This window comes from Zootoca vivipara, chromosome 8 (assembly GCF_965207765.1).
Source record: "Zootoca vivipara chromosome 8, rZooViv2.hap1.1, whole genome shotgun sequence".
In the NCBI taxonomy this organism is placed as follows: domain Eukaryota; kingdom Metazoa; phylum Chordata; class Lepidosauria; order Squamata; family Lacertidae; genus Zootoca; species Zootoca vivipara.
In genome coordinates, this window is record NC_142591.1 from 50,944,733 (window position 1) to 51,188,525 (window position 243,793).

Below are 243,793 nucleotides of genomic sequence, written 5' to 3' on the forward strand. Positions count from 1 at the left end.
CCCACTAGGTAAATGTTCTTTTGGCATGTGGGTGGAGGAAATAAAAAAAGGCACCTGTTGGGATGGGTAGAGCAGAAGGCAGGAATTGCAACAGGAAGAAAACCCAGAGCCACTGATTGTAGTTATGCCCCTAGTCTTCGTCCATGCTGAGTACTACTATGGCAACAGGAACTGAGGAGGAGGAAACTGGTAGGCAGTGGCATCCCCATGGCATAAGTGTCAAGGGGCTGGCAGAGGGCAGGTTGCCATTTTATCAGTTTTAATTGCACAGCCTGAAATTGCCGCATCCACCCTAATGCAACAGCTGCTGCCACTGGCCAAATGGTCTATCTCAACACACCTGAAAGCCTAGAACTAGTGGCATTGTATAGGGAAGCAACTGAGAAAATGAGAGCTTGCAAAAGGATCACTTTTTTTATCTTTTTCCCTTTTGCCTTTCCTTCCTTTCCTTGGTGCAGCCTATTCAGGAGAAGCCAGTTGCTTCTTAATTATGGGGGTAAGATGGTTGTGAAGGGAACAGAAAGAATATGGGAAAAAACTGCTTCAGAATTGTACAAGGAGGATAAATCATTCCTGGTATTTGAATTGGTTACTTTAAGTCAGGATCAAAGTACTCATCATGATGCAGCAGATATCTGACTGGGGCAGGGGGGTTACTTTCTGTAATTCAGCAGCTGAGGATTTTGTGGGGAGCACCACTCACCCAGTAAATCACATCACTGCCACTTATCTGGAGGTAGAGGGAAAGCGGGGAAGCAGGGTTCCCAGACTCAATAGAGGACAGGACTTCTGTGCCTTTAATTGCCCTGCTCTCTTTTGAGTCTGGAAACCTTAAAGAGAAACCAGCAGACCCTTTGTTTAATTTCCTAGCATTTTTCCTCTATTGAGTGTGGCAACCCTACTGCCTGGTTCCCTGTAATATAACTTCTTGCAGTGAGGGAACCGCCAGAAGGCCCTCAGAGCAGGACCTTAGTGTCCGGGGTGAATGCTGAGGGTGGAGACACTCCTCAGGTATGCCTCATGGGAGGAACCACAGGGGTCATCTAGGCCAACCCGCTTCAAGCCGAATCACTCCTCTTGGAGAGCAGATGCTCCACATGCCTTCTTCCGCAGACATCCTATTGGGAGAAAGCCAGCTCAGGAGTCCTAGACAAACAGGCCTCTGAGTTCCTGGCCCTTGACAAGGACCTGCCAGCCACGGCTGCTTTGTTGACCCCTTGGGATAACTCTGTGTACCTGCAGAGCAGGTGCAGCCCTCAGGTTCAAATCAAGTGAAAGCTCATCTCTCTTGTTACAGTCAACAGGGCTTAAACCTGTTCAACGTTGACTGTATTGATAGCTATATTGTCCTTTGCTTATCCTTTGAGAAAAAGCATTAGAGTTGCACTTGCTCTGATGTTATTAATGCTTCAAATGTGATACTTTGAGTTGGAAAAATAGTGTTCTAAATCCCCACCCCTCTACATCCCCCCTCTACATCCCCACCCCTCCCCACCCCTTCTCTACATCCCCACCCCTCCCCACCCCTTCTCTACATAAGTGCCTGGAAACTTCCATTTCACTGTATCTGAAGAAGTGTGCATGCACACGAAAGCTCATACCAAAATAAAAACTTAGTTGGTCTTTAAGGTGCTACTGAAGGAATTTTTTTATTTTACTTCGATCCAGACCAACACGGCTACCTACCTGTAACCTGTTCTAAAGTTGTTGCTGTAAAATTTGACTGATGTTCTATTTCATATAGTATCATAATTATGTTGTCTAGGTCCTGAGACTCTATGAGCATGCACAAGAACATCTACATATGGGATGAGCTCCACTTTCAAACTGTTCAGCCATTTTGTAAGGAACGCAGCCTTGTCTGTCCCCTCTTCTTACTCTAGACCCCCATCTAGCTCAGATTCTGTCCCTTGATCCCAATTTGAATAATCCTCAAGGGAAAGCTGTAAAGCTGAGGAAGCTTACTTTAGCTGGGCACTTAAATTGCCCAAATCCAGATTTATTGCTGAGTTGACTGTTTTCATTGGTCAGTCTCTTTTTCCACCAATTCTGGCTACTTTTTGTTTTCTCTACTTTTTTTGCTAAATGTTTAGAAAGGTTGAGCCATTATAGGGCTCAAATCTTGGAGCGACCTTTCATAAACATAAAAGAGGTGTCACTGTATTAATAGAAGTGAATTATAGTCATTATTCTTTCACTTGTAATATTATTTCATGTTTTAGTTAAGCACTCGCATTCCCATTATAAAAGGGACATTCTGGGAGTATTGCAGGATAGGGCAAGACTTGTATATCTTCGAAAACCTCGGACCTTCTGTATGCCCAGCAGGTGCTGAGTTACTGAGATAGTCAAGACTGACTTTTTCAGCATGGAGGGTTGGGCAAGAGCTGCCAGGGCCAGGAAACTCAAGTAGGAAACTGTTCATTTCTCTGTGAATCCAGCCCACTGTCTTTATGGTTGTTGTTTTTTACCAAGAGTTCCAATGCCTGAAAACAGCACAGCAGGACATGGGTAAAAAATAACAGAGTAGCATGGAGTTCTGCTTCATTGACTATGCAAAAGCCTTTGACTGTGTCGACCACAGCAAACTATGGCAAGTTCTTAAAGAAATGGGAGTGCCTGATCACCTCATCTGTCTCCTGAGAAATCTCTATGTGGGACAAGAAGCTACAGTTAGAACTGGATATGGAACAACTGGTTGGTTCAAAATTGGGAAAGGAGTACGACAAGGTTGTATATTGTCTCCCTGCTTATTTAACTTATATGCAGAATTCATCATGCGAAAGGCTGGACTAGATGAATCCCAAGCAGGAATTAAGATTGCCGGAAGAAATATCAACAACCTCAGATATGCAGATGACACAACCTTGATGGCAGAAAGTGAGGAGGAATTAAAGAACCTTTTAATGAGGGTGAAAGAGGAGAGCGCAAAATATGGTCTGAAGCTCAACATCAAAAAAACCAAGATCATGGCCACTGGTCCCATCACCTCCTGGCAAATAGAAGGGGAAGAAATGGAGGCAGTGAGAGATTTTACTTTCTTGGGCTCCTTGATCACTGCAGATGGTGACAGCAGTCACGAAATTAAAAGACGCCTGCTTCTTGGGAGAAAAGCAATGACAAACCTAGACAGCATCTTAAAAAGCAGAGACATCACCTTGCCGACAAAGGTCCGTATAGTTAAAGCTATGGTTTTCCCAGTAGTGATGTATGGAAGTGAGAGCTGGACCATAAAGAAGGCTGATCGCCGAAGAATTGATGCTTTTGAATTATGGTGCTGGAGGAGACTCTTGAGAGTCCCATGGACTGCTAGAAGATCAAACCTATCAATTCTTAAGGAAATCAGCCCTGAGTGCTCCCTGGAAGGACAGATCGTGAAGCTGAGGCTCCAATACTTTGGCCACCTCATGAGAAGAGAAGAATCCTTGGAAAAGACCCTGATGTTGGGAAAGATTGAGGGCACTAGGAGAAGGGGACGACAGAGGACAAGATGGTTGGACAGTGTTCTCGAAGCTACGAACATGAGTTTGACCAAACTACGGGAGGCAGTGCAAGACAGGAGTGCCTGGCGTGCTATGGTCCATGGGGTCACGAAGAGTCGGACACGACTAAACAACTAAACAACAAAGCATGGAGTCCCATTCACTTGCAGAGTTGCAATAAGTCAGAAAAACAATAGAAGATCTTCAGTAATAGTTTTACTGAGGGTTAAGAGCCTACAGTGCTTACTGGGTCCCCCTCTGGGGGAGGGGGCTTGGAGGGACCCTCTGGGCCAGATTCTGGGGCACATGGTGGGGAGAAGTCCTATTGCATGAAGAGATCTTTGTGCAGCACTACATAAAAGGCATAGATTTTTCGTGGACTCAACAAGTTACGGAGAGGGAAAGCTGAGTTTTGAAGATAATGCACAAAAGTCTATATGATGAACCCTATCTCTGGTTGTATAGAATGAGGAAGCCAGTAGGCATAATACAATTTATAGAACTGAAAGAGAGAAACCAACAGGGGAAAAAATATTCTGCTATTATATTTCCAAGTGTAGAGTTAACTTACTTTTTCAGCCAGTTCTGCAGCTGTTATATTTGGATCATATGGGATGGGTTCTCCAATAAATGTCCTCAGTTTCACTGGAAATGGTCCATACATGGGAAGGTAGAGAAGTCGTGTTTTCTCATACAGTGGTACCTCGGTTTATGAACACAATTGGTTCCGGAAGTCTGTTCATAAACTGAAGCGTTCATAAACTGAAGCGAACTTTCCCATTGAAAGTAATGGAAAGTGGATTAATCCGTTCCAGACGGGTCCGTGAAGTACTTAAACTGAAGTGTTCATAAACTGAAACATGGGTGTAATTGGTTCCGGAAGTCTGTTCATAAACTGAAGCGTTCATAAACTGAAGCAAACTTTCCCATTAAAAGTAATGGAAAGTGAATTAATCCGTTCCAGATGGGTCCGCGGCGTTCATAAACCGAAAATTCATAAACCGAGGTGTTCATAAACCGAGGTTCCACTGTATAACCATCTTGTCAACCCTATGTATGAAAGGGGAAAGAGTCTGAAAGAGAACGACCCCATACAAAATTTGAAATTAGTTGGCATTCTGAGTTTTTAGCAATCCCAATCAATCCATCCCAGAGGGGAAAGAGTTTAATAGTATGAGTTCTTTGGAAAAGAAAAAGCAGCATATTCTGTCAGTTCTTCTCTGCTCCTTATAAATCAAGGTCATGAGTTGTACAATAGACTGCAGAATATGGTTTTTTCCTGCTCAGTTCCCCTCCATGTTGGGGTTTCTACCACTTATATAGACTATCGCTATCTTTTAAATCTAATAAAAAAACTAAGCAAATGCATGTTCACTCAGTCCTGAGACAGGGAGCACAGCTTTTGCAGATCAGTGTAGACTGAATAAACTCTACTAGAAGGTAGTAAAAAGATATTCTGTTTTTTTAAAGTTGTGTATTGTTAATATGTTTATTGCCTGAAAGCAGATCAACCAAGGTACTCACTTGTCTTTCCAACGTTCCTGTATGCTTCACAAACGTTTTGTGTAAATATAGGGATGATGGGCTAAAAGAATAAAATCAAAAATCAAAAGGAAGCTGATAACTGGAGCATTACTTCACCTCAACCGCCCCACCTTTATTTTGGTTAAGGACTAGGAATAATGCTCCGCACCTGGCATTACAATGACAAGCCAGACGTAATTGACTTCAAATTGCACATGCAGATTTTCAAGAATTGAAGAGGGGGGAAAGCTATTTTTCTTTTTAAATGTAATTGAGCTCAATAGCTTTAAAAACCCGGGTGAGAAATACTTGGAACTCCAGATATCATTTGACCCCCAAACATCTGCCATTTTCAACCATTTAGGATACTAGATCAAGAATGTCAGGACATTATGACTTATCTAGGATAATTGTGAAGGCAATGCAAATCACCACTTTTGCCTCCAAAGCTATCCGAGCGAAACCTGTGCGTTTACCCCACATTAAGCTGTAGTCATTACTAAAGTTTGCTTCTCTACCTCCACCAGGTGAAATGCCCAATAAATGGCCTTTCTTCAAAATTTCCACACAATCAGCTTTACTGAAATCTTTCAAACCGACTGTATCAAAAAGTATCTTCAGCCCTGAAAAAATAAGACCAAAATAGAAAAAAATCATTTTATATAACTCTTATTTAGGAAATATTGTTGACGCTATACAGGTGTCATTATTCCAAAGATATTGCACTATTACGGATCACAAGCATAGTTCTCTGCCAATCCTTTTCAAGTAGGATTTCATGGAAGTGTTGAGGTGGCCACCTTTTTAGACATGTGTTCCACAAGTCAAGTCTGTAGTAAAACAGAATGACATTCAAGTTTGCATTATGATAAAAATACAGACCACAGTGCCTTGCTGCATGCACAGAAAGACAGATACATACGCGCACACATGGCACTGATGAGCCCATGCTGGTTGAATCCTACCTACACCAACATAAATCCATCTTTTCATGCACACATAAGTGGGTGGAGATTATATGCTGTGTTTATTCACCCAATGGAATGCCCCCCAAACAGAATAGCACTTTCTGAATAGCACTTTCTCTGTGTCTCCTTAAAAAGTTTAGCTACTAAAAGGGAATAGTCAGTAGAAGGGACTGCATGATAATAAACAATAACCCCTGGTCCATTAGGAATATGTTCCATGCCAATAACTTCATAACCTGGAAATAATACAAAATGCAACAAATGAATATCACTTTGTTGAAAAATAAATGAAATATTGCAATCTTTTATTGGAAGAAAACAGTGTGGTTCAGAACACTGAAATTTAAGATCAGCTAAAAGGCTCTCCTATATGTTGCAGCGTTCTGGATGCTAGGTTGTCATCCACACGGATCAAGACTTTCTCTGTTATGATCCCAGAATAAATGGTATTTCTCCTCTGCTGGAATATTCCTCCCTTGCTTACTTTTGGGTGCAGATGGAAACATTTTTGCCTAGTCTTTGAGTAAACTAAAACTGTGACACTGCTTTAATCTCCTTTAAGCATTTATATGAGTTATAATACTCATATATTCAGACCATTCTCTGAGTCACTCTGAGTGGGTGGAGATTATATGCTGCGTTTATTCACCCAATGCAATGCCCCCCAAACAGAGCACTCTGTGTTACTGGGCCTCTTTGGGCTCTGTCCTTCCTTCCTTCTTTAAATGATCTTTCTGTTTCCTGGTGTGGCTGCTGTGTGAATGCAGAGGAAGAGGATGTGGGGGGAGTGGCAGCGGGGGGCCATGAACACTACAGCAAGGGTGCCACATGTGTTTGACTGCAGTGTCACATGGGGGCATAAGAGCTGTGTGTGGGAGTGCTTGATTGGCCATGTGTTCGGGTGGGGCCATGTTTTCTGGTATCTTTGTACCTGAAGAAATCATCAAGTTAGAGACCCTATTTCTTACACCTTGTACTCTTCTGGCATTAAAGTCAGCAGCAATTATATGCAGTTATAGCACATCAATCAGATGTCACAATATCTAGATGGCCCCATTTTTTAGATCCCTGAGGAAGACTGTAGACAGTTGTACAACTAAACACGAAATTTCTGCATGGAAGCACAGGAAATGCCTTGTGATTACTAGAGGAAAAAAAAGTACTCGCATAGCTATTTTGAGGTCAGATAAGGTATTCCTGTAATATAAAAATGTAAAAATTGTGAAATTCTGTTTGACACTTTTCTCCGTAACCGCTTGACCGATCATCCTGAAATTTTGACACAACGATCCAGGCCACTCCTAGAGCGTTGTTGGGGGCAAAAATCCCTCAAATCGCACACCTGCCCAGGTGCAGACCTGCTTTTCCACCAAGTCAAACAGCGCCCTCAAGTGGCGTAGTACCCTCCTCCACCCCCTCCCTTCCTGAGAAATCTAAGCCACACCCACAAACCAAATGACATCATCATCAACCAAGCAACTGAAATACACCAAGGCAGCCATTTTATCTAGGCCTTTGTTTTAGGCCCCTGACAGGCTGTCAGGCCTCTACTAGGCCCGGGGAGGGGGATAACCCACAGCAACACACTTGGGGGCACGGCAAGGGGTTTTACTTTACCATTTAGCACCACTACCCCCCCAAAAAAACCCACCAAAGAACCAACATTGCCAAGTGGAGGTCGGGGCCTGCCTGGGGGGCGGGTTGCCACAGACCGCAGCACCGCCTTTGATTTATGTAGGCCCCTACACTGCAAGGGGTTTTTACTTTACAATTTAGCACCACTACCCCCAAAAAATCCACAAGACAAAAATAAATATGACTTATTTTATGGGTATGTCTTATTTTAGGAGAAACAACGGATTGTAAGCCTCTGTGTCTTTTTTAAATTATTTTAAAAAAACAACCATTCACTTTCTCTCCCCAGTTTAAGTCCTCAGATATTTGCAGTGCACACCCCCTACCCTATTTACAATTCCTTACCTTCCCCTTGCCACTTCCTGGGTTTTTTTATGGAACTGAACAACTCGAGGCCCGGCCCAGGTAGATAAGATAATGTGTCCCTGTTTTTAACCCTTTTGTTACTTTTCTCATTTTACTGATTGTGAATATGCTGACCGAGGCCCACTTTGGATTCGGAGGCCCGCACCAAGTGGCCCATATGATCCCCCTCCTTCTGTCTGGGCCTGTCTGTTGCTACAGGGCTGTGGGGCTTCGCTATTTGACCCCCCCTCCCCGGGTTGGGATTCTTTAAGTAGTTCTCTGGGTCCCAGGGCACATCATCACCCCCGATCCTTAATCTAAACATATAGAAATGTTCACGATGCGTGCACAGGAGCCAATGTATGGAGATACAGGGGGGAGGGGACAACAGAGGGCTCAGACAAAAGTAAATATTGGGAAATGGAACCCAGAAACTGACAGCCCCTTCTCCAAGGATGGGGGCCAATGTAGGAAGATACCAGGGGTAGGGGCCAACACTCCCCAGGAACAACAAAGGGTTCAGACAAAAGTGCATGCTGGGAAATAGAACCCAGAACCTAACAATTCCTTTTCGAAGGGTGGAGGCCAAGGTATGGAGATACAGGGGGGAGGGGCCAACACTCCCCAGGGACAACAGAGGGAAGGGTATCCTACGGAAACACAGGGATGAGCCGGGGTGGAGGGAGGAGGGGCAGGATACGTCATGGATCGTGACTGGGGGGGGATCACATGAAAGAACCACAGCAACGCGTGGCCGGATCAGCTAGTATTTAATAAAAATAACATTTTCTCTACAATACTGAATCCTCAGTCTTGCTTAAGGTGTGTTTTCTGTTGTGAACCACCCTGGGAACTTTGGATGAAGGAAGCTATACAAATTTAATAATTAAGGAATGATTTGGAAATAATGGTAGTTACAGGTAGGTAGCTGTGTTGGTTTGACATAGTCAAAAACGAAAGCTCATACCAATGGCAAACATAGTTGGTCTCTAAGGTACTGCTGGAAGGATTTTTTTTATTTTGTTTGGAAATAATGGTTCATGCTGCATTCATTCTGTAAAGACTTGGTGAGAAAGAACCATCCTCTCTACCAACTTACTATTTCACCTCTTGCTGATATTTTTTTTGCCTGTTCTTTTTCACCTGTTTGCCTGATAACATGGTTTTATATTTTATAGCATTGTTTTATGTCATATTTCACATATTTTTTTGTAAAAAAAAAGCATGATTTAAATTTAATAATTTACCTGGTAGCTGATATATGGCATGATCAATTACTGAATAGCACTGTCTCTGTGTCTCCTTAAAAAGTTTAGCCACTAAAAAGGAATAGTCAATAGCAGTGACTGTGTGATAATAAACAATAACCCCTGGTCCTTTAGGGAGATGTTCCATGCCAATGACTTCATAATCTGGAAATGATACAAAATGCAACAAATAAATATTACTTTGTTGAAAAATAAATGAAATATTGCAATCTTTTATTGGAAGAAAACAGTGTGGTTCAGAACACTGAAATTTAAGATCAGCTAAAAAGCTCTCCTATACGTTGCAGCATTCTGGATGCTAGGTTGTCATCCACACAGATCAAGACTTTCTCTGTTATGATCCCAGAATAAATGGTATTTCTCCTCTGCTGGAATATTCCTCCCTTGCTTACTTTAGGGTGCAGATGGAAACATTTTTGCCTAGTCTTTGAGTAAACTAAAACTGTGACACTGTTTTAATCTCCTTTAAGCATTTGTATGAGTTAGAATACTCATATCTTCAGACCATTCTCCGAGTCAATTTATGCAAAGTGAGAAAACAGTTTCCCAGACAGATGCAACTTTGACCATGTCATAAGCAACCACAGGGTTTCATCCTTATCACCCAAACTTGGTTTCAGTAATGAATTTCTGATTTATGCTTCAACATCTAAAGCAACATCACACTCTGGGAAGCAATGAGAAGATAAGAAGGATCCTGTTGATCAAGCCAAAACTCTCTGTATCCTATCATCCTGTTTCCCGCAGTGTCCATGGTTTGCTTATGTTTCAGAGTTACTTAGTGGTTACCATGCTCAGGAAAATTGCACCCTCAAGGTCTCACTGCACGATGACATACTCATTATATTCGCTACACATTTAAACCCAACCCCGTTCTCTTGCCACAATCCATGAAACTATTTTTAAAGAGCTTTGCTAATTATAGCTCTGTGAGGTGTAAACAACATTCTCCAGGTTTCTTTTGGAGAGGAGGCATACTTTAAATGTGATTAAATATGTGGTGTTTATGCAGCCACCAGCTGACCCTTTCTTCTGGAATGTATCTTAATTTCATACCTCATAAAATGTTTTGTTGTTATTTTTGATTGGTTATTAGCTACATAAATTTCCATGCCTTCGTTTTGATCCTTATCGAGCCAACCCCAACTTGTAGCTGTTGTGACTCTGAAGTGGGTTTAGAGGTCCATTCCTGATGCACTGTAGCAACTATTGTTCCAGTGCTTCAAGTCTGAAATTCTGATGCTCAGTCCTAAGAAAGTATAGTAGCTGATAAGACTGAATGATTGGAATGAAAGAAACCTTTACTCACCAAACCATATCTTTCCAACGATATAAGCACCTAGAGCAATAAGTTTCCTTGGTTTCTCCCAAAATTTGTTATCACTTTTTTGCTGGTTATTCATCTTCTTGTAAATATGCAGCAGAAATGAGAAAGGCCAGAGAAACAAAATAAAAGCTACCATTGGTGAATAAAGTAAAATCAGAAGCTTAAGTAACCACAAAGGGTGAACCACTGAGGTCAGATATTCTTCCAAATAAGGAAAACTGATCCAGTTTTCCAGAATTTGAGAAAACTAGCTCATGGTTTCCTGATCTGAAGCACCTTGTGTATGCCAATGAAGGAAATATATGAAGTGAAAATTTCCTCAGTTGTTATGGTATTTTTTTTCAACTGTTTACCTGGAAAACAGAAAATGCAGTACATTAGTTTGAACTGTCATCCCAGAAGCATTCATAATTACATGAAATCTCATGCGATTTGTTGGTATTAAAGGGTTAAGTTACACTAATCGCTCTGAACACTGAGCAGCTGAGCTTAATTAAACATCCGGGAATGTAAGACAGCCTGTATAAATAGTTAGTTCCTTGCGTGTGCTATTTCTCTCAGTAGCGTTTTCTCTTAGTTTTGATTGCTGTGTGTAGGAGTCATGCCTCAAGTTTGTGCACTGAGGCACAGTTTTGTTTAAGTTTTTACTTGGCCAGAGATGAAGGATGTCTGCCTTATCTCCTGGCTACGTTTTTGTAAATAAAGCCTTTTGAGTTTGCAACATGCTCCAGAGTCCCTGCATTTACAACTCTTGCTGACTAATCCTTACTCTTTGCTGTTTGCGCAAATAAAGCTCTGCAGAAAAGAAAGATTTACGTCCGGAAGCATGGTTGGACCGGTAACTTTGTTTACTTAAACACAAGCTAATTAAAGCTTATGGACACGATTTAACTCTGGCAGTTGCTGGTCTTCGTTAACAACTGGACTTTGCTCTTACTCTGTCGACTTTGCTTCAGCAAGGACTTTATAAGTCAAAACGCTCTCTGGGCTCAGAGAGTGGTGACTTGTTGTAGCAACTGTAGAGTCTTGGTTTTTTCCTGTGTCTTTCTGCCCCCAAAGTAAAAACTATCTTTGCTACACAGTTCTTTCCTATACTGGGCCTAACTGCTCGACTTTCCGTGCTGCACACACAACACCGAACAAAAGGGAGGGTGGGGAAAACAGTGAGCTGATGGGTGGCAACATTTTGGGATTCACTACAAAGTGCCTCTTTCTGGGGATGTGAGGTGGAATAGCAGCTCTGCTGCCATATAAGAACAGATGCCGATGGCCAAACCCTGTTATCACTGCCTCTAGAACTTCTTTCCAGTTGGGTTATTGGGGTTCATGCCACAATACTCAGCCATCACATTTTTGTCTACAACTTACTAAGTCATCTTAAAATCCATTAGCTTTACATAGTCGAATTGTATATTTTTTTATTCTACTCTACGTTCACTACATCTTTCAACTTAATAGTATGAGAAAATAGACAAGGTTGATGGGGGGGGGTTGTGCCTATAATAGCTGTGTGATAGGGATAAATCAATACCTGAAAAAGCCATAAGTGCTCCAGTTCCTCACCCCTGAGAGCCACAAAAAACTAAATTTCACTGCTATGGTTTGTCTCAGTTCAGTCGCACCTTGGTTTTCAAACAGCTTAGTTCTCAGATGATCTGTGAAGCCATTACGCGGCTTCCAATTGTCGGCAGGAGCTTTGGTTTTCAAATGTTTTGGAAGTCGAATGGACATGGTACAACTGTAAACCTTACTGCTTCACCTGAGATTTAAGTGCCTCAGATTTTACCAGATCCTTTCAGACTTCCTGTTTCCTGCCGAGCGAAATGGCTGCCTCCCATGAGATTGGACCCCCAGTAGTGCCAGAAATTCAGGACTAATATGGGAGTAATTATTCCTGCCGACCTCTCCAGGTTAAGAGAGGCCTGTCTCACCCACAGAATCCATTATCTGCCCCCCCCCACAACAAGATACCAAGCCTTGGCACGGAAACTGGGCACTTTCTAGAGGCATTCTTTCAAGCAGGAACACCTGTTTCTTAAACATTAATGAGATTTGGCCAAAAACAGGTGTATTCTGGACTGATGGAGATAAGGGAAACAATCTGTGGAATTGCACAGTTGCTGGTGTCTAAGTTTGGACTTCAAAGAGATTCTCATCATGGTGCTTGGATTTACGGAGGTGATCAGTACGTTTTTTTCTTTTATATCTACATTTTCTTTTATATGTCTCATTAAGAAAGACCTAACAAAAATTTAAACGGACTACAGATGGACTTCTATTTGCAATTGATTATTCAGCTGCATAGTTTTAATCAGACTTGACAAAGATAAATGAGCGGAACAAGATGGCACTTGATAGTTGTGACGCAGGATGGAAAAAGCGGATTCCTCCCTTTTTCGTGGGAGTGAGAAACATCTTTTGGCTGATTCTACAACGATCAGCAATGGCCAGAGGATTGGAGAAGATCAGTCTACATCCCAATTCCAAAGAAGGGCAGTGCCAAAGAATACTCCAACTACCGCACAATTGCGCTCATTTCACACGCTAGCAAGGTTATGCTTAAAATTCTGCTTATACTTCTGCTTATACTTCTGCTTCATTGACTATGCAAAAGCCTTTGACTGTGTCGACCACAGCAAACTATGGCAAGTTCTTAAAGAAATGGGAGTGCCTGATCACCTCATCTGTCTCCTGAGAAATCTCTATGTGGGACAAGAAGCTACAGTTAGAACTGGATATGGAACAACTGAGTGGTTCAAAATTGGGAAAGGAGTACGACAAGGTTGTATATTGTCTCCCTGCTTATTTAACTTATATGCAGAATTCATCATGCGAAAGGCTGGACTAGATGAATCCCAAGCCGGAATTAAGATTGCCGGAAGAAATATCAACAACCTCAGATATGCAGATGACACAACCTTGATGGCAGAAAGCGAAGAGGAATTAAAGAACCTTTTAATGAGGGTGAAAGAGGAGAGCGCAAAATATGGTCTGAAGCTCAACATCAAAAAAACCAAGATCATGGCCACTGGTCCCATCACCTCCTGGCAAATAGAAGGGGAAGAAATGGAGGCAGTGAGAGATTTTACTTTCTTGGGCTCCTTGATCACTGCAGATGGTGACAGCAGTCACGAAATTAAAAGACGCCTGCTTCTTGGGAGAAAAGCAATGACAAACCTAGACAGCATCTTAAAAAGCAGAGACATCACCTTGCCGACAAAGGTTCGTATAGTTAAAGCTATGGTTTTCCCAGTAGTGATGTATGGAAGTGAGAGCTGGACCATAAAGAAGGCTGATCGCCGAAGAATTGATGCTTTTGAATTATGGTGCTGGAGGAGACTCTTGAGAGTCCCATGGACTGCTAGAAGATCAAACCTATCCATTCTTAAGGAAATCAGCCCTGAGTGCTCCCTGGAAGGACAGATCGTGAAGCTGAGGCTCCAATACTTTGGCCACCTCATGAGAAGAGAAGAATCCTTGGAAAAGCCCCTGATGTTGTGAAAGATTGAGGGCACTAGGAGAAGGGGACGACAGAGGACGAGATTGTTGGACAGTGTTCTCGAAGCTACGAACATGAGTTTGACCAAACTGCGGGAGGCAGTGCAAGACAGGAGTGCCTGGCATGCTATGGTCCGTAGGGTCACGAAGAGTCGGACACGACTAAACGACTAAACAACAACAACAACGATCTGAGACAATATTCCACAACATACAGTGCATCTGTTTGCAGGTTTTTTTTCTTTTTGGGTGAGAGAGAAGGCAAAACGGGTGTCTTGCAACTCCCCTCCCCGGAGGGGAGGCTTGCGTGGTCCCTGGAAAAGCTGATCAATGGCCAAATGATTTATATCTGTGGAATATATTCCATTTTAATTGCTACATATATTTGCAAACAGTATGCTTAACAACTCAACAACTTGGGAATTTACTGCATCATAAAACTTCAAATGGCAGGCTTGGACAACAGCCTGGACTGGAAGATAAGATGAAAAAATTCCTTCCAGTAGCACCTTAGAGACCAACTATGTTTGTTATTGGTATGAGTTTACGTGTGCATGCACACTTCTTCAGATACACTGAAACAGAAGTCACCAGACCCTTATATATGGTGGGAGGGTAGGGAGGGGAATTACTCAGAAGGGTGGGTGGGAATGGGTGATTGGCTGATAGGTGTGGTCAACCTGTTGACGACTGTTAATGACTGCAATTGGTCTTACAGGAAAAAGCAAGGGGTGAGATGGCTAAAAATAGCTTTATCATGTATAATGAGATAAGAATCCAATGTCTTTTTTTAATAATACTTTTTATTGAGTTTTACATAGAGAAAAAGAAAAGGAAAAGAAATACAAAAGGAAAAAAAGAAAAACAGGAAAAAATTGAAAAGGATATAAAAAAGATATAAAAATACAAAATGCAAAAAAGACAATGTATATCCCCTCTTACTTCTTCTAACATCTTCACTTCCCCTTCTTACAATCCTTGTTTATAATTTACTCTTACCATTTCTAAATCTCATCTAGACATCATAAAATTGCATCTTATATCTCATTTTGCAGCCTTGTTCTTGAATCATTCTTATTCATTACATATAGGAATATGAAGGAATGATACGAAAAAAAAGAAAGAACCCATATTAAAAATAAAAGGGCATAAAACATTATCATATTCTCCCATTTCTAATCCAAATATTTCGGACTTCCTCATTTCCCCTTCTTGAGTTCCTTATCAATTACTAATTATTGCAGTTTCCAAATCTAAAATTACCTTCTTTCTTCCAGTTTATAACTTCTTTTTAATCATTTACCCAAACTTACTTCTCTTTACCTTTATTACCTAATATTCTTTAACCTTTTACCCAAAAATATTCATAATTAATTTCCAAAATCTTCTTCCCTTTCTTGCCACCCTAAAAGCTAGTTCTCCCCCCTTTCCTTGGAATCAGTGTCTCCAGAGATTTCAGCCAGCTCCTTATTGCATTCTGAGTTCAGACCATATTTAATCCACCGATAAAAGTCATCTCAATTCCTCCTCACCCCACTCCTGTTTTGTCGCATTCTAAATTTTGCTCACCCCTTTCTCTCGCCTGCTGTATTCCCAACATTTTATCCTCCATCTCTTTCTCTTTCAGCCCCCCACCTGCTTCCTTTCCCCCCTCTCTCACTGGGGTAGCAACCTGTTTGTTATTCCCCTTTTGGGGGGGCTTTTGAATCAAATCCCTTCCCTGTTCCACCCCTCCCACCGGTGAAACAGTGGTTTCTTCTTCATCCCTTCCCTGTTCCACCCCTCCCACCGGTGAAACAGTGGTTTCTTCCTCTTCTGTCTCAAAAATCAGTTCTTTTGAATCAGCAAACCTCTCTCCTCCTTCAGGATTGCGGTTGTCCTCTGTCATTTCCAGAGTTTTTCCCATAGTCAAATCACAGCATGCATCTTCTTCTAGTCCATCCCCTGGTCTTTCTTCGTCTTCTCCCTCTTCTTCCTCTCTAAATTCATGTGAATCATCTAGTTGAAGATTCTTTTCTGTTAATTCATCAGTCTTTCCATCCATACTTGTTAGAACACCTTTGCGATTACGATTACGAATCTCCTCTGTCATTTCCAAAATTGTTGTCAAAATCAAGTCCCACTGTGTGCTGTTGTTCTCACAGTCCAGAACCTTCTCTTCCTTCCTGTTGATGCTTTCCGCCTCCATACTTGTTGCAAAGCAGGAGGTGGTGTTGTTATTGTCCTTATTTTATATTTCCCAAGTATAAAAAGATTAAGGTCCCATCTGAACTGGATACAACCTCTCTTTCTTTACTTTTTTCTTATTATTCAGTCTCAAATTCAACACTGAGTAGCCTTAAAGGTCTATTTTTAAAACTTCCTCTTTTGCTTGTCTGCAGCTCTCAGTCTCTGTCTCATACAGACAGGCACATTCTTTTCCTTTGTGACGTCATAAAGACGGCTAGCCGGTCCTTCCTTTGACCCAACTCCAAGTTCACAGGGGGGTTTCCCCTTAACAGATCACAGTCTTTTGCAGAGTTCTTAAGCACTTTTTCCTTACTCTGCATCAGGAAAAGGTTTTTTAAAAAAGCAAAATTTCTTAGCTTTCCATGGCTTTACTGCATCGTCCATTACTCAATGGGGGGGGACAGCGCCAAATTTCTTAGTCCAAATTGAAATTTTGACTTACTTAATCCGAATCTGGTCTTTTTAAAGGAAGAATCCGCCGCTTGCAGGATGGAGGCACGGAGCTTCCCTGCATGGAGGTAACTATGGCGCCCAAAATGGCTCCCGCGACTGCCACTCCGCTGACTCTCGGGGCTCTCACGAGCTTACCGGGCAGCTGAGGAGTCACCTTGGGGCTCTGCCGGGATACTTTGCCCCCGGGACGCTCTACCCGGGGTTCTTGTGGGGATCCGCGTGGCCCTCGCGGGATTCCCCCCCCTCCGCGGAGCCAGAAACCTCGGTGACTCCAGTGACTGAGGACTTTGAGAGTTTAAGGTCAGAATGTGAAAAATATGAGAACAAGAAGAGGGCAGAAATATAATTATGTGAGATGAGTTCTTCAGAGGTCCAGAATATGGGAAGTCCATGTTAAATATAATAATTAATAATTTGGATTGTAATTTGGTTTTTGTGTTTGTTTTTGAATTGGATTATGATTTGATTGGTTATTAATTGGATGTTCTTAATGGAATTTTTTTAAAAAATTATTATTATTATTTTGAAAGATCCTTTCCACCCACCCTTGTTAGGAATAGGGAAGCCTGCATCACAGGTATTTGAGGAAGAATGAATTCCAGAGGGGCACTGTTTCAACTACCCCCCCCCCAAAAAAAAATTATCTCACATATATTTGAGTCTGCATGCAATGCTTTCCCACTGTTGGTTTGGACAGTAGTATACTCTTGTCATTACCTACCATCCATATCTATCCCAGCTTCAAATCAACCCTGACTGAAGGAAACGAACATCCTAGCTGTGTTTTAAGTTGACAGTGTGGAGACAGGCTAAGATGTTCATACAACTAGTTTTTACACGCACACAAAACACACACACACACACACACAGAGAGAGAGAGAGAGCATTTCTCTCCTCTCTGCTGACTCCTGCACAGGAAGTGACAAATAACACAACTACTAGGACTTTTGCAGACAAAGCAGGGTCTAGTATGATTTCAAATTGAATGAGAGACTTTGATGAGATTCCTGCATTGAAGAGGGTTGACTAGATCACCCTTGGAATCCCTTCCAGCTCTACACTTTATGATTTTATGAACATATTTTTTTTACTTACATTCCTGGTAAGTCTAAATTGCCTTTGCTTCAGTCACTTCTCTGTGGATGCAGCAGAAGTCCTGTCTGGTGCACTTTTTTGTTGGCCAATTTGAACCTGTATGGAGACACGTCCCTTTCTATGGTGCTTTAAAGAGGCTGTGATGAGTGTGCCATTTGCATGAAGAAACCAAGCATTGTGAAAAAGTCAGAAAGCCTAGGGAAACTGCTGCTAAGTGGTTGTGCCCATTTGTAATTAAAGATTATGAAATCACACCTACAATAGCAGCCTTATCACATAACAATATATTGGGTCGCAGAAAACCAGTTATTGACTAAGGGTTAAAGGTAGGTATTGTGACAAGTGTGTTACCTCTATTTACCTCCCACTATAAAATGTTGATGAGATAAGAACATGATGTAACACATAAACCTTAATAACATGTTACAGGTAGGTAGCCGTGTTGGTCTAACGTAGTCGAAACAAAATTAAATAAAATTCCTTCCATTAGCACCTTAGAAATCAACTAAGCACACGGAAGCTCATACCAATGACAAACTCTAAGGTCTCTAAGGTGCTACTAGAAGAAGAAAAATTCTTAATAACATGTTCTGTTTACAATATTGAATCCTAGTGCTGCGTCAGTAAAAGCTCTTCCATTGGCACCATGCTGCATTTATTTATGCAGCATGAATCGCTTGCTTAGGAGCTCCAGAAATGCCATGTTGACATGCTTTGCTATCAAACGGTCTCTGGCCTTCGGCACATGTTCAATACTGTCAGGTGGAGGTGAAGGATGCAAGCCCAGCATGCATTCGTCAGTTAAGTCAGAGCATACATAATACATTTACTCTGTCATGCAGTGTCTGCAATTCAGTGACAGACTCATTAAAAAACTGAAGTTCATCAGGCAGTTTACAATATTGTATGATGATCATATCTATCTATATCTATATCTACATCTACATCTATATCTATATCTATATCTATCTATCTATATATATATATATATATGTCTATGTCTATATGTCTATATCTATATGTCTATATCTATGGATCAATGCCTTGTCGTGGCGAAGGGGCTTGAATAACTCAGAGAAGCTATGAGCTATGCCATGCAGGGCCACCCAAGATGGACAGGTCACAGTGGAGAGTTTTGACTAAACGTGATCCACCTGGAGAAGGAACTGGCAAGCCACTCCAGTATCCCTGCCAAGAAAACTCCATGGACAAAGACAACAGGCATATAAAAGTTATGACGCTGGAAAACGAGCCCCTCAGGTCGGAAGGCGTCCAACATGCTACTGAAGAAGAGCGGATGACAAGTAAAAGTAGATTCAGAGCTGATGAAGCAGCTGGGCCAAAGCCGAAGGTCGCTCAGTTGCGGATATGCCTGGAAGCGAAAGGAAAGTCCAATGCTGTAAAGAAAAATATTGCATAGGAACCTGGAATGTAAGAACCATTAATGGAGGTAAGCTGGATGCGGTCAAAAATGAGATGACAAGAATAAATATTGACATCCTGGGCATCAGTGAACTAAAATGGAAGGGAATGGGCAAATTCAGTTCGGATGACTATCATATCTACTAGGGTGGGCAAGAATCCCGTAGAAGAAATGGAGTGGCCCTCATAGTCAACAAAAGAGTGGCAAAAGCTGTAATCGGATGCAATCACAAAAATGACAGAATGATCTCGATACGAATCCAAGGCAGACCTTTTAACATCACAGTAATCCAAGTTTATGCACCAACTACCGGTGCTGAAGAAAGTGAAATTGACCAATTCTATGAAGACTTACAACACCTTCTAGAAATGACACCAAAGAAGGATGTTCTTCTCATTACAGGGGATTGGAATGCTAAAGTAGGGAATCAAGAGATAAAAGGAACAACTGGCAAGTTTGGCCTTGGAGTTCAAAATGAAGCAGGGCAAAGGATAATAGAGTTGTGTCAAGAGAACAAGCTGGTCATGACAAACACTCTTTTCCAACAACACAAGAGACGACTCTACACATGAATATCACCAAATGGGCAGCATCGAAATCAGATTGATTATATTCTCTGCAGCCAAAGATGGAGAAGCTCTATACAGTCAGCAAAAACAAGACCTGGAGCTGACTGTAACTCAGATCATCAGCTTCTTATAGCAAAATTCCAGCTTAAACTGAAGAAAGTAGGAAAAACCACTTGGCCAGTAATATACAATCTAAATCAAATCCCTTATGAATACACAGTGGAAGTGAGGAACAGGTTTAAGGATTTAGATTTGGTGGACAGAGTGCCTGAAGAACTATGGATGGAGGATCGTAACATTATACAGGAGGCAGCAACGAAAACCATCCCAAGGAAAAGGAAATGCAAGAAAGCAAAATGGCTGTCCAACGAGGCCTTACAAATAGCGGGGGAGAGGAGGCAAGCAAAATGCAAGGGAGATAGGGAAAGATACAGGAAACTGAATGCAGATTTCCAAAAAAATAGCAAGGAGAGACAAGAGGGCCTTCTTAAATGAGCAATGCAAAGAAATAGAGAAAAACAATAGAATGGAGAAAACCAGAGATCTGTTCAAGAAATTTAGAGATATGAAAGGAACATTTCGTACAAAGATTACCATAATAAAGGACAAAAGTGGTAAGGACCTAACAGAAGCAGAAGACATCAAGAAGAGGTGGCAAGAATACACAGAGGAATTATACCAGAAAGATATGGAGGTCTCGTACACCCCAAGTAGTGTGGTTGCTGACCTTGAGCCAGACATCTTGGAGAGTGAAGTCAAATAGGCCTTAGAAAGCACTGCTAATAACAAGGCCAGTGGAAGTAATGATATTCCAGCTGAACTATTTAAAATTTTAAAAGATGATGCTGTTAAGGTGCTACACCCAATATGCCAGCAAGTTTGGAAAACTCAGCAATGGCCAGAGGATTGGAGAAGATCAGTCTACATCCCAATCCCAAAGAAAGGCAGTGCCAAAGAATGCTCCAACTACCACACAATTGCACTCATTTCACATGCTAGCAAGGTTATGCTTAAAATTCTACAAGGCAGGCTTAGGCAGTATGTGGACCGAGAACTCCCAGAAGTGCAAGCTGGATTTCGAAGGGGCATAGGAACCAGAGATCAAATAGCAAACATGCGCTGGATTATGGAGAAAGCTAGAGAGTTCCAGAAAAACGTCTACTTCTGCTTCATTGACTATGCAAAAGCCTTTGACTGTGTCGACCACAGCAAACTATGGCAAGTTCTTAAAGAAATGGGAGTGCCTGATCACCTCATCTGTCTCCTGAGAAATCTCTATGTGGGACAAGAAGCTACAGTTAGAACTGGATGTGGATCAACTGATTGGTTCAAAATTGGGAAAGGAGTACGACAAGGTTGTATATTGTCTCCCTGCTTATTTAACTTATATGCAGAATTCATCATGTGAAAGGCTGGACTAGATGAATCCCAAACCAGAATTAAGATTGCCGGAAGAAATATCAACAACCTCAGATATGCAGATGACACACCTTTGATGGCAGAAAGTTAGGAGGAATTAAAGAACCTTTTTATGAGGGTGAAAGAGGAGAGCACAAAATATGGTCTGAAGCTCAACATCAAAAAACCAAGATCATGGCCTCTGGTCCCATCACCTCCTGGCAAATGGAAGGGGAAGAAATGGAGGCAGTGAGAGATTTTACTTTCTTGGGCTCCTTGATCACTGCAGATGGTGACAGCAGTCACGAAATTAAAAGACGCCTGCTTCTTGGGAGAAAAGCAATGACAAACCTAGACAGCATCTTAAAAAGCAGAGACATCACCTTGCCGGCAAAGGTCCGTATAGTTAAAGCTATGGTTTTCCCAGTAGTGATGTATGGAAATGAGAGCTGGACCATAAAGATTGCCTGGTACCTGCCTCCCACTCCTACGGAATGCACTGCATGCATCGGAAACTCTCCAACGTGGTCACCATGAACAAAGATTCTTCTGTTTTTTAAGATATATTAGAATTCAGGAGACAAGTTAACATGCTGCTAAATCAATCAGCCACTTAGTGCCAAGGTCTCAATCTGGAGATTTTCATTGTAATTGGATTGGTATGTGGTGGAGAAAAACCTTTGTTTTCTCTTTATATATTCACTAGGCTGTTTTATAATGTGGCATCTCTTCACCAAAGAAAAAAATAGTTATTAATGGATTGCAATTATTAATGAACTGCAAGAGGGAATCAACAAGAACTTTTTAATGCATATGGATTAATTCAAAGAATGGAACTGTGTAGAAAATATTGGGATGTTCTGTGGCAATACTCTCCAATGGAGGATTCTAACTTTGATTTTTTTATGGTGTTTGCAAGATATCAGCTTGTTATCAGTTTGGAAAGTATTCAAAGAAAACGCTGGAAGTTTGCCCAGAGTAACGGCCAGAGGACAGTGCCTGGAAGGGACTCAGCAGTTTGCAAGGCAACATCTCTCTCTGGAAGGCCTGTGGTTTTTATCTGCCTTGGATATTTGTTTTTAATGAGTCTATGATTGAATCACAGATAGAGTAATCGAGTACAATTCCGACCTTTATTCCTTAATCAAGAACTGATTTTCTGTGACCCAATATGTTATTGTGCGTTATGAATATTCTTGTAGGTGTGACTCCATACTTTATGTTTATTACTTATGGCCACAACTTCCAAGAAGCAGCCTCCCCTAACCTTCTCTCTTTTTCACGATGCTTGGTTTCTTCATTACAGATTGCACAACCATCACAGTCTTTTTAAACCTCCACATAAAGGGATGTATCTCCATAGTGGTGGAAAGTAGCCTATGGAAAATAGAGCACCAGACAAGACTTGTCTGTATGTGTGTGTAAAAACCAGTTGTATAAAAATCTTAGCCTGTTTCCACATTGTCAACTTAAAACATAGCTACTTGCGGAGATGAAATTAAGCACTTACAGCTTTTCAGATATTATAACATTGAGAAGCAGAAGTTTCATTCCTCCCTATAGCACAGCTATTATTGGAATCAAAACAGCTGTGTTTTAAAGCCCACCCACCCCTTATCATTTTTGTCTCTTTTCTCATACTTTTTTTAAAAAAGATGTAGTGAAGATAGAGTAAAATAAAAATATGCAATTCAACTATGTAAAGCTAATGGGTTTTCAGATGACTTCATAATTTCCCGTTCCAAATGAATTTTGCCAGATCCTTCCTTCACTCTTTAAAACACTTCACATTGCCTAATATGGGTAAATTTTGGAATAAAAAGAGCATTTTTGGGAGAACACTCATTTTTATTACTGATATTCTTCCTAGTAGAGAGAGTTTTAATTTGGACCAATTTGCCCATTTTTATTTTTATTTTTGTATTTCTTTCCATGCTCTCTCATAATTTTCCTGATACAAACCTATATTTTTTCGTTGTAATCTGTATTCCCAAAAACTTCATTTTTTTCTTAATTTCAATACCTGTTATTTCCTGTAATTGTTCTTTTCCCTTTTTTCCATAGTGTAGTGAGACTTTGAGGGTGCAATTTTCTTGAGCATGGTAAACCACCGGTAACCCTGAAGCATAAAGTCTGGACACAAACCATCAAATTTGTCAGCACAGGATGTGGTGATGGCTGCTAATTTGGATGGACACTGCGGGAACAGGGTTCTTTTTTATTCTAGAAATATCAAAGACTGAGTGCTCCAGACATATTATGAAAATGGTCTTGAAATAGATGATGAGAGGATTCTAATCCTAAAAGATTGGAAAACGTTTATTGAATATATGGGAAATAATTGTGTAAAGGTGAAAACTCATTAAGATAAATTCAGTCTAAATTCAGTCTAAATAAGTTTTAATGGATTCAATAATGGAATACTGAATGTTATAGTTTTTGTAAAATATGCAGGGATTTATGATATATTAAATGAACCATGGAAGGAGAAGAAGGGAATTCATTGGCATCTTAAGGATGTAAAATTGAAAGCTCGGAGTTAGAAACAAATGTCAGGCTCAGAGATGTGGAGAAAAGGAAAGTAAAAGATTTATTTACTACTAGTGGTTTTCAGCCCATTCAATAACGGGCGCTAGAATCCTGGGGTTCGGAGAAGCGCTTGCGCAGCGCTTTTCCGAACCCTGGGACCTGTCCTTGCTGTCGGTGGCAGGGGGACAGGAACGGAGGAGGAGAAAGCGCTGCGTTCTCCTCCTCCGTTCCTGTCCCGCAGCCACCGACAGGAAGCAGACATCCCAGGGTTCGGAGAAGCGCTTGCGCAGCGCTTCTCCGAACCCTGGGACCTGTCCTTGCTGTTGGCGGCAGGGGGACAGGAACGGAGGAGGAGAAAGCGCTGCGTTCTCCTCCTCCGTTCCTCTCCCGCAGCCGCCGACAGGAAGAAGACATCCCAAGGTTCAGAGAAGCGCTTGCGCAGCGCTTCTCCGAACCCTGGGACCTGTCCTTGCTGTCGGCGGCAGGGGGACAGGAACGGAGGAGGAGAAAGCGCTGCGTTCTCCTCCTCCGTTCCTCTCCCCCAGCCGCCGACAGGAAGAACGCGCACACTCTCCCCCCCGCCTCCTCCAACCACCGCTCCTCACGGCCAGGGAGGGTTGTGAGGAGGCTTTCGCCGGCCTCCACCCTCGCTTCCCTGACGTGCCCTGCAGTGAGGCGGTGTCCGGCGGGAGCGGCGGTTGGAGGAGGCGGAGGGGGGAGAGTGCGCGCGCGCGCAGTGTCTGCTGTCCAATCCCTGTATCCCTGGGGCACATGCGCAGTGACCCAGGGACACACGGGACAGCTTGGACGCAGGGACAACTTGGACATTATTATATAGGACAAGCCTGCAATAAACAAAATTTGACTCAGCTATATGGTTTCCCAAAAAGCTGGCCCAGAATACAGTTTTTCTTCAATCTTTATACCTTAGAGCTAAACATCAACAGCATAAAACATTCAATCAGATTGGCTAGTTTAAACAAAGGATGGCCAATGAACTTTGGGCAAGGCCCTTTCCGGTTGCCATGTATGAACAGTGTTACCCCATCTTAGATTAAGTCCACCCCAACCCAAATTTGGGCTATCCGCATTACAACATCTATGAATGAGCGCCCCCATCCTCATTAGGCATATCCGGGGTTATAATGACCTAGGAGATTGCGAAAGGATGTACCTTTATTCCAGATTTCTAGCATCTTCCTAGTAAAAGATATACTTCTGTCCCAAATTCAGCATCTTATGAGGCAAACTCCAAATCCCCCTCCCTCCTCTGTGTGGGCTCATGCCGGCATCCAGCCAACACAGAAGGAAACTAAGTGAATTCCAACATAGGTGCATTCTCATACAGTTACAATCAATCATTGGCAAACCATTGGCAAACATAAAACCATAATCAATATAAAATATAGAAAACAATCAAGAGATACATTATTAGTATAAGCTTCTCTGGTGAAGGACAGTTCTCAGTCTATCATGACCCAGTGTCTATATCTTATTCGCCAGAACATTCTTCTCCTTATCAAAATCCAGGCATTCAGCCAGATTTTTAAGAACAAAACATACTGGGCATAGATTCTTTTATGTTTCATGGCTTATTTCTCGCAGTTTTATACCTGAAAGCATAGGCTCTCACCTATAGACCTACACCTGCGTACATCAAAATGAGTATTTTAAATAGTAAAACAATTTTAAAAAATATTAAAAAGAAGGGAAAAAGGAAAATGCAGGTTTTCTTTTTAAATGTCACCAATTTCAGAAGGGTGATTTTAAAGCAGGGGTGGGAAATACTTGGAACTCCAGATATCATTTGACCCCCAAACAGGATATTTGCCATCCTCAGCTATTTCGGATGCTGGATCAGGGATGTCAAAACATCACGTCTTATCTAGGATATTTGTGAAGGCAATGCAAATTGCACCACTTTCGCCTCCAAAGCTGCCCGAGCAAAACCTGTGCGTTTACCCCACATTATGCAGTAATCATGACATTATGCAGTAATCTTGACTATACATTCCTTCTCTAGCTTCACCAGGTGAAATGCCCAGTAAATGGCCTTTCCTCATAATTTCCACAATTTCAGCTTGCTTGTAAAATTTCAACCTGATCACATAAAAAAAAAACTGCAGTCCTGAAAAAATAAGCCCCAAATAGAAGAATGCATTTTATGTGAAACTTATTTAGGAAATAGCGTAGATACAATACAAGTCTCATTACTGCAAAGATATTGCAAAGCTCTCTGCCAATCCATTTCAACTAGGATTTCATGGAGGGGGAATTTATGCTAATTCCTCTTTTGCTCAGAAGGTCTGACAGTAGGCTTTCTTTCTCTTTTTTGAAAGCACATTGAGTGGGGCTGAGTGCTGAGGTGGCCACCTTTTTAGACGTGTTCCTCAATTCAACTTTGTAGTACAACAGAATGGCATTCAAGTTTGCATTATGATAAAAAATACAGCTCACAGTGAGTGGTGGAGGAACCCTCCCTGGCACCCAGGGTGGCGCAGCCCGTACGGAATGTAGATGTGTGACGACCGTACGGTATGCTGCACATGCGCATTCCGTACGGGCTGCCGCACATGTGCATTCCGTATGGACTGTGCGCTCCCTCAGCCGCTCTATAGCTGAGGGGAGGCAGGGGGCATCTTGTCCCCTCTCCCCTCCCAGAGTGGCACCCGGGGCGGCCCGCTCCCTCCACGCCCCCCCCTTCCTACGCCCCTGATCACAGTGCCTTGCTGCACCACCCAAACCTCCAATCCCTTTTGGCTGCAGAGCTTTTGGGTATGGCACAGAGATTCATCCACAGATATATGGGTGGAGATTATATGCTGCATTAATTAACCTAGTGGGAAAACTGTGTGCTACTAGGCCTCTTTGGGCTCCTTCTTTCCTTAAATGACCTTTCTGTGATGTCATAGTTTCCTGGTGTGGCTGCTGCTGTGCATGCAGAGGAAGATGATGTGGGGGGAGTGGCAGTGGAGGGCCATGAACACTACAGCAAGGGTGCCACATGTGTTCGATGGCAGTGTCACATTGGGGCATAAAAGCTGTGTGTGGGAGTGTTTGATTGGCCATGTGTTTGGGGGGGCATGTTTTCTGGGATCTGTGTGCAGTTCTGGTGATAGGTTGGACTTGCCATGAAAGCCTTTTCCTTAGTTGGTTAGATCCAATGCCTATGCCAATACCTCTCTTCATCCGTAATCAATAAAGTTGTGGCCATTTATGCCCATTAACCTTATGCCATGTGTTTTGTTTCTTTATTTCTTTCGGGGAGGACTCGGGTATTGCCACACAAAAGCCCACCAGCCCTTGCAAAGGCCAACTAGGTAAAGGTTCTTTTAGCATGTGGGTGGAGGAAATTAAAAAGGCACCTGTTGGGATGGGTAGAGCAGAAGGCAGGAATTGCAACAGGAAGAAAACCCAGAGCCACTGATTGTAGTTATGCCCCTAGTCTTCGTCCATGCTGAGTACTACTATGGCAACAGGAACTGAGGAGGAGGAAACTGGTAGGCAGTGGCATCCCCATGGCATAAGTGTGAAGGGGCTGGCAGAGGGCACTTTGCCATTTTATCAGTTTTAATTGCACAGCCTGAAATTGCCACATCCACCCTAATGCAACAGCTCCAATTGCCAAATGGTCTATCTCAACACACCTGAAAGCCTAGAACTAGTGGCATTGTATAGGGAAGCAACTGAGAAAATGAGAGCTTGCAAAAGGATCACGTTTCCTTTATCTTTTTCCCTTTCCCCTTTCCTTCCTTTCCTTGGAGCACCCTATTCAGGAGAAGCCAGTTGCTTCTTCATTATGGGGGTAAGATGGTTGTGAAGGGAACAGAAAGAATATGGGAAAAAAACTGCTTCAAAATTGTACAAGGGGGATAAATCATTCCTGGTATTTGACTTGGTTACTTTATTTCAGGATCAAAGTACTCACCATGATGCAGCAGATATATGACTGGGGCAGGGGAGTTACTTACTGTAATCCAACAGCTGAGGGTTTTGCAGGGAGCACCACTCACCCAGTACTTCACATCACTGCCACTTATCTGGAGGTAGAGGGAAAGCAGACAAGATAGTGGCAAGGTGGATGTGATTCAAATACATTGATGGATCCAATCCTTCTTGTTTGTTTATACCATGCTGACCTCACTGCCAACTTGCCTTCCCCCCTCTACCGCCTGTTAAGCAGCAGCAATGTGACCAGTCAGAGGTCAGGTGAGCAGCAGTGCCCCATCACACTCTGCCACTGCCGTAACCCATCATTGTGCAATGCAAGTGCAACTAAGCTGGCGTGGTTTTGAAATGGGGTGGTACACCCCACTAAGCTGATCTCCGCCCTTGATTGTGGAAACTCTTCACTATGTGGGCAGTGAGAACTTCAATCAATGATGCTAGCGGTGACAAGAATGGAGCCACGTCTGAATGAATACCTCATAACAATTGCAACAAGTGTGATGGATATCCCCATGACTGCTTACTTGGATATTTTCTGTAGATATTTCTGCAGATCCCATTATTCTAGCATCATTATTTTAGTAAAATGAACTAGTACTGTAGTCACCTGGAAGAATTTTGTCGAAAAGCGGGATATAAATCTAAATACAGTGGTACCTCGCTAGACAAATGCCCTGCTAGACTAATTTTTCGCTAGACGAATGGGTTTTGCGATCGGAGGTTGCCTCGCAAGACGAATTCGTTTTGTGAAAAATTCATCTAGTGAATCGCGGTTTCCCATAGGAATGCATTGAAATTCAATTAAGGCGTTCCTATGGGCAAATAAAAAAAATGTGAATGCATTTCTATGGGATTCGCAAGACGATTTTTTCGCAAAACGAATTGACTCAAAGAACGGATTAAATTGATTTTGCTAGGCACCACTGTAAATTAAACCATTTATAGACTAAGAGGTATACTGTGACTAAATTTTCACCAAATTATTATTTCCATGGCACAATCTAAGTTGATGGTACTTTGCAAATGACTCTAATTGTCAGGCCTGAGGAATCTCTCCCTCTCTTCCAGATGTTTTCAAGGAGCCAGGAGAAATCAAGAAGGCTTTTAAGTATGATTTATTCAGTCACTGCTGTAACACAAAGAATTCCAGTCTTTACGCCATGATGGAGTTATTCACTCTGACTCCTCCGCATTTCCCCTCCCCCAGCAGTATCAACTCCTACAGAAGCTTTCCATTGCCAAACATTGTTGCGTATGCTGCTCTAGTATCCTCAGCCACCATTGCATCCTAGGGGATGGAGGATCTCCTACTATTTGCTCTCCCCCCTCTCTTAAATTTCCTAATTCTGCATAGATTGGCTGCTCTCCCATCTCTGCCTGGTTATCTCCCTCATAGTTTGGCTGCAATTCAAAGCTGTCTTTCTCCCCCCTGTCAGCTCCAGGAAGGGGGGGGGGGAGAGATTCCTCCCATCCCTCTGCTTCTTCCTTCCAGTCCCTGACACCAATACTGTCAGGCATCATAAAGAATATCTACTTCCCATCTCTATAATAACATTCCCCAACACACTCAATGATTTTCAGATCGAAAACTTGGGCCTTTGTTCACATCATCTTCAGGAACAAATGCCCAACAAATTCTTAAATCCTGATCAGCCTAATCTTGTATTCATGATTGAGGCTATGGCAGAAAGAAATCAGCTAAGATGAAAAGCTGAGTCTTTCAAGAGCTAAAAGATAAAGGTGTGTGTGTGTGTGTGTGTGTTTGTACAGTAAGTGTAAGTCTGGTTGCTCCATTAACTCTGGGCAGCTTAGAACATAATAAAAACACAGCAACACATCATCAATTAAAAACTTCCTGATACAGGGTTGCATTCAGATGTCTTCAGAAAGTTGTGTAGTTGTTTATTTAACATCTGATGAGAGGGTGTTCAACAGAGCGGGTGCCACTACTGACTTCGAAGGCAGCCCACCTGGCAGGGTTGCCAGACTCAATAGAAGACAGGACTTCGGTGCCTTTAATTGCCCTGCTCTCTTTTGAGTCTGGAAACATTAAAGAGAAACCAGCAGACCCTTTGTTTAATTACCAAGCAAAGGGTCTGTTGGTTTCTCTTTAAGGTTTCCAGACTCTAAAGAGAGCAGGGCAATTAAAGGCACAGAAGTCCTGTCCTCTATTGAGTCTGGCAACCCTACTGCCTGGTTCCCTGTAATATAACTTCTTGCAGTGAGGGAACTGCCAGAAGGCCCTCAGAGCAGGACCTTAGTGTCCGGGGTGAATGCTGAGGGTGGAGACACTCCTCAGGTATACAGTGGCAGGGTCATTTAGGGCTTTAAAGGTCAACACCAACACTTTGAATTGTGCTCAGAAATGTACAGGGAGATAATATATCTTCCAGGCTGGGTGTTATATGGGGCCAGCAGCTGCTCATTATCACCGGTCTAGCTACCAGAATGAACACAGAATTAACATGGGCACAGAATTAACATTATCCATGGACACTAGGATATCTTGAGGGCACTAGGAGAAGGGGGCGACAGAGGACAAGATGGTTGGAAAGTGTTCTCGAAGCTACGAACATGAGTTTGACCAAACTGCGGGAGGCAGTGCAAGACAGGAGTGCCTGGCGTGCTATGGTCCATGGGGTCACGAAGAGTCGGACACGACTAAATGACTAAACAACAACAACATGGACAGCTGTGAGTTCAAAATGACCCCAAGGTTGTGTACCTGATCCTGATTATTCAATACCTTCTGGATAATCCTATTATTCAAAACATGGCAGCACAGCTTAGGTTTGCAAAGTTGCAGCTGAACAGACCACAAGACTTCTGGAACAATGTCCTTTGGACAGACGAGACCAAAGTGGAGATGTCTGGCCCTGATGCACGGCACCATTTTTGGCAAAACCCAAACAGAATATCAGCACAAGCAGCTTGGGGTGATGATTTGGGCTTGTTTTGCAAGCACAGGAGCTGGGAACCTTGTAGTCATTGAGTCAATCATGAACTCTTCTGTATACCGAAGTATTCTAGAGTCAAATGTGAGGCAATTTGCCCAACAGCTGAAGCTTGGCAAAAAATTGGGTCATGCTGTTAACAGGACAAGGATCCCAAGCATACAGGCAAATCTATCACAGAATGGCTGCAAAAGAACAGAATCAATGGTAAAGGTAAAGGGACTCCTGACCATTAGGTCAAGTCGTGACCTACTCTAGGGTTGCGGCGCTCATCTCGCGTTATTGGCCGAGGGAGCTGCTGTACAGCTTCCAGGTCATGTGGCCAGCATGACAAAGCCGCTTCTGGCAAACCAGAGCAGCACACCGTTTACCATCCCGCTGTAGCGGTACCTATTTATCTACTTACACTTTGACATGCTTTCAAACTGCTAGGTTGGCAGGAGCTGTGACTGAGCAACGGGAGCTCACCCCGTTGCGGGGATTCGAACCACTGACCTTCTGATCGGCAAGCGCTAAGCTTAGTGTTTTAACACACAGCGCCACCTGCGTCCCTGAGCCCAATTGAAATGCTGCTCAAAAGAGCTGTGCATAAACAAATGCCAGCAAACTTCAATGAACTGAAGTGATGTGAGAAACTGATAAAGTCTTACAGATAATTATAGCTTCTTATTGTTGATAAATGTGGTTCTACAAGCTATTTAATAATAAGATGTACTTAGTTTTTCACACATGGCTTTTCCACATTGTCTTGATTTCTGTTAATAAATGGCACGGTCTAATGTTTCATGTGTTCCTGTTCATCTGTGGTTGTGTGTGTGTTTGTGTGTCACATTTTAAATGTGGAATTGTTCCCAATGTAGTAAACATTTATATAGATTTGTTTTGGGATGCCTCATGGGAATCATAGAATAATAGAGTTGGAGGGAACCACAAGGGTCATCTAGGCCAACCCGCTTCAAGATTAATCACTCCTCTTGGAGAGCAGGTGCTCCACATGCCTTCTTCCTCAGACATCCTATTGGGAGAAAGCCAGCTCAGGAGTCCTAGACAAACAGGCCTCTGAGTTCCTGGCCCTTGACAAGGACCTGCCAGCCATGGCTGCTTTGTTGACCCCTTGGGATAACTCTGTGTACCTGCAGAGCAGGTGCAGCCCTCAGGTTCAAATCAAGTGAAAGCTCATCTCTCTTGTTACAGTCAACAGGGCTTAAACCTGTTCAACGTTGACTGTATTGTTTCCTACATTGTCCTTTGCTAATCCTTTGAGAAAAAGCATTTTAGTTGCACTTGCTCTGATGTTGTTAATGCTTTCTATGTGATACTTTTCAGTTGGAAAAGTAGTGTTCTAAAGTTGTTGCTGTAAAATTTGACTGATGTTCTATTTCATATAGTATCATAATTATGTTGTTTATGTTTAGAAAGGTTGAGACATTATAGGGCTCAAGTCTTGGAGCGACCATTTATAAACATAAAAGAGGTGTCACTGTATTAATACAAGTGAATTATAGTCATTATTCTTTCCCTTGTAATATTATTTCATGTTTCAGCTAAGCACTCGCATTCCCATTATAAACGGGACATTCTGGGAGTATTGCAGGATAGGGCAAGACTTGTATGTCTTCGAAAACCTAGGACCTTCTGTATGCCCAGCCAGTGCTGAGTTACTGAGATAGGGTCCCTTCCAGATAATTAATAAACAATCCAGCACAATTCTGTGTCTATCAACTTAGCTTTAATAACATAATTATTAATGCTTCCTATTACAGAAATCTCGTCAGAAACACTGCAGCAGTTTTATATGAACTAGTTAGTTTTGTAATGCTTATCAAATCGTTCTGAGAGAGCTCTTAATATATTTCCTGGCCTTTTTTGGTATTTATCCCGAAGATTTTCAATTGCAGTCTTTGTCTGTTGAAAGAAGTACAAAGGAATACATTGTGTTAGATCAATATGTTGCAAAATGGATATTCACAGTTATTCATATCTGTGAGGAAAAAGCTAAAGGGATCAGAACCAGGCAGAATAAAGAATCCCATTTTTTCAAGTTACAGACACAATATGACCTTCCTTGAGCCTCAATCCTCAAGACTGACTTTTTCAGCATGGAGGGTTGGGCAAGAGCTGCCAGGGCCAGGAAACTCAAGTAGGAAACTGTTCATCTCTCTGTGAATCCAGCCCACTGTCTTTTATATATATACCAAGAGCACTCTATGAGAATGGCAGAGATACCACCAAACATAAGTGCCTTGGGCTGCTTGGTACGTATTAGTTTTCATGCACATTTGTTACGTCCAGCTATGTGAGGAAAACTGCAGAAATGCTATTGAGTTATATTTCACTGTGCTCAGTGCTATTTTTCCAGAAAAAGAGGTGCCTGAACTCATCTCATTATGAACACCTCCCTCGTTCTCTTAGAATGACAATGGCTGGTGACAAAAAACAGGGCTAGTGACAAAAAACAGTCACCCCCTAGTTCCATGCCTGAAAACAGCACAGCAGGGCATGGGTAAAAATAGCAGAGTAGCATGGAGTCCCATTCACTTGCAGAGTTGCAATAAATCACACAAACATCAGAAGTTCTTCAGTAATAGTTTTACCAAGGGTTAAGAGTGTATAGTGCTTACTGGGTCCCCCACTGGGGGAGGGGGCTTGGAGGGACCCTCTGGGGCTGATTCTGGGGCACATGGTGGGGAGAAGGAGTCCTATTGCATGAACAGGTATTTGTGCAGCACTACATAAAATGCATAGATTTTTCGTGGTCTCAACAAGTTACGGAGAGGGAAAGCTGAGTGATGAAAATGATGCCCAAAAGTCTATATAATGAATCCTATCTCTGGTTGTATAGAATGAGGAAGTCAGTAGGCAGAATACAATTTATAGAAATGAAAGAGAGAAACCAACAGCAAAAAAATATTCTGATTTTATATTTCCAAGTGTAGAGTTAACTTACTTTTTCAGCCAGCTCTGCAGCTGTTATATTTGGATCATATGGGATGGGTTCTCCAATATATGTCCTCATTTTCACTGGAAATGGTCCATATATGGGAAGGTAGAGAAGTCGTGTTTTCTCATATAACCATCTTGTCAACCCTATGTATGAAAGGGAAAAGAGTCTGAAAGAGAGCGACTCCATATCAAATTTGAAATTAGTTGGCATTCTGAGTTTTTAGCAATTCCAATCCATCCATCCCAGAGATGAGGTTAAATAATTTGAGTGCATATTTTTAAGAGGCAGTGCAACTTTTGCAGATAAGTGTACATAAGTGTACATTGAATGAACTACTAGTAGGTAAAAAGTAGGTTTTTTTAAAAAAAATCATTGTATATTATTAAAATATTTATTGCCTAATATCAGATCTCTTGATCAACCAAGGAATATAAGGTAATTAGCTCACTTGTCCTTCCAATGTTCCTGAATGCTTCACGAACGTTTTGTGTAAACATAGGGATGATGGGCTGAAAGAATAAAAGAAGAAATACAAAATCAAAAGAAAGGTGAAAACTGGAGAATTATTTCACCTCAACCACCCCACCTTTATTTTGGTTAAGGATTACAAGAATGCTTTGCATCTGGCAATATAATGATAAGCCAGGCATAATTCAAAAATACTGACATATCTATTCAAATATCTCACATGAAGAAACTGCCCCCCCCCAGATTTTCAGGAATTGAAGAGGAAAAGGGGGGGAAGCCATTTAAAAAATAATAATTCATTTATTTCAGCACTTTGTTTTAAAGCAGGGGTGGGAAACCTGTGCTACTCCAGATATCATTTGACCCCAAAACAGGATATTTGCCATCCTTTGCTTTTTAGGATGCTAGAAGATCAAGGGTGTCTTGTGGGTCATTCCATATCAAGCGATCCAACATCACAAGTTTCATTTTTTGTCAAAGTATAAGTGCAGCCAGTTGCAGTCCTTTGTTGGAGCCTTCTTAGAACTTGTGCTTGCCCCACCTTAAGTACATCCCAACTAGATGGGTAAACAAATGATGATGCTGGGCCTGGCAAGTGTAAGCAGGTCATAGTTGCTTCTTCACTTTCATAGTCCATTGGCAGCACATACGTCAGCCACCATGTTTTATTGTATTCATAGGTCACTACCCAATTATCTCAGCCATATCCAGAGATTTTGTACCTCCTTCAGTGGAGAACTTCTCACTCTCATTGCTAAAGGTGTACACTTTGCTCACCATTTCTGTTGGGCTGGATGTAGATGGAACAAAGCAATGAAATCCTTGTGTTCCCTTGATCACTTTCACTCTTTCAAAGAGTCGTTTTAGGAACATTTCTTCCTAGGAACTGGAGCCAGTGTGGTGTAGTGGTTAAGAGTGGTCTACTCGTAATCTGGAGAACCGGGTTCGCATCTCCACTCCTCCACATGCAGCTGCTGGGTGACCTTGGGCTAGTCACACTTCTTTGAAGTCTCTCAGCCCCACTCACCTCACAGAGTGTTTGTTGTGGGAGAGGAAGGGAAAGGAGAATGTTAGCCGCTTTGAGACTCCTTAGGGTAGTGATAAAGCGGGATATCAAATCCAAACTCTTCTTCTTCTTTTTCTTTTCTGTACTCCTCATTTGTTGAAATTAAAAACTGGGTAGGAGGGATGTTATCTTAGCACCAGTTAAACAGTTCCAGCAGTGCCATAATTTTGTTTGATATATATTTTGCCGTAATGTTCATGAAATGAAGTACTAACAAGAATTTTTTTTAAGTGTTTTTGTGTAGTAAGGCAAGGCCAAAATGGTCATTTTATTTTTTAAAAAAAAAATTTCAAACCCTCATAACTCACCAATGGGATGAGAAAAAAATTTGAAATTTTAGATTTAAACTTAGTTTTGATAATTCAACAAGTGTACAAAATATTGAGAAAATTGGATGGCATTAGGTAAAAAAAGTTGGATCACTCGGTATAGAATGACCGTTATCTAGGAAAAGCGTGAGGACAATGCAATGTTCCTGTATGCTTCACAAATGTTTTGTGTAAATATAGGGATGATGGGCTAAAAGAATAAAATCAAAAATCAAAAGGAAGCTGATAACTGGAGCATTACTTCACCCCAACCGCCCCACCTTTATTTTGGTTAAGGATAGGAATAGTGCTCTGCAACTGGCATTACAATGACAAGCCAGACGTAATTGACTTCAAATTACACATGCAGATTTTCAAGAATTGAAGAGGGGGGGGGGAAGCTATTTTTTTCTTTTTAAATGTAATTGAGATCAATAGCTTAAAAAAACCCGGGTGAGAAATACTTGGAACTCCAGATATCATTTGACCCCCAAACATTTGCCATCGTCAACCATTTAGGATGCTACCGGTAGATCAAGGATGTCAGGACATTATGACTTATCTAGGATAATTGTGAAGGCAATGCAAATTGCCCAAAGATCACTCACCACTTTTGCCTCCAAAGCTATCTGAGCGAAACCTGTGCGTTTACCCCACATTAAGCTGTAGTCATTACTGAAGTTTGCTTCTCTACCTCCACCAGGTGAAATGCCGATAAAATGGCCTTCCTTCAAAATTTCCACACATTCAGCTTTACTGAAATCTTTCAAACCCATGGTATCAAAAAATATCTTCAACCCTGAAAAAATAAGCCCCAAATAATAATAAAAATTCATTTTTTATAACTCTTATTTAGGAAATATTGTTGACGCTATACAGGTGTCATTATTCCAAAGATTATTACGGATCACAAGCATAGTTCTCTGCCAATCCTTTTCAAATAGGATTTCGTGGAAGTGCTGAGGTAGCCACCTTTTTAGACATGTGTTCCACAAGTCAAGTCTGTAGTACAACAGAATCACATTCAAGTTTGCATTATGATAAAAATACAGACCACAGTGCCTTGCTGCATGCACAGAAAGACAGATAGATACACACACACATGGCACTGATGAGCCCATGCTGGTTGAATCCTACCTACACCAACACAAGTCCATCTTTTCATGCACACATAAGTGGGTGGAGATTATATGCTGCGTTTATTCACCCAATGCAATGCCCCCCAAACAGAGCACTCTGTGCTACTGGGCCTCTTTGGGCTCTGTCCTTCCTTCCTTCTTTAAATGACCTTTCTGTGATGCCATAGTTTCCTGGTGTGGCTGCTGTGTGCATACAGAGGAAGATGATGTGGGGGGAGTGGCAGCGGGGGGCCATGAACACTACAGCAAGGGTGCCACATGTGTTCAATTGCAGTGTCACATGGGCATAAAAGCTGTGTGTGGGAGTGCTTGATTGGCCATGTGTTCAGGTGGGGCCATGTTTTCTGGTATCTTTGTACCTGAAGAAATCATCAAGTTAGAGACCCTATTTCCTACACCTTGTCCTCTTCTGGCATTAAAGTCAGCAGTTACAGCACAGAAATCAGATGTCACAATATCTAGATGGCCCCATTTTTTAGATCCCTGAGGAAGACTGTAGACAGTTGTACAACTAAACACGAAATTTCTGCATGGAAGCACAGGAAATGCCTTGCGATTACTAGAGTAAAAAAAAAAAAGTACTCTCATAGCTTTTTTTAGGTCAGATAAGGTATTCCTGTAATCTGTGATCATGGGCCAAAAGACCCAGGTTGACATGCTTTATTGGAAACATAGCCTGATTCAAATAAGATGCCTGGAACATTATTGGAAGAAGAGGTTGAGGCTGTAAATGGCCAAAAGCAAGCCTGCAGTTCCCAACTTCCTGTTTGTGTGGAAACTCCATCTCACTCTGGGCTCATCCACTGTTGTAACTCTGATGGGAATCTGTCAGGGCAACTTATCACTGGGAAATGAAGTGAGGCATGCTTTGAGGGGATTGTACCCTACGTACAATGAAAAATCAACACTTGGTTAAGAGTTTTATTTTGGCTTACATTCCCCATGGTCACATCCATCATGGTCTTCCTCATTTTTATCGCTATAAAATGAAGCCTGAAAACTTTCTTGCTTGATCTGCAAACAGCTCTTTTTGAGCTCATGATTGTTCTTGGCAGGAGGTGAACCAGCTGGTGCTGTTCTCCTCCAGTGGCAGGAAACATGTCAAGAGATGGTGGGGTAAAGAACTATAGTGTATTCAGTTAAGGACACTCTTTGATCCCCTTGCAGTGTCTTGTGTTGGGTTCTTGAGGGTACCATTTGGGCTTGACATGCACATTAGTGTGGACACTGAGCTGGTTGGGCCATTGTGTGCTTGTTAAGTCAAGTGTCCATGATTCTAAGAACAAGGAAGACTTATTCCTTCTAGTCCTTTACTCTGATGCAGTGCTCCCTGTAAACATGGCCAGGAAAATGGGGTGACCTGATTCTTCCTGTCTTAGGGAACTTCCTTTCCAACCATATTTTTATTTGGCTAGTTTAATTTGATTTACAGATCCTTTAGGCAGTTATATTTAATAAAAATAACATTTTCTCTACAATACTGAGCCCTCAGTCTTGCTTAAGGTGTTTTTTTTTGTTGTGAACCACCCTGGGATCTTTGGACGAAGCAAGCTATACAAATTTAATAATTAAGGAATGATTTGGAAATAATGGTAGTTACAGGTAGGTAGGTGTGTTGGTCTGACATAGTCAAAAACGAAAGCTCATAGCAATGGCAAACTTAGTTGGTCTCTAAGGTACTGCTGGAAGGAATTTTTTTTTTTTTTTGGTTTGGAAATAATGGTTCATCCTGCATTCATGCTGTAAAGATTTGGTGAAAAAGAACCGTCCTCTCTACCAACTTACTATTTCACCTCTTGCTGATATTTTATTTGCCTGTTCTATTTCACCTGTTTGCCTGATAACATGGTTTTATATTTTATAGCATTGTTTTATGTCATATTTCACATTTTTTTGTAAAAAAGCATGATTTAAATTTAATAATTTACCTGGTAGCTGATATATGGCATGATCGATTACTGAATAGCACTTTCTCTGTGTCTCCTTAAAAAGTTTAGCCACTAAAAGGGAATAGTCAGTAGAAGTGGCTGCGTGGTAATAAACAATAACCCCTGGTCCTTTAGGGATATGTTCTATGCCAATAACTTCATAACCTGGAAATAATACAAAATGCAACAAATATATATTACTTTGTTGAAAAAATAAATGAAATATTGCAATCTTTTATTGGAAGAAAACAGTGCGGTTCAGAAAACTGAAATTTAAGATCAGCTAAAAAGCTCTCCTATACGTTGCAGCGTTCTGGATGCTAGGTTGTCATCCACACAGATCAATACTTTCTCTGTTATGATCCCAGAATAAATGGTATTTCTCCTCTGCTGGAATATTCCTCCCTTGCTTACTTTTGGGTGCAGATAGAAACATTTTTGCCTAGTCTTTGAGTAAACTAAAACTGTGACACTCTTTTAATCTCCTTTAAGCATTTATATGAGTTATAATACTCATATATTCAGACCATTCTCTGAGTCACTTTATACAAAGTGAGAAAACAGTTTCCCAGACAGATGGAACCTTGACCATGTCATGAGCAGCCAAAGGGTTTCATCCTTATCACCCAAACTTGGTTTCAGTAATGAATTTCTGATTTATGTTTCAACATCTAAAGCAACATCACACTCTGGGCAGCAATGAAAACCTAAGATGGATCCTGCTGATCAAGCCAAAACTCCCTCTATCCCATCATCCTGTTTCCCACAGTGTCCATCCAAATTAGCAGCCATCACCACATCCTGTGCTGACAAATTCCATGGTTTGTTTATGTTTCAGAGTTACTTAGTGGTTTACCATGCTCAGGAAAATTGCACCCTCAAGGTCTCACTGCACGATGATATGCTCATTACATTCGCTTCATACTCACTACACATTTAAACCCAACCCCCTTCTCTTGCCACAATCCATGAAACAATTTTTAAAGAGCTTTGCTAATTATAGCTCTGTGAGGTGTAAACAACATTCTCCAGGTTTCTTTTGGAGAGGAGACATACTTTAAACGTGATTAAATGTGTGGTGTTTATGCAGCCACCAGTTGACCCTTTCTTCTGTAATATATCTTAGTTTCATACCTCATAAAATGTTTTGTTGTTATTTTTGATTGCTTATTACCTACATATATTTCCATTCCTTCATTTTGATCCTTATGGAGCCAACCCCAACTTGTAGCTGTTGTGACTCTGAAGTGGGTTTAGAGGTCCATTCCTGATGCACTGTAGCAACTATTGTTCCAGTGTTTCAAGAATGAAATACTGATGCTCAGTCCTAAGAAAGTATAGTAGCTGATAAGACTGAATGATTGGAATGAAAGAAACCTTTACTCACCAAAGCATATCTTTCCAACTATATCAGAAGCTAGAGCAACAAGTTTCCTTGGTTTCTCCCAAAATTTGCTATCGCTTTCTTGCTGGTTATTCATCTTCTTGTAAATATGCAACAGAAATGATAAAGCCCAGAGAAACAAAAAAAACCCTACCATTGGTGAATAAAGTAAAATCAGAAGCATAAGTAACCACAAAGGGTGAACCACTGAGGTCAGATATTCTCCCAAATAAGGAATTTGAAAAAACGAGCTCATGGATTCCTGATCTGAAGCAACAAGTGTATGCCAATGAAGGAAATATATGAAGTGAAAATTTCCTCAGTTGTGATGGTATTTTTTCCAACTGTTTACCTGGAAAACAGAAAATGCAGTACATTAGTTTGAACTGTCATCCCAGAAGCATTCATGATTACATGAAATCTCATGTGATTTAATGTTTTCCTAGTTTTCCCCACTGTAACTTGCCAAGTAGATGTATTGTTTTTCCAACCTCCATCATGGGGATGTACAACCTTACAAATGTATGACTCCATCATTTATTTGATATAAAGCAAGCTGGTTTCATTCCCCTGCTGAAGTATTAAGGAAAGTGAGAAAGGGTTACTTCTCTTTGAGTCAGCAGAAATGGTCCCCTGCCCCCTAAAAATGCAGCTGCATGCAACTTGTGACTTTCTTATTTGAGTTACTGGGCAAACTGACACATAGCTCAGGATAGATAAAAGCTCAAGTTACAGCATTCACTGTTGGGGAGCACTGGAAAGATGGAGACTGTTGGAATGATCCAGTTAAAAAGTGGAGGACTTTGTGAAGATCTTGTCTGAAGGAATTTGGACACATTGCAAGACTTTTGACTGAAAGAACTCTGGCAGTTGCTGGTCTTCATTAACAACTGGACTTTGCTCTTACTCTGTCGACTTCGCTTCAGCAAGGACTTTATAATTCAAAACGCTCTCTGGGCTCAGAGAGTGGTGACTTCTTGTAGCAACTGTAGAGTCTTGGTTTTTTCCTGTGTCTTTCTGCCCCCAAAGTAAGAACTATCTTTCCTACACAGTTGTTTCTTATACTGGGCCTAACTGCTCAACTTAAATTCTGTGGTGCACACACAACACCGAACAAAAGGGAGGGTGGGGAAAACAGTGAGCTGATGGGTGGCAACATTTTGGGATTCACTACAAAGTGCCTCTTTTGGGGCATGTGAGGTGGAATAGCAGCTCTGCTGCCATATAAGGACAGATGCCGATGGCCAAACCCTGTTATCACTGCCTCTAAAACTTATTTCCAGTTGGGTTATTGGAGATCATGCCACAATACTCAGCCATCACATTTTTGTCTACAACTTACTAAGTCATCTTAAAATCCATTGCGAGCCAAGACCACCCAGAAATTCCCAACCAATAACTCAGACAGACACGTTATTTTAGGTTTTTGTTTTGGCATAATTTTGGCCACAACTTTATTTAAAATTACAATTAATTTTGAGTGTTGGCCTTAGGCTTTGGTTAATCTTCTGCCCCACGGTGGGACAGGACCAGCTCTGACTTCCTGCAATAGGAAAGTCAAGTAAACACTGCATGGTGGAGGAGATAACTGAGCAACAGGCAATCTCCCCCTCCAGAAATGTTCCCCAAGGCCCGTGCTCTGTATAGGCCCCAGCCCCGCACCGTGCGGGGGTGTAAAGACTAGAGCCCCGGAGCCCCAGGATTCCTTTAACGGAATACTTCTATAAGAGCAACCACTGAGGGGCATGCACCTCCATGCGATGCCCCTCCCAAACTCATCAACCAAAGCCTAACCTGCCAACCCTAACAAGCTGTGACTATTGCTAAGCAGTAGGCGAAAAACCAAGTGGCAACAGCCAATCAGCCAGATGGAAAAAATTCCTACTGACCCCTGAATACAGGCAGTACCATAGCAAGGTCAACCTAAACCTGCAGGAAAAAAGGAGGTGGGCGGGAGGGAGATCAAATTCTCTAGCAAGAATGGAGCTGAACCCCTGGGACGCTGACTACTTAAAAGATCCCCTTGTCAATCAAAATTGGATACATGCCATTCTCCCCAGAGACAGCCAGCCCCTCCAATCAGGTTCTCCCAATTAGCTTAAACCCACCCCACACACACACCGTCATTTCTGATAGGCCTGTTCGCAACTCTCACTAAATCCCTATGCGGGTTAATGAGTTTTAGCTTTACATAGTCAAATTGTATATTTTTGATTCTACTCTATCATCACTACATCTTTCAATTTAATAGTATGAGAAAAGAGACAAGGTTGATGGGGGGGGGGGGTTGTGCCTATAATAGCTGTGTGATAGGGATAAATCAATACCTGAAGAAAGCCATAAGTGCTCCAGTTCCTCACCCCTGAGAGCCACAAAAAACTAAATTTCACTGCTGTGGTTTGTCTCAGTTCAGTCGCACCTTGGTTTTCAAACAGCTTAGTTCTCAGACGTTCTGTGAAGCCGAACGTCCAACGGGGCTTCCGCGGCTTCCAATTGCCTGCAGGAGCTTTGGTTTTCAAATGTTTTGGAAGTTGAACGGACATGGTACAACTGTAAACCTTACTGCTTCACCTGAAGAAGTATCTGAAGAAGTGTGCATGCACACGAAAGCTCATACCAAAATAAAAACTTAGTTGGTCTTTAAGGTGCTACTGAAGGGTTTTTTTTATTTTGCTTCACCTGAGATTTAGGTGCCTCAGATTTTACCAGATCCTTTAAGACTTCCTGTTTCCTGCCGAGGGAAATGGCGGCCTCCCATGAGATTGGACCCCCAGTAGTGCCAGAAATTCAGGACTAATATGGGAGTAATTAGTCCTGCAGACCTCTCCAGGGTAAGAGAGGGCTGTCTCACCCACGGAGTCCCTTATCTGGCCCCCACACCAAGATATCAAGCCTTAGCACTTTGGGTGTGAAGCCTGGCACGGATACTGGGCACTTTCCAGAGTCATTCTCTCAAGCATGGACACCCGTTTCTTAAAAATTAATGAGATTTGACCAAAAACAGGTGTATTCTGGACTGATGGAGATAAGGGGAACAATCTGTGGAATTGCACAGTTGCTGGTGTCTAAGTTTGGACTTCAAAGAGATTCGCATCATGGTGCTTGGATTTGCGGAGGTGATCAGTACGTTCTTTCTTTTCTATCTACATTTGCTTTAATATGCCAAGCCTCATTAAGAAAGACCTGACAAAAATTTAAACAGAGTACAGATGGACTTCTATTTGCAATTGATTATTCAGCTGTGCAGTTTTAATCAGACTTGACAAAGATAAATGAGCGGAACAAGATGGCACTTGATAGCTGTGACACAGGGTGGAAAACACCGATTCCTCCCTTTTTCGTGGGAGTGGGAAACATCTTTTGGCTGATTCTACAACGATCTGAGACAATAATTTGGGAAATATCCCACAACATACAGTGCATCTGTTTGCAGGTTTTTCTTCTTTATGGGTGAGAGAGAAGGTGAAACGGATGTCTAGCAACTCCCCTTCCCGGAGGGGAGACTTGCGTGGTCCCTGGAAAAGCTGATCAAGGGCCAAATGATTTATATCTGTGGAATATATTCCATTTTAATTGCTACATGTATTTGCAAACAGTATGCTTAACAACTCAACAACTTGGGAATTTACTGCATCATAAAACTTCAAATGGCAGGCTTGGACAACAGCCTGGACTGGAAGATAAGATGAAAAAATTCCTTCCAGTAGCACCTTAGAGACCAACTATGTTTGTTATTGGTATGAGTTTACGTGTGCATGCACACTTCTTCAGATACACTGAAACAGAAGTCACCAGACCCTTATATATAGTGGGAGGATGGGGAGGGATATTACTCAGAAGGGTGGTGGGAATGGATGATTGGCTGATAGGTGTCGTGAACCTGTTGAGGACTGTTAACAACTGCAATTGGTCTTACAGGAGAAAGCAAGGGGTGAGGTGGCTAAAAATAGCTTTATCATATATAATGAGATAAGAATCCAATGTCTTTATTCAGACCAGGTCTCCCCATGATTTTACGTTTGCTAATAAGTTGCAATTCAGCAACTTCTATTTCCAGTCTGTTTCTGACTTCTGGTGACTTCTGTTTCAGTGTATCTGAGAAGTGTGCATGCACACGAAAGCTCATACCAATAACAAACTTAGTTGGAAGGATTTTTTATTTTTTTACTACAGCAGAACAACACGGCTACCTACCTGTAACTAGAACTATGGAAGATAAGAGTGAGCCAGTGAAAGCTGTGCTGGCAAACCGACAAGGTGTGTGTGTGTGTGTGTGTGTGTGTAAAGGTACCCCTGACCATTAGGTCCAGTCATGGACAACTCTGGGGTTGCGGCGCTCATCTCGCTCTATAGGCCGAGGAAGCCGGCGTTTGTCCGCAGACAGCTTCCAGGTCATGTGGCCAGCATGACTAAGTTGCTTCTGGTGAACCAGAGCAGTGCACAGAAATGCTGTTTACCTTCCCACCGGAGCGGTACCTATTTATCTACTTACACTTCGATGTGCTTTCGAACTGCTAGGTGGGCAGGAGCTGGGACCAAACAACAGGAGCTCACCCCGTCGCGGGGATTCGAACCGCTGACTTTCTGATCGGCAAGCCCAAGGCTCTGTGGTTTAGACCACAGTGCCACCCGTGCCCCATACACACACACACACACACACACACACACACACACACTAAACTGTACCCAACAGATGAAAGGATATATGATTATTTAACATGATTTAGAATCAATTAGCCAGTGACTGAGGACTTTGAGAGTTTAAGATCAGAATGTGGAAAATATGAGAACAAGAAGAGGGCAGAAATATAATTATGTGAGATGAGTTCTTCAGAGGTCCAGAATATGGGAAGTCCATGTGAAATTTAATAATTAATCATTTGGATTGTAATTTGGTTTTTGTGTTTGTTTTTGAATTGGATTATTTGATTTTGGATTATGATTTGATTTGATTCGATCGGTTATTAATTGGATGTTATTAACGGGAAATTATTATTATTATTATTATTATTTATTATTATTATTATTATTATTATTATTTTGAAAGATCCTTTCCTCCAACCCTTGCTAGGAATAGGGAAGCCCGCATCACAGGTATTTGAGGAATGATGAATTCCAGAGGGGCACTGTTTCAACTACCCCCCCCCCCAAAAAAATTATCTCACATATATTTGAGTCTGCATGCAATGCTTTCCCACTGTTGGTTTGGACAGTAGTATACTCTTGACATTAGCTACCATCCATATCAATCCCAGCTTCAAATCAACCCTGACTGAAGGAAACGAACATCCTAGCTGTGTTTTAAGTTGACAGTGTGGAGACAGGCTAAGATGTTCATACAACTAGTTTTTACACGCACACAAAAAAAACACACACACACAGAGAGAGAGAGAGAGAGAGAGAGAGAGAGAGAGAGAGAGAGAGAGAGAGAGAGTTTTTACACGCACACACACACAGAGAGAGAGACAGAGAGCATTTCTCTCTCTCTGCTGACTCCTGCTCAGGAAGTGACAAATAACACAACCTCTAGGACATTTGCAAACAAAGCAGGATCTAGTATGGTTTCAAATTGAATGAGAGACTTTGATGAGATTCCTGCATTGAAGAGGGTTGACTAGATCACCCTTGGAATCCCTTCCAGCTCTACACTTTATGATTCTATGAACAATTTTTTTACTTACATTCCTGGTAAGTCTAAATTGCCTTTGCTTCAGTCACTTCTCTGTGGATGCAGCAGAAATCCTGTCTGGTGCACTTTTTCGTTGGCCAATTTGAATCTGTATGGAGACACGTCCCTTTCTATGGTGCTTTAAAGAGGCTGTGATGAGTGTGCCATTTGCATGAAGAAACCAAGCATTGTGAAAAAGTCAGAAAGCCTAGGGAAACTGCTGCTAAGAGGTTGTGCCCATTTGTAATTAAAAATTATGAAATCACACCTACAATAGCAGCCTCATCACATAACAATATATTGGGTCGCAGAAAACCAGTTATTGACTAAGGGTTAAAGGTAGGTATTGTGACAAGTGTGTTACCTCAATTTGCTGTTGGCTTCTCCCACTATAAAATGTTGATGAGATAAGAACATGATGTAACACACAAACCTTAATAACATGTTACAGGTAGGTAGCCATGTTGGTCTAACGTAGTCAAAACAAAATAGGTATTGTGACAAGTGCGTTACCTCCATTTCTTAATAACATGTTCTGTTTACAATATTGAATCCTAGTGCTGCCAGGGCCAGTGCTAGGGTTTCTTGCACCCTAGGCGAGATCACCTTCTGGCGCCCCCCCCCCCAAAAAAATCATATTTCAAACACAGGTGTATTTCACATCCAACCTTTTCCTTGTCACCATGATCTCTGCTACATGTTCCAAAGCAGGGGCAGCCCTGCTACCACAGAATAATCATTCAGGGTGGGGAGCTATGTGTCTCCTGCGCAGCCCGCTGCTCCAAAACAAGTCTCAAATTCTGGTAGGCTGGCTAAACAAAATAGCTCAATTAATATAATCCTGAAGTGTTTCTTTCAAAATCCACACAGACCACTGACACCACACTGAAACACACTTGTTTACCCTACAATTAAATTTCAACAGGATTGGCTTCATTTGCCTTCAGCAAGTTTGTTTTTACCTATGAAAAACCAAATTATGAATGTAGCCGTCAAAAATTACATGAGCACACACACCTTAGAATAATCATACTACAGCAGGAGTTGAGCACATGCTTGACAATCATTATTCTGAAATCTCATGCATAAAGTAAATATGCATAAAGTAAATAATTATGATACGCCAGAAATATCCCACAAGCAACACGGGAACTACACCTGAAGAATCCTTGACAGATGGCAATCCAACCTCTCTTTACAAATCTCCAATGAAGAAGATTCCACCACCTCCTGAGTTGGTCCATGCAACTGTTATACAGTTCTTACAGATAGAAAGCCCTTACTAATGTTTAGTTGGAATAGCCTAAGCTGCTTTTTCCATTATCAACTAGCTCTGTCATTCAAATCCTGGAATAAAACTCCAGCTAGACTCCAACCAGTCCGCAGAAGAGGCCATGGTAAAATTCAGTTGTTGTGGGTTATACACCTAAATACCCTGTTAAATGAGATTGAGCCAATATCTATGTACAGTACCTGCATCCCCCAGAAAATCTTGATGGATTACAGGACATAGGTTTTGGAGCATCTTTGTAGCTTGTCCTTGGATTATAACTTCCTGTATATGTTTCCGGGGGGGGGGGGGAGACGGCTTTGTGTATTGGTATTCCCTGGGCTTTTTTTCAGGTGGAACTCTCAGGAACCCAGTTCCGGCACATCTTGGGGGTGGCCATTGCCATTATAAGAGAACGAGGGACATGCTCATTGTGAGTTCCAGCACCTCTTTTTCTAGAAAAACTGTACTGGGTATTCTCCAGTTATTTATGGCAATCATTCTTCTACATGGACAGACTCATCCAGATTTGTGCTCATCCCGTGGCTAGAAAGCAGGGGTCCAGGCAGTTGTCCCACACTTTCTAAACATGGGGTCCAAGCAGTTTTGCCCTTGTCTCACTGCTTTCTCTCTCAAAACCCACTCTTTAGTGATAAATCAGTGCAGGATAGGCACTCACATGGCGGCGGTATCAGCAACTCAGGAGCCCTTCGGGCAGCGCGAACACGATGGCTGCTCTCAGGAGCTCTGTGGCGCGCGCCATGATGCCTTGCCGGAAGCCCAGCAAAGAGAAATTCTCCCGCTGCAGCTGGACTCCGCCCCCCTGAGCCCTATTGGCTGGCAGAGGGTATGATGTGGCGGCGGGGAGGGGCTGGTGCATGGGGCCGACTACGCCCCCCTGCAGACGCGGGAGGTGGCCCCACGCAGCACAGGGCGGCAGCGGGCGGTGGCGGCAGCGGGCGGTGGGCGGCGGGCGGGCTGCCCAGCACCCCCTGCATTCTGGCACTCTAGGCAGTGGCCTAGTCTGCCTTTATGGACACGCCGGCCCTGAGTGCTGCACCAGTAAAAGCTCTTCCATTGGTACCATGCTGCATTTAATTATGCAGCATGAATTGCTTACTTAGGAGCTCCAGAAATTCCACGTTGACATGCTTTGCTATCAAAGGGTCTCTGGCATTTGGCAGATGTTCAATACTGTCAGGTGGAGGTGAAGGATCCAAGCCCAGCATGCATTCGTCAGTTAAGTCAGAGCATACATAATACATTGGTCCATTTACTCTGTCATGCAGTGTCTGCAATTCTCATTAGAAACTGAAGTTCATCAGATGGTTTACAATATGATGATGATCATATCTATATCTACATCTACATCTATATGTCTATATGTCTATATCAGTGATGGCGAACCTATGACACGCGATTTCTATGCTTTCTGCGATTTCAGTCCTGCGCCACATTTCTCCCCGCTGCCGGGACGGACCCCCTTTTTTCGCCCCTTAGCAAGCCGAATTCACTCCTTCTTTTATCAATTCTTTGAATTTCTCCTCCTCACAGCCAAATTCTTTTCAATTTATGGGAATTCGTCGCTTTCTTCAGAAGCCTGAGACTGCGTTCTGTAGGGCTAGTGGTCTTCTCCCCTTCGTGCCCACAGCTCGATCCCGTCCCCGGCTTTACAAAGAGCAGGAGAGCACGCTGGGCACCGCTGGGTGCCACGACCCTCAGGGTAACCCCCCCTGAGGTTTCGAGGTTCTCACCATAGCGGACCAAGGGCATGCAGCCAATTACGGATAATTTGAGAGTAATTATCATTGCAATCCCCCCAGGTTGGGAGGGAGAGCTCTCACTCGCAGATCGCCCGGTACCTGCCTCCCACTCCTACGGAATGCACTGCATGCATCGGAAACTCTCCAACGTGGTCACCATGAGCAAAGATTCTTCTGTTTTTTAAGATATATTAGAATTCAGCTTTAATAAACAGACATGTTCTGGAAGAAGTTAACCTGCTGCTAAATCAATCAGCCACTGAGTGCCAAGGTCTCGATCTGGAGATTTGAATTGCAATTGGATTGGTATGTGGTGGAGAAAAGCCTTTGTTTTCTCTTAATATATTCACTAGGCGGAGGGACCCAGGTGGCGCTGTGGTTAAACCACCGAGCCTAGGGCTTGCTGATCAGAAGGTCAGTGGTTCGAATCCCTGTGACGGGGTGAGCTCCCGTTGCTTGGTCCCAGCTCCTACCAACCTAGCAGTTCGAAAGCACGTCAAAATGCAAGTAGATAAATAGGAACCGCTACAGCGGGAAGGTAAACGGCGTTTCCATGTGCTGCTCTGCTTTGCCAGAAGCGGCTTTGTCATGCTGGCCACATGACCTGGAAGCTATACGCCGGCTCCCTCGGCCAATAATGCGAGATGAGCGCGCAACCCCAGAGTCGGACACGACTGGACCTAATGGTCAGGGGTCCTTTTACCTTTACCTTTAGGCTGTTTTATAATGTGGCATCTCTTCACCAAAGAAAAAATTAGTTACTAATGGATTGCAATTATTAATGGACTGCAAGAGGGAATCAACAAGAACTTTATAATGCATATGGATTAATTCAAAGAATGGAACTGTGTAGAAAATATTGGGATGTTCTGTGGCAATACTCTCCAACGGAGGATTCTAACTTTATGGTGTTTGCAAGATATCAGCTTGTTATCAGATTGGAAAGTATTAAAAGAAAATGCTGGAAGTCTGCCCAGAGTAATGGCCAGAGGACAGTGCCTGGAAGGGACTCAGCAGCTTGCAAGGCAACATCTCTCTCTGGAAGGCCTGTGGTTTTTATCTGCCTTGGATATGATTATTGTGCATTATGAATATTCTTGTAGGTGTGACTCCATACTTTATGTTTATTACTAAAGGTCCCAACTTCCAAGAAGCAACCTCCCCTAACCTTCTCTCTTTTTCACAATGCATGGTTTCTTCATACAGATTGCACAGCCATCACAATCTGTTTAGACCTCCACATAAAGGGACGTGTCTCCATAGTGGTGGAAATTAGCCTACGGAAAATAGAGCACCAGACAAGACTTTTGCTGCTCTCAGAGAGAGGTTACCGAAGTGAAGGCAATTAAGGCTTACCAGGAATGTAAGTAAAAGTTTTTGTTCATATAATCAAAAAGTGTAGAGTTGGAATCTCAACAAACGATCCTTGCTTAGTTTTGCAAATGTGCTAGTAGTTGCGTTATTTGTCAGTTCCTGTGCATGGGTCAGCAGAGAGAGAGAGAGAAATGCTGTCTTGTCTGTATGTGTGTGTAAAAACCAGTTGTATGAAAATCTTAGCCTGTTTCCACATTGTCAACTTAAAACATAGCTAGGATGTTCGCTACTTACAGCTTTTCAGATATTATAACACTGAAAAGCAGGCAAAAAGACAAAATGCAATGGCTGAGTATTGTGGCATAGTCCCCAATAACCCAACTGGAGAGAAGTTCTAGAGGCAGTGATAACAGGGTTTGGCCATCGGCATCTGTTCTTATATGGCAGCAGAGCTGCTATTCCACCTCACATCCCCAGAAAGAGGCACTTTGCAGTGAATCCCAAAATGCTGCCACCCATCAGCTCACTGGTTTCCCCACCCTCCCTCTTCTTCGGTGTTGTGTGCGCGCCACAGAATTTAAGTCGAGCAGTTAGGCCCAGTATAGGAAACAACTGCGTAGCAGAGATCACTTTTACTTTGGGGGTACAAAAACACACACACACTCTGCAATTGCTACAAGAAGTCTTCACTCTCTGAGCCCAGAGAGCGTTTCGAAGTATAAAGTTTTTGCTGAGGAAAAGTGCAGACAGCAAGTACAAAGTCCAGTTGCTCAAAAAAAAAAGTCCTGCAACTGCCAGAGTCTAGAAGTCTTGCAATGTGTCTAACTTCCTTCAGGCAAGCTCTTCACAAATCTGACACATTTTTTCCAGATCATTCCAAGAGTCTCCATGTCTCCACTGCCCCACAACAGTGAATGCTGTAACTTGAGTTCATTATCTATCCTGGGCTATGTGTTAGTTTGCCCAGCAACACAAATAAGACTGTCACAGGATGCATGCAGCTGCATTTTTAGGAGGCGGGGAACCATTTCTGATGACTCAAAGGGAAGTAACCCTTTCTCACTTTCCTTAATACTTCAGCAGCGGAATGAAACCAGCTTGCTTTACAACAAATAAATGGAGTCATACACTTGTCATTTTGTATCTACTTGTATCTACTTGGCAAGTTACAGTGGGGAAAACTATGAAAATATTAAATAGCATGGGATTTCATGTAATCATGAACACCTCTGGGATAGCAGTTCAAATTGATATACTGCATTTTCTGTTTTCCAGGTAAACGGTGGGGGAAAATACCATCAAAACCAAAGAAGGTTTAACTGGATTCGTTTCCTTCATTGGCATACACGTGGTGCTTCATATCAGGAAACCATGAGCTCTTTTACTCAAATGCTGGAAAACTGGATTCGTTTTCCTTACTTGGAAGAATACTTGAGCTCAGGGGCTCTTTCTTGGTGGTTTCGTAAGCTTCTGATTTTGTCTTGTTCATTATGTATAATAGTGTATTTGCTTGTCTGTACTATCTCATTTTTGCTATATGTCTACAAGAAGATGAATAAGCACCAAGAAACTGATGTTGATGGCAAATTTTGTTGGAAAAAGCCAAAACAAGTTGTTGCTCAAGTTTTATATATATATGGAAAGATATTGCATGGTGAGTAAATGTTTCTTTCATACCAATAATTCAGCTACTCTACTTTCATAGGACTGAGCATCAGAATTTCAGACTTGAGGCAATGGAACAATAGTTACAACTCTTGGCTTTAACTGTGTAGTGGGTACACAGCAAATTTAAGGAGTATATCATCATGTAGTGAGACTTTTTATTTTATTTTATTTTTTAAAAAACTTTTTTATATTTGAAAAATAATGATATACAGAATCAGATCAATGTAAAGCAATATAATACATTAATAACACAATAAAAGGAAATAAAAGACCAAACAGACAACGAACTGAAAGAAAAATAAAATATCAAGAATTTTTCAATCTGTACATCAGCTATATTATACCTTTATTATCCTATACTTTCCTTTGATGGATAAAAATAGTAATAACAACATAAATATTTACCAACAATAAAGAATGATCCCTCCACCCCCTCCACCCTGTGATGACTTCCAGCCTTTTTTCTATTTCAGTTTCTGTATCCAAATTCCCTTGTATACCTATTTACATATTTCCTTCCATTTTTATTTACTTTGCTTGAGCCCTTCGCCTGTCTGCTAAGAGATCTGCTAAGAGATCTTAAAAGAGTATTTCAGTATTTTCTTCATTTCTGTATAGATCTTCTCCCAAAATTTCTTAATTGTTTTGCATTGCCACCAAGTATGTATGTACGAGCCCACCTCCTCATGGCACCTCCAACATGTGTTATCACTCCCTTTATATATTTTCGCCAATTTCACCAGGGTCAAATGCCATCTGTATTGCATTTTTAATATGTTTTCTTTCAGGTCATAATTTGGTGTAAATTTTATATCTCTTGTCCATCATTTTTCCCACTTTTCTACCACTTTTCTACCACTATTGCTTTTCCCAAATCTTGTCCCCATTTTATCTTTACCTCCTTTGTCTGTTCGTCTTTTGTATCCCATTCTAATAATAGATCATAGAAAATTTTAATATATTTATTGTCCCCTCCTATTAGTATTTTATCAAATTTTGAGAAGCTATTTTCAAACCCTATTATCTTATCTTTCTGAAATCTTTGATTAATTTGAAAATATTGTAGCCAAACATTTAGATAATTTTTGACCTCTTTATATTCTTTTAATTTAATATTTCCTTCTACTTCTTCCAATAATAATTTGTAAGTTGGCCAATTCTCCTCTAGATTTTTATTCGCTATTATCTCCATTGGTGATATCCACCACGGCGTCCTTGGTTCTAATATGCCTTTATATTTTTTCCAAATCTTGAATAATGATTTTCTTATGATATTGTTGTTAAAGCTGCTATGTTCTTTCAGTTTTTCCTCCATTAAATACTTGTGCCTTCCAAAGGCTAGGCCCACCCCTTCCAAATCTAACACATCCACATTATTTAATTCAATCCATTCTTTCAACCACATTAAACCAGCTGCATCATGGTATAATTCTAAATTCAGCAAGTTGAATCCTCCTCTCTCCCTTCTATCTGTAAGTAATTTATATTTGATTCTAGGTTTTTCCCCGTTCCAAACGAATTTTGCCAGATCCTTCCTCCACTCTTTAAAACACTTCGCATTGCCTAATATGGGTACATTTTGGAATAAAAAGAGTATTTTTGGGAGAACACTCATTTTTATTACTGATATTCTTCCTAGTAGAGAGAGTTTTAATTTGGTCCAATTTGCCCAATTTTTTTGTATTTCTTTCCATGCTCTCTCATAATTTTCCTGATACAAATCTATATTTTTTGTTGTAATCTGTATTCCCAAATACTTCATTTTTTCTTAATTTCAATACCTGTTATTTCCTGTAATTGTTCTTTTTCCTTATTTTCCATAGTGTAGTGAGAGTTTGAGGGTGCAATTTTCTTGAGCATGGTATACCACTAGGTAACCCTGAAGCATAAACTCTGGACACAAACCATGGAATTTGTCAGCACAGGATGTGGTGATGGCTGCTAATTTGGATGGACACTGCGGGAAACAGGATGATGGGATACAGAGAGCTTTGGCTTGATCAACAGGATCCATCTTATGTTCTCATTGCATCCCAGTGTGTGATGTTGCTTTAGATGTTGAAGCATAAATCAGAAATACATTACTAAAACCAAGTTTGGGTGATAAGGATGAAACCCTGTGGCTACTTATGACATAGTCAAGGTTGCATCTGTCTGGGAAGCTTTTTACTCACATTGTATAAAGTGATTCAGAAAATGGCCTGAAGATGCCTGAAATTAGAGCTCTTGGGGATAGGGAAAGAATGTGCAGAAGGGTAATACTGTTCTTCAAATTAAAAAAGGCTCAGGAGAATATAGTATTATAACCCATATGAAAATCAAGGCCATCTTAACCATTGGCACTGGGGTGCACGGCACCTGGGCATCGGCCTCTCAGGGGCACCAGGTTGAGAGTCCAGGGCCGAGTGTTGGAGTCCAGGGAAGAGTCGCCGACAGTCGAGTGGAGCAGAGCCCGTTGGAGCACCGCGGGCTCTTCTGCTGTGGGCAGCTCTTCCCCGGACTCTAACACTTGCTCCCAAACTCCCGCCAAGCCGCCCACAGCAGAAGAGCCCGTGGTGCTCTGGCGGGCTCCGATCTGATCAGCTGTCGGCTCTTGCCCCGGCTGCATGGCAGCTGTTTTGGCTCCATGCCCAGAGCACCATTTAACATTGTGGGCGTTGCACGATGCATCCTGTTGCATGTGCTGAGGTGCGGGTTCCTTTGTTGGCTTTTCCTCCGTCCCAGCACCGCCCAATGTGGGATGCCTTCCTCCCAGCACCGCCCAATGTGGGATGCCAGCACAGAATGACAGGGAATGCAAGTGGCAGCAGAGGAAACATCTGCAGACGGGATCCGCCGTGCGTCAACAGTGCCGATGGCAGCAACAAATCCCAGCGAATAGGAATGTGTGGATCCCAGCTGAAAAGGTTGACAGCTCTGGGCAACCTAGGGGTGCCAGGCGGATCTTTACTCCCCAGCGCCACATATGCTTAAGATGGCCCTGATGAAAATTTAAAGGAGATTGAAACAGCAAGTCACAGTTTTAGCTCACTCAAAGACTAGGCAAATTTTTCCCCAGCTGCGCTCAAAAGTAAGCAAGGATTGAAGATTCCAGCAGAGGAGAAATACCATTTATTATGTGACCACAACAGAGAAAGTCCTGGTCCGTGTGGATGACAACCTAGTATCCAGAATGCTGGAACATAAAGGAGAGTTTTTTACCTGATCTTAAATTTCAGTTTTCTGAACCACAGTGTTTTCTTCCAATAAAAGATTGCAATATTTCATTTATTTTTCAACAAAATAACATTTATTTATTGCATTTTATATTGTTTCCAGGTTATGAAGTTTTTGGCATGGAACATCTGCCTAAAGGACCAGGGGTTATTATTAGTTATCACCCAGTTTGTACTATTGACTATTTCTTGCTTGTCGCTAAACTTATTAAGGAGACAGGGAGAGAGTGCTTTACAACAATTGATCGTGCCATATATCGGTTTCCAGGTAAGTTTTTAAATTTAAATCATGCTTTTTTTACATAAAATATGTGAAATATGATATAAAATAAAGCTATAAGATATAAAACAATGCTATAAAATATAAAACAGTGTATCATGCAAGCAGGTGAAAAACAACACATGAAATATCAGCAAGTGTCCACACAAAAAAGAAAGTTGGAAAATGCAGGCTTGCTTTTGGCCATTTACAACATCAACCTCTTCTCCCAATAATGTTTTAGGCATCATATTTGAATCAGGCTATGTTTCCAATAAGGGACCCAGGTGGCGCTGTGGGCTAAACCACTGAGCCTAGGGCTTGCTGATCAGAAGGTCGGCGGTTCAAATCCCTGTGACGGGGTGAGCTCCCATTGCTTGGTCCCAGCTCCTGCCAACCTAGCAGTTCGAAAGCACATCAAAATGCAAGTAGATAAATAGGAACCGCTACAGCGGGAAGGTAAACGGCGTTTCCATGTGCTGCTCTGGTTTGCCAGAAGCGGCTTTGTCATGCTGGCCACATGACCTGGAAGCTATACGCCGGCTCCCTCGGCCAATAATGCGAGATGAGCGCGCAACCCCAGAGTCGGACACGACTGGACCTAATGGTCAGGGGTCCCTTTACCTTTACCTATAGCGGGAAGGTAAACGGTGTTTCCATGTGCTGCTCTGGTTTGTCAGAAGTGGCTTTGTCATGCTGGTCACATGACCTGGAAGCTATACGCCGGCTCCCTCAGCCAATAATGCGAGATGAGCGCGTAACCCCAGAGTCGGTCACGACTGGACCTAATGGTCAGGGGTCCCTTTACCTTTACCTTTATGTTTCCAATAAAGCATGTCAACCTGGGTCTTTTGGCCCATGATCACAGATTGCAGGAAAATCTTATCTGACCTCAAAACAGCTATGAGAGTGCTTCTTTTATTTTTACCCCAAGTAATCGCAAGACAATTCCTGTGCTTTCATGAAGAAATTTCATGCTTTCTTGTATAACTTGTCTACATTCTTCCTCAGGGATCAAAAAGCTGAAGGAATGTGGATAATGTGACATCTGATTTCTATGCTGTAACTGCAGGCTCTCATATAATAATTGCTGCGGACTAATACTAGAATAGAACAAGGTTTAGGAAAATGCATCCCTAAGTTGAAGATTTCCTCAAGTACAAAGTGTTTTGTAAAGTTCAGTCATTAGTAAAGATGGGATATTTCTTACTGGAAAGAACAACGCAAAGTATGAGATGCTGCTTAGGAGCATCTTCACTAGCAAACCACCTGTGCAAAATCCTCTGTATTCAAACACCACTGGGTGGCAGCTGGGACGGGGTGGGAGCTACAGCTAAGGAAAAGGGCAGAAGCCCAAGTGAAGCCCCAAAGACATGTCCGTGGCTTTCGTGGCAAGTCCAACCTATCACCAAATCTGCACACAGATCCCAGAAAACATGGCCCCCACCTGAACACATGGCCAATCAAACACTCCCACACACAGCTTTTATGCCCCCATGTGACACTGCAATCGAACACATGTGGCACCCTTGCTGTAGTGTTCATGGCCTTCCACTGCCACTCCCCCCACATCATCTTCCTCTGCATTCACACAGCAGCCACACCAGGAAACGATGACATCACAGAAAGGTCATTTAAAGAAGGAAGGCAGGCAGGCAGGCAGGCAGGAAGGAAGGAAGGAAGGAAGGAGCCCAAAGAGGCCCAGTAGCACAGAGTGCTGTTTGGAGTTTTTCCACTAGGTTAATTAATGCAGCATATAACATCCACCCATATATCTGTGGAGGAATCTCGCTGGTGGAGGCAGTTTTCCACCAGCATCGCCTCCTCTGTGCCATGTGTGTATCTGTTTCTCTCTGTGTGCATCTACTGTATCCAAAAGCTCTGTAGCCTAAAGGGATTGAAAGTTTGGGTAGTGCAGCAAGCACTATGGACTGTATTTTTTTTATCATAATGGAAACTTGAATGTACTACAAACTTGACTTGAGGAACACATCTAAACCCCACTTAATGTGCTTTCAAAAAAAGAGAGAGAAAGCCTACTGTCAGAACATCTGAGCAAAAGAGGAATTAGCATAAAGTGCCCCTCCATGAAATCCTAGTTGAAAAGGATTGGCAGAGAACTATGCTTGTGATCCGTAATAGTGCAATATCTTTGAAATAATGACCTTTGTATTGTATCCACACTATTTCCTAAATAAATTTCACAAAAAATGCATTCTTCTATTTGGGGCTTATTTTGTCAGGATGGAAGACGTCTTGTGATGCCGCCGGGTTGAAAGATTTCAGTAAAGCTGAAATTCTGGAAATTTTGAAGAAAGGCCACTTTATAGGCATTTTCCCTGGTGGAGCTAAAGAAGGAAACTTTAGTAATGACTACAACTTAATGTGGGGAAAACGCACAGGTTTCGCTCGGGTAGCTTTGGGGGCAAAAGTGGTGAGTGATCTTTGTTCAATTTGCATTTCTTCCACATAATGTGTTGACATCCTTGATCTAGCATGCTAAGTAGTTGAGGACAGAATATCCTGGTTTTTTGGGGGGGAGGAATCAAATGATATCTGGAATTCCAAGTATTTCCCACCCCTGCATTTTTTTTTAAAAAAAAGCTATTGAAATAAATTACATTTAAAAAGAAAAATAGCCTTTCTCCTCTTCAATTCTTGAAAATCTGCATGTGCAATTTGAAGTCAATTACGTCTGGCTTGTCATTGTAATGCCAGATGCGGAGCATTATTCCTAGTCCTTAACCAAAATAAAGGTGGGGCGGTTGAGGTGAAGTAATGCTCCAGTTATCAGCTTCCTTTTGATTTTTGATTTTATTCTTTTAGCCCATCATCCCTATATTTACACAAAACGTTTGTGAAGCATACAGGAACATTGGAAAGACAAGTGAGTACCTTGGTTGATCAAGAGATCTGCTTTCAGGCAATAAACATATTAATAATATACATTTTTTTAAAAAACAGAATATCTTTTTACTGCCTTCTAGTAGAGTTTATTCAGTCTACACTGATCTGCAAAAGCTGTGCTCCCTCTCTCAGGACTGAGTGAACATTTATTTGCTTAGTTTTTTTATTAGATTTAAAAGATAGCTACAGTCTATAAAAGTGGTAGAAACCCCAACATGGAGGGGAACTGAGCAGGAAAAAAATCATATTCTGCAGTCTATTGTACAACTCATGACCTTGATTTATGAAGAGCAGAGAAGAGCTGACAGAATATGTTGTGTTTTTTCCCCCAAAGGACTCATACTATTAAACCCTTGCCCTCTGGGATGGATGGATTGGAATTGCTAAAAACTCAGAATGCCAACTAATTTCAAATTTGACTCTTTTCCCTTTCATACATAGGGTTGACAAGATGGTTATATGAGAAAACACGACTTCTCTACCTTCCCATATATGGACCATTTCCAGTGAAACTGAGGACATATATTGGAGAACCCATCCCATATGATCCAAATACAACAGCTGCAGAGCTGGCTGAAAAAGTAAGTTAACTCTACACATTGAAATATAAAAGCAGATATTTTTTTCCTGTTGGTTTCTCTCTTTCAGTTCTATAAACTGTATTCTGCCTACTGGCTTCCTCATTCTATACAACCAGAGATAGGGTTCTTTATATAGACTTTTGTGCATCATGTTCATCACACTTAGCTTTCCCTCTCTGTAATTTGTTGAGACCATGAAAAACCTATGCATTTTATGTAGTGCTGCACAAATATCTGTTCATGCAATAGGACTTCTTCTCCCCACCATGTGCCCCAGAGGGTCCCTCCAAGCCCCCTACCCCAGTGGGGGACCCAGTAAGCACTGTACACTCAGTAAGCACTGTAAAACTATTACTGAAGAACTTCTGATGTTTGTGTGATTTATTGCAACTCTGCAAGTGAATGGGACTCCATGCTACTCTGCTATTTTTACCCATGCCCTGCTGTGCTGTTTTCAGGCATGGAACCAGGGGGTGACTGTTTTTTGTCACCAGCCATTGTCATTCTAAGAGAACGAGGGAGGTGTTCATAATGAGTTCAGGCACCTCTTTTTCTGGAAAAATAGCACTGAGCATAGTGACATATAACTCAATAGCATTTATAACTCAATAGCATTTCTGCAGTTCTCCTCACATAGCAGGACGTAACAACTGTGCAGGAAAACTAATATGTACCAAGCAGCCCAAGGCACTTATGTCTGTAACTTGAAAAAATGGGATTCTTTATTCTGCCTGGTTCTGATCCCTTTAGCTTTTTCCTCACAGATATGAATAACTGTGAATATCCATTTTGCAACATATTGATCTAACACAATGTATTCCTTTGTACTTCTTTCAACAGACAAAGACTGCAATTGAAAATCTTCGGGATAAATACCAAAAAAGGCCAGGAAATATATTAAGAGCTCTTTCAGAACGATTTGATAAGCATTACAAAACTAACTAGTTCATATAAAACTGCTGCAGTGTTTCTAACAAGATGCCTGTAATAGGAAGCATTAATAATTATGTTATTAAAGCTAAGTTGATATACACAGAATTGTGCTGGATTGTTTATAAATTATCTGGAAGGGACCCTATCTCAGTAACTCAGCACCTGCTGGGCATACAGAAGGTCCTAGGTTTTCGAAGACATACAAGTCTCGCCCTATCCTGCAATACTCCAAGAATGTCCCTTTTATAATGGGAATGCGAGTGAAGGAAGTAGATAGCCTTCGGCTATACATAAGATCATCACATACCTACCCCCACAAGAACAACTGCCAAACAGGTTGAGCAGCGGGCAAGGCATACTCATCCTTGCAGGGACAACATTCCTTACGAAGTAAAGTGCATGTGTGTGTTAAGTTTGTCTTAAGCAAGAACTGAATCTTATTTCTCCCCACTTCATCAAGTTCAAATTCAGGCAAAATATTCTCTCATATTAAAGAAAGGAGTTGGGTTGGAGGAGACCATGGGGGGCCATCTAATTAAACCTGCCAAGCAGGAAACACCATCAGAGTATTCTTGACGTGGCTGTTAAGCCTCTGCTTGGAGATCTTTAAGGAAGGACACCACATTACTTGCTGGCAAATTCCACTGCCAAAACAGCTCTCATTGTAAGGGGGTTCTTCCTGATGATTGGGTGGAATATTCTTTTAGTTTGAATCCATTGATTTGTGTCTACTTCTTTGGAGTAGCAGAAAGCAACCCTTCACCCTCCTCTATATGGTATCCCCTCAACCTTCTCTTTTCCAGGCTGAGCATGCCCGGCCCCCTGAGCTGTTCCTCAAAAGGCATTCCTTAAAGATAGGAAAGGAATGCCTGTCAGGCTACATTTCTGGTGCTCGCAGGCCATGTGTCTCCAATGGACAATATATGAGCTTGTAAAATAATATAAGAAGGAAATACTTTGCCCCATCATCTTGCTTAATGGGAACTTGCAAGACCCCCGCTGTGGGGCTAGGAGGGGCCTCGCTTGCTCAACGCAGCCGAGGCTGGAATGTTTCAACGTGGCAGTCAGAATATTTCAACGTGGCAGTCCAAAACGGAGGAGTTGAGCTGCCCCACCCTGCAGGAACAAGGGTATATAATGTAGCTACAAATTCTACACAGTGTGCTGCTGTGAATGATCACGCACCACCTTTTTGCTCTGCTTGCATTGCAAAAATAAAAGGCTCTTTGCTCTGAAACACCGGGTGTCATTTGACTCCTTTCCTCCTCCGCGGGGCACGCTGAACTGGACTCAGGCTGGCAGCCTACACGAGTGCTTAACTGAAACACGAAATAATATTACAAGGGAAAGAATAATGACAGGGGTTCCGGTTTCCGCCTGCAGGAATGGCGGACCTGTTTTCCATCTCTCTGACCTTCGTAAGGAATTTGGCGGTTGCTAGGGGAGTAAATGGCAACCCCCTACCCTCTCCGGGGGTTACGGAGAGGGGCCGCTGGCCCGCGATGCCCCCAGACCCACTCCGACTGTTTTTGGAGTGGGGGGAGCTTGGGCTGAGCACTTACGACGGCCAGGACTCCCGGACGCTAATCTGCATGGCGGGGATTTCCATGGTTAAAGAAGATAATTAGGCTTAAATCTATGGACATACTTCAGAAGGAGGGGAAGAAGCGCTGTTTACTGCTGAGAATTTTATGCTGCTGAGCGAGAGGAGTCAAAGAATGTACGGCATCTGGAAGAAGGATTGATGGGGACGGAGCGATAAGGGAAGCAAGTTTTTATTTTTTCTTCATATTGTTGCCTCGTATCTTCCCGGACGCGATGTCCTGGCTTGTTTGGAGTGAAAGAGAAGCAAAAGACTGTGTGAGTTGAACTTTATAGCTGTTGTTACTGAGCATATTTCTTAAAGATGTGAAGTTGCCGATGAGAAAAGCCCCCCCCTAGTCAGACGGAAGGAGTTCTGGACGCGTTCGGAGGATTTATGAGCTGTGACGCACTTTAAATTGGAGCAGCGACCTGAAGCTAAGTTCAGCTATAGGGCAAGGAGATCCATTAATTTACCAAGAGTTCATGGTTGGATGTTTGGGTCTCCTGCCTGAAAAAGCTGTAAATTCTATAAAGATAAATAAATCGTAAATCTTCATGGCTATGAGAGAAAATGAAAGTGATTTGAGCCTTTTAAGATGGCGCTGCTACTCCGTCGCAACAGGGAGCTCCACTAAGAAGATTTATGGGGAGGCTGGACTGATTAACTCACACAGGAGAAAGAACATCTGTGAAACTTCGTTTGACATTTATCTCAGCAGCTGGAACAATCGGATGAAAGTGGAAAACATCTAGGTGACTGTAAGGGGAAGATTTGGAATATTATGAGCTTGGAGGACGATTTGAACTTTAGAAATAAGACGGCAGTGGACAGTTGCGAGGAATTCCCAATTTCTTGAAGCATGGGAACCCAAAAATAAATTATTTAGATGATTTGGCATAACATTCGGTTTGATTGATATATATATGTGTATAATTTGAAATATTGAATGTGATATAATTGGTTTTAATTGGAAAATTAATAAAAATATTTTTTTAAAAAAAAAAAAAGAAAGAATAATGACTATAATTCACTTCTATTAATATAGTGACACCTCTTTTCTGTTTATAAAAGGTCGCTCCAAGATTTGAGCACTATAATGGCTCAACCTTTCTAAACATATAGCAAAAAAAGGAGAGAATACAAAAAAGTAGCCAGAATTAATGGAAAAAGTGACTGACCTAACGAAAACAGCCAACTCAGCAATGAATCCAGATCTGGGCAATTCAAGTGCCATTAAACAGCTAAAGAAAGTGTCCTCAGTTTTACAGCTTTTCCTTGAGGATTATTCAAATTGGGATCAAGGGACAGAATCTGAGCTGGATGGGGGTCCCAGAGTAAGAAGAGGGGACAGACAAGGCTGCGTTCCTTGCAAAATGGCTGAACAGTTTGAAAGTGGAGCTCATCCCATATGTAGATGTTCTTGTGCATGCTCATAGAGTCTCAGGACCTAGACAACATAATTATGATACTATATGAAATAGAACATCAGTCAAATTTAACAGCAACAACTTTAGAACACTATTTTTCCAACTCAAAAGTATCACATAGAAAGCATTAATAACATTAGAGCAAGTGCAACTAAAATGCTTTTTCTCAAAGGATAAGCAAAGGACAATGTAGGAAACAATACAGTCAACGTTGAACAGGTTTAAGCCCTGTTGACTGTAACAAGAGAGATGAGCTTTCACTTGATTTGAACCTGAGGGCTGCACCTGCTCTGCAGGTACACAGAGTTATCCCAAGGGGTCAACAAAGCAGCCGTGGCTGGCAGGTCCTTGTCAAGGGCCCAGGAACTCAGAGGCCTGTTTGTCTAGGACTCCTGAGCTGGCTTTCTCCCAATAGGATGTCTGCGGAAGAAGGCATGTGGAGCATCTGCTCTCCAAGAGGAGTGATTCGGCTTGAAGCGGGTTGGCCTAGATGACCCTTGTGGTTCCCTCCAACTCTATTATTCTATGATTCCCATGAGGCATCCCAAAACAAATCTATATAAATGTTTACTACATTGGGAACAATTCCACATTTAAAATTGTGACACGCACACACACACAACCTCAGATGAACAGGAACACATGACACACTATTATTAAATAGCTTGTAGAACCACATTTAGCAACAATAAGAAGCTATCATTATCTGTAGGACTTTATCAGTCTCTCACATCACTTCAGTTCATTGAAGTTTGCTGGCATTTGTTTAGGCACAGCTATCTTGAGCAGCAATTCAAGATTGGGCTGAGGGACGCAGGTGGCGCTGTGGGTTAAAACACTAAGCTTAGCGCTTGCCGATCAGAAGGTCAGTGGTTCAAATCCCCGTGACAGGGTGAGCTCCCGTTGCTCAGTCACAGCTCCTGCCAACCTAGCAGTTCAAAAAGCACGTCAAAGTGCAAGTAGATAAATAGGTACCGCTACAGCGGGAAGGTAAAAAGTGTTTCCGTGTGCTGCTCTGGTTTGCCAGAAGCGGCTTTGTCATGCTGGCCACATGACCTGGAAGCTGTACGGCAGCTCCCTCAGCCAATAACGCGAGATGTGTGCCACAACCCCAGAGTCAGTCACAACTGGACCTAATGGTCAGGGGTCCCTTTACCTTTACCTGGACTTTGATTCTGTTCTTTTCCAGCCATTCTGTGATAGATTTGCTGGTATACTTGGGACCCTTGTCCTGTTAACAGCATGACCCAATTTTGGCCAAGCTTCAGCTGTCGGGCAAATTGCCTCACATTTGACTCTAGAATACTTTGGTATACAGAGGAATTCATGGTTGACTCAATGACTACAAGGTTCCCAGCTCCTGTGCTTGCAAAACAAGCCCAAATCATCACCCCAAGCTGCTTGTGCCGATATGCTGTTTGGGTTTTGCCAAAGATGGTGCTGTGCATCAGGGCCAGACATCTCCACTTTGGTCTCGTCTGTCCAAAGGACATTGTTCCAGAAGTCTTGTGGTCTGTTCAGCTGCAACTTTGCAAACCTAAGCTGTGCTGCCACGATTATCCAGAAGGTATTGAATAATCAGGATCAGGTGCACAACCTTGGGGTCATTTTGAACTCACAGCTGTCCATGGATAATGTAAATTCTTTGCACATGTTAATTCTGTGTTCATTCTGGTAGCTAGACCAGTGATAAGGAGCAGCTGCTGGCCCCATATAACACCCAACCTGGAAGATATATTATCTCCCTGTACATTTCTGAACACAATTCAAAGTGTTGGTGTTGACCTTTAAAGCCCTAAATGGCCCTGTCACTGTATACCTGAGGAGTGTCTCCACCCTCAGCATTCACCCCGGACACTAAGGTCCTACTCTGAGGGCCTTCTGGTGGTTCCCTCACTGCAAGAAGTGATATTACAGGAAACCAGGCAGTAGGGTTGCCAGACTCAATAGAGGACAGGACTTCTATGCCTTTAATTGCCCTGCTCTCTTTTGAGTCTGGAAACCCTAAAGAGAAACCAGAAGACCCTTTGCTTGGAAATTAAAGCAGGCTGCCTTCAAAGTCAGTAGTGGCACCCGCCTTGTTGAACACGCTCTCATCAGATGTCAAATAGATAAACAACTACACAACTTTCTGAAGACATCTGAATGCAACCCTGTATCAGGAAGTTTTTAATTGATGATGTGTTGCTGTGTTTTTATTATGTTCTAAGTTGCCCAGAGTTACTGGAGCAACCTGTTGTCTTTGTCCATGGAGTTTTCTTGGCAGGGATACTGGAGTGGCTTGCCAGTTCCTTCTCCAGGTGGATCACATTTAGTCAAAACTCTCCACTATGACCTGTCCATCTTGGGTGGCCCTACATGGCATAGCTCACAGCTTCTCTGAGTTATTCAAGCCCCTTCGCCATGACAAGGCATTGATCCATGAAGAATCCCGTAGAAGAAATGGAGTGGCCCTCATAGTCAACAAAAGAGTGGCAAAAGCTGTAATGGGATGCAATCTCAAAAATGACAGAATGATCTCGATACGAATCCAAGGCAGACCTTTTAACATCACAGTAATCCAAGTTTATGCACCAACTACCGGTGCTGAAGAAAGTGAAATTGACCAATTATATGAAGACCTACAACACCTTCTAGAAATGACACCAAAGAAGAATGTTCTTCTCATTACATGGGATTGGAATGCTAAAGTAGGGAATCAAGAGATAAAAGGAACAACTGGCAAGTTTGGCCTTGGAGTTCAAAATGAATCAGGACAAAGGCTAATAGAGTTCTGTCAAGAGAACAAGCTGGTCATCACAAACACTCTCTTCCAACAACACAAGAGACGACTCTACACATGGATATCACCAAATGGGCAGCATCGAAATCAGATTGATTATATTCTCTGCAGCCAAAGATGGAGAAGCTCTATACAGTCAGCAAAAACAAGACCTGGAGCTGACTGTAACTCAGATCATCAGCTTCTTATAGCAAAATTCCAGCTTAAACTGAAGAAAGTAGGAAAAACCACTGGACCAGTAAGATACAATCTAAATCAAATCCCTTATGAATACACAGTGGAAGTGAGGAACAGGTTTAAGGATTTAGATTTGGTGGACAGAGTGCCTGAAGAACTATGGATGGAGGATCGTAACATTATACAGGAGGCAGCAACGAAAACCATCCCAAGGAAAAGGAAATGCAAGAAAGCAAAATGGCTGTCCAACGAGGCCTTACAAATAGCGGAGGAGAGGAGGCAAGCAAAATGCAAGGGAGATAGGGAAAGATACAGGAAACTGAATGCAGATTTCCAAAAAACAGCAAGGAGGGACAAGAGGGTCTTCTTAAATGAGCAATGCAAAGAAATAGAGGAAAACAATAGAATGGGGAAAACCAGAGATCTGTTCAAGAAAATTGGAGATATGAAAGGAACATTTCGTACAAAGATTACCATAATCAAGGACAAAAGTGGTAAGGACCTAACAGAAGCAGAAGACATCAAGAAGAGGTGGCAAGAATACAAGGAGGAATTATACCAGAAAGATATGGAGGTCTCGTACACCCCAGGTAGTGTGGTTGCTGACCTTGAGCCAGACATCTTGGAGAGTGAAGTCAAATGGGCCTTAGAAAGCACTGCTAATAACAAGGCCAGTGGAAGTGATGATATTCCAGCTGAACTATTTAAAATTTTAAAAGATGATGCTGTTAAGGTGCTACACCCAATATGCCAGCAAGTTTGGAAAACTCAGCAATGGCCAGAGGATTGGAGAAGATAAGTCTACATCCCAATTCCAAAGAAGGGCAGTGCCAAAGAATGCTCCAACTACCGCACAATTGCACTCATTTCACACGCTAGCAAGGTTATGCTTAAAATTCTACAAGGCAGGCTTAGGCAGTATGTGGACCGAGAACTCCCAGAAGTGCAAGCTGGATTTCGAAGGGGCAGAGGAACCAGAGACCAAATAGCAAACATGCACTGGATTCTGGAGAAAGCTAGAGAGTTCCAGAAAAATGTCTACTTCTGCTTCATTGACTATGCAAAAGCCTTTGACTGTGTCGACCACAGCAAACTATGGCAAGTTCTTAAAGAAATGGGAGTGCCTGATCACCTCATCTGTCTCCTGAGAAATCTCTATGTGGGACAAGAAGCCACAGTTAGAACTGGATATGGAACAACTGATTGGATCAAAATTGGGAAAGGAGTACGACAAGGTTGTATATTGTCTCCCTGCTTATTTAACTTATATGCAGAATTCATCATGCGAAAGGCTGGACTAGATGAATCCCAAGCCGGAATTAAGATTGCCGGAAGAAATATCAACAACCTCAGATATGCAGATGACACACCTTTGATGGCAGAAAGTTAGGAGGAATTAAAGAACCTTTTTATGAGGGTGAAAGAGGAGAGCACAAAATATGGTCTGAAGCTCAACATCAAAAAAACCAAGATCATGGCCACTGGTCCCATCACCTCCTGGCAAATAGAAGGGGAAGAAATTGAGGCAGTGAGAGATTTTACTTTCTTGGGCTCCTTGATCACTGCAGATGGTGACAGCAGTCACGAAATTAAAAGACGCCTGCTTCTTCGGAGAAAAGCAATGACAAACCTAGACAGCATCTTAAAAAGCAGAGACATCACCTTGCCGGCAAAGGTCCGTATAGTTAAAGCTATGGTTTTCCCAGTAGTGATGTATGGAAGTGAGAGCTGGACCATAAAGAAGGCTGATCGCCGAAGAATTGATGCTTTTGAATTATGGTGCTGGAGGAGACTATTGAGAGTCCCATGGACTGCAAGAAGATCAAACCTATCCATTCTTAAGGAAATCAGCCCTGAGTGCTCCCTGGAAGGACAGATCATGAAGCTGAGGCTCCAATACTTTGGCCACCTCATGAGAAGAGAAGAATCCTTGGAAAAGACCCTGATGTTGGGAAAGATTGAGGGCACTAGGAGAAGGGGACAACAGAGGACAAGATGGTTGGACAGTGTTCTCGAAGCTACGAACATGAGTTTGACCAAACTGCGGGAGGCAGTGCAAGACAGGAGTGCCTGGCGTGCTATGGTCCATGGGGTCACGAAGAGTCGGACACGACTAAATGACTAAGCAACAACTGGAGCAACCAGACTTACACACACACACACACACACACACCTTTATCTTTCAGCTCTTGAAAGACTCATGTTTTCATCTTAGCTGATTTCTTCCTGCCATAGCCTCAATCATGAATACAAGAGTAGGCTGATCAGGATTTAAGAATTTGTTGGGCATTTGTTCCTGAAGATGATGTGAACAAAGAACCCAAGCTTTCGATCTGAAAATCATTGAGTGTGTTGGGGAATGTTATTATAGAGATGGGAGGTAGATATTCTTTATGATGCCTGATAGTATTGGTGACAGAGACTGGAAGGAAGAAGCAGAGGGATGGGAGGAATCTCTCCCCCCCCCCTTCCTGGAGCTGACAGGGGGGAGAAAGACAGCTTTGAATTGCAGCCAAACTATGAGGGAGATAACCAGACAGAGATGGGAGAGCAGCCAATCTATGCAGAATTAGGAAATTTAAGAGAGGGGGGAGAGCAAATAGTAGGAGATCCTCCATCCCCTAGGATGCAATGGTGGCTGAGGATACTAGAGCAGCATACGCAACAATGTTTGGCAATGGAAAGCATCTGTAGGAGTCGATACTGCTGGGGGAGGGGAAATGAGGAGGAGTCAGAGTGAATAACTCCATCATGGCGTAAAGACTGGAATTCTTTGTGTTACAGCAGTGACTGAATAAATCATACTTAAAAGCCTTCTTGATTTCTCCTGGCTCCTTGAAAATATCTGGAAGAGAGGGAGAGATTCCTCAGGCCTGACAATTAGAGTCATTTGCAAAGTGCCATGGGCGAAGATTGTGCCATTGAAATAATAATTTGGTGAAAATTTAGTCACAGTATGCTTCTTAGTCTTTAAATGGTTTAATTCACAGTGGTGCCTCGCAAAACGAATTTAATTTAATTTGCGAAAAATTCGTCTTGTGAATCCCATAGAAATGCATTGACTTTTTTTTTATTTGCCCATAGGAACGCCTTAATTTGCCCATAGGAACACCTTAATTGAATTTCAATGCATTCCTATGGGAAACCGTGATTCGCTAGATGAATTTTTCACAAAACGAATTCGTCTTGCGAGGCAACCTCCGATCGCAAAACCCATTCATCTAGCGAAAAATTCGTCTAGCAGGGCATTTGTCTAGTGAGGTACCACTGTATTTAGATTTATATCCCGCTTTTCGACAAAATTCTTCCAAGTGACTACAGTACTTGTTCATTTTACTAAAATAATGATGCTAGAATAATGGGATCTGCAGAAATATCTACAGAAAATATCCAAGTAAGCAGTCATGGGGAAATTGCAACACTTGTTGCAATTTTTATGAGGTATTCATTCAGACGTGGCTCCATTCTTGTCACCGATAGCATCATTGATTGAAGTTCTCACTGCCCACATAGTGAAGAGTTTCCACAATCAAGGGCGGAGATCAGCTTAGTGGGGTGTACCACCCCATTTCAAAACCACGCCAGCTTAGTTGGAGGTGTGGGTGTACCTAGCCATTAAGGAGGCACAGCAACTGCAGGACACATTTTCTTACATGCCACTGCATTGCACAATGATGGGTTACAGCAATAGCAGAGTGTCATGGGTCACTGCTGCTCACCTGACCTCTGACTGGTCACATTGATGCTGCTTAACAGGAGGTAGAGGGGGAAAGGCATGTTGGGAGTGAGGTCAGCATGGTATAAACAAAAAAGCAGGATCACTGGAGTAGCTCCATTGATGTGTTTAAATCACACCCACCTTGCCACCATCTTCCCCACTCTCTCTATACCTCCAGATACGTAGCAGAGATGTGATATACCAGAGGTCAGATGAGTGGTGATCCCCTCAAACCCCTCAGCTATTGAGTTACAAAAAGTAAATCCCTGTGCCTCAGTCCGGTATCATGATGAGTACTTTGATCCTGAATTCAAACTACATAGTCAAACACCAGGAATGATTTATCCCTCTGGTAAAATATTGAAGCAGTGTGATGGGGCACTGCTGCTCACCTGACCTCTGACTGGTCACATTGCTGCTGCTTAACAGGCGGTAGAGGGGGAAAGGCAAGTTGGCAGTGAGGTCAGTGTGGTATACGTAGACAAGAAGGATTGGCTCCATCAATGTATTTGAATCATATCCACCTGCCACTATCTTCCTATCTTCTCATTGATAATTAATCAAGAAATAGAGTGGAAAATAAAATATTTAAAACAGAAACAATATGAACAGGTTAACATACCAGGGAAATTATTAGCATTGCAAATAAAGACAAGACAAGAAAAATCCTTTCTAAATAAAATTAATATAGGAGACAGAGTTGTGGAAAAACTTAAGGAAATAAGAGATCAATTTTTGAGTTTCTGTACAGAATTATATCTAGCTAAACCGGGTAATATAGAAGAAATGCAAAAAATATCTAGAGGATAATAGAATATCTAAAATACCAAGAGATAAAATGACAATCTTGAATGGATGGGTGACAATGATGGAATCTCACAGGCAAAACTTGCAAATGCACCCGGACCTGATGGGCTCTCAGCAATATATTATAAGAAGTTACAAGATTACCAAATGCAACTATTAAAGGATATTATGAATATGACTTTAAATACACGTGAGCTGCCATAATCCTGGAAGAATGCTTATATAACTTTGATTCCTAAACAAGATAGAGATCCTGAGCACCTAAAAAAGTATCGACCTATATCTTTGTTGAATAACAATTACAAACTTTTTGCAGATATATTAGCACATAGGCTGAAAATGGTATTAAAAGAGGCAATCCATTATGATCAGGCTGGATTTTTGCCAAGAAGACAAATGAAGGACAATATTAAGAACAAATTGTTATAATAGAATACTTACAAGTCAGAAATGAAAAACAAGCGGCTTTAATGTTTTTAGATGCAGAGAAAGCATTTGACAACGTCTCCTGGGATTTTATGTTTAAAGTCTTGGAATATATGTGCTGTTTTATAAAAGAAGTCAGGGCAATATACAGTATACTGAACCATCAACCAAACTGATAGTAAATAATGTCCTGACTGAGAATTGCAAAATAACTAAAGGAAGGAGACAAGGTTGTCCGTTGTCACCCTTGTTGTTTATATTAGTTTTAGAATAAAATGTTATGAAGAAATTTCTGAAGGAAATCAGCCCTGAGTGCTCACTAGAAGGACAGATCGTGAAGCTGAGGCTCCAATACTTTGGCCACCTCATGAGAAGAGAAGACTCCCTGGAAAAGACCCTGATGCTGGGAAAGATTGAGGGCACTAGGAGAAGGGAATGACAGAGGACGAGATGGTTGGACAGTGTTCTCGAAGCTACGAACATGAGTTTGACCAAACTGCAGGAGGCAGTGCAAGACAGGAGTGTCTGGCGTGCTATGGTCCATGGGGTCACGAAGAGTCGGACACGACTAAACGACTAAACAACAACAACAGTGGGACAGAGACAATATAAATTAAAAGCATTCGTGGACAACATGGTGAGATCTGTAGAAGAACCAATAGAATCAATCCCGAAAGTATTACAAGAGATTAAAATGGGGGGGAGGGTATAAACATAATTAATCTTTATTAAGATTAATACAGATAATACCAAACTCTGGGTAAAACAATATGAAGGATGAGAGCAAAAATAAATTACAAGCTGTGTCAGGATTAAAGATTTAAAGGAAGGTCAAGTATCTAGATGTATGGTTAACAGAAAATAATATAAAACTGTATAAAGATAATTATTTAAAAACATAGGAAGACATTAAAAGAAATTGGCAAATTTGGAACAGAATGAAACTTTCACTGTTAGGTAGAGTGTCAGGTAGAGTACCAACTATATTTTCTAACTGGTAATTGTTCCAAATTACCAAGAATGTTATTTTTGTTTCAATCAATTTTGGTGATTGGCAAGACAGATAGTTGGATGACAAAAATATGTTTCTAAATATATAAGGCAAGGGGGGAAACATTGAGAATAAAATATAAAATACTGATAGATGCAAAAGAGAGAGGAGGTTTCTCCATGCTGGATATGAGATTATATTATGAGCATCTTGTCTTTGTTGGTTGAAGGAATGTATGAAATTGGAGTATCCACATACCTTAGATTTAGGAAGGTCATGATAATATGTTTGGTTGGCATGTCTGTCTGTGGTATGAAAAGGTTGAAAGTACACAAAGGATTAACGAATAATGCAATCAGGAAAATTTTGTATAGAGTATAGGATAAATATAAAAATTTACTGGAGACAAAAACACCACTTTGGCTCTCACTGTTGGAAGCCATAGCAGTAAACAAAAAGAATGTGATAGAAGGGTGGACAACTTACAGAAATTTATTAAAAATAAGAGGGAGGGGAGTATAAATTAAAATAATTTAAGCATTTATTGGGAAAATTAACAGCACGTATTCAAGAAAGATAAGAAATGAGGGTTTGGGGAACAAATATCACAACTGGAGAGAGATCTGTTGGAATGTAATGTTAAAGTGCTGTCTAAAATGTATAAGATATTATTGGATTGGGAAACAAAAGATGAGCAAGCAAAATTTTCAATGATACATTGGGCAATAGATATTGGTCATAATATAGATATGGAAACATGGGAACGATTGTGGGATACTGATATAAAATTTAAAGCTATGGTTTAAGAGAAAACTATATGAAAGGGTTAAAGGCTTATATAGATGGTATCTAACACTGAGAAAACTGACAAAAATGTATGAATCAAAATCAAATAAGTGTTGGAAATGCAAAGAGAAAGAAGGTACTTTCTATCATATGTGGTGGTCTTGTAGTAAGGTTAAAGCTTACTGGGAAATGATACCGGTATATAATGAATTGGAAAAGATGTTTGAAATAATTATACTACAGAAATAAAAGAATTAGTTAAGATAATTTAGAATAAGTAGGAAATGATAAATATGAATTCAAGGAACTGCAAAAAAGGAGAAAGGAAGTCGAGTTTGGAAACATTAGAATGATTGTAAAACTATTGAACTGTATATAACTGAAAATCACAAAAAATAGCAACAAATGTATTGTTATTATTTGTTTTAATATTAAATAGATGTGCAAAAAATGAATAAATCCCTCTTCACAGGGATCTCTGAGAATTGTAGCTCTGTTAGGGGAATAGGCGCTCTCCTGACAACTCTCAGCATCCTTACACTACAGCTTCCAGAATTCTCTAGGAAAACCAATGACAGCTTAAAGCAATATCTTAATGTTTGAAATATATGGTTTATATTTATAAGCCATCCTGGCTTATGAAAAAGCTAGCTGGGATGGGGTGAATGAATGGGCCAGAGGTGTGGTAGATGCATCTTTGCATTATGCAGTGCTGGATGCTGCCCTTAAAGAGGCAGTGGTGTGTTGACTCCTCAAGAAGCCCTCTCTAGACCTAACAGAGAGCAACAACTATAGACTGGTCACCAAAACCTCTTTTTGCCAAAGTAGGTGGAGAGGACAGTTGTGGAGCAGCTGCAAGTGCTCCACATCCATTAAAATCTAGGTTAAGAACTGGATTCAGAACTGAATCAGACATGGTCACCTTGATGGATTACCTTTATCGTAAAATGGACTAACCATAAGGCCAGTTTCCTAGTAATACAGGCTGGGCTACAGTAATGTGTTCTACACCCTTGTGCAAATTAATTGAAAGAAACAATGTAGTTTATTGTACAAAACTCACATACAGTATACGTACATTAGTAACGGATATGACCTCCGCTACTTTTAAGCAGCATTTCAACAGGGTTTGGCATGGAGTTTACTAGTTTCGAACAGTCACTATTGATTTTCGGATCCCTGTACCACACTTGAATCAGCGCCTGAATGAGCTTCTCCATAGTCATACAGTCTACAGCAGGGGTCCCCAGACTTACCGGGCTTTGGGCCGGAGGGCAGGGGAGTGCGCGCGCAGCGGGCCGGAGGGCGGGGGAGTGCGCGCCCGTGCGCATGCGCACACGCACACGGTCGGGGGGGAAATCGCCGAAAATCGCTTGTGCGCATGCGTATGGGCCTCCCCCGACCCAGAAGTGCATCGGAAATGACCTCTTCTGGGTCGGGAGAGGCCCATACGCATGCGCACAAAGGATTTTCGGTGATTTTTTGCCGATTTTGAAGATCGCCGCCGTGCCGCGCGCCGTAAGAGCGGCCGGCGGCAGCAGGCGGCGGGGGTCCTCGCGGGCCGGATTGGGAGGCCAATTGGGCCGCATCTGGCCCGGGGGCCGTAGTCTGGGGACCCCTGGTCTACAGCATGGAGGCGACTTTTGCATATAGCCCACAAATTCTCAATGGGATTTACGTCCGGGGAATTCCCTGGCCATTCAAGTACCTGTATTTGCTGCTCTGTCATGAATTTCTTCCCCACTTTCGATGTGTGACAGGGGGCTAGGTCCTGCTACAATATCCCAGTACTGTCAGGATACCTCTTTTCCAGCTCTGGAATAACTCTTTCATAGAACCTCAATATATTGTAGCAAACGCATCATTCCGTCTATTGGCTGCAGGCTTCTGACACCATAATGATCAACTGACTTTTCATGTTGGTTTTGAGTACAGGATTATGAGTAAGATAGAAAACATGCTTTGTTTCAATTAATTTGCACAAGGGTGTATGTGGAACTGCCCTCGGGCCTGATGAAAAAGGACCAGCAGGCGTAGGATAGGGTGGCTAGAATGCTGATGGAGGCATCTGACCGAGATTATGTGACACCATGGGGTAATGTGGCCAAGCAACCCTTGCTGACAGATGTATTGTTTCCTCTCACATAAAAATTTCCTTGCACCTTTAAAGAAACAAGAAGACAACATCATTGGAAGAAGCTGTAAACATTCATTTCTCTAGAACAGGCACGTCCAACAGGTAGATTGTGATCTACCAGTAGATCACTGGATGTCTGTGGTAGATCACTGCTAGATCACTGGCACCCCTAAAAAAAGCTCACCCAAAATTTTCCTCCTCCCTAAAAAAAGCTGAACTATGACCTGAAGCCCTAAACAAAAATGGGCCTCCCTCCCTCCTAAAAGAAGCTCAACAAGTTTGACCTAAACCCAAAAAAACAGGGCTTCCCTTCCTTAAAAAAACTCAACAGCTTTGACCTGAACCCCCCAAAGGGGGGTAGATCACTCCCAGTTTTTAACTCTGTGAGTAGGTCAGAGTCTCTTGGGAGGTGGCCACCCCTGTTCTAGAACTATGAAAGTGATAAGAAAGTAGTCAAGACAAGTGTGCCACAGAAGCCCACCAACCCTTGCAAAGGCTGACTAGGTAAAGGTTCTTTTGGCATGTGGGTGGAGGAAATAAAAAAGGCACCTGTTGGGATGGGTAGTGCAGAAGGCAGGAATGGCAACAGGAAGAAAACCCAGAGCCACTGGTTGTAGTTATGCCCCTAGTCCTTGTCCATGCTGAGTACTACAATGGCAAAAGAAATCGAGGCGGAGGAAACTGGCAGGCAGTGGCATCCCTATGTCATAAGTGTGAATAGGCTGGCAGAGGGCAGATTGCTGTTTTATCGGTTTTAATTGCACAGCCTGAATTTGCCGCATTTACACTAATGCCTTGGGAGACCCTGCTGGGAGTACAAGACTCCCAATGGCTTCACTCACGAGGGTCCTAGAAATGTGCAACCTTACTCACCACAACAAGGTGATGATTCAGCAAGTGAGTGTTTTAGTATCATCATTATGCTGTTTAGGTCCTTGGTACATATTAGTTTTCCTGCACATTTGTATTAGTGTTCCTGCACACTCCAGCTATGTGAGGAAAACTGCAGAAATGCCATTGAGTTATATTTCACTATGCTCAGTGCTATTTTTCCAGAAAAAGAGGTGTCTGAACTCACTATGAACACCTCCCTCGTTCTCTTAGAATGGCAATGGCTGACAGGACTAGTGACAAAAATCAGTCACCCCCTCGTTCCATGCCTGAGAACAGCACAGCAGGGCATGGGTAAAAATAGCAGAGTAGCATGGAGTCCCATTCACTTGCAGAGTTGCAATAAATCATGCAAACATCAGAAGTTCTTCAGTAATAGTTTTATTGAGGCTTAAGAGCAGGCATCCCCAAACTGCGGCCCTCCAGATGTTTTGGCCTACAACTCCCATGATCCCTAGCTAACAGGACCAGTAGTCATAGAATCATAGAATCGTAGAGTTGGAAGAGACCACAAGGGCCATCCAGTCCAACCCCCTGCCAAGCAGGAAACACCATCAAAGCATTCTTGACATATGCCTGTCAAGCCTCTGCTTAAAGACCTCCAATGAAGGAGACTCCACCACACTCCTTGGTAGCAAATTCCACTGCCGAACAGCTCTTACTGTCAGGAAGTTCTTCCTAATGTTTAGGTGGAATCTTCTTTCTTGTAGTTTGAATCCATTGCTCCGTGTCCGCTTCTCTGGAGCAGCAGAAAACAACCTTTCTCCCTCCTCTATATGACATCCTTTGATATATTTGAACATGGCTATCATATCACCCCTTAACCTTCTCTTCTCCAGGCTAAACATACCCAGCTCCCTAAGCCGTTCCTCATAAGGCATCGTTTCCAGGCCTTTGACCATTTTCATTGCCCTCTTCTGGACACATTCCAGCTTGCCAGTATCCTTCTTGAAATGTGGTGCCCAGAACTGGACACAGTACTCCAGGTGAGGTCTGACCAGAGCAGAATACAGTGGTACAATTACTTCCCTTGATCTAGATGTTATACTCCTATTGATGCAGCCCAGAATTGCATTGGCTTTTTTAGCTGCTGCATCACACTGCTGGTCTACCAAGACTCCTAGATCCTTTTCACATGTACTGCTCTCAAGCCAGGTGTCACCCATCCTGTATTCATGCCTTTCATTTTTTTTGCCCAAGTGTAGTACTTTACATTTCTCCTTGTTAAAATTCATCTTGTTTGCTTTGGCCCAGTTGTCTAATATGTTAAGGTCATTTTGAAGTGTGATCCTGTCCTCTGGGGTATTAGCCACCCCTCCCAATTTGGTGTCATCTGCAAACTTGCTCAGGATGCCCTCAAGCCCATCATCCAAGTCATTGGTCAGGGAGGATGGGAATTGTAGTCAAAAACATCTGGAGGGCCGAAGTTTGAGGATGCCTGCTTAAGAGTGTACAGTGCTTACTGGGTCCCCCACTGGGGGAGGGGGGTTGGTGGGACCATCTGGGGCAGATTCTGGGGCACAAGGTGGAGAGAAGAAGTCCTATTGCATGAACAGATCTTTGTGCAGCACTACATAAAATGCATAGGTTTTTCATCGTCTCAACAAGTTACGGAGAGGGAAAGCTGAGTGATGAACATGATGCACAAAAGTCTATATAATGAACCCTACCTCTGGTTGTATAGAATGAGGAAGTCAGTAGGCAGAATACAATTTAGAACTGAAAGAGAGAGAAACCAACAGGAAAACAATATTCTGCTTTTATACTTCCAGGTGTAGAGTTAACTACTTTGAACCATAGTGTACACTTGACATTAGCTACCACCCATATTTATCCCATTCCTTCTTATGAAATACCATGTGTTGATTAGTTTTCCCTTAAATCAGCTTCAAATCAACCACGACTGAAACAAACAAACATCTTAGCTGTGTTTTAAGTTGACAATGTGGAAACAGGCTAAGACAGGGTCCTCAAACTATGGCCCGCGGGCCAGATCCAGCCTGCCAGGGTCCTAAACCCAGCTAACCCGGGGTCGGGTGGGAATTGCGGAGGAGAGAGGTGCCCCGCATGCCCTGGACCCCATGCGCCCCGTCTCCCGCTCCTGGCCTCCTCACCCACCTGTGAGCATGCCGCCAGGGCAGCCCCGGCCTCTCCCTGCCCGTCCACCCGTCTCCCCGCCTCGGAGGCCGGCGGTGCGTAGTCGATAGCTGCCCTTGTCTGCTTGACTCAGCCGTCACCAACCCCCGCTGTGCTGGGAAGATGGCTGCAGCCACTAGCGAGGACAGGCCCTTTTTCATAGGCTGATTTCCACCACTATGGAAAGACGTCCCTTTATGTGGAGGTCTAAAGAGATTGTGATGGCTGTGCAGTCTGTATGAAGAAACCAAGCATTGTGAAAAAGACAGAAGGTTTGGGGAGGCTGCTTCTTGGAGGTTCCAAAATGGCCGCCGCGCCAGAATAAACCGGGGAAAAACAAAAAAATCCGTTTTTTCAGCTAGGAACAGTTGGGAAAACGGGGATTTCCCGGGGGAAATGGGAGACTTGGCAGCTATGGAAATTGTACTCAGTACTCAGTCATAGACTCATTAAAAACAAATATCCATGGCTTGTAAAAGCCAAACAGAACCGCAAAACATAAAAAGCACGTGTATCTTATCTTTACTAGCTGGTTCATGGATCATTTGAAGAACTCAATAAAACTGCTTAAAACCTACTAAAATGCAAATAAAAACCACAGGCCTTGCAGAGAGAGATGTTGCCTTGCAAGCTGCTGAGTCCCTTCCAGGCACTGTCCTCTGGCCATTACTCTGGGCAGACTTCCAGTGTTTTCTGTGAATACTTTCCAATCTGATAACAAGCTGATATCTTGCAAACACCATAAAAAAATCAAAGTTAGAATCCTCCGTTGGAGAGTATTGCCACAGAACATCCCAATATTTTCTACACAGTTCCATTTTTTTGAATTAATCCATATGCATTATAAAGTTCTTGTTGATTCCCTCTTGCAGTCCATTAATAATTGCAATCCATTAGTAACTAATTTTTTTCTTTGGTGAAGAGATGCCACACTATAAAACAGCCTAGCAAATATATAAAGAGAAAACAAAGGCTTTTCTCCACCACATACCAATCCAATTGCAATTCAAATCTCCAGATCGAGACCTTGGCACTCAGTGGCTGATTGATTTACCCTGTTTCTCATATTTTAAGACATACCCATAAAATAAGCCATAGCAGGGTTTTTAAGCATTCAAGGAATATAAGCCATACCCCGAAAATAAGACATAGTGATAGGCGCAGCAGCAATGCTGGCCATGGCAGGAGGAGGAAGAAAAAAATAAGACATCCCTTGAAAATAAGCCATAGTGTGTTTTTTTGAGGAAAAAATAAATATAAGACATGTCTTATAATATGAGAAACACGGTAGCAGCAGGTTAACTTGTCACCTGACACTCCAGAGAATATGAGGGAGCCCTGTTTGCTTCAGTGTTGAGGAAGGGACTTCAGAGTGTTGAGGATGACACTTGAGAGCCAACCTGTGCCAACCTTATTTAACAATTCTATAGCAAGACTTCGACAGAAGTGGTGAGCATGCCAACTTGAAAATTCCTGAGAGTATTCAGGAATCCACCAAATACCATAAGTCTCTGGGAACAGACCACCTTAATGGACCCCCCCCCCCAGCCTTATAGAGGGGCACTGAATCATCACTTCAGATTTCACCATCTTATTATCCATCTCAGACAATGGGCTCAGTACAAACCTCCCTACCAATGCATTTCTGCCTCCCCACTCCCTTGGAGAGACCTGAACTAGGGTATGTTCTGTCTCATGTGCTGGGCCTTTAATTTACTGAGATGGTCTCATGGTTGCCATGGAGACCAGGACCTAGAGGTGTTATGGTCAAGAGTCATGTGTTGCAGCATTTCTGGTCTGCGAGCGGATAATGTAGGAGGACAGAGACTGCTCGCTTTAAATCACACCCACCTTGCCACCATCTTCCCCACTCTTCCTATACCTCCAGATAAGTAGCAGAGATGTGATATACCAGAGGTCAGATGAGTGGTGATCCCCTCAAATCCCTCAGCTATTGAGTTACAAAAAGAAAATCCCTGTGCCTCAATCAGGTATCATACTTTGATCCTGAATTCAAACTACATAGTCAAATACCAGAAATGATTTATCCCTGTATTAAAATATTGAAGCGGTTATTTCCTATGTTCTTTCTGTTTGCTTAACTACCGTCTTACCTCCATATTGGAGAAGAAACTGGCTTCTCCTGAATAGGAGGAACCAAGGAAAGGAAGGAATAGCAAAAAGATAAGAGATGTAATCCTCTTAGTCCTTTTGCAATCTCTCATTTTCTCAGTTGCTTGCTGTGACGGATTGGGCTGGCTTGAATAGAACTCCAGAGTGTTAAGTGTTAAACCCAGCCTCCTAGTTGATTGACGCATTCCATTCCTGAGGGGCGGGACTGCCACTAGTTTAAAGGGGATGGGGAGCCGTTTATTGAGTTGAGAGAGTTGAGAGAGGGTTTGGGGCGCGGGAGTGTGAGGGTGGTAGTGGAGAGTAGAGAGTTTGAGAGGTTTACCGGAACTGTATTATCTAGCCTAAGTTATATGTAACTAATATAATGAACTAAGAGTTTATACGTATGAAACCATAAAGAATTTTACATGTCCTCCAGTTAAATAAAGCTTTCTTAAATGTTGTGTTAAAAACGGATGTTCCTCCTTATTCCAGCAACGTATCTGAACTCAAAAGGGTGGTGACCGAAGAGAGGAGGCAAAACTAAACCTGAGGAGCAGGAGAATAGTTTATACCTCAAGGTCACGCACAGGGGAGGCAAGTGCAAGGGAAAAGGTGCCACAAAGTAGCAAGGGTTGCTAGGGCAAACATAGCTGCCAAGTTTTCCCTTTTCTCGCGAGGAAGCCTATTCAGCATAAGGGAATTTCCCTTAAAAAAAAGGGATAACCTGGCAGCTATGAGGGCAAACAGCTGCTGAGGTGAATCTGAGGTGAAAGGGAATCCTTACTGTGGGCACAAGTTGGTTCCTGTAACACTTTCCTGGAGTTATTAAGGATACTGAGCCACGTTATTTGGAGAGCTGGAACTGCACTTCATTTACTAGCAAACCCCATATATAAACAGGGAGTTTATTTGGGAGGAAGAAGGAATAGTGGGTTGTTTGTAAAATAACTGAATTCCTTCGACACACTGCTAGTGATAGATAAGGGAGGTACATCGCTAATTTGGTGGGATCTGCACATTTTAGGTGGGATCGTCGCAAAATTAGGTGATAGCGTCGTGTGACCGTCGCATATTTGGTGATAGCGGCGGGATCGTCGCACTTGCCTATCCAAAGCCACTAAGCATTCAGATAGACCATTTGGCCAGTGGCAACTGTTGCATTAGGGTGGATGCAACAAATTCAGGCTGTGCAATTAAAACTGATAAATCGGCAATCTGCCCTCTGCCAGCCCCTCCACACATATGACAAGGGGATGCCACTTCCTGCCAGTTTCTTCCTCCTCCTCGGTCTCTGTTGCCATCGCAGTACTCAGCATGGACGAGGACTGGGAGCATAACTACAATCAGTGGCTCTGGGTTTTCTTCCTGTTGGCATTCCTGCCTTCTGCACTACCCACCCCAACAGGCACCAACTAGCACTGATTTCTTGCATCCCTGTCCCTTAAAAAACAGGTGCCTTTTTATTTCCTACAGCAACGTGTCTAAAAGAACCTTTACCTAGTTGGCCTTTGCCGGTGTTGGTGGGCTTCTGTGTCTTGGCTACTTTTTTATCACTTCCATGTTTTTTGAGAAATAGATGTTAATAGCTTCTTCCAGTGTCGTCTTCTTGTTTCTTTAAAGGTGTAAGGAAATCATTATGTGAGGGGAAACAATGCCAGTGTCAGCAAGGGTTGCTTGGCCAAATTAGCACAATGAATTACAGCAATGCAGCTTCAAGGTTACCAGTTTCATCCAGAAACACCTGCAGCTGCTCCACAACTGCCCTCTCCACCTACTTTGGCAAAAAAAAAAGAGAGGTGTTGGCGACCAGTCTATAGCTGTTGCTCTCTGTTAGGTCTAGAGAGGGCTTCATGAGGAGTCAACAAACCTCTGCCTCTTTAAGGGCAGCATCCAGCACTACATAATGCAAGGACCCATTTACCAGGGCTGTCTTAAGCATATCCGGGGCCAGCCGTGGTGCAAAGATCCCTCCGCCCCCCCCCCATTTCCCAGAGTTGTCAACCTTTTTTGGGAGCTGACCACCGTTACACATTATCTCTGCTATTTTTGCTGCTCATTGCACTTATTGTTAAGTATATAACAACAACACATTGTTTCACTTTTCCTTGTTTCTTGCAGATTTAAGACATTCATTTACCCCATTCATTCACCCCATCCCGGCTAGCTTTCATAAGCCAGGATGGTTTATAAATATAACCCATATATTTCAAGCAACTAAATATTACTTTAAGCTGCCATTGCTTCTTCCAGAGAATTCTGGGAGCTGTAGTATAAGGGTGCCGAGAGTTGTTAGGAGACCCCATATTCCCCTCACAGAGCTATAATTCCCAGAGATCCCTGTGAAGAGGGATTTGTTCATTTTTTGCACACTTAATAAATAGTAAAACAAATCATAACAATACATTACAAACAAAATCAAATGTTGCACTACAACATTGTCCACTGCCATAATACAGCAGAACAATTACTCCAATTCTCAATCTCCCATCAATGGCATGGAATCACTCTCTCTCTGCTCACTTTAACAATGTTTGAGAATTCACTTTCCCAAAGGAAGAGAAGCAACAGATGGCTCTAAAAAAATAAAATAAAAAACTATGATTTCCAGGTTTATACATTTCAATAATTTTACAATCATTCTAGATACAGATAGGTAGCCGTGTTGGTCTGACGCAGTAGAAATAAAAAAATTGTCCAGTAGCACCTTAGAAACCAGCTAAGTTTCTTCTTGGTATGAACTTCAAAACTTTACTTCCTTCCCCCTCTTTCGGTGGTTCCTTAATCTCTTTTTTTTAAAAATCTGCATATCTAAATTAACTTAATTTGTTCATTTATTCATCTACTTTAAATATATACTCTTAGGAAACTGCAGGTTATTACAATAATTCTGCCAATGTTCTTATCTGTTTATTCTTCAGCGAGGAGAATGCACCCAATTGGCAGGGGCTGCTTGTGCCAGTCCTGAAGGTGAGGAAGGAGTGCTTTGGGAGATATCAAGAAGCAGACTGTCTCCTCAGAGAGAGAACTTTTGCCTTCCTCCCCCCCCCTTTGAACTTCCCCTTCATGCACCCCACGCGCTCCTCCCTCCAATGGAATTGGGTAGATCACTGCCAGTTTTTTATACTCTATGGGAAAGCACGCCTTGGTTTGGGAACGCTTTGGTTTTGGAACAGATTTCCCAAACGGATTAAGTTTGAGAACCAAGGTACCACTGTATGTTTATTTGGTTTTAATTAGTTAATTTTTAAATTTTCCTATTACAGAACTATGGTTTGTTTTATATAGACTAGTTAGCTTTGTCATCCTTATCAAATCATTCTGAAAGAGCTCTTAATATATTTCCTGGCATTTTTTGGTGTCTATCCCGAAGATTTTCAAGTGCAGTCTTGGTCTGTTGAAAAAACAAAAACAAAGGAATACATTATGTTATAGCTAAAGGAATAGCAAAAAGCTAAAGGAGTCAGACACAGTAGCATTAAGAACCCCATTTTTCTTCCAGCTAAAGAAGCCCAATATGTAATTTCTTTCTGGGATCAGAAGTAAAAGCAGATAAGGATTTTTAGATAGTTGTGTTAGGAAACCATCTCTCCAGATCCCAATGCATATTCTGCTGTCTCCCCTGCAAAGGATAGGGAAGAAATTGAACCTTGAGCATGAACCCAGAATTCTCCCTCAGACCCTGCTTTGCATTGTTAACCAAAATACATGTAGCAGGCCTAAGAGGACCTATGCAAGTCCTACCAGGCATACTGCCTTGGCAGGTCCCTAAAGGGCACCCATAATGCCAAATGGCAATGACTGCATCCCAACAATGTGAAATAAAAGGAAGGAACCACAGCACAACCAAGGAATCAACCCCCACACACCCGCAAAAATAAATTCAAACAAGCAACCAAAAGCCGGAACTAGACGTGGGGAGGGTAGAGGGTGTAGCAAGAATGAAAGCAGAAAGTGCTTGGGGGAGACGAGGGCAACCAAGAATATTAAGGGTCTGGAAAGGAAACCTTATGAGGAACAGTGAAAGGAGGGGACTGAGAGGAGATATGATAGCCATTTTCAGCTCCTAGCTCAGTGGGCATTTAATTAGTCTCAACAAGTTAAGCAGAGCAACAGCTGAGTGATCAATATAATACTCAAAAAAATATAAAATATACTGTATATTCCTGCATATAAGACTACTTTTTAACCCAGGAAAATCTTCTCAAAAGTTGGGGGTCATCTTTTACGCCAGATCATATTTCTTATACGGCGAGTATATCCCAAACTCTATATTTTAACTGGAAAAGTTGGGGGTCGTCTTATACACCCATGTATATATATACATATATATGATGAAGCCTAGCTCTGGGTCATACAGAATGTGAAGCCAGTATGCAGAATACAATTTAGAGAAGAAAAAACAATACAAAAAAGATTATTTTGCTTTATATTTCCAGGTTCTTACTTTTACAGCCAACTCTGTGGCAGTTATATTTGGATCATATGGAATGGGATCTCCAATTCCATATTTCACTCCAATTCCATATTTCACTCAATTTCACTGGAAACCCTCCAATTTCACTGGAAACCCTCCATATACGGGAAGGACTAAACATCGAGTTTTCTCATATACCCATCTTGTCAACCCTGTGTATGAAAGGAAAAAGATTATGAAAGAATGCGACCCCATATCAAATTTAAAATTAGTTGGCGTTTTGAGAGTTCAGCAATTGCAATCCATCCATCCCAGGGAGGAAGAGTTAAATAATATGAGTGCTTGGGAAAAGAGATGCAACATATTCAATCAGGTCTTCTCAGCTCTTTGAACCAGGGTCATAAGTTGCCCAATAGATTGCAGAATATACTATCTTGTTCAATTCCCCTCCGTGTTGGGATTCCTACCCCATTCATAGAACCTTGTTAAAATCTAATAGAAAAGTAAGCAAGGGGATGTTCACTCAGTATTGAGGCAGGCAGCACAGCTTTTGCAGATAAGTGTACATGCCTGGAAGAAGCGGGCCATTTGGATCCCTTCCAGTCGGGGCTCAGGCCTCATCATGGGACTGAAACTGCCCTGGTCACACTGGTTGATGATCTCCAGCGGGCTAGGGACAAAGGTGAGAGCTTTTTGCTAGTCCTGCTGGATCTCTCAGCGGCTTTTGACACCATTGACCATAACATCCTTCTGGTCCGTCTAGAGGGGTTGGGAGCTGGGGGCACTGTTATACAGTGGTTCCGCTCCTTCCTCCTGGGCCGTGTTCAGAAAGTGGTGGTGGGGGATGGGTGTTCAGACCCCTGGGCTCTCACTTGTGGGGTGCCTCGGGGTTCTGTCCTCTCCCCCATGCTTTTTAACATCTACATGCAGCCGCTGCGAGAGATCATCAGGGGGTTTGGGCTGGGTGTTCATCAGTATGCAGATGACACCCAGCTCTACCTCTCTTTCAAATCAGGACCAGTGAAGGCGGTGAAGGTCCTGTGTGAGTGCCTGGAGGCGGTTGGAGGATGGATGGTGGCTAACAGATTGAGGTTGAATCCTGACAAGACAGAAGTACTGTTCGTGGGGGACAGGAGGCGGGCAGGTGTGGAGGATTCCCTGGTTCTGAATGGGGTAACTGTGCCCCTGAAGGACCAGGTGCGCAGCCTGGGAGTCATTTTGGACTCACAGCTGTCCATGGATGCGCAGATCAATTCTGTGTCCAGGGCAGCTGTCTATCAGTTCCATCTGGTACGCAGGCTGAAACCCTACCTGCCTGCAGACTGTCTAGCAAGAGTGGTGCATGCTCTAGTTATCTCCCGCTTGGACTACTGCAATGCGCTCTACATGGGGCTACCTTTGAAGGTGACTTGGAAACTACAACTAATCCAGAATGCGGCAGCTAGACTGGTGACTGGGAGCGGCCGCCAAGACCACATAACACCGGTCTTGAATGATCTACATTGGCTCCCAGTACGTTTCCGAGCACAAATCAAAGTGTTGGTGCTGACCTTTAAAGCCCTAAATGGCCTCGGTCCAGTATACCTGAAGGAGCGTCTCCACCTCCATCATTGTGCCCAGACACTGAGGTCCAGCACCGAGGGCCTTCTGGCGGTTCCCTCGTTGCGAGAAGGCAAGTTGCAAGGAACTAGGCAGAGGGCCTTCTCGGTGGTGGCGCCTGCCCTGTGGAACGCCCTCCCATCAGATGTCAAAGAGGAAAACAACTACCAGACTTTTAGGAGACATCTGAAGGCAGCCCTGTTCAGGGAGGCCTTTAATGTTTAAAAGATTACTGTGTTTTATTTTTCTGTTGGAAGCCGCCCAGAGTGGCTGGGGAAACCCAGCCAGATGGGCGGGGTATAAATAATAATAAATCCATGGCTTTATTATTTCCCTCTGGGGAATTCTGAGCTTTGCGGGGGGGTTAGAGGTCACGCAAAGGCTCCACGGACCTCAAAACCTCAGGGGGTGCTACCCCGAGGGTCATGGCACCCAGTGGTGCCCAATCTGCTCTCTTGTTCTCTGGGTTTTGCTTGTAAATCCAGGGACGGGATCGAGCTGTGGGCACAGGGGAAAGACCACTACCCCCGCAAAGCACAGCCTCAGGCTTCGGGTGGAAAGCACTGAATTCCCATGATAAAAGAATCCGGATTAAAAGAAGGAGTGTGAAGTGTGGATAAATTAGAGGTGAACAATTACAAAATTCGGTGAGCTGAGGGGCGAAAAAAGGGAGCGGGGAGAAAGATGGCGCAGAGTTGAAATCGGAGGAGTGAGACAGTGGAAAGTGAAAGTGCCTGCTCGTGAGGTATGCAACAAAGTCCGGTGCTACTTTGTAGCAAGGCAATTGATTTTATATGTGGCGAGTGAGACTGACTGAGAGTTAAAGTTTTAAGGATTCTTTGTTTTCATTCTGAAGTGAGAGACCCGGTGGGGGTGGCTGGGGGACTTTAGACGTCTAAAGCTTCAGCCCAGGGACGATATCTGCTGGTAATGTAGTTTTTAACAATGAATAAAGGTGGTGGGAGGCTGAACAGACTGCAGTACTTGAGCAGAAGGGGGAGAGAAGAAGTGGACTTAGTTTCAATGGGTGATCATAAACTTTTAAGCTTCACTCTGGTCTCTGGCATCCTTTTGAATTGGGGGGAAATCGATGTGGATTTAAGCCTACAAGTGGCTGAAGACGACACGAGCCTGTTTGGTTTCCTTTGCTTTTAATGTTTAAATTTACCCTAACTTGGATTAAACCAGCAAGTGGTGGAAGAGTTGCGGGACTTGGCGTTTATTTACAGGTTTCTTATTTGCTAGATTAGACCAACAAGTGGTTGAAGTTATAACGACGTGGCTGAATAGACTCTCAACTTTTGGAGTAAAGAAACAAAACTTCTGGAGGGAGGGGGCTGCTGCCATCCAGTGGTGAACTGTCAAATTGTGAGTTTTTTAATGTTGTGCAGTTAGAGCGCCACCTGGAGGAAAGCATTAATATTACATGTGCTTTTAAATTCAATTTAATTGATAGCCCGAGAATCCCTCTAGAGGCAGACTGTATTATTATAATTTAAATATAATCTTTTAAGCCCAAAATGGCAGGAAAAGAAGGGAAGAAAATATCAGGAACACAAGCAGACAGAAGAGGATCAAAACAAGAAGAAGTCAAGGACTCTAAGATGCTGTGGCAGAAAATTAAAGAAGAATTTAAACAGAATGAACTACGCATGGAGAAAAAATTGGGAGAAGTACAAGAGACAATTGATAAAAAAATTGAGGGAGCAGTAGGTGAACTCACAACCAAAGTAAATGACCTGTCAGTAAGATCAAAGACAATGGAGGAGACGATGAAGAAAACGCAGAAAGAGGTACGTGACTCAAAGAAAGAAACAGAGTTTGTAAAAGAGAAAATATCAGAATTAGACAAAGCACATGAGCAAATGCTTGATAATTTAGCACTGATCGAGATGAGACAAAAACATGAATTTGAAATTGAGAGGGATTGTGGAAGAACATGATGAGGATATTAAACAAAAAATAATTCATGAATTAGCAAAATGGATGGATGTGAAAGAGGAAGAAGTGAGTCTGACCATTGTGAGTGCTTTTGGGATTAAAGTAAAATTTGAATTTCTAACTGCTACACTACACAGGTGCCTCTGGGAAGTCCATGAGCAAGAAATGAGGGTAATAAAACCTCTCCCAGTGTTGTTCCCTAGCAACTGGTTGTTGTTGTCGCCATCATTTTAATTACATTTACCTTTCCTCCAAAAAGTTCAAGGTGGTGTACATGTGTCTTTCCGCAATTTTACTCTTCCCATCAGGCCCTAAAATCAACCAGTGCGCATCATTGCTGAGTGTTGATTTCAACCCATGTGCAGGTTTTTCGGTGGCCCACAAAGCCCACTTTCTGCCCAACCACATCTTTACCTGCCCCACATCTGATGTCACACGGGATATCAGGTGTAGGGGCAGGTGCATGTAGCTTAGCCAGAACAATCTCACAGGCCAAATGAGGATGCCTGGCATGTGTCCAACTGATCATCAACACTTGCAAAATGCTGTTTATTTGCTTCCAAACTGCATCATGGGTCACCTGGCATCACTGCCACATCATGTGAGTGACAAGTGGGCAGGGCTCACTTGGTCAAAAACATGACCCATGGAGGGCCTTCTCAGTAGTGGCGCCTGCCCTGTGGAACGCTCTCCCATCTGATGTAAAAGAGAAAAACAACTACCAGACTTTTAGAAGACATCTGAAGGCAGCCCTTTTTTAATGTTTAATAGATTACTGTATTTTATTTTTCTGTTGGAAGCCGCCCAGAGTGCCTGGGAAAACCCAGTCAGATGGGCGGGGTATGAATAATAAATTATTATTATTATTATTATTATTATTATTATTATTATTATTATGGAGTTCCCTCCCCCAGGAGGAGGCTGTGATGGCCACCGACTTGGATGGCTTTAAAAGAGGATTAGACCACTTCATGGAGGATAATGCTATTAGTGACACTATGTATGATGGTTATGCCTTGCCTCCATGATCAGAGACACTAATGCTTCTGAATGCTAGTTGCTGGAAACCACAGGAAGAGGGTAGTGGTGCTCTTGTGCTCAGGTCCTTTCTTGCTGATTTCCCGCAAGCGCCTGTTTGCCCACCATGAGAAAAATGATGCTGGACTAGATGGGCCATTGGCCTGATCCAGCAGGGTTCTTCTTATGTTCAGCTTCCCCTTTTCATTCTCATAATACCTTCTGTATGTAACTGTTCTTTAAACCTTGTTCACTGCTTCCCTATCCACCATTTCCCCTGTGGGCTTGAGCAGACAGCAGTAACTCCAACAGACTTGCGTAGTGCTGAACTTGAAATGGAGAGGGGGGGGGGAGTCAGGGGCACCAACTCTCTTTTGTACTGGGGGAACATACATGCGCTGATCCTATGGGTTGTCAGTTTAGTAAGAAATCAACATGTGGACTAATCTTTGTGTATTGTTGATGACCTGACCTTACTACGCCTCTGGTTATTGCCCCCTGCATCACGGGAGTCCTGGGCCTGCGTCATGCCACCCCGTCAGCCAAAAGGTTGGCAACTCTGGGAAAGGGGGGGGTGCCGGAGCGATCTTTGCACCACGGCGCCAGATACGCTTAAGACGGCCCTGAGCGGGGGGGGGGGGCAGAAGGTGATCTCGCCCAGGGCGCAAAAAACCCTAGCACCGGCCCGGCCCATGGTTTAACATGATATCAAACTAAATGTTTTGGAGACTTTTTTATTTATCTGAAGGGCAGCATTACCCTTCTGTACAGGGCGCTACTTTGGGAAGGAGCTACCGGTATCTTTGGGGCAGAAGCACATTTCTTTCCCATCCCTAAGAGCTCCAACCAGACAGCTGTTTTCCAGACAGATGCACCATTGACCATGACATAAGTAGCTACAGGGTTTCATCACTGAGTCTCAGGCTTGGTTTTAGTAGTATTTTTCTGATTTATGCTTCAACTCCTAAAGCAACATCAACATGCCCTCCAACATTTCTCACATGAAAATAAGCACATCAATAAATAATAATAATAATAATTTTAAAAAAACAATAATTGTATTCTTTATGCCCCACTCATCAGACTCGGTTGCTCCAGCCACTCTGGGTGGCTTACAACATACTGTATATAAAAACATTAAATGTTTAAAAAATTCTGTATCCATGGCTGCCTTCAGATGTCTTCTAAAGGTTGTATAGTGACTTAATTCCTTCGCTCATGTGTTGCATACCTCCCTATCCTCTGATATTTCTCCAATGAAAAAAGGAACATCCTAAGGAAAAGCAGGGCATTCCAGGATTAAATCAGAAACCCTACCAGGACAGGGTTTGTAAATCCAGGACTGACCCTGGAAAACAGGAATACTTGGAGGGTTTTTAGCAGTCTTCTGAGAGGAATTGAGAATATAAGAAGAATCCTGTTGATGAGGCCAAAGGCCTCTCTAGCCCACCGTCCTGTTTCCCGCAGTGTCCATCTAAAGTAGATGTCCTGTGCTGTGCTGACAAATTCCAATGTTTATGTTTCAGAGCTACCTTGTGGTTTATCATGCTCAGGAAAATTGCACTCAGTCCTATGATGCTCAGTCCTGTGAAAGTATAGGAGCTGATAAGACTCAATTATTGGTATGAAAGAAACCATTACTCACCATGCCATATCTTTCCATATATACCGAAACCTTGAGCCATAACTTGCCTTGGCTTGTCCCAAAATTTGCTATACAAATCATTTTCTTGGCGGTTATTCATCTTCTTGTAAATATATAACAGAAATGAGACAGCACACCAACTTATATATAAAAATAACCATAAAGAATAAAGCAAAACCGGAATCATAAATAACCACAGAGGGTGAACTACAGAGTTCAGGTATTCTTCCAAATAAGTAACACTAATCCAGTTTTCCAAAATTTGAATAAACCAGCTCATTGTTTCCTGATCTGAAGCATGAAGTGTATGCCAATGAAATAAATCAAGTGAAATTCGCTTCAGTTGTGATGGTATCTTTCCCCCACTGTTTACCTGTAATGCAGAAAATGCAGTATATCAGTTTGAACTGCCACCCCAGAGCATTCATGATTACATGAAATCTCATGCTATTTAATATTTTCCTAGTTTTCTCCAATATAACTAGCCAAGCAGTCATATTCTTTCCTCAACATTCATCGTGGTTATGTACAAAATTAGTAATGTATGTTTCTTGTTGTAAAGCAAGCTGGTTTCATTTCAATGCTGAAGTGTTAAGGAAAATGGAAAAGGAGTTACTTCTCCATAACTCAGCAGAAATGGCAGTTACAGGACTTTTGTTAGCCTCTGGACTTTGCACTTGCTGTGTGGAGTTTGCCTCAGCAATTACTTTATAAGCTGAAACACCCTTTTTTCTTCAGAGAGTGAAGACTTCTTGTAACAACTGCAAATAATGTGTGTATATAGTGTGTGTCTTTTTGCCCCCCAAGTAAAAGCTCTCTCTGCTACATAGTTGTTTCCTATATTGAGCCTAACTGCTTGGCTGAACTTCTGTGGCGCGAAAAGGGTGGGGAGAATGGTGAGCTGAAGGATAGAAGCATTTTGGGATACACTGCAAAGTGCCTCTTTCTGGAGATGTGATGTGGGATTGCAGCTCTGCTGCCAGGTAATAGCAGATGCTGAAGGCCAAACCCTTCAGCCAAACCCTGTTATTACTGCCTCTAGACATTCTTTCCACTTCGGTTATTGGGAACCATGCCACAATACCCAGCCATTGGATTTTTGTCTTCAGATTACTAAGTCATCTGAAGACCCATTAGCTTTACATAGCTGAATTGCATATTTCTGATCTGATTCTTCTTTATTTTCGCTACATTTTTCAATTAAATAGTATCAGAAAATAGACCGCAAAAATGTTGGTGTTTTCTTTGGGGGGGGGGACTTGAAATCACAACTATTTTGATTCCAATAAGACGTTTGTGCCTATAATAGACATATGGTATGGAATATTTAAATTTCTGCTTCTCAGAGTTGTAATAACTGAAAAAGCTGTAACTGGTTAATTTCCTCTTCCCACGTAGCTATGAAAAGATAAGTTTCACTGCTGGGGTTTATCTTAGATATCTCACTGCTTCCACCAAGATTTTAGTGAGTCTTATGTCAGACAGGATCCTTTCCACACACCCTTGCCAGGAATGAGGAAGACCTCATCAGTGGAATTAAAAGAATGATAAATTGCAGATCCCATGGACTGCTAGAAGATCAAACCTATCCATTCTGAAGGAAATCAGCCCTGAGTGCTCACTGGAAGGACAGATCATGAAGCTGAGGCTCCAATACTTTGGCCACCTCATGAGAAGAGAAGACTCCCTGGAAAAGACCCTGATGTTGGGAAAGATGGAGGGCACAAGGAGAAGGGGACGACAGAGGATGAGATGGTTGGACAGTGTTCTCGAAGGAACCAGGAAAGGTGTGGAAGGGAAGTCATATGTTATATGTATACATGCTGTATTTGGTACGAAGTTGTAAGTGGGATGGGGAGGAAAGGTAGAGGGGTTAAATATGCTCTCTGTTCCCATTTTTGACAATGCAGTTTTAAAAAAGATTCTCATACATGGTTTTTATGCCTGCATGCACTGACACGCACAGAGGGGGGGATTCTATCACAGAAACTGACAAATAACACAAGTACTAGCACATTTGCAAAACTAAGCAGGGATCATTTGCCGAGATTCCTGCATCCCAATGGGTTAACTAGACGACCCTTGGGACCCCTTCCAACTCTACACCTTATTATTCTATGAACAAAAGTTTTTACTTACATTCCTGGTAAGCCTGAATTGCTTTTAATTCAGTCACCTCTCTGTGGAAGCACCTGAAATCCTGTGTGGTGCACTTTTTCGAAGACTAATTTCTAGGCGTGTTGAAACACAGCTCTTTATTTGGTGGTTTCAATGAACTTTGCCATCTCTATGAAGAAACTAAGCATTGTGGAAGAGGGTTATGGTGCCTGCTTCTTTGAAGTTGTGGCCAATTGTAATCAAACATGAAATATAGAGTCACACTTGCAATAGCATTCAGGTCTCACAATAACATATTGGGTTACAGATTAGGTACATTAGGTACCAGTTGTACCTAAGAAAATAAGGAGCTTTTATATTTGCCTATGGGACCCAGGTGGTGCTGTGGTTAAACCACTGAGCCTAGGGCTTGCTGATCAGAAGGTCGGCGGTTCTAATCCCTGTGACGGGGTGAGCTCCCGTTGCTTGGTCCCAGCTCCTGCCAACCTAGCAGTTCGAAAGCACATCAAAATACAAGTAGATAAATAGGAACCGCTACAGCGGGAAGGTAAATGGCATTTCCATGTGCTGCTCTGGTTTGCCAGAAGCGGCTTTGTCATGCTGGCCACATGACCTGGAAGCTATACGCCGGCTCCCTCGGCCAATAATGTGAGATGAGCGCGCAACCCCAGAGTCGGTCACGACTGGACCTAATGGTCAGGGGTCCCTTTACCTTTATATATATATACTTCCGCCGCTGCAAGAATCTTAGTGGTAGAGTGATAAGCTACCAAGTAAAAAAAGAATGGTTTTTTAAGACAGTAGATTATGTTGAATTAGCCTCTTTATATGAGAAAATAAAAGAAAATCCTAGAAGCAAATTAGTGGAGGAGTGGAATAGTTTTTTGATTTATCTAAACAAAAGGTGCAACCTCAACATGGTTCACGCACTGGAATAACTCTTGTAGAAGTATATTTTGGTTATCTAGCAACAAATTATTAGATAAAAGATCAGATTAAAAGTCTTAGATGATTGGTTTCAAATCAACAATTATGAACTTCATGTTTATCTGTATATAATATGCATAAAATCAATGAAGAGTTGTGTTAGGGAAGTCAAATTTTTCATTTAATTAAGTTCTATAATTTTTTGAGTTATGAAACTAATTGTGTTATTGTGTTTTTTTTAAAAAAAGAACTTTAGGTTGTATATTATGTGTAATAGAACTTATATTATATTGTTTAATAACTATGTATGATGCAAGGATTTATTTATTTATTTTTTGGGGGGAAATATTGGGTCACAGATTAAAGAAAGGAATTCTGACAAGTGTGTTATCTGCCTTTGATGGTAGCTTATCTCCAAGCCAGGTACAATATGTATGTTGTGTAATACATAACCTTAATAACATGTTCTGCTACAATATTGAATCCTAGTGCGTAAGTAAAAGCTCTTCCATTGGCACTTGTCTCTTTAATTCTACAGCAAATGAGGATTTCATTAACACTACTGGGTTTGAATACTGAATCTCAAATAATCATCCTCAATAATCAATTCTACTCCAGTAAACTTGACCAGTCACTTGTGCTCCAGGCATTTTATGAGATCTCCAATACCATCTGTTTGATCACTGAAATTAAATTCTGCCATGCTGATTTTACATGCAGGCAGATGGTTGAAAAGCTTCTTCGCTAGCTGCTCCTGCAATATGCATTGCTTGCTCAGGAGCAAAAAAGTTCCAGGTTGACATGCTTTGACATCAAAGGGTCATCATTATTATCATGTGTATGATAAATTTTTGCTAATTTAATTGGGGTTAAATACCACCTATACATCATGTGGCATGCGTTCTGGGGGTGGGGCGCGCGTTTTGGGGGCAGGGCGCGCCACACACAGGGGCATAGTACGCATTTTTGGGGTGTGGCGCGTCATGTGCAGGGGTGGAGCGCGTGTTTTGGGGTGGGGCACGCCGCCTGCGGGGATGGGGTGCCCAGCACGGGCAGGGGGCAGCCGCAATTGCGCCCCTGGGATCGCACTGCCCGGGGCGGCGCGCCCTCACCACCCCCATTTTCCTATGCTACTGAGTCCATGGGCAGATAGGGTCTCAGTCTGCATATCATATGCAGCTGGTAAACAGCTGCCCTGGACACAGAATTGACCTGCTCCTCTGTCATGAAGTGGCAAAACTTTGGTTCTTGTTGCAAGGCAAGCTGGGAACCATCACAAGGAACTTTGGGGAAGCTGTGGTGGGAATTTGCCCTTTTTACCTTAAGGAAACTGGTATGAGAACGGAATTCACACTCCCTTGTCCTCCCTTTGATGTAACTGTTAATTGCGGATTGCTGCAGCTGAGAAACAGCTTGTTTATAGTAAAAGTGCCTTGATAAGAAGACCATTGCCTTCACATGCAGAAGACAAGAGCTGGGGGTCCTTTGTAATGTAAATCACCTGGAGGCCTGGAGATTATCTCTTTTGAGTGACATCTCTAACGGTCAGCTTACATCTGATGGGTTAATTTGAACACAAGTTAATTGTTGATTGGTTGTGTGCCTTTGTCCCCTCGTGGGTTTACTTTCACACCCTCAGGGGGAGTTAATGGATAAAAGGGAAAAGCTCTTTTGTTCGCAGCTGGCTGGCTCTGGCTGGCTCTAGCAGGTTGCCCCCTGCCTGGCTTTGCCATGTCTTCCTGCTGACCATCTGAAGGCGAAAAGGCTTGCTAAATGTGAATCTTTGCCTGTGGCTGCGTCCTGCTGATGGAAACTATGTAGCCGAGTTACTTTTCTATTCTGGTGAGTTCAACTGTTAGTCATCAAGGTTTTGTTGTTTTACTTTTGTAACCTTTCTTGCTGTGAGAACTGTTTTATGTTTTATGCTTACGCTTAAGCCTATGTTTGCTTGTTTAAACCTTTTACTTTAATAAATAGTTAAATGCATTTTGCGTTTGGTTTTCCTTGTCTCTGACACCAGAGCTAAATCCGAGTCTGACCACTAGACCACCCTACAGGGTTGAAGTATAGTATTGGTGGGTTTCCTCGGAGAAGGAACCTTGGTGGCAGCGAAGTTACCCACAGAATGGAGCAGTTCCTCCTGTGTAAAATGCTGATTTTACTGCAGGCAGATGGTTGAAAAGCTTCTTCACTAGTTGCCCCTGCAATATGCATTGCTTGCTCAGGAGCAAAAAAGTTCCAGGTTGACCTGCTTTGACATCAAAGGGTCTCTGGTATTCGGAACATGTTCAGTATTGTCAGGTGGAGGCGAAGGAAGTCCAGCATGCATTTGTCAGTTAAGTCAGAGCAATGTTTGCATACACATATGGTGGTCTGTTTTACTCTCTTTTCGCAGAGGAGAGGTATTCCTTGTAACAGAGGAGCAGTATTTCCTTGCGTTAAGTGAGATTTGTCAATGGGGAGAAATTTGATACCTTGCCTTGTATATTAGTTTGTTCTAACATTCTCTTTTGCACTCTTCTAATGACCATTATTGTTCACTCCCCCTCCCTTACAATCCTTTATCACCAGCTTCTCAAGATTTCTGAGCATTAATAAAGCATCTGACCTTCCTTATCCGCAAAAATGCTGTGTCGTGCAGTACTTTGTCTGCGATTCAGTCACAAACTCATTAAAAACAAATATCTCTGGGAATTGTAGCTTTGTGAGGAGAATAGGGTGTTATGAAAAATGTACCCCAAAATGCGTTGCCTTTTAAGAAGGACAGACGCGGGTCGGAAGCTCCAAAATTTGCACTAAGTTCAGCTCCACCGGGAAAATGACAGAGACCACACGATGCTGTCAGGAAAAACAAACAGATCCCTTTATTGCAGAATGCAAAGCTACAGCTGTAGGGTCCCTGCCTCTGGAAAGAAGGAAGGAACCTCGGAAAATGGTGAAGTCCCTCTTTATACCCTCCTGTCCCTGCATGGAAATCCCTGGACTGGGAGGATGGGTGGCGGTCGGATTAGCTGGGTGCGGAGATGACTTTTCCTTTCAGATGGGGAGGTGTCAATCGCTCTCCTCCTGTTGCTGATGGTGTCCCCTTTTGTTTGGCGGGAGGGGCAATCAGCCGAGATGGGTGCAGAGGTGGGGCAGTTCCTGGCGATTTCCGTGGGGTGGAAGTCCACCCGGCAGGTGTTTTCCTCCAGGCCATGGAAGGGTGGACTACGTTGAAGATGGCATTTTTATTTTAATAAAGTTGTTCCAGCTAATCCCTCTATTGACCGTGCGTTCTTGGGTGGGTATGGGGTGGTAGTAGGGAAAGGTTCAGGTAGGTTGGGGTCATACAGGGTTCACACAGAAAATATACCTGGAAAACATACCTAATACAGGGATTTCTAATTAAAAGGTAGCAGTCCTGACATATACAGTTCTAAGATATAAAACTGCAACTCTAATACAGAGAGATACTAGCAATTCTAATACAGGGGTAGGGGATAGAGATTTTCCTAGAAACGTTGGAAGGCACACAGTGAAGGACGTATAGTGACTATATTAAGGAATACGGATAAGGGTTTCACGATTAGAAGACACATAAGATAAGCAGACATATAATCTAAAGGGCATAAGGGGACATATAACAAGGGCAAAGTTCGTGGCAAGAGCGCATAAAATGGGCTGCATTATTAACTGGAGTAAGAAAGTGTCACTTTGGATTTGGGCGGCTTTCCCCCCCCCCCCCTTCTGGAGACATTGTTTTGTTTCGGGCTAAGCGAGGTGGAGAGGGGAAATGTGTGAGTTTATGCTAACTGTTGTGCATATGCAGATCCTTAAGCCTTCCTTCAGGCAAGGTCGTGTCCTAGCGGGAGGGGTGAGGAGACGGGGAAGATGGCATTGAACAGGATTCTGGGTATTGCAGCTGTCAAATTCTGTCACCCCTCTCTGTTCATTAATAATGGTGTCCTGCAACCCCCACCCCCAATATGATTTTATAACAAGGGGGTCTCCTAACAATTCTCAGCACCCTTATACTACAGCTCCCAGGAATCTCTGGGAACAGTAATATTGTACTGTTGGAAATATATGGGTTATATTTAAGAAGCCATCCTGGCTTATGAAAGCTAGCTGGGATGGGGTGAATGAATGGGCCAGAGGTAAGGTAAATGGGTATTTGCCTTATGCAGTGCTGGATCCCTGTGAGGAGGGATTTGTTCATCTTTTGCACATTTAATTAATAGTAAAACAAATCATAACGATACATTACAAACAAAATCAAAAGTTGCACTACAACATTGTCCACTGCCATAATACAGCAGAACAATTACTCCAATTCTCAATCTCCCATCACTGGCAAGGAATCAGTCTCTCTCTCTGTGTGTTCACTTTAATGATAAGTTTGAGAATTCACTTTCCCAAAGGGAGAAAAGCAACAGATGGCTCTTAAAAATAAAAAATAAAATTATGATTTCCAGGTTTATACATTTCAATAATTTTACAGTCATTGTAGATTCAGGTAGGTAGCCATGTTGGTTTGACACAGTAGAAGCAGCTCGTCCCCAGAAGTGAGTGCCGCAGCATCCCCTCACAGGGTGCAGGACGGCACGGGCAGGATGCTGGAGCTGCCGCTATACTAATAGTTATTCAGCAAGGAGAACGCACCCAGTTGGTGGGGGCTGCTTGTGCCAGTCCTGAAGGTGAGGAAGGAGTGCTCGGTGGGTGGGTGGGTGGGAGGTATCAAGAAAAGCTCGCCTTGGGGGGGGGGAGAGAAGCAGAGGGGCTCCTCAGAGAGAGAACTTTTGCCTTCCTCCCCCCCTTGAACTCCCCCTTCATGCACCCCACACGCTCCTCCCTCCAATGGCAATGGGTAGATCACTGCCAGTTTTTTTATACTCCGTAGTGGATTGCAGCCTGGTCTATTGCTTTCATTTTATGGATCAATGGTCTCGTTAGATAGTAAGATTCATGTTAAATTGCTATTTTAGGGGTTGATTTCAATTGTCTGGAACGGATTAATCCATTTTGCAAAGCGCGCCTTAGTTTTGGAACGCTTTGGTTTTGGAACAGATATCCGAAACGGATTAAGTTTGAGAACCAAGGTACCACTGTATGTTTATTTGGCTTTAATTAGTTAATTTTTAAATTTTCCTATTACGGAACTATGGTTTGTTTTATATAGACTTGTTAGCTTTGTCATCCTTATCAAATCGTTCTGAAAGAGCTCTTAATATATTTCCTGGCATTTTTTGGTGTCTATCCCGAAGATTTTCAAGTGCAGTCTTGGTCTGTTGAAAAAACAAAAACAAAGGAATACATTATGTTATAGCTAAAGGAATAGCAAAAAGCATGTACCAGGCCTAAGAGGACCTATGCAAGTCCTACCAGGCATACTGCCTTGGCAGGTCCCTAAAGGGCATCCATAATGCCAAATGGCAATGACTGCATCCCAACAATGTGAAATAAAAGGAAGGAACCGCAGCATAACCAAGGAATCAACCCCCACACACCCGCAAAAATAAATTCAAACAAGCAACCAAAAGCCGGAACTGGATGTGGGGAGGGTAGAGGGTGTAGCAAGAATGAAAGCAGAAAGTGCTTGGGGGAGACGAGGGTGTGACGGATTGGCCTGGTGGGCTAAAGAACTCCAGGGTACAAAGAGTTAAACCCCCAACCTCCTGGATAAATAACGTATTCCATTCCGGAGGGGCGGGACTGCCAGGAGTTTAAAGGGAATGGGAGGCAGTTAATTCGGGGGATTGTGAGAGGGTTGTGAGAGTGAAGAGGGAGCGAGGGAGCATGTAGGAGTAGGAGATCTTAAAGTGTTCTGAGGAGTTTAATTGAATTATATTATCTAGCCATTGTTAAATGGAACTAAGAATATATGATCTAAGAGCCTGTACACATGAAACCATTACGCGTTTAAAAGACCTCTAGTTTAAATAAAGCTTTCTTAAATGTTATATTAAAAGTGGATGTGCCTAGTTATTCCAGCTGGGTATCAAAACTTACAGAAGTGGTGGCTCAAGAGAGGACAAAACTTACCTCGGGAATAGAGGCGACAGTTTGTGTCTTAGAGTTACACTGAGGAGGCTTAGGAGGATAACCTGGGGAGCCACAAAGTTGCCAGAGTGGAAAGGGCAACCTTTTGCAGTGAGGAATCAAACTGAGTGAGATCCTTTAATGTAGGCAGGAGGTTTTTCCGTCAAACAGCCTAGAGCAGGCATGTCAAACCTGCGGCCCTCCAGATGTTTTGGACTACAATTCCCATCTTCCCCAACCACTAGTCCTGCTAGTTAGGGATCATGGGAGTTGTAGGCCAAAACATCTGGAGGGCCGCAGATTTGACATGCCTGGCCTAGAGTTTCTCAAGATACCAGGCCACGTTAGCTGGAAGACTCTCTTTACTAAGAAACCCACAAGTAAAAGGGGTTTATTTTAAGGAGAAGAGGGAGAAGAGGGAGGGTGGTTTCACCTCTGGATTCCTGTGTCGCATTTTTAGTAATAGAGACGGAGGACATTTTGTCACATAATTGGTGGCAGCGGATCCCCGAAGGTTTAGTGACAACGCCGGGACTGGGTTTGTCGCATATTAATTGGTGGCAAAGTCCTTGGGTTCGTCGCAAATGGCAATGACTGCATCCCAACAATGTGAAATAAAAGGAAGGAACCGTAGCACAACCAAGGAATCAAACCCCCCACACACAGCCGCAAAAATAAATTACTTCTCCGCCCCTTCAAACAAGCAACCAAAAGCCGGAACTAGATGTGGGGAGGGTAGAGGGTGTAGCAAGAATGAAAGCAGAAAGTGCTTGGGGGAGACGAGGGCAACCAAGAATATTAAGGGTCTGGAAAGGAAACCTTATGAGGAACAGTGAAAGGAGGGGACTGAGAGGAGATATGATAGCCATTTTCAAATATCTTAAGGGCTGTCACATGGAAAATGGGGTTAACTTATTTTCTCCTACTCTGCAGCGTAGGACTCAAACCAATGCCTTATAATCATCATCATCATCATTTTTTTTATTTATACTCCACCCATCTGACAGGCTTTCCATAGCCACTCTTCAAGTTGCAAGAAAGGAGATTCCACCTCAACATCAGAAAGAGCTTTCTGACAGTGAGAGCTGTTTTGACAGTGCAACAGTCTCCCCTGAGAGGCTGTGAACTCTCCTTCCTTGAAGGTGTTTAAGCAGAGGCTGGATGGTCATCTCTCATGGGTGCTTTAGTTGATATTCCTTCATTGCAGGGAGTGGACTAGATGACCCTTGTGTTCCTTTCAACTCTAAGATTCTATGATTCTATATCTAAAAATGTGTTGGGGATTCAAAGTTGGTAGTTCAGAGGGCATTTAATTAGTCTCAACAAGTTAAGCAGAGGAAAAGCTGAGTGATCAATATAATGCTCAAAAATATATATAATAAAGCCTAGATCTGGGTCATACAGAATGAGAAGTAATTATGCAGAATACAATTTAGAACTGAGCGAGTGAAAGAACAATAGGAAAAGATTGTTCTGTTTTATATTTCCAAGTACTTACTTTTAGAGCCAGCTCTGTGGGAGTTATATTTGGATCATATGGGATGGGTTCTCCAATATATGTCCTCAATTTCACTGGAAACCCTCCATATGCGGGAAGGGGAAAACAACGCGTTTTCTCATATACCCATCTTGTCAACCCTGTGTATGAAAGAGAAAAGATTCTGAAATAATGCGATCCCATATCAAATTTGAAATTAGTTGGCATTTTGAGAGTTCAACAATTGCAATCCATCCATCCCAGGGAGGAAGAGTTAAATAACATGAGTGCTTGGGGAAAGAGATGCAACATATTCATGCAGCTCTTCTCAGCTCTTTGCAATCAGGGTCATAGGTTGTACAATAAGTTGTCCAATAGATTGCAGGATATGCTTTACATCTTGTTCAATTCCCCTACATGTTGGGATTCCTACCCCATTCATAGATTATAGCTTTGTTAAAATCGATTAGAAAAGTAAGCAAGGGGATGTTCATTCAGTACTGAGGCAGGCAGCACAGCTTTTGCAGATAAGTGTACATGAAATAAACTACTAGTAGGTAGGAAATAGATATTCATTTTTTAAATAAAAAAATCATTGTATATTATTAAAATGTATATTGCCTGAAATTAGATATCTTTATCAACTACAGAACATAATAAATATAACTTACTTATCTTTCCAAAGGATCTGTATGCTTCAGAATCATTTTGTACAAATATAGGGATAATGGGCTAGAAGAATAAAATAGGAAATAAACAAGAACAGAAAGGTGAGAACTAGTTAATTTCTTCACCCCAACCATTCCACCTTAATTTTTGTTAAAGACTAGAAAGAATGATTGACATCTGGCATTATAATGACAAGAAAGACGTGATTGGCTTCAGAATTCCTGACAGATCTATTCAAATATCTCAGATGAAGAAAATTCACAAGCTGTCCCTGAGATTTTGAGGAATGGAAGAGAAAAAAAGAGAGAAAAAGCTGTTTTTCTTATTCAATGTTATTGATTTCAGTAGCTTTTTAAAGCAGGGGTGGGGAATCCATGGCTCTCCAGATATATTTGCCATCCTCCGCTATGGATGATGCTAGATCAGGCTTCCTCAAACTCGGCCCTCCAGATGTTTTGAGACTACAATTCCCATCATCCCTGACCACTGGTCCTGCTAGTTAGGGATTATGGGAGTTGTAGGCAAAAAACATCTGGAGGGCCAAGTTTGAGGAAGCCTGTGCTAGATCAAGGATGTCAAGACAGTACGTCATATCCAGGATAATATCCAGGATAATTGTGAGGTCAATGCAAATTGCTCAAAGATCACTCACCACTTTCGCCTCCAAAGCTAGCCGAGCGAAACCTGTGCGGTTACCCCACATTAAGCTGTAGTCAGTACTAAAGTTTGCTTCTCTAGCTCCACCAGGTGAAATGCCCAATAAATGCCCTTTCTTCAGAATTTCCACACATTCAGCTTTTGTGAAATCTTTCATGTATAAGAAATCATGAAATATCCTCAGCCCTGAAAAAGTAAGCCCCAAATAGAAAAATGCATTTTATATAGCTCTTATTTAAGAAATATGTGGATACTATACAAGTGTCGTTATTCCAAAGATATTGCTCTATTACAGATAACTAGGATTTCATGGAAGGAGGACTTTATGCTATTTCCTCTTTTGTTCACATGTTCTGGAATGTAGATAATTATACAAGAAAGCCTGGAAACACAGGAATTGCCTTGCAATTACTGGGGTAAATAATGTCATTCTCATTTATGTTTTGAGGTCAGATAACATTTACCTGCAATCTGTAATCAAGGGTGGAAACACCCAAGTCTACATGATTTATTGGAAACATAGCCTGATTCAAATAAGATGCCTGAAACATTATTGGGAGAAGATATTGACCAAGCCTGCACACTTTCCCACTTCTTTTAAAAATTCTAGATTGACACAGCCCATTTGGATTCTCTACTTCCAAGATCTGAATGTACAATAGGTATCTGAATGGACTTCAGAACATTATTGAATACGTTTCCTCAGAACTTCAAAGCAACCAACAATATGGATTAGTACCCCATGACATAGTGCTACCCCCTGGAATCGGTCCTAAAGATAGGATTGGAACCACTGTAATACTGTAATTACAGTGGGGTCCATCCTTCAGAGAAAGCCTGCAATGTTTTCTTTGGCAGTCTGCAATGAGCTCTATTTGAGCTCTTTTTTGTTCTTAGGAGGAGGTGAACTACCTGGCGTTGATTTCCTCCAGTGGCTGTTAGTTCAGGCAGGAAACATAATTCAAAAGATAGTGGAGTAAATCACTATGGTGGTATTTAGTGAGGGGCACTCTTTGATCACCTTACATTGTCTGGTTGGGTCATTGGGGATGGCATTTCTGCTATGCATGCACATTGGGATGAACACTGAGCTGGTTGGGGCACTTTGTTCTCATCAAGTCATGTGCCCAAGATTCTAGGAACAAGGAGGACATATTCCTTCCAGTTCTTTACTCTGAGGCAATGCTGCCTGTAAACATGGCCAAGGAAGTGGAGTGACCTGTTTCCTCCGGCCTAACAGCATTTTGATTTGGCTAGTTCAATTTAATTTACAGATCCTTTAGGTAAAGGTAAAGGGGCCCCTGACCATCAGGTCCAGTCGTGTCCGACTCTGGGGTTGCGGCGCTCATCTCGATCTATAGGCCGAGGGAGCCAGCGTTTGTCCGCAGACAGCTTCCGGGTCATGTGGCCAGCATGACAAAGCTGCTTCTGGCGAACCAGAGCAGCGCACGGAAACGCCGTTTACCTTCCCGCAGGAGTGGTCCCTATTTATCTACTTGCACTTTGATGTGATTTCGAACTGCTTGGTGGGCAGGAGCTGGGACCGAACAACGGGAGCTCACCCTGTTGCAGGGATTCGAACCGCCGACCTTCTGATCAGCAAGCCCTAGACTCTGTAGTTTAACCCACAGAGACACCTGGGTCCCTTGTTACAGATCCTTTAGGCTGCTATATTTAAAAAAAATAACCTTTTGTCCACAATATTTCATTTCATTTCCATTTCAATACTATGCCCTGAGTCATCCTTAAGATGTAGTTTCTGTCGAGAAACATCCTGGGATCTTCGAATGAAGGACAGTATACAAATTTAAGAACGAAAGAAATGAATTGGAAATAATTATTCACCCTGCATTCATTCTCTCTTACTTGCAGGGACTTGGTGAGAAAGAAACTCTCCACTAATTTACTGTTTCACCAGTTGCTGCTATTTTATTTACCTGGAAGTTTATACAGGGCATGGTCAATTACTGTATGGCACGGTCTCCCTTTCTCTTTATAAACTTTTCCCACAAACAAGGAATAGCCGGCAAGGAAAAGTGAGTGATGAAAAATAACAATCCCTGGTCCTTTAGGGAGATGTTCCATGCCAATAACTTCATAACCTGAAAATGATACAAATGGCAACAAATAAATATTATGTTGTTGAAAGGTAAATAAAATATCACAAGTTTTTATTGGACGAAAACAGTGTATTTCAGAAGAAAAAATGAAATTTAAAATCAAGCAAAAAGCTCTGCTATGTATTCCAGCATTTTGGATGCCATGAGAGCAACAGGACTTTCTCTGTGGTGGTCGCAAAACTAATAGGGCTGGGGGGGTGCTTCTCTCCTGGAATATTCCTTCCCTGTTTCCTTTTAGACACAGATGGAAACATTTTTGCCCAGTCTTTGAGTTATTTTGCTCTTTTAATTTGTTTTTATGTGTTTTTGACCCTTTGAGATGGTTTAATTTTTATTTATTTGAAGGGCAGCATTACCCTTCTGTACAGAGCGCTACTTTGGGAAAGAGCTACTGGTATCTTGGGCCAGAAGCACATTTCTTTCCCATCCCTAAGAACTCCAACCAAACAGCTGTTTTCCAGACAGATGCACCATTAACCATGTCATAAATAGCTACAGGGTTTTATCACTGAGGCCCAGGCTTGGTTTTAGTAGTTTATTTCTGATTTATGCTTCAACTCCTAAAGCAACATCAACATACCCTCCAACATTTCTCAAATGAAAATAAGCACATCAATAAATAATAATAATAAAGATGTCTTCTAAAGGTTGTATAGTGACTTAATTCCTTCGCTCATGTGTTGCATACCTCCCTATCCTCCGACATTTCTCCGATGAAAAAAGGAACATTATAGGAAAAGCAGGGCATTCCAGGATTAAATCAGAAACCCAGCAGGACAGCGTCTGTAAATCCAGGACTGTCCCTGGAAAACAGGAATACTTGGAGGGTTTTTAGCAGTCTTCTGAGAGGAATTGAGAATATAAGAAGAATCCTGTTGATGAGGCCAAAGGCCTCTCTAGCCCAGCGTCCTGTTTCCCGCAGTGTCCATCTAAAGTAGTAGCCATCACCACATCTTGTGCTGGCAAATTCCATAGTTTATGTTTCAGAGCTACCTTGTGGTTTATCATGCTCAGGAAAATTGCACACTCAGTGTCTCACTATACAATGTTATATTAATCACATTGGCTGTGTACCCACTACACATTTAAAGACAATCCCCATCTCTTGCCACAATCCATGAAGCTATTTTTAAAGGGCTTTGCTAATTGTAGCTCTGTGAGGTGTAAGCAACATTCTCCAGGTTTCGGGGGGTTAAATGTGATTTGAATGTATGGTGTTTATGCAGCCACCAACTGACCCTTTCTTCTGTAATATGTCTTGATTTTGTACGTCATAAAACATGTGGGTTCAGAGCCACATTCCTGATGCACTGTGGCAACTATTGTTACAGTGTTTCAAATCTGAAATTCTGATGCTCAGTCCTATGAAAGTATAGGAGCTGATAAGACTCAATTGTTGGTATGAAAGAAACCTTTACTCACCATGCCATATCTTTCCGTATATACCGAAACCTTGAGCCATAACTTGCCTTGGCTTGTCCCAAAATTTGCTATACATATCATTTTCTTGGTGGTTATTTATCTTCTTGTAAATATATAACAGAAATGAGAGAGCACACCAAGATATATATACAAATATCCAGAAAGAAAAAAGCAAAACCGGAATCATAAATAACCACAGAGGGTGAACTACAGTAACACTAATCCAGTTTTCCAAAATTTGAATAAACCAGCTCATTTTTTCCTGATCTGGAGCTCGAAGTGTATGCCAATGAAATAAATCAAGTGAAATTCGCCTCAGTTGTGATGGTATCTTCCCCCCACTGTTTACCTGTAAAGCAGAAAATGCAGTATATCAGTTTGAGCTGCCACCCCAGAGCATTCATGATTACATGAAATCTCATGCTTTTTGATATTTTCCTAGTTTTCCCCACTGTAACTAGGCAAGCAATCATATTTTTTTCCCAACATTCATCATGGAGATGTACAAAATTAGTAATGTATGATCATGATGTTTTTTGTTTTAAAGCAAGCTGGTTTCATTTCATGGCTGAAGTGTGTAAAGAGAGTGGAAAAGGAGTTACTTCTCCATGCAGGGCCGGCTCTAGGGGTAGGCTGGGTGGCGCGGGGTGCCAGGGCGCTGGGTTGGCAGGAGGGCGCTGCGCGGCGAAGCCGCATGGAAACCACCAGGCACAGGAAGAAACGGGGCAGGGCGGGGGCGCTGGAGCGATCTGCACACCACGGCACCTGGGCGCCCGACCTGCTTAAGACGGCCCTGTCTCCATGAGTCAGCAGAAATGTCAGTTGCAGGACTTTGTTAGCCTCTGGACTTTGCACTTGCTGTGTGGAGTTTGCCTCAGCAATTACTTTATAAACTGAAACACCCTTTTGTCTTCAGAGAGTGAAGACGTCTTGTAACAACTGGAAAGAATGTGTGTATATAGTGTGTGTCTTTTTGCCCCCCAAGTAAAAGCTCTCTTGGCTACATAGTTGTTTCCTATACTGAGCCTAACTGCTTGACTGAACTTCTGTGGCGCAAACAGGGTGGGGAGAACGATGAACTGAAGGCTGGAAGCATTTTGGGATACACTGCAAAGTGCCTCTTTCTGGGGATGTGATGTGGGATTGCAGCTCTGCTGCCAGGTAATAGCAGATGCTGAAGGCCAAACCCTGTTATCACTGCCTCTAGTACATAGCTGAATTGCATATTTCTGATTCTACTCTATTTTCACTATGTCTTTCAATTAAATAGTATCAGAAAATAGACCGCAAAAATGTTGGTGTTTTCTTTTGGGGGGGGGGGGACTTGAAATCACAACTATTTTGATTCCAATAAGACGTTTGTGCCTATAATAGACATATGGTATGGAATATTTAAATTTCTGCTTCTCAGAGTTGTAATATCTAAAAAAGCTGTAAGTGATTAATTTCCTCTTCCCACGTAACTATGAAAAGATAAGTTTCACTGCTGGGGTTAATCTTAGATATCTCACTGCTTCCACTGAGATTTTGCTGAGCCTCACATCAGACTGGATCGTTTCCACACACCATTGCCAGGAATGAGGAAGACCTCATCAGTGGTATTAAATGAATGATAAATTGCAGATGGGGTACTGTTGTTGTGACTAAAACAAAGTGTTTTTATCTTGTGTATGTTTGAGGCTACATCCAATGTTCTCCCACTGCTTGTTTGGAGAGCAGTGTACATATGGCATTAACCACCAGCCATATCTATCCTGTTCTATCTTCTGAAATACTGTTGATGAGTTTTCCCCTAAACCAGCTTCAACCCTGGTTGAGATTTTCATACAACTCCTAAAATGTGACTTCCTGAAATCCCCTAGTGAGGCCAGGAAAACTTGGTGAATCTCCAGCAGTGCCTTACACAAGCTCCCCTTAGGGGAAGTGTGAGCCCTGAAGAGTCTGGGGAGTCACACTTTGGATAATCAGCCATGGCACTAGAGCAGGCATCCCCAGATTACAGCCTGGGCACCGGATGCGGCCCAAAGGACCGATTTATCTGGCCTGCGGCAACCCCTGCGCATAGCTGCCAAGTTATCCCTTTTTTTAAGGGATTTTCCCTTATGCTGAATAGGCTTCCTCGTGAGAAAAGGGAAAACTTGGCAGCTATGCCCCTGCCGCCCACTGCCGCCACCCGCCCACTTCCAGGTTGCAAGAGCACCGAAAATAGCTTGTGCACATGTTAAAACGTCATTTCTGCTGCACTTCCGGGTTGGTAAGTTTGGGGACCCCTGCGCTAGACTAGAGAGAAAGAGATCAACTCATTGGCACACAGCCTCCAAGACCCTCAATGGAGCGACAAAACTTCCCAAATTAAATCCAAATAAGAAGAGGCAATTCAAAGAATTAAGTAGGAAATCTTTGGAAAAGAGTCTGGGAGTGAAAAAGGGAGCCCACTCCAGACCTGGTAAGAAGCGTGTGGGAAAAATCAGACTGGAAATAAATGGGTACAATTAAAGACCTGCTGAGAGACTATGGAAGAGAAGGCAGGTTTAAACAACTCAAATTACAACTGTGGAATTTAAACAATGATACTCCCCTTCTAGTATTTGAAACTCAACATCCAAATGAAAGATAACAGTGGATCTAAACGGACTGTCTAAGTATACAAATTAGAAACCAGCTAAACAAGAAGGGGGGAAAGAAATAGCAACCCCGTCAAACAGGTGTGGGGAGGAGGACAAAGAAAACAAGGTTTCTAGACAGGATGAGGAAGGGGAGACAGTAAATATCCCCAGATGTTTACCAAAGTGAGTTGCTAAGATTTTAGTATGTCTCGAGTAAAGAAAGCAGAGTTGAAGTAGATAGAGTATTTAATTGATAACAAATTGGATGATTTAAAAAAATGTGGATTACACGGAGTAATAAAAAAGCAAAGGAACCAGGAAAAGTGTGGAAGGGAAGTCATATGTTATATGTATACATGCTGTATTTGGTACACAGTTGTAAGTGGGATGGGGAAGGAAAGGTAGAGGGGTTAAATATGCTCTCTGTTCCTGTTTTTGAAAATGCAATGTAAAAAAAGATTCTCACACATGGTTTTTATGCCTGCAAGCACACACACACAGAGAGAGGGAGATTCTATCACAGACACTGACAAATAACACAAATACTAGCAAATTCCAAAACAAAGCAGGGATCGTTTGCTGAGACGACACTTGGGACCCCTTCCAACTCTACACTTTATGATTCTATGAACAAAAGTCTTTACTTACATTCCTGGTAAGCCTGAACTGCCTTTAATTCAGTCACCTCTCTGTGGAAGCACCTGAAATCCTGCCTGGTGCACTTTTATGAAGGCTAATTTCTAGGCGTATTGAAACACGTCTCTTTATGTGGTGGAAGAAACTAAGTATTGTGAAAGAGGGTTAGGGTGCCTTGAAGTTGTGGCCAATTGTAATCAAACATGAAATATAGAGTCACACCTGCAATAGCATTCAGGTCGTACAAGAACATATTGGGTTACAGATTAGGTACATTAGGTACCAGTTGTACCTTAGAAAATAAGGAGCTTATATATATATATATATACTTCCACCGCTGCAAGAATCTTAGTGGTGGAAGAAACTAAGCATTGTGAAAGAGGGTTAGGGTGCCTTGAAGTTGTGGCCAATTTTAATCAAACATGAAAGATGGAGTCAAATATGGATTACAGATTAAAGATAGGAATTGTGACAAGTGTCACAATTGATGCTACATTTGATAGTAGCTTATCTCCAAGCCAGGTACAATATGTATGTTGTGTAGTACATAAACTTAATAACATATTCTGTTGCAATACTGAATCCTACCGTGTTTCTCATATTATAAGACACGTCTTATATTTATTTTTTCCTCAAAAAAACACACTGTGGCTTATTTTCAAGGGATGTCTTATTTTTTTCCTCCTCCTCCTGCCGCGGCTGGCATTGCTGCTGTGCCTAACACTATGTCTTATTTTCGGGGTATGGCTTATATTCCTTGAATGCTTAAAAATCCTGCTATGGCTTATTTTATGGGTATGTCTTAAAATATGAGAAACAGGGTAGTACGTAAGTAAAAGCTCTTCCATTGGCACTTGACTCTTTAATTCTACAGCAAATAAGGATTTCATTAACACCTACTGGGTTTGAATATTGAATCTCAAATAATCATCCTCAATAATCAATTCTCCTCCAGTAATCCTGACCAGTCGCTTGTGCTCCAAGCATTTTATGAGATCTCTAATACCCTCTGTTTCATCACTGAAATTAAATTCTGCCGTGCTGATTTTACTGCAGGCAGATGGTTGAAAAGCTTCTTCACTAGTTGCCCCTGCAATATGCATTGCTTACTCAGGAGCAAAAAAGTTCCAGGTTGACCTGCTTTGACATCAAAGGGTCTCTGGTATTCAGTGCATGTTCAGTATTGTCAGGTGGAGGCGAAGGAAGTCCAGCATGCATTTGTCAGTTAAGTCAGAGCAATGTTTGCATACACATATGGTGGTCTGTTTTACTCAATTTTTGCAAAGGAGAGGTATTCCTTGTAACAGAGGAGCAGTATTTTCCTGAGTTAAGCGAGATTTGTCAACGGGGGAGAAATAATTTGATAGCTTGCCTTGTTTAATTTGTTTGACATGATTCTAACTTTCTCTTTTGCAATCTTCTAATGACCGTTATTGTTCACTCCCCCTCCCTTACAATCCTTTATCACCAGCTTCTCAAGATTTCTAAGCATTAATAAAGCATCTGACCTTCCTTATCCGCAAAAATGCTGTGTCGTGCAGTAATTTGTCTGCGATTCAGTCACAAACACATTAAAAACAAATATCTCTGGGAATTGTAGCTTTGTGAGGAGAATAGGGGGTTCCTAACAATTCTCAGCACCCTAATACTACAGCTCCCAGGATTCTCTGGAAGAAGCAATGGCAGCTTAAAGTAATATTGTACTGTTGGAAATATATGGCATCCTGGCTTATGAAGGCTAGCAGGGAAGGGGTGAATGAATGGGCCAGAGGTAAGGTAAATGGGTCTTTGCATTATGCAGTGCTGGATCCTACCCTTAAAGAGCAGTGGTGTGTTAATAATAATAATAATAATAATAATAATAATAATAATAATAATTATACCCCATCCATCTGACTGGGTTTCCCCAGCCACTCTGGGACACTTCCAACAAAATATTAAAGTACAATAGTTTGTCAAAGCTTCCCTAAACAGGGCTACTTTCAGATGTCTTCTTAAAGGCTGGTAGTTGTTTTTCTCTTTGACATCTGGTGGGAGGGCGTTCCACAGGGCGGGTGCCACTACCGAGAAGGCCCTGTGCCTGGTTCCCTGTAACGTGGCTTCTCGCAGCGAGGGAACTGCCAGAAAGCCCTCGGCACGGGACCTCAGTGTCTGGGCAAAACGATTGGGGTGGAGACGATCCTTCAGGTATACTGGACCGAGGCTGTTTAGAGCTTTAAAGGTCAGCACCAACACTTTGTTTTGTTTTGTTTTTATTAATTTCATAAACATCTATTAGAAACAAAACACTACACCCACAATACACAAATATAAAACAGAACATAGAAGAAATATACAAGAAAAAAGAAAAACAAATAAACAACAACAACAAAAGTACCAAATTTCATAAACTTAACCTCTTTTCTAATCATTTTAGGGTGACATCCTCAAACCACCCATACTGTGATTCACTGCAAATCCTCTTTAGCAATTTCTATTTCTTAATCTTTTGTCATATTTTCTATCTATACTTATTTTTAATTCTAAACCATTATCTATCATTTTTTCATATTTTCCTTGATCCTAAATCAAATTCCTAAACTACAGCATTATATGTATTTCAAGATCCATTTCATACTAATTAATATTACAATACTTCTTCAAATAAACTTTAAAACTCTTCCAATCTTCTTCCACCAATTTTTCTGCCTGGTCGCGAAGCCTCCCGGACAGTTCAGCTAATTCCATATATTCCATCATTTTCAACTGCCATTCTTCCACCGTTGGTATTTCTTGTGTCTTCCAATTCTTTGCTATCAAAATTCTTGCTGCTGTTGTGGCATACAAAAAGAATATAACATCTTTTTTGGGTATTTCTTTCCCGACTACTCCCAATAAAAAGGCCTTTGGTTTCTTAAAAAAGGTGTTTTTAAACACTTTCTTTAATTCATTATAAATCTTTTCCCAGAAGTCTTTTATTTTGGGGCAAGTCCACCACATGTGGTAAAAGGTTCCTTCCACTGCTTTGCATTTCCAACATTTATTATCATGTGTATGATAAATTTTTGCTAATTTAATTGGGGTTAAATACCACCTATACATCATGTGGCATGTGTTCTGGGGGCGGGGGGGCGCGTTTTGGGGGCAGGGCGTGCCACACGCAGGGGCATGGGCATGGTACACATTTTTGGGGTGTGGCGCGTCATGTGTAGGGGTGGAGCACGTGTTTTGGGGTGGGGCATGCCGCCTGCGGGGATGGGGCGCCCAGCACGGGCAGGGGCAGCCACAATTGCGCCCCTGGGATCGCACTGCCTGGGGCGGCGCGCCCTCACCACCCCCATCTTTCTATGCTACTGAGTCCATGGGCAGATAGGGTCTCAGTCTGCATATCATATGCAGCTGGTAAACAGCTGCCCTGGACACAGAATTGACCTGCTCCTCTGTCATGAAGTGGCAAAACTTTGGTTCTTGTTGCAAGGCAAGCTGGGAACCCTCACAAGGAACTTTGGGGAAGCTGTGGTGGGAATTTGCCCTTTTTACCTTAAGGAAACTGGTATGAGAACGGAATTCACACTCCCTTGTCCTCCCTTTGATGTAACTGTTAGTTGCGGATTGCTGCAGCTGAGAAACAGCTTGTTTATAGTAAAAGTGCCTTGATAAGAAGACCATTGCCTTCACATGCAGAAGACAAGAGCTGGGGGTCCTTTGTAATGTAAATCACCTGGAGGCCTGGAGATTATCTCTTTTGAGTGACATCTCTAACGGTCAGCTTACATCTGATGGGTTAATTTGAACACAAGTTAATTGTTGATTTGTTGTGTGCCTTTGTCCCCTCGTGGGTTTACTTTCACACCCTCAGGGGGAGTTAATGGATAAAAGGGGAACGCTCTTTTGTTCGCAGCTGGCTGGCTCTGGCTGGCTCTAGCAGGTTGCCCCCTGCCTGGCTTTGCCATGTCTTCCTGCTGACCATCTGAAGGCGAAAAGGCTTGCTACAATGTGAATCTTTGCCTGTGGCTGCGTCCTGCTGATGGAAACTATGTAGCCGAGTTACTTTTCTATTCTGGTGAGATCAACTGTTAGTCATCAAGGTTTTGTTGTTTTACTTTTGTAACCTTTCTTGCTGTGAGAACTGTTTTATGTTTTATGCTTACGCTTAAGCCTATGTTTGCTTGTTTAAACCTTTTACTTTAATAAATAGTTAAATGCATTTTGCATTTGGTTTTCCTTGTCTCTGACACCAGAGCTAAATCCGAGTCTGACCACTAGACCACCCTACAGGGTTGAAGTATAGTATTGGCGGGTTGCCTCGGAGAAGGAATCCTGGTGGCAGCGAAGTTACCCACAGGACGGAGCAGTTCCTCCTGTGTAAAATGCTGATTTTACTGCAGGCAGATGGTTGAAAAGCTTCTTCACTAGTTGCCCGTGCAATATGCATTGCTTGCTCAGGAGCAAAAAAGTTCCAGGTTAACCTGCTTTGACATCAAAGGGTCTCTGGTATTCGGAACATGTTCAGTATTGTCAGGTGGAGGCGAAGGAAGTCCAGCATGCATTTCTCAGTTAAGTCAGAGCAATGTTTGCATACACATATGGTGGTCTGTTTTACTCAATTTAAGCAAAGGAGAGGTATTCCTTGTAACGGAGGAGCAGTATTTCTTTGCGTTAAGTGAGATTTGTCAATGGGGAGAAATTTGATACCTTGCCTTGTATAATTTGTTTGACATTATTAGTTTGTTCTAACGTTCTCTTTTGCAATCTTCTAATGACCGTTATTGTTCACTCCCCCTCCCTTACAATCCTTTATCACCAGCTTCTCAAGATTTCTGAGCATTAATAAAGCATCTGACCTTCCTTATCCGCAAAAATGCTGTGTCGTGCAGTACTTTGTCTGCGATTCAGTCACAAACACATTAAAAACAAATATCTCTGGGAATGGTAGCTTTGTGAGGAGAATAGGGGGTCTCCTAACAATTCTCAGCACCCTAATACTACAGCTCCCAGGATTCTCTGGAAGAAGCAATGGCAGCTTAAAGTAATATTGTACTGTTGGAAATATATGGCATCCTGGCTTATGAAGGCTACCGGTAGCAGGGAAGGGGTGAATGAATGGGCCAGAGGTAAGGTAAATGGGTCTTTGCATTATGCAGTGCTGGATCCTACCCTTAAAGAGCAGTGGTGTGTTAATACGGTAATAATAATAATAATAATAATAATAATAATAATAATAATAATATTTATACCCCATCCATCTGACTGGGTTTCCCCAGCCACTCTGGGACACTTCCAACAAAATATTAAAGTACAATAGTTTGTCAAAGCTTCCCTAAACAGGGCTACTTTCAGATGTCTTCTTAAAGGCTGGTAGTTGTTTTTCTCTTTGACATCTGGTGGGAGGGCGTTCCACAGGGCGGGTGCCACTACCGAGAAGGCCCTGTGCCTGGTTCCCTGTAACGTGGCTTCTCGCAGCGAGGGAACTGCCAGAAGGCCCTCGGCACGGGACCTCAGTGTCTGGGCAAAACGATTGGGGTGGAGACGATCCTTCAGGTATACTGGACCGAGGCTGTTTACAGCTTTAAAGGTCAGCACCAACACTTTGTTTTGTTTTGTTTTTATTAATTTCATAAACATCTATTAGAAACAAAACACTACACCCACAATACACAAATATAAAACAGAACATAGAAGAATATATACAAGAAAAAAGAAAAACAAATAAACAACAACAACAAAAGTACCAAATTTCATAAACTTAACCTCTTTTCTAATCATTTTAGGGTGACATCCTCAAACCACCCATACTGTGATTCACTGCAAATCCTCTTTAGCAATTTCTATTTCTTCATCTTTTGTCATATTTTCTATCTATACTTATTTTTAATTCTAAACCATTATCTATCATTTTTTCATATTTTCCTTGATCCTAAAACAAATTCCTAAACTGCAGCATTATATGTATTTCGAGATCCATTTCATACTAATTAATATTACAATACTTCTTCAAATAAACTTTAAAACTCTTCCAATCTTCTTCCACCAATTTTTCTGCCTGGTCGCGAAGCCTCCCGGTCAGTTCAGCTAATTCCATATATTCCATCATTTTCAACTGCCCTTCTTCCACCGTTGGTATTTCTTGTGTCTTCCAATTCTTTGCTATCAAAATTCTTGCTGCTGTTGTGGCATACAAAAAGAATATAACATCTTTTTGGGGTATTTCTTTCCCGACTACTCCCAATAAAAAGGCCTCTGGTTTCTTAATAAAGGTGTTTTTAAACACTTTATTTAATTCATTATAAATCTTTTCCCAGAAGTCTTTTATTTTGGGGCAAGTCCACCACATGTGGTAAAAGGTTCCTTCCACTGCTTTGCATTTCCAACATTTATTATCATGTGTATGATAAATTTTTGCTAATTTAATTGGGGTTAAATACCACCTATACATCATGTGGCATGTGTTCAGGAATCTCTGGGAACAGTAATATTGGACTGTTGGAAATATATGGGTTATATTTAAGAAGGCATCCTGGCTTATGAAAGCTAGCTGGGATGGGGTGAATGAATGGGCCAGAGGTAAGGTAAATGGGTCTTTGCATTATGCAGTGCTGGATCCCTGTGAGGAGGGATTTGTTCATCTTTTGCACATTTAATTAATAGTAAAACAAATCATAACGATACATTACAAACAAAATCAAAAGTTGCACTACAACATTGTCCACTGCCATAATACAGCAGAACAATTACTCCAATTCTCAATCTCCCATCACTGGCAAGGAATCAGTCTCTCTCTGTGTGTTCACTTTAATGATAAGTTTGAGAATTCACTTTCCCAAAGGGAGAAAAGCAACAGATGGCTCTCAAAAATAAAAAATAAAATCATGATTTCCAGGTTGATACATTTCAATAATTTTACAGTCATTCTAGATTCAGGTAGGTAGCCATGTTGGTCTGACGCAGTAGAAATATATATATATATATAAATAAAAAATATCCAGTTGCACCTTAAAGACAAACTAAGTTTGTTCTTGGAATGAGCTTCAAAACCTGACTTCCTTCCCCCTCTTTCTGTGGTTTCTTAATTTAAAAAAATAAAAAATTCTGCATATCTAAATTAACTTAATTTGTTCATTTATTCATCTACTTTAAATATATACTCTTATAAAACTGCAGGTTATTACAATAATCCTGCCAATGTTCTTATCTGTTTACACTTTGTCTGTTTACACGCTTCTGGGTGGCCAGCACAGAGTGAGGGAAGGCCATGTAGCCGTAGCAACCACCCCCACCTCCGGTACTGGGTGTCACCCGCGGCCACTGCTCTGGGCCCCAGAGCAACGCCAAGCAGCTCGTCCCCAGAAGTGAGTGCCGCAGCATCCCCTCACAGGGTTCAGGACGGCACGGGCAGGATGCTGGAGCTGCCGCTATACTAATAGTTCTTCAGCAAGGAGAATGCACCCAGTTGGCGGGGGCTGCTTGTGCCAGTCCTGAAGGTGAGGAAGGAGTGCTCGGTGGGTGGGTGGGTGGGAGGTATCAAGAAAAGCTGGCCTTGGGGGGGGGGGAGAGAAGCAGAGGGGCTCCTCAGAGAGAGAACTTTTGCCTTCCTCCCCCCCTTGAACTTCCCCTTCATGCACCCCACACGCTCCTCCCTCCAATGGCAATGGGTAGATCACTGCCAGTTTTTTATACTCCGTAGTGGATTGCAGCCTGGTCTATTGCTTTCATTTTATGGCTCAATGGTCTCGTTATATAGTAAGATTCATGTTAAATTGCTATTTTAGGGGTTGATTTCATTTGTCTGGAACGGATTAATCCATTTTGCAAAGCGCGCCTTAGTTTTGGAACACTTTGGTTTTGGAACAGACTTCCGAAATGGATTAAGTTTGAGAACCAAGGTACCACTGTATGTTTATTTGGTTTTAATTAATTAATTATTAAATTTTCCTATTGCAGAACTATGGTTTGTTTTGCATAGACTACTTAGCTTTGTCATCCTTATCAAATCGTTCTGAAAGAGCTCTTAATATATTTCCTGGCATTTTTTGGTGTCTATCCCGAAGATTTTCAAGTGCAGTCTTGGTCTGTTGAAAAAACAAAAACAAAGGAATACATTATGTTATAGCTAAAGGAATAGCAAAAAGCTAAAGGAGTCAGACACAGTAGCATTAAGAATCCCATTTTTCTTCCAGCTACAAAAGCCCAATATGTAATTTCTTTCTGGGATCAGAAGTAAAAGCAGATAAGGATTTTTAGATAGTTGTGTTAGGAAACCATCTCTCCAGATCCCAATGCATATTCTGCTGTCTCCCCTGCAAAGGATAGTGAGGAAATTGAACCTCGAGCATGAACCCAGAATTCTCCCTCAGACCCTGCTTTGCAGTGTTAACCAAAATGCATGTACCAGGCCTAAGAGAACCTATGCAAGTCCTACCAGGCATACTGCCTTGGCAGGTCCCTAAAGGGCATCCATAATGCCAAATGGCAATGACTGCATCCCAACAATGTGAAATAAAAGGAAGGAACCGCAGCATAACCAAGGAATCAACCCCCACACACCCGCAAAAATAAATTCAAACAAGCAACCAAAAGCCGGAACTGGATGTGGGGAGGGTAGAGGGTGTAGCAAGAATGAAAGCAGAAAACAAAGGAATACATTATGTTATAGCTAAAGGAATAGCAAAAAGCATGTACCAGGCCTAAGAGGACCTATGCAAGTCCTACCAGGCATACTGCCTTGGCAGGTCCCTAAAGGGCATCCATAATGCCAAATGGCAATGACTGCATCCCAACAATGTGAAATAAAAGGAAGGAACCGCAGCACAACCAAGGAATCAACCCCCCCCCCCACACACACACAAAAATAAATTACTTCTCCGCCCCTTCAAACAAGCAACCAAAAGCCGGAACTAGATGTGGGGAGGGTAGAGGGTGTAGCAAGAATGAAAGCAGAATGAAAGTGCTTGGGGGAGACGAGGGCAACCAAGAATATTAAGGGTCTGGAAAGGAAACCTTATGAGGAACAGTGAAAGGAGGGGACTGAGAGGAGATATGATAGCCATTTTCAAATATCTTAAGGGCTGTCACATGGAAGATGGGGTGAACTTATTTTCTCCTGCTCTGCAGCGTAGGACTCAAACCAATGCCTTATAATCATCATCATCATCATCATTTTTTTATTTATACTCCACCCTTCTGACAGGCTTTCCATAGCCACTCTTCAAGTTGCAAGAAAGGAGATTCCACCTCAACATCAGAAAGAGCTTTCTGACAGTGAGAGCTGTTTTGACAGTGCAACAGTCTCCCCTGAGAGGTTGTGAACTCTCCTTCCTTGAAGGTGTTTAAGCAGAGGCTGGAGGGTTATCTCTCATGGGTGCTTTAGTTGATAGTCCTTCATTGCAGGGAGTGGACTAGATGACCCTCGTGTTCCTTTCAACTCTAAGATTCTATGATTCTTTATCTAAAAATGTGTTGGGGATTCAACGTTGGTAGTTCAGAGGGCATTTAATTAGTCTCAACAAGTTAAGCAGAGGAAAAGCTGAGTGATCAATATAATGCTCAAAAATGAGTCAGACTGAACCCTGACCAAAGGCCTGGTGGAACAGCTCCATCTTGCTGGCCCTGCAGAAAGATGTCAAATCCCACAGGGCCCTAGTCTTTTGTGAGAGAGTGTTCCACCAGCCAGGGCCACGGCCAAAAAGGCCCTGGCTCTGGTTGAGGTCAGTCTGATGACCCTGGGGCCCGGAATCTTTAGGATGTTGTTATTTGCAGACTGCAAGGTCCTCTGTGGGGCATACCAAGAGAGGCAGTCCCGGAGGTACGAGGATAAGCAGAGGCTGGATGGCCATCCATCATGGATGCTCTAGTTGATAGTCCTTCATTGCAGAGGAGTAGGCTAGATGACCCTTGGGTCCCTTTCAACTCTAAGATTCTATGATTCTATATCTAAAAATGTGTTGGGGATTCAAAGTTGGTAGTTCAGAGGGCATTTAATTAGTCTCGACAAGTTAAGCAGAGGAAAAGCTGAGTGATCAATATAATGCTCAAAAATATATATAATAAAGCCTAGATCTGGGTCATACAGAATGAGAAGCGAGTGAAAGAACAATAGGAAAAGATTGTTCTGTTTTATATTTCCAAGTACTTACTTTTAGAGCCAGCTCTGTGGGAGTTATATTTGGATCATATGGGATGGGTTCTCCAATATATGTCCTCAATTTCACTGGAAACCCTCCATATGCGGGAAGGACTAACCATCGAGTTTTCTCATATACCCATCTTGTCAACCCTGTGTATGAAAGAGTAAAGATTCTGAAATAATGCGATCCCATATCAAATTTAAAATTAGTTGGCATTTTGAGAGTTCAACAATTGCAATCCATCCATCCCAGGGAGGAAGAGTTAAATAATATGAGTGCTTGGGGAAAGAGATGCAACATATTCATGCAGCTCTTCTTAGCTCTTTGCAATCAGGGTCATAGGTTGTACAATAAGTTGTCCTATAGATTGCAGGATATGCTTTACATCTTGTTCAATTCCCCTCCATGATGGGATTCCTACCCCATTCATAGATTATAGCTTTGTTAAAATCAATTAGAAAAGTAAGCAAGGGGATGTTCATTCAGTACTGAGGCAGGCAGCATAGCTTTTGCAGATAAGTGTACATGAAATAAACTACTACCGGTAGTAGGTAGAAAAGAGATATTCATTTTTTTAAATAAAAAAATCATTGTATATTATTAAAATGTATATTGCCTGAAATTAGATATCTTTATCTACTACAGAACATAATAAATAGAACTTACTTGTCTTTCCAAAGGTTCTGTATGCTTCAGAATCATTTTGTAAAAATATAGGGATAATGGGCTAGAAGAATAAAATAGGAAATAAACAAGAATAGAAAGGTGAGTATAGTTAATTACTTCACCCCAACCATTCCACCTTAATTTTTGTTAAAGACTAGAAGGAATGATTGACATCTGGCATTATAATGACAAGAAAGACGTGATTGGCTTCAGAATTCCTGACAGATCTATTCAAATATCGCAGATGAAGAAAATTCACAAGCTGTCCCCGAGATTTTGAGGAATGGAAGAGAGAAAAGAAAAAAAACCTGTTTTTCTTATTCAATGTTATTGATTTCAGTAGCTTTTTAAAGCAGGGGTGGGGAATCCATGGCTCTCCAGATATATTTGCCATCCTCCGCTATGGATGATGCTAGATCAGGCTTCCCCAAACTCGGCCCTCCAGATGTTTTGAGACTACAATTCCCATCATCCCTGACCACTGGTCCTGCTAGTTAGGGATCATGGGAGTTGTAGGCAAAAAACATCTGGAGGGCCAAGTTTGAGGAAGCCTGTGCTAGATCAAGGATGTCAACACAGTACGTCATATCCAGGATAATATCCAGGATAATTGTGAGGTCAATGCAAATTGCCCAAAGATCACTCACCACTTTCGCCTCCAAAGCTAGCTGAGCGAAACCTGTGCGGTTACCCCACATTAAGCTGTAGTCAGTACTAAAGTTTGCTTCTCTAGCTCCACCAGGTGCAATGCCCAATAAATTCCCTTTCTTCAGAATTTCCACACATTCAGCTTTCTTGAAATCTTTCAAGCATAAGAAATCATAAAATAACTTCGGCCCTGAAAAAGTAAGCCCCAAATAGAAAAATACATTTTATATAGCTCTTATTTAAGAAATATGTGGATACTATACAAGTGTCATTATTCCAAAGATATTGCTCTATTACAGATAACTAGGATTTCATGGAAGGAGGACTTTATGCTAGTTCCTCTTTTGTTCACATGTTCTGGAATGTAGATAATTATACAAGAAAGCCTGGAAACACAGGAATTGCCTTGCAATTACTGGGGTAAATAATGTCATTCTCATTTATGTTTTGAGGTCAGATAACATTCACCTGCAATCTGTAATCAAGGGTGGAAACACCCAAGTCTACATGATTTATTGGAAACATAGCCTGATTCAAATAAGATGCCTGAAACATTATTGGGAGAAGATATTGACCAAGCCTGCACACTTTCCCACTTCTTTTAAAAATTCTAGATTGACACAGCCCATTTGGATTCTCTACTTCCAAGATCTGAATGTACAATGGGTATCTGAATGGACTTCAGAACATTATTGAATACATTTCCTCAGGACTTCAAAGCAACCAACAATATGGATTAGTACCCCATGACATAGTGCTACTCCCTGGAATCGGTCCTAAAGATAGGATTGGAACCACTGTAATACTGTAATTACAGTGGGGTCCATCCTTCAGAGAAAGCCTGCAATCTTTTCTTTGGCGGTCTGCAATGAACTCTATTTGAGCCCCTTTTTGATCTTAGGAGGAGGTGAACTACCTGGCGTTGATTTCCTCCAGTGGCTGTTAGTTCAGGCAGGAAACATAATTCAAAAGATAGTGGAGTAAATCACTATGGTGGTATTTAGTGAGGGGCACTCTTTGATCACCTTACATTGTCTGGTTGGGTCATTGGGGATGGCATTTCTGCTTTGCATGCACATTGGGATGAACACTGAGCTGGTTGGGGCCCTTTGTTCTCATCAAGTCATGTGCCCAAGATTCTAGGAACAAGGAGGACATATTCCTTCCAGTTCTTTACTCTGAGGCAATGCTGCCTGTAAACATGGCCAAGGAAGTGGAGTGACCTGTTTCCTCCGGCCTAACAGCATTTTGATTTGGCTAGTTCAATTTAATTTACGGATCCTTTAGGCTGCTATATTTAAAAAACATAACCTTTTGTCCACAATATTTCATTTCAGTTTCATTTCAATACTATGCCCTGAGTCATCCTTAAGATGTAGTTTCTGTCGAGAAACATCCTGGGATCTTCGAATGAAGGACAGTATACCAATTTAAGAAAGAAGGAAATGAATTGGAATTAATGATTCATCCTGCATTCATTCTCTCTTACTTGCAGGGACTTGGTGAGAAAGAAACTCTCCACTAATTTACTGTTTCACCAGTTGCTGCTATTTTATTTACCTTTAGTTTTTTGCCTGATACACTCTTTTGTAATCTACAGCATTGTTTTATATTTAATAGCATTGTTTCATGTCATATTTGGCACATGTTTTATGTAAAAAAGCACAATTTTAATATAAATAATTTACCTGGAAGATTATACAGTATATGGTCAATTACTGAATGGCACATTCTCCCTTTCTCTTTATAAACTTTTGCCACAAACAAGGAATAGCCGACAAGGAAAAGTGAGTGATAAAAAATAACAATCCCTGGTCCTTTAGGGAGATGTTCCATGCCAATAACTTCATAACCTGAAAATAATACAAATGGCAAGAAAATAAATATTATGTTGTTGAAAGGTAAATAAAATATCACAAGTTTTTATTGGACGAAAACAGTGTATTTCAGAAGAAAAAATGAAATTTAAAATCAAGCAAAAAGCTCTGCTATGTATTCCAGCATTCTGGATGCCATGAGAGCAACAGGACTTTCTCTGTGGTGGTCGCAAAACTAATAGGGCTGGGGGGGGGGTGCTTCTCTCCTGGAATATTCCTTCCCTGTTTCCTTTTAGACACAGATGGAAACATTTTTGCCCAGTCTTTGAGTTATTTTGCTCTTTTAATGTGTTTTATGTGTTTTTGACCCTTTGAGATGGTTTAATCTTTATTTATTTGAAGGGCAGCATTACCCTTCTGTACAGAGCGCTACTTTGGGAAAGAGCTACTGGTATCTTGGGCCAGAAGCACATTTCTTTCCCATCCCTAAGAACTCCAACCAAACAGCTGTTTTCCAGACAGATACACCATTAACCATGTCATAAATAGCTACAGGGTTTTATCACTGAGGCCCAGGCTTGGTTTTAGTAGTTTATTTCTGATTTATGCTTCACCTCCTAAAGCAACATCAACATACCCTCCAACATTTCTTGAATGAAAATAAGCACATCAATAAATAATAATAATAAAGATGTCTTCTAAAGGTTGTATAGTGACTTAATTCCTTCGCTCATGTGTTGCATACCTCCCTATCCTCCGACATTTCTCCGATGAAAAAAGGAACATTATAGGAAAAGCAGGGCATTCCAGGATTAAATCAGAAACCCAGCAGGACAGCGTCTGTAAATCCAGGAATGTCCCTGGAAAACAGGAATACTTGGAGGGTTTTTAGCAGTCTTCTGAGAGGAATTGAGAATATAAGAAGAATCCTGTTGATGAGGCCAAAGGCCTCTCTAGCCCAGCGTCCTGTTTCCCGCAGTGTCCATCTAAAGTAGTAGCCATCACCACATCTTGTGCTGGCAAATTCCATAGTTTATGTTTCAGAGCTACCTTGTGGTTTATCATGCTCAGGAAAATTGCACACTCAGTGTCTCACTATACAATGTTATATTAATCACATTGGCTGTGTACCCACTACACATTTAAAGACAATCCCCATCTCTTGCCACAATCCATGAAGCTATTTTTAAAGGGCTTTGCTAATTGTAGCTCTGTGAGGTGTAAGCAACATTCTCCAGGTTTCGGGGGGTTAAATGTGATTTGAATGTATGGTGTTTATGCAGCCACCAACTGACCCTTTCTTCTGTAATATGTCTTGATTTTGTACGTCATAAAACATGTGGGTTCAGAGCCACATTCCTGATGCACTGTGGCAACTATTGTTACAGTGTTTCAAATCTGAAATTCTGATGCTCAGTCCTATGAAAGTATAGGAGCTGATAAGACTCAATTGTTGGTATGAAAGAAACCTTTACTCACCATGCCATATCTTTCCATATATACCGAAACCGTGAGCCACAACTTGCCTTGGCTTGTCCCAAAATTTGCTATACACATCATTTTCTTGGTGGTTATTTATCTTCTTGTAAATATATAACAGAAATGAGACAGCACACCAAGATATATATGCAAATAACCAGTAAGAATAAAGCAAAACCGGAATCATAAATAACCACAGAGGGTGAACTACAGAAACACAAATCCAGTTTTCCAAAATTTGAATAAAGCAGCTCATTGTTTCCTGATCTGGAGCACGAAGTGTATGCCAATGAAATAAATCAAGTGAAATTCGCCTCAGTTGTGATGGTATCTTCCCCCACTGTTTACCTGTAAAGCAGAAAATGCAGTATATCAGTTTGAGCTGCCACCCCAGAGCATTCATGATTACATGAAATCTCGTGCTTTTTGATATTTTCCTAGTTTTCCCCACTGTAACTAGGCAAGCAATCATATTTTTTTCCCAACATTCATCATGGAGATGTACAAAATTAGTAATGTATGATCATCATGTTTTTTGTTTTAAAGCAAGCTGGTTTCATTTCATGGCTGAAGTGTGTAAAGAGAGTGGAAAAGGAGTTACTTCTCCATGCAGGGCCGGCTCTAGGGGTAGGCTGGGTGGCGCGGGGTGCCAGGGCGCGGGGTTGGCAGGAGGGCGCTGCGCGGCGAAGCCACACGGAAACCACCAGGCACAGGAAGAAACGGGGCAGGGCGGGGGCGCTGGAGCGATCTGCACACCACGGCACCTGGGCGCCCGACCTGCTTAAGACAGCCCTGTCTCCATGAGTCAGCAGAAATGTCAGTTGCAGGACTTTGTTAGCCTCTGGACTTTGCACTTGCTGTGTGGAGTTTGCCTCAGCAATTACTTTATAAACTGAAACACCCTTTTGTCTTCAGAGAGTGAAGACGTCTTGTAACAACTGGAAAGAATGTGTGTATATAGTGTGTGTCTTTTTGCCCCCCAAGTAAAAGCTCTCTTGGCTACATAGTTGTTTCCTATACTGAGCCTAACTGCTTGACTGAACTTCTGTGGCGCAAACAGGGTGGGGAGAACGATGAACTGAAGGCTGGAAGCATTTTGGGATACACTGCAAAGTGCCTCTTTCTGGGGATGTGATGTGGGATTGCAGCTCTGCTGCCAGGTAATAGCAGATGCTGAAGGCCAAACCCTGTTATCACTGCCTCTAGTACATAGCTGAATTGCATATTTCTGATTCTACTCTATTTTCACTGTGTCTTTCAATTAAATGGTATCAGAAAATGGACCCCAAAAATGTGGGTGGTTTTTTGGGGGGGAGCAGGGGGACTTGAAATCACAGCTGTTCTGATTCCAATAAGACGTTTGTGCCGATTATAGCCATATGATACGTCGTCGTCGTTTAGTCGTTTAGTCGTGTCCGACTCTTCGTGACCCCATGGACCATAGCACGCCAGGCACTCCTGTCTTGCACTGCCTCCCGCAGTTTGGTCAAACTCATGTTCGTAGCTTCGAGAACACTGTCCAACCATCTTGTCCTCTGTCGTCCCCTTCTCCTAGTGCCCTCAATCTTTCCCAACATCAGGGTCTTTCCCAAGGATTCTTCTCTTCTCATGAGGTGGCCAAAGTATTGGAGTCTCAGCTTCACGATCTGTCCTTCCAGGGAGCACTCAGGGCTGATTTCCTTCAGAATGGATGGGTTTGATCTTCTTGCAGTCCATGGGACTCTCAAGAGTCTCCTCCAGCACCATATGATACAGAATACTGTAAATAAATTTCTGCTTCTCAGAGTTGTGATATCTAAAAAAGCTGTGAGTGATTAATTTCCTCTTCCCACGTAACTATGAAAAGATAAGTTTCACTGCTGGGGTTTATCTTAGATATCTCACTGCTTCCACTGAGATTTTGCTGAGCCTCACATCAGACTGGATCGTTTCCACACACCATTGCCAGGAATGAGGAAGACCTCATCAGTGGTATTAAATGAATGATAAATTGCAGATGGGGTACTGTTGTTGTGACTAAAACAAAGTGTTTTTATCTTGTGTATGTTTGAGGCTACATCCAATGTTCTCCCACTGCTTCTTTGGAGAGCAGTGTACATATGGCATTAACCAGCAGCCATATCTATCCTGTTCTGTCTTCTGAAATACTGTTGATGAGTTTTCCCCTAAACCAGCTTCAACCCTGGTTGAGATTTTCATACAACTCCTAAAATGTGACTTCCTGAAATCCCCTAGTGAGGCCAGGAAAACTTGGTGAATCTCCAGCAGTGCCTTACACAAGCTCCCCTTTGGGGAAGTGTGAGCCCTGAAGAGTCTGGGGAGTCACACTTTGGATAATCAGCCATGGCACTAGAGCAGTCATCCCCAGATTACAGCCTGGGCACCGGATGCGGCCCAAAGGACCGATTTATCTGGCCTGCGGCAACCCCTGCCGCCCACTGCCGCCACCCGCCCACTTCCAGGTTGCAAGAGCACCGAAAATAGCTTGCGCACATGTTCAAGCGTCATTTCTGCTTCACTTCCGGGTCAGTAAGTTTGGGGACCCCTGCACTAGACTAGAGAGAGAGAGATCAACTCATTGGCACACAGCCTCTAAGACCCTCAATGGAGCGACAAAACTTCCCTGGAGTCCACTCCAGACCTGGTAAGAAGCATGTGGGAAAAATCAGACTGGAAATAAATGGGTACAATTAAAGACCTGCTGAGAGATTATGGAAGAGAAGGCAGGTTTAAACAACTAAATTACAACTGTGGAATTTAAACAATGATACTCCCTTTCTAGTATTTGAGACTCAACATTCAAATGAAAGATAACAGTGGATCTGAACGGACTGTCTAAGTATACAAATTAGAAACCAGCTAAACAAGAAGGGGGGAAAGAAATAGCAACCCTGTCAAACAGGTGTGGGGAGGAGGACAAAGAAAACAAGGTTTCTAGACAGGATGAGGAAGGGGAGACAGTAAATATCCCCAGATGTTTACCAAAGTGAGTTGCTAAGATTTTAGTATGTCTCGAGTAAAGAAAGCAGAGTTGAAGTAGATAGAGTATTTAATTGATAACAAATTGGATGATTTTAAAAATGTGGATTACACGGAGTAGTAAAAAAGCAAAGGAACCAGGAAAAGTGTGGAAGGGAAGTCATATGTTATATGTATACATGCTGTATTTGGTACACAGTTGTAAGTGGGATGGGGAAGGAAAGGTAGAGGGGTTAAATATGCTCTCTGTTCCTGTTTTTGAAAATGCAATTTAAAAAAAGATTCTCACACATGGTTTTTATGCCTACAAGCACACACACGCACAGAGAGGGAGATTCTATCACAGACACTGACAAATAACACAAATACTAGCACATTTCCAAAACTAAGCAGGGATCGTTTGCTGAGACGACACTTGGGACCCCTTCGAACTCTACACTTTATGATTCTATGAACAAAAGTCTTTACTTACATTCCTGGTAAGCCTGAACTGCCTTTAATTCAGTCACCTCTCTGTGGAAGCACCTGAAATCCTGCCTGGTGCACTTTTATGAAGGCTAATTTCTAGGCTTATTGAAACACAGCTCTTTATGTGGTGGAAGAAACTAAGCATTGTGAAAGAGGGTTAGGGTGCCATGAAGTTGTGGCCAATTGTAATCAAACATGAAATATAGAGTCACACCTGCAATAGCATTCAGGTCGTACAAGAACATATTGGGTTACAGATTAGGTACATTAGGTACCAGTTGTACCTTAGAAAATAAGGAGCTTTAATATATATATACCTCCACCGCGGCAATAATCTTAGTGGTGGAAGAAACTAAGCATTGTGAAAGAGGGTTAGGGTGCCTTGAAGTTGTGGCCAATTTTAATCTAACATGAAAGATGGAGTCAAATATGGATTACAGATTAAAGATAGGAATTGTGACAAGTGTCACAATTGATGCTACATTTGATAGTAGCTTATCTCCAAGCCAGGTACAATATGTATGTTGTGTAGTACATAAACTTAATAACATATTCTGTTGCAATACTGAATCCTAGTACGTAAGTAAAAGCTCTTCCATTGGCACTTGACTCTTTAATTCTACAGCAAATGAGGATTTCATTAACACCTTCTGGGATTGAATATTGAATCTCAAATAATCATTCTCAATAATCAATTCTACTCCAGTAATCCTGACCAGTCGCTTGTGTTCCAGGCATTTTATGAGATCTCTAATACCCTCTGTTTCATCACTGAAATTAAATTCTGCCGTGCTGATTTTACTGCAGGCAGATGGTTGAAAAGCTTCTTCACTAGTTGCCACTGCAATATGCATTGCTTGCTCAGGAGCAAAAATGTTCCAGGTTGACCTGCTTTGACATCAAAGGGTCTCTGGTATTCGGAACATGTTCAGTATTGTCAGGTGGAGGCAAAGGAAATCCAGCATGCATTTGTCAGTTAAGTCAGAGCAATGTTTGCATACACATATGCTGGTCTGTTTTACTCTCTTTTCGCAGAAGAGAGGTATTCCTTATAACAGAGGAGCAGTATTTTCCTGTGTTAAGTGAGATTTGTCAACGGGGGAGAAATAATTTGATAGCTTGCCTTGTTTAATTTGTTTGACATGATTAGTTTGTCTTAACGTTCTCTTTTGCAATCTTCTAATGACCATTATTGTTCACTCCTCCTCCCTTACAATCCTTTATCACCAGCTTCTCAAGATTTCTGAGCATTAATAAAGGATCTGACCTTCCTTATCCGCAAAAATGCTGTGTCGTGCAGTAATTTGTCTGCGATTCAGTCACAAACACATTAAAAACAAATATCTCTAGGAATTGTAGCTTTGTGAGGAGAATAGGGGGTCTCCTAACAATTCTCAGCACCCTTATACTACAGCTCCCAGGATTCTCTGGAAGAACCAATGGCAGCTTAAAGTAATATTGTACTGCTGGAAATATATGGCATCCTGGCTTATGAAGGCCAGCAGGGAAGGGGTGAATGAATGGGCCAGAGGTAAGGTAAATGGGTCTTTGCATTATGCAGTGCTGGATCCTACCCTTAAAGAGCAGTGGTGTGTTAATAATAATAATAATAATTATTATTATTATTATTATTATTATTATACCCCATCCATCTGACTGGGTTTCCCCAGCCACTCTGGGACACTTCCAACAAAATATTAAAATACAATAGTCTGTCAAACATTAAAAGCTTCCCTAAACAGGGCTACTTTCAGATGTCTTCTTAAAGGCTGGTAGTTGTTTTTCTCTTTGACATCTGGTGGGAGGGCATTCCACAGGGCGGGTGCCACTACCGAGAAGGCCCTGTGCCTGGTTCCCTGTAACGTGGCTTCTCGCAGCGAGGGAACTGCCAGAAGGCCCTCGGCACGGGACCTCAATGTCTGGGCAAAACGATTGGGGTGGAGACGATCCTTCAGGTATACTGGACCGAGGCCGTTTAGGGCTTTAAAGGTCAGCACCAACACTTCGTTGTTGTTTTTTATTAATTTCATAAACATCTATTAGAAACAAAACACTACACCCAGAATAAACAAATACAAAACAGAATATAGAAGAAATATACAAGAAAAAACAAAAACAAATAAACAACAACAACAAAAGTACCAAATTTCATAAACTTAACCTCTTTTCTAATCATGTTAGGGAGACATCCTAAAACCACCCATACTGCGATTCACTGCCAATCCTCTTTAGCAATTTCTATTTCTGAATCTTTTGTCATATTTTCTATCTATACTTATTTTTAATTCTAAACCATTATCTATCCTTTTTTTATATATTGTGAGGGACAAGAGATACAGGCAGGTCCCTCCCATTCTGCACACCAGCTCATCGCCCAGCGCCAGTAGTAGCGGGGAGGGGGATAGTTCAAGCGGTGACTCAGGAAGTGGGGTCCGAGGCTCAGGCAAGGTAGCGGAGCCCATGCCCAGCGGGAGACGGGAAGTGGGAAGCAAGGGGGGGAAGGCCCATCCCACCAACCCCAGAATTGCGCCGGAAACGGCGGGGGCGGAGATTCAATATCCCGAAACTATTTTGCTGGAAGAAAACGCGCAAACATCCATTCAGAGGTTCTGACTCCTAACTGACATCATGTACATAGCACTGCTCTGCACTGTAAATACTCAGCACCAATAAAATCATGAAAAGGCAACGAGTGGAAGAGTCGTTACTCTAGAGTAGCCGCTAACGCCCCTGTGACACATATTTTCCTTAATCCTAAAACAAATTCCTAAACTACAGCATTATATGTATTTCAAGATCCATTTCATACTAATTAATATTACAATACTTCTTCAAATAAACTTTAAAACTCTTCCAATCTTCTTCCACCAATTTTTCTCCCTGGGCGCGAAGCCTCCCGGTCAGTTCAGCTAATTCCATATATTCCATCATTTTCAACTGCCATTCTTCCACCGTTGGTATTTCTTGTGTCTTCCAATTCTTTGCTATCAAAATTCTTGCTGCTGTTGTGGCATCAAAAAGAATATAACATCTTTTTTGGGTATTTCTTTCCCGACTACTCCCAAGAAAAAGGCCTCTGGTTTCTTAATAAAGGTGTTTTTAAACACTTTCTTTAATTCATTATAAATCTTTTCCCAGAAGTCTTTTATTTTGGGGCAAGTCCACCACATGTGGTAAAAGGTTCCTTCCACTGCTTTGCATTTCCAACATTTATTATCATGTGTATGATAAATTTTTGCTAATTTAATTGGGGTTAAATACCACCTATACATCATTTTAATCACATTTTCTTTCAACACATTGCATGCAGTGAACCTAATAGATTTTTTTCCACAACCTTTCCCATTCATCCATCATTATATTATGCCCCACATCTTTAGCCCATTCAATCATTACCGATTTCGTTTGTTCATCTTTTGTATGCCATTCCAGCAATAGATTATACATCTTGGAAAGGTTCTTTGATTTTGTATCCAGCAGCAACATTTCCAATTTGGACTCTTCCATATGGAAACCTAATTTTTTTAATGCTTTTTGAACACCTCATTAATTTGATGATATTGGAGCCAATCACTAACATGATCTTTCATCTGTTCATATGTTTTTATCTTAAATTGGCTTCCTTCTTGTATCAAAAATCTTTATATTTTGGCCACCTGGCTTCCACCTTTTGTGTGCCTTGGCCTCTAACAGTGAAATCCACCTGGGTGTTTTACTTTCTTACAAATCTTTATATCTTATCCAAACTTTGAACAAGGATTTTCTAATTATATGATTTTAAAAACCTTTATGAACCTTTATCTTATCATACCATACATATGCATGCCATCCAAAAGCATTATCAAATCCTTCCAAGTCTAATACATCCGTATTTTCCAACAAAAACCATTCTCTCAACCAACAAAAGGCAGCAGCTTCAAATTAAAGTTTCAAATTCGGCAGGTCAGCACTAACACTTTGAATTGTGCTTGGAAACGTACTGGGAGGCAATGTAGGTCTTTCAAGACTGGTGTTATGTGGTCTCGGAGGCCACTCCCAGCCACCAGTCTAGCTGCCGCATTCTGGATTAGTTGTAGTTTCCTGGTCATCTTCAAAGGTAGCCCCACATAGAGAGCATTGCAGTAGTCCAAGCGAGAGATAACTAAAGCATGCACCACTGGTGAGACAGTCCGTGCAATGGCGGAGAGCAGGTGTGCTGCCCCCAGGGATGTGGCATGTGTTCTGGGGGTGGGGCAAGCATTTTGGGGGCAGGGCGCTCCGCACGCAGGGGCATGGTACGCATTTTTGGGGTGTGGCGCTTCATGTGCAGGGGTGGGGCACGTGTTTTGGGGTGGGGCACGTGTTTTGGGGTGGGGCACACCGCCTGCGGGGCTGGGGCGCCCAGCACAGGTGGGGGGCAGCCGCGATGGCACCCCTGGGATCGCACTGCCCAGGGCAGCACGCCCTCACCACCCCCATCTTCCTATGCTACTGAGTCCATGGGCAGATAGGATCTCAGTCTGCATACCATATGCAGCTGGTAAACAGCTGCCCTGGACACAGAATTGACCTGCGCCTCTGTCACGAAGTGGCAAAAGACAAGAGCTGGAGGTCATTTGTAATGTAAATCACCTGGAGGCCTGGAGATTATCTCTTTTGAGTGACATCTCTAATGGCCAGCTTACATCTGATGGGTTAATTTGAACACAAGTTAATTGTTGATTGGTTGTGTGCCTTTGTCCCCTCCTGGGTTTACTTTCACACCCTCAGGGGGAGTTAATGGATAAAAGGGAAAAGCTCTTTTGTTGCAGCTGGCTGGCTCTGGCTGGCTCTAGCAGGTTGCCCCCTGCCTGGCTTTGCCATGTCTTCCTGCTGACCATCTGAAGGCGAAAAGGCTTGCTAAATGTGAATCTTTGCCTGTGGCTGCGTCCTGCTGATGGAAACTACGTAGGCGAGTTAATTTTCTATTCTGGTGAGATCAACTGTTAAGTCAGCAAGGTTTTGTTGTTTTACTTTTGTAACCTTTCTTGTTGTGAGAACTGTTTTATGTTTTATGCTTATGCTTAAGGCTATGTTTGCTTGTTTAAACCTTTTACTTTAATAAATAGTTAAATGCATTTTGCGTTTGGTTTTCCTTGTCTCTGACGCCAGAGCAAAATCCAAGTCTGACCACTAGACCACCCTACAGGGTTGAAGTATAGTATTGGCGGGTTGCCTCGGAGAAGGAATCCTGGTGGCAGCGAAGTTACCCACAGGACGGAGCAGTTCCTCCTGTGTAAAGCCCTAGCCACGCACTGCTTGTTCTTGCCGGATCCCACCTTGTCCTCGTAGAAGGGACTGGGGGCTAGGTCCGTGACTGAGTGGTGGCTTGGGGAGATGGCACATCATGACAGTCTCCATGGACAGGTGTGAGTCCAAAATGACTACCAGGTAGCGCACCTGGTCCTCAGGGGCACAGTTACACCATTCAGGACCAGGGAGTCCTCCACACCTGCCCGCCTCCTGTCCCAAGGCAGTATCAGTCCCATGATGAGGTCTGAATCCTGACTGGAAGGGTTCTAAATGGTCTGCGTCTTCCGGGCATGCCTGGAGTTGTTCAACCACCTTGCCCAAGAATGGAAGATTTGAGACTGGGCGATAGTTGGCCATATTGGCTGCATCTAATGATGGTTTTTAAAGAAGCGGTTTGATAACCGCCTTTTTCAGCGGGTCTGGGAAGGCTCCCTCACAGAGAGAAGCATCCAGCACTCCGTGAAGCCGATCACCCAGCCCTTCCTGGCTAGCTTTTATAAGCCAGGATGGTCAAGGGTCAAGGAGACAGGTGGTTGGTGTCACTCGTCCAAGCAGCCTGTCCACATGCTCGGAGGTAACAGATTGGAATTGATCCCACATAACTTGACTAGACAGGACTCTAGCACTCTCCCGTTTCCCGCCCAAGCCCTTCTCCCACGGTGGAGTCGATCTCTTCCCGAATCGGATCGATTTTATCTGCAACAAACTTTGCAAAAACATTGCAGGAGATCATGTGGCCTGTACTGGGCCCCGGTGGAGCAGGTGGTTCCGCAAAATTGTGAACCACCTGAAAGACTCTCCTGCTGCTGTTTTCTGCAGATGCAATAGAGGCAGTGAAGAAAGTCTTCGCCATCGCTATCGCTACTTGCTAGGCTCTACATTGAGCTCTAACCTGTGTCTGGTCAGATTCAGAATGTGTTATCCACCACCAGCGCTCTAGTCATCTCAGTGATTTTTCATTGCCCTCAGATCCGTGATTCCAGTATCCATGGAAAACCATATGTGAAATAATCCTTGCAACCAGTGTAGTGCATTGATTTAGAGGACAATCTGGATGCGAGAAGCCTAGTTGTATAAGAAGAGCTCTGCTGGATCAAACCAAAGGCCAGTCTGGTCCAATATCCTGTATCCCATACTAACCAATCAGATGCCTCTGGGGAGTCCATGAGTAAGATAGTTGTTGTTTCTGAGCAACTGGGACACAGGCATGGTTTTTCTGATCTTGTAGGTACCATAGCCATCATGATAAGTAGCCATCAATACATCCCATGAATTGATCTAAAACCCCTTTAAAGGTAAAGGTAAAGGGACCCCTGACCATTAGGTCCAGTCATGACCGACTCTGGGGTTGTGGCGCTCATCTCGCGTTATTGGCTGAGAGAGCCAGCGTACAGCTTCCAGGTCATGTGGCCAGCATGACAAAGCTGCTTCTGGCGAACCAGAGCAGCACACGGAAATGCCATTTACCTTCCCACCAGAGCTATATATCTACTTGCACTTTGACGTGCTTTCGAACTGCTAGATTGGCAGGAGCTGGGATCAAGCAAATGAGAGCTCACCCCGTTGCAGGGATTCAAACCGCCGATCTTCTGATCGACAAACTGTAGACTCTATGGTACAGAGCCTTTAAAGTTGTCTAAATTGGTGGCAATCTTCACATCTTGTGGAGGTGAAGCTTTAGGATTTGTAGCTCAATCAGAAGCACTTGGACATTTTAAGTGTGCATCTGCATCCTGCACCTTATGGTGGGTGCTTTAATGCACGTTTGGACAAAGAAAATGTATTTGACCAATGCCTCTGCAACATGTGCTTCTGGAGGGCGGCATGCTTCTCTTATCTCTCCATCGTTCAGTCTTTGAAATAGCATGTTAAGTCAACATGTGCTGAAGAGCTTATTGGATTGCTCTGGGCAAGCAAGACCCCATTTCTCAACCTAAGCTGCCTCGTGCAATGGATTTAAGACAAATAGCATGGTTCTGAATTTTTTGGGGGAAGGAACTGTTATGAAAGTAAGACTACTTCGTGGGAAGATGTCACAGTTTGTTCCGATGTAAATGCCCGTTTGGAGAAAACAGGTGAGGTTTTCTTGGTGAATAATCAGTATTATTTTTGCTTCAAGAATTTATCTTTCTTAGCACCACTGTCATGGCTAAAACCCTAAATAAATTATCATTCATTGAAAAAAAAATTAGTGGAGGACTTCCTGTTTCCGGCAATGGGAAATGGCTGACTCCCATACGATCGGACCCGAGCTGTGCCAGTAATTCAGCGCTGATATGGGGGTAATTAGCCCTGGCAGACTCCCCAGGATGCAGATGACACCCAGCTCTACCTCTCTTTTAAATCAGAACCAGTGAAGGCGGTGAAGGTCCTGTGTGAGTTCCTGGAGGCGGTTGGAGGATGGATGGCGGCTAACGGATTGAAGTTGAATCCTGAAAAGACAGAAGTACTATTTTGGGGGGACAGGAGGCGGGCAGGTGTGGAGGACTCCCTGGTCTTGAATGGGGTAACTGTGCCCCTGAAGGACCAGGTGTGCAGCCTAGGAGTCATTTTGGACTCACAGCTGTCCATGGAGGCACAGGTTAATTCTGTGTCCAGGGCGGCTGTCTACCAGCTCCATCTGGTACGCAGGCTGCCTGCAGAGTGGTGCATGCTCCTGCCCACGGACTGTCTTGCCAGAGTGGTGCATGCTCTGGTTATCTACCGCTTGGACTACTGCAATGTGTTCTACGTGGGGCTACCTTTGAAGGTGACCCGGAAACTGCAATTAATCCAGAATGCGGCAGCTAGACTAGTGACTGGGAGTGGCCGCCGGGACCACATAACACCGGTCCTGAGAGATCTACACTGGCTCCCAGTACGTTTCTGAGCACAATTCAAAGTGTTGGTACTGACCTTTAAAGCCCTAAATGGCCTCGGTCCTGTATACCTGAAGGAGCGTCTCCACCCCCACCATTCAGCCTGGACACTGAGATCCAGCACCGAGAGCCTTCTGGTGGTTCCCTCATTGCGAGAAGGGAACCAGGGAACCAGACAGAGGGCCTTCTCGGTAGTGGCACCCGTCCTGTGGAACGCCCTCCCAGCAGATGTCAAGGCAATAAGTAACTATTTTACTTTTAGAAGACAACTGAAGGTGGCCCTGTTTAGGGAAGTTTTTAATGTTTAATGCTGTACTGTTTTAATATTCGGTTGGAAGCCGCCCAGAGTGGCTGGGGAAACCAAGCCAGATGGGCGGGGTATAAATAATAAATTATTTATTTTTATTATTATTATAGGATGCACAACAGCTGCTGAACTAGCCACCCTTCCAAATAATTCATACACAATCCAGCACAATTCTATGTACATTACCTTAGCTTTAATTGCATAATTATTAGTTTTCTATTACAGATGCATGATCATAAACATTGCAAGTGTTTTATATAGACTAGTCATCTTTGTATTGCTTATCAAATCGCTCTGAAAGAGCTCTTAATATATTTCCTGGCCGTTTTTGGTGTCTATCCTGAAGATTTTCAAGTGCAGTCTTGGTCTGTTGAAAAGAAAAGAAAACAGGAATACATTATATTGTAGAAATATATTGCAAAACAGATATTCACTGTTATAAATATCCATGAGAAAAAAAGCTAAAGGGATCAGATTCAGTAGCAGCCAGAATACTATTTTTTTCCAGCTACAGAAGCACAATATGTAACATCTTTCCGGGATAAGCAAGTGAATTTATTTTGAGGGACAGTGCTGTAAATGTAAATCCAGTCATTTGTATACAGAGATGTGTTGCATGAGAGTCCTTGTCCCTCAACCCTCAAGAGTAATTTTTTCAGCATGGAGGGTTGGGCAAGAGTAGCCAGGGCCAGGAAACCCCACTACAACATTTCTCATCTCTGTGAATCCAGTCCTTTGTATTGATGTTTAGCCAGAACACTCTATGAGAATGGCAGAGAAACAGTCTAGCCTATAGTCAGGGCCGGTGCGTCCATTTAGGCGAACTAGGCAACTGCCTAGGGCACCAAAATAGAGGGGGTGCTGTTGGGCAGCCTGCCCGCCGCTGTCCCTGGTGCTGCCTGGGGCCGCCTCCACTGTGCCTGTGACCTGCTGAGCGGCTTCAGGCCGCTTTCCTGAGGCACGCGTGTGCCTCAGGAGAGCGGCCTGAAAACGCTCAACAGCTGACAGGTGCAGTGGAGGCGGCCCCAGGCTTGCGCTCCCTGCGTGAAGCTCCCTCGCTGCGCCTCTCTGCTCCATGCCCGGCTGGAGCTCCACGAACGAGGAAGAGGAGGAGGGCGCCGCGTCCATGGCGGCGGGTCTCTTTGCCCGGGGAGGTGCGCTGAGCCGCCGGTTGCCGCCGCCGCCGCTTCGCCCCCTCACAGAGCCGCCGCCGAGCTCAGGGAGGAGGATGAGGCGGCGTTTGCCCCGAGCGGCGGCAGCGGCAGCGGCGGTGGCTGCGAGGGAGCATCCCACCTTCGCCTCTACATGGCCTCCTCGCTCGGGCAGCTCCTCCCGCAGCGGCTGCGAGGAAGCAGGCAGAAGGAGGAGGAGAGAGGACGCCACCGTTTCCGAGGCCCAGCCCCGCGTGACTGAGGGGCAGGCGGAGGGCAGGGCCGCCCTGGGCTGGAGGGAAGGGAGAGCGCAGCGGAGCGCAGCGGAGCGCCAGGCCTGGCAGGGCCGCCGTCTCCTCCGCCACGAGGGGCTCCTCCGCCGCCTGCTTCCCCCAGCAACCGCCGTCTGTGAGGGGAAGGGGCAGGATGGATGAAGACCCTCAGCGCTTGCTCTTGTTTTAAAGCCGGGGCTCACTCGAGGGCTTGCAAGGTCATGTTTTTAGTATTAAAAAGAGAGAGACAAGTTGCCTCTGAGCGTGGACAAAGTTCCCCTCGTGCCTCACTTCGTGAGGGTCACAGCCAGTCCCCCTCGTTGCATCGCTTTGGGAAAGGGGCTCCCTGACTGACCCCCATGTGGCAAGAAAAGTGAATTCTTTGGGCTCCTCACATCCCAAATAAAACTTTGCTTCGCTCTTAATGCTGTGACGTCATTACTTCAAAGTACAGGTGCGTTTCTCTCTTTGTTTAAATAGCTCAATAAATCATCCCACTGAAATCTACCCATTTCTTACTCTAACCAGCCAAATCTCTATAAAGATTTTATAGCCCCATGATGGTAAACATGTAGCTGATGGGTTTTTGAGCAGTCGTTTTAAATTATGATCCATAGCAGCAGGGAAAGCTACAATTTTGCAGTAAAAGATAGGTTATTTAGCTTTATTTGCCCCTTTCTGTTTTCAAAAACAATATTTTCTTTTAAGAGAAATTGTTCACCATGCACTGAAGCTCACTTAAAAACACCACTGAAATATTGTGATCGTTCGTATATTGATTTTAGCCGGATCAAAAAAAAAAAATCCTACTTTTTATTTTTTCTACTTTTTTATTTATATTTTTTCTATTTCTATTTTTTCTCTTTTCTCTTTTCTCTTTTTTCTTTTTTATTAATGGGGGGGGGCAGAAGGTGATCTCGCCTAGGGCGCAAAAAACCCTAGCACCGGCCCTGCCTACAGTATATACTTTGTGCTGCTTTGTACACAGTAGTTTGCCACATGGTTGTTACTTTCAGCCATGTAAGGAAACCTGCAGAAATGCTATTGGGTTATATTTCACCAGTGCTTTTTTTCTGGGGGGACACAGGGGCATGCATACCCCTAAACATTTGGTGAATCTTTGTACTTTTGTTGATTTACTGTACTTCTATACTGCAGGCTACTTTCCATTTACATGGGGGTTACATTCTTAGGATCCACACATTTAAGTGAAATCATGTATATTCGAAACACCATTGAAAGAGCCTGCAAACTCACCCCTCCGCACCCACTTCAAAAATGTGACATTTTGGGGTCATTTTGGGTTTGGTGCAAAGCATGGTTGCAGACATATTGAAACTCTGCCTCAACAAGTTTAAGAATCAACAAGTTAAGGAGAGGGAATGCTGAGTGTGCAACAATAATGCACAAAAGTGTATATATAATGAAACCTAGCTCTGGTTGTATTGAAGGAAGCAGGCAACCATTAATTGTGAACAAGGCCTCACGTAAGAACAGGTGTATTCATTTCTGTAAGAACAGGAGTGTATTCATTTCTGCAAGTCCTCATGCTCCCAAAAATAACTGTACAAATAGTTACAACAAGGCGCATTCAGCCACAAGGACGAATTTGCTTTTGCAGCCAGGGCTGACCCCCAGCCTTCTGAAGTACCAAAACTGATCTAATAATATCCCACACATGAACAATAAGAGCCTGTCGCAGGAAGATAAAATGTTGCATGAATGAAGGCTGCACTGGTCATCTCAGATTGTCTTTAATGCTGAAAAGAACACACAATTATTATTATTTCTTAGGTAGTTCATTGATAGTGCCAGATTCAGTTCCTGTCCGATATTATTTAGTAAAAGCTTTTCCTTATTTGTGTATACATTTTTATGCATATAAAAGCTTGCTGCTATAGAGTCATGTATTAGAAGCTTAATAATGTCATTATTATTGAAGCAGGCATTTCCATAATTATTAGGGTTTTGTGCAGAAGGTGAAAGGACCTTAGAAAGCTTTGTTATTATAATGTATCAAAAAGTCTATGCTATTAGAGAATATATATATATAATTAAGGTTCTCTGAATGGATCCTGCTTTAACATTTAAGCAATAAGTATTTTTAATAGTTATTGTTATTTCTATATGAGAACAAAGAGAGTAGACAGTCAGGCATGTCAAGACCAAGATAAGGAGTGCCAGCTAGATATTCAAGAACAGATAAAGGAAAGGGGAGGATGGTGGGTACCTGGAATGAAGTGATGGTCCTTGTTACTTTGTTGATTAGTACAAATTCCTGTAAATGTCTCTTAGCTTTCAATTTCCTAGAAATCACATGTTTTCCAAGAAATCAGGTGGTGGTCGCTTGCGAAAGGTATAAGAAAGTAACACACCCTTGAAGAGGGGTTGTGTGGTTTTGTGACACACCTTTTGCTAATGCCTGGCTTAGCAAAATAAAGCCTTTTCTCTTGAACCCAACCCAGTGTTGCTTGACTCCTTTCTCCTTGCAGGGGCACGCTGACTGGACAAGGTCTGATAAGCTTAGAGTATAGATTGAGGAATTCAGTGTGCAGAATACAATTTAGAACTGAGAGAGGAGAAAAACAATAGGATTTTTTAAATGTTTTTGTATTTCCAAGTATAGAGTTCACTTACTTTTTCAGCCAGCTCTGTGGGAGTTATATTTGGATCATATGGGATGGGTTCTCCAATATATGTCCTCAATTTCACTGGAAACCCTCCATATATGGGAAGGAGTACACGTCGAGTTTTCTCATACAGCCATTTTGTAAGCCCTGTAAAAGAAAGCAACCACATATCAAATTGTTAAGCATTCTGTTAAGCAATTGCAATCAATCCATCCCAAAGAGGAAGAGTTAAATATAATATGAGTGCTTGGGAAAAGATATGAAACATATTCAATGCGCTCTTCTCAGCTCTTGGCAATTGGGGTCATAAGTTGTACAATAGACTGCAGAATATGGTTTGTTTCCTGCTCTGTTCCTGTCCATTTTGGGCTTCCTACCACTTTTATAGATTATAGCTTTGTTTTAACTCTAATAGAAAACTAAACAAAGGCATATTTACTCAATACTGAGGCAGGCAGCACAGATAAGTGTCCATGGAATAAACTCTGCTAGTAGGTAGACGATAGATAGTTGGTTTTTTAAAAAATAATAGTCTATTATTAAAACATATATTGCCTGAAACTGGATCTCTTGCTCAACCAAGAAACATAAGATATTTAACTCACTTGTCTTTCCAATGGTCCTGTATGTTTCACAACTGTTTTGTGTAAATATTGGGATGATGGGCTAGAAGAATGAAAGATGAAACAAAAATGAAAGAAAGGCAAGAACTGGATAATTACTTCATCCTGACCAACCCACCTTTATTTTTGTTAAGGACAAAGAAGAATGCTTCACATCTGGGATTATAATGAGAAGCAAGTCACCAATTACACAATTGACTTCAAAATATCTATTCAAATATCTCAGATGAAGAAACTTCACAAGCTGTCCCCCAGATTTTCAGGAATTTAAAAGGAAAAAAGGGGGCAAAGGCCATTTTTCTTATTAAACATTATTGATTTCAGTAGCTTTTTTAAAAAGCAGGGGTGGGGAATCCATGGCTCTCCAGATATCATTTAACCCCAAAACAGGATATTTGCCATCTTCGGCTATGGAGGATGCTAGGTCAAGGATGTCAACACAGTACGTCATATCCAGGATAATTGTGAGGGCAATGCAAATTGCCCAAAGATTACTCACCACTTTCGCCTCCAAAGCTAGTTGAGCAAAACCTGTGCGGTTACCCCACATTAAGCTGTAGTCATTACTAAAAATTGCTTCTCTAGCTCCACCAGGTGCAATGCCCAATAAATGGCCTTTCTTCAGAATTTCCACACATTCGGCTTTCGTGAAATCTCTCATTAAGATCACATCATAAAACATCTTCAGCCCTGAAAAAGCAAGCCCCAAATAGAAAAAAAATGCATTTTACATAACTCTTATTTAGGAAATAGTGTGCATACTATACAAGTGCATACTATACAACCTATCCATTCTGAAGGAAATCAGCCCTGAGTGCTCACTGGAAGGACAAATCATGAAGCTGAGGCTCCAATACTTTGGCCACCTCATGAGAAGAGAAGACTCCCTGGAAAAGACCCTGATGTTGGGCAAGATTGAGGGCACTAGGAGATGGGGATGACAGAGGACGAGATGGTTGGACAGTGTTCTCAAAGCTACCAACATGAGTTTGACCAAACTGCAGGAGGCAGTGCAAGACAGGAGTGCCTGGCGTGCTATGGTCCATGGGGTCACGAAGAGTCGGACACGACTAAACAACAACAACAACAAAGGATTTCATGGAAGGGGGACTTTATGCTAGTTCCTCTTTTGTTCACAAGTTCTGGCAATAGCCTTTTGTTTTTTGGAAAGCAGGTAGAGTGAGGTTGAGTCCTGAGGTGATCACCTTTTGGACAAGTGTTCCTCCAGTCAAGTCTGTAGTACAATAGATTGATATTCAAGTTTGCATCATGATAAAAAAAAAACAGCCCATGGTGCCTTGCTGGACACTCCAAGTCTTCAATCCCTATAGGCTGCTTGGGTTTTGGATACAGCAGACACACATAGGCAGATACACACAGAGAAAGAGAACAAAGAGGAACCCATGTTGTTGGAAACCTGCCTCCACCAGCAGAAGCCCATCTTTTCAGCTAGACTGGAGGTTAGATGCTCCATTAATTTACCGAATGGAATGCCCCCCAACAGAGCTCTCTGTGCTACTGGGCCTGTTTGGGCTCTGACCTCACTTGTTTTGCTTTATTTTTAAAAATTGACCTATGTGTGGTGTCATTGTTTCCTGGTGTGGCTGCTGTTTGATGATGGGGGGGCAGTGGAGGGCCATGAACACTGTGCAACAAGCATGTCACATGTGTTAGCTTGCAGTGTCACATGGGGGCATAAAAGCTGTGCCTGGGAGTGCTTGATTGACCATTGTTTAATGGGTTGGGGTTGCTATGAAAGCCGTGGACATGTATGTGGGCTTCTGCTCTTTTCCTGAGCTGTAGCTCCCACCACATCCCAAGTGGTGTAGGAATACAGTGAACTTTCTCACAGGTGGTTTACTAGTGAACACACTCCCAAACAGGATTCCATTCTATGCATTGTTCTTCTCAGTAACATATATCCATCTTTATCCCTCCTGAGGGGATCATCAAGTTGGGGACCCAGTTTGTTTGTTTTTACACCTTGTTCTATTCTAGCATTAAAGTCAGCAGCAATTATTATATGAGAACCTGTAGACGTAGTGTAGAAATCCAATGACACATTATCCGTATTCCCTCCATTTTTTTTATCCCTGAGGAAGAATGTAGACAATTGTATAAGAAAGCATGAAATTTCTTTATGGAAGCCTTGAGATTACTGGGGTAAAAATGGCATTCGTGTAGTTATTTTAAGGTCAGTTAATGTTCACCTGCAATCTGTGATCAAGGGCTAGAAAACCCAGGTCTACATGCTTTACCGGAAACATAAAGGTAAAGGGACCCCTGACCATTAGGTCAAGTCACAGACAACTCTGGGGTTGCGCGCTCATCTTGCTTATTGGCTGAGGGAGCCAGCGTACAGCTTCCGGGTAATGTGGCCAGCATAACTAAGCCGCTTCTGGCGAACCAGAGCAGCACACGATAAGCCGTTTACCTTCCCACCAGAGCAGTACCTATTTATCCACTTGCACTTTGACATGCTTTCGAACTGCTAGGTTGGCAGAAGCAGGGACCGAGTAACGGGAGCTCACCCCATCGCGGGGATTCGAACTGCCGACCTTCTGATCGGCAAGCCCTAGGCTCTGTTCATAAGATGCCTGAAACATTATTGGGAGATGAGGTTGAGGCTGTAAATGACCCAAAAAAAGTCTGTAGTTTTCCACTTCCTTTTAAAATTGACACAGCCCATTTGGATTCTCTACTGCCAATGTCCAGATTACCACTGAAACCATGAGAAACAAAGATAGGTATATGAGTGGACTTCAAAACAAATCCACTCCAGAATTATAGAATGCATCTTCCTGCTAGGACTTATGAATACACAGTTAGAACAGTACTATGGAACTTTGTAACAATATATGATTACGGCATGTGAAACTTTTATATGTATGAAAGGACCCATTATTACCAACAATAGAAGAATGGCTGTTAAAACTAACAGACTTAGCTGAGATACTGAAATTGACATGTTTAAGCACAGAAAAGTCATTGTTAACAATTGTTAAAGATTGGAAACCTCTTAGAGACTTTATGCGAGAAAAACAAAACAAAATAATGACATTTGGTTTTGAGAATTGAATATAATGTTTGTTTATAAAAAGTGCCTTTGTTGGGAGTAATATTGAAGTGAATATTGTTTATATATAACAGACAGATAAATTGCAAGTCCCTTATCTTCTGAATTTTATTTAGCTCTCTTTTATCCTCTTTTTTATTTCTATTTCTCTCTTTATTCCTTTCTCCCCCACTTTCTCTTTATATTTTTATTGTATGTAGAGCAAAGTCTTAGTATGGATAAAAAGGGGAGAATATATTTGATATTAAGTTTTATATATTTCTCTATAAAACCTGATAAGATTTATTCAAAAACCTTACAAAATTATAGAATGCATTTCCTCATGACAACTCCTTAGCGTACTGATGAAGATCATATGGAATAATAATGTAGAATTGTGGCGGTTGGTGATACCAGCCCCCAGGAATGATTTTGTATTGGGAATGTGCTGCTATACAGTTGCAATTGAAATTATTTAACCCCCATTGTAAATTCATTTGGATGATATAGACCAGGGGTCCCCAAACTAAGGCCCAGGGGCCGGATGCGTCCCAATCGCCTTCTAAATCCGGCCCGCGGATGGTCTGGGAATCAGCATGTTTTTACATGAGTAGAATGTGTCCTTTTATTTAAAATGCATCTCTGGGTTATTTGTGGGGCATAGGAATTCGTTCAAATAAAAATTCAAACTATAGTCCGGCCCCCCACAAGGTCTGAGGGACAGTGGACCGGCCCCCTGCTGAAAAAGTTTGCTGACCCCTGATGTAGACCTTTGGAGTATGACATTTAGAGGACAATATAATATTGACAGACCCTTGCTCAGCCTTGCACTGGGTCATTTGGCTTGAAATGCACATTGGTTTGTCTTCCTTATGGTGTGTTTTCTGTTGAAAAACGCCCTGAAGAAAGAAATGAATTGGAGATAATTATTCATCCTGTATTCAATATGTTTACTTTCAGGGGCTTGGTGAGAAATAACCTTTCCCTCCACTAACTTACTTTTTCACCTGCTGCTGCTATTTTATTTATCAGTGGGTTTTTTATCTGCTTGCATGATACACTTTTTATATATTACAGCATTGTTTTATATGTTAGAGAGCATTGTTTTATGTCAGATTTAACACATGTTTAAATACATAATTTAAATATAAATAAATTACCTGGAATCCCATACAGGCCATGATCAATTACTGAATGGCACAGCCTCCCTTTCTCTTTATAAACTTTTGTCAAAAATAAGGTATAGCCAACAAGAATAATTGAGTGATGAAAAATAACAATCCCTGGTCCTTTAGGGAGATGTTCCATGCCAACAATTTCATGACCTGAAAACCAAATGAAATAGATAATTTATTTACCTTTCAACAAAGTAATATTTATCGAAATGTTTTACTGGAGAAAATCAGTGTGGTTCAGAAAACTGAACCAGCTCTCTGAATACTGGGTCAGGCATCCCCAACCTGCAGCCCCCCAGATGTTTTGGCCTACAACTCCCAGGATCCCTAGCTAACAGGACCAGTGGTCAGGGATGATGGGAATTGTAGTCCAAAACATCTGGAGTCCCAGTGGTAGGGGTACTTGTACTAGGTTGTCAGCTACACGTAACAGGACTTTCTCTGTGGTCGTCCCAGAATTAATGGGGGGGAAGGGGAATTTCTCCTCTCATGGAATGTTCCTTCCTTGCTTTCATCCAGGCGCAGATGGAAACAGTTTTGCCCAGTCTTTGATTGAGCTATTTTCTGTTTTAATCTACTTTTATGATCAGGAAAACCGCACCCTCAAAGTCCCACTATACAATTAATCACATAAAGCCAATCTCTCTCCCTTTCCACAATCCATGAAACTATTTTAAAAGGGCTTTGCTAATTGTGTCTCTGTGAGGTGTAAACAACATTCTCCAGGTTTCTTTTGGAGAGGAGGCATGCTTTAAATGTGATTAAATGTATGGTGTTTATGCAGCCACCAACTGACCCTTTCTTCTGTAATATGTCTTGATTTCATATCTCATAAAAAGTTTTTTTCTTTATCATTGTTTATTACATATATAAATATCCATGCCTTTGTTTTGATCCTAATGGAAGCAACTGGAACTTGTAGCTGTTGTGACCCTGAGGTGGGTTTAGAGGTCCAGTCCTGATGCACTGTGGCAACTATCGTTCCAGTGCTTCAAACCTGAAATTATCATACTCAGTCCTATGAAATTATATTGGCTCATAAGGTGGAATTACTGGTATGAAAGGAACATGTACTCACCATGCAATATCTTTCCAACTAGCTCTACAATTTGACCCATAACATGCCTTGGCTTGTCCCAAAATTTGCTATAGAAATCATTTTCTTGGTAGTTATTCATCTTCTTGTAAGCATAGAAATAAAATGAGATAGCACAGCCACAAAGATAAAAATATAACCATAATGAATAAATCAAAATTAGAAGCAGGAATAACCACAGGGGGTGGATCACAGCGCTCAGGTATTCTTCCAAATGAGTAAAACTAATCCAGCTCATGGTTTCCTGATCTGAAGCACGAAGTGTATGCAAATGAAATAAATAAATCAAGTGAAATTCACCTCAGTTGTGATGGTATCATTCCCCCCAATGTTTACCTGGAAAACAGAAAATGCTGGAATGTAAATGGGCTTATCAGCAAGTCCAAGAGAAAAAAATTGAGCCTGTAATTCTCAAACAGAATTTTGACATAATTTGTTTACAGGAGACACACATTGCAAAGAAAGAAAGAAACCTAACTAACAAAAAAATAGGTTTGGGCTTTATATCAGCCAAGAGTAGGGAGCTGGTATTTTATATAAAACCTGCACTTGAACCAAAACTGATCAAAAAAGAAGATTAAAGTAAAAGGAGATAATTTCATATTAGTAGGTATCTATGCACCAAAAGAGAATAAATCAGATTTTTTTATAAAAAAAAAAAGTTGGGGGCAGAGTTGTTAGATTATGCAGATGGAAAGATAATATTGATGGAAGATTTAAACGGTGTTCCCTCATTAGTGTTGAATAGGACAGTCAGAAAAAAAGGAAACAAAAGAAGGTAGATTGCCAAAGGGCTTTTTTGAAATGGTAGAGACTCTTAACTTGGTTGACATATGCGGAATAAGACATTTGTTGGATAAACAGTTCACTTTCTTTTCTAATGTGCATGAAAGCAGTGCCAGGCTGGGCACTATTTGGATGACAGAGGAGATGGAATTGAGAGTTTGAAAAATAGAAATAGAACCCAGAACCTCAGATCATAATGCCATTGTAATGGAACAACAAAGAGAAAGTCAAACATCATTTAGGTAGAGACTAAATGAAGACATATTAGAGGACCAATATTTTGTGGATAAAGCAAGGAAAGCTCTGGGAGACTATTTTGAGCTAAATCTGAATAAGGAGGTTTCATTACAGATAGTATGGGATGCCAGCAAGGCGGTTATGATTGGGCTGTTTGTCCAACAAAATTCAATAAAAAAGAAAGAAAAGGGAAAAGAGAAAAGAGAAATTTTAGGTACAATTTTAGAAAAAGAGAAAGAATTAACAAAAAACTAACAAAGAAACAGTAAAACAGTCGATTAGGTTGTTGCAAACACAATATTCAATGGTTATTAATGAAGAAATGGGATAGAAAATTAAAAGATGCAAACAAAAATATTTCGAGTATGCCAATAAGTCAGGAAAATTATTGGCATGGCAAATAAGGGGAAATGAGTCAAAATATATATATATCAACAAAATAAAGGCAAATGGCAAGATAACAGAAAAACCAAGAGAGATTAGGGTATCCTTTGTCAAGTACTTTACTGATTTATATAAAAAGGGAACAGAAATGATACCAAAGATAGAGGAATATCTTAAAAAGAGTAATCTACCGAAAATAAAAACAGATAGGTTAGCGGTATTAAATGAAGAAATAACAGGGCAAGAAGTCTTAAGTGCAATAAGTCAAGCAAAAGTTGGGAAATCACCTGGACCAGATAGGCTATCAGCTAAGTATTACAAGAAACTGAGTGAACAGCTTGTGAACCCTCTAAAACAGTGATCCTCAACCTTGGCTCTCCAGATGTTTTGAGACTACAATTCCCATCATCCCTGACCACTGGTCCTGCTAACTAGGGATCATGGGAGTTGTAGGCCAAAAACATCTGGAGGCCCAAGGTTGAGGACCACTGCTCTAAAAGATCTGATGAATGAGGACTTCCGCTTGGGGCGCTGTAGAAGATGGCTGAAAATAACACCTCTCTGGCTCCGATGGGGTAATCAGAGGCTGTAATGGGAGTAAGCAGCCTCCTGAAATCTTCCTGGGGGGTACGAGAAGATGCAGTCTCATCCGCAGATGCCCATCAACCAGCTTTGACTTCGGAAGGAAGGAGGGGCTGGGCGCACTGGATGGAAAGCCCCCGTGGGAGTCTGGATCTCCTGGATGCTGATTCTATGAGCAAACCAGGCTCCATGGCTTAAGAGAAAAATTGGATATAAGTTGTAGACATGCTTCAGACAAGGAAGGAAGAATTATGCTGCTAAGCTCAGCCACTGAGAAAATAAAGGATAACAGAGGAATGTTTACATCAGAGCAAGAAATGGTATGTGAGGGAGTGGAAGGAGGGGTGAGAACTCTATAGCTGTGCTTTACTGTGTTTTACTATCTACTTAACAAAACTCCCCCCAGAAGACCGTATACAATATTTACAAAGCAAGCGAGACTGGAAAGTTGGAAATTTACTGAGAAAATATGGTTTCTTAAATATATAAACTGTGTGAATTGAAAATATAAAAAACCAAAGTTTGTATTTTTGGAGTTGCCTGGAATGTGGCTAAAGACTCCCTAACTCATGGACATCAAAGAGAAGCAATCTCATTAGCAGCTGGAAACTTGTCAAGAAATTTCTGAGACATGACGCAGTTACAAATTAGAGTTCGCCATATTGGAGACAAAGCCGGCTACGATAACAGTCAAAGGGGGAGTGAGCCATAAATAAGACATTAGATGTGTGTTTACAGTTCTGACCTGGCAAAATCTCCCCTGGAAAGGCTGTATTGAGTAGCTGCTTGGAGAAATCATCACAGAGGCGTAAAGATTTGATTTACTGGGTGGGGGAGGTGTTGGGATGGGGGGATGGGGTCAGGGGGGCCTCAATTATAAAAAAGGACTGCCTTTTCTGTCCTGCTTCACCCAGGGGTCCTCAGGTGGCAGGGGGGTACCTGGGTTTGGAGTGGGGGGGAGGGTAGGATGATAAGGAAAGAGAAATATTGGAAAAGGATTAATAAACTATGATAAATGAAATTGCTAAAGATGATTATGAATTGAAAATCAGTAAGGGGGGATGGGGAAGTCCACAAGACAAAGATGAAGAAAAATGAATGTCTAAAAAGTGATTTTGTATTATTTGTTTGTTTTTTGCTGATTTTTTCTTCTTTCTTGTATTTTTGTTTTCTCTTTGTTTTTCTTTTTTTGTTATTGTGTTATTGTGCTTGGAGGAAAATTGAATAAAAATTATTTTTTAAAAAAAGATTTTATTTACTGGGATTGCTTGAAGATGGCAGCCGCCGGCTGTGAAAATGACTTTTGGATTTCTGGACTGACTTGGCAAGATACCAGCGTGCGAAGAGACAGTGCTAATTTACAGAAGGGAATCTTAGGCATAAGTTCACACAGAATCATATACTGTTTGGTTAAACTTGCTTGTTGGAATAACTCAGTGACTTGAAAGAAGATAGAAGGATAATAATTGATTATTGGATAAGATCTGGACTATATTGAATAGAAATGCAGTGACTATAAGAGGACTAGGCCTTCTGAGTCTGAAGCATGGGAAGTCAGATTAAATATGTATAATTTGGCAGAAGATTTGGATTAATTGTTTAATTGATATTTGCATAATTTGTATAATTTGAAAATGGATTAGATATTTAAATTGGAAATTTAATAAAAATGTTTATTAAAAAAAGATCTGATGAATGGCATTTTAAAAATAGGGAAGGTTCCAGAGACATGGAAAGAAACATATATATAATTCCAAAACAAGATTCAGATTTGATGTCAGTTAAAAATTATAGGCCTATTTCTCTATTAAACAATGATTACAAACTGTTCACGTACATCTTAGCAAACAGATTAAAAAAGGCTTTAGAAGAATATATTCACAGAGATCAAGCAGGGTTTCTACAAGGTAGATAAATGAAAGATAACGTAAGAAATATTTTGAATATAATAGAATATCTGAAAGTTAGAAATGAAAAACAAGCGGCCCTAATGTTTATAGACGCAAAGAAAGCCTTTGATAATATTTCTTGGGACTTTATGAAACAAGTCCTAGAAGAGATGGAATTTGGAGAAAAATATATGAGGGGAGTCCGTGCTATTTACTCAACACAGAGCAAAAATAATTGTAAACAAAGTGATAACAGAACAGTGTGAGATTCAGAAAGGAACAAGACAAGAATGTCCGTTATCACCACTTTTATTTATCATGGTTCTGGAAGTTTTAGCAAGGAATATTAGAGTGGATAAAGAAATAGTAGGTATTAGGAAAGGTAAACATGAATATAAATTAAAAGCTTTTGCAGATGATTTAGTAATCACTGTAGAAGAACCAAAGATATGTCTCTCAAAGGTAATAGAAAAAATACAGGAGTCTGGTCAAGTACCAGGACTTAAACTTAACAAGAAAAAAAACTAAGCTACTTCTTAAAAATCAAAAAGAAGAAGAGAAGAAAGAACCATCCCAAGAGTTAGGAATTGAAATTCATACAAAAGTTAAGTACCTGGGATAATGGTTAACAACAAGAAACATAAATATATATAAGGATAATTATGAGAAAATATGGAATGAAATTAAAAGAAACCTAGAAATCTGGGGAAGGATGAATCTTTCCTTGTTAGGGAAAATTGCAGCAATAAAGATGAGTGCTTTACCAAAGATGCTATTTCTATTTCAGATAATCCCGGTGATAAATAACAATATATGCTTCAAAAAATGGCAAAAAGATATTTCAAAATTTATCTGGAATGTAAAAAGACCAAGGAAAAAACATAAGATACCGGTACCAACAGACTGATCAGAAGGTCAGCGGTTCGAATCCCTGTGACGGGGTGAGCTCCCGTTGCTTGGTCCCAGCTCCTGCCAACCTAGCAGTTCGAAAGCACGTCAAAAATGCAAGTAGATAAATAGGAACCGCTACAGCGGGAAGGTAAACGGCGTTTTCATGTGCTGCTCTGGTTTGCCAGAAGCGGCTTTGTCATGCTGGCCACATGACCTGGAAGCTATACGCCGGCTCCCTCGGCCAATAATGCGAGATGAGCGCGCAACCCCAGAGTTGGTCACGACTGGACCTAATGGTCAGGGGTCCCTTTACCTTTTACCAACAGACTTAAGAGACTTAAAAGTGTTAAGGAAAGTAGAAAAGGAGTTACTTATTTCCTATACTGAGCCTAACCACTTGACTGAACTTCTGTGGCGCAAACACAACACCCAACAAGGAGGGTGGGGAGAATGGTGCGCTGAAGGCTGGAAGCATTTTGGGATACACTGCAAAGTGCCTCTTTCTGGGGATGTGTTGTGGGATTGCAGCTCTGCTGCCAGGTACAGATGCTGAAGGCACAATACCCAGCCATTGCACAATACCCAGCCACCATACCCAGCCATTGCATTTTTGTCTTCAAATTACTAAGTCATCTGAAGACCCATTAGGTTTACATAGCTGAATTGAATATTTCTGATTCTACTCTATTTTCACTACATTCTTCAACTAAATAGTTTGAAAAAATAGGCAAAAAAGTGGGGGGGGGGACTTGAAATCACATCTACTTTGATTCCAAGAAGGCTTTTGTGCCTATAATTGTAATATGATATGGAGGAATTCAATTTCTGCTTCTCAGTGTTATAATAGCTGAAAAACCATAAGAGCTCAAGCTCCTCTCTTTGCGCAGCTATGAAAAACCAAATTTTACCTTACAGGAACTGAGAATTAACACAACTAATAGCACATTTGCTAAGGTAAGAGGAGACTAGATTATTCTTGGAGCCCCTTCCAGCTCTACATTTCTATGAATCTATAAATAATTTTTTTTTACTTACATTCCTGGCAAGTCTAAACTGCCTTTGCTTCAGTCACCACTCTGTAGAAGCACCAGCAGTCCTGTCAGGTGCACCTTTTCATACTCTAATTTCCAGCTGTATTGAGACACGTCTGTTTCTGGGTTGGCTTAAAGAGACTGTGATGAGTGTCCCATTTGTATGAAGAGACAAAGCATTGTGAAAACGAGGGAAGGCTTAGGGAGCCTGCTGTTCGGAGGTTTTGGATTATTTCATGTAATCAAACATGAAATAAGGCGTCACACCTACAATAGCATTAATATGGCACAATAACATATTATCTCCCTTTAATGGTAGTCTCTCCCAGTCAGGTATAATATGTACGTTGTGTAATACATAACCTTAATAACATATTCTATTACAATATTGAATCATAGTGCATAAGTAAAAGCTTTTTCATTGGCACTTGATTGACTCTTCTACAGCAAATGAGAATTTCATTAACACCTACTGGGTTTGAATACTGAATCTCAAGTAATCACCCTCAGTAATCAAGTCGACTCCAATAAACTTGACCAGTCACTTTTGCTCCAGGCACTTTCTGAGATCTCCAATACCATCTGTTTGATCCCTGAAATTAAATGCTGCCATGCTGATTTTACTGCAGGCAGCTGGTTGAAAAGCTTCTTCACTAGTTGCATTGCTTGCTCAGGAGCAAAAAAAGTTCCAGGTTGACCTGCTTTGACATCAAAGGGTCTCTGGTATTCGGTACATGTTCAGTATTGTCAGGTGGAGGTGAAGGAAGTCCAGCATCCATTTGTCAGTTAAGTCAGAGCAATGTTTGCATACACATATGGTGGTCTGTTTTACTCTCTTTTCGCAGAGGAGAGGTATTCCTTGTAACAGAGAAGTAGTATTTTCCTGCATTAAGCGGGATTTGTCAATGGGGAAGAAATAATGTGATGCAGTCACAGACACACTAAAAACCAATATCCATGGGAAGTAAAAGGCAAATAGAAACAAAAAAACAAAAAAAAACACGTTTCTGATCTTCCCTAAAGGATTTCTGCCTTCCCACTCCCTTGCAAGACCTGAACTGGGCTATGTTCTGTCTCTTCTGTGAACCTTTAATTTACTGAGACAGTCTCACGGTTGCCACAGAGGCCATGAAGTCTGAGCTGACCCAGGACCTACAGGTTTTGTCGTTTCTTCATCTGTATGAAGAAACCAAGCATTGTGAAAAAGACAGAGGGCTTGGTGACATAATGTATGGAGTCACACCTGTATTTCATATTTCAGAATAACATATTGTGTAACACCAGTTATTGACTAAGGTTTAAAGGTAGGATTTGTGACAAGTGTGTCACCACCTTTTCCTGGTAGCTTCTCACCCTTCAAGTAAGGCACAAGCAGTGCTGGATTTAAGTATAAGCTAAACAAGCTATAGTTTGGGACCCCACTCTTTTTAGGGGCCCCAAAATAATTAAAGGGAAAAAACCACTGGATGTACATTTCCAAAATATAAGATAAAAAACAAATAAAATAAAACCTACATACACTTAGTGCTTAATAAGTATTTCCCTATTAATACCGTATACAGTACTTCTTCTTAATTGTATTTCAGTTCAACAATTACTTTGATAAAATACATATTTTGTTATGTGCAAATGGCTTTAGATACCTATTAGGTTCATAAATTACCATATAACATATATTCAATACAAAAAACAGCAAAAAAAAATGTTGTTGACAAAGGACAGCTGGACATATAGAGGGCCCAATTACCTTCAGTAGCTTAGGGCCTCATCAAACCTAAATCCTGCCCTGGGTACAAATGTATACTTCCAGATCCCTTTAATGGGATACCCCAATGTTTGGAGGGGCAGGTGGAGACTACAATCTCCCCTCCATTCAAGACAACGGATTGCCCCAATGCCCAACCGAGCAGACAGCTCACCGAAAAACACTTACATCTACATCCATGCCCTAATGCCTTTAATCATATCTGGCAACCAAATATTGTTTCCTGATAAGGAAAGATGCACGCCATCCGGCCTAAACAGGGTCTCGTCCAAGAATGTGATCTTGGGGTGGTAAATCACTCAGTGACCCCACTGTAGTATGTGGCGCCTTACAGCGTGATTAGCCTTTTGCCAAGCCCAGTTGATGCCCACTGGGTCTGGGTTCTGCCATCGTCTCTCCAGCATCTCGGACCAGCCTAGGCTTATGGAGGGGTACAGGTTGTGCAATGTCTGCAAGTCCTCGATTATAACACATGTTAAATCAATTTAATTGTGTTGGCCCAAATTGTCCGTCCCCCCCCCCCCATGAATGAGCAAAGCATCCAGGGGCCTTTGGGACTCAATTCTTGCCATGACTAAGAGCATAAATTCTTGCAGGTCTGGGCTGCTCAGATGGCCAGGGGGTGGACCCGAGGGAAGCCTTCCTGCTTCGTTGGCACCACCCCCTGGCACAGCCCAAGTCCCAGCACAGAAAGACCATTCATATTCTCCCTTTGTTAAATTCCATGTATTGGGAATATAATTCAAAAGGAAATTTTCCTCTGGAAATTTAAGAGTTTTCTGTACTGTCACGTTAATCAGTTCCATTACCCTCTCCCATAAATTTACCAATGTGGAACATTGTATGAACGTTGCTACTGTGTCCCTTCTTCTAGCAGATCAAGATAATCAGGTGACAGACAAAACTACAAAAAAAGTGGGGGCAATTAGAATGAGAATTATTATTTGATTATTGATGGAAACCTCCAAAATGTATTTTGCATAGTTAAGTTTTTACCTCTATCTTTTATTTTATTTATTTACATTTTATTTTATTGCTATGGCTAGTAAAGGTGAAGGGGCCCCTGACCATCAGGTCCAGTCGTGTCTGACTCTGGGGTTGCGGTGCTCATCTCACTCTATAGGCCGAGGGAGCCAGTGTTTGTCCGCAGACAGCTTCCGGGTCATGTGGCCAGCATGACAAAGCTGCTTCTGGTGAACCAGAGCAACACACAGAAACGCTGTTTACCTTCCCGCTGGAGCGGTCCCTATTTATCTACTTGCACTTTTGATGTGCTTTCGAACTGCTAGGTGGGCAGGAGCTGGGACCGAGCAACGGGAGCTCACCCCGTTGCAGGGATTCGAACCGCCAACCTTCTGATCAGTAAGCCCTGCCTAGACTCTGTGGTTTAACCCACATCGCCATCTTCAGTACATTTTATTTTATTGCTATGGCTAGTAGCTGATGCAAATAAAGATTCTTCTGAACTATGTTTTTAAAAAGCATTGCCCCTATTAAATCTCCAGCAGCTAGATGTTATAGATAGTCCAGTAAATTCTAAATAATATTTTTTGTTCTATGAGTCTTAGTCTAAGGTCCAGAGACACCCATGTTGTAGAACTTAGCACAGGTTCCCATTGCTTGGCCAAGATTGACATCCCTAAATGATTATTCTGCTCCTCTCTTAATATTTGCCTATCAAACTGGTATGCTTATAATAAACACTTGTGTAAGGTTATAGTGGATTTTTTTTTTTGTTACATGCGAGTTGATAAGCTGTTTTAATAATAATGGAGCCTCTGAGCCTGTAAAAGCTGCTAGTCCATAGATGGTAGCTATGGGGTTTTATGTAAGTGCCAATTGAGTAGGTTCTCTTTCTGTGTTTATTTGCTTTTTATTGCCTCTGATGAACTGCAGTGAGATTTAAATAAAAATAAAAAATCCTTCCAGTAGCACCTTAGAGACCAACTAAGTTTGTCATAGGTATGAGCTTTCGTGTGCATGCACACTTCTTCAGATACACTGAAAGTGTAGTGAGATTTGTTTGAAGTTGTGGAAGGGTGTACCTAAAATATTAGGTCAGGTTAGCCATATTGATCTGAATGCTGTTGGTATATCCCTGCTATCTGTCATGCTATCTATCACTGTTGTCAGTTTGAGCTGTGTTTGTAACAAAAGGGAGCCATACCGGGGTGAAGGTGTCTGTGGAATTTAAACAATGGTACTCCTAGTACAGTATTTGAAACTCAACCTCCAAATAAAAGATAACAGTGGATCTAAACATACTGTCTAAATATACAAACCAGTTAAACAAGACAGAAAGAAACAGCAACCTCATACTATCAAACAGGTGGGGAGAGGAGAAAGAAACTTTGAATTACAGTTTTGGCAGCAGGGGCTTTCGAAAACTTGGGTGCCAAAGGAAATAAGATTTTAAATCACAAACCAGACTTGTGAATGTGGCTAGGAGAACTGGATAATCGGTTTCCTGTAACCTGTTCCGTTTCTCCATATGAGAAGATATTTTGCGTGTTGTTGTATTTTCCAAAGTCGTCCTTGGGCAATGCTGTGTTGATTAACTCGGGGGCTTTGTTGCCCAATAATTGAACTAACAAGACTTCCAGATACGAGAAAGGGGAGACGGTAAACCTTCTTCCCAGATATTTACAAAAGTGAGTGGCTAAGGATTTTAGCAGGCCTCGAATAAATCCAGCAGAGTTGAAATAGAGTACCATATTTTTCCATCTATAGGACGCCCCCATGCCTCAAAATTTAGAAAATAGGGGGGATTGAGCTTTGGGCGATAATTATTTGGGGGGAATGCCGAAAATTGCTCACCCGTCAGAACGCAGCACACAACCACTTGCATCGCTTACAATTGCTGCTTCCAAACTCAGGCTCGCACTTAGTGCCGGCGGGTGGGTGATTTTCGGCATCCCCCCCCCCACAAAAACACAATCAAGCAGCAAATCACCGCTTAAAATCTCGGACTCGCGCTTTGTTCCAGCGGGTGAGTGATTTTAATAACCTTGTATAAAGTCCTGTTTGAAAATAAGAACAGATAAGAAGCAGAACATGCCTTTTGCAAACATGAAAGAATTGTTACTATTTTAATACAGCCTATTTATAGGCATTACTCTTTCAGGTGCAACATTATTTTGGGTTTCAATTAAACACCCATCCTCCCATTATACTCTTTGATTCTGGCTCTACCAGTATAATTCCCCAATAGGGGCATTCTGAGAGTTTTGCAGGAGAAGGCAAGATAGCACTTGTACGTCTTCCAGTCCTAGGACCTTCTGCATGCACAGCAGGTGCTGAACTAGCCACCCTTCCAAATAATTCCTACACAATCCAGCACAATTCTATGTGCATTACCTTAGCTTTAATTGCATAATTATTAGTTTTCTATTACAGATGCATAATCATAAACACTGAAACTGTTTTACATAGACTAGTTATCTTTGTATTGCTTATCAAATCGCTCTAAGATAGCTCTAAATATATTTCCTGGCTGTTTTTGGTGTCTATCCCGAAGATTTTCAAATGCAGCCTTGGTCTGTTGGAAGAAAAAAAAAGGCACACATTATATTGTAGAAACTTATTTCAAAACAGATATTCACTGTTATAAATATCCATGAGGAAAAAGCTAAAGGGATCAGATTCAGTAGCAACCAGAATACTATTTTTTTCCAGCTACAGAAGCACAATATGTAACATCTTTCCGGGATAAGCAAGTGAATTTATTTTGAGGGACAGTGCTGTAAATGTAAATCCAGTTGTTTTTATACAGAGATGTGTTGCATGAGAGTCCTTGTCCCTCAACCCTCATGAGCAACTTTTTCAGCATGGAGGGTTGGGCAAGTGCAGCCAGGGCCAGGAAACCCCACTACAAAATTTCTCATCTCTCTGTGAATCCAGTCCTTTGTCTTGATGTTTACCCAGAGCACTCTATGAGAATGGCAGAGAAACAGTCTAGCCTACAGTATGTACTTTGGGCTGCTTTGTACACAGTAGTTTGCCACATGGTTGTTACTTTCAGCCATGTAAGGAAACCTGCAGAAATGCAATTGGGTTATATTTCACCAGTGCTTTTTTTTTCTGGGGGGACGCAGTGGCATGCATATCCCTAAACATTTTGTGAATCTTTGTACTTTTGTCTATTTACTGTATTTATTTTTCCCGATTTGAAGTATAAAATGGGGGAGGTGAGTCAAAATAAGAGTACCCCCCCTTTTTTTAAAAAAGGACTGTATTTCACTATGCTGCAAAATAGACTCATGCAACTGTCCCCCTCACCCACAAAGATGACTCATGAGACAAAACATTGGTGTAGTGGTTATATGTATTTATGTAACTACTTGGAGGAACTGCAGACCAATTTAGCTAAGCCAATTGAATTCAGGAAGTACAAGATTTTAGCTAGTTGTGGTAGGGAACCATCTCTCCAGATCCAAGGGCATATTCTGCTGTCTCCCCTGCAAAGGATAGGGGGGCGGGGACATTACTGTCTCCTTGCTTATTGAACCTTGAGTATGAAACCCAGAATGCTCACCCAGATCCTGCTTTGCAGTGTTCAGCCAAAATGCATGTACCAGGCCTTAGAGGACCTATGCAAGTCCTACCAGGTATACTACTTTGGCAGGTCCCCCAAGGTTACCCTTAGTAAAGTTAATCTTTCTCTCTCCAACTTTCTCTACTGTACAGACTCAATGTGGTAGGAGCAAACAAACCACACCACTGTCAAATGACAATGTAATGCATCTTAATGTGAAATAAAAGAAGGGAACTACAGGACAACCAAAAAATCAACCCCTGCACACCCACAAAAGTAAACTACTGCTCCATGTGGGGGTTCAGCAAGAATGAAAGGATAAAGGATAAAGCACTTGGGGAAAACCAGGCATACAAAATCATGTTCCAAAACTCCTTACCTTTAGCCATCAGACCCCACATGCTCCTTCCCTTAACCCCTTTCTTTGGTAGTCTACTTCTCAAGTCTTTCTTGAGGAAGGGGGGAAGTGCAACACCTAAAGTATTGTCACACAATATCATACCATAGAGTACCCTAGAAATGGCATCTGTTTGAAATTGTCTTCTGTAAAACAGCATCTCAGTTAAAAGGTTGATGATACACAAGCAATAACTATATAGATGCACAGGAGGTAGTGCTCCAGAAACCCACTAAAGGGCAAGAAACTACAAGAAGGAAGCACCAAGAAGGAATGATTCATGGCTTTGGTTGTCTCACAAATGCACAGAGTATGGGAAACAAGCAAGATGAATTGGAGCTTTTAATACAGGATGGCAAATATGACCTGGTAGGCTTTAATGAAGCCTTGTGTGATGAGTCTCATGACTGGAATGTAGGGATTTAGGGGTATAACCTATTCCAAAGGAATGAACTAAACAAGAAGGGCTATATATTGAATGGATCTGTAAACTTGTGCAAAAATCCATGATCTGTAGCATGGAAAGCAGATTGAGAGTATATGGGTAAAAATTGTAGAAGACAGAACTACAGCAACCCTTACTGTGGGTGTCTGCTACAGGCCACCAAGACAGACTGAAGACTTGGATGATGCCTTCTTAGAGCAGGTTACCAAACATTTGAAAACGAGAGATATAGTGCAGGCTACTCCCCATTTACATGGGGGTTACATTCTGAGGAACCACACATTTAAGTGAAATCATGTACAGTGGTACCTCTGGTTGCAGACAGGATCCATTCTGGAGCTCCGGTCAGATCCCAAGGTTTCCGCAACCAGAGGTGCCTGTTCTGTGCATGTGTGATAGAGCACTACTGTGCATGCATGTGGGGCGAAAACGCGGAAATATAATTCCGGGTTTGCCATGTGTGTATCCCAAAGGATACGTAATAAGAGGGGCACATAAGTAGAGGTACCACTGTATAGTCAAAACAACACTGAAAGAGCCTGCAAACTCCCCCTTCTGCACCCACTCCAATAATGTGACATTTTTGGGTCATTTGTGGGTTTGGTGCAATGCATGGTTGCACACATATTGAAACTCGGGCTCAACAAGTTTAAGAATAAATAAGTTAAAGAAAGGGAATGCTGAGTGATGAACATGCAGAATAAAATTTAGAGCTGAAAGAAGAGAAAAACAATAGAAAAAAATTCTTATGTTTTTGTATTTCCAAGTATAGAGTTCACGTACTTTTTCAACCAGCTCTGTGGGAGTTGTATTTGGATCATATGGGATGGGTTCTCCAATATATGTCCTCAATTTCACTGGAAACCCTCCATATATGGGAAGGAGTACACGTCGAGTTTTCTCATACAGCCATTTTGTCAGCCCTGTAAAAGAAAGCAACCACATATCAAATTGTTAAGCATTCTGTTAAGCAATTGCAATCAATCCATCCCAAGGAGGAAGAGTTAAATATAATATGAGTGCTTGGGAAAAGATATGCAACATATTAAATGCGCTCTTCTCAGCTCTTGGCAATTGGGGTCATAGGTTGTACAATAGACTGCAGAATATGGTTTGTTTCCTGCTCTGTTCTTGTCCATTTTGGGCTTCCTACCACTTTTATAGATTATAGCTTTGTTTTAACTCTAATAGAAAACTAAACAAAGGCATATTTACTCAATACTGAGTCAGTCAGCACAGATAAGTGTCCATGGAATAAACTCTGCTAGTAGGTAGACGGTAGATAGTTGGTTTTTTAAAAATTAATAGTCTATTATTAAAACATATATTGCCTGAAACTGGATCTCTTGCTCAACCAAGAAACATAAGATATTTAACTCACTTGTCTTTCCAATGGTCCTGTATGTTTCACAACTGTTTTGTGTATATATTGGGATGATAGGCTAGAAGAATGAAAGATGAAACAAAAATGAAAAAAGGCGAGAACTGGATAATTACTTCGTCCTGACCAACCCACCTTTATTTTTGTTACAGACAAAGAAGAATGCTTCACATCTGGGATTATAATGAGAAGCAAGTCACCAATTACACAATTGGCTTCAAAATATTTATTCAAATATCTCAGATGAAGAAACGTCACAAGTTGTCCCCCAGATTTTCAGGAATTGAAGAGGAAAAAAGGGGGGCTGTCAGGGAGTTGTTGCGGCTACTCCCGAGTAAAGACGCTCCCGTCCGTTGTGTCTTTAAAGGTTTTTTTAAAAAAAGATAGTTTTATTAAATTTTCCAAATAAACTCATTCAACATCAACAAAACAAACAACAAACAACACAACACAACAACAAACAACAACAACAAAAGAATTTTTCCATTTTGTCTTCTATTCAACAATTCTAATTCTCTTGCTCTGCCAAGCTTTGACTTCCCTCCCTCCCATCATTCGGTTTTCTTTCCCACTCTTATCTCGCAGTTCCTTTTAGTCCATCTACTTAAGATCAGTTCATAGGATCTATTTCAGTCCTGCAAGTGTCTTTAAACTTCTACAGTTCTTCTCCATATAGTCCACAAATTTACTCCATTCCTTTTGGAACCTTGTCTCTCCCTGGTTTCAGATCCCACAGGTCAACTTAGCTAACTCTGCATAGTCAATCATTTTCGTCTGCCACTCCTCAATCGTTGGTATCTCCTGTACTTTCCATTTGGGGGCTAATAAAGTCCTAGTCGCGGTTGTAGCATACATAAATAATTTTTGATCTCCCTTTGCAATTTCATCTCCTATTAGTCCCAATAGAAAAGCCTCCGGTTTTTTGGGAAAGGTATACTTAAAAATCTTTTTCAGTTCATTGTATATCATTTCCCAAAATCTTTTTACTTTTTCACATGTCCACCACATATGATAAAATTCAGTCTTTATCTTTACATTTCCAGCATGCTTTACTACTCATTCTATACATCTTGGCTAATTTTACTGGTGTTAGATACCACCTATACATCATCTTCATTACATTTTCTTCCAAAGCGGTACATGCAGTAAATTTCAATGTTTGATTCCACATTTTCAACCACACATCATATTCAATATTATGCCCAAAATCTCTTGCCCATTTTATCATCACATCTTTTGTCAATTCATCTTTCGTATACCATTCTAACAACAAATTATACATTTTTGATAACAATTTCACTCTGCCTTCCAACAATTCTATTTGAAATTTGGACCTTTTATCTTCAAAACCTTTTTTTATCATTTGATAAAACATTAACTTGGTGGTACTGCAACCATCCAGTCAAAACCTCTTTTATCTCTTCATATGGTTTCAGCTTCCATCCCTTTTCTGATTTCATCAAAATCTCCTCGTAGGTGGCCCTCCTCCCCTCCATATTTAATTTTTAAACCGTCAGCACCTCCACTGGTGAAATCCACCATGGAGTTTTTGTCTCTAACAGCATTTTATTTATTTCCCACGCCTCATATTAAGATCTTCTTATCACTTGGTTTGTAAAACCTTTATGAATTTTTTTTATCATACCAAAGATAGGCATGCCAACCAAATCTGCTGTCGTAACCTTCTAAGTCCAGCAAATCTGTATTTTCCAATGTTATCCATTCTCTTAACCAACAGAGACAGGACGCTTCATAATATATCTTCAAGTCTGGCATGGAGAATCCACCTTTTTCTTTTCTATCAACCAAAAGTTTAAACTTTATTCTTGGCTTTTTCTCCTGCCAGACAAACCTAGACAAAATTTTCTGCCACTCTCTGAATTGTCCTGTCCCTTTAATTATTGGTATTGTTTGAAATAGAAATAGCATCTTAGCAACACATTCATCTTAATCACTGCTATTCTTCCAAGGAACGACAACTTCATTCTATTCCATGTTTCCAAATCTTTCTTTATCTCTTTCCATACTGGTTCATAATTATCATTAAACAGATTAATGTTTTTGCTGTCATCCATATTCCCAAATATTGTACTTTTTTTGCCACCACGATTCCATATTTCTGTTGTAATTCCTCTTTATCTTCCTTCTTCATATTTTTAACCACCATTTTGGTTTTATGTCTATTTAATTTAAAGCCCGCCAAATGTCCAAATCTCTCGATTTCCTCTAGAGCTTCTGCAACACTGTCGCTGGGATTTTCTAAAGTTAAAACCAAATCGTCCGCAAAGGCTTTCAACTTAAATTCTTTTGCACCAACTTTAACACCTTTAATCGCTGAGACTTCTCTTAACCTATTCAATAGGACCTCCAGGACCGTGATGAACAATAATGGTGATAATGGACACCCTTGTCTAGTACCTTTTGTGATCTCAAAATATTCCGTCAACACATTATTTACTATCAATTTCGCTTTTTGCTTAGAATATATAGCTTCTATTCCATTCAGGAAAGATCCTCCTACTCCCATCAATTCCAGATTTTTCTTCATAAACTGCCAAGAGATATTATCAAAAGCTTTTTCTGCATCTACAAACATTAACACCGCAGGTCTCCAGATATTCTATTATGTCTATTATATGTCTTACATTATCTTTTAACTGTCGACCAGGAAGAAAACCTGCTTGATATTTATGTATTATCTCATTTAAAATCTCTTTCATTCTTATCGCCATTATATCTGCAAAAAGCTTGCAATCATTATTCAATAACGATATTGGTATATAATTCTTCACATCCAATCCATCTGAACCTGGTTTCGGAATCAATGTTATATATGCTTCTTTCCACGTATTCGGTATCTTTCCTCCTCTCAAAATATTATTCATCACCTCTGCCAAAATCGGTGTTAATTGTCAATTTAATACTTTATAATATTTTGCTGAAAGTCCATCCGGTCCTGGTGCTTTACCTTGTTTCATTCTCTTTATTGCACTCTGTACTTCCTGTATTGTTATTGAAGCATTCAATCTCCTCTTTTTCTCTTGTGGTATTTGTTTCAATTTATGCTTTTCCAGATAGTCCTTTATTTTTTCATTCTCTTCCTTTCCTTTACTATACAACCCGCTGTAGAATTTCTGAAAGGCTTTCATTATTTCCTTTGGATCTTCTATCAATTCCTCTTCAACTCTGATTTTATTAATCGCATTCTGATTTTGACGTTTCCGCAACTGCCAAGCCAACAATTTTCCTGTTTTGTTTGCTGATTCAAAGTTCTTTTGTCTCATTTATTTTATTTTCCATTCTATTTCCTGATTTACCAACATGGAGAATTGTGTCTGTAACATCTTTATATTACTCTTGATCTGCAGATCATCTGGTTTTACAATTAAATTCTTTTCATTCTCCATGAGATATTTCAGGATTTCTTCTTTTTTCTTCTCTTTCTTCCGTTTCAGGAAACTGTTTTTCTGTATTAGAAAGCCTCTCATCACTGCTTTACTCGCATCCCAAACCATCTCCAATCCCCACTATATGAAGTCTGGCGAAGATTGGTGGGAATATAAAACACCCTGGTGGTTGTCGGCACAGGAAGCGCACTCGGTAAAGAGAACAAACACTGACAGGCGCTGGTTAACCTATCGGGATCTTTTGACGGAAGATGAGAACACAAAAATTTTCAAACTGAAACCGTATGAAGAGTTAAAGGATAGACTGGGAGGGTGGTGGGAGTATCACCAGTTGAACAATATCTTCATGAATGACAAGAGAACTAAAGGATTCCAAAGTGGGGCCTCAGAACTGGATAAGAGGTTAATCCAATCCAATACTAAAATGATAGCTAAGATCTATGAATTTTTATTGGAGTGGAACACTAAAGATGAGTCAGTAAAATCTGTAATGATCCATTGGGCCATTGATATAGGACACAATATTGAATTAGAGAAATGGTATAAACTTTGGAACACGGGTATCAAATTTACAGCTTGCACCACCTTAAAAGAAAATTTATTTAAGATGATGTATAGGTGGTACCTCACCCCAACCAGACTAGCCAAGATGTATAAAACTGGCAACAAGAAGTGCTGGAAATGTACTGAAAAAGATGGAGATTTTATCCACATGTGGTGGAAGTGTGATAAAGTAAAGTCCTTTTGGGAAATCATCTACAATGAGCTTAAAAAGATATTGCGCTACACTTTTAAAAAAACACCGGAAGCCTTCCTGTTGGGGATGGTTGGAGCTGATATAGACAAAAATGACTATAAATTTTTCCTCTATGCCACAACTGGGGCGAGGATACTCATGGCAAAGTTGTGGAAGCAGAAACAACTCCCCTCAATAGAGGAATGGCAACACCAAATGATTCAATACTTAGAAATTGCCAAACTAACGGCAAGGATCAGGTGCCAAGGGAATAAACCCTTTATGAAAGAATGGAGTAAATTTATGAAATACATCGATAAACTGTGTGATTAGACTAGTTAGAAAAATAATAGACCATTACCGCTTCACGAACTATTAAAGTCAATATGGAACAAGTAAATTAAGAGACGTATGATTATAACAATAAAAAAGAGTTGTAAAGACTTTATTGTATTATAAAATTATGTAACAGAAAATTGTATACATTTATACAAATTGTATTTGTAAAAAGATGAGTTAAAATTTACAATTGAAAATTGATGGATACAACACCAAATGAAACGCTGAAAATAAAAAGCAGAAGAAGAAGAAGGGAAGCCAACAAATAATAATATGGTAATATACACTTGAAAGGGATAAATAATCCCCTTTCCTTTTTTTCCTTTTTCTTTTTTTCCTCTTTTTCTTTCTGTTCTTTTTTCCTTTTTTCCTTCGGTTCTTTGTAGAATTCGCGGTGTAACTAAGTGTAAATTTGAACTTGAAATAATTATGAAGGAAATGATGTGTATTATTTATAATGTAGAAAACTTAATAAAGATTATATTATTAAAAAAAAACCATCTCCAATCCGGTGTCTTTATGTAAATTCCAGTAAAAATAGTCCTTTAAAACTTCTTTCGTCTTCTCCACAACTTCTTTATCATTGAACAAATCTTCATTAATTCTCCATCTGAATGAATTTTGGTCTTTCCCTCTCATTTCCATGGATATTGAATTATGATCAGATAATGTCTCATTTCTTACCACCCTGGGCACTAGTTCTTTGGAGATCCACATATAATCTATTCTTCCTGAACTCTGATTTGGTTCCGAGAAGAACGTGAATTGTTTTGTCATCAGGTGTTTTAACCTCCAGAAATCCACTAGGCCCAGGTTTTCCACTAAATCAAAAAAGGACTTTGGCAATTTTCCTTCATTTTTCATTTTCTTTGTCCTGTCCAATTCTGGTATTACCACACTATTGAAATCTCCCATTAATATTGTCTTTTGATCCATGAATTCTAACAGTCTTTCTTCCAGTTTTTTATAAAATTCTGCTTTATTCTCGTTTGGTGCATAGATTCCCACTACAATTAATTTCTCTCCTTGCGATGTTATCTGTACCGCAATCACTCTTCCTTCATCATCCCTTGAGATCAATTTCGGGTCCAATTTCTCTTTTATATACAGAACCACTCCTCTCTTTTTATTTGCATCTGAATTTATAAACTCCTTACCCAGTCTTTTATTAATTAATAGATGCCTATGTTTCTTTGCCACATGTGTTTCTTGTAAGCAAATTACATCCAAATTTCTTTTTTTAAGACATGTTCAATCTTGTTTCTTTTAGCTTTATCATTTAATCCATTCACATTCCATGAAAGCACCTTAAGTGTCATTTTCAACTTCAACTATCAAAACCTTTACTTAAACTTGGGTAAATTTCTTAGCAATATCCTTTTCCTCCTCTCCTTCTTCCTCCCTTTTCTGATCCCTGGTCCTCTTCTTCTTCCTCTTCCTCTTCTTCCTCTTCTTCTTCTTCTTCGCCTTTTTTCTTTCTTCTTTCTCTCTTGGGTTTCGGTTCTGCCTCTTCCTCTGCTGTTACTTCCGCCAAGACCGCCAGGCTGGGTTCTAAAACTCCAAGATGCTTCTCATATTTTCTTAGGAATTTTCCAATATCATGCATACTTGTTAGGATAAAATTCTTCTCTTTATAATAAAACATGATCCCTTCTGGGTATTCCCATCTATGTAGGATAAAATTCTTCCTCAATAGCGATACCAATGCTTTGTATCCATCTCTTTTGCGTAAAAATCTTCCAGGAATTTCTTTAAACACAATTATCGGTCTTCCATTAATAATCAATTTATTGGTATAGCTCAATCTCAATATTGCATTTCTCATTTCCATTGAATTGAAAATCTCCAGGCAATCACCAGGAGCCTTTCTTGCTTTGGCTTTTGCTGATCTTACTTTAATCCTGAATGCATTTACAATGGACTGACTCACTTCTTCTTCTTTTATATCCATCCACTTCACCAATTCTCCAATTATTTTTTGTTTTATATCCTCATCAGATTCTTCAGGTATGCCTCTCAATTTCAAATTCTTCTGTTTTTGCTTCATCTCCATCATCGCCAAATTGTCCAACATTTGTTCATGAGCTCTATCCAAATCTGAAATTTTTTCCTTCACTTTATCCGTTTCTTTCTTTACCTCTTGTACCTCCTTTTGTGTCTTCTTCATCGTATCTTCCATTGTCTTAGATCTAGCTGACAAGTCCTGTATTTTCGTCGTAAGTTCTCCCACTGCACCTTCTATTTTTTTATCAATTGTTTCCTGCACTTCCCCTAATTTTTTCTCCATGCGCTGTTCATTGTGTTTAAATTCTTCTTTGATCTTCTGCCATAATACATCTAGGTCCTTGACTTCTTCTTGCTTTGATCCTCTTCTATCCACAGGTGTACCTGTTATTTTCTTTCCCTCCTTTCCCTCCTTTGCTGCCATCTTCAATAGAAAAAATTTTTAAATGTCCTGTAATTTCCCTTCTTACCATCAGAGGGAGCGTTCACCTGAAAATAAAATTTCAATTAATTGCAGTACCAATTTAATCCCCCAATTTTACTTTGCTCTTTTAGCAATGTAAAATGTCCAAACACTTTTTTTTCTCCACCACTAGATGGCACCAAATCAGTCTCTCCCTCCCTACCTCAGTAACTTTCCATTGCAAGTTCTATAATCGAAAGTAAAATGACTATTATCTATTGTTCAGTTCCAGAAATTTCTCTATACTTCAGCCACTTATTGGCCTAATCCACAATGCAACCTGAAAAAAAGAAGCCAAGTCCCGCAACTCTTCAGCCACTTTTGGCTTAATCCAAATTAATAGGAGAAATTTAATCATCAAAGCCAAAACAGAAATAAAAATTCTTCAGCCACTTGCTGGCTTAATTCCAATTGGCCCTCTTACAATCCCAAAAGACAGAAAAAAGAAAAAAGCAATGCACTTTAACACATGTATAATATACATTCACTTCTTTACTTCCACCCCTCCACAGAAGTTGCAGTCTTATTCTTTATCTCCTCCACACACAGTTTTTCCACTGCATTGCCGGCAGCTACAGTCCCATCAGGCTGGAGCTCAGATGTTTAAAATTCACAGTCTGGCTGCTAGGTCTTCTCCCCCAGAGAAAAGACAAAGTATCCTTTTTAAAATTCTTCAGTCAAATTCTCTTCCCCCCCCCACAAAGTTATTTGCCTTGTTACAAAGTAACACAGGTCTTTGGCATAACTCACTCAGCAGGCACTTTCACTTTCCACCGCTCAACTCCTACGATTTCATTCCTGCACCATTTTTCTCACCGCTGCTGGGACGGACTCCCTTTTTTCGCCCCTCAGCCTTCCGGATTCGCTTGATCTCAAAATCAATTTTTTAATCCAAAATTAATTATGTCCGAATTCTTTGTATTTTGGAAGCTTACCGCTTTACATCAAAATCCAGAGACTGCGCTTAACAGGGCTAGTGGTCTTCTCCCCTTCGTGCCCGCAGCTCGATCCCGTCCCCGGCTCTAGAAAGCCAGAACCACGGAGCAGGAGAGCACACAGGGTGCCACGACCCTCAGGGTAAACCCCCCTGAGGTATTGGAGGTCCGTGGAGCCTTCGCGCAACCTCCATGTGCCCCGTTAAGCTCGGGATTCCCCGAGAGGCTATCCCGCGCTTCTGGTGATGGCCGCGGCAAACCGGAAGTCTGTGTCTTTAAAGGTTTTATTGTGCATACTATTTACAGTGCAGAGATAGCAGAAAACATGACCTCCTAGTCACTCTCAGAATCCAGCATGGCACCTGTCTGGGGGTGAGGGTGCTGCTGCTTCTCCCTCCTGGAACCTATGCTCCTTCCTGTAGCTCATCCTGTAGCTCATGCTGCTCCCTTTTGAACTGTGCACTCTGCTGAACTTGGCAAAGAAATGCAGAGTTTATCTCCTTCTGTCGCAGCATGAAGCTGTGTGGACGTGCAGGAGCAATCACTAATAAATTCAGGACAAGACAGCTTCTTCTTCTAAGCTAAATTCTTTATTTACAAGCAAAAAACAGCTTCCCAGGGCTACAGTATTCCATGGCTGGCTCCTGGTTGAAAACGAAACTAATTACAGCATACAGAGAACAAAGAAACATTCCCTGTATGTACTCCTCCCTCCTTCTCCTCCCCCAGCAACCAGACGTCACTGCAGACTGCTTAACCCTTTAGCAGCTCTGATACTCTTCACAGTCCACCCAATCGGTTTGTCTCTGGTTGACATAGCACCACAAATACTGCTGGAGGATCGTGTTAGCCCTTTCCGCTTGGCCGTTGGTTTGGGGATGTCTAGCAGTGGAAAGGCTCACTTCCACGTGTAAGAGGCTCATGAACTTGTGCCAAAACCTGGAGGTAAATTGCCTTCAACGGTCTGAGATCACTCTTGAGGGCAACCCATGCAGCCTAAAAATGTGGTCCACGAACAGTTTGGCCGTTTCCTCCGTAGACATCACGCTTGCGTACACTACAAAGTGGCACATTTTGGTCAAGAGATCCACTATCACCAGAACGGCTGTCTTGCCTCGTGATGGCAGGAGGTCTGTGATGAAGTCTATGGACACCACCTCCCAAGGTTTACTGGGCATGGGCAAGGGTTCCAACAGCCCTGCTGGTGCTGCCCATTCTCCCTTTGCCCACTGGCAGGTGTCGCAGCCCCTGATGTACTCCCTCACGTCTTCTCCCACCCTGGGCCACCAAAATTGCCGTGTGACCAGCTGGGTGGTCTTGTCCCTCCCATAATGACCGGCTGTCGGGTTATCATGCAGCTGTTTGAGAACCCTCCCCCTCAGGTTTCTTTACCTTCTCCCCCAGCCCCTGCATCGTATCTTTTCAAGATACGGCATAGGTTATGGGAAGGCAATAAATCAGCTTTTAAGTGTTTGTAAAGAGCTGTGAAAAGCTGCCGTTTGGAAGCAGTGATTTATCCCAGCTTGGAGGTTCTGCCGGCAGGCAGGAATCTCACTGGCAACTCATCCATCTTCAGAGCTGGAGGCTAAAAAGCTACTGGAGGCGCCGTACGCGTATGTAAGCTGACAAGCCCCGGGGGAAAGGAGGAAAAGGAGTGTTGTTTACACAATGGTGGAGGCATTGGAATCGTTTGCTTGCCTCTTTCCCACGTTGTTGCCAGAGAAACAACCAAGGAAGAACTTCCTGACAGTAAGAGCTGTTCGACAGTGGGATTTGCTGCCAATGAGTGTGATGGAGTCTCCTTCTTTGGAGGTCTTTAAGCGGAGGCTTGACAGCCATCTGTCAGGAATGCTTTGATGGTTTTCCTGCTTGGCATGGGGTTGGACTGGATGGCCCTTGTAGTCTCTTCCAACTCTATGATTCTATGAATTTCCGGAGGCTTTTTAGCGCATCATTTTTGGCTGCAATTAGCGAATTCACCCTCCTGTAACTTCAGGGCACAATTTATTTCAGTCTTGAACCCCAAATAATGCTGCGGGTCTTCGCTAAACTTGCTCACCAGAGATGGTACTTTCCTCCCAAAGGCACCTTGGCCGGGCCGCTGGTCCGTCATCTGTCGCTCCTCCAGCCTCGCTTTGAGAAGCTCTGTGTGGTTTACCAGCTCGGCTTCCCTCTTGGTCTTAGCCGCCAGCTGCTGTGCCAGCTGTGCTGCCTCCACCTTTGCAGCCTCCGCCGCCTGCTGTGTGGCCGCTACCACCACTGCCGCTTGCGCCACGTCCATGCTGCATTTCGCTCGAAAGTAGCCTCAAAGATTGCCAGAATGCTGTCAATGAGTTGTTGCGGCTATTCCCGAGTATCCCAACTATTCCCGAGTTGTGTCTTTAAAGGTTTTATTTGTGCATAATATTTACAGTATAGAGATAGCAGAAAACATGACCTCCTAGTCACTCTCAGAATCCGGCAATGGCACCCATCTGCTTCGGGGCCAGCATAATAACCTGGGCATCCCAAAACGACCCCCCCTAGTCCTGTGTTTGGGCGCGCGCCTCAATTCGGGCACCGGAAGGAGCAGTGCCCCTTCTTCCCCTTGCTGGCTGGGGTAGTGCCTGGGCTCCGACACCTCCCTGAGCCGTCCCTCCTCCACTTGTTGGTCAGAGTGGTGCAGGGGCTCTGATGCCTCGCTGAGCCTTCCCTCCTCCATTCCACTTCCCCCTGACCCGCTGCTAGTGCTGTCGCTGGGCAAAGTGCTGGTCAGGATGATGGGGGGAGGCTCCCTGTAGGAGCAAAGGCCATTTTTCTTATTAATCGTTATTGATTTCAGTAGCTTTTTAAAAAAGCAGGGGTGGGGAATCCATGGCTCTCCAGATATCATTTGACCCCAAAACAGGATATTTGCCATCCTCGGCTATGGAGGATGCTACCGTGTTTCTCCTAAAATAAGCCACACCCCGAAAATAAGCCATAGTGATAGGCAGTTTAACCTTGTAGGTTAAACTGTATCATACTTAATAAAAAAAATAAGACATCCCCTGAAAATAAGCCACAGTGTGTGTGTTTTTAGGAAAAATATAAGACGGTGTCTTATTTTTGGAGAAACACGGTAGGTCAAGGATGTCAACACAGTACGTCATATCCAGGATAATTGTGAGGTCAATGCAAATTGCCCAAAGATCACTCACCACTTTCGCCTCCAAAGCTATCTGAGCGAAACCTGTGCGGTTACCCCACATTAAGCTGTAGTCATTACTAAAGTTTGCTTCTCTAGCTCCACCAGGTGCAATGCCCAATAAATTGCCTTTCTTCAGAATTTCCACACATTCGGCTTTCTTGAAATCTCTCAAATAGATCACATCATAAAACATCTTCAGCCCTGAAAAAGTAAGTCCCAAACAGAAAAATACATTTTGTATAACTCTTATATAGGAAATAGTGTGCATACTATACAAATGTCATTATTCCAAAAATATTGCTCTACTATGGATCAACTAGGATTTCATAGAAGGGGGAGTTCATGCTGGTTCCTCTTTTGCTCACATATTCTGGCAATAGCCTTTTGTTTTTTGGAAAGCACACAGAGTGAGGTTGAGTGCTGAGGTGATCACCGTTTGGACAAGTGTTCCTCCAGTCAAGTCTGTAGTACAACAGATTGATATTCAAGTTTGCATCATGATAAAAACACAGCCCATGGTGCCTTTGCTGGACACTCCAAGTCTTCAATCCCTATAGGCTGCTTGGGTTTTGGATACAGCAGACACACATAGGCAGATACACACAGAGAAAGAGAACAAAGAGGAACCCATGTTGTTGGAAACCTGCCTCCACCAGCAGAAGCCCATCTTTTCAGCTAGACTGGAGGTTAGATGCTCCATTAATTTACCGAATGGAATGCCCCCCAACAGAGCTCTCTGTGCTACTGGGCCTGTTTGCGCTCTGACCTCACTTATTTTGCAACAAGGATGTCACATGTGTTAGCTTGCAGTGTCACATGGGGGCATAAAAGCTGTGCCTGGGAGTGCTTGACTGACTATTGTTTAATGGGTTGGGGCTGCTATGAAAGTCATGGACGTGTATGTGGGCTTCTGCTCTTTTCCTGAGCTTAGCTGGTCCCTTTCTTCTGAATTTTATTTTGCTCTCTTTTATCATCTTTTCTGTTTCTATTTCTCTCTTTACCTCTCCCCCCCCCCCGGCTTTCTCTTTATGTTTTTGTTTTGTTTTTGTTTTTGTATTTAGAGCAAAGTCTTAGTATGGATTAAAAAAGGGAAAATATATTTGATATTAAGTTTTATATATTTCTCTATAAACCTGATAAGATTTATTCAAAAACCTCACAAAATTATAGAATGCATTTCCTCATGACATCAAACCAACTCCTTAGCGTTCTGACGAAGATAATATGGAATAATAATATAGAATTGTGGTGGTTGGCAATACCAACCCCCAGGAATGATTTTGTATTGGGAATGTGCTGCTATACAGTTGCAATTGAAATTATTCAACCCCCTTTGTAAATTTGGATGATGCAGATCAAGCATAGGCAAACTTGGCCCTTCAGGTATTTTTGAGACTACGATTCCCATCATCTATGACCACTGGTCCTGTTAACTAGGGATGATGGGAGTTGTAGTCCCAAAACAGCTGGAGGGCCGAGTTTGCCTATGCCTGATGTAGACCTTTGGATTATGAAGTTTAGAGGCCAATATAATATTGACACAGCCATGCTCGGCCTTGCATTGGGTCATTTGCTTGACATGCACATTGGTTTGTGCTCGTCAAGTCACGTGCCAAAGATACTTGGAACAAGGAGGACATATTCCTTCCAGTCCTTTACTCTGAGGCAATGTTGCCAGTAAACATGGCCAAGAAAGTGGAGTGACCTGTTTCCTCCTGCCTAACTGTATTTTGATTTGGCTAGTTTAAATTGATTTAGAAATCCTGTAGGCCGTTATACTTAATAAACACAACCTTTTCTTTATAATACTGTGCCCTGGGTCTTCCTAATGGTGTGTTTTCTGTTGAAAAACACCCTGAAGAAAGAAATGAATTGGAAATAATTATTCATCCTGCATTCAATCTGTCATACTTTCAGGGGCTTGTTGAGAAATAACCTTCCCCTCTACTAACTTACTTTTTCAGCTGCTGCTACCGTTTTAATAATATATGGGTTTTTACCTGCTTGCCTAATACACTGTTTTATATATTAGAGCATTATTTTATATCTTAGAGAGCATTGTTTTATGTCAAATTTAACGCATGTTTAATGAAAAAATACATAATTTAAATTTAAATAAATTACCTGGAATCCCATACAGGGCATGATCAATTACTGAATGGCACAGCCTCCCTGTCTCTCTATAAACTTTTGTCACAAATAAGGTATAGCCAACAAGAATAATTGAGTGATGAAAAATAATAATCCCTGGTCCTTTAGGGAGATGTTCCATGCCAACAATTTCATAACCTGAAAACCAAATGAAATAGATAAATATTACTTTGTTGAAAGGTAAATAAATTATCGAAATGTTTTACTGGAGAAAATCAGTGTGGTTCAAAAAAAACTGAAATTTAGGTTAAAAGCTCTGCTACATCCTCCAGCTTTCTGGATAGTGGGTCAGGCATCCCCAACCTGCAGCCCTCCAGATGTTTTGGTCTACAGCTCCCATGATCGCTAGCTAACAGGACCAGTGGTCAGGGATGATGGGGATTGTAGTCCAAAACATCTGGAGTCTCAGTGGTAGGGGTGCTTGTACTAGGTTGTCAGCTACACGTAACAGGACTTTCTCTGTGGTCGTCCCAGAATTAATGGGGGGAAGGGGAATTTCTCCTCTCATGGAATGTTCCTTCCTTGCTTTTATCCAGTGCAGATGGAAACAGTTTTGCCCAGTCTTTGATTCAGCTATTTTCTGTTTTAATCTACTTTTAGCTTTATGTATTATTATGATAAATGTTTTGGAGATTTTTAAATTTTATTTGAAGGGCAGTATTACCCTTCTGCACAGGGTTGCTTTGGGAAATTGCTATCCAGGGCCTGAAGTCCATTTATCCCCTCTCCCTAAGTGCTCCAACTTCAGGCATCTTCAGACCATTTTCTGAATCACTTTATACCAAGCTGTTTCCACGACAGATGCACCCTTAATCATGTCATAAGTAGTTACAAGGTTTTGTGCTTATGGCCCAGACTTGGTTTTAGTAGTGTATTTTTTATTGGTACATCAACTCCTAAAGAAATGTGAGTCTTCTAGGAAGCATTCAGAATATAGGAAGAGTCCTTCTGATCAAGCCAAAGGCCTCTATAGCCCACTGTCCTGTTTCCCACAGTGTCCATCTAAAGTAGATGTCCTGTGCTGTGCTGGCAAATTCCAATGTTTATGTTTCAGAGCTACCTTGTGGTTTATCATGATCAGAAAAACCGCACCCTCAAAGTCCCACTATACAATTAATCACATTGGCTGGGTACCCACTACACACATAAAGCCAATCTCTCTCCCTTTCCACAATCCATGAAACTATTTTAAAAGGGCTTTGCTAATTGTGTCTCTGTGAAGTGTAAACAACATTCTCCAGGTTTCTTTTGGAGAGGAGGCATGCTTTAAATGTGATTAAATGTATGGTGTTTATGCAGCCACCAACTGACCCTTTCTTCTGTAATGTATCTTGATTTCATACCTCATAAAAAGTTTTTTTCTTTATCATCGTTTATTACATATATAAATATCCACGCCTTTGTTTTGATCCTAATGGAAGCAACTGGAACTTGTAGCTGTTGTGACCCTGAGGTGGGTTTAGAGGTCCAGTCCTGATGCACTGTGGCAACTATCGTTCCAGTGCTTCAAACCTGAAATTATCATACTCAGTCCTATGAAATTATACTGGCTCATAAGGTGGAATTACTGGTATGAAAGGAACATGTACTCACCATGCCATATATTTCCAACTAGCTCTACAAATTGAGAGAAAACATGCCTTGGCTTGTCCCAAAATTTGCTATAGAAATCATTTTCTTGGTTGTTATTCATCTTCTTGTAAGCATAGAACAAAAATGAGATAGTACAGCCAACAAAATAAAAATAAAACCATAATGAATAAAGCAAAATTGGAAGCAGGAATAACCACAGAGGGTGGATCATAGAGCTCAGGTATTCTTCCAAATAAGTAAAACTAAGCCAGCTCATGGTTTCCTGATCTGAAGCACGAAGTGTATGCCAATGAAACAAATAAATCAAGTAAGTTTTCCCTCAGTTTTGATGCTTTCCCCCCACTGTTTACCTGGAAAACAGAAAATGCAGTACATCAGTTTGAACTGTCACCCCAGAGCATTCATGGTTACATGAAATCACATGCTATTTAATATTTTCTTAGTTTTCCCCACATTAACTAGCCAAGTAGACATATTGTTTTTCTAACATTCATTGTGGGGATGTACAAAATTAGTAATGCAGGATCATCATGTTTTTTGTCGTAAAGCAAGCTGGCTCAATTTCATGGCTGAAGTGTTAAGGAAATTGGAAAAGGAGTTGTTTCCTATACTGAGCCTAACTACTTGACTGAACTTCTGTTGTGCGAACACAACACCCAACAAGGAGGATGGGGAGAACAGTGAGCTGAAGGCTGGAAGCAGTTTGGGATACACTGCAAAGTGCCTCGTTCTGGGGATGTGATGTGGGATTGCCAGGTGAGAGCCAATGCTGTTGGATTCTGCATCTGGAAACCAAACGCTACCCAATATCACTGCCTCTAGAACTTCATTCCCCATGGGTAATGGGGGACCATGCCACAATACTCATTCATCGCATATTTATCTACAAATTACTAAATCACCTGAAAACCTGTTAGCTTCACATAGTTGAATTGCACATTTCTGATTCTACTCTATTTTCACTAAATCATTCAACTAAATAGTATGATAAAATAGGCAAAGGGGTGGGGGGGGCTGTGTCATGTGACAAAGGTATTTGAGAGCAGAAGCCGTAAAGGAGTCTAGAAATGTTGTGAAATGCTGAAAAGCTGCAGAATAATTTAGCATGCTGAATCACTGTGACTCATCTTGAGGACTCATTCTCTGTATAAATATTTTATCTGCTTTCAGGCAGACTCAGTGTCTGTGTGTGTGGTGGATCCTATGCTCTGCCAAGCCTGTGCTCAATGGAAACTCTGTGTATGCTCCGAAGCTAGTTTAATATTCTGTTCATTATGCTGTTATTTGCAAACAAGTTTATTTTAACTCAGTAAAGCTTTTATTCTTTTACTGAAGAATACTCTGCATTATTAATTTACGCTGCGCGACAGGCTGGGCTTGATATCATAGCTGTTTTGATTCCAAGAAGGCTTTTGTGCCTATAATTGCCGTATAATATGGAAGAATTAAATTTCTGCTTCTCAGTGTTATAAAACGCAAAAACCATAAGAGCTCAAGCTCCTCCTTTGTGCAGCTATGAAAATCCAAATTTCACGTTACAGGAACTGAGAATTAACACAACTAATAGCACATTTGCTAAGGTAAGAGGAGACCGTTTGTTGAGATTCCTGCATTGCAGGGCGTTGACTAAATTATTCTTGGACCCCCTTTCAACTCCACATTTCTATGAATCTATAAACAATTTTTTTTTACTTACATTCCTGGCAAGTCTAAACTGCCTTTGCTTCAGTCACCACTCTGTAGAAGCACCAGCAATCCTGTCAGGTGCACCTTTTCATACTCTAATTTCCAGCTGTATTGAGACACGTCTGTTTCTGTGTTGGCATAAAGAGACTGTGATGGGAGTCCCATTTGTATGAAGAGACCAAGCATTGTGAAATGAGGGGAGGCTCAGGGAGATGGCTGTTTAGAATTTCTGGCCATTTGTAATCAAACATGAAATAAGGAGCTACACCTGCAACATTCAGGTGGCACAATAACATATTGGGTCACAGAGTAAACGTAGGAATTGTGAGAAGTATGTTATCTCCCTTTGATGGTAACTTATCTCCAAGCCTGGTATGTTGTGTAATACATAACCTTCATATAATATTATAATAATTTTTATACCCCACCCTCCCCAGTCAAAACCGGGCTCAGAGCAGCTCACACCAATAAAATTACAATAAAACATAAAAAACAATTAATTAAAATACAGAATTAAATTTAAAATGCAGCCTCATTTTAAGTAGTCCATAAATCCAAGCCATGAGGGAGGAAAACACAGGGGTCAGACTAAGTCCAACCCAAAGGCCAGGCGGAACAGCTCTGTCTTGCAGGCCCTGCGGAAAGATGACAAATCCCTCAGGGCCCTGGTCTCCTGTGAAAGAGTGTTCCACCAAGTTGGGGCCAATAGTGAAAAGGCCCTGGCCCTAGTAGAGGCCAATGTAGCCACCTTATGGCTCAGGATCTCCAAAATATTGTTGTTTGTGGACCTTAAGGTCCTCCGCGGGGCATACCGGAGAGGCGGTCATAGCATGTTCTGTTACAATATTGAATCCTAGTGCATATGTAAAAGCCCTTTCATTGGCACTTGTCTCTTTAATTCTACAGCAAATGAGGATTTCATTAACACTACTGGGTTTGAATACTGAATCTCAAGTACTGTAATCATCCTCAGTAATCAAATCTACTCCAATAAACTTGACCAGTCACTTCTGCTCCAGGCATTTTCTGTGATCTCCAATCTCTGTCTGATCTCTGTCTGATCCCTGAAATTAAATGCTGCCATGCTGATTTTACTGCAGGCAGCTGGTTGAAAAGCTTGTTCACTAGTTGCTCCTGCAATATGCATTGCTTGCTCAGGAGCAAAAAAGTTCCAGGTTGACCTGCTTTGACATCAAAGGGTCTCTGGTATTCAGTACATGTTCAGTATTGTCAGGTGGAGGCGAAGGAAGTCCAGCATCCATTTGTCAGTTAAGTCAGAACAATGTTTGCATACACATATGGTGGTCTGTTTTACTCTCTTTTCGCAGAAGAGAGGTATTCCTTGTAACAGAGGAGCAGTATTTTCCTGCGTTAAGCGAGATTTGTCAACGGGGGAGAAATAATTTGATAGCTTGCCTTGTTTAATTTGTTTGACATGATTCTAACTTTCTCTTTTGCAATCTTCTAATGACCATTATTGTTCACTCCCCCTCCCTTACAATCCTTTATCACCAGCTTCTCAAGATTTCTGAGCATTCATAAAGCATCTGACCTTCCTTATCTGCAAAAAATGCTGTGTCATGCAGTACTTTGTCTGCGATTCAATCACAAACACATTAAAAACAAATATCCATGGGATGTAAAAGGCAAATAGAACCAGAACGTTTCCCATCTTCCCCAGTCACTTCATGAATCACTTGAAGAGTTAAAACCAATTAAAACTCATTAAAATCGCTTAAAACCTACTAAAAGGCAGATAAAAACTACAGGCCTTCCAGAGAGAGATGTTGCCTTGCAAGCTGCTGAGTCTCTTCCAGGCATTGTCCTACTTCATTGTTGAGGAAGGGACTTCAGAGTGTTGAGGGTGATGCTTGAGAGTCAACCTGTCAAGTGCCTACCTTATTTCACGATGCTATAGCAAGACTTCGACAGAAGTGGTAAGCATGCCAACTTGAAAATTCCTGAGAGTATTCAGGAATCCACCAAATACCATAAGTCTCTGGGAACAGACCACCTTAATGGATTCCCCCAGCCTTATAGAGGGGCACTGCATCATCACTTCCAATTACACCATCTAATTATCCATCTCAGACACAAACCTCCATACCAATGGATTTCTGCCTTCCTACTCCCTTGGAGAGACCTGAACTAGGGTATGTTCTTTCTCTTCTGTGAACCTTTAATTTACTGAGATGGTCTCATGGTTGACACAGAGGCCATGAAATCTGAGCTCACCCAGGACCTACAGGTTTTATGGTTTCTTCATCTGTATGAAGAAACCAAGCATTGTGAAAAGGACAGAGGGTTTTGTCACCTAATGTATGGAGTCACACCTGTATTACGATTCATATTTCAGAATAACATATTGTGTAATATAACACCAGTTATTGACTAAGGATAGGAGCTGGGCATAGGACTGAGTTAAAAAGCACAATAGACAAATTGCTATAATTTAAAGTAGAGAAACATTTTGAGTATTAGAGCTTGTTGATGAGTTAAGCTGGAGAAAGCTGCAGATATACACCTACTGCAGACTGACTCACTTATCGGTCCTCCAAATTAGGTAGAAACACCCAGGGATAATTGGTTTTCTAAATAGAAGACAATAACCCAACATGGTCCTCACCAGAAAGATATGTAAGGATTTGGGTATCTTGCCAGATACACTACTCAAGCCTCCAGGACTTGGAAAGAGCCAAAGTAAAATTATAAATTATTTCCCTAAGAGGGAGGAGTGCATGAGTGAACAAATTGAGTTAATTATTGATGTTGTCATTCCTTCCCCCCCCCCTTACCGTTGTTGACTGGCCACCTTACCCCAAAGAGCTTCAACAAAACTTTGGAAACACAAATTCCCCAAGAAGCTTGGCGCAAGAACTAGCTCTAGTGGAGAAACCTTCTGAGGAAAATATTTCTATCACAAAGAACCAACGGTCTCTGACAGAACTAACAATATGCCACTAAAATCAGTCGTCCATTTCTAAGTATATCCAAACTGAATTGAGTGATGACCACTTTCAGGCCCACCTCCATGTTACAGACCTTTCCAATTAAAAAAATTACTTGACAATAACAAATGGGTTATTGCTGACCCTCGTGGAAAACCTTGCTCCCCAACATAGCTGCCAAGTTATCCCTTTTTTTAAGGGATTTTCCCTTATGCTGAATAGGCTTCCTCGCGAGAAAAGGGAAAACTTGGCAGCTATGCTCCCCAACCAAAAGAGATAGAGTCAAATGATGTGCCACAAGTGCATAAACTGGATGAGCCTGTAGAGACAAGTCAAACAGTAACAACCAAGAAATTGCAAAAATATAGACCAAAAGCTAGGGGAAAGAAAAGCAAGAACATTAAAACAACAAGGAAAATGAAGACAAGCCGAAATAAACAATGGCAGAAATTATTTAAATTACTCCCACTGGAGTGGGAGAGGCAGAAAGGGAGAAAAGAAGTCAATGCCACAGTTAATGACTAAGGAGGAATCTCCAAAGCCGAGTTCAGAACTAAATGGGAGGGTGGAAGCAACGTTCCAGAGCCCCGGTAACAGGTCACTCAGTAAACTAGATACTGGGGGAGATGCGATCCCTAACAATGAAGGCAGCAAACCGCTTAGTAAATTGGTAAATGGGGAAGGTGTAGTGCCCAATCGCAATGACAACATTACACAAGATGGGCAAGCCTTTAATTGGGCAAGACTCTGGAATCTGATTTTAAAGTCCCAAATACTGGTATTTACAAACTTTCCGAAATCAAAGGGCTTCCTTACAGGGAAAGATCGAATAACGAGCTCCTTGATCATTCTGAATGATATACAGTGGAACCTCGCTTTACGAACACAATTGGTTCCAGAAGTCTGTTCATAAACCGAAGTGTTCGTAAACCGAAGTGAACTTTCCCATTGAAAGTAATGGGAAGTTGATTAATCCGTTCTAGACGAGGAAAAACACCCCCTAGAACGGATTAACCGCTTTGCTCCGATGCCTTCGCGGAGGCTGGGGAGCGTTTCTGCGACTGGGCTGCAGCCGCGAAAGCGGTCCCCGGCCTCCGCAAAGGCATCGGAGCAAAGCCCCAGCCTCCGGAAGGCATCGGAGCCGGGACTTCGCTCCGATGCCTTTGCGGAGGCCGGGGACCGCTTTCGCGGCTCCCCGGCCTCCGCAAAGGCATCGGAGCGAAGTCCCGGCTCCGATGCCTTCCGGAGGCCGGGGAGCGTTTCCGCGACTGGGCTGTGCAGCCGCGAAAGCAGTCCCCGGCAACCGGAAGCCAGGGACCGCTTTCGCGGCTGCACAGCCCAGTCGCGGAAACGCTCCCCGGCCTCTGGAATGCATCGGAGCGAAGTCCCGGCTCCGATGCCTTCCGGAGGCTGGGGAGCGTCGCAAAAGTGCTCCCCGGCCTCCGCAAAGGCATCGGAGCGAAGTCCCGGCCGGGACTTCGCTCCGATGCCTTCCGGAGGCTGGGGCTTTGCTCCGATGCCTTTGCGGAGTCCGGGGGCCGCTTTCGCGGCTGCAGCCCAGTCGCGGAAACGCTCCCCGGCCTCCGCAAAGGCATCGGAGCGAAGCCCAGCCTCCCTGAAGGTATCCGACGCTCCGATGCCTTTGGGGAGGTTTGGCCTTTGCTCCGATGCCTTCGGGGAGGCCGGGCCTTCGCTGCGGGCCTCCAGGAGGCATCGGAGCGAAGGCCCGGCCTCCCCGAAGGCATCGGACGCTCAGTAGACCTCCGGCACCTCGGTTTACTAACTTCCGGGTTAGGATAGTTCATAAACCGAAAGTTCATAAACCGAGCTGTTCGTAAACCGAGGTACCACTGTATTGCCAGGAGCAGTAAAGCCAAATGACATTATCTCCGTAGATTATTTACACCACGATGGTTACTCAGTGAGAGCAATGATCACCTTTAGAGACCAGAACCTGGCCAAGTTTATTTACAGATCAAGATATATATTCTTAAAGGCCCAGATAAAAATTCTTAGATTTTTTAAAAAATAAGGCACCACTGAGTCCCCTCTGGAAGCTAAGCATGCAAATCTTAGCAAGGAGAAACAACCTCCAAAAATCTGGCCTGGTCTCCAGAAACAAGAGCCTCAAAAATTTAAAAGGAAAGATGCTCATTTGCAAGACCTGCAATGCCCTGCGAATAAGGATGAGGACTTTTTCTCCATGGAAGAAAATACCTTAATCAGCCAATTTCATCAATTTCCATCTCTAATACAAACTGAAATCTTAGAAAGATTAGATATGCGAAGAAATAAGTTGGCTGGGAAAGATATAAACAATGAAACTAATGAGGACAACCAAAAAAAGGGCCAGACTCCCTTAAATTCGATCCCCATACAAGAAGAAAACCCAGCGGTCTGCCGACCATGTCACCTTCAGACAACGGCTGAAATTAATCTACCTTCAATCAAGGAAGAGCATCCCACTGAGGAGAACATTGCATCACCCCTAATAAGGAGAACCATCCCTAAGGTGACCTCACCAGGATTTTGGGCCAAAATGAGGTACTTAGACGAGGTGGAATTAGGCCACAATCAGGTACCGGAAGAACACCCATGGAAAGAGAGAACACACTACAAAGGGCCGGTGACCACTAACGTGAGCATTCAACATCTACCAGCCGAAACTATACAACACTTGGCCAGTTTGCCATGTAAGGACAGCAATAGGCCGTCTCATAAAAAGGGCAAACCCTAAAAGTACCTTCGAAAATAATTGACAAAGACTAGACTTTGGTAGAGCCAACCTTAGTTTCTTATCATGGAACATCGCAGGCTGGCCAAACAAGGCAGTTGACCAATCTTTTGTTAAGTTCATCCAAAAATATGACATAGTTTTCTTACAGGAGACATGGATTACAGGGGACTTAGACGTAAATGGTTTTTCCTTCATTTTCCCTTGCGGGATTGCCAAGCACTAAAGGGGGGCGAGTCAAGGGAGGACTAAGCATTCTAATATCTACTAGGTTGAGGGTGTCATCTGTCTATGGCACTACTAGTGAGATGCAGACTTTGCACCCTGCTATTGATTAATGTATACTTGCCCCCTCAAAGAGATAAGCAGCTTATCAAAAACATTTGGTCTAGGTTAGAATCATATGTTGATGGGCTGATGAACCAAATCCCTGCAGCGGCAGTGCTGATGGCTGGGGGCCTAAATGCTAGAACTGGTTAATCTGATGAAGCATTATACGCACACTTCCACGATTTACCGCCCAGCGTGGAAGAAACTCATTCTATACCCCCCAGGTTCTCAAAAGATAAGGGATATAATTATGCAGGCCTGTGTCTTCTGTGTCTTTCCAACAATCTGGACCTGGTCATACTAAATGGTCGTGCAAATGGTGAGCACTGTCGGGAATTCACATTTATATCAAAAGTGGGAGCCTCAACCATTGATTATGTTTTGGTGTCATTTAACCTCCTGAACAGAGCGCTTGAATGTAAAGTAGAGGAGAGGGTTGATAGCGACCATTTACCTCTGTGCCTCCTTTTGGATGTAAGTAAAGATTTATTCTGCTCAGATAAACTTGAAGCCCCCAGATCCTCAAACCTGGAGTTGAGATTCTCACGTGTTAAATGGTCCGTCAAACTGAGTGATGAAATAACTTAAAGACATATTCCTTATCAGAAGAGATAATCTTGTAAACTCATCATGCCCCGAAGCTAGAATAATTATGTTCCGGGATTTGATTTCAGCTCTGTGACCTTATTTGACCCAAAACACATTACGCCAACCTTTCTTCACCAATAAATCTAAACCCTGGTTTGACCAGGAATGTACAGTATTACTATGAAGTGCCTTCTGATGGACAAGTATAATAATTACAGATCAGCAAATTTATCCATGCTCCCTGCAGATTGGTTCGAGGTAAAATGTAATTATAAAGCATTGATCAAAAACAAAAAGTTCCAGGCCCAAAGGGAGGAGTGGCAGTGTTTAATAGAGGCATCTCAAAGGAAAGACTCAGCCACTTTCTGGTAAATAATCGCAAAAAGTTGGCAAGACTCTCCAATTGAAATTGACTATACTATATCTGCGGGGGCTTGGGAGGCCCATTTTCTATCATTATATTCATTAAATCAGCATGCTCAGCATGTTCAGATCCTGCCTCATGCTCCGAGTGACATTGGCACTGAATGGCCCCCCGTAACAATTGAAGAAATTCATAGGCTTATCCAATCTCTGAAATCTGGAAAAGCCCGTGGCGTAGATAACATCTTACTGGAACTTCTTAAGGCCAATGTTGAATGGTGTGCCCCCCGTGCTAGCTGCCCTGTTTACCAGCATAGATCAATCAGCTATTATCCCCGAGGACTGGTGACTAGCAATTATTATTCCAAATTTTAAGAAAGGAAATAGATTGGAACCTGCTAATTATCGGCCAATCAGTCTTCTAAATATTATTAGTAAATTATACGCTGCCCACCTATGCGACAAATTAGTAGAATGGATAGAACGAGATCACATCCTATCAGAAGTACAAGCCGGTTTCAGGGCAAATCGGTCAACTTTAGACCAAGCCCTGATTTTACAACATCTTGCGGAAAAATACTCAAGAAAAGGAGGCTCCTTATACGCTGCCTTTATAGACTTCAAATCTGCCTTTGATTTAATATCAAGGGACAGACTTTGGGAAAAGCTAGGCGCCTCAAGTATAGACAGACGCTTACTACGCCTCATCCGCAGTTTATATAAAAATACCAGGGTCAGGATAAGATGTGACCAGCGGGGCCATTTAACCAAGGAAATTCAAAGTTATCACGGAGTCAAGCAAGGTTGCGTGCTTGCACCAACATTATTTAATTTCTATATAAATTCTTTAGCTGAAAACACGATGAAAGAAAATGCCCACCCACCCAAATTAGCTGGTAAGCCCCTCCCGGTTCTTTTGTATGCGGACGATGCAGTTTTAATTTCTTTTTCCTGTGTCGGTTTAAGGAAACTTTTGAGATCACTTACCAACTATTGCCATGATGAACAACTAACAATTAATTATAGTAAATCCAAAGTCATGGTGTTCTCAAAAAAGAAGAAGGAAACATAAATGGAGAATTGGTAGTCAACCAATTGAACAGGTAGCATCCTTTAAATAAGTGGGAATAACTTTCCAGGAAAGGGGCTCCTGGCTCCATCAGATTAAAAATAGTTGCTAATGCAGGAAGATCTACTAAAGCCTTAATAAGGTTTCTTTTACGGGAAAGGGGGTCAATACATTCCGGCAGCCTCCCAAGTATATGCTGCAAAAATACTTCTGCAACTTACATATGGATCTCAGATTTGCAGTTTTAAAAATCTTGCTCCCCTAGAGGCATTTCAAACCAAATTCTTTCACAGTTTATTAGGGATTCCGTCTTGTGTATCCAATATAGCAGTCCACTTAGAAGTCGGACAAATTCCTATCAGTGCGCGGGGCTGTGGATTCTAAAGATACACTATTGGCTAAAACTTTTTTTTTCCGGTGGGGCTGGCACCTTTAACTTTACTAGATACCTACCAATCTAATTGGAAAGATACCTTGTATGAAAAGCTGAGGAGTTTGGGGCTTTCCCCACAGACCCTGATTGTGGCAGGATATGAGAAAGCCAGAAATATAGCTCACCAACGTATCTGGGATGTGGAGTTGCAATGTCACATGAGTGAAATGAACAGACACGCAGTAATAAGAGACTATGGGAGAGGGTTTTCTCCTGCAAACTATCTGTCAAAAATACAAATATCCAAGTATAGACACTCGTTTACCCTTGTTAGATTTAATGTTCTTCCTTCTGCCCTGCTGTAGGGCAGATATGAGGGCAAACCTTATGTGGCACATATCTGCCCTTGTGGCTCGTCGGAAGTAGAAACAAATTTATATTGTAGTTTCTACAAGGACTTACGGATGACCTACATCACACCGGTCTTACAAAAGTTCAAGAATGAACCTGATTTCCAACGCCTAAGAGCCTTGGTAGATGATAAAGACCCAAATATTATGATTAATGTAGCTAAATTTTGTGTATCTGCCATTAGACACAGGAAACAAGAACTTCTCAAAGGAAATTAGTGGGGGTATGCAAATATTTGATTTTAATTTAGGTTCTCTAACTTTAAATTGATGTTTCATTTGTAATGTTCTCTGTATCCTTCTCATGTTCTGCTATTTGATTGCTGTACGAGTTGAAGCTGGTCTGTGACCGTTTTAATAAATTTGATTTGATTTGATTTGATTTGATTTGACTAAGGATTAAAGGTAGGATTTGTGACAAGTGTGTTATCCTACTCCAATAAACTTGACCAACCACTTGCAGGCCCAGGCATTTTTGCTCCCCAGACCCCAACCCAGATAAATAAGAGATCAGTAAAATTGGTTTGGATCAAAACAAGTCACAACTTTATTGAATACAGATGAAAGAGGTTTGGCTCGGGCATGGGGCAATCGAAATACTTCCAGCCCACCCACCAGAAGTGACGCATAGGTCAATCCAGATGGGGGTTCCTAAGAGTTACATCAAATAGGGTGACCCCTGCAGGGACCGCCGTCTGGGGAAGTGCCTTCAGCCCTGGCCCCGCCTAGGCACGCAGATATAACTACTCCCCCCAGATCCCTTTAATGGGATACCCCAGTGTTTGGAGGTGCAGGTAGAGACAATGGATTGCCCCAATGCCCACCCAAGCAGACAGCTCACCGAAAAACACTTACATTTACATCCACGCCCTAATACCTTCAATCATATCTGGCAACCAAATATTGTTTCCTGATAAGGAAAGATGCACCCTATCCGGCCTAAACAGGGTCTCATCCGAGAATGTGATCTTGGGGTGGTACAATCACTCAACGACCCCACTGTAGTATGTGGCACTTCACAGTGCAATTAGCCTTTTGCCAAGCCCGGTTGATGCCCACTGGGTCTGGGTTGTGCCATTGTCTCTCCAGCATCTTGGATCAGCCTAGGCTTATGGAGGGGTACAGGTTGTGCAATGTCTGCAAGTCCTCGATTATTGCCCATGTTAAATCAATACCCTTCTGTTGGTCCGAATCGTTTCCCCCCAAATGAATGAGCAAAGCATCCAGGGTGAAGGTGTCCTCTCTTTTTTGTCTTCGTGTCAGTTTTAGTTTGTCGGTTAATTTTTCTAATAAGGTTGTTTCAATTTGGTACCCATGGTCCATGCTTACTCCAGATAAGTCTCTCCAGTGTCTAACTATGATGTTTCTGGCTGCTGAGAGTAAGTGGGTTATAAGCTCTTTGTGGTGTAAGTGAACATCATTGTTTTGGAAAATAGGGCCAATTCTGGAGTGGGTTCCAATGTCTCCTTAGTTGTGTTACATATTTTTTGTAGGACTGCTGTCCAAAAAGGTTGGATTCAGGAACATTCCCACCACATATGAAGGTATGTGCCTGTAGAGGTACAGCCTCTTCAACATTTTGGTAAGGTTCCTGGATGTATTAACACCAATTTCCTCAGGGTCAGATGCTATCTATAGATAAGTTTCAAAGTGAGTTCTTTTCTTTTGGCTGAGATGGATTTAAAGGGAGGTTTGGACCAAATTGTAGTCCATTGGGTAGAGTTTATTTCATAACCTATGTCATGTTCCCATTTTTTTTTAATTGTGTTGAGTGAGATTGCGAGGTTGTGAAGTAGTATTTTGTATATTGCAGATACCACCACCCCCCTACCATGTCCCTCTGCTGACAAAAGGTGGTCAAGGGCCTAGTGGCTGCTGCTTTTACTGCTGGGTTGTTTAGGAATGTGTGCAGTTGATGGTGCATTAGCCAGGATACTAGAATGTCTCCTAATTTATCCTGTAATTCCTTTGTTGATATGGGTTTATTGGTTTTTGTAGAAGTCTGCTAGACAGTATAGGCCTTTGGTTTGCCATGTTTCTATGTGAAAGGTTTGGGCTGCATGACTGATAATGGATGATGAGACAAGGAGATTAGTGGGGATGGGGTTGGTGGCAATGTGCCTACTTTTTGTTTCCAGGCCTTAAGCATGGATAGTGTGAATCCCCCTTCAGTGAAGGGACCTCAACTCAAGCAGCCAGGATAGGTGGCCATGCAACCTCTCCCTTAAGGCAGCCAGTTTGAATCTTCCCCCCTCAGATTTTTTTTAATGGCTGTGGCTGCAGGAGGCAGGGGCAACTTAAGAAGGGCTGTGTAGAGGAGCAAGCAGCATGTGCTTTAAAATCACAGGCAGCAGGTCCTTCCCGGCAATTGCCTCTAGCCCCTTGAGGTGGCTGGACTGTGGAGGGGAGAGTGTGGGCAGGAGGAGTGATCAAGAGGAAGGAGGCAGCCCATTTGTGAAGGAAGGAAGCTGCAGGCAGGCAGGCAGGCAGGCAGGCAGGCAGGCAGGCAGGCAGGCGAGCACCTTCTCAGGCTCCCTCTAGTAATATGGCATGAGCTCAAAATGGTCATCGGGATATGCTCTTCAAACTGGTTTCTAAAGATTTGTTGATATATTGTGCAACCCTACCCCACATACCATACAAACTGTTCAGCCATGTCTGCCCCCTGCTCTTTCTCTAGGACCCAACTCCATCTCAGGTTCTAATCCCAATTTCAGTAATCCCCAGGTTTAAGTATGGGACAGTTTTCTTTAGCTGTTTAACTGCACATGGATTGCCCAGACTCAAATTCATAGCTCAGTTGGCTGTTTTTGTTAGATCAGTCACTTTTTTCACCAAGCCTGGCTATATTTTTATTTTCTCTACTTTTCTTGCTATTTGTTTATGAAGACTTGCTTTATAGGGCTCAGATCTTGGAGCAGCCTTTTATAAACATAAAAGAAGTGTCACTATTTCAATACAGCTTAATTATAGACATTACTCTTTCAGATGTAACATTATTTAATGTTTCAATTAAACACTCGCCTTCCTGTAACACTTTGTGATTCTGGCTCTACTAGTGTAGGTTTCCCCAAAAGGGGCATTCTGGGAGTCTTGCAGGGATAGGACAAGACAGCACTTCTATCTCTTCCAAACCTAGGACCTTCTGCATGCACAGCAGGCGCTGAGCTACTAAGCTAGTGGCCCTTCCAAATAAATATACAATCCAGCACAATTCTGTGCATGTTGACTTAGCTTTAATTACATAATTATTAATTTTTCCTATTACAAACATATGGTTTGTTTTAGCTTTCTTGTTTTAGCTAGTTGGCTTTGCCATGCTTATCAAATCGTTCAGAAAGAGCTCTTAATATATTTCCTGGCCTTTTTTGGTGTCTATCCCGAAGATTTTCAAGTGCAGTCTTTGCCTGTTGAAAGAAAAACAAAGGACTACATTATGTTCTAGCAATATATTGCAAAATAGATATTCACAGTTATTAATATCAGTGAGGAAAAAGCTAAAGGCATCAGAATCAGTGGCATCCAGAATCTCCTTCTTTCCAGCAAAAATGGAAATGTAAGCAACTGAATTTATTTTGAGGGACGATGCTGCAAATGTAAATCCAGTCATTTGTATTCGGAAATGTGTTACGTGAGAGGCCTTGTGTAATCAACGCCCAAGAGCAGCTTTTTGGGCATGGAGGGTTGAGCAAGAGGGCCAGCAAACTCTACAGTACAACCGCTCATCTCTCTGTGAATCCAGCCCATTGTATTCATGTTTACCCTGGTTTTCTCATTTAGGAAGGCCCCAAAATTGTTGAGCTTCTTTTAGACAGCCCTAACCAACAGCACTCTGTGAGAATGAGTTATTGTCACATTATAATGTAATACCAGAGTGTATCATAGAGATGGCACCTGTGTTTAAAATTGTCTTCTGGGAAACAGCATCCCATTTAGGAGATTGATGATGTACAAGCAATAACTGTAACGAAAAATGTGTTGGAGATTCAGGGTTGGTAGCTCATTGCATTGGAATCATGGCTGTTAAAGTAGCTGTATCCAACAGTGCAGTTCTGCTCATGCAACACACATCCACATGTACAATGAATTGTCTTCCTCTTCAGCCCTCTCACCACCCTCAAAAATTGGCACTGGGGTGACTTAGAGGGACCCACTGGGGCCCAGTTCTGGGGCCCATATTGGTGGAGGAAAAAGTTCCATTGCGTGAGCAGATCTCTCTTTGTGCTGCACTAGATAAAATGCATAGTGTTATGTATTGAAGTTCTCACCCTGGCCACCAGGGGTATTGTGTATATAGTTTTCACTCAGGTCCACGTCAGTTACGGTAATTTAGGCGGGAAACCCTGGGCAGTTGTTGTTACAATGTTGACAGCCGGCTGCCTATAAAAACAGGCCAGCTGAGCTGTTCAGTTCAGTTCCAGCTCACTTATAAAGGTCTACTTGGTGAAACCTCTGTGTTGTCTGATATGTCCACTCACTACTTAATACATAGTTTATCCCATTTAATTAGTCTGCACAAGTTAAGAAGAGGGAAAACTGAGTGAGGAAAATAATGCACAAAAGTGTATATGATGAACCCTCTATCTGGTCGTATAGAATGAGGAAGTGAGTATTCAGAATACAATTTAGAACTGAAAGAGAGAGAAACCAACAGGGAAAAAATATCCTGCTTCTTTATTTCCAAGTGTAGGGTTCACTTACTTTTTCAGTCAGCTCTGTGGCAGTTATATTTGGATCATATGGGATGGGTTCTCCAACATATGTCCTCAGTTTCACTGGGAAACCTCCATAACTTGGAAGGAATATACATCGAGTTTTCTCATACAGCCATTTTGTCAGCCCTGTGTATGAAATGGAAGAAGATTAGGAAAGAATTTCAAATTAGTTGGCATTCTGAGTGTTTAGCAGTTACGATCCATCCATCACAGTGTGGAAGAGTTAAATAATATGAGTGCTTGGGGGAAGAGATGCAAGATATTCAGTCAGCTCTTCTCACTCTTTGCAATCAGGGTCATAGGTTGTGCAATAGACTGCAGAATCTGATTTGTTTCCTGCTCAGTTCCTCTCCATGTTCGGGTAGCTACCACATTTATCTATTGTAGCTTTGTTTTAAATTTAATGGGAAACTAAGCAAGGACATGTTCACTCAGTTCTCAGGCAGGCAGCACAGCTTTTTGCAGATAAGTGTACATGGAATAAACTCTACTAGTCCTATATAATAATGTCCAAGATGTCCCTGCGTCCAAGCTGTCCCGTGTGTCCCTGGGTCACTGCGCATGTGCCCCAGGGATACAGGGATTGGACAGCAGAGACTGCGCGCGCGCACTCTCCCCCCCCCTGCCTCCTCCAACCGCCGCTCCTGCCGGACACCGCCTCACTGCAGGGCACGTCAGGGAAGCGAGGGTGGAGGCCGGTGAAGGCCTCCTCACAACCCTCCCTGGCCGTGAGGAGCGGCGGTTGGAGGAGTCAGGGGGGGGGAGAGTGTGCGCGTCCTTCCTGTCGGCAGCTGGGGGAGAGGAACGGAGGAGGAGAACGCAGTGCTTTCTCCTCCTCCGTTCCTGTCCCCCTGCCGCCAACAGCAAGGACAGGTCCCAGGGTTCGGAGAAGCGCTGCGCAAGCGCTTCTCCGAACCCTGGGATGTCTGCTTGCTGTCGGCGGCTGCGGGAGAGGAACGGAGGAGGAGAACGCAGCGCTTTCTCCTCCTCCGTTCCTGTCCCCCTGCCGCCAACAGCAAGGACAGGTCCCAGGGTTCGGAGAAGCGCTGCACAAGCGCTTCTCCGAACCCTGGGATGTCTGCTTGCTGTCGGCGGCTGCGGGAGAGGAACGGAGGAGGAGAACGCAGCGCTTTCTCCTCCTCCGTTCCTGTCCCCCTGCCGCCAACAGCAAGGACAGGTCCCAGGGTTCGGAGAAGCGCTGCGCAAGCGCTTCTCCGAACCCTGGGATGTCTGCTTGTTGTCGGCGGCTGCGGGAGAGGAACGGAGGAGGAGAACGCAGCGCTTTCTCCTCCTCCGTTTCTGTCCCCCTGCCGCCAACAGCAAGGACAGGTCCCAGGGTTCGGAGAAGCGCTGCGCAAGCGCTTCTCCGAACCCTGGGATGTCTGCTTGCTGTCGGCGGCTGCGGGAGAGGAACGGAGGAGGAGAACGCAGCGCTTTCTCCTCCTCCGTTCCTGTCCCCCTGCCGCCAACAGCAAGGACAGGTCCCAGGGTTCGGAGAAGCGCTGCGCAAGCGCTTCTCCGAACCCTGGGATGTCTGCTTGCTGTCGGCGGCTGCGGGAGAGGAACGGAGGAGGAGAACGCAGCGCTTTCTCCTCCTCCGTTTCTGTCCCCCTGCCGCCAACAGCAAGGACAGGTCCCAGGGTTCGGAGAAGCGCTGCACAAGCGCCTCTCCGAACTCCAGGATGTTCTAGCGCCCGTTATTAAACGGGCTGAAATACACTAGTAGGTAATAAATAGATACTCTTTAAAAAAAACACTAAAATGTTTATTGCCTGATATCAGAGCTCTTGGTCAACCAAGGAACATAGGATATTTAGCTCACTTGTCTTTCCAAAGGTCCTGTATGCTTCACACATGTTTTGGGTAAAGATGGGGATGATGGGCTAAAAGATAAAAGATGGAATGAAAATGAAAAGAAAGACGAGAACTGGATAACTACTTCCCCCCCAACCGTCCTGCCTTTATTTTTGTTAAAGACTAGGAAGAATGCTTCACATCTGGTATTATAATGACAGGCAACTCATAAATTATGTAATTGGCTTCAGTTCAAATATCTCAGATGATGAAACCTCACAAGCTATCCCCCAGATTTTCAGGAATTGAAGAGAAAAAAGAAGAAAAAGCTGTTTTTCTTTCTAAATGTCATTGGTTTGTGGCTCTCCAGATAATCATTTGACACCAAAACAGGATATTTGCCATTATTGGCTATTTAGGATGCTAGATCAAGGATTTTAACACATTACATCATACGTCATTTCCAGGATAATCTTGAGGTCAATGCAAATTGCCCAAAGGTCACTCACCACTTTTGCCTCCAAAGCTATCCGAGCAAAACCTGTGCGGTTACCCCACATTAAGTTGTAGTCATTACTAAAATTTCCTTCTCTAGCTCCACCAGGTAAAATGCTCAATAAATGGCCTTTCTTCAGAATTTCCACACATTCAGCATTCGTGAAATCTTTTGCTAAGATCACATCCAAAAACATCTTCATTCCTAAAAAAAAAACACCCCCAAACAGAAAAGTGCATTTTATATAACTCTTATTTAGGAAATACTGTGGATACAAGTGTCGTTAATTCAAATGATATTGCACTATTATGGATCACAAGTACAGCTCTCTGCAAATCCTCTTCAACCACGATTTCATGAAAGGTGACCTTTATGCTGGTTCGTCTTTTGCTCACATGTTCTTGGAGTAGGCTTTTTCTGGTAAGCAAAAGAGTGAGTCGGAGTGCAATTTCACCTATTGGTGGTATTTTATTTTTCTGTTGCTTTTTACCTGCTTGCCTGATGCACTGTTTTATATTTAATCGCTTTGTTTTACGTCATATTTTATACATTTTTATCTAAAAAGACATGATTTGAATTTAAATCATTTACCTGGCGTCCTATACAACATGTGATCGATTACTGAATGGCAGTATAACCCTGTCTTTTTATAAAGTTTATTCAGAAATAATATATAGTTGATAGGAAAAGCTGGATGGTAAATAATAATAATCCCTGGACCTTTAGGGAGACGTTCCATGTCCATAACTTCATAACCTGAAAATAATACAAAGTTTAACAAATAAATATTGCTTTGATGAAACTAAATACGATATCACCATCTTTTAGTGGAGGAAAACAGTGTGGTTCAGAAAAACTGAAGGTCAGGTAAAAGCTCTGCTACGGTATATACCGTGTTTCTCCGAAAATAAGACACCGTCTTATATTTATTTTTCCTCAAAAAAACCACTATGGCTTATTTTCAGGGGGTGTCTTATTTTTTTCCTCCTTCTCCTGCCGTGACCAGCATTGCTGCTGCGCCTATTACTGTGTCTTATTTTCGGGGTATGGCTTATATTCCTTGAATGCTTAAAAATCCTGCTACAGCTTATTTTATGGCTACGTCTTATTTTCAGAGAAACAGGGTACTCCAGCATTCTGGGTGCTAGGTTGTCATCCACAGGAAGTAGAGCTTACTCTGTGGTGGTCGCAGATTTAAAAAAGGGAGACACCTCCTCTCCTGAAATGTTATTTCCTTGCTTACGTTTGGGCATAGGCGGAAACATTTTTTGCCCAGCCTTTGAGACAGCTATACCTATGTTTTGCTTTTTAAATCTACTTTATGATTTTATATGGGTTTGTGCCTTTGAGATGGTTTAACAGGTTGTTATACTAAATGTTTTGGATATTTCTTTTTATTTGAAGGCCAGTATTACCCAGCATAGGGTGTTTCTTTGGGGGAAAGATCTCCAGTTCCATGGAGAACATTTCTCCCCCATCTCTCAGAGGTAAATATGGAGAATAGAATGGAGAATGAAACAAATTCAGGCATTTGCTGAAGTGGCATTTTGCTTTCCCCATATTTATTTACCAACTGAAGGAAGCCAAGGTTCAAATCCCCACTCAGACATGGATCTCACTGGGTGACCTTGGGCCAGTCACCGCCTCTTAACCACTGGGTCTTTGTCGGAAGGGATGAAGGAGGGGGTGAACCATGCACTCCTTGGAGAAAATGGTGGGCTATAAATGCAAGAAATAAACTCTTTTGCTTACCTGCTTAAGAAAGCTTGGAGGGGCCAGGCAGATGTAGATGTCAGTCACCAACCTAGCATCCAGAGATCATCACAGGGCCGCAACCATTTGGAAAACTATTTTTAAAGGGCTGTGCTAATTGTAGCTTTGTGAGGTGTTATCAAAGAGTATTATTGTTGTTGTTATTATTATTATTATTATTATTAGAAAAATAGGTGATGGTATACACCATGACCCACCTCCCCTACCATCACTTATCTCCCCACAGCTCCCTCACTCCCCCCCCCTTTGCTTCTTCCTCCTCCTCCTCCATCACTGCTGCTTCCCGTGGCTGCAGGGGAAGCCTCCTGGAGGTGCTTTGGCATGGCCCTCAAAATGGCCAAAGTGCCTCTGCTCTGGCACAACTGCAGCCGCAGGAAGCAGCAGAGATTTTGGAGGAGGAAGCGGCAAAGGTGCAGGCGGGATGAGTGGGGGATGGGCAAGTGGCAGCAAGATGGTGGCAGGGGGGAAAGAGGTGGTGGTACAACATAGCGATGATGCGTACCGACAGGGGGGAAAGCACTGAGTGTAAACAACATTATCCCAAGTTTCTTTTGGAGAGGAGGCATGCTTTAAATGTGATTAAATGTATGGTGTTTATGCAGCCACCAACTGACCCTTTCTTCTGTGATATGTCTTAATTTCATACCTCATAAAATGTTTTGTTTTTCTTTATGATGCTTATTACATAAATAAATATTGATGGCTTTGTTTTGATCCTTATGAAGCCATACCAAAATTGTAGCTGTTGTGACCCCAAGGTGGGTTCAGAGCTACACTTCTTATGCACTGTGGCAACTATTGTTCCCGTGCTTGAAGCCTGAAATTCTGATGCTCAGTCCTATGAAAGTATAGTGGCTGATAAGATGGAATTATTGGTATGAAAGAAACCTTTACTCACCATGCCATATCTTTCCATACGTATCTACAACTTGATTCATAACGTGCCTTGGCTTGTCCCAAAATTTGCTATAAAAATCATTTTCTTGGTGGTTATTCATCTTCTTGTAAATATATAACAGAAGTGAGGCACAAGCGGAAAAACAAAACAAAACCAATACTGCTGAATAAAACAACATCAGAAGCACAAAAAACCACCGAGGGTGAACCACTAAGGTCAGGTAGTCTTCTAAATAAGGAAAACTAATCCAGTTTTCCAGCTTTTGAGTAAACCAGCTCATGGTTTCCTGATCTGAAGCATCAAGTGTATGCCAATGAAAGAAAGAAATCAAGTGGAATTTTCCACAGTCGTAATGGTTTTTCCCCCCACCATTTACCTGGAAAACAGAAAATGCAGTACATCAGTTTGAATTGCCACCCCAGAGGCATTCATGAAATCTCTAGCTATTTACTATTTTTCCAGTTTTCCCATTATAACTTGCCAAGTAGACATATTGTTCTTTCAACATTCATTGTGGGGATGTACAATACAGTGGTACCTCTACTTACGTGCCCCTCTTGTTATGTATCCTTTGGGATATGCACATGGCAAACCCAGAAGTATATTTCCGTGTTTCGCCACTCGCACATGCGCAGAAGTGCTCTATCGCGCCACGCACATGCATAGAACAGGCATCTCCGATTGCGGAAACCTTGGGTTCCGACCAGAGCTCCGGAATGGATTGCATCCACAACCAGAGGTACCACTATATTAGTAATGTATGATTCATCATATTTCAGTCAGAATGTAGTTCTGGCACCTCTCAGGTGGGCGCCATTGTGGGCCGGTGCTCCTTCCACCTGCTTCTTGTCTTTATGTACTTTTGAGAAGCCCCAAACGAACATTTCAGGTCAAAACAGAAGCTGACCAGCGTATGCAAGTCTACCCCTCTTTTAGATCTACTCTATGATTCCACTCCTAGCTGTTCCTAGCCACAATTTGTCAAGCTACATGGAGGGGCCAATTTGTATATCCTTTTCACATGTACTGGTGGTGGGCTTTAAGCATTCCAGTGAAGCCTCTACCATCGCACTCATGTGCGTTTGTGCAAGGCCCTTCTGAGCTGCTCTTGTCTTCTGCCTGAATCTAGGAAAACAAGGGAAGGTGGGGGCACACCGGAACCATGGATAACTGCCATCTGTTCAGGGTTGCCCTGAGTCGCCCGGTGACTTACTGTAACAACTTCATGGTGGGTTTGGGCACCTGTTTTTCTTGGGAAAGAACACTAGTCACAAAGCAAGCTGGTTTCATTCAACTGCTGTTCCATTTCTCCCTTTGTCCTGCAATTTTCTATGGCGTCTTTATACATATATATTGTCCTCTTTTTGTCATCATTATAAGATTTTAAACCAATTGCCTTCTATGTGTGATCACAGGTGTCTGGCTACCCTTGAAGATTTATAGGGGCTTGAAGATTTATAGGGGCTGGGGAATGCTGGCAGACAATCAGCCCCATCACATGCTCCCACTTTGGGGACTAATTGTTACCACCTGCCCAGCAATCCTTGCTCACAGGATCACTACTTCATGACAGGCAGTACCTGCTAAACCAGTGGTGTCCAAACTTTTTTCAAAGAGGGCCAGATGTGATGAAGTGAAGGGCCGTGAGGGCCAACCAAAGAGCCGACCAAAGTTGTTGACCTTTTTTAAGGATCGAAGTTGTTGAGCTTTTTTTAGGGTTGAAGTTGTTTAGGATTTTACCCCAGGAAATAAACTGCCACAGGGGCCGGATTAAGCTGACTGGTGGGCCAGGTTAGCCCTCCAAAATGGACTCTGGACATGCCTGTGCTAAACCAATCAGAGGCTGCGGCTTGGGGGCTGCGAGCAGCCCACCCCCAGACAATTTAAGGGGGGTGCAAGGTATATTGGGAAACCTGCCACCACCCAATTTTAATGACTGATGATTTTAAAACTTTAGCTTTGCAACAATTTGCTGTGTCAGTAGAGACTTAACGTCAAGTTTTTTGGAAAGTGGATAGGGGTGGGGCACAAATTTCTTTTCTTGTCGCTGTGAATACACTGACTCAAAAAATGGAGCATTGGCTGTGGAGGTAAACAGCGTTTCCATGCACTCTGGCTTCCATCACGGTATTCCATTGCACCAGAAGCAGTTTAGTCATGCTTGGCCATATGATCCAGAAAGCTGTCTATGGGCAAATGCCAGCTCCCTCGGCCTGAAGCAAGATGAGTGCCGCATCCCATAGCCACCTTTGACGGGACTTAAGCATTCAGGGGCCATTTACCTTCTATGATTCTACTGGTATTAGAAGAATGATAAATTCCAGTTGTGAATAAAACACAGTGTTTTATATTGTATATGTTTAAGTCTGGGTTTGCTCTGCCTCCAGTGCTCTCCTATTGCTGGTTTGGAGAGCTGTTTATTCATGACATTAGCCACCATCTATATGTGGCTAATGTCGTGTTAAAAGGTAAAGGGACCCCTGACCATTAGGTCCAGTCATGACCGACTCTGGGGTTGCGATGCTCATCTCGCCTTATTGGCCGAGGGAGCCGGCGTACAGCTTCCAGGTCATGTGGCCAGCATGACAAAGCCGCTTCTGGCGAACCAGAGCAGCACACGGAAACGCCATTTACCTTCCCACTGGAGCAGTACCTATTTATCTACTTGCACTTTGATGTGCTTTCGAACTGCTAGGTTTGCAGGAGCTGGGACCGAGCAACGGGAGCTCACCCCGTCGCAGGGATTCGAACCGGCAACCTTCTGATCGGCAAGCCCTAGGCTCTGTGGTTTAACCCACAGCACCACTTATGAAATACTGTATATTGGTTAGTTTTCCCCTAAACCAATTTCAGATAAACCCTGATTGAAAAAAGAACACCCTAGCTGTGTTTTAAGTTGACAGTTTGTAAACAGCCTAAAGTTTTCATACAACTGGTTTTTACACACACACTCACACACACACACACACACACACACACACTGCTGACCCCTGTTCACGGATGGACAAATAACACAACTGCTAGCACATTTGCAAAGCTTAGCAGGGTCTGGTATGGTTTCCAGTTTGATGGGGGGGGGTGTACTGAGATTCCTTGGGGTTCCTTCCAACTCTACAAGTCTATGAAACACAAACTTTTTACTTACGTTCCTGGTAAGCCTAAATTCCCTTTACATCAGTTACCTCTCCATGGGACCAGCAGAAGTTCTCTCGTGGTTTTTTTGGTAGGTTGTTTCACTCCTATTGTGATGCATCCCTTTGTGATATTTAAAGAGACACTAGTGGGTGTGGCATCCCTATGAAGACAATAAGGTTTTTGGAAATGATACAACTAGGTTTGAGTTGCCATATGCAGTTAAACATGCTGTGTGAGGTAACAGCAAACATTGCATAGTAGCATGGTGAATCTCATAAAGCCTGTCCTTGGAAAAGGATCAAAGGTAGGGATTCTAACAACTTTGTCTCCCTTTGCTTATAGCTCCCTTCTACCTTGAACAGAATGAACAAGTCAAGGAACAAGCTACTTACACCATCCACCATCAAGAAATATACAACGTTGATACAAAAGTCAGGTGCCTGCCCCTCTCTCTGCCGAGGACTGGCAAGAGCCCATGGGTTCCCAGGCACGCGCACAGGGTCTGTGTCCCTTTGGAGAATACACGGCGAAGATTATTGAAAATTTTGTTTATTCACCTATTTACACATTCAGCCTGCATGGAGGAAGTCTAGATCTTACAGCATGGCTCACAGCAGTCCAGGGAACCTTTCGCCTCCTTCTCCAAGATGTGGACACCTAAAGAACTGAACTTAATATGTGGGGGCAGAAACTGAGAGAAACCCAAAATTGGCAGATTCAGCCATCCCTACTCTCAGGCCCGTCTTAACCCTCCAGCACCCCGTTCCTTCCCAAAATTTAGCCTGGGATGGAGGGCGCCCTTGGGCAGGGGGGGAACAAAGACAGAAGCCGCTGCCACCGCGGGGGCTGGAAGATGGCGGTTGGTATGGGAAGGAGGAGGTGGAGGCGGCAGCAGCAGCAGCAGGCACAGGGCTGTGGGGAAAGGCAGCGGGGCTCTTCACGCAGGCGAGGTTGAGGGAAATGCCAACACTGCATCCCTGGGAAACTCCTCTCTCCGCTGCCGCTCTCCTCCGCAGCCACCGCTTGGTGCCGGTTCGCCTCCGTGCCCCCCACCCTCCGCCGCGAAGCAGCAGGGCGACCCCTGAGGGAGCTGGCTGGCTGCTGTGGAAGGCTGGAGAAGCTCTCCAGCCACCAATTGCCGGAGGGAGGGAGGGATCAAGGGTTGACTGCTGAACGCCCGGCTCGCAGGCAGGCTGCCGCCCCTACCGAGCTGTGGCCCCCGGACCTCTTCCCTGGTGTCCTCCAGCACCCTCCAGTGCCCGGCGCCGTGGTTCTCCGCGCCACTAACCTCTATGGCTAAGACACCCCTGAAATGAACCAAGCTTTCCACAACCCTTCCAACATAAAGGTTGGGATGACCTTGAGCAAGGCCTCCTGTAAATGAGCAGAGATGGTTTTGAGCGTGGTCCAGGTACCCTCCTATTTGTGATCTTCAGTTGGGTGGTCTAAATCAGATTTCCATACAATTTGAAGGCCTCTAGCACCCAGCCACCCCCACTTTCATGATTTAATAGATTGCTGTATATTTGGGAAGCAGCACCCTTCAGGTCATATACTGGCCTGCTGCATAAGGATTCAAACAAGGCAAGTGTGCAAAGGCCCTCTCCCTTGCGATCCAAACAAAGTGCAAAAGGATGAGCCTGAGCTACCTGATATTAGCTTTCAGTTCCTCTTTGGAAATTGTTTTCCCTCTGGAAAGCCGGTCATGGATTCAAACCAGGTCCCTCCATGGTTTTGAGCTTGGTGATAAGTTGTAGTTCAGCAACTTCTCTTTCCAGTCTATTTCTGAAATTCTTTTGTAGTAAGACAGCTACTTTGAGATCTTGTATAGAATGTCCTGGGAGATTGAAGTGTTCTCCTACTGGTTTCTCTGTCTTCTGGTTCCTGATGTCAGATTTATGTCCATTTATCCTTTGGCGTAGGGTTTGGCCTGTTTGTCCAATATAGAGAGCTGAAGGGCACTGTTGGCATTTGATGTTGGCCGCTTCTGGAGAACCAGAGCAGTGCACAGAAATGTCGTTTACCTTCCCACCGGAGCGGTACCTATTTATCTACTTGCACTTTGACATGCTTTTGAACTGCTAGGTTCAAAAGGAATAGGGAGCTATCACAAAGGGATGTAACATACCTCTCACAATTCCTTCCTTTATCTGATCCATTATGCTTTATCTGATCCATTATGCAACTCTACGATGTTTGTTATACATGTTACCCCACACTGCATGTTTTATTGCAAATGACAGGCTGTAAAGTTTTTGTTTCATAGACTTGTAGAGTTGGAAGGAACCCCAAGGAATCTCTCTCTCTCTCTCTCTCTCTCTCTCTCTCTCTCTCTCTCTCTCTCTCTCTCTCTCTCTGATCTTGTGTCCCTTTCTTTATTCTTGGCTTCCAAACCTGATCATTATATAATTGATCAACTTACTTGGCCGGTTTTCAATCATCTGCCTAGGATATTATCCTTCATGCATTCATTAGAAAAAGTCACAAATGCTTTCTTTTCTTTTCCTTTTCAGGCCCCTGTCATTGTTGATGCCTGGTTCATAATTGTACGCTATGGATGTGCTTCCACTCATTCTGAAGCTGACCGGACACGGGTTAGAGCTCAATGTCGAGCCTACCAAGTGGCGGTAGCGACGGCGAAGAAGACTTTCTTCACCGCCTCAATTGCATCTGCAGAAAACAGCAGCAGGAGACTTTTTCAGGTGGTTCGCAATTTAGCGGAACCACCTGCTCCATCGGGGCCCAGTACGGGCCGCATGATCTCCTGCAACGATTTTGCAAAGTTTTTTGCAAATAAAGTCACTCAGATTCGGGAAGAGGTAGACTCCACCTTGGGAGCAGGGCCGGGGCGGGAGAGTGCTAGAGTCCTGTCTAGTCCAGTTGCGTGAGATCTGTTACCTCTGAGGATGTGGACAGGCTGCTTGGACGAGTGAAACCAACCACCTGTCTCTTTGACCCTTGCCCATCCTGGCTTATAAAAGCTAGCCGGGAACAGCTGGGCGATGGGCTTCACGGGTTGGTGAATGCTTCTCTCTGTGAGGGAGCCTTCCCAGACCCACTGAAAGAGGCAGTTATTAAACCGCTTCTTAAAAAACCATCTTTAGATGTGGCCAATATGGCCAACTATCACCCAGTCTCAAATCTTCCATTCTTGGGCAAGGTGATTGAGCGAGTGGTTGCTGAACAACTCCAGGCACGCCTGGAAGAAGCGGACCATTTGGATCCCCTCCAGTCAGGATTCAGGCCTCATCATGGGACTGAAACTGCCTTGGTCGTACTGGTTGATGATCTCCGGCGGGCTAGGGACAAAGGTGAGAGCTGTTTCCTAGTTCTGCTGGAACTCTCAGCGGCTTTTGACACCATCGACCATAACATACTTCTGGACCGCCTAGAGGGGTTGGGAGCTGGGGGCACTGTCATGCAGTGGTTCCGCTCCTTCCTCCTGGGCCATGCTCAGAAAGTTGGGGGGGATGAGTGTTCGGACCCCTGGGTTCTCACTTGTGGGGTGCCTCAGGGCTCTGTCCTCTCCCCCATGCTTTTTAACATCTACATGCAGCCTCTGGGAGAGATCATCAGGGGGTTTGGGCTGGGTGTTCATCAGTATGCGGATGATACCCAGCTCTACCTCTCTTTCAAATCAGAACCAGTGAAGGCGGTGAAGGTCCTGTGTGAGTGCCTGGAGGCGGTTGGAGGATGGGTGGCGGCTAACAGATTGAGGTTGAATCCTGACAAGACAGAAGTACTGTTTGTGGGGGACAGGAGGCAGGCAGGTGTGGAGGACTCCCTGGCCCTGAATGGGGCAACTGTGCCCCTGAAGGACCAGGTGCGCAGCCTGGGAGTCATTCTGGACTCACAGCTGTCCATGGAGGCGCAGGTCAATTCTGTGTCAAGGACAGCTGTCTATCAGCTCCATCTGGTACGCAGGCTGCCTGCAGAGTGGTGCATGCTCTAGTTATCTCCCGCTTGGACTCGGAAACTACAACTAATCCAGAATGTGGCAGCTGGACTGGTGACTGGGAGCGGCCGCCGAGACCACATAACACCGGTCTTGAAAGATCTACATTGGCTCCCAGTATGTTTCCGAGCACAGTTCAAAGTGTTGGTGCTGACCTTTAAAGCCCTAAATGGCCTCGGTCCAGTATACCTGAAGGAGCGTCTCCACCCCCATCATTCTGCCCGGACACTGAGGTCCAGTACCGAGGGCCTTCTGGCGGTTCCCTCATTGCAAGAAGCCAAGTTGCAGGGAACCAGGCAGAGGGCCTTCTCGGTAGTGGCGCCCGCCCTGTGGAACACCCTCCCATCAGATGTCAAAGAGAAAAACAGCTACCAGATTTTTAGAAGACATCTGAAGGCAGCCCTGTTTAGGGAGGCTTTTAATGTTGAATAGATTGTTTTATTTCATTTTTCTGTTGGAAACCGCCCAGAGTGGCTGGTGAAACCCAGCCAGATGGGCGGGGTATAAATAATAAATTATTATTATTATTATTATTATTATTATTATTATTATTATTATTATTATTATCATCATTCAATTATGGCTGTGTATGTGGGTTTTTTTAATCATTTTTGTTAGATTTCTTTCTCTTATAACTATATCTGTAATCAATACATTACATTCAAATTTCAATTTCCCCCTTCCCTGCTGACTTCCCTCAACTTCCATCCCTGGTTTATTATATCTCATATTACATTCTGCTGTCTGTGTTGCCATACTATTATGTTTCTTGTTTTTTATAGATAAAATTGCAAATGTTTATTTAAATCCTGCCAATGACTCTATTTTTTTTTGTTATGTTTCTGCAAATATGATGTAAAAGGTTCCCATTCTTTTTCAAAGTTACTATTGTCTTTTTCACAAAGTTTATCTGTTAACTTTGCCAACACATAGTTCATCAACTTCTCTTGCCATTGTTCCTTTGATGGTATTTCTCCAGTATTCCAGTTCTGTGCTATCAGAATTCTTGCTGCTGTTATCACATACATAAAAAAGTCCCTTTTTCTTTTAGTAATTGCCCTAGAATTCCTATCAGAAAAGCTTTTGGTTTTTTAATAAAAGTCATTTTAAACATTTTTTTTCCAGTTCATTGTATATCATTTCCCAAAAGATTTGGATATTCTTACACTCCCGCCACATATGATAAAAGGTACCTTCCCCTTCTTTACACCTCCAACAGTTCTTTTGTTCTGTTTTATACCTTCTTGCCAAATTTGTTGGTGTAACATACCACCTGTACATCATCTTCATGTAATTCTCTTTTAACAATATACAATCCGTAAACTTCAAGTTCACTTTCCAAAGTTTTATCCAATCATCAAATTGTATATTATGCCCTATATCCTGTGCCCATTTAATCATTACTGATTTAATTTCCCAATGAATTTCATTACACGGACCCCCATCAAACTGGAAACGATACCAGACCCTGCTAAGCTTTGCAAATGTGCTAGCAGTTGTGTTATTTGTCCGTCCGTGAACAGGGGTCAGTTCTCTCTCTCTCTCTCTCTCTCTCTCTCTCTCTCTCTCTCTCTCTCTCTCTCTGTGTGTGTGTGTGTGTGTGTGTGTGTGTGTGTGTGTTGTGCGTGTGTGTGAGAAAACTAGTTGTATGAAAATTTTAGCCTGTTTACAAACTGTCAACTTAAAACCCAGGGGATCACCACACCACTCTGAACTGGTTTGGGAGTCTTCTCTTTCTAGAAGATCTCTCCCCTCCTGACTGAGGTGAAACTCAAGTAGATTGTGACCTCCTGGCTCAGCCTCATCCTCCTGGCCTTTTCGCTTAATACTCTCACAGGACACTACACACTGTCCTTCTCATTAAGCTTAGAGTCTCCTTTCTCTAGCTTTAGATATTTTCCTCAAAGTGGATGTTTCTACCCAACTGTCTCTCTTTCCAACTCTCTCCCTTAGGCCATCACCCGCTCTGCCTCTCAAACTAAACCCTATCTCTATGTGAACTCTCTATGTGAACTCTATGTGAACACTCTCTCAGAAACTGCTCCTTTTATTCTCTCTCCCAAAGTGCTACTCCACTTCTGGTTTGCTGTCTTGGTAGCCAATCAGAGAGAGGCTCCAGCCTACTGGTGGAATTCTGAGGCATTGCACCACCAGATTCTGGTCTGGCTCTGCTGTCAGTCACACCGCCCTTCATCCGAAGAACTTGGGGCAGTAGTTTTCAATATTATTTATTTTGTGCTTTAATTTTGTATCTTAGTCAAAAACAAAACAATAACCTCCTCTCCCACAAGCACATTTAAAAGGCCATATAATATTAATCAGCCAAAGGCCTGGCTGAAGAGGAACATTTCCGCATGGCACTTAAAGCTGTATAATGAACGCGCCAGATAAACCTCCCTGGACTGAGCATTCCACAAACAGGGAGCTGCTGCTAAAAAGGCACGTTCTCCTGTTGCTACCCTCCAGACCTCTCATGGAGGAGGCAAAGAAGGTCCTCAGATGATGATCGCAGAAAGCAGAATACTGCAGCCTTTGTACATTTCGATGCCCTGCACACTTCTTTCCCTTAAAGTGTGCAGTGATGCTTTGATTGATGTTGGTCCCACCAAATAGTGCCCCATGTGCCTTCAGATCATTCCTTGGAATTTGAGTAGCATAGTTGTTTCATTGGGGTGGGGGTGTTATTGCAAAATTGCACTGAGTCTACGTTTTTAAAAAGCTCTCATCTGCTTTATTTCACTAAAATAAAATTGCGCAAATTGAAAATAAAAATGTAACACACACACACACACCAATTAAGGATCATGGTGAGGAGAGACGTTGAAACAACTTTAGGAAGCAATCTATTGAAGCAGCTGCTTCAGCAGTGACTGGGGGGTGGGGAACCATTCAGACCTGGACCTGGAAAGCACAGACCTATGCTTGTAAAGTGCAGTGCAAAAGGAAGTCTGGATGTGAGCCGTGTTTCAGGGATCGATGAGAAATTCATTTCAGTTTATATTTAAAGGTGAACCTACCTAATACTCAGTTTCTGACTAAGAACAGACTCTCCTTGTGTAAAAGCCTCAGGGCTCCTTTGTTCTCCTTTCCCTCTCTGTTTCAGAATCCTGGATGCAGTCCACTTGACCCAAACTGAAGGTAAACATCCAATGCTTCTTGGTTTTCACATTCAGAAGGAGCTATCCCAGAGTCCTTAAATGAAACGTGTAGGGAAAAGATAAATGTTTTAGCAAGGTTGCTGCTATATATCTATATAATCTCCCTACCCCCCCCCTTGCTGGGTATTTATAGCCATAGTGCCTTTTAGTCTGGATATTTCGAAAGGGAGGAGGAGATAAGGTGAGTATTACCCAATCAATTCTTTCTTCATCTGCCTCAGATTATATTACTAAATTCTTAGAACAAGGCTTCCTTAATTTAAGCTTCCATAATTTAAGCTGTGAAATTGCTACACCTTTCTTGCGTAAATAACTAACCCAGATTCAATGTTGACTTTTCTGCCCAAACGCACCTAGCTTTTTTAAAATCATTAAGAAAGCAAAACATCTGAGTCTAACAAATAAGGTAAATAAATACAAGTCTACAAATACTAATAGCATTACAACAAATTGAAAGTGGCATAAGTTTGAACATAATCATTACTTCTTGTTCCAATGCATTACACATTTTTCCATGAACTTATAAGGTTGATTTATGTGCATTCTTTTATAGCAGCCCACCAGATCAGAAGGCATTTTGGGTGCTGCTTGCTCCTTACCTGTCCCTCAGGGAAGAACTGCCTGCCACTGGCAGTGGAAAAGGTGGGGTGGGCATGAGGTGGGGCCCGCGGTTGGACCCTCCTCCCCCTCACTGGCTGTCACACCTTAAAAAATTATAATAATAATTTATGCCATTAAGTGTGTGAATTAAAAATGTAGAACCCCAAAGAAATGGCCTCAAAACTGCATCCAGGACTCTAAAACAGAGAAAGAAGGGAGAACAAAGGCGCTCTGAGGCTTTTACACAAGGAGAGTCTCTAGTGACAGCTCTTAAATTTTATCCTCGGCCAAAGGAGATTAATATGTACAGGTGAAGCTTTAATTTATGCTCATGAACCCACAAACTGTTAATAAAGTTTGTGCACAAATGTTGCTCCTGTGATCTCATATACTGTACATATCAATGACTGAAATGGAGCTATTTAAAAACTACTTAATGTCTTCTCCTATTCACTCATCGCAGTTTAGAAGGGTGCCCTTAGTGGATAAATGTTAAGACTTATTAAGAAAGCAAAGATACAAATCAGGGGGGGGGCTTACTTTCTGTAACCCAGTAACAGAGTTTTGTGGGGACCACCACTCACCTGACCTCTTACATCACATCACTGCTACTTATCTGTAGAGTAGGCAAGATGTTGGCAAGGTGGGTATGTTTCAAAGATGTTGATGGAGCCAATCCAGTGCTCCTGCTTTGTATGTTTATACCATGCTGACCTCACTCCCAACTTGCCTTTCCCCCTGTACCTCCGGTTAAACAGCAGGAATGTGACCAGCCAGAGGTCAGGTGAGCAGCAGTGCCCCATCACACTCTGCCACTGCCATAACCCATCATTGTGCAATGCAGTGGCATGTAAGAAAATGTGTCCTGCAGTTGCTGTGCCTCCTTAATGGCTAGGTACACCCATACCTCCAATTAAGCTGTTGTGGTTTTGAAATGGGGTGGTGGTACACCCCACTAAGGTGATCTCCGCCCTTGATTGTGGAAACTCTCGCTGTGTGGGCAGCAGTTAGGTGAGAAAACCAAAGTGACAAGTTCAGAAGGAACTGATGCTGCTTTCCAAGTGAGAAGTAGCCAAGTGACAGATTTCCAAGTAAGTATGAGGGCATTTATAGATGACCTGTTCATTGGGCCTTCTTCCTGATTTGTTTGCAGGGAGGTTATATAATGTTCCTACACGTCCAGTGCACTTCCCTGCCGCAAAAAAAAAAAAAAATCTGATTTGGGGTGGAAGAGGGTTTGTTGTTTAAGAGGGTCAAATCAGCTTTTTATGATTTTAAATTTTATACATTTCAATAATTTTACAATCATTTTAACATTTCGAAACTCGACTTCCTTCCCCCTCTTTCTGTGGCTCCTTACATTTATTTTGTATATTCTCTGCATATTCCAAATTAACTTAACTTACTCATATATTCATCTATTTTAAATATATACTTTTATAAAACTGCAGGTTATTGCAATAATCCTGCCAATGTTCTAATCTGTTTACCGTTTGTTTGTAAATATTCAATAAACCATTTCCATTCTTTTAAAAAAGTTTGTTATCTTGATTTCTTATTTTTCCACTAAGTTTTGCCATTTCTGATTATTCCATAAGTTTTTGTATCAAATTTTCTTTCATTGGGACTTCTTCTTCTTTCCATTTTAAGGCAAGTAACATTCTTGCCACTGTAGTCGCATACATGAATAAATCTCTATACAGTCTGGGTAGTTCTGTCCCTATAATTCCCAAAAGGAAAGCTTCTGGTTTTCTTACAAATGTTATTTTAAACATCTTTTTTAATTCATTATATATCATTTCCCAGTAAGCTTTAACCTTACTACAAGACCACCACATAGGATAAAAAGAACCTTCTATCTCTTTACATTTCCAACACTGATTTGATTTTGATTTATACATTTTTCCCAATTTACTCAGTGTTAGATATCATCAATATAACATTCTCATATAATTTTCTCTTAAGCCATCAGATACTGTAAATTTTATATCCGTATTGCACAATCGTTCTCAAGCTTCCATATCTATATTATATCTATTGTCCAATGTATCATTGAGGATTTTACTTGCTTATCCTTGTCGCCCATTATACATTATACAGTATCTTATACATTTTGGACAGCAGTTAACATTACAGTCCAACAGATCTCTCTCAAATTGTGATGTTTATTCCCCAAACCATCATATCCTATCTTTCTTAAATACTTCATTCAAATGATGATATTGTATCCATGTGTCAGGAAGTGATCAGCAACTCCTGGCTGGTTGCCCAGGAACGTCCAAAGACAAGGGAATGTTTCTTACCATCCTCTTTTTATTCATGATTTACAGAGAGAGGCTATTGATAATGGCATTATCCTGAGTGAATCTCCACACACACACACACACACACACACACACACACACACACACACACACACACCTCCCACTTCCTCGTTCATCATTTCTATGGGTGCTGCTTCGTGCCCTCTGTCTTTGAGCTCTTTGCTCTCCTACTTTCAAGGCTCACAAGGTTCTGGGAGAGGGGGATCTGGAATGTTTTCTAAAGACAGTGTGTCCATCAGCTGTCTCCCCTACTGCTTCCTCCTCCTCCTCTCCCTTTACTTCCCAACTTTCCCCCTCATCTGCCTCTGAGCTGTGACCTTCCTCAAACCCCTGTTGTAAATCTAAATTGTCTTCCTCTTCCTCCTCCCTGGAAAGGTCAGGCTGGGGAGGCAGTCTCCACCATTCCTCCTCTGCCCAGTCCCTGACACTATGTTGTTAATTTTCCTGATAAATCCTTAAGTTATTTTAATTGATACGCCCCTCCCTCTTGTTTTAATAAATTTCTATAAGTTGTCCAACCTTCTATCATATTCTTTTTATTTACCACTATAGCTTCCAACAATGAAAGCCAAAGTGGTATTTTTGCCACTAATAGATTTTTGTATTTATCCCATACTCTGTACAATTTTTCCTAATTATATGATTTGTAAATTCTTTATATACGTTCACCTTTTCATACCAAAAATAAGTGTGCCAACTGAAAATATCATGACCTTATAAGTTTAAAATATGTGAATTCTCCAATGTCATCCATTCCTTTAACCAACAAAGACAAGATACTTCGTAATATAGTCTCATATCTGGCAGGGAGAACCCTCCTCTCTCTTTTGCACCTATCAATATTTTATTCTCTTTTCCCCCCTTGCCAAATATATTTAGAAATATCTTTTTGCCATGCATTGAAACAATCTGTCTTGCCAGTGACCAGAATTGATTGAAACAAAAATAACATTCTACCTAATAGTGAAAGATTCATTATGTTCCAGGGTCAAATCAGGCTTAATTGTGCAACCTGAATTTGTTGGTATGTGAATGAATCCCGCCTGAAAATTGCAACAAGTGTGATTGATTTCCCCATGACGGGATCTTGATCAGTGGATATTTCCTGTGGATATTTCTGCAGGTTTCATTATTTTTGCATCATTATTCCAGTAAAAGCAAGTAGCCACTTTGAGGTCAAAAAGCAGACTAAAATGCATACTATGACTAAACCTGAGCGGGATTAATATTATTTCCATGGCACAATCTATGTCCATGGCACTTTATATGATCACGTAAGCTGGAAGATATCACTGTTGGAAATAGTTCTGGAAATAAGAAAGGGTGGAGGAAGGGAAAGAGAACTGAAGTGGACAAATGAAGTTAAACACATTAAGCTTCATTTCTTCATGCTGAGGTTTAAGGGGCTAAGATAATCAAAGGATTCATGGAAGTGGTAGGCTATTCAGTATCCATTAAGAGGGATACTCTGAGTAGCACTTATTTGGATACAACCCATTGCATCAAAATGTCATGGATCTGAACTGGCTTCCAATAACCTAGGCACAATTAAATCTATGCCTAATTCTCCTAAGCAACTTCAGGCCTACATAAGATGAACCCATAATTACATATGGAAGGACCTGTCCATTTTAGTTCTATCAGGTTCTCATTTTTCCAATCCTAAATTCAGTTCTTCACATTTCTGCAGCAGTACATTTTTGTATGTAGTTTTGACTAATGTCCACATTTTTGTAAGCAATTGTTGTGTTGTTTTCACTAATATATTCATTTTTATGCACATTTCTGCCTGATGTATTCATTTTTGTATACATTGGTTGGAGAACTGTATGACACAATTCAGAAAAATGTCAATTTTGACAGGTGGCAGGTTCTGGAGCAGCAGAAAGCATTTCAGGTACATTCTAGCCCACAATTAAAATCAGCTAACATATTATTGTCTATAAACAACTTTGTATGGAATTATTTTAGAAAGGTTTTTGGTTTTTTTGCGGAAGGGGAACAGGGTTAAATAGTATAGAATTCTGTGTAAAAATTAATGCAGCCTGTGGGGTGACAGTTCAAAGTGATAAATTGTGTCTTCTGTTTTTTTTTTCTAGGAGAAAAGTCCAGAAGCAACATCACTTTGGAGTAAAAATAATCATTTGTTTTTATTTATTTCATTACAGTGGATGCTATCACATCAGATGTCTTGGGGCAAGAAAATGTGGCTTGGTTTACTCACGTGCTGAAAAACTGGATTGGTTTCGGATACCTGGGAGAAAATGCAAGATACGTGGTTTACATTTTTGGACTGCTATTAATGCTTTTAATACTGTCACAGGCAATATATCTCTCCATATTTTGCGTGATGTACATATGTAGCTTTCTTCTTTATATTTACAAGAAAATGAATAACATAGTTCAAGACGCTTCTACTGAGGCATGGGCCACACCAAGAGGGTGGCTTAAAAGCGCTTTGGATATACTTGGAAAGAAATGGCATGGTAAGCAAGTATTTCCTTAAATAACAATAGTGGAAATGTTATCAGTGCAGGCTTGTCCTTTACACCAAATGAGGCTCTGTCCCAGCAGCCTTAGTATGCCATCAACCAATCCACATTTCCCTGCCTTCTTCTTCTTCTTCTTCTTCTTCTTCTTCTTCTTCTTCTTCTTCTTGTTTAGTCGTGTCCGACTCTTCGTGACCCCATGGACCATAGCACGCCAGGCACTCCTGTCTTGCACTGCCTCCCGCAGTTTGGTCAAACTAATGTTCGTAGCTTCGAGAACACTGTCCAACCATCTTGTCCTCTGTCGTCCCCTTCTCCTAGTGCCCTCCATCTTTCCCAACATCAGGGTCTTTTCCAAGGATTCTTCTCTTCTCATGAGGTGGCCAAAGTATTGGAGCCTCAGCTTCACGATCTGCCTTCTTACTTATATCTAATCCAGAGGGTGGCACAAGCTGCCAGCTTCCTCTTTCTTAGCCCCAGCGTTACCATAGAGCATAGGGGAAAACTCTTGACCTCTCTCCCTTCTGCCTTAGCAGTTCAAACAGGCACCAGTAACCACTGAATGCTATAAACCACTTCACTTCAGAAAACTGAGCTTGGGGATTAAGCTCTGAAGCGAGAGCATGAATATTGTCACTGTGCAACCAGGAATTCTGGGGTCAATATCATCAGCAGAAAAAGAAACCTCAGCTTGAAATGGTTTTTTAAAAGCCTGAGAAAATGAATAAGTCCATACCTGTGATTAAATTACAATAAACTGGGGGCCAGGTGAACCTTCCTGATAAGGGTATTCCACAAGTGAGAGGGGGGCACAACTGTAAAGGTACTCTCTGAAGTTTCCATTTGCTTCAGCTTCTGCTACAAGGCTGCTCAGCCCTAAACATTTCAGGGAATATCACGAAAGAAGGCATTCTGATTTTCAGTAAAGGTGTTGTAGGTAACTAACCTGGGGCCATCACATAGAAAGAGCTGCAGGACAACATAGCGTGTGAAAAGATGGGCCATATTATCTGATCCTAAAACTCAGTTCTTCTTAAAGCTGCCTCCTGCCGTGGCTCGGGGCGCTCCACGCAGCGCTGCTGGGTGCTTTGTCGGTGCTTCAGCAGCAGCAGCAGCAGCCACCAGTTCCAGGCGCCGAGCCACAGCAGCAGCAGGAGGATTCAAAGTCCTACAGAGCACTGCTGCATCCCAGAGGCTCGGGACTCTCCGGCCCCTCCCACGGCACTCTAGGCTGTTTGTGTCCCTGCGTCCATTGTGTGCTTTCCCTGATGTCATCGCGTCTCCTGCCGTGTGCACGCACGCACGCCCTCCCGCCTTTCCCAACCCACCCAGAGCCGAGCCCGCCTTGCCTCATTCTTTTTACGGCTATCTGAACCGCCGGGTGGGGGGAGGGGTTGGGATGCGGCGATGGGGTGGGGAACGGCGGCTCCATCGCGCGCTCGCGTCACAATCCCTTGCGGTCCCTTCCCCTCTTCCCCTCGCGCCTTTAGTCGGGAGGCGAGGCGCGGAACGGCGGTTTGGAGGGGAAGTCGTTGAGGGAGGGAGAACCGCATTCCCCCCCCCGCTCGAGGACGCGAGTGAGTGCGCGGGGACGGGGAGTGTGCGGGGATTGGACTCTGTGTGCATCCAGTCCCTGTGTCTGTGGGGCACATGCGCAGTAGCGCAAACCCAGGGACACAGGGACTGGACGCAGAGACACTTGCACTTTATTATATAGGATGCATGACAACAATAGTATTCTGTTGCATTTTGTGCTCTTTTCAGGTTATGAAGTTATTGGCATAGAGCATATACCAGAAGGACCAGGGGTCATTGTTTATTATCATGGAGCTTTTGTTGTGGATTATATGTTCTTTGTAGCTAGATTACATACACTGACTGGAAGACACATCTACAGTATAGCTGATAATGGGTTGTATCTACTACCAGGTAACATACTTTTACTTTATATTTAGAATTAGAATATTGAAAATGACTCTAATACTGTGATGCATCATAAAGAGTATCTACATGCCCGGCTCTGTAATATCATTTCTGCCCTTCCTAATCCAAAGTATGATCTTCCACTGAAAGGATACAATAAAGTGTTGTTAGGGCAGACAATAGTCAACTCTGATTTGCAAATACAGTGGTACCCCGGTTATCGAATGTAATATATTCCGGAAGACCATTCAACTTCCGAAATGTTCAACAACCAAGGTGCAATGGGCGGTCGGCAAATTCCATTGAGAAAATGGAGAAACTCACGTAGGAAGCCGTTCAACTTCCAAGGCACGTTCGAAAATGGAAGCATTCACTTCCGGGTTTTTGGCGTTCAGGTTCCAAATTGTTCTGCTTCCGAGATGCTCGAAAACTGAGGTTCCACTGTAGTATGTTAGACCGGTGGTGGCTGGTAGCATTTTGACTTGGTAGGGCAGCAATTTATAACCTTGCTGTTCTGGACACATACAACACTTATTTAGATACATGTGCCATTACATGTGCTGAGTATACAGTTGTATAGGATTACAGTGTGAGAAATGGGTGGATACATTTGCATTGTAGCATGTACCAGAGTCTTACTCTCATACTTGTATTTCAGTTAAACAATATATGTCAGAAAGATTGCCTACCATAGGGCTATACCTTCCCTGTTTCGACTTTTCAGAAAAAGCCTATTGCTAGAAAACTTGAGAGAATGGAAGAAATGTCTACAAAGTCTACACATCCTAATTATCTTACTTTGAAAGACTGCCAAGCAGCCATGCCTAGGAGCCTTAATGGGACCACATCACTGGAAGCTGTATAATATCTATCTATACTATAAATAATACTGATAAAAATGTGATTTGTTCTGGGTGTATTTTTCAGGTCTCAGACCAGTTCTTGATATTTTTCATTGCCTAAAAGGCAATAAAGATGAATGTGTGAAAATTCTGAAGAAAGGCCATTTATTGGGGGTTGCACCTGGTGGACTTAGAGAAGGAAACTTTAGTGATGAGAACTATAACCTGGTGTGGGGAAAACGTACAGGTTTTGCACAAGTGGCTTTACAGGCCAAAGTGGTAAGTAGCCTACATATTTGTAGTAACTGTACATTGCCCACAGTATTGTTGATGGTATTAAAACACACTTGGACTGAAGAAATATGGCACAAATTTTACAGACATGGAGACTGAAGTACATGGTTGGCTTCCAGTGAGCAGTGAGTTCACCATTCAATTCTAAATAGTAGCAAAAAGTGTTTTTACAGCTGGGCTTTAACACATGTTATTGCCACTACAAAGATAAAGTGTTCAATTAAGTTGTACTGGGGTTTTTAAAAACTGAATATTTTGTTGGCAGTTGTTGTTGTTGTTTTTTTAGATATACAATATGTGGTTCTTTTTGCTTGCTGTTCAGTTTCTGAGCACTTATTTTCATGGATTTATCACTGCTTACTAAGCCAAAGCCTAAAACTGGGCTTCCTGCAGTCAAAACTATGTTGAGACTACTTTTTCTGGACCAGCAGGGGTGGGGGAGGGTCTTATAATTTTAAAATTAAAAAAGTCTAGGAGCAAGTTAAAATGTTTAGTTTTATCTTTCCTTTCCTTTTCCTTTTTTGAAAGCCCATCATTCCTATGTTTACACAAAATCTTCGAGAAGCATACAGAACATATGGAAAAATATGTGAGCTTCACTTTTTATGTTCCTTTCTATATATCATTGTGACCCTTAATGTAACTTCTGCAATGTACTTTATCGTCCTCATGAATTGGCAACATATCCCATTCATGAAATCTATGTATATGTGATGCATGCTGCTTCTGGGTTTCATTAGGAAGTAGAGTTTGACTAGGTTCACTCTAAAGACCACCTAGGACAATGCTCACTGTCCATTATGAATCAGTGGTAAGCTGAAGTAGCTAGCAGCTAACACACAACAACCGATTAAAAGCGTTCAGGATCAGTTTTGGTCAGTGGAGATTGCCAGGGCTGACCCAAGGCACTTTGCTAGCTGAAGCGAAGGGCAAGATTATTATTCCATCCCTTTGGTCTTGTACAGAATCCTACTGGACTGTCAGTCGAATCTTACTTGGAGTGACCTCCACTGCATCTGAGGACATCAGACTAGCTTATTATTATTTATTCAATTTGTTGGTAGTTTTATCTTGCTCAGGGCAACCCAAAGTGACTTAGTTTAGATGTTCCTGGGCTGGCTGCAGGTGTACACAGCTGCATCCACCCCTTGTCAACACTCATCTGCAGCTCTGCATGGTGCCTGAATTCTACCCACTCACAGTGCTGCACTGCGACATCTGCAGATGTTTCGTGAGCAGAGTGATACATGCACAGTGTTTGCTGGAGTGTATGGCCTGAGCTGGCTGCGTGCTTGCTTGCTTAGTCAGGAGCCATTTCCAATAGGACTGCCAGTAGCACATTGGAAGGAAGCAACTAAGCAAGATAGCCAGCCAGCCAGCCAGCTCAGCCCAACCACTAGCATTGCCATTGTTAGGGCACTGGTTCAGGTGGATGAGAATAGTGGAAGTGCTCAAGAGGAATATCTGGGAGAGCAAATGCTTCCCCACAATGTCTGCCACCTGAGGCAACTGCATTACTTGGCCTAATGGTAGAGCTGAGTTTAGAGGTTGTATTTGCTCAGTTCTGTGTGATGTGGCACCTAAGACACTGTGTGGCTTTGGGTGCCAGCTGAACCTAGGATTGTGGTTAAGCGCTCTCCTTCTTAATCACAATCCGTAGCGAATAACAAACATTGGCTACAGGTCATGGTTAAGGAGAAGGCATATCCTCGATCTCAGACTCAGACCACTCGCTAAGCCAAACCTCAGTTTAGCTGATGCCACACTGAGTTAAAAGATCAAAGCTGTGGTTAGAAGCCTGCACATTTGAGCTAAGGCGTGGTTTGGCAAAGTGGCTTATATACATAGAGATCTCCACACCTGTGGGAACTCATTTTATCTCTCAAAATGTTTTTCTCTTTCAAATGCAGCACCACTGAAGTGGCTGTATGAGAAGACTCGGATGTTAATCCTTCCCATTTACGGAGGGTTTCCAGTCAAATTCCGCACATATATTGGAGAACCCATCCCATATGATCCAGACATCACTGCTAAGGAGCTGGCTGAAAAGGTAAGTTACCTCTACACTCAAAAAACTGTCCACATATATTGGTTTCTTGTTCAAACCACAATTCAGTTTTGAATCATTTTCTGCATATGAAGTTACTGCTTATATAAGACCAAAACTGGTATTCACTTTACGTATTTTATGCATGTTTGTCATTCAGCCTCTCTCTTTTATTCAAATTATTGATACTAAGCAAAAGCTAGCTAACCCAAAGAGTTCTATAACTGACTAAATGGAACCCCAATCTGAAATTACAGAACTTTTAGCTACATTTCTGCTTAGACAGAGATCATGCTACTTAGGACTGCTTTACAAAAAATAATTTCATATGTAAATCCATTTGCCGCTTCTGGGGAACCAGATCATTATCTTTCCCCACCCATTGGGACAACTTTCACAGGTGGGTAGGGTTACATGATGATGACAGCAGGTGACTGATAGCTGGACAGTCTTCCCCACCTGCTAAAGTTGACCTGCAGGGTGAAGAGGAGGGGCCTGCTTCACCAGCTCATTCCTTGCAGAAAGCATGTTGGTGAAATGGCACCCAGCAGGATTGAACCCTTGCCAGTCAGCTGACATCACCCACTGATGTCAGCTGGTTAACAGTTGATCCATGGCCTCATGGGCAAACCAGACCCCCCTCATGGCCAAGATTGGCCTGCAGACTAAAGGATCCCCACTCCTGTAAAAGAAAAATGGCATTGCACTACAAAGTATGGCAAATGCACACATATATATTGGGCTGCATATACACTTGTGTGTTTGCACAGCATAGTGCCCACTGAACAAACATACTTCATTACTACAGAAGTCAATTGCATTTAAGTAATACTCAGAGTCCATCCATTTTTATTGGGTCTACTCCAACTTAACTGGAAACCAGCGATGCTTCTGCAGCAGAAGGTGATTTTATTTTTGTTCTTATGCAGAATTTTTTTTTTCCTTTTCCATTACAGTCGTACCTTGGTTGTCAAACAGAATCCGTTCCGGAAGTCCGTTCAACTTCTGAAAACGTTTGACAACCAGGGCACAGCTTCCGCTTGGTTGCAGGAGCTTCCTGCACTCAAGCGGAAGCCATGGAAGCCCCATCGGACATTCGGGTTCCAAAGAATATTCGCAAACCAGAACACTCATTTCCAGGTTTGCGGCATTTGGAAGCCAAAACATTCAAGTCACAAGGCATTTGGGATCCAAAGTACGACTGTAATGATATTGCTACCTGTGAATACCGTTCTTCCAAATACTGAATATAATGTTTTTGTTTTTCTTTTGTTTTAACAGACAAAGATTGCCCTTGAAAATATTCGAAACAGATACCAAAAGAGACCAGGAAATATATTAAGAGCCCTGTTAGAACGATTTGATAAATATCACAAAGAGAACTAGTCTGTCCTCTTATGGCTTTCGATGTTCTGGTGGATGACTTACGCCCATAGCTGCCAAGTTTTCCCTTTTCTCGCGAGGAAGCCTATTCAGCATAATGGAAAATCCCTTTAAAAAAGGGATAACTTGGCAGCTATGCTTACGCCAGGAATGAGACATGGTGTGTTTGTCCCTGTTGGTTCTGCTGGACCTCTTGGTGGGTTTCCTTGGTGGTATGCTTCTGGGCAGACTTACTGGTATGGGACTTGGAGGCACTGTTTTACAGTGGCTCTGTTTCTTCCTGGAGGGACGAACCCAGAAGGTGGTGCTGGAGAACTCCTATTTGATGCCTTAGGTGTTGGCCTGTGGGGTCCCTCAAAGTTCTATTCTGTCCCCCATCCTATTTAACATGTACATGAAACCTCTGGAGGAGGTTGTCCAGAGTTTCAGGGTTCGGTGTCACTAGTAAGTTGATGACACCCACCCTCTGTCATGGGTGCTGTAGTTGAGATTCTTGCATTGCAGGGACTTGGACTATATGACCCTCGGGAGTCGCTTCAAACTCTACAATTCTCTGATTCTCTGTTTCACCGTTCCACCTAAATCCAATGAAGCTGTCTCAGTTCTAAACCAGTATCTGTCATCAATAATGGACTGGATGAGGGTGAGCAGATTCAAATTTAATCCAGACAAGACACAATCTAGGTCAGTCAGAAGGCAGAACAGGGAATGGGGATTCAGCCTTTGCTGGATGGGGTGTAACACTCCCCCTGAAGACACAGGTTTGCAGTTTGGGCATGCTCTTGGAGTCAGCCCTGAACGTGGATGCCCAAGAGTGCATTTGCACTGATAAAGCTACTACACCAGCTGGACCCATTCCTTGAGACGTCTGATTTGGCCACAGTGACAACACGCCTTAGTTACATCCCTTTTGAACTACTGCAACATGCTCTACCTGGGGCTGCCTTTGAATAGTGTTCAGAAACTTCAACTAGCTCAAAAAACTGCAGCCAGATTGTTGACCAGGGCTGGTTATGGGGAGCAGACAATTCCCTTGCTAGAACAGATCCACTGGCTGCCGCTATGTTTCCAGGTGCAACTCAAGGTGCTGGATATGAACTTTAAAGCCCTATACAGCTTTAGGTCCAAGCTATCTGAAAGACTGTATTCCCTCATATGAACCTGCCTGGATTTTGAGATTTTTCAGGAGAGGCTCTTATCTTGGGCGGTGGTGGAGAGTGCCTTCTCAGTGGCTGCTCCCACACTTTGAACTCCCTTCCTAGAGAAGCCAGACTAATTCCCTCCATGTTGTCCTCCTGCCAGCAGGTGAAGACTTTCTCATTCCAATAGGCTTTGGGGAACTGACAGCTTTTAATGAAAGGGATGGCACCATGCTGTTTTTATTGCAATTATTGTTATGGACTTAATAGGTTTTTTAAATCAATGTTTAATTGTTTTTTTTAAAAAAAAAACTATGGGCTTTTTGTGTGTTATTTTAATTTCTAAGCCACATTGAATTCTATCAGGGAAAAGGGTGGGGTATAGATAAATATATCATCATCATCATCATCATCATAGAATTGTAGAGTTGGAAGGAACCCCAAGTGGAAGGAACCCCAAGTCCAACCCCTGCAATGGAGGAATCTCAGCTAAATCAGACATGTCAAATGGTCATCCAATTTCTGTTTTAAAATCTCCAAGGAGAGTCCACCACCTCTCATGGGAGTCGGTGCATTGGGTTGTGTCCCATTGAAATTAATAGAACGTAATCTTATCCTTTAATTTCTACTCTTAGTCAGACTAGCATTAGATGCAACAACCCGTTTTATCTTATAAATTTTTTATTCTTTTCAATCTATCATTATGCAACCACTGTATGTTTTGAAACTATGTACTTTCTCCCCCGCTTAAGACTATTATAAATTATGCAACAGAACACTCGTGCCATGTGATTTCCTGAACTCCATCTAGTTTAGCTATGAGGTGTACAATTTTATTGTATAGGCAGTCATTATAATCTGTTATCACTTTCAAAGGATTCTTCTGTACTATCAGGCTGTACACCGCCCTGGTACTTTGCAAATAAGTAAACAAAACAGTTATCGATACAATTACATCACCAAATTATATGATGCAGTTGGAATTAAGGTGTGCTTGGAATTAACATCCACCATTTTTTAAAGGAGTGGTTGTGCAGGAGAGACAATGTCTTAATGGGTGTGTGTAGGATTGCAGCCTTGGATTTGAGCTGCAATATAATCATACATGAACCTTATTATTTATTTATTTTCAAAATATAGTCTGCTCCCCCCCCCCCCACAAGGTCTAAGGGACAGTGGACCAGCCCCCTGCTGAAAAAGTTTGCTGACCCCTGGTTTACAGGCAAGATTGCAATAAAATAACACAAAAACCAATCAATACAGCACCATTATAAAATCACAAATTGCTACTAAGTCCCTCCCCCCTTTTTAAATGGAGTTTATTGTTTTAAAAGGGGGGAGGGACTTATTAGCAATAATTCATTATAAAACTGAGGACAGAGGATTAAAATCTACAGGGTAGTAGAACCAGTGTAAAACCAGTGTAAAACATAGCTTAAAAGGTCTAAGAAAATAAAAAGCTATTTGTCTTGCTCAAGAAAGATATTACAACAATTGCATGGTGTGCCTCTCTGACAATAACATCCCACAGGCAAGGGACCAAGACCAATTCTGAACAGGCCTTCTTACATTGTTACAAGATCACTTTACCATAATTTTGATGTAGCCTATGCATGGAATAGAAGGCTGAAAATCCAGTCACTGAGAGACACAGGAGCATAGGCGCAGCCAGGATTTTTGTTGGGTGGCAGGCTTTTGTTAGGGGGGGGCAGAACCTCATATTTGTATTGACTTGTATTGATTTTAATGGATTTGGGGGGACAGCTACCCCCCTGCCCCCCTTGGATACACCCATGCACAGGGCAGCCTACACCATCACGACCAAAATCCAGGTGAAACAAATACTTAATAAAATTAATAGACTCTGTTTGGGGGGGGGGAGCTTGCCTTTATACGCTTCCTTGTACTGTTTCATTTCTTTGATAAAGAAACTAACTGCAAGTTAGCCACGCGTCTATCTCTCTGACCTGCTCTTCCTGTCAGCCCCATGATACACCTGAAAATAATGACAATCTGGTAGTGATCATATAGTGGAAATAATGACAATCAGGAAGTGCCCTGATTTTAAACCACAGGGCCTAGGGCTTGCCAATCAGAAGGCTGGTGGTTCAAATCACTGTGACGGGGTGAGCTCCCGTTGTTTCAGTCCCTGTTCCTGCCAACCTAGCAGTTCGAAAGCACGTCAAAGTGCAAGTAGATAAATAGGTACTGCTCCAGCAGGAAGGTAAACGGTGTTTCCATGCGCTGCTCTGGTTCACCAGAAGTGGCTTAGTCATGCTGGCCACATGACCCAGAAGCTGTCTGCAGACAAACGCTGGCTCCCTCGGCCAGTAAAGCGAGATTAGTGCCACAATCCCAGAGCCGTCCACAACTGGACTTAACTGTCAGGGGTCCCTTTACCTTTACCTTTAAGTTTCCTATGTATTTCTTCGCATGCATTCAAAAGTGATAGCCCTTTTCTTTGTCTTAGAAAACACAGGGCAGACTCATAGAATTATAGAGCTGGAAGAGACCCAGATGATGATCTAATCCAACCCCCAGCATTGTTGGAATACAAGCTGTCTCAAGCTGTATTATGAGGCCGCGTGTTTATGCTGGATCAAGGAGTGGCTGATTTTTTACAAAAACATAGATATATTAGACCTGGAGGGCTTTAATAACCGTTTTGGCTGGCACACCTATCTCTGGTACGAGAAAGCAAGAGTTCATAGAGAATTTAAGAACCACGTAATAAGAAGATCTCTATACACAGTTTGGGTAAAAAATTAGGTATCTTGGAGCAAAAACACCATGGTGGTTGTCACCAATGGAGGCCATGACTGTAAAAAAAAAAAAAAGGTCAACATGAGGGACGAGTCAGTAACAGATAAATAAATTCTCTGGGAGGAAAATAATCGATTACAGCTTTAAAATTTTGACGAGATAAAAAATAAGGTTACAGGCTGGCTAGAGCAGGGGTTCCCAACAAAATTTTCTCGAGGACCCCTCATCAACCGCTATTGTGACAAGGACCCCCATTAATTCCTAATCCTAAAATTAAAAAGTGAGAGCCAAATTAAGAGTCTTTTTATATTTTATATTTTTAACCAACGGTCCATTTTTAACTACACGAACTGTAGCTTCCGCGAAAAACAACGCTTTGTTTACAAACACTACTGTTTTGCAAAGAGACAGCGCGCGCCAGGGAGGAGGGAGGGGAATGGAGAAGACGGTATCTGCGCAGTAGCGCACAAATGAAGCCGACGCGTGCAAAGCATCTTGGGGAGGTGAGCGTTAGTAGAATGCGCACGCTGCCTCTTTGCAAAACAGTAGTGTTTGTAAAGCGCCACCTAACGGCATACAGCAGAACTACTGCCTGTATCTAATTCTAGTTTTGCGCTAGACTCTGCTCATGCAGGAAGCGGCCAAAACAAAAAATCTGTTATCATACGAAATATATTTAATATATTTTTTATTCTAATAGCATCTTGCGGACCCCTCTGGCATAGCTCGCGGACCCCTGGGGGTCTCCGGACCACCTGTTGGGAACCACTGGGCTAGAGTATCACCAAATACATGAATTATTCAAACAAGATAGAAGGGATTTGGTCAATAACTTTCAAGATTTGGAAAAAAAAAACCTTATAACTAGAAAACTCTATCTGAAATGTATAAAATTTTATTAGCATGGTCGGTAAAGGATGAGGAGGTAAAACCAGCTATGGTGAAGTGGAAAGTGAATTTAGGTCACAATATACAGTTGTCAGAGTGTGGGAAAGTATGGAAGGAGGACCTTAAATTCACAACATGCTACACTATTAAGGAGAACTATATGAAGATGTTCTATAGGTGGCACTTAACACTGAGCAGACTTGCTTTAATGTATTTTTAAAAATTGAACAAGTGTTGGAAATGTAAAGAAGTGGCGGGCACAACATATCATGTTTGGTGGACATGTAAAAAGATGAGGGAATTTTGGTAATTTATAAAAAATTTAAAAAGAGGTTTAAAATCTCATTCCCCAAAAAGCCTGAAGCATTCCTCTTAGGAATCACGAGAATGAAATTCCAAGAGACTTTAAGAAAATATTTATGTATGCCACCATTGGAAAATGGAGACCTTGCTGACCAAGAGAGACTGATTGATCAAATTGATGGAGTACGGTATGTGGAATTGGACAAGCTGACAGGTCAGGTAAGAGATCAAACAATACAAAAAATTCAAAATGATTGGAATATATTCAAACAATATTTGAAAGACTGATGCACCTAGAGACCTATAAGCTCAGCTAACTAGCCAGGCTAGAGGCCTTGTGCCTTATCTTGTGCTGGGAGCAGCTTTAGTCCCAAGGTTGTAAACAACATTCCTAAAAGTCTACATTTGACAAGAGAGAGTACTTTGTTTCCTTGCCTAATGAATACATAATGGAGGAAAGACCATACATGGTATAATTAGTATTGTGCTGTAACTTTAGATTGGAGGAAGTTTATGCATATGTATTGCTTTAACAGATAACAGCTATGCATATAAAGTAAGCCCCATCCTTTGGGCTTTGTTCAGCTTTTGGAGAGTGATCCCACTGAGCCTTTATTGCTAGCAGTAAACATCCTTTTGTTATTCCCCAATGCTGCTGGGACATTTATTTTGCTACAAGACCATTATGGAGAATTAAAATTTTTGACCTGTTTAGAATAACTCCTGTAAGGAAAAAAATAGTAAAATATAATGAACTAGGTTACTGAATAAATGGCTGTGTTAGGAGGGCAGTTAACTAAGTAAAACTGAGTACCCAAGTAAGGAGGGGAGGGAAGTCAAATGCTAATGGATTACAAATGAATCAAATAAATAAGTATGCATTTGTGTGTCATCCCGCTTTATTATGTTTTAAATATATATTGTTTAATTACAGGAAAACCAAGTTGTTACAATGTGATATGATGGATGTATGTCTAAAGAAACCAATAAAAATGAACTGGGGGGGGGGAGAATACAAGCTGTCCCATACAGGGCTGATTCACTTCTTCCTAGAATCACTTCCCTCTCGTTTCCTTCTCTATTCTCAGTTGTTGTTTTATGGGCCCTGCCGCTCCTGTGGCAATACTGTACATTGCGTGGGCAGAACCACTTCAGGCTGCAGGCATGTTTCAATGCTGCAAAGCAGCTGCGTGCCAATTAAGGGGGATGGGGACCAGCATGCCATGGAGAAGGCTGGGCTGAATCCTCTTCTTATGTCATGGTATTTTTTCCCCTGCAAGGGGCACTGAAAGATGCCAACCTCCACCTGCCTTCTGAAGTGGTACAACCCAGCGCAGGTAGGAGGTTGGGGGGGGTCACATTAGGTTTCACAAAAAGCCTTTCTCTGCCGTATCAGTGGCGACATTTGCCAAAGGCGCGTGACGCAACAGGATAGCCGGGAAGCGGCCGAGAGGCGCAGCTGCCCCTGGTTGTGAGGAGAGGCTTCCTTCCCCTTCTGCAACCGGAGGACAGCGCGTAACGTCACACGGCATTGCAGCTCCCCCCCCCCCTCCACCGGCACGCAAATTCCCACGCAAATTTCTTTGTGGGGCCCCGCCATAAAGAAACCAGCGCTGGGCCCAAGCGCGCCGCAACCACTCGGCGGGGCCCCTGCGCGCGTCTCGGCGTCTCCGCCGCGCGCCAGGAATGCTGAAGTTGAACCTTCGATGGAGCACCGCGATCCGAAGCCGCGGAAAGGTGAGTCGGCGGCGAGGGCGCGCCTCGCAGAGCCGAGGGGGAGCTTGGGCGGCCTCTGGCGCGAGGGAGGCGGGGAGGAGCCCAGCTCGGAGGGAGAGGGATGTCGAGGCGGAACGAAAGAGACAGGGGGCTGAGGGACGCGGCGCGGCGCGGGTTGGAAGCCGTTTGCGCAAGACGGGTGCTCATGAACGTTGGCACCAACAGTGCTGTACACAGCCTGGGAGTAATTCCCGTGGAACTCAGTGGGAGTAACTTGCGAGTAGGCACGTGTAGCATTGCACGGTCATCCGTTCCCTGGCTGGGCTGTTGAAATTGGACACCATCGAAAAGGGATAACAAACCGCGTCAGACATGATGCTTCCAAGTTTGCCTGCCTCGTGGCAGATGTAAGGCCTGAATCTCCAGCTGGGTTTAATATTACTATTTTTATTATTTTATTATTATTATGAAGCCTCCAAGTCTGCTTGCCTGGCCTCTTCCAGGTGGCAGGTGTGAGGTCTGAATCTCCAGCTGGGTTTATTATTATTATTATTATTATTATTAGCAATAACAATTAACAATAATCAACAAGAACAATAGCAAAACATTAAGAAAACTGTGTGTGCCATTAACTAATTTCAGCTGGGTACAAATAGACATTCTAGGGTATCTGCATTTTCCCCAATTAGCCTCTATCTGCAGGGCTGCCCTGTGACATCACCAGGGGCTGGGTACTGAAGTGTCAGGGTCTGGGATGCTCCTGGCCTGGCAGTCCTAAAAATGGCCTTGATTTTCTGGGCAACGTGACACCTGCTGTGATAATTGCACTGCATTAACCACAAGTTTCTTTTCTATATCTAGGGCCAACATTAAGAAACTGCTTCTTCGGCCAAGTTGCTGTTTAAAATTTTAGGTAGAAGATGATCAGTTCATTTTCTTATTTTGAACAAGAAGAAGTGACGTGGCTCATGGACCTACTGAAAAATTGGATGTGTCCAAATAATTATCTAGGGATTTTCACAGACTATACAGTGTACCTCTTGGTGATATTAACACCATTCATAATTCTACTGTCACCTGTCTTAGTCATTCTTGGATGTATTTACCTTTCTAATTTTCTTCTGAATATTTACAAGATAAAGATTAAGTTAAAAGGAGATGATTATCTCAGTAAGTCGTGGGACACTGGAAGGAGGGCAGTGCTTTCTCTTTGGGACATGTATGGCACAGTGTGGCATGGTAAGCACCATTTTCTCCCCCCTTTCAAATTGCGCAGGGACAACTTGGGTAATAGGATTATTTATTAATCATGAATTTAAAAAGTATTATTTATTAAAGTTTTTGTTAGAAATACTGCAGAAATCGATTTTAATAATATTCACTTTTATCATGCAGTTCAAGTGTTGAAAGCACTTTGCATACTTTATCTCAGTAAGCTTGACAACAGCCCAGTAAGGTGAACTGGTAGCATTATTGACTTGCCTAAAACTGTGTAGGCAGCAGTCCTTTATATGTTTACCTGGAAGATGTCCTGCTGACCTCAGTGGTGCTTACTAATGAGTATGGGATTGTATCACTAGGCTACAATTCTATTCATACTGACCTGAGAGTTAGCCATATTGAACTAAATGGGTATTATGAATAGACCTCTATCTAGCTATCTATCTACTCACTTTAGTTGAAAATGTGAATAGACATCCATTTTTTTATGTTCCCAGAGTGGCTTACAAAAGTCACCAGCAAAGCAGTCCTTTTCCTCAGACATACAACTTCAAATGACAAAAACAGACAAGGAAAAAGGGATGAGGGAATAGTTAAAAGGCAGGTCAGGTACCAGTTCTAACAGTTACATTTCTTACAGTAACCGGTTGGGATGAAAGGTAGCTTGATAAGAGTGGCTGCCAATGAGTGACACTTGAGGAAGGGCCAAAGAGGTGACGGAATAGCCCTGTTTCTCTTCTCTCCCTCTGCTTTATGGCACTTTGGTACTTGACTACATGAACAGGGACTTGCATTATTGTATGAAGATTCCATGCATCATTAAAAAAAATATATTATTTTTACATGATGGTATGGTAATTTAGTAAAAGTACTGACATCCTTGGAAGTGAAAGCATCATTATTCAAACCACAACAAGATGTGTACCAGATACATCTAGAGTCCCTGTGCTACATGAATGTAGGGTCTCGGCAAATGCAGTGTGTTTCACTTTTACATGGGAAACAGCACAGCTTTGAGCAGCATTGCAGTGAATAGGAACTGGGGGATTGTTGTTGGTTTCTCTTGACAGACAGTTAGCATCCAATTGGTTTCATAGGTTCAGAAACTCATTGTTATTATGATTCAGGCCATGTGTAGATCCTGGATACCAATCACTTAATGATAGTAAAGAGTGAAGGGCTATATCAGTTTTATAGGACTCGGGGTCAAACAACATATTACACTCTGCCTGGGGGTCTTTCCAGGGGTGGAACAGTGGAGATACCCAACAGTAGGTCTGTGCATCACCTGTGACCATGAGGCATCCCCATTCCCAGACTAGAGGCCCCCAATTTCAGTTTCTTCAGTTCTAGGCTGGCTCTCAGAGCACCCCTCACATGCAAACAACCCAGTGCCATGGGAACAGGGAAGATGGCAAGCCAGGCAGGAGTTTCATACCTGTCGGCAGATTGTCCAGTTGGCTGTACTTTTGGCTATTTGGGAGGTGTATAAGCTTCAGCCTTGATCAGGACTGGGCTGAGAAGCAGGAAGGGGTGAAGTGTCTGAGAGGAATTCACTGTTGGGCTTTTACAATTGCTCTGTCAGCACATGTGGCATTTCTGCCTGCCAGATGGAATGATCCCTCCTCTCCTCCCAACACATGATGTTCCAGGGTTTCTCTCGACTCTCCAGAGTAGATTGGGGAAAGTAGAACAAGTAGAACATGGCACTAGATAAGCCCTTGTGGTGGCTTCTACTAGCAGGCATCCCCAAACTACGGCCCTCCAGATGTTTTGGACTACAATTCCCATCATCCCTGACCACTGTTAGCTAGGGATCGTGGGAGTTGTAGGCCAAAACATCTGGAGGGCCGCAGTTTGGGGATGCCTATACTAGAGTGTCAGGTTAGTTGCATCCCGCCCTGTGGTCCTAGACCTAGATAAGCCTTGGGTGATGTTTTTCATTTCTGAACCAACAGCTCCTTTAGAGCTCCAGGCTCAGCTTTCCTGAGCTGCCATAGCTGCCAAGTTATCCCTTTTTTTAAGGGAAATTCCCTTATGCTGAATAGGCTTCCTCGCGAGAAAAGGGAAAACTTGGCAGCTATGTGAGCTGCAGAAACAGGTAAATGTGCAACTCTGTCTTGAGTTTTAAAGAAATTAATCACAGGCACAGGAACTGGTGATAACTGGGACCAAAGCATGTGGGAAGGAGGTTAAATCTTTCCCTTAACAGCCACAATGCCAATGAGCATTTGCCTCTCAATCCAAAAAATACCAGCAATGATGTGTAGGGGGGGGAAAGCTACTGGTGGAAGTTTATGCCCTAAGGCTCAAACCTGTCTAGGAGGCTGATTTTTGTCAAAATCGTTGCTGGGAAAGGAATGACCACAATGGAAATCTTACCTTATGCTCATTATTATTATTCTTTTTTTAAGCACAGATGTAGGTGCTCACTGCACAATTAAAGTATCATCTGGTTCATAGAATCATAGAATCATAGAATCATAGAATCATAGAGTTGGAAGAGACCACAAGGGCCATCCAGTCCAACCCCCTGCCAAGCAGGAAACACCATCAAAGCATTCCTGACAGATGGCTGTCAAGCTTCTGCTTAAAGACCTCCAAAGAAGGAGACTCCACCACACTCCTTGGCAGCAAATTCCACTGCCGAACAGCTCTTACTGTCAGGAAGTTCTTCCTAATGTTTAGGTGGAATCTTCTTTCTTGTAGTTTGAATCCGTTGCTCCGTGTCCGCTTCTCTGGAGCAGCAGAAAACAACCTTTCTCCCTCCTTTATATGACATCCTTTTATATATTTGAACATGGTTATCATATCACCCCTTAACCTTCTCTTCTCCAGGCTAAACATACCCAGCTCCCTAAGCCGTTCCTCATAAGGCATCGTTTCCAGGCCTTTGACCATTTTGGTTGCCCTCTTCTGGACACGTTCCAGCTTATCAGTATCCTTCTTGAACTGTGGTGCCCAGAACTGGACACAATACTCCAGGTGAGGTCTGACCAGAGCAGAATACAGTGGTACTATTACTTCCCTTGATCTAGATGCTATACTCCTATTGATGCAGCCCAGAATTGCATTGGCTTTTTTAGCTGCTGCATCACACTGCTGACTCATGTCAAGTTTGTGGTCAACCAAAACTCCTAGATCCTTTTCACATGTACTACTCTCAAGCCAGGTGTCTCCCATCCTGTATTTGTGCCTTTCATTTTTTTTGCCCAAATGTAGTACTTTACATTTCTCCTTGTTAAAATTCATCTTGTTTGCTTTGGCCCAGTTGTCTAATCTGTTAAGGTCATTCTGAAGTGTGATCCTGTCCTCTGGGGTGTTAGCCACCCCTCCCAACTTGGTGTCATCTGCAAACTTGCTCAGGATTCCCTCAAGCCCATCATCCAAGTCATTGATAAAGATGTTGAACAAGACTGGGCCCAAGACAGAACCCTGTGGCACCCCACTAGTCACTACTCTCCAGGATGAGGAGGAGCCATTGATGAGCACCCTTTGGGTTCGGTCAGTAATCCAGCTACAAATCCACTGAATGGTAGCATTGTCTAGCCCACATTTTACCAGCTTCTTTACAAGAATATCATGGGGCACCTTGTCAAAGGCCTTGCTGAAATCAAGATAGGCTACATCCACAGCGTTCCCTTCATCTACCAGGCTTGTAATTCTGTCAAAAAATGAGATCAGATTAGTCTGACATGACTTATTTTTCAGGAACCCATGCTGACTTTTAGTGATCACAGAGTTTCTTTCTAGGTGCTCACAGACTGTTTGCTTAATGATCTGCTCTAGAATCTTTCCTGGTATTGATGTCAGGCTGACTGGGCGGTAATTGTTTGGGTCCTCTCTTTTCCCCTTTTTGAAAATAGGGACAACATTTGCCCTCCTCCAGTCTGCTGGAACTTCGCCTGTTCTCCAGGAATTTTCAAAGATTATTGCCAGTGGTTCTGAAATCACCTCTGCCAGTTCTTTTAATACTCTTGGATGTAGTTCATCTGGCCCTGGAGACTTGAATACATCTAAACTAGCCAAGTATTCTTGTACTACCTCCTTACTTATTCTGGGCTGTGTTTCCCCTGCTGAATCATCTGCTCCATATTCTTCAGGTCGGGCGTTGTTTTCTTTCTTGGAGAAGACAGAGGCAAAGAAGGCATTGAGGAGTTCTGCCCTTTCTCTGTCCCCTGTTTGCATTTCACCATCTTCTCCTCTGAGTGACCCCACTGTTTCCTTGTTTTTCCTTTTGCTACGGACATACCCATAAAAGCCCTTTTTGTTGCTTTTAACCTCTCTGGCGAGCCTGAGTTCATTCTGTGCTTTAGCTTTTCTGACTTTGTCTCTACACGTGCTGGCTATATGTTTGAATTCCTCTCTGGAGATTTCCCCCCTTTTCCATTTTTTGTACATATCCCTTTTAAATCTTAACTCAGTCAAAAGTTCTTTAGATAGCCAGCCTGGCTTCTTTAGGCACCTTCCATGTTTCCGTCTCATTGGTATTGCCTGAAGTTGTGCTTTTAATATCTCCCTTTTAACAAACTCCCAACCATCATGAACTCCCTTCCCTTTTAGTATTACTGTCCATGGGATTTCACCCAGCGTTTCCCTAAGTTTTCTGAAGTCGGCTTTCTTAAAGTCTAGAATTTGGACCTTAGTATGCTTGGTTGCTCCTTTCCGCTGGATAATAAACTCCAGAAGAGCATGGTCACTCCCACCTAATGATCCTGCCACTTCTACCCCACTAACCAAGTCATCACTATTGGTTAGGACCAGATCTAAAATGGCTGATCCTCTTGTTGCTTCTCCCACTTTCTGGACAATGAAGTTGTCTGCAAGGCCAGTGAGGAATCTGTTCGACCTTATGCTCTTGGCTGAGTTTGACATCCAACAAATATCAGGATAGTTGAAATCCCCCATTACTACTATCTCACTTCCTTTGGAATGCTTGGCCATCTGTTCCAGGAAGGCATCATCTGTGTCCTCAGTTTGGCTTGGGGATCTATAGTAAACTCCCACAATGAGATCACTGTTGTTTTTCTCTCCCTTAATTTTGACCCAGATACTCTCAATTTGGCTTTGAAGTTTTAAATCCTGGATCTCTTCACAGGTATACATATCCCTAACATATAAAGCTACTCCTCCTCCTTTCCTGTTTGGTCTATTTCTCTTAAATAGATTGTATCCCTCTATTACTACATTCCAGTCATGAGACTCATCCCACCAGGTTTCAGTGATGCCTATTATGTCATATTTAGTTTGCTGTACCAAGAGCTCAAGTTCATCTTGTTTATTTCCCATGCTCTGTGCATTAGTATACAGACATTGAAGACCGTTGATCATTCCCCCATGTCTCTTATTTAAGGATATTTTCGTCCCACCACTAGGTCTGCATGCTGCTTGCTCCATTTGGTCCTTGACATTTGGATGATCATCTTCAGCATTTGATAGACTCCTACCTTCAGGACCACTGTCTCCCTCCCCCACATAAGTCAGTTTAAAGCCCTCCTGATGAGGTTTTTGAGTTTTGTGGCAAAAACATTCCTCCCAACTTTTGTGAGGTGCAGTCCATCACTTGCCAGAAGTCCATCTTCAAGAAACTGCAGACCGTGATCTAGGAATCCAAACCGTTCCTGTTTGCACCATTTGCGAAGCCAGTTGTTCACTTCCCCTATTTTTCCCTCTCTCCCTGGGCCATGTCGTTCAACTGGGAGGACAGAAGAGATGACAATTTGTGCATCTAATTGCTTCAACTTCCTGCCCAGAGCCTCATAATCATTTTTGATCTTCTGTAAGCTATGGCTTGCAGTGTCATTGGTTCCCACATGCACCAAAAGGAAGGGGTATTTGTCGGTGGGTTTTATGATTCCTTGCAGCCGTTCTGTTACATCTTTGATCTTGGCCCCAGGTAGACAGCACACCTCTCGAGACATCTTGTCAGGCCCACAGATCACTGCTTCTGTACCCCTCAGTAGGGAATCCCCAATCACCACTACACGCCTCTTCATAGGCTTGGTTGGGATTCTTCTATGTGCTGTCCCTTCCAAGGTTACCTGCATATTTCCAGAGGACTGACTTGGTTGCTCGTCTTCATATTCCTCATCAACTGTGATGAGGGAGAGATCCTCAGGTGGAGTCTGTTCCTCGTCTTCCATGAGCACTTCAAAACGGTTGTGTAATTCTAAGCACTCAGAGCGATCCCTGGGCCTTCTACTTCTATGAGTCACGTTCCTCCATACATCTGGCTGCTGTGTTGGGGAACTGACCTCCTCCTCAGGGAGATCCCCTGTCTCCTCCTTGGTGCAGACAGTGTGCTCTGCTGCATCCAAGAAAAGCTCCAGCTCTTTAATTCTCTGGAGCGTAGATACACGCCCCTGAAGCTGCTGCACCTTCTCTTCCAGAAGGGCAACCTTGTTTTCCAGTAGGGCAACCAACTTGCAATTGTTGCAGGTGTAGCTACCCACATCCTTTGGCAAGAAAACAAACATTGCACAGGAATTGCAGGTGACAATGGTTGTTCCCTCCACCTCCATCTTGAAAACCTTGAGGTCAAGGGGGAAAGAGGAAGAGGCCTAGGTCCCCCCTAACAAACGTATGAGATTTGCTGCCCTAGGTCAAAAAGATGGGTCACCCAGATCCAAGAGGCAGATCCAAGAGGCAGCAGCCCTAGAAAACCAGCACAAGCACACAAACAAGTAAGAAAACAAATAAGCACACAAACTTACTCACACACAGCCCCAAAAGACAAAACCACAAAACCTACAGAGTGTCTCCCAAGCTCAGCTCACCTTCTGCTCCTTCCTCAGTTGCTGCACTCCAAGCTCTGACTTGGAGTCAGTTCGGCTGTCACTGTAGTGAAATGGGGGTGATACAGGCTACTCAACACTGTTAGACTAAAAAATTAATTTGGAGTCCATTTCTGACTGCAATAATTTGACATTCCTTGCAATTTCTTCTGTTGCTTTCTGCTAATCTTAGGGGCTTGATTGAAGCAATGCTAAAACTCTTGTATTCTGTGCTTTGAACAGGTTATGAGGTGCACGGGATGGATAAAGTACCAGAAGGACCAGGGCTTGTTGTATTTTACCATGGAGCCTTTCCTCTAGACTATTTCTACTTTGTATCTAGACTCTATTTGCAAACAGGCAGACTCTGCCAATCAGTGGTTGATTACCATTTTTCCAAAATACCAGGTAAAATGTAGTGGGTGTGCATGTGCATTGTGTTGCAGAGCTTTAAAATGTACACCATGATTTTAAAATGCTAGTCCTGAAACACAGGCATATCTGGGTACTGTTGCACTGCTGAGGAATGTTTGTTCCTCTTCAACGTATCTTGATAGGAAATAATATGCATCTTGCCTGGACCAGTGTTAGAAATGGCCAGTCTCTGGGGCAATTTTAGAAACCCCCAGTCAAGTCTCTAGGTATGTCATAATTGACATTTCTACTTGCTGTGTTTACATTGGCTTTAGTTTGCTTCTACATTTATATAGGTTTATCCAGATGTGCCCAAGGACTAGGATTTCTCTGTAACCTGGGGGTGTCTAGGATGGCTCTTTCGGTGTCTTATTACCCCTCTGAAAATAAAAAATAGGCCAAGATTAGCACTTTATGTAGTATCTCCTGGAAAGTTATTTGAAGGATTCAATTGCTTGCCTCAACAAACCAAGAATAATTAACTGTATACTGCCCAGAAGGTGCCTTACAAGATGTGCTAACCTGCTGATAAAACTGCAAGAAAAGTCTAGAAAGATGCACATAGAATAAGAACACGAATGATGGACTCCTCCAAAGGGATACAGTGGTGCCTTGGTTCTCAAACTTAATCCGTTCTGGGAGTCCGTTCAACTCCCGAAACCATTCAAAAGACAAGGCACAGCTTCTAATTGGCTGCAGGAGCTTCCTGCACTCAAGCAGAAGCCACGTCGAACGTTCGGCTTCCAAAAAATGTTCACAAACCGAAACACTTCTGGGTTTGCAGTGGTCAGGAGCCATTTTGTTCGACAACTAAGCCGAGAACCAAGGTACCACTGTATTTCACTTGCTGTGCTCCCTGGAGCCATTGCTGTTTTGAAAGCTCTCAGCTCTCCTTATCCAATGCCTTTCCTTCTCCACTCTTTTCTAAACAATCTGCTTCCTATGTTTTCTAAATTTCAAAGCCTAACTTTAATATATTGTCTTGCACCACTGTGTATTCTAACTACCTGAATGCCCCCTGCAGATTCAAGTCTTGTTGCCTTTGGGTTTTTTTGTGTCTGTGTCTGTGTGTGTTAAGCCCACATCCATGAAGCCCAAATTGTTATTTTAAAGAGCGATATTTTTGTTTGCCTCTTTCAGAAAATAAGTTTTGACCTTGAAAGCTTTTAGATCAGGGGTCAGCAAACTTTTTCAGCAGGGGGCCAGTCCACTGTCCCTCAGATCATGGGGGGGGGGGCTGGACTATATTTGGAGGGGAATATGAATGAATTCCTATGCCCCCAAATAACCCAGAGATGCATTTTAAATAAAAGGACATATGCTACTCATGTAAAAACATGCTGATTCCTGGACTGTCCGCTGGCTGGATTTAGAAGGTGATTGGGCCGAATTCGGCCCCCGGGCCTTAGTTTGCCTACGCATGTTTTAGATATAACTAGTTTATGTAAATGTTGAATGAACACATTTTATTTTTAGTGATTTGTTTCAGGTTCTCAGCACTCAGTTATTAAGTATCAATTATTAAAGAAAATCTCAGTTTAGTAAGAGATTTCTGTATTTGTGTTTATGCCTATAGTTGTGGGGTGTGCCATCCAGAACAATGTAACTATTAGTCCTGCAGGAGTCAGTGTGCTTGTGCCCCCTCCCTCCCTCCCTGTCTCCCTTTCTGTCTCCCATCCAAGTGCTAACCAAGCCTGATCCTGCATAGCTGACAAGATCAGACAAGATCGTGTTCAGGATAGTAGCTAGGGAGCACTCACAGAGTAGGTACAACTGATCATGTGTTAGGGAGGAGAAGCAGCTGTGCTCGCTGTTAAATTAACTGTGGGTTTCTGTGTTTGATACATTTGCCATGGATGAAAGAGGAAGGGAAACATTGGAATCAAATGCCTTTATAAAAACACATTTCTGAACACTGTTATACAGTATGCATAATTAAGCCCTGGTAATCCATTTGCAATATCTAAGGTTGAAAACCTTGGAAACGTAAGATGACATCCAATTATGTGCATGGATTTTGGGTTTCCTGTCTACCTCTCTAGCCCCCGAAAAGCCCATAAATTCTGTTTCAGAGGATCCTCTGATCCTCCAGAGCAAATTATGGGGGTATATGGGAGGTTGTACAGCTGAGGAAGGAGAAGCCTCTTCACATTATTGAATGCCTGCTTATGCTATGTTGGAACTTGCCCTTAATTCTGAGTAACTTTTATTGGATTCAGTATTTCTGAAGATACATACATAGGGGCAGGCTGCATGAATGGCATGTAGATTTGCTTTCAAATTAAATGTTAGATGTTGGGAGAATAATATATCAAGCTTTGGTTTCATAATGTGTATATAAAGATTTTGGTGTTCCAAAAAAGGATGTGCAACAAGCTGCATGTATGTTTGCATGGATGAATTAATGTAATGCTCAGAAACACAAATGGACAAAGTATTTCTCCTGCAGGTATCAAACTGTTTTATAAAGTACATGGCCTTACACATGATGGAAGAGAGGAATGTGTTGAAATTCTGAGAAAGGGATACTTACTTGGAGTCTTACCAGGAGGAGCCAGAGAAGCGCTTTTTAGTGATGAAAACTACAGTCTCTTGTGGGGTAGCCGCAAAGGCTTTGCTCACGTGGCCAGAGATGCAAAAGTGGTGAGTGGCCAGATGCTATAGATTTGAAGTGTGTGTTTCTGGTTTTTGTTGTGGAAAATGCATTTGCAGCAAAGCCATAAGAGAACCTTTCGAAAGATCAGTGACGCTACAACTGTTTTATCCGTGTGTGGTGAGAAAATACTGGCAGGTTGTCTGGACATGTCATGGGATGGGAAATCTCATCTGCTGGACAATTCCACCTGATACACTGGTAACAGGATAAAGGCTACAACCTTTCAGTAGGACAATGACCAGCAGTGCCTAGGCACCAGATGCATTTAACTTTAAAGGGAAGTAAAACTTACTTGTGGAGGGTAAAATACGTTAACATGATCCAAAGGGGAGGGGGTTGGATCCTTAAAGCAAAGATTTTTCCTTTTGTCTTATGCACTTGATATTTTCTAACTTCAAAAAACTTGTTAGGTTTTAGGGATTAACCGCCCTGTGATCTTTGGGTGAAGTGTGGTATATAAATTAATAGAATTTCACTTATTATTTATTTAATTATCTGTTCTGCATTTTGATTACTGCCAGTGCTCAATTCCTAATAAGAGGCACAATCTAGTTAAAGTAAGGCACTTTTACCTTCCATTGAATTTAATAAGAGAGTTAAAGATATGAGCGTTAACTCTTTCCCACTGGAAATCAGTGAGATTTTTTAAAAAATATATCTTTGGGCTCATGCCCCACGACAGCTGAAGAAATATAATTTATTTATTTATACCACCTTTCTTCCACCGTGTAACCCTGGGTGGCGCCCATGTGATTCCCGGGTGGTGGCCAGGCACACATCAGTTCAGCTTCAGCGAGGTGGTAGGCTCTTGTGCCTCCAGACCGCACCCTGGGATGATTAATGAAAGGGAATCCCCTCCTTTTTTCAAAATGGCAAACAGATGCATGAATATTCTCTCCCACCCATTTTCTTAGTATTAAATTGCTGAGTAACTTTCTCTAATTTTCATTGGCAGTGACATTGCTTTTATCACTATGTGAATGAGTCTCAAACTCTTGTCCTTCCCCTTCCCCAGTGCAACTAGGAGGGGAAACTGGAAGCTTTGCTTTCATTTTAAACAAACTTCAGTGTAGCATTATGCCTGAAATTGGCAAGCTGTTTAGTTAAACTTCAAACATTGTTTCAATAAAACATAGTTCAAAGATTTCTTGACAATGAAGTGAAAGTTTCTGGTGATCTCGCAGATGCACCAAAGTGGCTGGGGAAACCCAGCCAGATGGGCAGGGTATAAATAATTAATTATTATTAAAATTATTATAATGTAAAAAGCCAAAGCTTATTAATGTAAGGATTAAACCATAGTTAATCATTACATTGAGATGTGTCGATTTCAGTTTATTCAATGAGCTTAAAATACTGATGCTGAAATTTTGAGAGACATAGGTGAAGTGATAAGTTTCATTGGAAAACTGGTTTCAGAATTGTGGCATCTTACCATACAACACCTTCTTTATACATGGATATAACATCCATGAGATGATATCCTTTTTGTGCATGGAGGATAACTATGATATCAATACAGGATATTTAAGTAGTGGAGGCTGAACTATTGCCCTAATTGTGGCTACTTTTCTCCCACCTTTCTCAGCCTATCATCCCTATATTTACAAAAAATCTTCGGGAAGGATACAGAACACTTGGAAAAATATGTAAGATTGATTCCCCTTGCATCTTCCCATATCAGCTTATGCCCTAGGGCTAAACACATTACACATAAGTAAATTCCACTGGCTTCAGTTGGACTTCTGTATAATTGTGTTTAGAATTTTTCTCCTGGAATATTTTTGTTGTCATCTTGAACTTTATGCTGTCATGCATCCTCTGCGTTGCGTCACACTGTCTTATCCTAGCTCTTTTTCCTTTAGCTGCTCCATCTCTGTTTGTGTGGTTCTTCCTCTTCAGTTTCTTTGAATTTGTTTAGGTGTCCAGTTGTGCCTGGTCCATGGCCAGGTAATGCGGATTTACTTGTACTGTAGTCTAGTACGTATTTATGCACACATCAGCACATTGAAATCCATGAGGTTTAAAATATGTATAATCATACAATGGATTGAGGCTGCTTATTGTGCATGATAATTTAGACATACTTTTTGCACAGTTAGCACCAACTGCATGGCCTTTGCTCATCTATTATTAAGGCTTCTTCTCGTTCCTAAGACTATTATCATATTACCGGATATTAAAAATGAGAATTTCTAAAATTTCTACACACAGGGCCATTTAAGTGGCTGTATGAACGTACCCGCTGGCCAATTGTTCCTGTATATGGAGGGTTTCCAGTAAAATTTTGCTCCTATGTAGGAGATCCCATTCCTTATGATCCAAATATAACAGTTGAAGAACTAGTTGAAAAGGTAAGTTTGGTGTACTAGGTTTTATTAATACCTGTGTTCTAAAGTACAAGGCATATGCGTAATGTAGTACTCTGGGAGTGCAGTCCTATGCACACTTTTCTGGATGTACATCTTACTGAGTTCAGTGTTTCTTGCTTTTCAGTAGGCATGCATAAGGTTACATGGTTAGGATGCAATCTTATACCCATTTACCTGAGATCAATTCAGCTGGACTTACAGTACTTCTGAGTACACATGTATAGGTGTGCACTTAAACTCCTCACTGGAGTATCAGGAAGTCCTGGGGAAGAAAACAGAAGAGATGCATTGCTGAAATATTGGACTCAACAGAAGAGAAAATGGCAGTGGCCATAAAATGCTGAGGTAAAATACTGGGCTCATAGAAAATAATGGAAGGGACCCAGCGTACCCTAAATGCCTAATATGGTTTATGGTTTTTATAAGAGCATTATAGATAAGAAACCAGTGTTGCAGGTTCACACAGTGAAAGTATCAACACTTGCCTGAAGACAGAGAAAGTGGAGCAGAATTAACCTATGGTTAAATTGACTCCTGGGTTTCAGTGGGCCTCTTCTGTCATTTTCTGATGTGTTCTTTTGTGCACACCGGGAATTTGAGAAAAGGGGAAGATTACAAACTTGGGAGGATGTCCTCCAGTGTGCTTTGTAGTGGGAAAAATATTTCCTCAAGTTTATTTTGAAAGGTTGTGGGGTTAGTTTCACTTTCCCATTAATTTCAGTAGGAGTAATTAGGCATCCTGGTGTGTATTCCTATGTAGAAAGGGGTGGAGAGAGGCATGCCACTTTTAAAGGCCTGCTGGCTTGGAGCAACCAGGCTGGGAAGTGGGGTAGTGTTGAACTTACCTCCTTCCACCCCACTTGTGTCTTCCTCCCTGCGTCCCTTGGTTTCAGTGAGAAGATAATTAGTTGTACCAGCTTGAGGTTCTTCCCTGGAACATTCCATTTCAGGTCCTAATGACAGCTACCGCTGGAAGATCGCTGGTGGTACATCTATGCAAATGGAGTTTTCCATGGGTATAGCAGGAGCATACAACTCCTTTGCTACAACAGCTCCTCTGGCCTGTTGATCTGTTTCCGGGCACAATTCAAAGTGCTAGTTATGACCTATAAAGCCCTAAGTGGCTTAGTTCCAAGCTGACTGTATTTCCGCTATAGAAACCAACTTGGGTTTTGAGATCTTCAGGGGAAACCCTTCTCCTGGTCCTGCCACCCTGACAGGCCTGCTTGGGAGGGACTCAGGTGAGGATCTTCTTGATGGCTGCTCCCAGACTCTGGAACTACCTCCCTAGGAAAGTTAAAGTGTTGTACTTCTGCTGGCAGATGAAGACTTTTTCATTGCAACAGGCCTTTTGAAACTGATTGCTTTTAATGAAAGAAAGGGCTGGTGCCATGCTGGTTTTATTGTAATTATCTGTATGGTTTAAATAGATTCGAGATACAGAGAGTTTTAATTCTATCAATTTTTAATTGCTTCTTTCTGATACCTGTAAGTCATCTTGAGTCCCTGTCAGGGGAAAAGGCAGGGTATAAATAAATGGATAACAATAACAAGAATATATGGTGAACATGGGTTCTCCACTGGTAGATCATTAGATCGAAGGACAAGGGGCACTTCAATGCTATTCTCCATCCGGCAGATTTGGATTTAGGATTGCTCTGCTGATAAGTTAAGTGTAATTTGCTTTTTTAAAAAAAAAATTAAAGGGAGGGAAGAAAAGATGGAACACAACAGGACACATGACCTCTGAGAATTGGACTATTAAGTGACAGAGCTCTACTTAAAAATTGGACCTACTAGGGTCCACAGCCACCCCATTGTGTAGAAGGGTTAAATACTTTAAACATACACTTGCATTTATATGTTTTCCTGGGGTTATATAAAAATAAAGTAAACATATTATTTTCTGGATTTTTTTTCAGACAAAGACTGCAATAGAAGATCTCAGACATAAACACCAAAAAATGCCAGGTAGCATACAAAGAGCACTGCTGGAACGATTTTATAAGATTCCAAGTTAATAGTAAAATTCTTTTGAAAATGTATATATTTCCTCCCTAACAGTCTTGCGGTATTTTTTTATTTATACAAGCTTCTCTTTTGTTATAATAATAATAATAATAATAATAATAATAATAATAATAATAATAATTTGTACCCCACTCGTCTGGCTGAGTTTCCCCAGCCACTCTGGGCGGCTTCCAACAAAGATTAAAATACATTAAAATGGGTAATGCACAGAAATTGCATCTTTCACTCTAAGAAAAGTGCTTGAGTTGAGTTTTTGCCAGCTGTTTTGAAGGCGGAAAACTTATTTATCCAATTCAATTGGACTGTAGGCCTGGTTTTGGCATTGAAACTGCCTGGGTCACCCTGGTGGGGGTCTTTTGCTGGGAGAGAGACGGGTGCAACTGTTGATTCTCTTGGAGCTCAGGGCACCTTTTCATACCATGAACCATTGTATCCCTCTTTCCAAGTTACTCCTGGGTAGCACTGCTCTTCTGCGCATACCATCTAGGCATACCAGGTAAAGTCCTACCTGGCCAGAGAGTGGATTCAATGTTCCATGTGCTGGTTACCTCCTCTTTGCATCACTGTGATGCATTTTATATGAGGCAGCCTTTGAAAACTGGCCAGAAACTTCAGTCAATACAACATACCAACTTGGGCTAGTCATCTTCACTGGATCCCTTTATACCTTTAACACAAGAAAATAGCTCATCTAGTCTAGCATCTTGTTGTGGTGGTGGCGAACCAGAGGCATATGGCCCTTTTAAGCCCTTTGTACTTTGAAGCCTTGGTATCTGAAGGCTGGCCCTCATTCCACATATATCTGCCAGGACCGAAAATAACCATCAGTAGGATGTTTCAGAAGGAAATGTGTTGACTGGAAAGAGAAGATGAGGCACCCAGAGGAAAAAGAGGGCTTAGTGATTTTGTGGGGTGTTGGGGGAGCTTTTAGGGCAACAATCAAAAGAAAGCAGACCAGAGACTGGGGGCGATTCTAAAGGGTAGGCTAGGAGTGAAATAAAGTTATGGTTTTGCAAAAGAGCAATAGTGTGAGGGGTGCTATGGAAAGCATAGGAAGGGAGAGTATGAGATATTGGGGCAAGAAAGTCAAGAATGGAAAAAAGGACAGCAAAGGAAAGAGAGAAGGTCACCCAAAGAAGGAGGGGGAGGAAAGGTTCACAGGAAGGGGGCTTTCAAAAGGCTAGAGCAAAAAGAATTGTTTTGATGCCTGAGATGGAAGTGGGTGAATTAATGATTAAAATGAAAACCCAAACCCCAATTTCCTGTCTTATGAAAGTCATTGGGCTGGATTCAAGTAATGTTCTGCACTAATGGAAACCAACATAAGGAAGATCCTGTCCCTTCCTAGACTAGCAATAGGAAGGTCAAAATTAGCAGGAACTGTGCCCATACCTGTTGGCCACTTGTAAGTTGATTTTGGTTGTGGTGACGCAGGCTGGACTTTCAGCCTTCTAATCCATGCAAGGCTCCATCAAAGTGATAGTGATCTCATAACTGTGTGAAAAAGCCTGTTCGGAATTGATCCCTTGGCCATGGAATGCCATCATCAGAGATGCACACCGTACAATTGCTTTCATATCTTTCTGGAGCAAGACAAATACCTTTTTATTTTTTCAGGCTGTTTAAATTATGTTCTACATTGGTTCTACTACTGAATTTTATTCCTCTGCCCTGAGGTTCATAATGAATTATTGCTACTATGTCTCCCTGCCCCATTCTAAACCAATTTTCCTTTTTTAATATATATGTATATATATATAATGGTGTGTTGTTGATTACTTTATTTTTTTGCTATTGGTTTTAATCCCTATTTGTCATCCTGAGTGTTTTGATTATAAGATTATACATTGTATGTATTAAAAAAATAAATTCAGCTGCCCAAATGAGGTTGGTGTATGATTATATTGTAGCTCAAATCCATCCAAAACTGCAATCCTACACACACCCATTAAGACATTGGCCCTACTGACAACCACTCCCTGATGGACACATGAAAACTTGTTGGATATATTGTTCTATGTTCCAAGTACATCTATCTGTAATTCCAACCACAGTATATAATTAGGTGATGTAACTGGATAATTTATTTATGCATTTATTAAAGTGTTGCTATGCTTACCTATTCGAGAAAATGTTAAACAACTGCATAGGCTTGTTAGCATAAAAATTCTCCAAGGAAATCAAAAGCAAGGATTCCTGGTGATTTTTGCTCAAAGACTGTTTAACAGCATGGCACCAGTAGCAATAAATGCTTGGATGAAGCCAGTTGGGCCTTTGCAAAAATGGACAGCTAATAGCACTCCTCTGGATAATTTAAGTGATTGGGCTAAGATATAAGCGCTGAGGTGTTCCTTGAGCTTACCTGGAACTAAGTTGTTCAGTTATTTGTATATCAGTTGCAAGAAGCTGTTGTCTTGTACAAGACCAAACCAATTGCCTGGAAATGATGGTGGGAATTTCTGAATTTGCCTTTGTATAATAAAAGCTAAGGTAAAGGTAAAGGGGCCACTGACCGTCAGGTCCAGTCGTGTCCGATTCTGGGGTTGCGGTGCTCATCTCGCTCTATAGGCTGGGGGAGCCGACGTTTGTCCACAGACAGCTTCTGGGTCATGTGGCCAGCATGACAAAGCTGCTTCTGGCGAACCAGAGCAGCACACGGAAATGCCGTTTACCTTCCTGCCGGAGCGGTCCTATTTATCTACTTGCACTTTGATGTGCTTTCGAACTGCTAGGTGGGCAGGAGCTGGGACCAAGCAACGGGAGCTCACCCCGTTGCAGGGATTCAAACTGCCGACCTTCTGATCAGCAAGCCCTAGACTCTGTGGTTTAACCCACAGCGCCACCTATGTCCCATAATAAAACCTACATACATATAAAATCACAAAGGTGTGTGTGACAAGGAGCAGGAATTCCCCAGCAGTCCCATGAGCCTGGCTTTCAAAATCACTTTCAACATGCATGTATATAAGCCATCCCTAGCTCCCATATTGCGTCATCTTACTTTCAACCCCCTTCTTCACTGTTCATTGCCAAGTTCCTATATTCCTTGCTTGCTGTCCACCTCCTGGTTCTTCCCCCAACCCAACAGTATTTCAGTTGCACTGTCAATTTGCCCTCTGTGTTTGGGGTGCTGCTGTTTAATGGCAGATTGGCCCATAATCAGACATCTGTCATCAGCTTCAACTGGCCGGCTAAACCAGGTGAGGGTAGCCAATGAGTATGAAATGTTTGGTGAGTTAGGGACTTCCACTGCATGCAAAGACAGGCTCCAGCAGACTTGAGTGGACAAAACAAATCCAGATTGGAGTCCCCAAGTTAGTTGGATGGCGTCTTATATGCCTCCTTCTGGAGACACAGGGTGGATCTTCACAGAGGTCAGCAGATGCAGGTGAAACACTACCAGGTTAATCTGTGCGTCCACCTCGAAGGCACTGATATGCTTTGGGTTCAACTTACGCAGTGCTTTCCAAGGCAAATCCTGTGTCGAGAGCCAGACACAACCCCCCACTTGGATCAGAGTTCCCGGTTGCCTGTGCACATCAGCTGTCCTCTGGTATGTCACTTCGGGTCAATCAAGTTGCGCTCATAGCAACTGTTGAACTGCTTCCAGCTCTTCCACAACCTCTGCTGCAGCAGGCACTGACAAGAGGGGAGCTGGTGTCTGGCAGGTGTGAGGATCATATCCAATCCATAGTTCACAAAGAAGGGGGTTTGCTTGGTGGAGGCATGCAATGAGTTATTGTATGTCAACTTTGCTAGTTAGAGGAATGCCATCAAATTGTCCTGCTGGTAATTGACATAGCAGTATAAATATTACTGCTTCTTCTGCCTTGTCATTTGTAGCTGGGTGGTGGGCAGAAGAGATGCTCAGCCACTGCATTGAATGCCTTCCAGAACTGGGCACTGAAGTGGGTTCCTGTGTCAGAGACAATCTGCTGCGGTAGCCTGTGCAGCTTTAAAATGTGGTCTACAAACAGCTGTGCAGCTTCTCTGGCAGTAGGGAGTCCCTTGCATGGGATGAAATGTGGTAGATAACCACCGTGATGCATTTACTTCCAACACTCTTCAAAGGAATTGGACACTATTTTCTGGCAGCCTAGGCTGGATAAGTAGAAACCTGTATGCAACTAATTGATTTGCTGTAAAATAGGCATTGTGTAACTGAATTTTACATAGTAAGTGAATGCCACAAAGAAGTTAATTTCACATGACTTGCTTATTGCACAAATTTTAATTATGAGTTTCAATCATGTGCCAAGTGGTTTATTATGTATGCATTTATAGTAATTGGGTTTTGTGCAATTAGATTTTGGACAGTTAAGTGTATAATGTGCACATGGCTTATATGCAATATTCAAGCTAAAATAATTGGGTCATGTTCAAAGAAGCTCAAGAAGAAAGTATGAATATTAGAAAATGAGGAAAAATTCAAAAAACTAGAGAAATTAGTCAAGTGTAGTTAAAGTTCTGCAGTTCAGATTTTGTATGTATGGTGTATGCATTTTATATTTTTGTATGTTTTTCAATGCTTGTGTGTTTGTGTGTGTGTGTGGAAAATACATGTACTGTATTCATTTTGGTCCCAAACTTCACTGTAGAATCTGGAGAAGGATGCAATACAATTGATAGCTGTGTTCAACCCTGCAATTCAGTTTGGGACTGGCAAGTTGTTTTAAAATGCTGACCATTTAAAATGCTGACCAGATAAGGAGAGTATGTTTAGCATAAAGAAGCTATGGGTCTGAAGGGAAGGGAAGGATCTGGGGCTT

General features: G+C 42.2%; 10 protein-coding genes and 1 long non-coding RNA gene across 27 annotated transcripts; 3 read left to right on the forward strand and 8 right to left on the reverse strand.

Moving 5' to 3' along the window:
* Positions 1–4,158: 4,158 nt before the first annotated feature.
* Positions 4,159–17,983, reverse strand: LOC148684850 (DGAT1/2-independent enzyme synthesizing storage lipids-like). 2 transcript variants are annotated; one of them, XM_088675514.1, is made up of 6 exons: positions 17,825–17,983; positions 10,532–10,902; positions 9,202–9,366; positions 5,439–5,629; positions 5,007–5,067; positions 4,159–4,555 (listed from the first exon to the last, which is right to left on the reverse strand). In XM_088675514.1, exons 2-6 carry the CDS (start codon positions 10,683–10,685, stop codon positions 4,533–4,535), a joined length of 594 nt encoding a protein of 197 aa, XP_088531640.1. In that variant the 5' UTR covers positions 10,686–10,902; positions 17,825–17,983; the 3' UTR covers positions 4,159–4,532. The 2 variants fall into 2 exon arrangements, 1 of the variants encoding a protein (XP_088531640.1); XR_015951498.1 differs by lacking the exons at positions 4,159–4,555; positions 5,007–5,067; positions 5,439–5,629; positions 9,202–9,366; positions 10,532–10,902 and adding an exon at positions 10,312–10,471.
* A 14,369-nt stretch (positions 17,984–32,352) lies between these two features.
* On the reverse strand, positions 32,353–45,718 carry LOC118078332 (DGAT1/2-independent enzyme synthesizing storage lipids). The gene is made up of 7 exons (XM_060277811.2): positions 45,564–45,718; positions 39,886–40,234; positions 38,499–38,663; positions 36,040–36,230; positions 34,038–34,098; positions 33,593–33,732; positions 32,353–32,550 (listed from the first exon to the last, which is right to left on the reverse strand). Exons 2-7 carry the CDS (start codon positions 40,136–40,138, stop codon positions 32,446–32,448), a joined length of 915 nt encoding a protein of 304 aa, XP_060133794.1. The 5' UTR covers positions 40,139–40,234; positions 45,564–45,718; the 3' UTR covers positions 32,353–32,445.
* Positions 45,719–49,792: 4,074 nt separating this feature from the next.
* Positions 49,793–59,565, forward strand: LOC118093176 (DGAT1/2-independent enzyme synthesizing storage lipids). Its single transcript, XM_035132072.3, has 7 exons — positions 49,793–49,946; positions 51,173–51,551; positions 54,884–55,048; positions 57,283–57,473; positions 57,866–57,926; positions 58,388–58,527; positions 59,368–59,565. Exons 2-7 carry the CDS (start codon positions 51,269–51,271, stop codon positions 59,470–59,472), a joined length of 945 nt encoding a protein of 314 aa, XP_034987963.2. The 5' UTR covers positions 49,793–49,946; positions 51,173–51,268; the 3' UTR covers positions 59,473–59,565.
* Positions 59,566–82,034: 22,469 nt separating this feature from the next.
* LOC132592580 (uncharacterized) lies at positions 82,035–92,335 on the reverse strand. The gene is made up of 4 exons (XR_015951499.1): positions 92,194–92,335; positions 90,055–90,427; positions 83,883–84,064; positions 82,035–82,829 (listed from the first exon to the last, which is right to left on the reverse strand). It is a non-coding gene; the product is annotated as an uncharacterized LOC132592580 (long non-coding RNA).
* A 3,605-nt stretch (positions 92,336–95,940) lies between these two features.
* On the reverse strand, positions 95,941–108,861 carry LOC118078913 (DGAT1/2-independent enzyme synthesizing storage lipids). Of its 2 annotated transcripts, XM_060277810.2 has the most exons (7): positions 108,717–108,861; positions 105,463–105,811; positions 103,858–104,022; positions 101,916–102,106; positions 101,266–101,326; positions 100,616–100,755; positions 95,941–98,363 (listed from the first exon to the last, which is right to left on the reverse strand). In XM_060277810.2, the coding sequence occupies exons 2-7, from the start codon at positions 105,716–105,718 to the stop codon at positions 98,250–98,252; spliced, it is 927 nt and encodes a 308-aa protein (XP_060133793.2). In that variant the 5' UTR covers positions 105,719–105,811; positions 108,717–108,861; the 3' UTR covers positions 95,941–98,249. The 2 variants fall into 2 exon arrangements, with proteins under 2 accessions (XP_060133793.2, XP_088531642.1); XM_088675516.1 differs by lacking the exon at positions 105,463–105,811 and having other exon boundaries at positions 108,717–108,801.
* Positions 108,862–114,272: 5,411 nt separating this feature from the next.
* On the reverse strand, positions 114,273–127,001 carry LOC118078338 (DGAT1/2-independent enzyme synthesizing storage lipids). The gene is made up of 7 exons (XM_088675517.1): positions 126,869–127,001; positions 123,418–123,765; positions 121,810–121,974; positions 120,121–120,311; positions 119,474–119,534; positions 118,817–118,956; positions 114,273–116,752 (listed from the first exon to the last, which is right to left on the reverse strand). Exons 2-7 carry the CDS (start codon positions 123,671–123,673, stop codon positions 116,648–116,650), a joined length of 918 nt encoding a protein of 305 aa, XP_088531643.1. The 5' UTR covers positions 123,674–123,765; positions 126,869–127,001; the 3' UTR covers positions 114,273–116,647.
* An 8,379-nt stretch (positions 127,002–135,380) lies between these two features.
* Positions 135,381–152,602, reverse strand: LOC118090195 (DGAT1/2-independent enzyme synthesizing storage lipids). 4 transcript variants are annotated; one of them, XM_035125602.3, is made up of 7 exons: positions 151,107–152,575; positions 145,285–145,638; positions 144,192–144,356; positions 140,476–140,666; positions 139,959–140,019; positions 139,361–139,500; positions 135,381–135,667 (listed from the first exon to the last, which is right to left on the reverse strand). In XM_035125602.3, the coding sequence occupies exons 2-7, from the start codon at positions 145,538–145,540 to the stop codon at positions 135,563–135,565; spliced, it is 918 nt and encodes a 305-aa protein (XP_034981493.2). In that variant the 5' UTR covers positions 145,541–145,638; positions 151,107–152,575; the 3' UTR covers positions 135,381–135,562. The 4 variants fall into 4 exon arrangements, with proteins under 4 accessions (XP_034981493.2, XP_088531650.1, XP_088531651.1 ...); XM_088675524.1 differs by lacking the exon at positions 135,381–135,667 and adding an exon at positions 136,807–139,245 and having other exon boundaries at positions 151,107–152,602; XM_088675525.1 differs by lacking the exon at positions 135,381–135,667 and adding an exon at positions 136,807–139,245 and having other exon boundaries at positions 145,603–145,638; positions 151,107–152,593.
* A 3,607-nt stretch (positions 152,603–156,209) lies between these two features.
* On the reverse strand, positions 156,210–176,272 carry LOC118089972 (DGAT1/2-independent enzyme synthesizing storage lipids). 2 transcript variants are annotated; one of them, XM_035125201.3, is made up of 7 exons: positions 176,118–176,272; positions 174,422–174,771; positions 172,802–172,966; positions 170,688–170,878; positions 159,625–159,685; positions 159,027–159,166; positions 156,210–156,405 (listed from the first exon to the last, which is right to left on the reverse strand). In XM_035125201.3, exons 2-7 carry the CDS (start codon positions 174,675–174,677, stop codon positions 156,301–156,303), a joined length of 918 nt encoding a protein of 305 aa, XP_034981092.2. In that variant the 5' UTR covers positions 174,678–174,771; positions 176,118–176,272; the 3' UTR covers positions 156,210–156,300. The 2 variants fall into 2 exon arrangements, with proteins under 2 accessions (XP_034981092.2, XP_088531661.1); XM_088675535.1 differs by lacking the exon at positions 174,422–174,771 and having other exon boundaries at positions 176,118–176,254.
* Positions 176,273–188,136: 11,864 nt separating this feature from the next.
* On the reverse strand, positions 188,137–206,163 carry LOC118089971 (DGAT1/2-independent enzyme synthesizing storage lipids). 9 transcript variants are annotated; one of them, XM_088675527.1, is made up of 10 exons: positions 206,031–206,146; positions 205,446–205,550; positions 204,706–204,880; positions 197,744–197,893; positions 194,599–194,974; positions 192,519–192,683; positions 191,941–192,131; positions 191,460–191,520; positions 189,624–189,763; positions 188,137–188,329 (listed from the first exon to the last, which is right to left on the reverse strand). In XM_088675527.1, exons 5-10 carry the CDS (start codon positions 194,876–194,878, stop codon positions 188,225–188,227), a joined length of 942 nt encoding a protein of 313 aa, XP_088531653.1. In that variant the 5' UTR covers positions 194,879–194,974; positions 197,744–197,893; positions 204,706–204,880; positions 205,446–205,550; positions 206,031–206,146; the 3' UTR covers positions 188,137–188,224. The 9 variants fall into 9 exon arrangements, with proteins under 9 accessions (XP_088531653.1, XP_088531656.1, XP_088531657.1 ...); XM_088675530.1 differs by having other exon boundaries at positions 194,599–194,698; positions 206,031–206,142; XM_088675531.1 differs by having other exon boundaries at positions 194,599–194,666; positions 206,031–206,141.
* A 248-nt stretch (positions 206,164–206,411) lies between these two features.
* Positions 206,412–218,663, forward strand: LOC118089969 (DGAT1/2-independent enzyme synthesizing storage lipids). The gene is made up of 7 exons (XM_035125194.3): positions 206,412–206,537; positions 209,939–210,256; positions 212,024–212,188; positions 213,110–213,303; positions 213,847–213,907; positions 215,229–215,368; positions 216,647–218,663. Coding segments are annotated over exons 1-7 (984 nt in total). The 5' UTR covers positions 206,412–206,536; the 3' UTR covers positions 216,752–218,663.
* A 608-nt stretch (positions 218,664–219,271) lies between these two features.
* On the forward strand, positions 219,272–240,907 carry LOC118089970 (DGAT1/2-independent enzyme synthesizing storage lipids). Of its 3 annotated transcripts, none has more exons than XM_088675518.1 (7): positions 219,272–223,578; positions 224,419–224,796; positions 231,795–231,959; positions 234,415–234,608; positions 236,210–236,270; positions 236,836–236,975; positions 237,118–240,907. In XM_088675518.1, exons 2-7 carry the CDS (start codon positions 224,478–224,480, stop codon positions 237,118–237,120), a joined length of 882 nt encoding a protein of 293 aa, XP_088531644.1. In that variant the 5' UTR covers positions 219,272–223,578; positions 224,419–224,477; the 3' UTR covers positions 237,121–240,907. The 3 variants fall into 3 exon arrangements, with proteins under 3 accessions (XP_088531644.1, XP_034981087.1, XP_088531645.1); XM_035125196.3 differs by having other exon boundaries at positions 238,916–240,907; XM_088675519.1 differs by lacking the exon at positions 231,795–231,959 and having other exon boundaries at positions 238,916–240,907.
* Positions 240,908–243,793: the final 2,886 nt, after the last annotated feature.

Excerpts from the sequence above, each read along its gene's own strand:
- LOC118089972 (XM_035125201.3), bottom strand. The coding sequence starts at position 174,677 with ATGAGCTGGCTTAGTTTTACTTATTTGGAAGAATACCTGAGCTCTATG. Across the intron at positions 159,686-170,687 it reads TAGCTTTGGAGGCGAAAGTG|CCTATCATCCCAATATATAC; the intron begins GTGAGTGATCTT and ends TCATTCTTCTAG. Across the intron at positions 156,406-159,026 it reads CCACAGAGCTGGTTGAAAAA|ACCAAGGCTGCATTTGAAAA; the intron begins GTACGTGAACTC and ends TTCTTCCAACAG.
- LOC118078913 (XM_060277810.2), bottom strand. The coding sequence starts at position 105,718 with ATGAGCTGGTTTATTCAAATTTTGGAAAACTGGATTAGTGTTACTGTA. Across the intron at positions 101,327-101,915 it reads TAGCTTTGGAGGCGAAAGTG|CCCATTATCCCTATATTTGT; the intron begins GTGAGTGATCTT and ends TTATTCTTCTAG. Across the intron at positions 98,364-100,615 it reads CCACAGAGCTGGCTCTAAAA|ACCAAGACTGCACTTGAAAA; the intron begins GTAAGTACTTGG and ends TTTTTTCAACAG.
- LOC118089970 (XM_035125196.3), top strand. The coding sequence starts at position 224,478 with ATGATCAGTTCATTTTCTTATTTTGAACAAGAAGAAGTGACGTGGCTC. Across the intron at positions 224,797-231,794 it reads GTATGGCACAGTGTGGCATG|GTTATGAGGTGCACGGGATG; the intron begins GTAAGCACCATT and ends TGCTTTGAACAG. Across the intron at positions 236,976-238,915 it reads TTGAAGAACTAGTTGAAAAG|ACAAAGACTGCAATAGAAGA; the intron begins GTAAGTTTGGTG and ends ATTTTTTTTCAG.
- LOC148684850 (XM_088675514.1), bottom strand. The coding sequence starts at position 10,685 with ATGGTAGCTTTTATTTTGTTTCTCTGGCCTTTCTCATTTCTGCTGCAT. Across the intron at positions 9,367-10,531 it reads CGTTGGAAAGATATGGTTTG|ATTATGAAGTCATTGGCATG; the intron begins GTGAGTAAAGGT and ends TATCATTTCCAG. Across the intron at positions 4,556-5,006 it reads CAGGAACGTTGGAAAGACAA|ACTCTTTCCCCTTTCATACA; the intron begins GTGAGTACCTTG and ends GTTCTCTTTCAG.
- LOC118078332 (XM_060277811.2), bottom strand. The coding sequence starts at position 40,138 with ATGAGCTCGTTTTTTCAAATTCCTTATTTGGGAGAATATCTGACCTCA. Across the intron at positions 36,231-38,498 it reads TGCCATATATCAGCTACCAG|GGTTGAAGATATTTTTTGAT; the intron begins GTAAATTATTAA and ends TTATTTTTTCAG. Across the intron at positions 33,733-34,037 it reads CAGGAACATTGGAAGGACAA|GGTTGACAAGATGGTTATAT; the intron begins GTGAGCTAATTA and ends TTTCATACATAG.
- LOC118089971 (XM_035125199.2), bottom strand. The coding sequence starts at position 194,878 with ATGAGCTGGTTTACTCAAAAGCTGGAAAACTGGATTAGTTTTCCTTAT. Across the intron at positions 192,132-192,518 it reads CATGTTGTATAGGACGCCAG|GAATGAAGATGTTTTTGGAT; the intron begins GTAAATGATTTA and ends TTTTTTTTTTAG. Across the intron at positions 188,330-189,623 it reads CCACAGAGCTGACTGAAAAA|GCAAAGACTGCACTTGAAAA; the intron begins GTAAGTGAACCC and ends TTCTTTCAACAG.
- LOC118090195 (XM_088675524.1), bottom strand. The coding sequence starts at position 145,540 with ATGAGCTGGATTAGTTTTACTCATTTGGAAGAATACCTGAGCGCTGTG. Across the intron at positions 139,501-139,958 it reads CAGGACCATTGGAAAGACAA|GGCTTACAAAATGGCTGTAT; the intron begins GTGAGTTAAATA and ends TTTCTTTTACAG. Across the intron at positions 139,246-139,360 it reads CCACAGAGCTGGCTGAAAAA|CTTATCAGACCTTGTCCAGT; the intron begins GTAAGTGAACTC and ends CTATACTCTAAG.
- LOC118093176 (XM_035132072.3), top strand. The coding sequence starts at position 51,269 with ATGAGCTCTTTTACTCAAATGCTGGAAAACTGGATTCGTTTTCCTTAC. Across the intron at positions 55,049-57,282 it reads TGCCATATATCGGTTTCCAG|GATGGAAGACGTCTTGTGAT; the intron begins GTAAGTTTTTAA and ends TTATTTTGTCAG. Across the intron at positions 57,474-57,865 it reads TAGCTTTGGGGGCAAAAGTG|CCCATCATCCCTATATTTAC; the intron begins GTGAGTGATCTT and ends TTATTCTTTTAG.
- LOC118089969 (XM_035125194.3), top strand. Across the intron at positions 212,189-213,109 it reads TGGGTTGTATCTACTACCAG|GTCTCAGACCAGTTCTTGAT; the intron begins GTAACATACTTT and ends TGTATTTTTCAG. Across the intron at positions 213,908-215,228 it reads CAGAACATATGGAAAAATAT|CACCACTGAAGTGGCTGTAT; the intron begins GTGAGCTTCACT and ends TTTCAAATGCAG.
- LOC118078338 (XM_088675517.1), bottom strand. The coding sequence starts at position 123,673 with ATGAGCTGCTTTATTCAAATTTTGGAAAACTGGATTTGTGTTTCTGTA. Across the intron at positions 118,957-119,473 it reads CAGAACCTTTGGAAAGACAA|GGTTGACAAGATGGGTATAT; the intron begins GTAAGTTCTATT and ends TTTCATACACAG. Across the intron at positions 116,753-118,816 it reads CCACAGAGCTGGCTCTAAAA|ACCAAGACTGCACTTGAAAA; the intron begins GTAAGTACTTGG and ends TTTTTTCAACAG.